This window comes from Lissotriton helveticus, chromosome 1_1 (genome assembly GCF_964261635.1).
Source record: "Lissotriton helveticus chromosome 1_1, aLisHel1.1, whole genome shotgun sequence".
Classification (NCBI taxonomy): Eukaryota; Metazoa; Chordata; class Amphibia; order Caudata; family Salamandridae; genus Lissotriton; species Lissotriton helveticus.
Genome location: NC_136057.1, coordinates 1,419,547,892 through 1,419,836,249, shown reverse-complemented (window position 1 = coordinate 1,419,836,249; position 288,358 = coordinate 1,419,547,892). Strand labels below are relative to the sequence as shown.

Here is a 288,358-nt window from a genome sequence, read left to right as displayed (position 1 = left end):
CCCTACATAATCAAATGTACACACTCTTTCCAAGGGGACACCATTAAGAGCAGGATGTGAGAGGGCCATCGGGCAGGGATTGAAGGCCATATGCAGGGGGGGGGTCAGGAAATTCAATTCTTCCATCCACACAGGCAATCTCTCTCCAAAATAATCTGACTGAAAAGTTTCAGTGTACTATCAATTAGGCTGATCGGCAGATAGTTGGTGGGAAGCGACCTTTAGCCCTTTTTGAAACTCACAATTATCTTGGTCCCCACCCAAGAAGTGGGAATGGGGCAACCGCTCAGTATATCATTAAAAAACAAAACAAAATAGGAGCACCAAATATCTTTATCTACCTTAGAAAAGGTTCTCCGGAACCTTGTCCAAACCTTGCGCTTTTCTAGGAGTAATCCAATCAATAGCCTTGCTGACTTCACTGGCAGAAATGGGCATGATCTCGCACACACCCTGGCTGGTTATACAAGCACCCACATACGTACCAACTCTACAGCCACTCACTTCAGCAATGAATGGCTCTGCTACCAAGCGTTTGGTGTGAACTATACCTACACTGCCTAGGTGAATATCATTTGCCCAGCTATCGATTCCTAAAGCCAATAATCCTGCTGTCCACACTCACCAACGTACACATCCACATCATGCATGTATAATTCAGAAAATTGGTCCACAGCTGGTGACAGCCTCCATGCCCCTATTGGTCAATTTGCGCCAGAAGGAGCAATGGTCTTTCCCCTTGACTGGTGATAACAGAGTCTCCCATTTAGCCAATTCTCAGTCTCTCTTGGCCCTTGATATCAATGCTTTGGATGTATGACATTACAACGCATGCTTTTACATCGCATGCCTTTACAACGCAAGTATTACGACACAGTCCATTACAACGCATAGTGCTTTGGGTTGCTGGATAGTGAATAGTTTAATTTACTATTCCAACTCCAGTCCCCGTGGACACTAGGGAAGGTTATTGGATAGTAAATTAAACTATTCCCTATCCTAGAGCGCCCCCCAAAGCAATGCGTTGTAATGGTTTGCGTTGTAATGGTTGCGTTGTAAAGGCTCTGCGCTGTAAAAGTTACGTTGTAAAGGTTGTTTACCCAATGCTTTATATAGGGACTGGGCTTCCTCAATTAAAAGCCTATTTCCACCATAAATTTCTTCAGTTAAGGCATGTCTTGCAGTTTCTCATGCTTTTGTATACCAGGATACCTCGTTTACCCTTTTTGGAAGAGACCTGCATTCGACTAAGAACAGTTTCTTAAGTGAAACTAACATTGAGTTATGAATATCAGTTAGACTCGCTAAGGAGGCAGAGTCACAGGGTGTCACCCCCAAAGTCTGCGCAACATCCAGCCCACAAGCGACCACCTAATAAATCTGCCACCGGATATCCGGAGAGTCAACCTCTGTGCTCCATGTTAGCCTTCTACAATTACTTGAGGGCATGAGCCTCCTATCAGAAGGTTTAGTATTAGGACTAAATTTAATATAACTCAGTGATTCCAGGGTAAGAGCCAAAGCAATGCGATCAGTATCCTGCCGAAGGCTCATCTCCATATCATGAAAGGCCATAATCTTCTAGCCAACAGGATGTAATCAATAAGGCTAGTGGGGCCCTGACGATTTAAAGTATGCCTCCCCTAGTTGTCAGATAACGCTCTCCCACTACCAGTTCGTAAGCCATTGCTCAATGAGAAAGCATATAACTGTGGGGCAATAGCTGACCACTTAATTATAGGTGGAAGGGAAAGTACAGGCACTGCCCAAACTCCGACTTCCTCACAATTTAGGGTGTTGGAATCAATACAGAGGGCCTCTAAATTCCAATTCAAATCGCCTGCCACAATTTTAAAATAACCTGGGGGGAGAAATAGCAGGTGGGCATTAATCGAATTAATGATACCTAAATAGACTTAATTACCCCCGGGCCTCCAATTAACATAACTTATGTTAGTTTCCCCAGAAGAGAACTGCAGATTAAGCCACACAGAATATCCGAGGAGACAACATTGATGATTTTGAGTGCACAGAACAACGTTTTTGTGATCCAAATTATAAGACCTCCTGAAGGCCTGCCTTTCCCTGATGATGAAGAAGGTCAGTCAGAACACGCAAAACCAGCCTGAAACTGGGAAGATCGAGCCCATGTCTCTTAAAACAGATAAATGTCATATCCTCTAACAAATTTACACCAATCAGGGCAAAAGAGATTATTCTTGATACCCTCAAGATTCCAAGAGGCATTCTTTGTATGAATAGAACCAATGGCCACAAGTACATCAGTGGGTGTTGGAATAAAGGAATGCTGAAGAACATCAACTACAGGAGGTAGTATGTTATGTTAAACATACTTCTAAAGCGCTCAAATACCCAGAGTTGTCTTGGGGCCTTCTCTGCAAGTGCAGATTAGGAGAAAGCTTAAAGGTTCCCAAATAATCATGTTTTTAATGCTTTCCTAAAGGATAGCAGGCTGGTCATGGAATTGACAAGCAAAGGTAAGGAGTTCCACACCTTAGCTGTGCAGATAAAAAAGTTCTTCCATCACACATGGAGAGTTTGAACTTGGGGATTATACCGCTTTTTGCCCCAGAAGAGTGCAGGGCACTGCTTGGACAGTACCACTTGAAGGTCTGTTTGAGATATTCCGGGCCCATGTCATGTAATGTTTTATAGGCAATACATAAGACCTCAAAACTGATCCTTTGCCTGACTGGTAGCCAATGTAATTTCCGAATGGCTTGAGAGATGGAGGGAAATTTGAGAATCCCTAGCAGTGGTCATGCTGACGTATTTTGTAATGTTTGAAATGTATTCAGTAGTTGCTGCTACATATTTAGCTAAAGGCCATCGCCATAACCTATTTTTGATAGTATTAGTGAGGTGACTACTGTATTCTGTGAATCAAGCGAAATATATGGGACATTTTTTTTTTATAGTCTTTAGTTTATAGAAGGATGCAGAGATGACAACATTGACTTGATCACTCCTGTAAGATTATTATCGACTATCACTCCATGATTCCTAGCTTTTCTCACTGGAATCAGAGAAGTTCCCAATTCCTGCAGCCCCCAAGACGAGGACCAGAAAGCGATCTGATTTCCAAACAGGATAACCTCCGTCTTCTCAGAATTTAATTCCATGCAGTTGTTATTCGTCCCATTGCTCACTGCACGCATGTAGTTATGAAATTTACACTGGGCTTAAAAAGCATCCTTATGACACCCCACACAATAGTAGAAAGGGTGCGGAGACAAAGTCCTCTGCAACAGATTGTTCTTGCCCAGACAGAAAGGATCTCAGGAGGGCAAGTGCAGCCCCTATGATCCTTATAGTGTGAAGACAGTCAATAAACCGTTCGTGATTGACCGCATCCAATGCTGCAGATAGGTTGAGCAAGACAAGGGCCGCTCTTCCTACCTGACACAGGGCAACCCTTATCTCTTCTGTTTCCACAATCAAGGTGCTGTACCCACTTCTAAATCCAAACTAGTATTAGATGCAAGCTTGAATTCATACCCTTAAATCCATTAAGGACTAGCAACCCACCCTCTCCCAGTGAAAGAAAGCTTCAATTGTTAATATCAAGAACCAGTCATGGGGAAGTATCTGTTTGCAGTGAAGACCTAAAAAAACAGGCTCATCCAATCATGCAGGCAAAGAGCCATTTACAGACCACTGCCTGGGAGGAGCAGGTTTGTAGAAAAAAACTTAGGGGAACAACTCTGACAGCTGCTTCCACCTTGCTGTTTCTGGATCCAGATTGGATTACTCGCTGGGCCCGGCCCAAGTGTCTACAGTTATACAGTTATGATAACACAGTCTTCTTCTATGTGCTGTGATGAGGAACCAATCCACTCAACTCTCCTCACTAGTAGAGTGTCATTGTATTCAGAAATGGAAAAATTAGAATGTTGAGACAACCAGTGGCCCACATTGTTTTTAAGCTGTAGAAACAACTCATCCCCAATTGGAGGAAGAGACGGGACTCCAATCATTACTGTAACATATGGACAACAATCAGAGGGCAAATCCAGGCATGGCTGAGTGCAGAGTGGGCATTTATATAAGGTTTTCGCTTGGGGAGCTGCTTGGTTGGGATAGTAATCCCTCCTTTCCCTGCTAACTATAACCATCTGATCCAGATCTCAAAGTTTTCATATTCTCTGCCCCCACTAACGGATGCAGTCTAGTTACCAATTGTGGAAAGTGGACCAGTGGATGACAGGGGCCATGGGTGATCAGTACATCTAGCGGCAACTGAAGCGACCCAGTTGATGCTGGTATGCTGGGCAGCGGGGAGCTGAACAGGGGGCTGGTTAGATAATGGATGAGGAAACAATACATTGAGTTTACTTGAAAGATTCAAAATAACTTCCTCTAGTGATCGTTTGGGGTGAATTTTACTCATACCTGTTTATTGCTGGCCATAGGATCTCTCTGGTGCCTTCGGTGTTTCCCTCCCGCCGCCGCAGAACTACAGGCTTGCGGCCGCCGTGGGGCGGGGAAACTACATCCCCCAGACTCCTTTGCTGATATTTCTGTGCCCGGAGGCGCTAGAAAAAGGAGGACAGCCCCGGTGGAGTGGGCGCTCCTGGAACACTCGTTTGGGGTGAATTTTACTCGTAACTGTTCATTGCTTGCCATAGGATCTCTCTGGTGCCTTCGGTGTTTCCCTCCCGCCGCCGTAGAACTACAGGCTTGCGGCCACCGTGGGGCGGGGAAACTACATCCCCCAGACTCCTTTGCTGATATTTCAGCACCCGGAGGCGCTAGAAAAAGGAGGACAGCCCCGGTGGAGTGGGCGCTCCTGGAACACTCGTTTGGGGTGAATTTTACTCATACCTGTTCATTGTTGGCCATAGGATCTCTCTGGTGCCTTCGGTGTTTCCCTCCCGTTGCCGCAGAACTACAGGCTTGCAGCCGCCGTAGGGCGGGGAAACTACGTACCCCAGACTCCTTTGCTGATATTTCCGCGCCCGGAGGCGCTAGAAAAAGATGGACAGCCCCGGTGGAGTCGGCGCTCCTGGAACACTCGTTTGGGGTGAATTTTACTCGTACCTGTTCATTGCTGGCCATAGGATCTCTCTGGTGCCTTCGGTGTTTCCCTCCCTCTGCCGCAGAACTACAGGCTTGCGGCCGCCGTGGGGTGGGAAAACTACATCCCCCAGACTCCTTTGCTGATATTTCCGCGCCCGGAGGCGCTAGAAAAAGGAGGACCGCCCGGTGGAGTGGGCGCTCCTGGAACACTCGTTTGGGATGAATTTTACTCGTACCTGTTCATTGCTAGCCATAGGATCTCTCTGGTGCCTTCGGTGTTTCCCTCCCGCCGCCGCAGAACTACAGGCTTTTTTTTTTTTTTTTTTGTTTTGTCCTCATTTGCCTGTACCTCTTGCCCGCAGACTCTATGGCCAACCACCTGTTCATGCGACTCAGAGTGAAACGCACTCACTATCGCCACATCTTTGGGGACCAACCTGGCGGGAGACCAAATCTGGGTTTACTGAGGATTTAGTGACGAGTGACGACCAGCCAAACCCGACACAGACTCCATCGAGGTAGGGACTACCGCGAAGTCCTTTTCTTATCTAACGGAACCGCCACAGTGGACTCTGAAGTTTTGGAGGCATAATCATAGGACCGGGGAAAACCCCCCCCAAAAAAAAAAAAAAAACCCCGGCACGCTAACACCAAGAAGATAGTAGATTCCAAAAAGAGAGGTTTTTACTGCTACAAGATCTAGCCAGATCTACCTTTGATGTTTCAATTAGAGATGATAGCCAGCTGGCATGTGTTGGCGCCTTGGAATCAACCCAAAGTTTACATATCTGACGCCTGGCGAGTAAAATTGCATAGAACAGTAGCGGCCTTGCTGTACCAGTCACATTATCAACCATACCAGAGATTATCAGTGTTAATGAACAGGTTAAAGGTACTTTAAGTATCGAGCCCAATGTATCCAGGACTTCCGCCCAGAAAATCTTGATTGGAGGGCAGTCCATAAACATATGAACGTCTGATGCGCCCGGAAGACTGCACTTATTACAACATTTACCAGCTTGGAACTTTGCCAGCCTTTGTGGTGACCAGTAGGCTCTGTGAAGTGTGAAAAGATGGCTTCGCCTCAACCATGCCGGTTTGACAGTTTTATATAAAAGAGTGAATGATCTTATCCACCAGTCTTCTCCTTGAGGGAGTGTATTCTCCGCCCATTTTTCATCAGGAAGGTCAAAGTCTCCGTCCACCTCTTCCGATATTGCCCAATACCAATGTGCCACTTCTTTGTTTCCCTGAGATTTCTCCACCAGCTGTTGTTCTAACATGCTACACCTCCCCACCATGGCATTCTTTTTAAGGAGCTCTCTAGACCAGCTTACTAGTTGTATATATTTGATTCTTGATAGCCCTGGGCCTACTTTTTCGAACAGATTGTCTCATGATATTAATGCCACACCAGCTAACAGATCTCCCCATCTCGTTATCCCCCCTTCTCTTAGTGGGATCGAAAGATTGTCACCCAGACACGGCGGGAGCCCCGGGGAATCCCCAATTGGGGCCAAATTTGAATAGTAGGCCAGCCTTGTTGACCTCTTGATCCTTATCCAGGCTCTGGCTAGCGACTGCAAGACCTTCAACCTCACCTTCTTGAAAAACTTCTGTTCTCCAAATTTAAATAAAAACCCGTCCATTTGCAGACCCGTTCCAGTTAACATGGCCTTGAGGCCATGGCCGCCGTGAGGCGGGGAAACTACATCCCCCAGACTCCTTTGCTGATATTTCCGTGCCCGGAGGCACTAGAAAAAGGAGGACAGCCCCAGTGGAGTGGGCGCTCCTGAAACACTCGTTTGTGGTGAATTTTACTCGTACCTGTTCATTGCTGGCCATAGGATCTCTCTGGTGCCTTCGGTCTTTCCCTCCCGCCGCCGCATAACTACAGGCTTGCGACCGCCGTGGGGCAGGGAAACTACATCCCTCAGACTCCTTTGCTGATATTTCCGATGCCGGAGGCGCTAGAAAAAGGAGGACAGCCCCGGTGGAGTGGGCGCTCCTGGTACACTCGTTTGGGGTGAATTTTACTCGTACCTGTTCATTGCTGGCCATAGGAATCTCTCTGGTGCCTTTGGTGTTTCCCTCCCGCCGCCGCAGAACTACAGGCTTACGGCCGCCGTGGGGCGGGGAAACTACATCCCCCAGACCCCTTTGCTGATATTTCCGCGCCTGGAGGCGCTAGAAACAGGAGGACAGCCCCGGTGGAATGGGGGCTCCTGCAACACTCGTTTGGGGTGAATTTTACTCGTACCTGTTCATTGCTGGCCATAGGATCTCTCTGGTGCCTTCGATGTTTCCCTCCCGCCGCCGCAGAACTACAGGCTTGCGGCCGCCGTGGGGTGGGTAAACTACATCCCTCAGACTCCTTTGCTGATATTTCCGAGCCCGGAGGCGCTAGAAAAAGGAGGACAGCCTTGGTGGAGTGGGCGCTCCTGGAACACTCGTTTGGGGGTGAATTTTACTCGTACCTGTTCATTGCTGGCCATAGGAATTTCTCTGCTGTCTATGGTGTTTCCCTCCCGCCGCCGCAGAACTACAGGCTTACGGCTGCCGTGGGGCGGGGAAACTACATCCCCCAGACTCCTTTGCTGATATTTCCGCGCCCGGAGGTGCTAGAAAAAGGAGGACAGCCCCGGTGGAGTGGGCGCTCCTGGAACACTCGTTTGGGGTAAATTTTACTCGTACCTGTTCATTGCTGGCCATAGGATCTCTCTGGTGCCTTTGGTGTTTCCCTCCCGCCGCCGCAGAACTACAGGATTGCGGCCGCCGTGCGGCGGGGAAACTTCATTCCCCAGACTCCTTTGCTGATATTTCCGCGCCCGGAGGCGCTAGAAAAGGGAGGACAGACCCGCGTCGCTGGCTCGCGCGCGGGCTAAGCCCGGGCACAGGGCGGGCCATCTACGGCCGTCCAGGGCAGGCCAAGACTGGGCTGGGCCACCACTCTAACATTTAAGACTTGTAAGCTATATTTCCATTTACCATGTACATTTGATCTTGAACTTTTTTAGTAAGCAAGTTGTTATCTGTTGTAGATTGTGAATACTGTTGGGCACGCAGTAGTTATGTTAAAGGGGAAGAAAACAGGGATGGGAGGATCAGTAAGTGGTACACTACATCAATTTATAACTCTGGCAGCTTCGGATCTCGAATATGAAATTGCAGTTACCGAACGTCGGCTCTCACAAGAACCAATGTACATCAGGCGTTCATTCCTTGGGCCTTCAATGCAGGTTAACTCTCCTAATATGCTAGATAGGCCACCCGCCCCGTTAATTAATGAGGAAGCGAGCCAATCAAGCCCCAATGAGAGAATCTTAGTGGAGCAGGCATCTCCAAATGACGCTCTCTGTAAAACAGTAAACTCGTATCCCCACACGCTAGCGAATATTGGCGGAATAATAAAAAGGAAAAGGACAGAAACTATACAAAAAGGGAGGAAGCCAAAAACACCTAAAATTGCCGATTCCACAAACTCGAGTTCAGGGCCATCTGTAGGCAGGACTTCTTTAAGGCCTGATGTTGATCTAGTGCGTGAAAGTCAAAGTACTGCAAATGACTGCGTGGGAACTATTTCTACCACCACCTCCGAGGAAGATGGAGGATCAATTGCCCATATAGAGCATGTTGTAAAATCATTGATTCTCCCCCTCCTCGAAAGGATAAAAGTGGTAAATGAAAAGCTTGAGAGATTCGAGCAGTCTACTTTAGATAATTTTACTTCTCTAAAGAACTTGATAAGGGAGAATGGAGAATACTATGGCCCCTCCCAGGGAACCTGTAACTGTGATAGGTTTTACAACTAGCGTAGCCACTCCACTAACAGTAAAGACAAAGACAAAGACTAGGTCCCAAAATGGCCTTAATAGTAATAGTAAAACACAGACTAAAACAGCTTCTGATAAAAGTGCACAAGGTAAAACTACTAGTGCAGACAATTGCGGGATGGAGAGAGGTATTGGCTCAGATGCTGTAGGTAAATCAAAAGACAGCCATGATAGCAATGAGAAAATTCCATTGGCCACTGTCGATTTACCACCAGAGTCATTGCCATATGTAATAGTGCTCACTGGTGTCCCTGAATTAAAAAATGATAATCCTGAATCCCACCAAGAACTAAAAAACAAAGTGGCATTCTGGCTGAACAGGAATAGGCCGATTTCTAGATATATGAATGGAGAAGTATTGTTCGTCAGAAGGGTCAATTGGGTAGGTAGAAGACCAAAAGACTTACAGGGGGATGCAATTATTGTAAATTTCAGGGATAGTAATGTAGTTAGTTTTATTTGTAAAGAAGAACATCACATGGGCAGGGGCCCAATCTGCGCACATGACCTTACTTACTTTTATAATTTGAAGGCTATGGAGATACCCAGGCATTATCATACTATGTCCCAAGAAGAGATGATGGGTGGTCTGAATAACAACTTCTCGCTAGCCACCAAAAACCGCTTCACTGGATTATATGGGTTAGAGGTGGTTGATTGTCTGGGAGGAAACCAAGGCAGGAAAACATTTGATACTAGGGCTTTTCTCACACAGGGGAGTGAGAATGAACATAATATAATAAGAGAAACCATAGAGGGCCCTAACCCAATTGAGCTGAAGCAGCTGGGAAATGGTAATCTCTTAACATTGATTACCCAAGGAGGGACAAATATGGAACATAAAATATTGGGTGGCAAGGTCCCCGCTGAGGTTAAAATAATTTCCTGGAACATCGCTGGAATGAGGAAAAATCTGAGTGACCCCGCCTGGCACGATTATATCAACAATGGGGATCTCATCCTGTTCCAAGAAACATGAGGAGTGGAAAAACATTTCAAAATAGGTTACAGGCCGTTCCACATACCAGCCACTAACCTAAATAAAGGAAGAACCTCTGGTGGCCTGATCATCTGGGCAAAGATTACATTGGGCATTTGTAAGAAATGGGGTTACCAAATCTCCAGGGGGGTAGCACGGAACTAAGCGGGCAGGCCAAACTTCGGAGGACATGTGAAGCACTCACGCAGTACCCACAGACGACACACCAGGCACACCACAAAAGAGGCACAACACCAGCTTGAGTTGGAAAATGAGTAAGTTCTCTATTGACTCCAACCTGCAAGGTAAAACATAACATAGGCCGCAATCACAACAAGGCGCTAGCGAGCGCCAGGGCAGTATTTGCCCGGGGGGTTATTTACAAGGGAATTGGGAACAAGGCTGAATCAGTAAATAAGTCCATATTGTCCAGCTGAAATATAAAAAGGTTAGCACTTGGCATGTAACGTCAGTGTCATCAATGTGAGGGAAGAAAACACTTGGCGTGGAAGCCCATTAAGCCTAAAAATCAAACATTAGGGGTAAGAACCCAAAACAGCTGGCATTGGCGTCTCCTGCCAAAAAGAATAGGAATCACCCAGCATCAACATCAAGCAGGAACACCTGTTATAGAAGGCACATCAAGGTTTACTCCCCCATCCACCTGTGGGTATAAAACACAAGGCAGAACTTGTAATGCCTAAACCTGTGGGTATCCAACTTTAGGCACTAACTCATTGAACACAGGGCCTCAACAGCATATTAGGAATCAACCGGTACTCGATAACTACTCGGCCCGGGACCTGCATGAAAGCATGAGGGCATCAACATTAGGCATCGGTCTCAATGCCGGGGCGGGACACCTGTAATAAAACATCAAGGCTTCCTCATTAGCATGGAGCCTAACAATGGGCCTGGAATAACACGTCAGGCAGGAACTCCTTTCACCTAAGCACCTTAGGAGAATCAACAACATATGGTGCATAACACGGGGCCCGGACTAGCTTAACATCAACCCTCTGGGGGAAAACATCCATATACCTTAGCATCTGCAACATTAGCCATCGGCAACCTCACCTTAGGCCGGGGAGATAACCATCTCATCAGGTAAGTAGGCACCTTGTATTCACTAAAACCTTAGGCATACACGCTAGGCATCAAAGGTACCATGGGGACCCCAGGCCAGACACCTTCCATCATGGGCAGGGATAATCAAACATTTCCTATAACCCGGTCACTGTGCACCCAGTTTTCAACTCAGTTGGGGACAAGCAGATCACTGATTCAGCAGGGGACTGTAGCAGTGGAACTCAGTTCTGGCCAACATCTAGCCTGGAAGCATTCGGCCTGACCTGTAGGCATATCCTGGTGCCATGTGTATCATTAGGCACCGCTGTCCCCGGTATGGGCACCCCTGTCCTTGGGGGTGAGTCCCCACAACAAAACACTGGCCCTGGGTGGGGGGAGGGCTCTGATCCTGTGCCCCGACTCCAGCCCCCCAACCAACGGACACTGGGACCCCACAGTCCCCACTCACCGACGGTTCCGAGGTCCTCCCCAGCCTCCTCAGTCTTCTCCAGGATTCCGAGGCGGAGGGGGCAGGCACCGGCAATTTGCCTCGAGGCCCCCTCCATGCTCTGGCAGCCAGCCGCGGGACCTGCCGCAACACTTGGGGCACTCCCTCGCCGGCGGAGGCAGGGTAGGCTCCCGCCCTCCGCTCTCTCCTCACTGCGGTGTCACCCGGGCCCCTCCTCTTCCTGAAGGGGACCCGGGGCTTCCTTCAGCCTTCCCGATCCAGGGGCTCCCCTCCGCTCACTGGGGGCCCTGCAGCACCTCCTTCGCCTTCACTCGGGCCCCTCTTCCTCACTGGGGCCCGGGACTCCTAAAGTGGCCTCCGGGAAGCCTCTCCCGGCTGCTGGGGCTGGTCTCAGACCGGGAGCCAATCAGGACGCGGCTCCCGGGGGCGCGGCAGCGCCAACCAATCGGTTCGCGGCGGGCTGGGGGCACGGTCAGGGACGTCACCGGCGCCCCAGCCACGTGATGCCAGCCTCTCCGGCTTCAGGCCTATCGCGGCCCTCTCCCCATTCCGGCGGGCCTCTCCTGGTGCCGGGGGCCGCCGCAACATTACCCCCAGCAACGGGGGGGGGTCCAGATGTCCTCAGGTGGCACGGGGCAGCGTCAGTACTCCGGGCCGGGCCGCGGCGGTGATTCCTCAGCGGCAATGACAGTAGCAATGAGGGGTAGGCTCCCTCCGATTTGGATGACGCAACGCGAGGTAGGCACTCGCTCCAATTTAAACGGACATACTGGTGCCAAAACACGGGGTAGGCACCCGCGGCGCTTGCAATAGACACAGTTCCCTCAGGCCACACAGCGCTCCAGCGCTTCCAGTCACAGCGCTTCCGGTGGCACTTAGCAAATTATGGCGCTCAGGGCTTCACAGCGCTTCGGGGCTCAGCAGTCCAGATGGGCAGACGGGTCTTCCAGGCACATCCCAGGCAGCCATTCTTCACCCTCCCGGGCAAACAGCACTCAGACCTCAGCTCCTCTTCTCTGGGGCTCCTTCCCTAGCCCTCTAAATACAGCGCACCTCACCTTCTTCCTGGTTCAGCACTTGCGTGGCTCATGGGCCCCAACAGCATCAGGGACCTAGGGGACAGAAGAGGGGGGGGTTTGAGGGGTGCAGGGCCCAGCTCACAGGCCCATGTGGTGGTAACACCTCGCAGCAGGTCCCCTCACGTTCCTGTCCCAGCCCTGTGTGTCTCTCTGGTGGCACATCCCCCTTACTTATACCCTCCTCCCAGGCAGTACCAGAACCTTCTAGAATGTTGGCAAAACTGGTCTAAACTGGCTCAAGGGGAGGGGTTAAGCACCCTGGGTGCCAGGCTTCCCTCCAAAAGCTAGGGGTGGCTGGGTAATAATATCTAGACCGCTGACCTACGGCAGTCAGGTGGCAAAACCCATGGCCATGGCATCCATTTTAAATACAGAAAATTTCAGTCAGGTGCATTTCTTAAATGGGAGAATATTTCCTGCACACCATTTCGTGACATTACATTTTAAAACAGGGCAACTCACACCTCTCATGGCCTATACAATAATCGGTACCATGGGGGAGACATCCTAGACAAGGGGGTCAAAAGCGAAAAATTTCGGGGGAAAGGCCAAGTCCAACAGCATTGATTTTAAGCAAATAGATTCCAATAGCCCTGATATCCTGGTCATAAAGTTCAAAGATGCAAAGGGAAGGGAGGTGTGTATTTTTAACATCTACAATAGACCCTTATCATCTAAAAAAGAGTCAGAGACCATTGCCCAGCTAGATAATATTATCTCTAGTATTGAACACAAAACCATGTTGATCATAGGAGGAGACTTCAATAGGAAGTTTGAACCAATTATGAATTTGAATTTGAATTTAAAAACATTTATACAGCGCTCGCATACCCAGCGGTTTCATGGCGCTAGTGGTGATCAGTGGACAGACAGCAGCTGAGAAGTTAGGTCAGATAAGCTAGTGTGAACAAAAAAGTTGTAAGTTCTTTTCGGAACAAAGGGTAGGAGGGTGAGGTGCGTAAAGTAACGGGGAGAGAATTCCAAAAGGTTGGAGCCAGGACAGCGAACCTCGCTCCGCCAGCCCTCTGCTTTTTAAAGCGGGGGATGGTAAGAAGGGCCAAGTGGGCTGAGCGAAGTTCTCTGCCTGGACAGTATGGCTTGATGAGGGAGCAAATAAACTCGGGGGCAGTGCCCGATCTGGCCTGGTACACAAGGCAGCCGAGTTTGAACAGGGCACGCTCTCTAACAGGAAGCCAGTGCAATGTTTTGAGTAGTGGAGTGGCCCGATGATATCTGGGGAGGCCGTGGATCAGGCGGGCCGCCTGATTCTGCACTAGTTGTAGCCGGTGAGTCAGATATGCAGGGGCTCCGTTATAGACTATGTTTCCATAGTCTATACGGGATAGTACCATGGCTAACATAATGATTTTAAGGGCTGAGGGGGTGAAAAAGCGAGAGACCTTCCTGATTACCCTAAGGGAGAAAAAACAGGAAGAAACCACCGAACTGACTTGTGGGTGAACAGTGAGTTGGGGGTTAAGAAAGATTCCCAGGGTTTTTACTTTGGCCACGGGGAGTGGGGGGGTTCCGAGGGAAAGGGGCCAAAAGGAGGGAGACCACGGACTGCAGCCACCTCCGGTCAAGACCAGTTCGGTCTTATCCGGATTAAGTTTGAGGTGGCTGCAGTTCATCCAATCTTGGATGAGGGTCATGATAGTTTGAACATTCAGAGCAGATGAAGGTGAGTGAGACAGATTGAAGATTAACTGGAGATCATCCGCGTAATTAAACACGGTGACCTCCAGTTGCTGCAACATAAAAATGAAGGGAGAAATATAAAGGTTGAACAAAAGAGGGGAAAGTGATGAACCCTGGGGGACCCCGCATTCTACTTTTGGAGAGGTCGCCTTAAAATCAGCCAACCGGACTGCCTGAGACCTCCCAGCAAGAAAAGACTCCAGCCAGGAGAAGGCCAGGCCTTCTATGCCCGCCGCCCTGACACGGTTAAGGAGGATGGTGTGGTCCACCGTGTCAAAGGCGGCGGATAGATCTAAAAGAATCAAGGCTTGCGGAAGGTTGATGTCGATACCTTCACGCAGCTTGTCCATGACTGAGATGACCACTTTTTCTGTAGAATGCAGGGGACGAAAACCAGCTTGACGGGGAGAGAGGCAGTGATTTGCCTCAATGTGAGTGCTTAATGTAGTGCTGATATGAGTTTCAAGCACTTTTGCAAGGTAGGGAAGGAGTGAGATGGGGCGATAGTTAGAGGGAAGGGAGGGATCGGCGTCCAATTTTTTTAGGATAGGGATGATGACCACCGATTTGTGTGGGCTGGGGACATGACCAAGGGTGAGTGAGGCATTAAGAAGGGTTAGAGGGGGGGTAGGGCAAGCCAGGTAAACTTCCTTAAGAATACTAGCAGGGGCAAAGTCCAGGGGAGAGCCTGATTTGACCCGGTGTAGCAGAGGGAGGAGAGTGTCAGTAGTTAGAAGAGGGATTTTGGTCAGCTTAGCGGTGGTGGTGGGGGGGGAAAGGTCAACAAAGGTGGAAGGGGGCGGGGGAGTGTTTTGTTTAATTTTAATAACTTTGTCTATAAAGAACTCGTTGAGCGAGTCACAGAGGGATTGGGACGGGGGGATAGTAGCCGTGGCTCTGGAAGATGAGGCAAGCTCATGAACGGTGGAGAAGATTTCCTTCGACTGTGACTCCGCGACCATTATCCTGTTTGTGTAATATTCAGTTTTTGCTTCCAGGATGCTTTTTTTATAAGTCTGCAAGATGGCCAAATAGATTGTTTTTTGGGCAGGGTCGTAGGTTCTTCTCCAGGTTCGTTCAGCCCTTCTTGCGGCTAGTTTTTTTTCTTTAAGATCAGTAGTGAACCAACGATTGGCTGCATGGGTCCGCTTAACTGAGAGCCGCCTGAGAGGGGTAAATTCATCGCCTGCCGTCGTGAGCCAGTTGTTAATGACGGCCAACTGCGGGACGACTGATAGGTCGGATAAATCAGGACAGGTCTTGGTCAGGGTAGAACAAAAGGAGGGCATGTCAATTTTCCCCCATTTCCGAACCCAGGTGTTTTTGGGTAGGGGAGGTTTAAGCAGGTAAGGGAAAGAGTGATAATAAAATGATCCGACCATGAGCAGGGGGATATGGTAGGAGGTGTGGATGGAATGTTCAGTGCCCAAATTTGATCGAGCGTGTGGCCATGTGAGTGGGTGGGACTATGGATGAGCGGGACAAAGTTAAAACTTTCCATAAGGCATGTAAATTCCTTAGATTGTGGGGTTTCGGCAGGGTCGTTAGGCCAGTAGTTGAGGTCCCCTAAAACTAATACAGAAGAATTATTAACTGCCAAGGTGGCCAAAAGGGTCTGAATATTAGGGAGAAAGGAAGGAGTGGGCTGGGGAGGGCGATAGATAAGAACAAAAGTAAGGGGAACTTGATGAGAGGTAGAGCGGGCTACAAGAAGGTCAACATCGGTGATAGAGGGAGAGGGGAGGGCTTGAAAGTTGAGATCAGCACGGGCTATTAAGGCCACTCCACCGCCCCGCTTGCCTTCAGAACGGTCTGCACGAATGGCGGAATAGTTAGATGGTAATGCGGCAAGTACGTTGGGCGTGGAGTCAGTCTTGAACCAGGTCTCGGTTAAAAAAAGGAGATCTGGTTCATAGGAATCGATATAATCGGCTATCTCGTATTGGTGACTTACTGCAGACCTCGTGTTAAGGAGGGCAGCCGAGGTAGTGGGCCGTTGAGCAGGGGAGGCAAGAGGTGGAGAATGAGCGGGGGGGGAGTGAAGGGGCCGGGGATGCTAGCGGAGGTGCTACCTCAAGGGGAGGTTTAGAAGGGAGACGATGGAGGCCAAGATGGTGTAGATAAGCTGTAGTGAAGAAGTTGATGCTACCGGGGACCCAATAAAGGCGCAGCTGAGACGATGAGTAGGAGATAAGACCTGCAGGATCTCCTGCCCCTAGCCCCGGCCGGCCGCGGACGGGCGCAGACGGGCAGGACTCTGGCACGACTCCGGCGCGCCTCCGGCGCGCCCGCTGCGCTGCCTCATGTTGTCCGTATAAATAGGGGCGGAGTGGCGGGGGAGTGGCAGGGCTATGATGTAAAGTGCTGCCCAAGGCAAAATGGCGCCCGTTACCGCTGGGAGCCCCCGAGAATGCGATCAGCCCCAGTCGGCAACTCACCCCTAGAAACAAAAAGAGGTCAGAACCTGCATAACTTTGAAATCAGTTAGTAACAGTGTTATTTAAAAGTCTAAAATCCAATATTCGCCAATAAATCGCCTCCGCTCGTGATCAGCGGGGCGGGATGTGTGGGAAGCAGGGAAACTCTCCAAAGTATGACCAACCAGCCCACTGCCACCGGGCCACTGGTCAAACACAGGAGGAAGAGGGAAACGCGCTCCTAAATAGGGGCGGAGCGGCGGGGGAGTGGCAGGGCTATGATGTAAAGTACTGCCCAAGCCAAAATGGCGCCCGTTACCGCTGGGAGCCCCCGAGAATGCGATCAGCCCCAGTCGGCAACTCACCCCTAGAAACAAAAAGAGGTCAGAACCTGCATAACTTTGAAATCAGTTAGTAACAGTGTTATTTAAAAGTCTAAAATCCAATATTCGCCAATAAATCGCCTCCGCTCGTGATCAGCGGGGCGGGATGTGTGGGAAGCAGGGAAACTCTCCAAAGTATGACCAACCAGCCCACTGCCACCGGGCCACTGGTCAAACACAGGAGGAAGAGGGAAACGCGCTCCTAAATAGGGGCGGAGCGGCGGGGGAGTGGCAGGGCTATGATGTAAAGTACTGCCCAAGCCAAAATGGCGCCCGTTACCGCTGGGATTCCCCGAGAATGCGATCAGCCCCAGTCGGCAACTCACCCGTAGAAGCAAAAAGAGGTCAGAACCTGCATAACTTTGAAATCAGTTAGTAACAGTGTTATTTAAAAGTCTAAAATCCAATATTCGCCAATAAATCGCCTCCGCTCGTGATCAGCGGGGCGGGATGGGCCTAGAAGATGTCTTTGAGCTGGAAGACAATGCCAATAACATCCAAGGCATTGAGGCCATCCCTCCAATAGCTTGCACAAAAGGGGCCCTGCAATTATTGAGAATGACAGTGGAACATAGCTCACGACCCTGTAATGGGCATTTACCATCAGACTGTCTGAGTAAACCTACTTTTAGACGGGGCTGTTGCGTTAGCCATTTAGACTATCTAATGGCTTCATTAAGCTTATGGCCAATGATTTTGGACCTGGCGGTGGATTATCGCATAGGAGGCGACCACTACCCTCTCTGCCTGACCATCTCCAGGTCACTATTTAAGCCTCCTATGGAGCCAGTACCCCCAAACTATGATTTGTCCCATGACCCCCTAGAGTCTAACAACAGTAGGTCCTTAAAATGGCCCGTTGTTATGGGAAACACAATTATGACAAAGAAGATCTACGAGCTCTATGTAAAGCTCATGGCACCGCTAGTTGATACTAACATTAAGAATACCTCCCTAACAGAAGTGCATGGGAAATTGATACCACAGCTTAGCGAGATACTTTCTAAAGTAACTAAACGGGCACAGTCTGGCCAAAGTACCCGTATGAAGGAAGATCTCTGGTATGACAAAGCTTGCTGTCAGGCCAAAGAAGAACTAATAAGAGCTGTACAAGGGAATCACATATCTACTGTTAGAGAAAAATGGAAGCATTACAAAAAAAACATTACACTAGCAAAAAAGGGCTGGGACGAAAAAGTCTGGTCTGATTTACTGCAAGCATGTAAATTAAAAGACCAGACCTCATTCTGGAATCTTATTGCTAGGGGCAAGAAAGAAGGGATACCATCCAGGGACAGGTTTCTGGAAGAAAAAATCTGGGTCAAACATTTCTCCGAGTTACACTCATGCGGTGGAAATGATGAGGAGTGCATAGAGGAAGACATAGGATCAAACCTATGCAAGACACCCTTAACATTTAGCCTGATTGATTCTATAACAGCTAATAATGCAATCAAACAGGGTAAAGCACCAGGTCCCGCTAAAATACCGGGAGATCTTTGGAAACATGAGAACCTGTTGTGGGCTCCGTGTATTAACCTACTCAGCAACGAGATTGCGAGAGGTGCCGCAATCCCGGAGACCTGGCGTGGTGCAGAAATTGTGACTATTTTTAAAAAGGGAGACAGGCTTAACCCAGCGCATCACAGACCTATCAGTTTGATAGACGTCCTTCAAAAGGTTTTTGCTCGCCAAGTACTAAGCAAGTTAAATTTGTGGATTGAGGAAAACTCTATTTTAACAAAAAACCAGGCCGGTTTAGAGCTAAAATTAGCACTGTAGATCAAGGTTTTACATTTTTTTGTTTGATATGGAAATATATTAATATAAGGAACTCTCATTTATATGTAGCTTTTGTGGACCTCAGAGCAGCCTTCGATTTGGTCCCCAGGGGAAAACTGTGGTCATCGTTAAGGGATCTGGGGGTCCTCTGGAAAATTCTTAAACAACTTATTAGGCTACATGAGGGAAATTACGCAAGAGTGAGGTGGGGATCCAATGGTGAACTAACAGAGAGAATAGATATAAAGAGAGGCGTCAGGCAAGGTTGTGTGCTGGCGCCGACCCTATTCTCTCTTTATGTTAATGACATTCCGGACACCCTCTTGGGCTGCGAGCATGACTCTACCAAGTTGTGTGGTCAAGCCGTTCCGGCTTTGTTATTTGCCGATGACACCATTTTAATCTCCCAGACCCCAAAAGGCTTAGAGATCCTGCTTAATAATTTCCGATCTTATTGTTTGGACAAAAACCTTGAAATTAACTCGTCCAAAACAAAGGTTATGATGATTAGCCCCCATAAGGGTTTTAATACAATTTTTACTATTAATAATGAAAAGATTGAACAGGTGCATCATTTTAAATACTTGGGTATTACACTAGATACAAAATGAATTGGAAGCCGCAAATTGAAAAGTCTAAATTAATTTTATCACAAAATCAGACCCCTATAAATAGAAGGCATAAGAACAGCTATACTAGAGCCGTATCCCCTGCAATTGAGCTTTTTAAGTATAAAGCTCAGTCGGCTACTTTATATGGGGCGGAATTGTGGGGTTATGCAGTTAGAAATGCCTTCTCAATACATGAAAACAGCTTTTTTAGACAACTATTAGCTGTTCCAGGCAGCACCCCATCAATACCTCTTTTCTGGGACCTCAATGTACGCCGTTCCGATGACCACGCCACCCTAAGTCCGCTATTATACTGGATTCGTCTGTGGTCTACGGACGAATTAGTGGACTATAGAGAAGCATTAAAGGAAGTAATGCAAATAAAGAATACGACTCGGCTGCCATGGTTAACTCATATTGAAAATTGTTTTTTAAAGCTGGGTCTATATTACTTTTGGACAGATCCTGACTCCCTAACCCAATCCTGTAAAACATTGTTAAAGACAAGGTACTGGGAATACGTTCATAACTCCTTGTTACAAAATTCCAAAGTTGGAACACTGACGCTCAAGTTTTTTGATGTAAAAGCTGAAAGTAAGTTTGAATGCTTTATGGATGAAATTTTGCCTACTATGGACAAATCACTGTATTTAAAGTACCGTTATGGCATTCTACAAATCAAATCTAACACCTCAAAATGGGCTTGTAATAAAGGCTCCTTGGGGAATGTTCTCCAAGAAACCTGCGAATTGTGTGATATGGGTGTTAGGGAGGATGAGGCCCACGTTTTATTTTTGTGTCCGGCATACCTTCAGACCAGGAAAGAGTGGATTAAACCCATCTGTCGCCTTTTAGGCCTTCGGCACATTAAGGAAGGGAAAAGAGTGTTTAAAGGTGACACGTCACAGACTATATTGTCTTTAGCTTAAGCCGCTTTTTCCTTGCTGTGGCGATGGTCCGAAAAAGACATGGCTTAAAAATGTAGCAGCTAATGATCGGATATGTAAGGATAAGACACTCTGGTCTTAAAAATTTCTATTGACTGAATGTAATCAAGCGAAGAGTGGTGGCTTCGTATTGAAGTTCTATTAATATACTTTAGTTTTAATATGTACCTGGTGTAACACCTTATAAACTGTTATAATTTTAAATATTGCACAGTTTTTACAATGTTTTTATTATTAAAAATTAGTTCCTGGTATTCCTTTTTAATAATATTTATTGTAATTATTCTAAACATTTTAACATTGTACTTCCTCTCCCATCGATGTTTGCTTGTGTACGTAAGTGTTGGACGGACTTAAATAGTATTGGCAAACTTTTAATGTTTGGTAAAATTGTGTGTCCCCTTAGAGATAACTTTGTATTGAGCCCATAGCCTATTTATGTATCAAACTTTTCATCTATGTATTGACATCCACTTGATTATGATGGAATTTGATTTTATTGTAACTGTATTTTATTATTTTATGGTTGTTCTAACCGAAATAAAGATTTGAATTGAATTTTATCCACCAGGGAAACAATTCAAGAAGTCGCAATAGATTTGACTTTCTCCATGGCGCTCACCCAAACAAAGTTTGACATTGCTCCGTTACCCCACCAGTGATTGGGGGTGTTGTCTCTGACTGTATTGATGTGGGCCCTGCCAGAGTGCAGAAATTGCCTGCCGAATGAGCAGCTGATCTATGTTTTGAAGCTGACAAAGATACGACCCCCTGTTTTTCTTTCCTCTTCTTCGTACCTCAGGGACGGCAAGGATTAGGGGCAGATTTACAAGCCCCTTGCCCCTCATTTACGCCACGGTTGCGTCAATTTTGTGACGCAGCAGGGGTGCAAACCCAGTGCCATGCTGCGGGGTATTTATAACGTGACGCATCTGGGAGATGCGGTACAAAAGGGGGTGGTGATGGACGGAGCATCTGAACCAATCAAAGACTCACACCCAGTCAAAAGATATGGGTTTAATCCATCACCGTTCCTTAGCCCACTCTGCCACCCCAATTCAAACATGGCTATATGCAAATCAGTCTGACCCTGTGCCTCATGGGAACAGTCCAGCCCGAACTGCCAAGCCATGCCTTCCCTGGACCGGAAACAAGCTTCCGAGGACCGGTTTCTGGCATTACAGCCTTCTTCAGCCCGGCTTGCTTGAATCCAGTGACAAAGTGAGCAAGGGACTCACGTCTGAGCAGACCCTGCCACACTTATGGCAGCCAAAGCGGTACAAAAGGGGGTGGTGATGGACGGAGCATCTGAACCAATCAAACACTCACACCCAGTCAAAAGATCTGGGTTTAATCCATCACCGTTCTTTAGTCCACTCTGCCACCCCAGTTCAGACATGGCTATAGGCAAATCAGTCTGACCCTGTGCCTCATGGGAACAGTCCAGCCCGAACTGCCAAGCCATGCCTTCCCTGGACCGGAAACAAGCTTCCGAGGACCGGTTTCTGGCATTGCAGAACTGGGGTGGCAGAGTGGGCTAAAGAACGGTGATGGATCAAACCCAGATCTTTTGACTGGGTGTGAGTGTTTGATTGGTTCAGATGCTCCGTCCATCACCACCCCCTTTTGCCCCGCTTTTGGCCGCCATAAGTGTGGCAGGGTATGCTCAGACTTGAGTCCCTTGCACACTTTGCCACTGGATTCAAGCAAGCCGGGCTGAAGTCGGCTGGAATGCCAGAAACCGGTCCTCGGAAGCTTGTTTCCGGTCCAGGGAAGGCATGGCTTGGCAGTTCAGGCTGGACTGTTCCCACGAGGCACAGGGTCAGACTGACTTGCATATAGCCATGTCTAAACTGGGGTGGCAGAGTGGGCTAAAGAACGGTGATGGGTCAAACCCAGATCTTTTGACTGGGTGTGAGTGTTTGATTGGTTCAGATGCTCCGTCCATCACCACCCCCTTTTGTACCGCTTTTGGCTGCCATAAGGGTGGCAGGGTATGCTCAGACGTGAGTCCCTTGCTCACTTTGCCACTGGATTCAAGCAAGCCGGGCTGAAAACGGCTTGAATGCCAGAAACCGGTCCTCGGAAGCTTGTTTCCGGTCCAGCGAAGGCATGGCTTGGCAGTTCGGGCTGGACTGTTCCCATGAGGCACAGGGTCAGACTGATTTGCATATAGCCATGTCTGAACTGGGGTGGCAGAGTGGGCTAATGAACGGTGATGGATCAAACCCAGATCTTTTGACTGGGTGTGAGTGTTTGATTGGTTCAGATGCTCCGTCCATCACCACCCCCTTTTGTACCGCTTTTGGCCGCCATCAGTGTGGCAGGGTATGCTCAGACGTGAGTCCCTTGCTCACTTTGCCACTGGATTCAAGCAAGCCGGGCTGAAGACGGCTGGAATGCCAGAAACCGGTCCTCGGAAGCTTGTTTCCGGTCCAGCGAAGGCATGGCTTGGCAGTTCGGGCTGGACTGCTCCCATGAGGCACAGAGTCAGACTGATTTGTATATAGCCATGTCTGAACTGGGGTGGCAGAGTGGGCTAAAGAACGTTGATGGATCAAACCCAGATCTTTTGACTGGGTGTGAGTGTTTGATTGGTTCAGATGCTCCGTCCATCACCACCCCCTTTTGTACCGCTTTTGGACGCCATAAGTGTGGCAGGGTATGCTCAGACGTGAGTCCCTTGCTCAATTTGCCACTGAATTCAAGCAAGCCGGGCTGAAGACGGCTGGAATGCCAGAAACCGGTCCTCGGAAGCTTGTTTCCGGTCCAGGGAAGGCATGGCTTGGCAGTTCGGGCTGGACTGTTCCCATGAGGCACAGGGTCAGACTGATTTGCATATAGCCATGTCTGAACTGGGGTGGCAGAGTGGGCTAAAGAACGGTGATGGATCAAACCCAGATCTTTTGACTGCGTGTGAGTGTTTGATTGGTTCAGATGCTCCGTCCATCACCACCCCCTTTTGTACCACTTTTGGCCGCCATCAGTGTGGCAGGGTATACTCAGACGTGAGTCCCTTGCTCACTTTGCCACTGGATTCAAGGAAGCCGGGTTGAAGATGGCTGGAATGCCAGAAACCGGTCCTCGGAAGCTTGTTTCCGGTCCAGGGAAGGCATGGCTTGGCAGTTCGGGCTGGACTGCTCCCATGAGGCACAGAGTCAGACTGATTTGTATATAGCCATGTCTGAACTGGGGTGGCAGAGTGGGCTAAAGAACGGTGATGGATCAAACACAGATCTTTTGACTGGGTGTGAGTGTTTGATTGGTTCAGATGCTCCGTCCATCACCACCCCCTTTTGTACCGCTTTTGGCCGCCATAAGTGTGGCAGGGTATGCTCAGACGTGAGTCCCTTGCTCAATTTGCCACTGAATTCAAGCAAGCCGGGCTGAAGACGGCTGGAATGCCAGAAACCGGTCCTCGGAAGCTTGTTTCCGGTCCAGGGAAGGCATGGATTGGCAGTTCGGGCTGGACTGTTCCCATGAGGCACAGGGTCAGACTGATTTGCATATAGCCATGTCTGAACTGGGGTGGCAGAGTGGGCTAAAGAACGGTGATGGATCAAACCAAGATCTTTTGACTGGGTGTGAGTATTTGATTGGTTCAGATGCTCCGTCCATCACCACCCCCTTTTGTACCGCTTTTGGCTGCCATAAGTGTGGCAGGGTATGCTCAGACGTGAGTCCCTTGCTCACTTTGCCACTGGATTCAAGCAAGCGGGGCTGAATATGGCTGGAATGCCAGAAACCGCTCCTCGGAAGCTTGTTTCCGGTCCAGGGAAGTCATGGCTTGGCAGTTCGGGCTGGATTGTTTCCATGAGGCACAGGGTCAGACTGATTTGCATATAGCCATGTCTGAACTGGGGTGGCAGAGTGGGCTAAAGAACGGTGATGAATCAAACCCAGATCTTTTGACTGGGTGTGAGTGTTTGATTGGTTCAGATGCTCCGTCCATCACCACCCCCTTTTGTACCGCTTTTGGCTGCCATAAGTGTGGCAGGGTATGCTCAGACGTGAGTCCCTTGCTCACTTTGCCACTGGAGTCAAGCAAGCCGGGCTGAAGACGGCTGGTATGCCAGAAACCGGTCCTCGGAAGCTTGTTTCCGGTCCAGGGAAGGCATGGCTTGGCAGTTCAGGCTGGACTGTTCCCATGAGGCACAGGGTCAGACTGATTTGCATATAGCCATGTCTGAACTGGGGTGGAAGAGTGGGCTAAAGAACGGTGATGGATCAAACCCAGATCTTTTGACTGGGTGAGAGTGTTTGATTGGTTCAGATGCTCCGTCCATCCCCACCCCCTTTTGTGCCGCTTTTGGCCGCCATAAGTGTGGCAGGGTATGCTCAGACATGAGTCCCTTGCTCACTTTGCCACTGGATTCAAGCAAGCCGGGCTGAAGACGGCTGGAATGCCCGAAACCGGTCCTCGGAAGCTTGTTTCCGGTCCAGGGTAGGCATGGCTTGGCAGTTCGGGCTGGACTGTTCCCATGAGGCACAGGGTCAGACTGATTTGCATATAGCCATGTCTGAACTGGGGTGGCAGAGTGGGCTAAAGAACGGTGATGGATCAAACCCAGATCTTTTGACTGGGTGTGAGTGTTTGATTGGTTCAGATGCTACGTCCATCACCACCCCCTTTTGTACCGCTTTTGGCCCCCAAAAGTGTGGCAGGGTATGCTCAGACGTGAGACCCTTGCTCACTTTGCCACTGGATTCAAGCAAGCCGGGCTGAAGACGGCTGGAATGCCAGAAACCGGTCCTCGGAAGCTTGTTTGCGGTCCAGGGAAGGCATGGCTTGGCAGTTCGGGCTTGACTGTTCCCATGAGGCACAGGGTCAGACTGATTTGCATATAGCCATGTCTGAACTGGGGTGGCAGAGTGGGCTAAAGAACGGTGATGGATCAAACCCAGATCTTTTGACTGGGTGTGAGTGTTTGATTGGTTCAGATGCTCCGTCCATCACCACCCCCTTTTGTACCGCTTTTAGCCGCCATAAGTGTGGCAGGGTATGCTCAGACGTGAGTCCCTTGCTCACTTTGCCACTGGATTCAAGCAAGCCGGGCTGATTACGGCTGGAATGCCAGAAACCGGTCCTCGGAAGCTTGTTTCCGGTCCAGGGAAGGCATGGCTTGGCAGTTCGGGCTGGACTGTTCCCATGAGGCACAGGGTCAGACTGATTTGCATATAGCCATGTCTGAACTGGGGTGGCAGAGTAGGCTAAAGAACGGTGATGGATCAAACCCAGATCTTTTGACTGGGTGTGAGTGTTTGATTGGTTCAGATGCTCCGTCCATCACCACCCTCTTTTGTACTGCATCTGGGAGATGCGTCATGTTGTAAAGCCCTGTGCCAGAAGTAGGCGTTCCTGCGCAGGGGGGGTGGGCATTCCTGCGCAGGAACTCCTCCTAATAGTGGCTGAGTGAAATCTACAAGATTTCACTCGGTCACTTTTGTGCCCATGCTGTGTCAAAACCCTGCGCAAGGATTGACGCAGTATTTGAAAGATAGGGCACCCTAGAGCCTTGCTGGAGCTGCGTCGCGCAACGCAACTCCAGCAATGCGCCGCCTTTACGGCACAAATGCATCACGCATGGTGCATCCATGGTGGCGGAGCCGTGACGCACAATAACTGGCGCATCCCTGGGGATGCGCCAGTTATTGTAAATCTGCCCCTTAGTATTTGTAGGAGCAGCATGGTTCAGAAGATTTTTTGATAGATTACCAGGGGAGAACTGAAGGGCTTGAGCTGTGGCAGCAGCAAGAGGTAAACTGTCAAAATGACTGGAACCAACATCAGAGACTTCGAGGAGATGAGGTACCAGACTCGATATTGGGTTGCTCAGCCCCACGTCCTGATTGAGGGACAACCGCCTCTTTGCCAAGTCAATTTCTTTAGCAATGACACTACAGCACATGCTGAAAATGGATCAAGCAAAGTACCCTAGTGACTCTTTGTAGTTCCACTGTCCTTATCCCTGATCTGTTTCCTTTTACCCATGATTTCTGATTAAGGTGCACAGGGAGAGCAGATCATCAAGCCAAGGCAGCGGAGCAAAGCAAACTTGACAGATAGAATCACCAGTACTAATTAACACCAGCCCCTGCCATGAGGGGGTGGCCCAGCCAGTCTCTGATGGTTGAAGACGGGCCCAGCATTGGACCAGACTTCACCCGGGCACACACTGGGGTGCGTCACGCACTGTTGGATCCTTATGACTCTTTTAAGCATGATCTATAGCCCTCTGGCTCTGCTTGCTGCAGGGGTGGCTGGGGGATGTAGTCATGGGAGAAAGCAAAGTTTGGCAATGGAGGCTGATGAAACCGCTGTTGTTGACACCCGGGCTGCGGGATCGTTATGGCACTTTCAAGCATAATGTGAAGCCATCTGGCACCATCTGCTGCAAGGAAGTCTGAGGGATGAAGTCCCATCCCTGTCACAGATGAGAGCAAAGTTTGCCAATGCCTGCTGGAGAACCGCCATTGTAAGATACTTAAGGGCTGGATGTATGAAGCATTTTTGCACTCGCAAACGGCCATTGAAATGTTTGTGAGTGCAAAAATGCTTTTTGTGATGTACAAAATCCAATTTGATTTTTGGTAACTTGCTACCAAATCACAATTTGGGTTTTAAGATTCGGTATTTGGAAGGGGTGTGCTGAGAGTGTCCCTTCCTAATACTGAATTGGAATGATATATACACATGAATTGCGACTGAAACTCGGTCGCTTAGCATTTGCAATTTACTTGTTGGAAAAATATTTTTTAAGAGCATGCAATGGTCCACTGCCTCACTTAAAAAATGAAACTTCAAAGTTTCTTATAAGAAAAACAGGCTGTGTTAAAAAAAAATAAGATTGGTTTATATAAAAGCAATCACAGCCATAGTGGTCTGCTGACCCCATCAGGCCACCATCCCTGTCATGACAGCGAATCCCATTGGGTAACAAATTGGTACCTACCTCATTAATATTTATGAGGTAGGTCATATTGCGATGGGTAATGATACTCAAAATCTTTTCATACAATAGGAATAGTGATTTCATAATTGCAATTTGCACAAAATTGCAATGAGGTAATCACTATTCCTACTTTTGGATCTCTAGCCCCATAAACCTTAACAATTTGCACTCTACATTAACTGTTTAAAATATGTAATGCTGCAATGTATGGGGCACCTTCAGAATTGCTTATTGGTTTTTCCTTATATTATTTAACAAAATTACCTTCAAAATGACCCTCCTTGCGAACCCCTATAACATCACTGGCATCACTCGCTTCCCTCACTAAGGGGCCTATTACGATCGCGGACGGACTTGCGTCCGTCCGCAAGCCCTGTGTAGGAGGGAAAGTCCGTATGTGCTGCGACGTTCCCTCATGTGCAATTAGGATGTGACCGCCACTCTGGCGGTCATATCCTCTTTTTTTAACATTGCGGCGGGAGCTGCTTGAAGCAGCACCCGCTGCAATATTAAAAATGAAAGCTGTGCATTTGCATGCCGCTCTGTGCATGCAAATGCAGGGGGGTACCATAGGTACCCCCAATGTGCACCCCCAACCCCCCCTTCACCCCTGGGGGCCCGCAACAGGCCCCCAAACAAAAATCCGTATGCCTTTGCACGGCAGAAATGCCGCCGTGTAAAGGCATAGAACTCCAGACATCCTAATATGGCTTGCGGTGTCTGGGAGACACCGCCACCATATTAGGCCTTTTCCGCCGCGGTTGTAAGCCAACCGCGGCGGAAAAGCAGCGGACTGAAACCAGGACCCACCAGCCATCCTAATGTGGCGGTGGGTCTTTGGTGGGTCCGCGGAGGATTTTCTGCATCCGCCGGGCCGGCGGTGGCTTCCGCCGGCCCGGAGGATGCGGAAAATCCTCCATCATAATGTGCCCCTAAGTCACACTCACCCACAAGTTTTATACCCCACAGCCTTGAAAAGTCACTAGCTGCTGCTACTCAAGCTGTACATCACCAGTGAGCCCAAATAAAACTGAATTATGCCAGGGATTGCTTGTGATCCCTTTTAGAGGGGAAGATGGGCTAGCAATTGAGTTGGGTAGTTCCCATAGGAAAGGGGCCAAGAACATTTTATATAGTTGGTCCCTATCTGTAATGTCACAGATGAACTTAGATTATGGAATGAATGTCCCTGAGTCATTACCAGCGATTTAGACAGGATCAAGCTTTTCAATTCATCACTTATGTGTGCTGTTTTAATGAGTGAACCTAAGTGACACATGTATGTCAACACATATCCCTCAAGCTCATGCCACATTTTGGTAAGGTGCGGAAATAGAATTGGCATATGTCTGGGTTTGCCTGCGATCCTGTTCAGTATGGCCCATATGGCCTATCAGTTCGTTCTTAACTTCCCCCTTTCAGGGTGGACCTAATTGATATGATTGGATCCTTTCTCCAACCATACAAATGAATAAAAATGATGGAATCAAATGAACCCTGAGTAATTAATTATCTGTGTTTAAAGTGAATTCAAGCATTTCCATCCATCACTTATGTACAGAGTCTTCCTTGATGCACTTCATTGATGAAGCCCAGAATGGCTGAAACACATCTTGGGGACCCGTGTACTCATTCAGCACGGATTGGCGATTCAGGCTGGATTGTCCCTATTAGTACGTGGCCAAGACTGCTGAAATTCATTCTGAGTAGATATCAATGTTCAGTTTGATTTGACGTTTTCCATCCAATATTGTTGTGTTGTCTAATCTCCCTGAAAGTGCATACATCATTAACCTATAAGTAATTCATTGAAAGTGCAATTTTTAATCTGACCAGCTGATGTCCAAATGTAGAGCCTACATGCAGATTCTTCTAACTCCTTTAGTTTGGCATGGCTTTCTGAGGTCTCATATTTGGCCAAAATAGTATCCTCCAGTTGGTTTTTGTTTGTGCAAAGCTCAGCAGCTCTTTAATGCATCCACAAAATCTGGCCAGAGATGTTCAATATCCTCCTTTGTGTAATGATGCAGTGTGATCAACTTGGTAAACTTGCACCGCTCATACCCTATTCGATTCATATTAAAGATAGAATTTGTGGAATTGGTGATCTGTATCTGCAGTTTCTCTAAGCACAATCCCATGAATACATCCTCCATGTTGATGGTTGTCACTTCAGGAGCAATGTGGTAAATCTTTGCAGCCAGGTCACCTGAAAGCACATACCCTGTTCCTGAGCAGTACGTGGGGTAAACATCTTTGGGGTAGATATCGCTTGACACAAACCATTTTGATTTTGGGTTACGGATAGGCTTGGCCTGCCTTATGACAGCGCCAGTGAAGTAGTTCTTCTTAGCAGGAAGGTTTGGCTGGAGAAGATGGTTCACCAGGAAAAATGGATTGAAGAACATGTCGGAGTCAATTTTCATGACATAGGTGGCATTGGGGCAATAGGTGGCCACCCACTCCATGCCCATCGTGGTCTTCAAGGTCAAGTTGTTGTATGTGTCCATGAAGTCCTGCTGTATGATATCCCCGAACGTAGCGCTCTCTTTCCTCAACAAGGCCTGCTTAGCTGCAAAGACGGCAGGTGGTTGAGGAGCACCAAGAAGAAACATCCTCATGATGTCAACGCCAGGCATCAATGTCTCGTTACCCCACGTCTTCCGAATTACATCCCGGGTGGCAGCTTCTTCTGAAATGGAGGGTATTAACAGCAATAGGAATGGTGTGCGGCCCATGCACTTGTGAGCCTCATCAAAAAGGAATGAAAACTTCTTCTGTGGCGGTTCCATCGGCACCTCGACGCTTGGTGTGACAAAAAGTGTACTTATCGATTTGGCTTTGTGTATACTGTAACTTTGCCAGCTAACCAAAAATGAGACGACCATAACCACTCTGATGTAGACCTTTTTGAAATTTCTTTGCATTTGTTACTGACACAGTCTCCTTTTTCTGTCAGAATGCTTCAGGTTGGTGGTGTATCTACAGTGCACAAAAATAAAAAAAAGTGTTACAAAGGAAGAACAAAGACAGGCATTCAGATATAATACAAGCAAGCAGCAGAGCACAATTTTCCAACAGGCACAGATGAGGCTTGCTGCTGCTGAGAAATAAAGGTTCTGGGAAATGAGGATTCTGCTACGGTTTGATGGACTAGGCAATCTGTCAAACTCTAACTCTAGGCGCTTTGTTTCAGAATGCCATGCACTGTATCACTGTGGATGTTTAATCAATAAATATGGAAACTTTTTCCCTAAAAAATTAGGGATGTGTAAAATTTGGCATAATCTACTTTTGCGTAATTATGTGAAATTATGGCAAAATTGCACAAAATAAAATTCTGTCATTTCGAGTCATCTATTAGTGTCAAATGCATCCTTGTGGCAAATTCTGGTTTGAAGATGCATTTAAAGAAGAGCACTGTGAACAAAAGCTGTTTTCCTGTGCATTTGCTGTAAATTTGCACTGCAAACTCCGCAAAATCATGTAATATGGCATAATATTGAGAATTTCATGAAACAAGAGTAATATAAAATTCCTGAAATTACTTGAATGACAGAAGCATAATTTAAATTTGGTTAAGACCAATTTACAACATATGGTTAATGCAATTGTGGTTCGGGGAGAGGTTGAGCATTTTTATTGTCATAGATGACTTACTATGTCTTTATAAAATGAAAAGCCTGCACTACATGTATAAAAACACTGTCCAGTAATTATAAAATAACACAACTGCTGTAGAAGAAAACAACATCTTCCTCCCTCAATACATTTCAGTAGTCCTCTGGTAACAGCGTGAAGTATTTTAATAAAAACTGCAATGGTCATTGGAGTTCATTCTGGTAAGAATCGCTGTAAGAGCTCTCTCTATTACTCAAGCATTAACATTTTTATACATTCTCAAATTCTCAAAAGAAAAAACATTAGTTTTCACAGCTGATAAACATCAAGTACATGTGGCACTAGTTCTGTTTCATTACTAAATACATGATGTGCATGTCCACATCATCCTTCAAATTGATTATTATTTGTTATTTATGAACAAGGAAATCTACATCAGTGTGGCAGTAAAATATGTTTTCAATTTTCTGGATATGAATAATTCATTGTTAACTAATCATTTCCTTGACCACGGTCCAATTCGATCTCACTGGCCTGAAATTCAAAAATGCATGTTGCTTTGCTGAAATGCAACCATATGACCTTATGCTCTAGGACATCAGTTGTTTTGCGGACCAGTCCCCTCTCCTTCCTATTTTCCCAGAATTGTTGTTCCATTGTCTCTCAGAATACCTGTACAGTGGTTATTTGTCACCAGTGTCAGCTGCCACTCTTCCTTGCGCAACTTGATTCCTATATCTCTGCAGGTTGCTGGCCAGTCTATTGTTCCAAACCACATCCTTCAATCCTGAATGTAGCACTAACATGTCTAACATTTTTCATATAGCAAAGTAACTCAGTAAATTATTAAAAGAGAGAATAAAAAAGCAATAGAGAATGCAGCGCTGTATTGTAATGTTTACTTCCATGATCCCCCATTTGATACATTAAAGATTACATAGATTGCAAAGATTACCATTATTTCATTCTTTTCTTCTATTTCCTGTTCTTTCTGTATTGCTAGCATTTGCTTGATCACGGTTTACTGTATTTCTTGCATATCTTTGCCAGCTTTCTTTATAAAGCATTTAATAATGGATAACATTAGCTTAAAGAGAATAAAAAGACTCGTCAATATTAGATCCGTTACTGGATCCTAAGAAGACTTTTCGTGCCCACCATATAGAAATTAAAAAACGGGATACAGCATAAACAAAATGGAGTTCAGTATTGTACTTTAGTAGCCGTGAATGCTTCTTTACATTGCTGTGTGCCTAAGTTCCTGCACAATTGGACCAGCCATCTATGTCTGATTTTGTAATATCCCGGACAAAAAAATAAATAAATGAAGTTCAGTCTCCTCTCACCTGCTGCATTTATCAATAAATCAATCAATCATGGTTTATATTGCCCAACTACTCATAATCGAGATTCTCAAGGCGCTGGGGGGGAGGGGGTGCTGCTGAACCGTTTTATGGATTAAGAAAGGCTAACCCCTGGTCTGTTGACTGTATACTCTTGTCTTATAAATGATCCAGATGTGTATGTCTCAAGCTTTTAACTTAATTTAAAATTTATGACAGACATTATATTTTGTATTATGCATCTCTTTTATGTTTTTTTTTCAACAAAAGAAAGAGTATTATGAGGATGAAACATACATGATGAATCAACTTATGTTTGGCTAATCCAGCAGTAGTACTGTTCTGTCTTTTATTTTTCTGTAATAATGACAGTACAGTATTAGGAACTTACTCTGGTAAGGGAACACCAAGAACAATATTTTCTGCCACTTGCACTAATTCAGCCACTGCAGCAACAGCTTTCAAGCATCATGGAAAAAAGACAGCTTAACGATCCATTATAGTGGAATAGTAAGCATTTGGGTGGTTCTAATCCCGATGTTTCTGTGTCAAGACTCCCATTGGAAAGGAATCTTTCTCATGACAATAGAGGGTAAACAGTTTAGTAGAGTCAATGAGACCTAATGTTGGTGCAGGGGCTAAAACTGGTGTTTCAATGCAATCAAAGATTTCTCTGCCTCTGCTGTCCAAGTGACCTGGTCAGAAATTGCCAGTTTGATAAGGCCATGCTGTGGTTTGGTAAACACAGCATAATATGGAACCCACTGACGACTTTAACCGGCCATTCCCAGGAAAGAATGAATGTGAGAGTGAGCCACTGGTCAAGGAACTACCATCAGTGCATTCACTCCATCAGCAGAAATATGCCTTGTCCTGTCAGAAATATCATGGTATAATCAATACTCTTTAACTGGCTGCATTGTAATTTATCCTTAGAAACTTCATGGCCATGATTAGCTAGGTGAGTCAGTAATGTAATGGTATCTTGCAGGCAGGGTTGATGAGAAAGAGATGCTAGTAACAAATCATCTACGTACTGAACAAGAGTAGAACCCCCTAGAAATACTAATTTGCATGCAGTAAGGTAACAATAACTCTCTCGCCCCACCTGTGCACAGTTTTATCATCAATAGTTTCATTGCAAATGTTGCAGTGATATAATCAATGATGTCATAAAAGATGTCATGAAAGTTGTCATATGTGGGGTAATTAGCAGGCCATGGCGAGGGTGCAGGTTTTAGTTACCTTGGGCATGAGTTATAGCTACTTGAGATTACTGTACCTATAGCTGGAGAATTGCTGTGTTTTTTAGAGTTTAGAACATTATGTTATTACTGAACATTACCCTCCATGACTTTTTATGGGCTTGTATATATGGGCCCCTTTCATGCATTACTCTGTGTGAAAGTGGCATTCCATGGGTGTTGCTGTGGGTGTTCCCATGCAACATCCATGGAACTTGACCATTCCCAAATATACAACATTTTGTAAAACTGAGAATGCATCAGAATTCTACGCCTCCCCACGCAGGGAGACTTTACATGGCTGTGTAATTATGGGCAGGTACACTTCACCACCGTTGTGTCCAAAAAAGTGACGCACCTGCAGCACAATGGGCTTGTAAATGAGGCACTGAATATATAATGTGTCATATTCCCTTTCTCAGGTTCAACAATTTCCTTTGACTTCTTACCATCCATTCTTACAGCACTCCACATGCTGCACATGCTATCACAAAACAGAAAAGGATACTCTTTGAACCTTTCCAAGGTTCTGAGACTTTTCTTTGTTCAGGGGCAGAAGGACTTCAACGCCCTTAATCACTTCAGCCAGCAACCTGCCAGGAGGTGGACGAGGTGTAGCAAAGCTGCTTTGCGCATCAAGTGCTTCTTAGCATCCCGCAGCATGACACACGTGGAGATGAGGCAGGGTAACCAACTGAGATGGAGGTAAATTCTGGACAGAAGTGTCAAAAATCAGGGCAAAGGGTCAAAATTCTGAACAAAAACTCAGGACAAAAGATCAATTTTATGGACACAACCAAGGAGAGGACTTACCCCACTACTTTGTCAGTGCATTTATTTACTAATTTCTACATAGCAATATTTATTCACTATGATCTTTATGAGAATTCCTCTAGGTATGGTACATTCAGATGGCAAAATATGTCCTTGTTTACTAGTAAATTCATGCCCTTAAGCACACTGTCAAAGGCATCAACCCTATCCAGATTTACCCAAACTTTCTCGGCGAGATAGCAACAGCAACATTTTGATTCTGTTTGTAAACATTTTAAAAAGGCTGACATACAGTGTGGGAAAGATTAAGGTAAGTGACTATCTGCTAGTTTAGAAAAGTTGAACAAAAACATCTAGCTCACCTCAACCTCCAGTCAACGTTAAACCAAAATTAAATTAATGGAGGAGGAGCTTGGCGGGCATCCGAGATGGCCGCGTGAGCACAGCGCTCCCCGGACCCCCGCCGCTCCCGGCATAATATCCTGCATAAATCCTGATTTTTCGCGAGGATTGGTATAGAGGACGTTGGGCTGATCTACCTGGACCTTTCAGAAATTTATTTTGACACCGGATGCCTGAGTTATGGTGAATTGAACTTTTGGGCTCCGCCCTTGAGGTGCGCCCGGGTCTGGGTGAGGTTCGGTGGCCGTCTTGGAGTTGAACAACAACGGCAGGGGGATTGGACTTGTGGGTCCCCTTCTTAAGTTTCGGTTTCGATTCTGCCTCTGACTGGGACATCGGCGAGAGGGTCGGGCCAGAGCTGGCTCCAGGGCACGAGTCGGCTGTCGGGCCTTTGGCTGGCCTATTCTCCTATTTGGCTGCTTCTATCCTAGTGATACTCTTGTTGCGGTCCTTTGGTCCCGAGGCCTCCATTCCTGGTGCCCGGTCCGTTGACCCGGGTGAATATCCTTGTCACGCATCTCCAAAATGGCGGGCAGAGGGGACCGGGAGACGCGGAAGACGAAGACACCTCTGCGCGGGGGTCCGGTCCAATCTAACGTCATGGACCGTTATACCCACTCTAAGGGGTCCCCCGGAGCTGCCCTGCCCGGTCCCAGTGCGTCTGACCACGTCGTGGATGCGTCGACGGAGCCTTCCTTGCAGGACATCATGGGCGCCATTTCTGGCATGAGGGAGTCAATAGGCCAACAGTATGAAACCTTGGCCCACAAAATTGACACCGTGGCTATCGATGTGAACCTAATTCGAGCCGATCTCTCCAAAACGAACTAAAAGGTGAAGTCGTTGGACATCAAGTCATCCAGCCTTACGGCGGACGTCTCTGAGATACAGACGGAGATTGGCAATCTCCGTAGGGTGAACGATTTCATGACCCGGCGCTTGGAAGATTTTGAAAACAGGGCACGTCGCTGTAATGTTCGCGTGGTTGGTGTGCCGGAGAACCCAGAACCCCACTCGGTTGATCTCCTGGTTGAAGACCTGATCCAAAACCACCTTTCTCCATCTGGCCTTAGTAAATTTTTCACAGTGGAGCGTGCACATCGTGTTCCGGGGGGCCAGGGTAAGCCGGGTGCCCCGCCGAGACCTATTGTTGCAAAGCTTTTCCACTATAGAGATCGGGACGCTATCCTGCAGGCGTCACGGGTGAAGGGCCCGGTGGCCTTTGAGAATGCCACGGTGAACTTTTATCCGGACTTTTCCCAACAGGTCCAGAAGCAGCGGATGGGATTTCGTGGTGCCAAGAAGCGTCTTAGGGACTTGGGGATGCGCTACGCTATGCTTTTTCCGACCAGGCTGCGGGTTGAGTATAATGACCGAACTTTCTTCTTTGATTGGCCGGATGCTGTGAATGACTGGCTGGACTCCTTGCCTAGCCGACCTCCTGAGACTGAGTCCGATGCCCACCCGGGTGGTGCTGAAGGTGGTGTAGAGAGCTGAACATTTCGTCTTTGCCTGGTGCCTTGTTTTGAATAACTTTTCCAGGAGTGTATGCCTCTGATCCTCTACTGCTTATTTGATTTGATGTATGTTCTTTTTCTCGTTATTGGCCTTGATTGGGGTGGCGGGTGGGACGGAGCCTTTCCTCCTCCGGGGTCTTTGTGTAGAATAGGGGTTCTTGGGCGACAGGCACACTGCAGGTTGGGGTGGCTTTTTAGCTTTATGCAGGGGTGCAGGGTGGGGGACGTTTTCTTGTTATTTGGAGGGTGGGTGGTTGGGAAGTTCGTTGTTTGTGTGTTCTGTTTTCAAGGCGACTTTATACTGTATTTGAAGATGTTTCTTGTGTCATGCTCATTGGTGGGGGGTTTTGGCTTTGCTGGGTGGGATGGGGGGTAGCGGGTTGAGATTTGTTTCGTGGAACGTTAACGGTCTGGGAGATCGTATCAAACGAAGTGTGGTGTTGAAATGTATACGACGTTTATCTCCTGATATTGTTTTCCTGCAGGAGACCCATTTGGTAGGCAATGTTTGTCATGCTATGAATAGGTGGGGCTATCGCCTCGTAGCACATTCGGGGTTTACCTCGGGTTCTAGGGGTGTGGGTATCCTTGTTCGGGCTTCCCTCCCCCTAGCTATTGATGATGTGATTCAGGATGATCGGGGGCGATATGCTGTCCTTGTGGGTCGCTATGAGGGTCGTGCCCTCTCCTTATTTACTGTTTACGTGCCCCCCGGCTTGCAGACTTCTACCTTTTCCGATTTGGGCCGTGTCTTGTTGGACCTCCCTGATAGTACTCTCTTTATGGCTGGTGATTTTAATTCGGTGTTCTCCGGTCTCCACGATCGCCACCCCCCTAGAGATACTCCTGCGGCCCAACAGTGGTTGGGTGGATTTTTGGATACCTTTGGCTTGGTGGATTGCTGGAGGCTCTTGCATCCTACTCAGCTTCAGTACACCTTTCATTCTGGGGCCCATGGGAGTCTGTCTAGGCTGGATTATTTCCTGATGCCTGCGGCTCAGTCACCAGCGGTGCGTGAGATTGTACACCTACCCAGGGGTATTTCTGACCACTCTCCGCTCTGGCTTCGTTTTGAGGTTGGAGTGGAGGCAGTGGGCCGGGTGGCTCCTATCAATCCGTGGTACCTTACCTCTCCCGAGACCCGCAGCCTTTTGCTTCGGTCTTTGGACGCGTATTTTCTGGATAACGAGGGATCGGTTTCCTCAGCTGTGTCCCTATGGGAGGCCTTTAAGACGGTGATTCGTGGACAGGCCCTCTCCCTTATTGCTGAAGCTAAGAGGGCGAGGAATAGGGAGGTGGTGGACCTTGAGGGAGAGATTTCTGCGTTGGAGGATGCTTTGGAATCTGGTGTCACGTCTGCGAAACTCCACGCCCTGGGTCTGAAACAATTTGCCTACAAATCTATGGTCACGGATGCTGCTAAAGTGATGTTTCGGGAGCAACAGGGTCGTTTGTATGATGTGGGTGACAAAGCGGGTAAATTGCTGGCATGGCTGGATAAGAAGGAGAGAGCTAATCGTGTGGTGCCCGTGATTCAGTCTTCGAGTGGTGAGAGTGTGACGGACCCGATTGGAATTGTTGACTGTTTTGCTGAGTACTTCCGTGTGGTGTATACCCCTGTGTCTGTGAGAGATGTGGCTGACTCTCGCCTTCTATTGCGTGATATAGCTCTGCCCAGTGTCTCCGATTTGGATCGTGTAGCGTTGGATTCCCCCTTTACTGTTGATGAGATAGCTACTGCCATCCGTTCACTCCGTTCGGGCAAAGCATTGGGCCCGAACGGGTTGCCGATTGAACTGTACAAGTTGCGTCCCGACAGAGTGGCGCCGTATCTTCGCGCCATGTTTCTGGAGTCCCGGGAACGGGGTATTCTCCCATATGATCAGCGATTGGCCACGATAGTTGTCATCCCCAAGGATGGTAAACCACGGGACCTTTGTTCATCCTATAGGCCCATATCCCTGCTGAATGTTGAACCCAAGGTATTGGCGAAACTCCTGGCGTCCCGCCTCCTGACGGTCATTAGTGGCTTGGTCCATCCGGATCAATCCGGATTTATCCCGCATCGCAACACGGCTCTTAACCTTCGTCGTCTCCACGGTGCGATTGCGAGGGCGGGGCTTCTGACGGAGCCGGCCATTTTGGCATCGCTGGATGCCTCAATGGCTTTTGACACTGTGGAGTGGCCTTATCTTTGGGCGGCTCTTGAGAAATTTGGTTTCGGGCCTGAGTTTATTGGTTGGATCAAGTTATTATATGCGGACCCTCTGGCACAAGTAGTGGTAAATGGTAGAGTTTCGGCCCCTTTCGCCCTTGGTAGGGGTACCCGTCAGGGCTGCCCCTTGTCTCCGTTGCTTTTTGCACTCGCCTTGGAACCATTGGCTGCTTGGCTTCGGTGGGAGCCTTCGCTCAAGGGGATTCGCTGGTCTCCGGACTTTGAGGACCGCGTTTCGCTTTACGCGGACGAAATTCTTTTATATCTCACCTCCCCGCGTAAATCTCTGACTGTCTTATTTGACGTTCTCACTTCCTTTGGTGCCAACTCAGGCCTCGTTATTAACTGGGCCAAGTCCTGCGTGTATGTTCTTTCGGGTGTTTTACCCCCATTGCCGAACAGACTTCCTATCCAGGTGGTCCAGTCTGGCTTCAAATATTTAGGGATTTTTATTACGTTGGACTCCTCGCTCCGATTTGAGCGTAATCTCCTCCCCCCGTTGCTTAGATTGCGACTGGACGTGGCCCGTTGGCGTAAGCTTCCTTTGTCTCCTTTGGGTAGGGCGGCTCTGTTTAAAATGATGTCCTTGCCGCGGTTCCTCTACGCGCTCCAGAACTCCTATGACGCTATCCCCAAGACCTATTTCCGAGAGATCGAGAGTCTTCAAAGGCAATTGATTTGGGACGGGCGTCCACGTATTGCCCTCGCGAAACTCACCATCCCTTGGTACGACGGGGGCATGGCGCTCCCCGATATCAAGCGATATTATTGGGCTTCTCAGTTGTCTGCTATTAATCACGTGATGTTTTCACCGGGTCGTATTCCTGCATTGGAGATGGATAGACTACAGCTGCCGGGTGGGGACTTTAATAGAGCGCTTTATTCTCGATCAGCCGGGCGCCATCTTGTGGGCCCGTCCAGGATTGCAGTAAATGTGTGGCGTGCCGCTAATGTGAGTTTGGGATGGGGGGATCGAATGACACTGGCGACGCCGCTTTATGCCTCAGAACGTTTGGGGTGTCTCTGGTCTACTAAGGGCTTCGACCGCTGGGATATGATTGGGATATGTAAGGTGGGTGATGTATGTTCGAAAGGCAGTGTGAAGTCATTCCAGGCCCTCCAGGCGGAATATGGTTTGAATGGTAGGGAATTTTTTCGTTATTTGCAGGTCCGACACGCCCTCGCCTCAGTCTTGACTCCTGATGAGGCCCTGCCCGAGTCTTCCCCCCTCGAGGATCGTGTCCTTGACGGGCACCTGCCTGATAGCACTATTTCCCTGATCTATAAGAAGCTGATCAATAATCGGGCGGACTTATTGGTCCGACTTCGGGAGGTTTGGGTCGGCGATGGGTTGGAACTGGACGACGAGGATTGGCAATCGGCGATCTCTTCTCCCAAAGAGGTAGCCATTCCTGCCCGTCTCCGTTTGGTTCAACTTAAAATCCTTCATCGAGTGTATGTCACTGGTCCGCGTCTGGTGACAATGGGCTTTTCCTTGGATGGGTTATGTAAGCGTGGTTGTGGGTCGAGTGCTACTTTTTTACACATTCTTTGGGAGTGCCCGGTTGTGGTGGCTTACTGGACTGCGGTACTTGATGTGATGACTGCTGTGACTGGTGTTGCCCTGCGGCCGGAGCCGCGACGATGTCTGTTGAATGTGTGGGAACCCACTGACTACTCTGTGGACCAGACCAGATGGGCTACCCTGGGTTACATGATTGCGAAACGGGATATTGCGCAACTCTGGGGCGCATCCAGGCCCCCTGAGGTCTCGAAATGGGAGGACAACATGGACTGGTCCATGTTTCGTGAGAAGACTGTATATGTGGCCAGGGGCAGACCCAGGGCGTGGACGAGGATTTGGGGCCAGTGGAATGAATACCGTGGGGATATCTGTACCCCTCCCCTTGTAGGCACTACTGATGTTGTCCTATCTCCCTAGGCGGGCGTTCCCGGAACCTTTTCATACTGTTTTGTGACTTTCCGATTCTCCCCGCTGCTCCCCCCCCCCCCGACCTTGTTAGAGCTTCAGGGCTCTTGGTATGTTCCCCTGATTGTAGACCATCCCCTCCGTTCTTTGAGCTGACCTTGATTACAGTGCATTCGCCTTTTTAGTGTTTGTTTTTCTTTTTGTATAAAATAAAAATTCAATATGCTCTGTGATATGTTGGGAGTAATGCTTGGTACTTGATTTGTGCCTGACCACGGGTGTATATTTCTAATTCATGCCTTGTGCCTTATTATTAGCGGCCAGCCCGTGAGGTTGTAGGCCCATTCTTGTATTTTTCTGTGCTTGCTCAAATAAAGGTTTTTGAACACAAAAAAAATAAAAAAAATAAAAATATTTAAATTAATGAGGCAGGGCAGATAGGGTGAGCAAAATTTTCACACCTAAAGTCAGGATGTGAGGTACCCACTTGTCTGCAGTCTTACAGCACTAGAGTGTGCTTCAGGACTCTACATTAAGTTCAGAACTGGGAGCTTAGAATACCAGACAAATAAATATAAAGAGCAGTATCAAATCGAGATCAAGTTGGAGATCCATAGCGACTGATTAAAAGGGTTGTTGCTAAGAACCGGGTAAATAAGTAAGTGGAAAACAAGGTGGGTAAATTCCTTAAATTAGACTAGGCGGGCCAGCCATGAGTATCGGAAAGTATTTTGTACCGGGGTATTTTTCTCAGCAGAGAGAAGAGAAACAAAAGAGGCACTGTCAAGTGGATGAACAAGCAGCACCCACCCAACCTGAGAGCTGTTACAATGGTCCGTTGGTTGTGCCTGTGAAGAGTGAGCATGGTCCAGACCCCTGGGAAGGTTGTGTTGGGCAATTGCCCACTCTGTCCATGTCTTAAAATGGTTCTGCAGTTGAGCCAAGGCTGAACCAGCGATCTGGCTCATCCTTAAGTGCCAAAGTACATGCAGAATCGTCAAACTATTTGGGATGTAAATTACACAAGCAAAATGTAAAAATGTAATAACAGTTTTATAATGTAAGAAGTGTTGCTTTAACTTATGGTAGTATTTTCCCCTTTATATACAGTTAAACCCCTGATTGACCTGGAAATCGGTTACCTTTCGAAACCTATGTATTAATATCTACTATTATCCCTCACTGACTTGCAGTATGAAAATCTGGGCAAGCGACACTGTTGTCCGATCCCAGTTAGCTTTTTGGTCTTCTCTTCCACTTTCAGTAATGGGACACGTTGCACTAGCGAATATGGTGGTGCTACCCCATTTATTGCATTATTTTGCAAATCTTCACCTGCTCATCCCTAGTTTCTTCTTCAGACCTTTTAACACATCCCACATCGGATTTGGAGGCTGGTGCACCACTGGGCTGCTCTTTTCACTCTAAAGATGCCCATGACTGCATGTGGATTAGCTTGTCAGACTTAGAATGCCATTATTTAGCTGCATTGCTCCAATAGGTGTTTTGCTGGCTCTCTGGTCACCCCCTGCATCAGACGGGGATTGCCCGTTAATACTTTAAGGAGGATTACTGCACTACTCATTGATTCTTAAGGACCATTCTATCCTACACCAACCAGGGTTATTCCACCCATCTTTCTCTTACCTTAGTAGAACCCGTGAACTCACTAACACGAAGAAACCCTACACTCCTGCAATACCTTTGTTGGGCCTCCACACTTGCACAAGATGGCTTCTCTCAAGGCAACTCCGTCAGGGGCATGCTGCAGGCGTCTCAAAATTGGGTCATTTGTTTGTTGACAGTGAGCTACTAGATTTTCAAACCCATATGTCAGTCTTCACCCGGGTCAATTCCTTTGTTACGAACACCTTAAACAATCATTAAATGTCCTATTTCACATCTGTCACCTAGCACCAACCCCACATGAGGTTTAACAAAAGCTTTACACCATAGAGACTGGCAACAAACTGATAAGAGGGGTGTACTGGAGCTTGCCTGTAACATGGGGACCACTACAGAGCTTCTCTCCGTACTAACTGGGAGACTGGCATGGCCAAACCTCTGCACGATATGGAATAGGCTGAAATATTGAAATATCCCCACATAGTATCCCAAGGGCCCCGTTTAAAGTAATATTCAATTCATATTCAATTTAATATTCTGAACTAAGCCTACCTAAAACCTGTCTGAATAAAAAAAAATATATCTGCGAACTGCAGCTGTATGTCCTCGCTGTATGCAATTAGGTGCTGATTTGCTTCATAAGCTTTGGTCTTGCCCCACATTCTTTTTATACTAGCAGAGAGTTCTCTAGGTGCTGTTGACCATGATGAACTGTGTACTAACACATTTCCCAAAAGTGGTCCTATTGGGCACATTCCCCTGACCTAAGTTCAAGAAACCTGCCACCAAGCTCCTCAACCTACCTCTTCCTCTATCAAAATGCAATATTACTCTTCTCTGGAAGGATTTAAGACCAGATGTATCAAAGGTGTTTACCCATTCTGTGCCTATGAGAAAATGTGTTCGTACATATGGCCCTTACTTCCTCCGGTTCTCATAAATTAGGCCATGGTCTCGCTCTCTTGTTTTCGATCTGAGGGCACTTTGTCACACAGGGAGAAATGAGCCGGTCTGATAAAATATTTTAGTGGCAAGGCATGAACTATTTTGCTGTAGGGCTTTAAAAACTGCCCCAAGGATGATACTCTCCCTCCATAAACCACCGGCATATGGATTCTCAGTTTGTATACAGTCGTTATTCTTGCCGCATCTAGGAAACTACTAAAGGCGTTATAGTAGTTTATTTCGATCAATAACATGATCATTCAAAATAAGAAAACATTTCATTATAGAGCATTCCAGTAGACATATACATTCATAAACACACAACACATTCAATTAAAATAAATACAAAAAACTACAGCTTTTCACTTTTATAAGTACAAAGTTCGGTCTGGATTACAACATTTAAAATTATGATTAGAAAGAGGTTATCGAGCGATACTCTGTAAAAATATAACAATAAAAAGTAAGATAGAAATGTATCAGCTCTTTAAAAGCTATAATATGGGTTTAATAACAGCCATAGGATTCATTTCAAATAACCAGTCAGAGGGGCCTAACTTCTTCCTTCCCGGTATAAATCCCTAATTAATAACCTGTGCTCTAACCGGATCAAGATCTTCTCCACCATGAATAAAGCAAGTATCTAGATAGTGTGAAAACAAGCCACCTAGTTGTGTCTGATGAAAAGACACGCAATGCTTCTTTAGGGCGTGAGAAGAATAACACACGACAAGCTGGAATAATCCAGGTTTCTCTCAATTTTGCATATGACGGGCAGAAAAATAAAAAGTAATCTACAGTTTCAGGGCTAACCTTACATAGGGGACAAAGTGAGTTTACAGAAGCATTATTCCAGGTGCTTCGCAACGCATTTAGTGGAAGAGCCCCAGTTCTATACTGTACATAAAGTGCATGTGCTTGAGGGGGTTCAATTTCATCCATATAAGATTCAAGCATAAACCAACTTTTAATATCAAGAAAACAGATTGTTAGAGAGCCGGTGGTCCTGGTTTCAATGTATGAGGAATCAATAAATACCCAAAATCTCTTTTTTAAATGAGACCCCATTTTTTTGTGTGGTTGATTTCGGATCTTCCCACATAAAACCCAGTCCCAAATTATAGAGTCAGATCTTTACTCTATGAAACCATATCAAGCGCCCAGTACGACTATGATAGGTTAGTAATTTCTCCGTAGCCTCCTTGAAAGGAATCTGTGTCTGGCTGGTTTAAAGTCTGATCCAGAACAAAAGCACCTTCGAGACAGCAGAATGGGTAATAGACTTCAAGCCACAGGGGTAATAATGGTGTATTCCTTGGAAAGTTTAAGGCTGCTCGTAGAAATTTGTTTTCTGATACTTCTAGTTGGTTCAATTGTTTCATCCCCCACAATTCTGCCCTGTATAAAGCTGCACCCTTCCCCTCTGACCAATGTATTTCTAAAACTGGAGAAATTGGAAGGAAAGGGGAGCTTTTGGCTTTCTTTATTATTGCAAAATCTACATGTTGCAGAGAGAGTGCACTCTTTGTATTTAGGGATTTTTTTTTTTCAAAACCACTTTATTCGATTATTAAAAGTCATAAAAGCATGCTATACAAAAAGTAAAAACAGTTGCTCAGATATATCATACAATCAATTTAAAAGACAACACAGTATACCATTAAGAATAAGTTAGTCATATACAATACACTTCTGTTATCAAAAAATCCCTCTCCTGTTGCACTGCTGGTCTTAACCTTCTACTGCGGGATGATGTGACCAGGAAACTTGCCACACCAAACATAATTACAGGCGATTCCATTAATTGCAAGTGCCATAGTGCAGGTTTCGCCTGAAGGAATGCTTTCTCTTTTACCAGTGGAAGAATAAACCTTTTTCATGATAAAAGGAACACAAAAACATAAAGTGCATAGTGTCTTGCAGCGAATAGTCATCACATTTACAAGGCGCACTGTCCTCAGGCTTGCTCCACCCTTATTTAGGGAATCCAAGACATGTTCTCACTTAGTCTAACCCCCAAGTAGTCAAAAACCTTGACCTGATCTAGTCTTTTGGAGCCTAACCTCAATTTATTCTTTGTAAACTTATACAGGTTAAATACCATAAACTTAGTCTTTGAGCAGTTTATTTCTAAACCTCTTTCTTTGCAGGCGGTTGCAAACTTTGTTAATACTTTCTGAATCCCCGCAGGAGATAAGCAGCATATCGTCTGCAAATAGAAGACAGAGGATTTGTTTACCCGCCAGTTTTGGGGGATCCCCTCCACAATCATGGAGATATTTAATGAGCCCATTCATATATAAAGTGAACAAGGTTGGCGCTAAGACACAACCTTGGCGTACCCCTTTTAATACTGGGATATTTTTTGTTAGTCTGCCATCTGTATTCCATTTGACATTTGCATAATTTCCAGTATGCAACCGAACCAAAAGTTGGAGCAACCACCCCCGGGAGACCAAGATCACTTAAGGCAGCACACAGCTTAGCACGCTCTATTGAGTTGAACGCTGTTTTTAAAGCTACAAATACGACGTACAGATGGCCCTTAAGAATAATTACCTCCTTCCACATTAACAGTAAAAACCAGAACACCTTATCTAGAGTACTCATAGAGGGTCTAAAACCAGCTTGCAGTTGAGAAAGTATACAAGAATCCTCCATCCAGCCTTGAAGATGCGTTAGAATCATTTTACTGAATTTTGTTTGCGATACATCTATAAGGCTGATGGACCTATAGTTTCCCGGGTCTCCTTTGTTGCCCTTTTTGAAAATGACAATAATTTTATCTCCTTTCCACGTGTCAGGGATATCCCCACCACGTGTCATGGCTGAATACACTGAATGGAGTAACGAGCCCCATACACTTGGTTCTGAGCGATATAAATCACCAGGTAACCTGTCTAATCCTAGGGCCTCTCCAGATTGTAGGGATGAGATCGGATTAATAGTCTCCTCTAGTGTAAAATCAACTTCTTCCATGCAGTGCACTATGAGGGGGCCTCTATTTAACATAGCTATATCCTCCTCCAAGAAGGGCGCTTTCCCTGAAAACTGGCTCTGAAAATGCTCTTCCCACACTTCTGGTTGTATTTAAAAATCTGTTTAGCTAACTGGCTCTTTATGGCCTTTAGATAGTAAGTGCCAAAATGCCCTTTTGGCCTTACCCTGTGTTCTCTTATAGGCTCTTCTTGAGACAATTATTTCACCCCTTATTCCATTCTTGACTGCCCTTGTTAATTCTAATTTTTTATGTTTGCAATCTTCATTATACCATGGAACAACTTTAGCAGTGGATGTTTTAGAGTTACACTGTTTACTTACAATAGACTTTATTTTAGAGGATAAATGTAAAAAGGTAGGCAGAGTAATGTCTTCACTTGTGTCCTGATTTCCCAGTATAACTATAGCCTCAGATACCTCTGTGTAAATTGACGATAAATCTGTCTCATCTGAAATTATCTGCGGCTTTTTTATTCTCCTTTTATTATTGGATGTAATGATAGGGGCAACTACTGGGTTTATTTGATATTGGGGAAGAATAATGCCTGATAAGTCCAAAAACAGTGCATTGTGATCACTGTTTTCTCTGTCCAGGACAGTTATATCATGAATATTGGACCATAGATCAAGGTCTACCAAGATAAAAACCAATTCTACCCCTTTTAAAAGTAGTTTTAGCCTATACATCTGAGGAAGTATGCCCGTTACAAGCAAGAACCCCATTTGTAAGAGTAAAAGACACTACTTGCTGACCAAGCTGTGATATTCTTTTCAGTGTGTAATGGTTCACCAGGCCCGTTCTGCAGGAGCATCAGGAATCCGTAGAAAAGTCCTCAACCTACCCCTACGGCCCTTTGCCTCTATCAGACACTAGAGCACAAAGGGCACGCAAGGGGAAAGAAGGGAAACAAAACAAAGAAAGAGGGGTAGAAATCTTGGCTATGGAACTTCTTCGTGGACAGGTAGCAATGTGGAGGGCTGTAGAGGGAAGGAAGGCGTTAATAACCTGAAATCACGCAGACATTACTATTCTAATAGTTCTAATGCTATGTGTATACCTTGCTTCCTTACAGGAATGTATCCCTTGTTGGATGAGGTGCAGAAACTTGAGTCAATTCTAAAAGCTGGGAAATAAATATTATCAGTAATACAACTTATCTGATCTCTAAATTGGAAACTTAAATATGAAATGTGCAACAATCTCACCCACCCTATGTCCTTGTGAATAATGGAGTAAAGGTAGTAATGCTCTTGTGAATATTGGTACAAAAAGGTAGCAATCCATACAGGAAGAATATCTGCCAGGAAAGAGGTAAATTTCTTATTGGTAAATTATCTCATGTAGAACAGCATTTTTTCTATACAAGTATATAAGCAGCGCTACGCGCTGTTGCCGGGATTCAGAAGAGATGTGCCAGAAACCACTCCAAAGGTCCTTCAGAAGAATCCTCGCAAGTTCCACAACCAGCCCACACATAAATAAATATACATTACAGAGCCCCGAAACGAAATGTCGGGCTGAGGAGAACTGTTTCCGGTCAGCCGACGGGAGACAACTCCGGCCGGAGGACGGAACACGGAGGAGGGAAGAACTACCAGCAAAGGGGGATGTGGCCGGCTGGACAGCGGGAGAAACTTCGGCTGTCGGGCGGATCACTGGGAGAATGGAAGGGGGCTCCGGAGGTCGCGTCTTGACTTCAGACGCGGGATAAATGATTGGGATCAAAACGAAGGAAAAAAGGCAGCAAGGAACTCAGCCAAACGCCGAGTAAACAGTAGAGTTCGGAGCGCGAGTCTAGCACAGACAACACGCAGGGGAAAACCGGAAGTCAGGCAACAGTGAAGACGGAATCAAGAAATATGAAGAATAGACAAACGCTAGAACGCAAAGCAACGTTCTGCGCCAGCCATGGGCTATATATAGGCCCGGGAAGAAGTGCGCTTGCGGACAGAACGGGGATGATGCCTACGAGGACAGCAAGCATGACAAAGTGCAGGTATTTGGAGCTTTTTGATACCTCTAGCTTGCTCTTCCTACTGTACCAGATCTTGGATGTACTCTATAGGTTCATGGGTCTTGTTAACATCTCCGGCTACAACAAGATAATAGCCGTTGCATGAACTATCAAGGAACTCAGTCAGGGTTAGTAAAGTGTCCGAATACTTAAGGGGACTACTGTACCGGTTATACAAATGTATTAGCCTCAAATGCATATTCCCTTTTACTGAGATAAAATCAAGGCCTAACATTTCCCGTGGCTCAATATTTAGCTGTTTTATAGTACTACTCAATGATAATTTTACCCAGATTAACAATCCACCTGCAGGTCTACCAAATCTCGAGTGTCGGGCTTCTATGCTATATGTAGTGTACCCCACCCTATAATACGACAAATATGGCTACTTTCTACAAAGCTACCCCATTCCGGATCATTTATTTTTGATGTTAACCCTGCGATATTCCATGAAATAATATTTAGATACTGATCATCAGAAGCTCTTAAATACGACTGTGGGCCTTCAGTAGATTTTCCTCCTATACATCCACCATGAGGTATATACTGACCCTTAAGTGTGGCTGGGTTCTCATTCACTCTAGTACTCAAGTTGCTTATATTTTCTTCACTTCTAGGGCTATCAACGACGACCACTTCATTATGAGGCAGCCGACTACTGCAGCGTACTTTAAGTCAATCTGGATTTTCCAGCCCAGACAAAGCCAGATATCTGTTCCTGGTTTCTATGGGAAAATGATCCCTAGATGTCTGCGGAAAGGGGAGTGCATTCATAATCATGCTTCTAGGATGACCTACGGGTTTAAGAAGCCTTTAAAAAACAACAGGGGCATAATGCTGAGCCTTTGGGTATGTTCACTCCCTGATTTTCTGTGCCAACCTCTAATCAGTTTCCCAGCAAGGGCTGGTGACCTACAGTTTATTACTACACAATCTCCGCAGATAGACTTACACAAAGGACCAATCCAACTCACTCTTCTCACAAACAAGATGTCACCATAGTTAGTATTTGTGTAGTCAAAGTTAACTAAAGGCAGTGAATTAAGGGTGCCTATCTTCGACACACTGTCAGGATGTCCCCTAGAGAACGATTTCTATTAAGCACCACAGGGTTTATTGCTCTGCTTTTCTACGTTTATAGTAAAAGCAACGGCACCTGGTCGGGGGGGTGGGTAGTGGGTAGGGACAGTTTTCCATTGGTCAGTTTGTAACACAGAAAAAAGTAAAAATTGTATGGTAACTCTTCAGAAATAGCCCAGGACTGTTCTTCTGTAATTGTATGATGGAATCTATTGCTATAGATTTGGTTACTATCAAGCTATGTAACATCTTGTTGGCATGCAACAATAAAATAGTTTTAAAAACATTTGGTAGTGTTTTAGTTAAGTGCATTAGATCACCACATTGCATTGACATTTATTTAAAGTGAATGTTTTAAACATGAACTTTAAAACATTCTCTAACCCTTCTCCTTGATAACACTAGGAGTAAACAAAGTGAACCAATTATCTAGTGTCCCTTACATATGGACAATATTATTGTCATGGATGGTGAAACATTCCACGCTAATAAAACATACATGTGATTTATTTGTACACAGTCCGTCTTAAACTGAATTACTTGAAGGTGCTCTTAAATGTCACTATCAAGTAAATTGATCTGACTAGGATCACACAATTTAGCCATGCAGGAAATCTGGGATTTGAACCCAGGCCTCCCGGTCACACATAGTGCACTGAAGCCACTGACTAGATTAATGTATTTTTCACAATCCCCGTTAAAACTGGAAGGCAGTGTTAATCTGACACAATATCTAAAACAAGAAAGATCCCTAATGAAGTTAAGGTAAGGCAAGACACCATATCCTGATATCTCTGACTTTGTAGACTTTATATAGCTAGTCTGGAATAGGGCAAGCCACTGAAAGCTTGGGCCAGTCTTGAGTCTGAAGCCTGGCACTGGCTCAGCTCCTACAGGAACCTCAAGCCCATAATGAGCTGAGCTTTCATGTGGCTTCTGCCAGCCTCCTTCCCTCTACCCAGGAAGTTGCCTTAGGGCCACGGCTGCTATCGTCTTTGAACATGGGGAACCAGGTTTGTGTCTCAGAATCGGCTCAACATCAGGTGATTCGGGGCAAACCACTTATTCTCCCATGCCTATAAACGATGAATGTGAACTCCTAATTCGTTTATTGGTGAGCATGCAGGTGGAATCAAAGATGTGGCTAAAAGAGCAAAATATTCTGTAACTATTTTGTTGATCTATCACCATCAGGTAACTACATATAAAAAAACTCACCTTAACTGATAAGTAGATAAACATTAAACTAATTAGTAGAAAATGCACTATTTTATGTTATGAAACATCTATTGGTTAATGCAGTCACAGTGAATGTATATGTGTGCAAACAGAGTACACAGACTTTAATCCTGTTTGGTGCAGCAGGGAAAAGGGACTTGCATATGTTTAGTGCTAGGAGGTCCCTGAAGCACTGCGCATGTTATTTTAAACATACATTTTACCCAGTATTACAGGCTGCCACTGAATGCACATATAAATTTAGAATAAAGATACAAATTCAAACATGTATCACTCTTCATTAAACCCAGAGCTCCCACAGCTCAGCTTGGAACACCCTTTCAGTAACCTCTCAAAATAAGATTTCTTTGTCATCAGGAACCTTCATTTGGCTTCATCAATAAATGCCTCTCAAGCAGCCTTAACATTTGCCAATTAACCAATTGCACACATTTGCATTTCTTTAAGAAAGCCAACACCCTGAAACAAATGCTCATTAATTTTTATTTTAGCTGTCTGCCCTTCCCACCGGAATGCAATAAGGGAGACTCCCTCACTTCCACTTCAGCTGGAGAATCTCAATAGTGGAAATTAACTTTTTTCCTTTAGCTAAAATACGGACAAATGCCATCCTTTAAGATATCAATCACGGACAATGGACGGTAGGGCAAATTTACAGACCGTCGGTGAAAATTACAGACAGTTGATCACACTAAGATGAGGCACGGGATAAGACAGGGCCCAGATCTGGCCTATTTGTGCCCATTAGTGCCTGACAGAGGCTGGGTCAGGCCACCCCTCTCTCACCCAGTCAATAACATGGGCAAACACAAAGCCTGGAGCCACTGTTTCACCGATTACTAGAGATAAAGCCATTGATCATTTTCTGCAGCGGGCTGTAGTGGGTCATCTCAAAAGAGACTTAACTGACTGAGAGGAGGTTGTCTTAGAAGGAGGTGTTCTTGTCCCTTCGACTACTCTCCTAGGGGAGGATTATTGTGTTTGTACCCAGACTGCTTGTACTGTGAGCAATGCAATTGTATCTCCTGGCTTGCCTTACATTTCAGGGTCTATCTCTTTGAGCTATCCTCGCTTATTGAATCCGTAGTACAACATTAAAAGAGGGGATTGTGAAGCACGGGTCATCTTGATGGAAAGTCAGGTAAAATCACAGAAACAATGGATTAATCAATTCTCCACTCATCTGACCTGTCAGATGTTATTGACAGATTTTCCCCAGGGTGCATGCTCTTATGGGGGGGCCTACTGCTTCCCATTCGTGATAGGCTGGATCTTCCAGAACTTAAACTGAGTCCATTACTGAACAAAAAAAGATGTGGCATCCTTGTTACCAGTCATCTCTGATGTATCTTCTGGATCATGATCCTGTTCCTTAGCCTTAACTTGTGCAGGGGTTAACACTTCCATAAATGCTGAATGTATGTAGGGCAAGTCTAGAGCTGGAGTTGAAACGATGACCATACCTGCCAGAAGCTTCACCATGTCCTCACGCAAATTACCTTAATCTATGGAGCAATTCTCAGATTGTAATGGCACCAAATCATCTCATATGCCCGGCTTTCTTCACCTGCCCCACTGCATGCCTGTATGTTGATATATTGACCAATATGCCATATTAAATGGTGGTCAAAGTAAGGACTACTACCAACTGCTTAATGAAGCCATTCACTGGTTGTCTGTACACAAGGTCCTTAGCAAAAGCAATCAAATAATTTTAGCTCCCTGAGTTGGTCTGTCAATAAAGTCCTGAGGTGGGGACAGTTTCGTAATAAATTTCAGAAATCTCATCTATGTCCAAAAAATGTTACTCTACAAAGCATGAACTGCTTCTAAACACAGTTGCATTTCTGCATTACTGCTCGTTTCTTTTATAGACCTCTGACCTAAGTGGTTCATTCAACCCAAAGGCCAACTTGGCTTAATATTAACTCTCTGTGTCAGTGCATAGAATTGATAGGGATTGAGAATGTGTACACAATTGGTAGTAAATAATAGTAGATTGGCACTCTAAGGTCTTGTCACATAAAGGTTAGGTTTGTAGCATGAAATCTGGTACGGTGCAGTAAGGTAGGGGAAAACCACCAGATCCTCAAATGTGTGGTCAAAAAATGGCCACTAGACAATAAATGCAAATCCTCTGCACATGTGTGATAATTACAAACATGAGTGATAGATTGATAAGTCACTGTTCGTTTTCTTGTGCTTTACCAAGGTAGTTTATTTGAGTTCTTCTGTAAGCGAAGTCTGCACTTCACTTATCCTGTTTCTTGGCCATCATGTGTTTCATCGCTGTTACATGGGATGACCCCGAAACTTCTTCAGGGCTATACGTTGTATCTCGAGGTGTCTTAATTTCGGTGATACTTCCAACCCGAAAAGGTTTCTGTTAGTAATTCTGTTTTTCAATACTGGCTAGAGTTGTCATCATTTAATGTGATAGTTCCTTCCTATTTCTTGCAAGTATGGTTGTTTTTTTTTTTGTTTTGTTTTCTTTTTTTTAAACATTTTAGATGGTGTTTATTGAATCAAAGCATTGAGTAATGAATCCACCCAACCATGAAACCCCTCCCTTTCTAGCCTCAGGCTAAATCTATACTAGTACCAAAGTACTCATTTGAGTTTCCCAGAATGACATCTAACACTGAAACTTCGGCTGGCTAACAGATTTTTTTTTATTTTTTTTATTAGAAACCTTTATTTGCAAGAAATAAAATACAGATATATGCCTACAACCCACTGGGCCGGCTAGTGCAGTATCGCAAAACAATGTAATGTTACACAGCTCATCAGCCGACAACCAGAGGTCCGGCAGCCATGATGCACGATATCGGTCAATTCCGTAACGACAGGATATAGAAAGGCTTCAATTTTAAACAACCAAACAAAGAAAAAACGAAGTAAAGAAAAACAAGGCCATGCCCTAATTATTATGTCTGTTTCATATGATGCGGGGCGAGACAGTCCAAAGACAATATGTAAAAACAGGAGAACCTTCAGGAGAATAAAAAAGGGGGGGGGAGGAGGGGGACCCAGAGCCAGTGAACTATCGATAACACAGTACAGGAAGGAGTCGAAACGTACAGTCAAGGGGAACAAGGAGTGTCAGGAGGATCAACGAAAGGGGGGTCGCATATATCCCCACGGAATGAGTTCCATTGGTCCCATACCCTACCCCATTTTTTGGGCCTGCCACGGGAAATATAAACAATCTTCTCCCTGAACATGCACCAGTCCATATTGTCTTCCCACCTGGAGATTGATGGAGCCCTCTGAGATCCCCACAATTGTGCAATGTCCCTCTTCGCAACCATGTTCCCCAGTGTCACCCATTGAGTCTGCGCAACATTACAATCATTCGGTTCCCATACATTCAAGAGACAGCGCCTGGCTTCAGGTAGCAGCTGAACATTCGTAACTTCACTCATCACCGCATGTATTCCATTCCAAAAGGACACAACCTCCGGACACTCCCACACTATGTGGAGGAAGGTAGCAAGCATACCACAGCCCCGCCGACACAGTCCATCCTCAGAGAAACCCATATGCATCAATCGGGGACCCGTGACATAGACCCGGTGCAGAATTTTCAGCTGAACGAGTCGCAAACGCGCCGGAATCGCAACCTCTTTAGGAGAGGATATCGCGGCCTGCCAATCCTCATCATCCAGCTCCAACCCATCGTTAGTCCAGGTACTACGTAGGTGAACAAGCAAGTCCGATCGAGTATTAATAAGCTTCTTATAAATAAGGGAGATAGTGCTGTCCGGAACATGACCGTCCAGCACCCTGTCTTCCAGGGGGGAGCTCTCCGGGATGCCAGAACCGGCCGGAAAAACCGACCCAATGGCATGACGAACCTGAAGGTATCGAAAAAATTCCGAATCATTCAATCCATATTCCTGCTGTAATTCAGCAAAGGTCTTAACTCTATCCTTAACCCAGAAGTCACCCAACTTACTGATCCCGATGAGGTCCCATCTATCAAACCCCTTTGAAGTCCATAGTTCACCCAGCCTCTCCGCGGCAAACAGAGGGGTCGCTCTGGTCAGTCTATCTGTCCATCCAGTAGCCGCGGTCGCGCTGCCCCACACCCGCACCGCCACTCCAGTGGGTCCCGTCAAATTCTTCCTAGCACCTCGAGAATAGAATGCCCTGTAGTAGTCCCCCCCGGGTAAGAGCAACCGGTCCATTTCGAAAGCAGGATTAGGAACTGGACCGTACATAGCATGGTTTACAGCACTCAATTGAGATGCCCAATAATATCGGCGTATATCAGGTAACGCAATGCCCCCATCGTACCAGGGCAACGTGAGCTTAGCCAATGCAATACGGGGTCGGCCAGCCCACACTAGCTTCCTCTGGAGGCACTCGATTTCGCGAAAGTAGCTAGCCGGCACCAGATCAAGAGTGTTTTGCACGGCATACAAGAACCGGGGAAGAGACATCATCTTAAACAAGGCCGCCCGTCCCAGGGGGGATAAGGGCAGATTACACCAAGCCGCGACGTCCGACCGAAGCCAGGCGAGCGGGGGCAACAAGTTCTGGTCATAGCGCAACACAGGGTCAAGTGAAACATAAATCCCCAAATACTTAAAACCTTCAGTACGAACCGGGATCGGGCATACTCGGGGCAAAGAAAGAGGGTCACCGGTGAGCTGGAAGATACAGGATTTGGACCAATTGATAACCAACCCGGAGTTACGTCCAAAGGAGCGCAGAACATCAAAGAGAACTCCCAGTGACTTACGGGGGGACGTCAAATACAACAAGATGTCATCGGCATATAACGATACACGGTCCTCGAAATCAGGGGACCACCGAATACCTTTTAGGGAGGGTTCCCATCGAAGCCAGGCGGCCAGCGGCTCGAGCGCAAGTGCGAACAACAGCGGCGACAAAGGACATCCCTGCCTCGTGCCTCGCCCAAGAGCGAAAGGCTCCGAAACTCTACCATTTACCACCACCTGCGCCAACGGCTGTTCATACAGGAGTTTAACCCATGCAATAAATTTTGGACCGAAGCCGAACTTGGCGAGAGTGGCCCACAAATATGGCCACTCGACCGTATCAAAGGCCATCGAAGCATCAAGAGAAACCAAGATGGCCGGTTCACGAAGAGATCCCGCCCTCGCGAGGACGCCATGCAGACGACGAAGATTGAGTGCGGTATTGCGCTGGGGGATAAAACCGGACTGATCAGGGTGAACCAGTCCGCTAATCACCGTGGCCAGTCGATTCGCCAGTATTTTCGCCAATATCTTGGGTTCAGCGTTTAAAAGGGAAATCGGGCGATACGATGAGCAGCGCTCGCGGGGCTTGCCGCCTTTATGAATGACTACAATAGAGGCCAGCCTCTGGTCCCTGGGGAGAAATCCAAGGTCTCGCGACGCCGCAAACATACGTAGCAGATACGGCGCCATTTTGTCTGGGCACAACTTGTACAGCTCAACCGGTATACCGTTAGGGCCCGAAGCCTTCCCTGAACGAAGAGAGCGAATAGCGAGCGCAACCTCATCGATGGAGAAATCAGCCTCCATCAACACCCCGTCCGATTCCGAGAGACTGGGCAACTCAAGATCACGAAGTAGCAAACGCAAGTCCTCCTCCGGCAAGCCCGAAACCGGCGTGTACACGACCCGAAAGTGCTGGGCAAATACCTCGACTATCCCAACCGGGTCCACGACTTGCGCTCCATCAACACTCTCAACCACAGGCACCACACGATTCAATCTATCTCGCCTATCCAGCCAAGCAAGCAACTTCCCCGCTTTATCACCCACATCATAGAGACGCCCCTGCTGCATACGATGCATTGCCTCAGCCGAGGCAGTCACCAAAGCTCTGTAATCGGACTGCTTGAGAGCCAAAACATGCAGCGTCTCAGGCCTAACCCCAGCCTCCAACCGTTCCTCCAACCCAGTAATCTCAGACTCCAAGCGTACCACCTCTTCTTGTTTACGCCGCTTCTCATCAGCAACCAGGGACAATGTCTGACCACGGATCACAGTTTTATAGGCCTCCCATAGGGAGACTGGGGAAGATACCGACCCTTCATTTTCGGCAAAATAAAAATTCATGCATTTAACCACCTCAGATCTGATTTTGGGATTCTGAAAGTGCCATGGGTTGATCGGGGCAATTCGGCCCCCAGTCCCCAAACAGATATCTAAGTGGAGTCAAATCGGGGAGTGGTCTGAGATCCCTCTAGCCAAGTGTTTAATTTCACGCACAGAGATCAACTGCACCATCGGCACGAGGATATAGTCAAGTCTCGAGAGACTTCCATGGGCTCCCGAGTGGAAAGTGTACTGAAGCCGGCCAGGGTGCAGTTGTCTCCAACAGTCGGCCAACCCAAAGGCATCCAAGAATTTCCCCAACCATAACTGCGATGTAGGGAGGAGCCTGGGGGGGCTACGATCACTCTCTCCATTCGCCACAGAGTTAAAGTCTCCACCCAACACCAGCAAGCCATCGGGTAAACCCAGAATGACCTCACCCAAGTCGGCGAATGTGGTAGATTGCAGCCCAGGCGGAACATAAATAGACAGTATGGAAATCAATTTCCCCTCCCATCTCCCTGTAATGCCGGCATAGCGGCCTCTGTCATCCAACACTGTACTATCCAATTCCAGGGGAAGGGAGTTCCTGACCAGGATACCAGCCCCTCTCGATCCCGAGGTAAAGCCGGAATGCGCCACCAAACGATAGCCTCTTCTGTTCAGTGCATGACATGTATTGCCCACCAAATGGGTCTCCTGGAGCAAGACCACATCCGGGGAACATCTCTTCAAGTATTGTAGCACAATCCCACGTTTTATTCTGTCCCCAAGACCGTTAACATTCCAGCTCAACACCCTAAGCCCCCCACCCCCCATCCCGGAAGGAGACTGACCGCCCTCCCCATCTCGAAACAGTCACATGAAAGCAAATGTAAAGCAAAGCACAGCCTCGGAACAAGCAAAAAGAAAAGAACCCCCCCACCACCCCCAGTGAACCCCTCAAATTCAAACCCCCCTCCCTGCACCCCTGCGGTAGACCTAAGAGCCACCCCAACTTGCAGTGTGCCTGTCGCCCCATTGAACTAACCTACAGAAAGAGAGAAAAGTCCCCAGAGGAGGAAGATCCCCTGAACCCCCCCCACCCCCGGGCATTCACACCATGCTTGAAACATAGTCTCTAAGCCACTGCAATGGATTCTGGCTCGCCGACATAGACTCACTGCTCCTGGCTCTCCACGCCTCCCTCAGCGCCTCTCGAGTCCTCTGGGCCCTCATGACGCGACGACAAAGTGTCCAACCAGTCACTAACCACCTCAGGGCGGTCAAAGAAGAACGCACGATCAGCATGCTCGATTCTCAGGCGGGCCGGAAAAAGCATAGCATATTTCAGTCCCAGGTCTCTGAGTCGCTTTTTCACACCCGTAAAGCCCATCCTTTGTTTCTGTACTGCCTGGGTGAAGTCCGGGTAAAAACTAATTGAAACGTTCTCAAATTTAGTGGGCCCATTGGTTCGCGAAGCTTGCAGGATAGCGTCTCTATCACGAAAATTGAAGAGTCTAGCAATTATGGGCCGCGGAGCGGCCCCCAACCTTGGCTTGAAGAGTCTAGCAATTATGGGACACGGTGGGCCCGTTCCACAGCAAAGAATTTACTTAGGCCTTTCGGTACCAGATGCTTCAGCGCGAGGTCCTCCACCAGGACATCAACAGGCAGGTCGGCAGAATTCTCTGGGACACCCACAATGCGGACGTTATTGCGTCTGGCCCGGCCCTCAAAATCTTCCAACCGATTGGCAAACAAGTCACAAGTAGACCGAAGATGGCGGACCGTGGTCTGGAGTTCCGAGACATCCGTGGTCAAACCAGCAGTCTTGAGGTCGAGAGATTTGACACGCTCGTTTGTTTTCCCAAGGTCCGCTCTGATGAGGGTGACATCAATCGCCACCGTATCTATCTTAGCCGCCAGAGTTTCATATTGCTGGCCCATGGCGGATTGGACACTCGCAATAGCGCCCATAACGTCTTTCAACGTTGGCTCCTCGTCATCAGGAGTACCGTCCCCAGCTTCCTCCAGGGCACCACTCGATCCGCCCAGGGAGCCCCTTGGTCGAGTAAATCGATCAATGGTCTGAGATTGGGCGACCCCCCCTCGGGACGAACCTCTAGTGCCGCGTCTCTCAACGACTGTTCTGCCCGTCATGACGTATAAGGAGCCCCAACGGGAATCGTAGAATCCAGTCAAAACGATCTTCTCGTGGCAGGCTCGGAATTGCGAGTGGATAGGGACACATCGCTAGCAACAAGCTGGCAGCGATAGCAGAATCGGAACTCCGATCTGGAACTGGGCGTTCACAACAGGGATCAGAAACGAAACCGAAAGTACACCAGGGGCAGAGGGCGTGGCTTATTGGCCGTTGTTGTTCGATTGCCACCTGGGTACCTCGGGGAGGCAAGCCCCCGGCTGGCATACGATGTAGGCCCCAAAGTCCAGGGTGCAGTAAGTCCAGCATCCGACGGCCAAATCGATTTTTGAAAGGAACGCTGGCATCAGCAGGGCATCGATAAAAAGTACCCGTCGTCATAATCAGGATCATTCACAGGATAGTCGCGGGAGGCGGAAGGGGTCTCGGGAGCCCTTAGCTCACGCGTCCATCTTGGAATCGCGCGAAGCTCCTCCCCAAGTATGGTTGTTAATATCCGAAACTGCTGCCAAATCCGGCAAACTAGTGACTCGTGTAGTCCTCACCGCTAAGTCTCTTATTGAGAAGGTGGTTGGAGCACATCGACTCGATCCTCCTCTGGTCCCAAGCTGTTCTGACTCAGATGTACCTCCCTGCCTAAATCTGATATAACAAGGGTGGTTTGTGGCGCAAAGATCCTCTCTAACTCATGTAATTTCATTAGTTGGACCTTAGCAGGATTACCCTCAAAGTTAAAATAATCAGCATGGCTTTCACTGATTACTAGTTTTGATATGATCCTGATTTAGGAGACGCGTGCACTAACCCTGTGTTTAATGATGGCTTTTTATGCTACTCTGACTCGGCTGTTTCTTCAGCCTCAGGGCCAGTAAAGAGAGAGCTCAAAACTTGGATCAAGTTTTTTCTGGACACGAAAATTGCTCCCATTGAGTTCAGCAGGAATGTATGTCAAATATTTTTAGTGAGGGGTATGTATGAAGTTCATTTCCATTTAATTCACTTCTATAAAAATATTTTTGAATACCAAAATAATTCAAACATTGTACTCTTGTGCCACATTGTGGACAAATTATTGTCCCATAAGAATGTTTCTAATATAATAATGTGTGGTAATTATAATGCTGAAATACGAATGAGAACATGTTTTTGTACATGTTTTCCAACCACAGTGACAATCCAGCACCTGGCATATGAACAGTTTGCCAAGGAGAATCATTCTGTCATTTTATACTGAGCCATGAGTTAGTCAATGCACAAGAAACAGCCCACTCCACAACTACCACTTTACCTGCCTATTTTGGGTGTGGTTGTGCTTCAACTATCGATTATATTTTTCTGTCACGTGGTCTTTTGAAATATATTGTAAGGAACAATATTCTACACATCAGCTAGATCCTCAGCATAACTGCCTGAGACTAGTGGCATCTTTCTAACTCTTCTTTGCTACTATTAGTCTTGATCAAGTTATGGAGCCATATACTGTTTCATTCTGCTGTTAAGAGCACAAGCCCCTTTGTCTGCAGTAGCCCTGGGTTGGTTTGGTGCTCAGTGCCATCTTAACGCATTGGCAAGCTCGGCAGTTACCCGGCGGGGGAGGGGGGGGCACCGAGCATAGGGGCTCCATGCAGACCAGAATTTAACACAAATTTTCTATTACACATTTTTATTCCTGTGAGTGGTTGTGTAGGCAGGGCCCAGTGCACTGCTTTGCCTGGGGGCCTTTAGTGCTGTTAAGACAGCCCTGTTGGCACATCCTGTTCCTCTGCTATTAGGCAACTGCGCAAGGCCTTGGCTAGAGAACTAGGAATTAGAGAACAGGCTCCAGCATGCCAGTCACTTTACAGATCTACTTTGAAAATTAGAAAGAGGGAACTCTAAGAATAGCATTGGGAGCAGCTGTGACAGCGGCTAAACCAACTCCAAACATTTTTGGCAGGTGATCTACTGTAATAAAAATATTGAAAATTCTCTTTGCATTCTAAGCACCCACATTAGATGCCCGTAGTCGTTATCACCTTATCAGATGATTCATAGTTTCAACTGAGACTCAATATGTTTCCCCCATTTTCTGTCATATTAATACAGTTGAAGTAGTTTCACTAGGTATACAGCAGAGTTCATTACACAAAGAACAAGGATCTTTTTTAATGCAACCATGGGGACCTCTCTTAACTAATATTCATTGTTGTACGTCCAAACTACCTAGATATTGGTCTATATCTATCATAGTCCCTATTTTAAAAAAAAGGAAATTGTTTGGAACCAAACCGATACAGGACAATATCTTTAATTGATTCCTCCGCTAAGATCTTGGTCAGGGTGGTATTTAACAGAATTTGGGAGTGGAAAAATACTGAGAACATTCTGAGAGAGCACCTAGGTGCTGGTGAACAACGCCTAAACCTTAATTAAATAATCAAATCCTTTGTTGGCAGGTACTGCTCTTTACAACTAGCATTCATGGACCTATCAAATGCTTTTGATCTGGTAAACCACCCACAGTTGTGGTGCTTTTTAATAGAGTTATGCCCGAATGCCACACTAGTCTCTTTCTTAGCTAACATTTTAACCTGATGGCTTGGTCAAGGTTTGGGCCAAATGGGAAACTGACAAAACCTTTAGGTTTGAAAGGGGGCGTTCGGCCATGATGTATTTTATCTCCACTTTTATTCATTTTTTACATTAACAATGTTTATTATCTTCTGAAATGTGTGCTGATGTCCCAAAGATTCAGGGGGTTGGCATTCCTGTGCTTTGATATGCAGGTGATGCAGTGCTACTGGCCTGCACTTCAGGGGCACTGAAGAAGTTAGTAATATCTTTCACTGATTTTATGTCAAGTTTGGATTTAAGTACCAACTTCTCTAAATCACAAATGATGTAGTGTGGCCGTGGTAGTTCCAATCTGTGTTATATTAAATCAGGTAATAACCCATTGGGGAAAGTCAGTAATTTTTCATATCTGGGACTTGTTTTGTTGCCTTCTCATCCTGGAAGTCTAATGTTTATTTGTAGAGCTAGAAATGTATTCAGTCAACAGACACATTATGAAAACTGTCCACCGAGTAGGGAGGAAAGCCCATTGTTGCTATGTAAAAATTTCATAATGCATGCAAAACCATAGTGCATTGGGCAGGTCTTCGGGCTATATTAATTCATTAATCCTATCATTTGTAGATAATTTTTAAATTTTGGAGTTTTTATATAGTGCAAACTCGACCCGAAGGTATCAGAGCGCTTTACATGAGCACCAGTTGCTAATTTTGTTAGACACGTGGAGATTAAGTGATTTGCCCAGAATCACAGGATGTTGAGTGTCCCTGCTGAGATTCGAACCTAGTTCACCTGCTTCGAGGTCAGCTGCTCTTTTTTGCATGCACCTTCTATCTGTACATCCTTGTGCTTTGCATTACCTCTGTCATGGGGAACTTTGCCTCAACTATCTCAAGAATTATAAAAAATTTGGACCTCAGATGTTATGGATTTCCATCTGGCTGACTCCTCATATGACCTTAAACCATTTAATTATAGAGCCCTGTTTAATTTTTTAATAAAGGATTCTCTATTCCCTGGTAGCCCTAGGTTAAACCAAACCTACTAAAGTTGGGTTGCGTGCTGCTCTTTGAGAACGGAACATCCATACTGAAGAAAGACAATGGGGCAGATTTATGTTAACTGGCGCATCCCCAGGGATGCGCCAGTTAATGTGCGCCACAGTGCGCCACAGCTCCGCCACCCATGGTGCGCCGCATTTACAATGCGGCGCACCATGGGGCAAAAACGGCACAGATGCGTGACGCATCTGTGCCGTAAAGGCGGCGCATTGCTGGAGTTGCGTCGCAAGCGCGACGCAGCTCCAGCAAGGCTCGGGGGTGCCCTATCTGACCAATGCTGCATTACGACCTACGCCTGCTTCAAGCAGGCGCAGGCTTTTGACGCAGCATTGGCCTGAAAGTGACTGAGTGAAATCTTATAGATTTCACTCAGCCACTTTTGCGAGGCGCACCTGCCCCGGAACGCCCACCCTGCGCCGGAACGCCCACAAGCGGCGCAGGGCTTTACAACGTGACGCATCTGCCTAGATGCGTCACGTTGTAAATCGTTCGTAGGGATGCGCCACGTTTACGCCACCTTGCGTGACGCAACAGCGACGTAAACGTGGCGCAAGGGCTTCATAAATCTGCCCCAAACTTTTTTAGAAAAGGATCCACCCCGCTGATCTGTGAATCTGGGGTAACCCGACTGGCACATGATTTTAGAACCTGGATGTCTCAGTGTGGGACGCAGGGAGGGCGTATAACGGCACTCAAAGGGATTACTCCTTTTACTCACCTGTCCAAGACCTACACATCCAACTAGACAAAATACTTTGTTCTAATCGACTCACAGGCAAGATCATGAAGGCAGAGCTTCTCTGCCGCACCTTATACACCCATAACCCACTGTTACCGACCATGCTTTACAATCAAAACTGGGAAGCAGAGTTTTTTTTTAGTGTTTCTGTCCTAATAGAGAAAACACTGAACTGCAAAAGACAGCTGTGATTTTACAGTCATGCACTGGTATTGAACCCAATCTCACATTGGTATCAGGACATTGGTAACGAAGGGCCCGATATATCAAGCCTTTATGCGTTTGTGGAAGAAAAAATTACTTTTCCGATGTAGCAAACCTAATTTTGCGATTCGGTAACCTGTTACTGAATCGCAAAATGGGTTTGCCATTCGGTATTAGGAAGGGGCGTGTTTAGGGCGTCCCTCCCAAATACTGAATCGCATCGGTATGTATGAATGTTTTGTGACTGCAATTGCGGTCGCAAAACATTCACATTTTACCACCTACTTCAAGTAGGTGGTAACCCATTCGCAAATGGGAAGGGGTCCCTAGGGACCCCATTCCATTTGCAGGCAGTGGTCCCAAGGACCACTGCCTGCTCTTAAAAAATGAAAAGAAAACGAAAGATTGCTTTAATTAAAAGCAATCACAGACATGGTGATCTTCTGATCTCAGCAGGTCACCATCCTCGTGATTTTTGAGATTCCTAGGGGGTCCAAAATTGCAACCTACCTCATTTTTATTCATGAGGAAGGTCATTTGCGACCCCCCCTAGGAATGCATTGCATTTTGCGATTCCCTAATTGCAAATCCTTGTGATTTCGCAATTAGGGAATCGCAAACTGGTCCAAATATATCTGGCCCAAACTCTATTGTTTAGATTTAGGTCCGTACGGAGTGTATTTTGCTTCCCCTTTGGTCAATTTTGTCTTGTTAATATATTTGCTCTTGTCCTTGTGATGGTGTTTCCAACCAATCTTTGTTGCACTTTACCTTCTTTTTCACATTTTATAAGCCTTTTTCAATGTGCCTTTAGTACCCTTATTGAGAAAGTACAATTATAAAAAATGTTGCGCTGTCTTGTAATGTTTGTTTCAGATGCTTGCTAATTAATTTATTTGCTCTGCAGTCCGGGCATTTTTAGAACCTGCAGTTCCATGTTGAAACTCTGTTATTTTAATAGATTTTGTATATTTGTGTTTTAAATCTGTTTGTCCTTTTTATGTGTCTCTATGACACCCGAAATACATTTTTGGATTTTGGATGATGAAGTCTCAGAGACATGGAGACCAGAAAACATTAGGCACATTAACGTGAAGGGAAAAGTAAAAGGAAATTGTGAAATCACACCAACACAGTTTCAGTGTGAGCACTTAGGGGTCCCTTACGATGTCGGGCGGATTGCTCACTGCACCGCCCGCCACAATGTTAAATTCAGGAATGCGCCCGCCACTGTGGCGGGCGCATCCTAATTCCAATGTCGGGACCCCCGCCCTTTAGGCGGGCGGTCCCGATAACCGATAGGGTGGCGGGCGGGCAAAGCCGGCCCGCCATCCTAATAACCCCCTTAGCGTCTAGTGTCTCATTGTGACACAGACACCCTGCATTATACATTGGGGTGGGGAAGCCACTGAGGTTATAAAATAAGTAGCAAATACAGTGTAAGAAAAGGATTAAGGGGTCTGATGTACAAAGCATTTCTGCAACAGTAAACCCGGGTGCGACCGCAAAAATGTACAAAAGGCAAAATGTAATTTGGTCAATTGTTACCAAATTACAATTTGCATTTGAGATTAGTTATTGGGAAGCAGCGTGCTAAGGGTGCCACTTCCAAATACCGAATTAGTATAGTGTGCATTACTGTATTGTGACCCGATTCATGGGGCAAAACAGTAATGCACACTATACTAATTCCGGTCGCAAAATTGTAATACCATATCACCAGGTTAAAAGTGGTGGTAACCCATGCGCAAATGGGAAGAGATCTCATTGGGACCACTTCTCCTTTGCAAATGTTATGAAAATAACCTGAAACGTTTCATTATCTTTTTATAAATAGATACCATTTTCCTTTAAGGGAAACGGGCTGCATTAAAAAAAAAAAAAGATTGCTTTATTTAAAAAGCAAAGCAATCACAGACATGGTGCTCTGCTGACCCCAAAAGTCCTCCATCCCTGTGATGGTGGCAATTCCTAATGAGTTGGAAATTGGGATCACTATTAAATATGAGATTGGTCGATTTCATAACTACTAAGAATCATTATTTGTGAATAAAAAAATGAATACATTAGGAATACCGATTTCTTATTGCAATTAGGAGAAACCTGAAATCAGGATAATAGTATTCTTGATGTTTGTACATCTGGCCCCAAATTCCTAATGAAACAGCGCATGGAAAAAACACAATGGGGCAGCTATCACTTAAGCAGCATAATTGTTTTGACGCAGCGGCGGGCACAATCAGTGCTCCACACTGCTCCATATTTACAAACTTATGCATTGAGCTCAATGCATCAGCTTGTAGAGGCCTGCGTCATATTATACTTGTGCCAGGTACAATGAATGTAGTGTGCACATCCCCAGGTTAAAAGCCACGTACAACTGATGCAGTGAAATTTACAACTTGTCACTGCGTCACTCTGTGACTTCACTACATCAAAATCCCTATGCCTTCTTAAACAAGGCTTAGGAATGACGCAGGGCTTTTAACATGGGACTCGGCTCTGTGTTCTGACGCATTGCTGGAGTTGTGTCAGTCTTACGACCAACTCCAACAATGAGTCACTTTAGCACCAAAAGATGCATCAGAATTTTCAATGCGTCCGTGAATCAGTGAGCCATGGAGCACTGTATTGTAAATTCAGCGCATCTTTGGTGCTGTTAGGGCATTTGTGGCAAGCGCCAGAAGTCTGACGCATCATTGCTGATGGGTCAGTTCTGAGGTTCTAAGATCGAATTACCTTCCAATCCAGGTACTGTGGTTTGAAGAGATAGTTTTTCCTCATACCAATTTTCCCATGTTTAAGCTTTACAACACACTACTGGGCCTGCACCACTTTTAGGATTTGAACGAAGACTCAGGCAAGGATCTTTGAGTATTTTATACAAGCTGTGAAGAAAGCTACCGGCAGAGCAAAGAGCACCGCTGCAACTGACTAGTCATTCATAAGTCAACATTCAAATAAACATTCTTAATATGTAACCCAAAAGTCAAAACCCCTGCTTCACCTTTTCACGTTGGTCCCACAGTCATAAACACCAAATTAGACAGGTGTCGACAAAACTGACCTGAGGAAAACAAACAACAATCTCCTTACAATGCAAGAGCCCATAGGAAATTCTCTCACCTTATTTGGTGTCCCTTAGGAGTCTTGTATGAAGAGCAGCTCACTCATTGGTTCCCCCTGAGCTCCTTCCTCCAGCTATCAGATCCAGGTGCTATCCCTGTACAGGCTTTCAAAATAATGCAGGAAAAGAATGTCTTCATTTCTCAACAAAGTTCAGGAGTCCTCTGGAATCAACACTAAATACTTAAATAATAACTGCTGTGCTCACTGGAGAGAAGAGCTATCTTGATTAATTACCCAAGCATTGACCCAAATTCTAAATGGAATACCTGTGATTTTACTCAGCCAATCACATTTGCGGGATATAAATAATACATACTTAACAAATCATTACCTTGATCGAGGTCCAATTTGACTGGGTGAGTCCATGATTCAGAAACTTAATTTGTTTTGCTGAACCTCCACCTATCAGACCGTCCTGTTTCCCAGACGTGATGTTCTAACCTCACAAAAGTCAACTCCCAATCTTCCTTGGGCAACTTGATTCCTATATGTATTAAGGCTGCTGTTCAATCTCTTTTTCAAACCACATTGTTAATCCTTGCATATAGCACTATGATGAAGGAGCGGCTCGTTCAGGTAGGAGCAGAGGGGCGGGATGGGGGTATTCGACAGATGACGCAGAGGGAAAATTAAATAAATAATTCATTTTCCCTACCCCACCCCGCCCCATCGCTCTTACCTGCATGGGCTGTGCCTGCTATGATGTCTAACATTTTTCGTATAGTAAAGTAAATCAATAATTTCTTAAAAGAGAGAATGCAAAGGCAGGGCAGATGTTCTTTAAACAAAGAAATGGAGAACTAGCTTCTCAGCTTCTCTGAACATGTTTCCCTGGCATTTCAGTAACTAGCAGACAGGTGACACTTTTTTACATGGACGAATACATTACTCGAAAGCAGGGTTCCTTGTGCATGTTACCACACATTACAAACTACAGTCCTTTCTGAAAGTGATTTATATTAAACTCCCGGAAATCTGTTTTGGTAACATGTTACTAGCGGCATATTGGTGTGTTTACTTTTGTACTGCAGATTTCACCTTTATTGTACCTTTGTGCAGTCATATTTTCTCTTTCATGGGAAGGACTACGAGATCACGGTTGGAAGATTAGTTTTGAGACACGGTAATGGTGTTGCTATGAATTATAATGAAAAAATACCCTCTACTATATTTTAAAAAGATATTTCAAGTCACTAAAAAGTACAATGACTTTATATTACATGTGAGCCTGCCATCTCCGTATAAAAAGGCGGTCTATAATTTCCTTATTACAGTTCACTTGTGAGGTCTCTAGTTGCCTGTAATAAAGAAATGACATAGCATAGCTGCTCCAATTTAATATTTTATGACAGTTTAATTCTGATGTCTCAATTTCTGCTACCAAAGTCAGCCACTAAGAGTAAAGACAGGAGATGGAGCAAAATTCAAGCTGCAGATTAAATAACGAAATCGCGGTTTGACTTGTATTTATTCTAATCTGTTTTTGTACATATACAGTGATCAGCAGGAGGTGTTTATGGTGCTATGTTTAGGTACGCTTTAGGGTACTGTCAGAAGAAGAGAATCTAAATGCATATTTCTTCACATTCTAAGCTACAACTTTTTCAAAATTCTCACTTACATTAAACTGGTTCTAATATCTTTTTGCACCAACTAGCTAACTGCTTTTGGTGTGCGTAATTTTACACTACTCTGGGCATACCCTAAGTCACTTAGGGAGCAAATAGCAACATCACAAAATAAAATGATGGACAGAGTGTTGAAACCTTTTAAACACTCACCCCCAGTCACAGATCTGGGTTTAATCCATTGTTATTTTGCTCAAATGTCACCCCAGTTTGGACCCAGCCATATGCAAATCAATATTGGCCCTGCTCCTCATGGGAACAGTCCAGCCCGAACTGCCAAGGCAGGTCTTCCCTGACCAAAAACAAGCATCCTTGGACCGGTTTCAGGGCATCACCCATCATCTCTCAGGCTAGCTTGAATCCAGATTACTTTTTACCCCCAGAAGTGGAAGCTCAGCAATTTAAATTATTTCACTCAAGTGGGTTTATCACTGTAGCTCAACAATATTGCGTAGGAAATTGTGTCATGATTTTCATGATTTAGTAGATCTCAATTTAAAATTACCTTCATATATTTGTGTAAATATTCACCTAGTGTGGTAAACTAGGGTAAATAACAATAGCTTCCCCTTCATCAGGGAAGGTGTCACCTGCAAACAGCCTTGACCTCACTCAGCAGGTGACCGGCAGTACGTATTCTGGGGGCCATTTGCTTTGCAATGTCTTCCATCACTGCCGCTGGTCTGGTCCGACCATAAAGCGGTTATGTTGTCGCTCACCTTACAAAATCTTCATACAGAGAAACTGATAAACAGGCAATCGAAAAAGGTCCGGCCATGGAACAAGATGACAATAGACACTTTTGAACACTCATTAGCCCAAAATCCACCACATTGTTTAGAGGATCCAAATGCAGCAGTTGCTGCCTTTGAGGAATGGCTTAGAAAGTCAATGGACCAGGTGCTACCAGCCAAATGCATTACCAGCCGTAGGTTAAGACCCACGGAACCTCGGTATTCCGAACAGCTTAGGCTACAAAAAACTAAAATTTCGCCATTTGGAAAGGAAGCGGAGATCTTCCCACGAGTTGGAAGACAGAGCCTTGCTCGAGTACAAAAAAATGGTTTATATGGAGAAAACCTGCTACTTCACAACTGCCATATTAACCACAGAAAACACCTCAAAGGAACTTTTCTCTACGGTCAAAAAGTTAGCTAAATGCTCTGAAGTGTTAGGTTCACCTAAAAAACAGGCATTCTGTATTACAGTGGCTACTTTTTCCCAAGAGAAAGTTAAGGCGGTGCATAATGGCTTCTCCAGGTCCATGGATCAAGAAACAGTATCCCCATCAGAGGCTTTAGGCGCTTCTGGGGTTGCTAATATCGTCCCTAGAACTCTAGTTGAAGCCAGTGACCTTCCTGAATTATCCGTTTTTCCGTCATTAACTATGGAAGAGACAATCAATCTTCTGCGGTCTACGAAATCAAGCTCCCCAAGGGACCCATGCCCCCCCAAAAATTTCCATCTCTTACCAGAGCTTTTCGCCCTTCATCTGACTCCTATCTTTAATCAGATGTTCTCCTCTGGTATATTCCCCGTAGCTGGAAGTTGACATCTGTTCTCCCTCTTTTGAAGAAGTCAAACTTATATGGGGCGGATCCTAACAGCTACCGCTCGAGCTCTAGACTTCTGCTGCCGGCAAAGATAGTGGAGAAAGCCATGAATAGGATTGTATCAGATTATATCGAGAGGCATGGTTTTCTGGATGACACTCAATTTGGTTTTCAAAAACATCATAGCACCAAACTGGCTCTGATCACATCATCTGAACTGATTAGGCAGACAGTTGACGCAGGAGTCAATGCAGCCCTTGGGCTGCTTGACCTCTCCACCACATTTGATACGGTGAACCACCAGAAACTGTTGGGGGTCCTGAGAGGGATCAGTATCACAGGGAGAGCTTTCACCTTGCTTGAATCATGCTTGTCCGACAGGGAGCAATTTGTGGCACTAGACAAGTTTAAGTCACCTAACTTTACATTACGATGTGGAGTGCCTCAGGGTTCATGTTTGAGCCCAACCCTTTTTAATATCTACGTTGCAGCGCTGGCAAGGTTGATCAGGTCCCTGGGCTTCTCAGCTATTTCCTTCACCCACTGACACTATGGCTAAAGAACGGTGATGGATTAAACCCAGATCAGTTGACTGGGGGTGAGTGCTTGTATTGTCAACGCTCCGTCCATCATTTCCTTTGGTTTTTCTTTGTTCGCCCTAAGTTGGCAGGGTATGCTCAGACGTGAGTCCCTTGCTCACTTTGCCACTGGATTCAAGCAAACCGGGCTGAAGAAGGCTGAAATGCCAGAAGCCGGTCCTCTGTAGCTTGTTTCCGGTCCAGGGAAGGCATGGCTTGGCAGTTCGGGCTGAACTGTTCCCATGAGGCACAGGGTCAGACTGATTTGCATATGGCCATGTCTGAACTGGGGCGGCAGAGTGGTCTAAAGAACGGTGATGGATTAAACCCAGATCAGTTGACTGGGGGTGAGTGCTTGTATTGTCAACGCTCCGTCCATCATTTCCTCCGGTTTTTCTTTGTTCGCCCTAAGTTGACAGGGTATGCTCAGACGTGAGTCCCTTGCTCACTTTGCCACTGGATTCAAGCAAACCGGGCTGAAGAAGGCTGAAATGCCAGAAACCGGTCCTCGGTAGCTTGTTTCCGGTCCAGGGAAGGCATTGCTTGGCAGTTCGGGCTGGACTGTTCCCATGAGGGACAGGGTCAGACTGATTTGCATATGGCCATGTCTGAACTGGGGTGGCAGAGTGGGCTAAAGAACGGTGATGGATTAAACCCAGATCAGTTGACTGGGGGTGAGTGCTTGTATTGTCAACGCTCCGTCCATCATTTCCTTTGGTTTTTCTTTGTTCGCCCTAAGTTGGCAGGGTATGCTCAGACGTGAGTCCCTTGCTCACTTTGCCACTGGATTCAAGCAAACCGGGCTGAAGAAGGCTGAAATGCCAGAAACCGGTCCTCGGTAGCTTGTTTCCGGTCCAAGGAAGGCATGGCTTGGCAGTTCGGGCTGGACTGTTCCCATGAGGCACAGATTCAGACTGATTTGCATATGGCCATGTCTGAACTGGGGTGGCAGAGTGGGCTAAAGAACGGTGATGGATTAAACCCAGATCAGTTGACTGGGGGTGAGTGCTTGTATTGTCAACGTTCCGTCCATCATTTCCTCTGGTTTTTCTTTGTTCGCCCTAAGTTGGCAGGGTATGCTCAGACGTGAGTCCCTTGCTCACTTTGCCACTGGATTCAAGCAAACCGGGCTGAAGAAGGCTGAAATGCCAGAAAGCGGTCCTCGGTAGCTTGTTTCCGGTCGAGGGAAGCCATGGCTTGGCAGTTCAGGCTGGACTGTTCCCATGAGGCACAGGGTCAGACTGATTTGCATATGGCCATGTCTGAACTGGGGTGGCAGAGTGGGCTAAAGAACGGTGATGGATTAAACCCAGATCAGTTGACTGGGGGTGAGTGCTTGTATTGTCAACGCTCCGTCCATCATTTCCTTTGGTTTTTCTTTGTTCGCCCTAAGTTGGCAGGGTATGCTCAGACGTGAGTCCCTTGCTCACTTTGCCACTGGATTCAAGCAAACCGGGCTGAAGAAAGCTGAAATGCCAGAAACCGGTCCTCTGTAGCTTGTTTCCGGTCCAGGGAAGGCATGGCTTGGCAGTTCGGGCTGGACTGTTCCCATGAGGCACAGGGTCAGACTGATTTGCATATGGTCATGTCTGAACTGGGGTGGCAGAGTGGGCTAAAGAACGGTGATGGATTAAACCCAGATTAGTTGACTGGGGGTGAGTGCTTGTATTGTCAACGCTCCGTCCATCATTTCCTTTGGTTTTTCTTTGTTCGCCCTAAGTTGGCAGGGTATGCTCAGACGTGAGTCCCTTGCTCACTTTGCAACTGGATTCAAGCAAACCGGGCTGAAGAAGTCTGAAATGCCAGAAACCGGTCCTCGGTAGCTTGTTTCCGGTCCAGGGAAGGCATGGCTTGGCAGTTCGGGCTGGACTGTTCCCATGAGGCACAGGGTCAGACTGATTTGCATATGGCCATGTCTGAACTGGGGTGGCAGAGTGGGCTAAAGAACGGTGATGGATTAAACCCAGATCAGTTGACTAGGGGTGCGTGCTTGTATTGTCAAAGCTCCGTCCATCATTTCCTTTGGTTTTTCTTTTTTCACAGTTTCATACCTGTCTTCGTCAGATCGGTGACTGACTGGGTGGCCACCAATTGTTTAAAATTTAATTCCAGTAAGACAGAGGTCTTACTTTTTGGTGCCCATACTAATTTCTGGTCCCTTAAATTATGGCCTTTGGAGCTGGGTCCGCTATCAACGCCAGTAACTAAGATGAAGAATTTGGGAGTCACATTTGACTCTAAGCTCTCGTTTGAAAGTCATGTTAATCAGGTCACTTCTCTTTCTTTCTACATGTTAAAGCTTTTGAGGAAAATTCTCCCATACATTCCAGCTGAGCTACGTAGACTAGTGGTTTCAGCATTTGTTCTGTCTAGAGCCGGTTACTGTAATGGGCTCTTTATCAATCTTCGAAAAAAGTGCTTGTCCAAACTACAGGTTGTGCGGCACGACTCCTGCTGAATATACCAAAACACAAATCTGTTTCATGGGCGCTCAAAGATCTACATTGGCTGCCTATAAAGAGACAAATTGAGCTCAAGGCTCTTTGCATTGCTTTTAAAGCCACACATGACATAGGGTCTGGTTTCCTAAAACAGAATCTACAGCCGTATATCCCAGTTCATCATCTTCGTTCATCTCTTGCCCATAACCTGGATTTAAGTCGTAGTGGTAGGGTGGAAAATAGTGGTCAACATGTTTCAGCCTAAAAATGCCCTTGAATCGGGCGAGGCTTTCTTCTGGACATATACGAATGCTGCTACTACAGTGCTCAAGTGAATAAACAAATAAGGATACAGGAACCAGATATGTTCATGGTACGACTGCTTCGGAAGGTGAATTTACCTATTGGAGACAAAATCATTCATTCAAATCTGTGCCACCTGTACTGAGGTGGTATAACTGTTGGCTTCAGTCTACTATAAGTAAAAAAAGGGGAGAACTCTTACCCGCTATTGGTTCCTGTATCCTTTTTTGTTTATTCACTTGAGCACGGTTGTAGCAGCATCCGTATAGGTCCTGAAGAAAGCCTTGCCCGACTCAGGGGCATTTTTAGGCTGAAACATGTTGAGGAAGATATTTGACAACTCATACTGTTGCCTGATTTTGTCTTAGACAGCACTAACCATAATTTCTATCCCCAAAAAATCCCCCTCATTTTGTTAATTTATAAAGGACTTTTTTCTGTTTTACAACTTTGATTTAATTAGGGTGGCTTCAGGTGTGCCACACTTTTGTCATAAATAAGAACAGATAAGAATGTTAGTGCTGCCACTGCCTCTCCCAACAGCCCTGCATAGTTAGCTCACTGCCCCTGCCCCACTCCTCCTGCCCTCCATTTCCTGTGTGCATGCCCCTCCCCTACCTCTGTCCCTCCATGTTGTGCTGTGCTGCCACTGCCCTCCTGCTTGCCCTGTTTGGTCTATTGTTATGCCACTCCCCGTCTTGCCTACCCTGCCTCCTGCCCTTCATTGTCTGACTCGTGCCCTTACCCCATCCATCAGGACCTCTACAATCTTTTGTTTTGCCACTTTCCTCGCACCTGCCCTGCAAGGTCTGTTTTGCTGGCACTGCCCCTCCCGCCTGCCCGGCATGGTCAGTTTGCTTCCTCTGCTCCTTCCCTCCTGCCCTCTGTTGTCTGAGTCCATGCCACTGTTACCTCCCTTCCCACAATGTTCTAAGGAACAACTAGAGTGCTAACATATCTCCTCCTCTTGAAAAACTCATTCTCATTTAGCTTTCTCTCTCATCACTTCAGATTTGTCTGTCACTCTGCTCCTCTCCTTTCTTAGTTTCTCTTCCTCTCTTCTAGCTCATTTTGTCTCGTTTTTCTCTCACATCCCTCCCGTTTATCTGCTCTTTCATTGCTCTCACACCTCCATTTATCTCTCTCTATTTCCCTAATATTTCGTCAACCTCCTTCTGTCTCTTTCACCCGCCTTCATTTATCTCGCTTTATTCTCACATTCTCCCTCAGTTGCTGCTTTAAGGTTGGTGGTATCCAGAGAGACAATGTTTGTTGGTCCCCCACTATCTTCCTTCTTCATGGATTCCATCACAACCACCTTTCTATGGTACCCCTATTCTATTTTTACCCCTCCCACAATTATTTATTCCATTTAGTGCTACTCATTCGCATCACAAACATATTATGCATAGACAATGAGTCATACAATTGTGTAAATAATGTTTAGGAAATGTTACTGAAGATAATGAGGACTACAAGGTGTAGGAGTCAAATGCCATCCGTGGTGGTAGGAATTATATCTTAAGAAGAGTGCTTCATCTGGAGAAAAGAAGGGCCGGAATAACTAAGAGGCATATTAACAAGGCGGCGATAAATACATTATCGCCGCTTTAGCATCCATTTTCGAACACTGAGCGATGATAATTCTATCACCGTATCAACAAGGCCACTTAGCATTGGTTTTCAACGCTTAGCAACCGGATTTTCAATCGCCTAGCCTCGCATCGCTAATGAGATGCAAGCTAGGCGTGTGGTAGGCGTGTCTGGGAATACTTCAGGGAAATCTATTACTAACGGGGCTTCGCAATATTAACAACGAGGCCCCGTCAGCGTTAGCCTTGCGATTAATATCGCTAACAGGGGCTTAACTCAGGAATTTAACGCCTGCTAAATTCCTGATTTAGGCATACCTGTAATGGGGGGTGGATTATGTGGCTAAAACCACAGGCCCTATCAACAAGGTTATCACCATTTTCAATGGAATATCGCTGGAAAACCACATTGAAAACGGCGAAAATCCCCGCTATCGCTGGGATTTTTATCTCCATGGCGTTAAGCATTTTTAATACAATGCTAACATGGAGACTATCGCCAGCGATAGATTTCCTCACGCTAACAGCGATCAGCGATAATTACCGCTGCCGCTTGTTAATATGCCCCCAAGTTCCTATTATTCACAGTAACTAAAGTTGCTGTGCTGTTCTGTGTGGCGTGAACATGAGAATGCACAACAGCACTGTATCTATTAAGATATGGTTCTTTTGCTCTGGCGCCAAGTGATGTGGTACCTTAGACTGCCTGGTGGGCCACAGTACATGGTGCAGCACACATGCAACGTTGGAAAGGTCTGTAAAAAATTAAATCTTTTCTCCAACTTTACATCTGCTTTGAGAAGGCATAATTTATTTTTCAATCCCTTTCTACACAAATTAGCAGACAGGGGTAATCCTCAAAATCCATGGGTAAATGCATGGGAACGTCCATGAACCACCTGTGATATACCTCCATGAGGTAAAGTAGCTCATAGTGCTACGTTGTGCTACTTTAGGGCTACTAGCCAATGCAATTCAGGATTTATGCTGGAAAGTAAGCCCCAAAACATCATGTTGCACTAGGTTTGCATCACTTTTGTGATGCAAACCTGGTGCAAATTGTTAGTAAATTTGCCTATAAATGTAATACAATGACTGGGGTGTCAAACTGATAAAATTGTATTGCTACCCAAAGGAACCCTTTTTCAGCAACCTTAGAATGATGAAAGATCGACAGAAAAACAATAAGGTTATAAACCTATGTTAGCTTAGTGTACTGCATTGGAAGGGTTGTTATTTATGAACACCAAGTAACAAAAGGATCTCTTTGACAATATCAATAACCCGCTATGCTCTTAGATTAAATTGTAATCTGGGATCTGCATGTCACAGGTTGGGCTTTGCAGCAGGAACATTAGCCCTATATGTTACTATATTGTGAGTCAAAACCCTCAAGTGCATTAACCACCAGAGCTATCATACCATTTTAATTATCCCCTTGGAAAGTGCAGCACACACGCGTACTTGACCTTGGCGACCGCTGCAACGGCACCGGTTGCACCGCCCTAAAGCTGTCACTGTAAATTAGTGCCCTCTCTGCTGCATTGCGAAACATATACATCATGTACCATGCAATAATATTGTAAATACAAAACAACTAACAATAAAAGTAACAACAGGGAAAAAACAATGATCAAACTGAACAAAGGTATAAGTGGAAAGTGATAACAGACACTATCAAATAAAACATCTCTGGGCGCCTGCAATCCCCAACTCAAGCTCTAAAAGCAGGCCCCACTGGCTATAGTGGAAGGTAAAATGCAGAAGGTCAGGAATTTAGCCCTTAGTTGCAAAAAATTTAAGAATTAGAGCATTACATGGGATCCTTAAAGAGTAATTTAACATGGGCCCCTGGAAACAGGACAGCGTGCTGAGATACAGTCAAGCAATAAAATATAGTCATGAGTAAGCCATAATCCTTACATGCTGTCTTTACATTACACTTCCTTCAAGAATGGGTATTTTTGTGGATTCTGTTAATCATGGAATGGATCCATCTCTCTTAAAGAGTTCATGTACATACTCACAATGTGCTACAAACAATGGCACATTGTAAATATGCCTTAGAAAATGGATCACTGACAGAATATTGACAGTCAAAATATCGAGAGGATAAAATATCGAGGTAAAAATATCGACTGCCAAAATATCGACTTCCTAGTACAAACATATCGAGTGTAAAAAATATAGACTGGCAAAATATCAAATTTTTTAAATGTCTTGAATGTAATTTAAAAGTAATATAATAATAAATAAAATAAATTTTAACTTATTTAAAATACTTAAATAAACGTAACATTACAAAATAATTAATGTAACTTTAAAAAAATTAATTTATTTTTAATACATAAATATATATATTAACATATTATTAACAAAACATATACAATATTTTTACCGTAGGATAGCAAGAGGTTTAAATTTACTGTAACGACTCCAGTGAGTGCAACAGTAGGGAAAGCGTTGGATAGCGTAGGGGTAAAAATTACTATTCCCACTCCAGAGAGTGCAACAGTAGGGAAAGAGTTGGATAGCGTAGGGGTAAAAATTACTATTACCACTCCAGCTAGTGCAACAGTAGGTAAAGCGTTGCATAGCGTAGGGGTAAAAATTACTATTCCCACTCCAAAGAGTGCAGCAGTATGGAAAGCGTTGGATAGCGTAGGGGTAAAAATTACTATTCCCACTCCAGAGAGTGCAACAGTAGGGAAAGCGTTGGATAGCGTAGGGGTAAAAATTACTATTCACACTCCAGAGAGTGCAATAGTAGGGAAAGAGTTGGATAGCGTAGGGGTTAAAATTACTATTCCAACTCCAGAGAAAGAGTTGGATAGCGTAGGGATAAAAATTACTATTCCCACTCCAGAGAGTGCAACAGTAGGGAAAGCGTTGGATAGCGTAGGGGTTAAAGTCACTATTTCCACTCCACAAAGTGCAACAGTAAGAAAAGAGTTGGATAGCGTAGGGGTAAAAATTACTATTCCCACTCCAGCGAGTGCAACAGTAGGGAAAGCGTTGGATAGCGTAGGGGTAAAAATTACTATTCCCACTCCAGAGAGTGCAACAGTAGGGAAAGCATTGGATAGCGTAGGGGTAAAAATTACTATTCCCACTCCAGAGAGTGCAACAGTAGGGAAAGCATTGGATAGCGTAGGGGTAAAAATTACTATTCCCAATCCAGAGAGTGCAACAGTAGGGAAAGCGTTGGATAGCGTAGGGGTTAAAATTACTATTCCCACTCCAGAGAGTGCAACAGTAGGGAAAGAGTTGGATAGCGTAGAGGTTAAAATTACTATTCCCACTCCAGGGAGTGCAACAGTAGGGAAAGCGTTGGATAGCGTAGGGGTAAAAATTACTATTCCCACTCCAGAGAGTGCAACAGTAGGGAAAGCGTTGGATAGCGTAGGGGTTAAAATTATTATTCCAACTCCAGAGAGTGCAACAGTAGGGAAAGAGTTGGATAGCGTAGTGGTTAAAATTACTATTCCCACTCCAGAGAGTGCAACAGTACGGAAAGTGTTGGATAGCATAGGGGTTAAAATTACTATTTCCACTCCAGAGAGTGCAACAGTAGGGAAAGCGTTGGATAGCGTAGGGGTAAAAAATACTATTCCCACTCTAGGGAGTGCAACAGTAGGGAAAGCGTTGGATAGCGTAGGGGTTACAGTTACTATTCCAACTCCAGAGAGTGCATCAGTAGGGAAAGAGTTGGATAGCGTAGGGGTTACAATTACTATTCCCACTCCAGAGAGTGCAACAGTAGGGAAAGAGTTGGATAGCATAGGGGTTAAAATTACTATTCCCACTCCAGAGAGTGCAACAGTAGGGAAAGCGTTTGGATAACGTAGGGGTAAAAATTACTATTCCGACTCCAGAGAGTGCAACAGTAGGGAAAGTGTTGGATAGCGTAGGGGTTAAAATTACTATTCCAACTCCAGAGAGTGCAACAGTAGGGAAAGAGTTGGATAGCGTAGTGGTTAAAATTACTATTCCCACTCCAGAGAGTGCAACAGTACAGAAAGTGTTGGATAGCATAGGGGTTAAAATTACTATTTCCACTCCAGAGAGTGCAACAGTAGGGAAAGCGTTGGATAGCGTAGGGGTAAAAAATACTATTCCCGCTCCAGAGAGTGCAATAGTAGGGAAAGCGTTGGATAGCGTAGGGGTTACAATTACTATTCCAACTCCAGAGAGTGCATCAGTAGGGAAAGAGTTGGATAGCGTAGGGGTTACAATTACTATTCCCACTCCAGAGAGTGCAACAGTAGGGAAAGAGTTGGATAGCATAGGGGTTAAAATTACTATTCCCACTCCAGAGAGTGCAACAGTAGGGAAAGCGTTTGGATAGCGTAGGGGTAAAAATTACTATTCCCACTCCAGAGAGTGCAACAGTAGGGAAAGTGTTGGATAGCGTAGGGGTTAAAATTACTATTCCAACTCCAGAGAGTGCAACAGTAGGGAAAGAGTTGGATAGCGTAGGGGTTAAAATTACTATTCCCACTCCAGAGAGTGCAAGAGTATGGAAAGTGTTGGATATCATAGGGGTTAAAATTACTATTTCCACTCCAGAGAGTGCAACAGTAGGGAAAGCGTTGGATAGCGTAGGGGTAAAAAATACTATTCCCACTCTAGAGAGTGCAACAGTAGGGAAAGCGTTGGATAGCGTAGGGGTTAAAATTACTATTCCAACTCCAGAGAGTGCATCAGTAGGGAAAGAGTTGGATAGCGTAGGGGTTAAAATTACTATGCCCACTCCAGAGAGTGCAACAGTAGGGAAAGAGTTGGATAGCATAGGGGTTAAAATTACTATTCGCACTCCAGAGAGTGCAACAGTAGGGAAAGGGTTGGATAGCGTAGGGGTAAAAAATACTATTCCCACTCCAGAGAGTGCAACAGTAGGGAAAGCGTTGGATAGCGTAGGGGTTAAAATTACTATTCCAACTCCAGAGAGTGCATCAGTAGGGAAAGAGTTGGATAGCGTAGGGGTTAAAATTACTATTCCCACTCCAGAGAGTGCAACAGTAGGGAAAGAGTTGGATAGCATAGGGGTTAAAATTACTATTCCCACTCCAGAGAGTGCAACAGTAGGGAAAGTGTTGGATAGTGTAGGGGTAAAAATTACTATTCCAACTCCAGTGAGTGCAATAGTAGGGGAAGTAAATACTTCATATATAAATATAAATAACATAAATAGTAATACCAATTACAAATTAATTAAAATAATTTACAATTTTATAAAATATATTAAATAATTAGTAGAATCTTTGAGTGAGTTTAAAATTGACAAGTCTGTACTTACTATTTAAAGAAATAAGTCCACTGATCATCAATGATTGAATGGTCTAGGTGTGCGTCCCATTGTAGTCAAGCTCCATGCAGCCCTGGTTTGCTTATAAAATGTACCTCTTTGCAGATGCAAGGCATAATGTGTGGGCAGCTCATTTCTATCAGCAGGTTACGTGATTTGAGACTCTCTAGTTCCTGTCAGGTAGTATGGGAGAGGAGTTCAAAGCACACTTTAAGCATATAATAAAGAAATGTGTTTCTTGTGAGGTCGAGGTGATGACATCCTCCTTGAAGGACTCAAGTGGCATAAAAATATTATCTTAGTTCATCCATGAGTTATAACTTTTGGCAGCGGCTGACCAACTCAACATTTCAAGGCCAATGGCAAACATGCACACTATTGCAAGGACATCATAGGCAAGGAGAGCATACCTACCCACATTCTTTCCAGGCAAATCTGGTGCACCTTACTGAGCTCTGGTCCACCCGTGGAGTCCACTTGAAAGAAAAAGCATTGCTGCAAGTGACAGTGGGAAGATCGCATCGCACTTAGACGCAAGGTGAAGCAGGTTTGGTGGTCTTTAGATTTCCAAAATATCCATCTGCACAGCAAGTGGCATCACTGGAGTTCCTATAATTCATTTGCACAGGAAGTGACATCACTTTTGTTATCAGGATCTACTTAATGGCTGCCATAGCGGGATGTGCAGTGGGTGCACTGCTGACGTACCAAAGCCAAGCCCTTCTGTGTCCATCCATGCCTGGACCACACCCAGTGCCAGGAACTCTGGTCCTCCCCTCTCCCGCCGCTACCACTCTGCTGCCCTCCACACCCTTAACCTCCACTGCCCCTCTACATGCTGCTGCCTCACCTCACCACACAACACTGAGGGAGCATTCTTCTGCACTTCCTGCAAGTTTTCAAGCACTTACCCACACCCAGCACTCACCTCACCAACAGCACAAAACACCCCTCTCTCTTACACTCACACAGGCCTGCAACCATCAATATAACACTCCATACTCGCATGCATGCTCCTTAACACCTGTTCACTCAACAAACACACCACTGACATCTGGGACCAGCTCTTCCTCAGAGAAACCTCGCTGAACCCTGCATCAGAACCTGAGCGCGCCACAGCCATCCCCCCACATATACAAGTTTGAAAGGCAAAGTAGACTTTACAAGCCCAGAGGTGGGATTGCCATCATCCACAAGAACACAATCAGCTCTATCACATCCACGGACACGTCATCCTCCAACATGGAACACCTGTCATTCAAGCTCCACGTCACAGCCAACTTCGCCCTAAGCGGTACTTTCAGCTATAGACCACGGGGACCACACACCAACTTCACCAGCACAACATGGAGTTCATTGCACTACTCACCCTCAATGTTAACAATTACATCCTATTCCAAGACATAAACTTCCACACGCAAGACAACCCCGACCCCAACTCAAGAGCACTCAATGAGGACCTTGGAAGCCTGGGCGTCACCCAAAAAGAAAAGGGACCTACCACTTTGCTAGACCCCTCCTGGATCCTGTTTACATCAACTTCAACAACATCCGAGATTATGAACCCACACCAGTCCCCTGGACAGGCCACACCCATGTCATGATTCTCATCTTTGTCCTGTTCCAATGCACATGTACCACCACTAGACCAGCCCAATAAAACTGGAACAGCATCATTGACAAGGACTAGAAAACCACTCTCAACACTCACTGAACCAAAAACAGCAACAGCCTTCCCAAACCCATCAAGAATTTCAACACTTGAATCACCTCCTGCACCAAGTCCTTGGCACCCCTCAAACACAGCAATGCCGCAAGATCGAGTTGGTACACAGAGGATCTCAAACTGATGAAACACCACTGCAAACAACTGGAGTGCAATTGGACAATGAGCCAGGACAATGCAGACAGGAACAATTTCAAATCTGCCCTAAGACTCTACCACCAAACGTTCTGGGCCACCAAATACGCAGCGCTGATGGAATTTATAGATGCCAGCACCAACAGAAGTGAAGAAATATTTACCATTATGGGAGATTTCACCTCATCACCAGCCATCTTCAGCTCAATCACCCCCTCATAGGACCTCTGCAGCAATCACTCTCAATTCTTCAGCAACAAAATCACTGCCATTTACAGCCACTTCAGCCCGCAGTCAGACCGAATGACCTCACTAAACATCTCATGGAATGTATGACGTTACAACGCATACATTTACAATGCATGCCTTGACAACGCAGTTTGTACATCGCAACATCCTTTACAACGCATTCTTTTACATTGCATGCCATTACATCACATTTTCAGAAACTACCTTTACAACACATTCCATTACATTGCGTTATACCTTTACAACACATACCATTACAATGCATACCATTACATCGCATTACGATTGGATAGTATAGGGATAATAATTACTTTTCTAACTCCAGTGAGTGCAACAGTAGGGTAAGTGTTGGATAGTGTAGGGGTGCAAATTACTATTCTAACTCCAGTGAGTGCAACAGTAGGGTAAGTGTTGGCTAATGTAAGGGTACTATGCATTGTAATGGTATGCATTGTAATGACTTGCGATGTAATGCCTGCATTGTAGTGACATGCATTCTAATGACATGCATTGTAGTGACATGCAATGTAATGGCTGCATTGTAATGACATGCTATGTAAAGGATGCTGAGATGTAATGACTGCTATGTAAAGGTAGTGTGATGTAATGACTGTGTTGTAAAGGTTGTTTCCCATCTCATGATGTTATCCAAAGAACCAATGGTAACCACATGGCCCATCATCACCCCAGAAGAAACCACGCCACCATGAAGTCCGCCCACTCTGGGGCCCCATCAGACCCCTGCCCAACCACTCTACTCCAGAGGACTGAAGACTATCACACCAACTTAATGCCTGCATGATATTGGAATCCAAGGACATGCACTTTATTGGATTTGCTCCTTCCTGACCAGAAAGACACAGTCAGTCAACTTTGCACTGTACACGTCGGAGGCCCGTGACCTCATCTGCGGAGTTGCGCAAGGATCTTTCCCGAGCCAACCCTCTTCAACGTATGCATGATCCATTTAGCCAGCATCATCCACCCACACAGACATCATATGCAGAAAAGACACAAATTGTCGCATTTCTTGGCCCAGAAGCTTCATGTTGTGATTGTAGATTCAATTACTGTATGCAGGCCGTCAGTTTGTGGAAAGTCAGACATGTTTTAAACTTAACTCAGCTAAAACAGAGGTCCTGATCTTTGGGGCCAAACCATCTTTCTGGTCTCCATCCTGGTGGCCATCTGAGCTTGGCTCTTCTCCTTTCCTGTTAGAACAGCAAAAAATCTTGGAGTGATCTTTAACGATACACTGATTTTTTCTGATCAAGCTAATGCAGTCACATCAGTGGCATTTTATATGTTCAGGCTTCTGAAAAAGATTCTACCCTTTATTCTTGCCCAATTTTAAAAACTAGCTGTCACTGCTTTATTGATGGCAAAGATCGACTATTGCAATGGGTTATTTCTTAACACCCATCAATATGTTATAAATAAGCTGCTGGTGCTATAAAATGCAGCAGCCCGTATTCTGTTTAAAATTCCCATATACCAGTCAATTTCTAGATTTTTGAGAGAACTGCCCTGGCTTCCGGTCAGACAGAGTATTATTTTTAAAGCACTCTGCATCATGTTCAAAGCATTGCATGACCAAGCACCAGATTTTCTAAGGAAAAGTGTTAATTGGTACAGGCTGGGAAGATCCCTGTGCTCAGACTCTACCAATATGGTGACATTGTCCAGATTTCATTGCATTGTCTCGGGAGGGAAAGGTTTTGTGCTGGGAACTACCAAGGCCTGGAATGCGCTTCCACTATACATTAAAATCATACCCAATGTTTTAGCTTTCAGGAAGGCCTTAAAATGTGGCTTTTCTCTACACACAATAACCATTACAGTGTGGGGTATCTTTTGATTGGTTCTTGCATAGCGCCAAGACGCCCTATGGGTAATCGAGTGCTCTATAAAAATAATAACATAACATGTGGCTTCAGTCGGTTTTAATTTAAATCCCCATTTTGTTTGATGTTCAGCTAAGTCAATTTTGTTTGAGAGGAAGGAAGTAGAAGTATTTTTTTCTGAGAGTTGGACTTAAGCTTCAGTTATTCTGCCAGAATCGCATTTTATACGTGAAGCAGTTGGTGTCAGAAGGTTGATTGAGCAGTCCATTTTGGGTATGCTTTAGAGTTATGTGTGTATTAGTGAACAGAGATTCTGTGCTTCTGCCGGATTTCTGAAGCCCTCACATATGACAACCAATGCTTCCTACATAGGTTACACTATTAACATACATTTCACCAGCAGCAGTGTCCAAGCTTTGCAGCTAGGTTATCAATAAATATGATCTATCAAACTCACACTATTTTGCATCACTGACATGCCAGCCCCACAGCATATTAGGTGCCTTTGGCCCTCATATATGGCACGCACATCTGCAGCAGATTGATGGGAGCACTCTTCTGGTCCTCATGCATGACACCCAAAGTTTTGCACAGTATTTCCCACTTTAACACATACTAACACATATGGCTAATGAACATGACACTTCTCTGTGACACAGACAAGCCTAAGTGTAGCTCCAGTAGAGGTGGGTATCTGGGCTAAGTGGCAGGATGGGGGAGAGGAAAACTGGTCATGGGCAACAAAATAAAAAATAAAAATTAAAATAACTTGCCTGCATCGACGCTCTGATCTGGCTCCGATGCTCTGATCTGGCTCCGTGCAGGGCATGTACAGCCTCCCAGAATCCCAGAATCCCCTGGGGCCAATCCTGACACTGCATGAATGCAGCATCAGGACTGGCCTGAGCACCACTGATGTGAGCTCCTAGGTCGACTAGGAGCCTGTGCCTGCTCTCTCCAACCCAGCAATGCAGCTGGGGTTGGAGAGAGCTTCCGTGCGTTTGACAGTTTGGCCGTCCTGAGACAACCGGCCAAACCGTCATGCGCACTGATTACAGTGCAAAACACTCCTCCACAAGCCAGTCATCTCTGGCCCCACCCTCGAGCCTCAGCTCTGACAGCCAAAATAAAAAGACAATAAACAAGCATTTATTATCGTTTTATTTTTCATTTTTTGACTGCCTGCAGGGGGTAATGCTCCTCCGCCATAGCCGAGTCGCTGCTGTGGGCTCCAAGACCACAGAAAGATGATTGAGAACTCCTTTAGTCCTCACAGGCTACACCCTACTCTTCCTACTAAAGTCACACCATAAACATCCAGTTTCCCAACAATGTCTGATGGATAGGGTTGCCACAAAACCAGCAAGTACCCAATACCACTTCAGGGCCACAAATATACTCTGTAAGTGATACAATGATCTATAAGAGGCAATCCTATATACAAAGGCTCAGCGATCATATGCTACGTATAACCTATGTGCGTCTCTGCTTTCAAATTCCTAAGTATGTCCACATATCCCTGTTTCCTGGGGCGGGGGGCATTGGATATGGTGAGCTTTAGTGTTTGGGTGAAGTAAGAAGCTGTGTGATCAGTGTCAGACACATTTTCTAACTGGTAAACGTCTTGATCTGGCATTTCTGCTGTTAGTGATGTTGCCTAGATTTAGCCTTTGCTATGAAATACAGTCTACTCAGCCAACTACCTTTGTGTTGTAAAAATAGCCCCAAAATGTATATGAGTTAAACAAAGAGCATTTACTCAAATTCAAGTTTCACTTTGCTGTCTCCTCAATGCATTTAATTCCGCTGACAATGAGCAACACAACTCTGAGTAACTATTTAAATAAGCTAAACGCATGTTTGGATTGTAATTAGTGAACACTTAACATGTTTTATGAGAATCCCACTCCTAATATTTCTGCCCCTATTTTCTATTCAGGAAAAACTGGCCTGAGCAATTATCACTTAAGACCCGCAATGACCTGGGGAGGGTAGGCAGCATTAACATACATAAGTTTTACTTCTCCCCTGATATGGAGGAGGGGAAAGGTGGGTGCAGCAGAAACTTCGTGCATGAACATTATTAGGAAAGTTCCCTTGTTCGCAAAGCCGCACATAGCACACTTTCTGGCAGATGCATCAACGAAAATACCTCCCGGTAAAACACCGAATCGGTAAAACAGGCCGATACCGAACGCAAAACCAGAAAATGCTATGCATCAAACAATAAATCGGAAAAAAATAAAGAATCGCTAAAATCCCCCGCGGTAAATTACCGAATCACTAAACAGACAATCGGAATTACCGAACCCCAAAACTGACTTCGGAAATAACGATTCGCTATTAACGAACCGCAATGGTATGCATGAAAAGTCGCTAATACCGAAAATCCCTAAAATCGCTATTTAGCATGAGCAAACTAAGGGGAATCACAATCAGGAGGTAAAGTTAACTGAAGGACAGAAAAAAAAATCTAACCCCATCAGCAGGTGCTGACAATCAGTAACCCTTCATAAATGCCCTGGGAAACCCCACATGTCAACAAAAATGGCTGCCCTCTACGTGCTTGCTAGGAGGAGGAGGATCAACGCCCAGGCCCAGCGCAGGAGGATGATACAGGACAGGATCTTCAGGGTGCACATCACTTTGCTGGGGCAGACAGAGGAACAGGTGTACGACAAGTATAGACTCAACCGTGCCATGATAATGCGCCTAATAGCAGACCTGGAACCATTACTGCAGCACGAGACCCGTAGGACCAACGCCATACCAGCCCATGTGCAGGTCCTATGCTGCCTGCACCTGCTTGCGTCTGGAAGCTTCCAGGGGGTAATAGCTGAGACTGGAGGCGTGTCGCAAAGTGCTTTATCACGATTCTTCCACCGGTTCCTAGAGGCCATGATGACATTAATTAATCGCCACATCACCTTCCCCACAACCCCCCAGCAGCTGACCCGCACCAAACGGGAATTCTACCAGGTGGCACAATTCCCCCATGTCATCGGGTGTGTTGACTGCACGCATGTCCCCATCTGTCCTCCATCAGCCACCGAATACATATTCCGCAACCGGAAGTCATATCATTCTATCAATGTGCAGGTGGTGTGCAATGCCAAGTACATAATAACGGACCTTGTAGCCCAATTCCCCGGGAGCACACACGACGCCTACATATTCCGTCACTGTGGCCTCCACAGGCGCCTGATCAACGGTGAATTCGGAGAGGGACACCTACTAGGTACATATAGATGCATCATCGTACTCTACAACCACTCCATCCCCACATGTATATTTTCATTCATGCTGATTACCATTCTCTCCCCATCCTGCAGGTGACAGCGCATACGCATTGCGTGAATATCTCCTCACTCCCTATCTCAACCCAGCTACACCGCAAGAGCAGCGCTACAACAGAGCACACATCAGCACCAGGAATGTGGTTGAGCGGACATTTGGCATCCTCAAGAGCCGCTTTCGAATACTGCACAAGACTGGAGGTGCCTTGCAGTACGACCCAGTGACCTGCTGCCAGATCATTGCTGTGTGTGCCATCCTGCACAACATCGCCACACGCAGGGGGACACCCATAGAGGTGGACGGAGAGGATGAACTACGTGCACAGCAACCCCCCCCCCCCAACACCGACAGGCGCATGTGCCCAACACAGCTGAAGGGCAAAGGAGGCGGACATACATCACACGGAATCATTTCTGAGACAGGTAAGAGAGTGACTTGACAACAGGATCAGTTTTGCAAGGGTTTAATGGGCATGGACACCTGACTGGTGCAGAAATACGTAACACAAACATGCTGCTGCTGCAGTTAAAGTCAAACTAAAATTGTCCCTTCTCAGAACGGGTGATGCGTGCGGCACCTTAGTCTGGCCATGGTTACGTCACCAAGGACAGTGTGACTTTGCCACAAGTTCACTTCCGTTTGCCGCGTACCCCCAGTCTCTTGTCCTGTGACTCCTCGGCTTCTGCACAATGGGAGTCAGTGGCAGTTGCATTGCGGCCACTGCGCCTCCTCCCGCTGGACTACGACAGGGAGACGCTGCTGACACTGGAGGCTGCCTCACTCCCCTCTTCCGCTCCCAGACTGCTGACACTGGCTGACCCAGGCTGCAGTTGCTCCACTGCAGTGGTCACCCTCTCAAGGGCCTTTGCCACATCCCCACAATAATGACCTAGGTCCACTTGCAGGGACACGGACCTGCGGGACAGCACAGCCGTGCTGTTGCACAGCTTATTAATGGCCTTGTTAGTTGTATTCACTGCCAGCATGATCTGCCTGTGACGCCGGCGCTCACTCTGTTGGCCTGCGACCACGGCACGTGTCAGTTCTTGCAGGCAAAGCTTGATTTCATTGTTGCCGGCAGCTACGGCAGTGGTGTGCTCACGCACAGCGTCAGTCATGTTGCCTAGTTTGTTGCAAAGTTTGGTCATGGAGAGTTTCATGGCACCCATGTGTCTCCCCTGCAGGCGCTGGACACGCAGCATCCCGGTCTCCACAACTCCGTACCCTTCGGACAGATCGACTGGTCTTGCAGCAGCCCGACCCGGGGGCACAACCCTCTGCCTGTGGCGCTGTTGTGCTGCAGTTTGGCTGGTTGGAGTGACGACAGCCTGGCGTGGAACATTTGGGTGTGCTGAACTGTGATCCGACTCCATCACGGGCAGGGAGGGAACATCTGCTCTGCGGCTCTGCGGAGTGGCCCGCACTGGTGGTGGTGGTGTCTTGGACCGCGAGGATGGTGGTGGTGGTGGTGGTGTCTTGGACCTTGAGGATGGTGGTGGTGGTGGTAGTGTCTTGGACCGCGAGGATGGTGGTGGTGGTGGTGTCTTGGACCGCAGGGATGGTGGAGGTGTTGTCCGCCGTGGTGGTGAAGGGGAGGACATGGCTTCAGCTCCCTGTGAGCACTCCGCATCTGACAACACTGGCGTCTCTGAGATGACGAGGAGGGCACTGTCGTCAGAATCGATGGGGGATGCATCTGTGTGTGAAACAGTGCATAGTTATTATCATGCTATAGTATGTGACAATAGCTGTGGCATCTCACAATAAATAACTTTTTCTGACTGACATTGGCCCTTTGCTGCTGTATTCATCTCTGGGCTCTGGCATGCACCCATTCATGTATTGACTACAACTCCCATGGTGCAACACAGTAGTGAGGGTATGTGTTTAGGGCAACGCTACATGTGCACTGGGTATGGCATGGGGGATTGGGCAGGGACTTAGTACACGCTGCATTGTTACGCTGCCATGCTTCTTACCTTGTCCTCCTTCCGCAGCACCAGAGGTGTCCAGACGTAAACTTGTAAACTTGGGGATTTGTAGAGCGCAGTTGATGCCGGAGGGCGTCCAAGCGCTAGGGAATCGTGAACCTACAGGGCACAGGGAGGGGAGAAGGAGATAGCGGATTAGCAGGCAGATGTGAAGAGATGGGTCTTCAGTTGTTTTCGGAACATAGTAAGGCTCTGGGTGGCTCTAAGATGGAGAGGTAGAGCATTCCAGGCCTTAGCTGCGTTGTACGAAAACGTCCTTCCGCCAGTTCTAGATCTCTTTATTCTTGGAACTACTGCCAAGAGGGTCTGGCTAGAACGGAGATTCCGATTTGGGGTGTAATGAGTGATCAAGTTACGGGTGATGATAGGACCCTTGTCCCAGAAGGCTTGATGGGCTATACACAGTGCCTTGAACAGAACCCTTTGCCGGACCGGTAACCAATGAAGGCTTATTAACCCGGTCCTAACTGAGTGTCTGTGTGGGATGTTAAGTAGAAGGCGAGCTGCGCTGTTTTGAGCAGTTTGCAGCCTTCGAAGGGTATATTCAGGTGCACCCAGGTAAAGTGCGTTATTAAAATCGAGCCGGGAGTGGATGAGTCCCTGAATGGCCGCCTGTTTGGCTTCCAGGGGGAGGGTAGGGAAGATTTTGTTTAGCACTCTTAGAATGGAAAAACATGTAGCTGAGAGTTTGATGGCTTGGGTGTTGAAGGAAAGTGAGCTATCCATCCAAACCCCAAGGCTTTTGATGGAATTTTTTGGGGTTGGCGGCGGTCCTAGGCTTGGGGGCCACAGGGAAGGGGACAGTGCCGGTTCTGAGGGTCCTAGGAGCATTAGCTCAGTTTTTCCTCCGTTCAATTTCAGGGATGATGACGTCATCCAGCTCCTCACTTCCTCCAGGCATTTTCTGAGCCCGCCTGGTGCAGTACAAGATGGCTCCTGCGCCAGTGAGAGCACCAGCTGTGTGTCGTCCGCATATGAGATGATTTTAACTCCAAAAGGGCGGACGACATTGGCCAATGGCCTCATGTATAGGTTGAACAAAGCAGGGCTCAGAGACGAGCCCTGAGGAACTCCACAATTTAGCGGTCTACTGGAGGAGACTGAGTCGCCGTCAAAAACCCTGAAAGACCTGTTCCTCAGAAAGGACTCAAACCATGCCCAGGCTCCGTCCTTAATCCCCACACTAGACAGGCGGCTTAGTAAGGTGTCATGACACACTGTGTCGAAGGCCGCGCTTAGATCAAGGAGGATCACTGCCACTGATCCTCCCTGATCCAAGATTTTTCTCGCTTCCTCTACGACCATGAGGAGGGCGGTCTCTGTCCCGTGCTGTGGTCTGAAACCCGTCTGAGTGGGATCAAGTATTTGGTAGTCCTCTAAATAGGATACCAGCTGTTGGTTCACATGTTTCTCCAGAACCTTGCTCAGCCAAGGGAGCAGAGAAATGGGGCGATAGTTCGCCAGATCAGACGGGTCCAGATTGGGTTTCTTGATCAGAGACCTGACCATGGCCTGCTTCCATGCCGATGGAACAGTGCCCGAGGAGATGGAAGAGTTTAATACCTCTCTGATGACGGGCAGGATAATGTGAGATGCTGCCATTAGGATGTTAGGAGGGGCAGGATCAGATGGGGAGCCTGATTTAATACTGGGGGCCAGTAATTCAGAAGTGGAGAGGTCTAGTGGGGGGAAGTAAGTTAAACTATAGGGGGGAGGGGGATGCGGCAGACTGGAGGGGTTATTAGGTTGAGTAGACAGGTCGATGTTTGAAGGGGAAAAGGCTGAATAGATTTTGTTTATTTTCTGGTGGAAGAATTCGGCGATGTCATCACACTGAGAGACAGATTTCTCGACATGCACCGCTGGGGAGGGATTAGTTAGTTTTTTAATAATCTGAAAGATCTCTTTAGGTTTGGATCTAGCATTCAGGATCTTTTCGGCAAAGTAAGTCGACTGGGCTGCTTTTATTTGGGATTTATACTCGTTGATAGTTTCCCGATACCGGGTTTTGTTATCCGCTGATTTCTCTAAGCGCCAGCGTCTTTCGGCCCTTCTACAGAGACGCTTTTTTTCTCTGAGGGACTGGGTGTACCATGGGGCGGTTTTTTGAGGCCGCTTCAGTACAGTCTTGCTCATTGGGAGAAGAGAGTCAAGATTTTGCTCCTTGTGAATGATAGCAAGGCCACCTCCTCTCCTTTTTGGCCGGTCTTGCCGTTTTATTTGATAGCCGGTGGGGAGGGACTCGACTATCGCTGGGTTGGACTCATTAGTAAGCCAAGTTTCCGTGAGGAACATTAGGTCTGGAGTGTGCTCTTCTATCAATATGGCCATTTCTGTACTGTGCTTGGGCAACGAGCGGCAATTTAGCAGGAGCATTTTAAATTCCTGTGCGGATGTAAAGTTTAAGTTTAAGTTTAAGTTTAAAATTATTTATAGAGCGCACGTCTACCAACGGTTTCTTGGCGCTAATGCTAACATGGTCCAGGGCTAGAAAGCAAGGGGGGGTGATGGCGTGTTACTCAAGGAACTTCTTGAACAAGAAGGTCTTGAGATGTTTTCGAAATTGGGGGTACAGAGTGATGGAGCGGAGTTCGAGGGGAAGGGAATTCCAGAGGATCGGGGCAAGAGTGGCAAATTTTGAGCCTCCCCACTTCTTTCTCCGGTAGCGTGGGACAGTGAGGAGGGACTGGGAGGACGAGCGGAGTTCCCTGGTGGGAACGTAGGGAGTGATCTCAGAAGAGATAAATGCAGGTGCCACGTCCTGGCGTGCCAAAAAGGTGATAGAGGCGAGCTTAAATTGGACCCTGGCCAGCACAGGGAGCCAATGTAGCGTTTTTAGAAGAGGGGTAGAGTGGTGAAATTTTGGAAGTTTGAAGGCCAGGCGGGCCGCCTGGTTCTGTATCAGTTGTAGGCGGCGCAAGCTATATGCGGGGATGCCAGCATATAGGGCGTTGCCGTAGTCCAGGCGGGATACTACCATGGCCAAAATAATAAGTTTGAGAGCGGAAAAAGTAAAGAAACGGGACACCCTGCGTATAGTGCGCAGTGCAAGAAAAGAAGAAGACACCACAGAGCTAACCTGGGAGTGAAGGGTGAGTTGAGAGTTGAGTTTTATGCCCAGGGTTTTAACAGAGGAAGAGGGTACAGGAGAAGGGCCAAGGGAGGGGGGCCAGAAGAGGGGAGACCAGGGGCTGGATGAACCACCCGTCAACACCAGTTCGGTCTTGTCGGGGTTGAGTTTGAGGTGATTGTGGTTCATCCAGTCCCTGATGTGGAGCATAACAGATTGAAAGTTTAAGATAGAGGAGGGAGAAGAGGATAGATTGAAAACCAGCTGGAGGTCGTCCGCGTAATTAAAAACGGCGACCTCCATCTGTTGAAGAGAAAAGATAAGCGGGGCAACGTACAGATTGAATAAGAGGGGGGAAAGGGAAGAACCTTGGGGGACCCCGCATTGAACTTTCCGGACGTCCGCTGTAAAGTCGCCCAGGCGGACGGCCTGGGTGCGGTCCCTCAGGAAGGAGGAAAGCCAGACCAGAGCGGTACCCCCGATCCCCGCCGCCTTGATACGGGACAGCAGAATGGTATGATCCACAGTATCAAATGCGGCAGAGAGGTCGAGGAGCACTAGGGCCTGGCGCTGGTTGGTATCCATACCCTCCCTGAGGTTGTCCAGGACCGAGATGACAACGGACTCCATAGAGTGTGCGGGGCGGAAGCTGGCCTGGCGGGGGGCAAGAGCCCCATGCCTCTCCACGAAGGAGCTCAGGGCGCCGGTGACGTGGCGCTCGAGGACCTTAGCCAAAAATGGCAAGAGGGAGATGGGGCGGAAGTTGGCGGGGACGGTGGGGTCTGCCCCGGGTTTTTTTAGGATAGGCACGATAACCGCAGACTTCAGGGGGTTTGGAACTATGCCTTGGGCAAGGGAACTATTAAGGAGGTGAAGGGGGGGGTCAGGGCAAGTGGAAAATATATGCGGGTTAGGGTTAGGTTTGAGAGGCGCGGAGCAGATAGGACAAATTAAAGGAAGGTCCATGACTTGGATGGAGTGTCTAGGGCATGAGTTAACCGGAGGCCTAAGTTTATATAGGCAGGCTGGCGAGTAACGTATATAAGCTGGCGACTGTGGGGTAAGGAGAGTGGCCGGAGGCCTGGCCCGGCCGAGGTACTGGTGTTCATGCACACTGGGGGGCACGTGTTGTGCCCTCCTATGTACATCTACATGGCACAGAGGCACAAGGGGGCCCTGGAGGGCCCCTTTTGTTATCTCACCACACACTTTTCATGGCAGTCGCATCGCCATGAAAAGTGTGGCAGCGAGGAACCTTGTTATATGCTTGGCAGGGTCTGAGCGGCCCCAACAAACATGTTGCAGCCGCAATACCACTGCACCACCAGGCAGGAATTTCTGATCCCTGCCGGCTGTGGTGGTCTCAGGGCAGCCCTTTCGCCCTGGACGTAATGGGGGTGTGGAAGACCACCACCACTTGGCCCTGTGAGTCTGGCGGTCTATGGACTGCCAGACTCATAAAAAAGCCCTTAGAATTCGTGCTTATTTTTAACTCTTCTAAATTGTAATAGTCTAATGAGGGATGTAGTCTCTAACCACTAGATCGACTGGAGACGCTGGAGCTGAAATACTAGGTAAATGTTGGGTTTGAGATGATTATTGGGGTTTGACTCCCACGCTACTGGCCAAAGAGCATTTCTCTAAATACCTTTCCGCGCATTTACTCAGGGCCAGAAGTATCAAAGGGTTTTGCTCATTCTGTGTCTATGGGAAAATGTGTTCATACATATGGCCCTTAGTTATTACACTACATTAGCCACATACTATGCATATACTGTAATATAATTTTATCAGCACAGCGCTCTGACCACTAAAATGACACCTGACATGGCTGGGTTTATTACAAGCTGAAAAACCTGTGTATTTTGGTGTAAGCCTGCACTGTCTTTGCCAAGTAAACTAGAGTGAAAATCAATGAAGGCAGTGGTATATGCAGGACTGTACATCTTTGACCCTGAATGTAGAGAATCACACGGGATCTAAACAGAAACTGAAAACGGACATCTAGGGGCCATATTAAATGGAATGCCAAAGAGGCAGAGCAGGTGTTGGTGTCTTCCTTACGTGTGCCTTGGACAATTTGGTACTACAGATGGGGCTGCAGATGCTTGCATGACCCATTCTGTAATATAGACCTCACCAGCGCAAAACATACACTGTCACAATCCTGAGGCATGCCCCAAGCCAGTGGCGTAGGTAGACTTTTTGCCGCCCCTGACGGTCCCAGCCTTTTTCTGCCCGCACAGGCCGTAAGAAGGTTGGTGGGTGCTGGCAAACGGATCCTGCGTTGGCCGCCCCTGTGGCTGCATGTAAGGGAGGAGAGGAATCCCCCTCTTGCTAGGCCACTGTCCCAAGCGAATGAGAGTGCTCACTTGCCTTTGTACCCACACCATATTACAGAAGCGGGCGCAGCAGCCAATTGAAATCTGCTGAACGGCTAAGCATGGGTCAACAAACAGGAGCTTCCAACATCACCGCTACTGTATTACGTCTTTTTACATCCTTCTTAACAAAATATTTATAATAAGCATTGATAAAAAATTACATTCACACATGCCTGGAGACCTTGCCATGGGTTTTCTTTGAAAGAAAACCTATTCCAAAAATGCCACAAAGGCGCATGCTTGGTGACGCATGACGGCCATTTTCCTATTCATAATTAGTCATTCGAATATGGCAGATAGCAATATCAGGAAAGTAAATTCTAATAAAAAAAGTGAAGAATAAAGTGTGCGCAAGCTCAGAAAATGGACCCGAGCATCTGGGTAGCACTTTCAAGCTGCCAGGACCTTGTAACATGAGGAAATAAATATTCCTTGGTGGCAAAAATACAAGAATAAGGCAAACAAATATTGAATCTGCAGCAGGTACCTGAGGTAAATTACAAAGCTATGTAATCATGTTCAGGGGGAGGCCCCACATCATTAGAGAACATTTTTAAAAATGTTTCATGTAGGATTGGTTCACCCTTCTGAACACGATCAGTGTCGGTGCGTGATTCCATCTCCTAAAACATTGGTGGAAATATGCCAAAACATAGGAGGACATGCTGATGGGCAAATGCACCTACTGTTTAGCCACCTAATATGTTACTGTTCAAAAAATAGTATGGATTGATGTACGCATGCAGATAGTTCTGTGCATCAAGCAATTGCTATTCGCATACGTGTGTGCCCTAGAGGTCCCAAGTTTGGATCCCTGCATGGCAACTCTGCCTTTTGCCCTTAAATCGAGTACAATTAAATTGGGTATTAGAAAAACCTTTATTTAGGTTAGAAATGAGAACATTGTGTACTTAAGGAACCGATTACAATCTCGGTCGGAAAGCTTCTGACCATAGGTCGGAGGCTTTCTGACCGAGACCGTTGGTTTCACTTCTGACCATCCAATTACAATTTTGGTGGTCGGAAGTGAAGCCAGCCAGTCATTTCGGCTGGCTTCTTATGGGCTTAAGGAGCCAGACCAGCCCATAATCCATATGGATGGCGTTTTAAGCTGTCCGGATTACGATACTCAGTTTCCAGCAGAATTTCAAGCCAGACTTTCTGACATGAAAAGCCTATTGGAAAGCGAGTTTAAGGGCCCCTAGCAGGGCCCTCTTCTGTTTGCGGCCTCTGGTTGGGGGCCGAGGGGGCTTAAGTGCACCCTTGATGATCCCTGCACTGTGTGGCAGGCTGATTCTGGAAGCTACCTCAGATAAATCAAAACACAATTTATTCCTGAAGGAACAGAGGTGGATATACCGATTGGCCACTGACAGCCACAGGCTTAACGGGGAGATCCCATGGAGTTAACTGTAAACACACTACATTGACTTTAACTTCCATACTGCTAGCCACTCGTGACTGCTATCATAGCACCAGGGGGATTTTGCATTCTATTATGACCTGTGATAGTGATTTGCCTTTTCCCTTATTATGCAACTTTTGCAATCATAAATGTGGGACACCGTCATGTATTAACACCTATGTATAGCATTTAACATGGATTATTACTCCACTGTGTCATGGCCGCCCCAGTAGCATAGACAGTCACAGGACCTGTCAACATCACGTGTTTCCGGGCCTTGAACCGAGCTACGCCCATCTCCTCAAACGCTGAGCCGGTTCTTTTCTATCCGGGCCCGGAAGCGATGGGTAGGCTGAAACGGCGTTGACACAGGCAGTATGAAGTAATTGTCGACAATGGGTAAACTGTTGTAAAAGCTGACTCCTCCATTGACGAGTTTAACGGGGGTTCTACCGGACCCTCATGTGTAGTAAAGTGCGGCCTCCAGATCGGTGTTTACCGACTCTTTACAGTCCATCTCTGGGTATAGACAGACCTTCTACCTCACTGCGGGTTGCTCCTTTGGCCAGAGAGACCTTCTGTTTTCTGTTTTGTGTTACCTAACATCAAACGCATAGAGCTATGGGCATAATGTGTCCTGTTTGGGTTGACTGGATTTACCCTGACTCAGGCAACATGAAGCAAGGGGCAATGACGGGGATATCGACTTAAAGGCTGGCTCCTCCTTTTACGGTGTTGACGGGGGAATTTACCCGAGCCTCATACATAGTGAAGTGCGGCTCTTAAACCGGTTTTCACCAACTGATATAGTCCCCTTCACGTTATAGGTAAACCCTTTGCCCTCATTTGTGTTGCTCCTTTTACCAGAGAGACCTACTGTTTTGTGTTATATTCACCGTATAATAAATACGTAGTAATGGGCACAATCTTTACCTTTTCTTCCAGTTCAATATAGCTGGTTTAGCCAGCAGACAATTGTTCTATGCTGGTTTCACCAAGTAGCGTTTGGGACAATGACGACTCCTATCCAGTGTAATACATACTCTGGATATCTTTACTAATTCATACTTCCCACTGTTACATAACATATAGGGCAACTTAGTTTAGTTGAGCCATTTAGAACACATATGATGATGTATAACTTTATTGATCCCCGCAGACTGGGGCTAAATACAAGGCATTCCCGAAGACCATATACACCTTTTCCATGACTGGCAGCCCTGCTTTCTATTCACGATGAATGTTATAACTGTCCACGCTTTTGGCGCACCACTAGAGGTTCTCTAACACCATTATACCTCTCCCCAGCCTTATTTACTATGGCTTCTCCCCTGATGTCAGACCTGCTGGGCACTGTTGACACCTATTAATTCTAACTATTAGGTGAGTACAATTATCCTGTCCTTTAGATACCCTGTTAGGTATGAATGCTGCTGCAATCTATTGTTTTACTGGTTTTAAGACATCCAATTCTGGATTCACCACACTGGTTTTTAGCCACATACTAGCTGCACCTTCACTAGTATGTCACAATGTCACTTTGTGCTCACATTCACTACAGGGAATGCATTTTGTCACCTACCTGTGGTAACGGTCTCATTTGTCTCCCAATTTAGGCAAGAGCAGGTGTTAAACAGGTAGTACAATTTGTGTGCTTTTTGTAAACTGACACTTTTGTAGGTCATGTTTTTGTAGATAGTACTTTTGATATGTACGAGGTCCTGAAGAATCGCATGTCAGTGTACTTTAAGCGAGAAACATGTTGACCACACCTTTCACTTCTTAGTACTGTCTCGTATTTGGAAACTTTAGTTCCAGCAAAAACAGACTAATCTTTATTTTAATTGCGGCAGAGGACCACCAGAATAAAATTGTTTTCCGGTACCTTGTGCCTCATTTTATCCTCAGCCACACCATCTACTCTATCCTGGCCCCTTACCCACACTTCACCCATAGGCAGTTGGATAAAAGATCTCCGATAAAGAGCCCCTCTTTGAGGTGTGCCCGTTGGGTTTTGCACCGCCTACCCAACGAGGAGCATTGCCTATGATGAAGCATGACACTCGGAAGGGTGTGTGAGGCCAATATATCCAACACAATGGATACCCAGGGTTAGCTCTCCACTGAGTACTGCCCTTTACACCTAGTGACCTTCTTCTCCTTCCTTTAGGAACAGCCCAGTCTCCTTTTTGTTGTCCGTAATTCCCAGGGCTACGACTGTGGTTAGACCTTCCACTCACCCTCCAGAGTGGTAATCACAGCCCTATTGGATCACAATTGATCCTTCTCTCCCCTCCTTTTGTTATACCTTGACGGGCCTGCCACGCAGTGCAAGGATGAATACAACCTTCAATTTCCCTATGGGAGCTTGTGCCACGGCCGGTTTATAGCCGTAGCACATGCTCCCATAGGGAAATGTGAGTATGCGACCGCACTATGGGGACTATTACGATTGCGGATTTCCCGCATCCACCGGGCCGGCGGAAGCCACCGCCGGCCCGGAGGATGCGGGAAATCCGCCGGGGAGCCTTGAAAGACCCACCGCCATATTAGGATGGCTGGTGGGTCTTACTATCTGTCCGCCGCTTTTCCGCTGCGGGCGGATTCCGCCCGCGGCGGAAAAGCATTAACATGGCTGGAGGTGTCTATCAGACACCGCCAGCCATATTAGGATGTCTGCGGAAAGATGCCTTTACACGGCGGCATTTCCGCCGTGTAAAGGCATATGGATTTCTGTTTGGGGGCCCGTTGCGGGCCCCCAGGGGTGAAAGGGGTGTGGGGGGTGCACATGGGGGGTACCTATGGTACCCCCCTGCATTTCCCTGCACAAAGCGGCAGGCACCGCGAGGTGCCTGCCGCTTTGTGCATGCAAATGCACAACTTACTTTTTTATCATTGCGGCGGGTGCTGCTTCAAGCAGCACCCGCCGCAATGATAAAAATACAGGATGTGACCGCCAGGGTGGCGGTCACATCCTAATTTGCACGGAGGGCTTCAAGCAGCACCCGCCGCAATGATAAAAATACAGGATGTGACCGCCAGGGTGGCGGTCACATCCTACTTTGCACGGAGGGACCGCCGCTGCCCCTGCGGACGGTCCCTTCTTCTCTATGGTGGCGGACGGACTCAGGTCCGTCCGCCATCATAATCGGCCCCTATGTGCGGTTGCATTGTAATTTGGCAGTCGGGACTGCCAACCGGAGTTTGGTCGGTCCAGTTTTTACATCAGTGTCGACATCGTAATAAGCCCCTAAATGCTTTATTCAAAGTTATCTTCATCATCAATAATAATAATAAGAAGAAATTCAGTTAAACAGCTACATGTTCTCTCAATTTCAATATTGAATCAAAGGGAAGATAAGTGTATTTTTTGGCACCATATAAACATTTTTACAAACACATTATCCTAAACTGTGAACAAAAATACTGAAGTTTTCTGGATAACCTGATAAATTTTTGGAACTTGTGTGCTCCTTCTATTCCATGACACTAGATGGGAAGACATTTAGCAGCTTAAAATAATTTACACCTAGTTGCATTAAATGAAGTGCTTAATATTGTCAGGTGTATTGCTGCTTCTGGCGTCAGACTTCTCTGATTCAAGAAATAAAATATTTGCTAACAAAATACTAAAGAAAGAGTTCAATTACCTGTGCCATTTAACACGCCACTCTCCACAAGCCCTCCACCATAGATTGATTAATAATAATAATAAATATGTCAACAAGATCCATATGAAGCATAAGAAGCAATTTGGAGTGAGGTGCTTTTGTTCTGCCTCTTTGCTGCTCTTCTTCACTGGCATGTGAAAGGGCAGCAGTTGAGTTAACCTGCCTATGACCATCTTACATTCTTCATTGTTGATGGAGATATTGGCAATGCAGATGTCATGTCAAACACAGTAAGAAGGGGCTTTGTATGCTGTAAACTCATGAGAAGCCCCACATGAATGTGTTTTAGACTGTGAACTCTGTGGCAAATACAATAGGGTTTCACATTGTAAACTCCCTGGCAAATGCAGTGGGGGGGGGTACATTTTGAATTCCAAAGTCTGCACCATAGTAGAGACTTTACATTGTTTTACGCAGAGATCATTGTACCCAGATCATTTGTTCAAGAAGATCTGAGGGTGTGTGATTTTCATTATGTACATTTTTAATTGTATATTTAGTATTACGTTATGTGTAAATTAAAGCAACCTTTCTCTTTAAAAGTAAAGTATTGGCAAACCATTGATCTATAAAGTGTGATTGTGAGTTTTGCAGAGTAATGCTATGTTATGTAGATTTGTACAGAGCAATATCATATGATTCTGAGTTTCTAGCCCACGCCATCTTCCGAAGCAAGCTGCAGACTTCTCTGCCTTGATACTCTGAGGCTTAAGAGTTGAAAGGCAAGTACTTCTTGGTCAGTTTAGGTCCAATCATAAGATGACCCCAAGACCACCAGAGGTAATAGACTCCAATTATAACAATTGGAGCAAAGTAAACCCAGGTTGCCCTGAAACCTCACAGGAGCAGTTCTGAAATGTTTACATGAAGTACAATGAAGGTGCATTGTTATTGCTTAAAACGAACAAGCCATGCCCCTGTCTACTACAACAGTGCCCCTACTGCAACAATTCAAGCTCCAATAGGTGTAGTGTTGGTTGATAATGAAAAAAATAGAAATAGCACAGCATGCTGTTTGTGCCAGAAGCAGCAGGTATATGCCACACAATGTGCTGTGGAGTTGCTATTCATGAGTGTACCTCATACAAATGTAGTGACAGGGAGGCGACACACAGAGTGGACTGGTGGGTGGTAACTCTTGCAAAAATCAAACAAATGGACAAGATGTATGGTGCGCTCTATGATTTCCTCCAGTGGTGACTGCTTCATGCATTATTTTAACCATTGCAAGACTACTTAGCTACTCCATCCCAGTGAGTGACGACAGCAGGGACTCTGCCGTGCTCTGTTATTATTTAGTGCTCTTCTGTGTGCCAAGAAAAGTGTGCCCTCTGGCACATGTGCAGTGCAGTGATCCTGCCTGGTGGACACCCAGCTGCTCCTACCTGGCACACTTGTGCACCTATGCCCTAAATGCAAAAGGCAATTTGCTGCATAAGTGCACTATGTGTGCATGAACACAGGTGTGCTAGAGTGGCTTTGCTGCTGCTAACCTGGGTCAAGCATTAGCCAAGGAGGGCAGCTGTCAGGAACTGCTGCAGAGCTATTTATGTTAAGCCAGAGACTGAACCAGAGGGTAAGTATCACAAGCAGTAAAGGATCAGGGCAGGGCACTGTGGCTGTTCACTGGTGCAACTGTTGCTTGCTAACACAAGTAAACACACTTAGATGTATACATGAAGTGGGGACCTGTGATCCATGTGTGGGGTAGGTGGATGGAGCCAATCTGCCAGTGGGAACTGGGCAAGAGTTCCTAAAAGTAAATGAATTGACTGCCTGGATCATCAATGCCCCTCAATCATTAAAGCTCATATGCAGAGGGAAAGGTCTCCATGTAAAGTGAAATGTAGCTCGTGCATTGTTAATTGAGCACACAGCATTTTTTCAGTCCTGGCCTCAGTCAAACGTGTGAAAGTGTTAAAGCCTTTATGGTGAAAAAGCAAAACACCCTAAATACTGTGAGCACTCTCACACTCATCACAGACCAGCTGCACCACACTACAAGCAGCACTTGCACTCCCCTCACAAAGTACCAGTCATACTCTATCATAAAAATTCTTACACCCCTCATGTACTAGCAGTCTCTCACTATCGACAGCACTCATACATCCATTAAAGTAGAAGCCACTTAGTACCAGAATTATTCTCGTCCACCCCCCTGAGACTAAGAGTGACGCAATACTGACAACACCTGTACCAATTACAAACGTAGTCTGATGCTAGTGTTACACTCACAGCCCTTCCATACTGGCAGTCTCATACTACTGAAAAGATTCTCACACCCCTCACAAACCAATAGTCACACACTACTAACAGCACCCCTTACCTCTAAAAAATGAGCTTCATAAAGAAAGAAAAAAGGGTATGTCCAAACTGCTAGGCCAATAATCTGGGGCAATAGTATATAACAAACAACAATGGTTTACTGTTGATTAATTTACAAAATAGCAATCTGACGACTTAGTGGATGCACCTGCTACCCACAGGATAAATATCAATCAAAAGTGTCATGAGATAAAAAATGACTTACATGGGTCGAGACTCCTGTTGAGCAGGATCAGAGACACTGGGATCCAGTGTAAGAAGGCTGATCAATCAGGACGGATGCAGAAATAAATTAACACAGTAAATTAGGGAAGAGGCCAAAGTTATCTGTTAGAATGGAGCGTGAAGGTAGGACCAGATATAGGCATTCCTCAGATTTTTCACCATTAATTACTTTGCACCTGTTTGACGAATCTCCACAAAATGTTGCACACCTATTCTTCCTTCTATATTGGTGAATGGTGCAAAACGACTAAACAAATTTATATGAAATTTGGCAGGATTAAACATTATTACACACTTTCAAGCTATATCTGTTTTATTACCACACTCCAATCCACTGCATGCCACTGCACTATATGCCACTCCACTTCACGTCACTATACCCTACAGTATTACATTCTATGCTACTGCACTCTACATCACTCCACTATACACCACTCCATTCTACGCCAATCCACTGTCTTCTACTCCACTCTACAGCACTCCTCTCTGCACCACTCCACTCTACCCTATTAACTCTAAGCCACTTCATTTTATGATTTTATACTCTGATGCACTGTACACCCTTCCATTCTATGCTACTCCACTCTTCTATTTCACGGTATGCCACCCCACTGCACATTACTAAACTCTTTGCTATTTCATTCTATGCCACTAAACAGTATGGCACTTCAGTGTACACCATTACACTGTTTGCTATTGCTATGTGTGTCCACTAAACTGCATGCCACTACACTGTTCGCCACTGCACTATATGCCAATCCACTCTACAACAATCCACTGTTCTATATTACATTTTAAATCACTCCATTCTACAGCACTACATTCTATACCACTGTACTCTATGCCAATCCACTCTACTGTACTACACTCTATACTATTCCACTGTACGGCACTTGACTCTACACCACTCTACCCTATGTTCTACCCTATGCTGCTATGCTGTTCTACTATATGCCATTCTACTCTACACTGCACTGTACCCCAGTAACACTCAGTGTTGTTTCCAGTCTACTGCACTCCACTGAACGCTTCTCCACTGTATGACACTACACTACACTCTTCGGTATACCACTGTACGCCACTTCACTCTACAGTACCCCACTCTATGGTATTCCACTCTACAACAGGCCACTCCAGCCTACTTTGTTCCACCGTATGCCACTGCACTGAACCTCCTCCACTTTATGCCACTCTACTCTACTTCATGGGTCGCCACTCCACTCTACGCTATTACACTCTATCACTCTCCAATCTACCCCACTCCAGATTATGCTATTCTATTGTGTGCCACTCCAGTATATGCTACTCCACTCTACGCTATTCAAAAGTATATCACTACACCGTATTTCACTCCAATAAACAGCAGTCCACTCTAGAACACTCCAGTATATGCCACTCCACTCTATGCTACTCCACTCTATGACACTGTACTCTACGCTATTCCACTGCAAGCTACTCCACTCTAAGACACTCCACTGTATGCCACCACACTGTGCACAGCTGCACTGTACGCCTATCCACTCTACACTATTCCACTGTATGCAACTCCACCAGTGGCGTAGCAAGGGAGTGGTGATACACCTCAGGTGGCATAAGTTTTGGGGCGGCTGCGTCCCCCCCGCTCTTACATGTGTTTGGCGCAGGGTGGCAAATGCAGGAATCGCCTGCGAACCCCCATACCCCCGCACTTCAATGCAACCACAGTGGGCGGCAAAGGCAGGGACCGCCACAGGCTGCAAAGTGTCTAGCTACTCCACTGTACAACACTCCACTCAATGCCACGCCACTCTATGCCACTCCGAGCCATGCCACTGCATTCTACGATATTCCCCTCTACGCTACTCTACATTATTCCACTTTGCGCAACTCCACTCTCACAATTACACTCAATGCTATTCCACTCTACACCACTCCACTATACGCTATTCTGCTCTACACCACTACACTCTACAATACTGCACTGTGCGACACTCCACATACGCTAGTCCACTTTACGTCCCTTCCCTCCCTGCTATTCTACTGTATGCTACTACACTGTACCTCACTCCACACGCCTCTCTAATTTACACCACTGCACTCTATGCTACTCCACTGTATGTTACTACAGTCTACCACACTATAATCTACACCACTACACTCTACGCTATTTCATTCTACACTACTCTGCTATTCACTACTCCCCTGTACAAAACTTCACTCTTCACTACTCCACTGAACACCACTCCATTGCACGCTATTCCACTGTACACTACTCCACTGTACAATATTCCACTCTACTCTACTTCACTGCACTGTACTTCGTTGTATTCCAATATACTCTTCCAAAGTACACTTTGCGACAGTAAACTCTACGATTTAAAAAATATATATATATATTTTCAAAACAACATTGAAATTCAATGAAAAAAACCAAAGTTTAGACCCTTATTATAGTTAGAATAGCTTTATTTATTCTTTCTATGCAAACCAAACTTAAAATACACAAACAGTACGAATTCTTTAGATATAGTTATACCTTAACTTTGTAATTTACGTTTTACCTTTAAATTACTATAATTGTATTCATTCTTTAGCTACAAACAACATTTAAAGTACAGAAAATGTTCAAACTCTAACATCATACTCCTACCTTTAATTGATAATTTAAGCAAATCCTTCAAATTATTAAAACTCATTCACCTCCATAAACAGCGTATTCAACTTGTTAGCCACGCTACATTAACTATAACTCTCCACTCTACCGTGTTCTCACAAAAGATTTAATTTGTGACGTCATAACTGTTCTTGTAAATACTATTATTTTAAATGATACAAATGAGATAATTCAAAACAGTATAAGCAGTGCATGGAGAAGGTGTGAGGGTGCTACTGCGCCTCCCAGTTGAAAGCCATAAATAAATGGGGATTTGACCCCAGAGATCACCCGGTTACAAGATGAGAACGATTCTGATGGGGGTAGCACATGCACATTTGATTTGACCAAGACTGCACTGGATGCCTGGTATAAGGACACAAGGTATGTGGGATGGCATCAAAAGTGCTCTCTGGCCATCACTCTTTTGTAGGGCATCAGACTGAAGTAAATGAGACCATTGATGGGATATATAATGGGGGACATGATTGACACATCCTCATTGGGAGATCTAGATGTAAGAGTCATTTGGAGAACTGCAGGGAGAGTATGAGTTAGACCCCTTACAGGAGTTCTTCTACCTCCAAACATAGCACACCCTTGAGGGGGAAGCAATAGAGTGGGCAACCCTAGAAGATAGCAGTCCCATTGAAAATTTAATTTTGACCAAAGAAATGACTAAGAAGGCAGTCTCCTGCATATATCGCAGCATCACCGATAGACCGGACAATCTTGTGTACCTTAGGGACAGTTGGCAATCGTACCTAGGCCATGTGGATGATGTAGATGGGGCAAATGCACTAATGTACACATATAAAGTAATGATTAAAACAAGCTTAAAGTTTATATACTTGAAGATACTACACCGAGTGTACTATAATCAAAGTAGGTTATTCAAGATGGGGAAGACACCTTCCCCTAACTGCCTGAGATGCAACGCAGTAGAATGTTCGTTCTTTCACACACTTTGGGAGTGCCCTCTCAAAGGGAAGTCCTGGCAGGACGTGGTCGAGGAGCTCTTGATAATTTTGAGGGTGTCAGTTCCAGCTTCCCCACAGTTCATTATTCTGGGGATACTGGGGTGCGTGGACCTGCCTAGGAAGCAGCTTCTTTTTTGCATGTTGGGGTTCATTCTAGCCAAGAGAGGCACAGCAAAACATTGGGAGTACCCACAAAACCACCTGGATAATGGGCAGGATCAATTGTATGGAGGTGGAAATGGTGGTGTATGAGGCCAAGGGATGCCTTGGAGAAATTGATAAAGTATGGGGTGGCTGGAGATCCTACTATGGACTTGACTGGGAGGGAGAGTACCCCAGGGTCTCCTCGGTCGGGACAGACCCTCAAATTGATGGCTCGGAACATGGAAACGGGGACTCAGTGGCCATCCCCACTTGCAGGGAGTGCGCCATCTGCCCCAGCTAAATTTGGAACACTCTCGGGCAACCTATGTGACTTGTTCGAATACCGTGACCCAAAGGGGGAGTTGTATTTGTATCTTGGAGTATAGGTGTACAATTGATGATGGACCCTTGTGTATTCTCAAGCAGTAAAAGCAACAAACACAATTTAAAAAAAATGATTTGAGTCAGGATAGGCTAAACTGAGCTTAGAGGATAAAGGGATTGATGAAAAAATCAAAATAATGGTGGCTAGCCTCCAGGTACCCTTATGGGTTAAATTTAACACAAATCACTTCCTACTATATTGTCAGCTTCTTATGGGGGAAAGAAGAAAAATTGTCACTATTTTTAAGATTAGGGATGCTGTTCTGACTTGAGGCATTGCACATTTTATTTTCGATTGAATCATCAGAAATCACGATTGCACTTGTACTTTTTATTAAGATTGCTCAAAAAAAGATTCTTTTGATGAAATTGACTTAACGTAAAGTGTGAGATTATATAATTATTTTGGAAATACATGCTATATTGATAGCAAATTTTGCTTATGAACTTTAAGTCTTCTTTGTATTATACTGTGTTAAGATATAGCTTGAAATAGCCCTTGAAATGTAAATCTTACATTGATTTTATCTTACAAGCAGTATATCTATGATAATGATGTGTTCATCCTTGTGCAGGAACGTGATTTGACGCTCCCATTATGGTGCCTTTCTAAGGCTCAGATATGAACCTTTGAAAGGCACAGCAGTGGGACCACCAAAGCAACCCACGCCAGACCAGGAGAAAACTCCTAATCTGGCGGTCAAGTTTGGCGGTGTTGGATTTGGGAGCTGGTGTGGCGGCCCGCTCTCACACTGCCAAACTCGTAATCAGGCCCTAAATATGCAGTTGAGGACTGTTTTTCTAAGGGGCCTGAAATCAAAGGTCACCCAACAAGTTTGATGAAGTCAGAACTTCTGAACCAGGGAAGTCTTTGTTGCTACTATCTTTTCTTAACTTTTAGGGTAGGCAAAGGGTTCTGAAATTTTGAAACGTTTACAGATGTCCACTCCCTTTGAAGAGTTTGGGCTGTAAGGGAGTAAACCGTCATGACCTTGGGGCAAGAAAGGGTGAAGATCCACTGTAGGGACATACACTCACTTCTCCTAAGTTACTGGAACTAATGGTGACTTGACTTGGACAATTGGAATACACCTGGAATCTGCGCATGTCACAAAGATTTTCAGTTCACACAGTCTGCAGGGATTGGACAGGAGCCGACCATTCAGAAGGAATATTCTGTAATCTGTATGTGAAAAGGATCTTGCCTGCCCACAGAATCAAGCCCTGATTTTCAAAAAAACTTCAGGCCAGCCCACCTCCTGTTTAATCTTTAGGAATGAAAAACCTGATGGAAGAATTCTTCCAGTGGAAGAGATCAGTAACCAGTGCGAACTAGGCGATACTGGTTGTTGTGCAGATTTTTTGCTGAACTTGGAAATGAGTGGCAAAGCCAACTTCCACTCACTGTGAGCTGGTACTCTGAAGGGAAACACCTGGGTGGGTGACATGGGTGAGTCAGTGTCAAGAACTGAATTTATTATTCCTGGAATATACTAGGTTCAGCAGAAAAGGACAACCTGTAACCAGGTGAAACAGAAATAACAGCCAACCCAGCCAACCTGAATGCGCTATTTCAAAATAAAGCCCATTTTTTTACACCCGTTGTGGCTGGTTCATGTAATAGGAGTGGCGTGGGGCAAGGGAAGTCGACAAATGACAGAATTGGGAATATAAAATAAAAAATTAATAACATTACTTACCTTGCGCTCGCCGGTTCGCAGACTCAGCAATGCAGCAAGCGCAAGGTTAGTGGTTTTAGTTATTTTTGTATTTAATTTTCACTATTCGGTCACCTGTTGGCACCCCCCACCCTGTCCAACTGCTCACTGCTCTTACCTGAACTGCCACGCCTGCTGAGAAGAAAATGGACATGAGACACAATGGACATCTAGAACAGACCTCGACAGGCACAAATCCAGTATCATGTATTTGATTTTTACTCTTAATCATCCCCTGATCATGTGTTATTCATTGAAACTTTCAAATGGTTTGTCACTGATTTGGTAATATTCAAAAGAAAGGGGTGTAAGTGGGAGTTTGGAATCTGGTAAAGATATGGGCACAGATGGAAGACGATCACACTTCTACAATTTTCTCAGTGACCCAGGGAGGTGATTTTAAATGCAAACTCAGCAAAAGTGTGTGAAGGTGAGTTGTGGTTAACAAAGTTAAGCAGCAACAATGGTTACTGAGGAGAAACCTTTATGTGAGAAAGACACTGTTATGAGCGATTGATAATTCTGGGTTGGAAGTGTAGTGTAAGAAAAGGTGAAATTGTGGAGCGAGGGTCAACTTGTAGTTTCTATAGTTTGTTCACAGTTTACAGGCAAGAAATTCATCAGCTGCACAACACATATATCTCCATCAACAACCAGTTCGTCACGGGGTAATGAATAAGAGAAATACCATGTGATGCTGTGGAATGTCAACTAGGTGAATAATAAAATCAATAGAGGGGCAGTTATGTCATATGTTAGGTGACATGCACCTGCCTTATTGTTTTAACAAGAAACTCTACTGTTAGGCATGAATTGCACATGTTGTGCCATACATGGTTACAACAGGGTGTACCACTCGGCCTTCACCGGGGGATCCATGGGGGTTGTAAATTGAATTTGTAATTCAAAATAAAGTCAATAATGCTATAGCATGTTTATTTTGTTTGCTATTTTAAATAAATATATTACATTCATTTCCATTAATATTTAACAAATACATTTTTTTAAATTGAATGAACGTTGTACAATTTCCCTGTAACTTACCATAAAGAGATTGGGGCCCAAATTGCGGAGAGCTCCGCCAACGTGTGAATAGTTACAAACAGTAGCTTTACACTCATAAATTAGGCTATGTCCTCTGAATTTAGCATTTGGAGACATATAAGTCTACACTTTTGTAACAAATTTACACTCATAAATGGTGAACAGTCATAGTAGCAAATTTACTATGAGGTGTTAGAGTACATTTACATGTGCAAATTACCTTGTGGAGAGGCTCTAAATGTGTATGTGAAATGAGTTGCAGGACAATCATGGTAGGATGAGAGCCAGTCCTTGACTGTGCACTAGGATGAGATGCACAGCTGGCCTTAGACACTATTAAGGTCCGGCATTCACACTAACATGGAGGAGGTTGTCAAGGTATGTCTGAACATGTTAACTCTTATCTTTTCCACATAGAGAAAGAGCTTATTCGATATTACGAACGTCTGAACTGAGAAGAAGTTTTCCCTGTACGCGACATTTAGAATCTAGGGAAGGGCATTTGAACCCAATACTTCTGGGGATCTTTTGTTATGGAGTGATCTTCTCTTCTTGGAACAACAGATCATGGTGCTGTATTGCGTGGACCATACAGAGGGTCTTAAAGATAAACCTCTGACAGATTGGGCGCTGATGAAGGGATAAAATTACTGCAGAAATATAGTCATGTTTTTTAATTACTGTCAAGCCAGGCTGCTACATTTTTTAGGTCTTACAAACAGACAGCTTCTAGTGGTCTGTTGTCGAAGACCTATTGTGTACGATACTAATACTAAGAGTGGGCTTTGGGTGAGCTCATTGCTTGTCATTTGGTGGCTTTCTTGTCAATCTTATTTACCTGCTTCTTATTAGATGGCTTTCCTTCCTAGTCTTGACCCTTCCCCAAAACCCTGCCTGCCCCCACAGCACAGTTTCTTAACCATCCTTTTGTTTGTATGGCTTGTATTTTTTCACGGCTTGCATAAGTGAATTCCTTTTTGTTTCTTTGAGTATTCCATAGATATGCATGTGTTTGCTTTCTGTCTTCCCCAGATGCTGCTTCCTCCTCACCTCCCTGGACCAGCACTCTGCCAGCTTGTCTGTAAAAACACATTGGTTATATTTTTAACTGACTTTGACAAAAAGCCATTTTATTGGGTTAGTTTTGTTTAATATACTGTGTTCATCATTTTGCAAAGCAACAATCTTTGGCACACAAAAATAGCATTTATGGTGTTGAGGGAGGAACAGGCTGCCGCAATAAGTGTGCTTAGTGTGACTGTTAAGAAGAAGTCTCTTCTCCACAGGACCATAATTCTGCCTCAGGGCTGCTGCAGAGCACTAAATGGTAGGAATATTTGTTCCAAATCGAATCATAAATTAGACCGTGGCAAGCCTTTTTTCCATAACTTCTGAAACCTCCATATTAACAACCTCACACATTTGTGATATTAATTTAAGTACTTGTAACTATACCTCTGTATTATTTTTTACACAATTGTTTATTGTTATGATTTCATATTTTTTGCATAATATTTGCAAAGTAAACTTTGGCACCACATTTCTGCTTTCCGTTCTTACCCCGTAAGATATAAAGTCATATACACATTGTCAACCTTAAAGCAAATTAAGTAATGTAGTAGATCAGGCAGTTCAGTTGTCAACATTTCCAGAAGTCCAAGGACCCCATACCCTTCGATGTTTCCGAGTGTGTCCTCTCCATTTGTAGATTTGCTCCAGTGGTTCATACCTACGATCCATACTGTCAGGGAGGGTGGCTCGGTTGAACTCTAGTATCAAGCAATGTGTTGTTTGGTCACAAGAAATCCAATGCTCACCAGTCTTCTCTGACTTTGAGAATCATCCCAGACTTCCATAACCCCCAGAAGTGCAACCTTGGTCGTGAAGAAACAACCTTTACCACGCAGTCATTACATCGCACTAATCATTACATCGCAACATCCTCTACCTCGCATGTCATTAAAACGCAGCCATTACATTGCATGTCACTACAACGCATTTCATTACAATGCATGTCACTACAACGCAGGCATTACATTGCAAGTCATTACAACGCATACCATTAAAACGCATAGTACCCTTACACTATTCGAAGCTTTCCCTACAGTTGCACTCACTGGAGTTAGAATAGTAATTTTTACCCTACACTATCCAACACTTACCCTACTGTTGCACTCAGTGGAGTTAGAATATCAATTTTTACACCTACACTATCCAACACTTACCCTACTGTTGCACTCACTGGAGTTAGAATAGTAATTATTACCCCTATACTAGCCAACACTTACCTTAAATGCAATGTAATGGTATGCATTGTAATGGTATGCGTTGTAAAAGTATAGTGTGATGTAATGGAATGTGTTGTAAGGGTAGTTTCTGAAAATACGATGTAATGGCATGCTACGTAAAATAATGCATTGTAAAGGATGTTAAGATGTAAAAACTGCGTTGTAAATGCATGCATTGTAAATGTAGGCATTGTAAGGTCATACATTCTTCGTCTTGGGGAGTTGCTGTACTCTGTATAAGGTATCATGTATTCTCTTCAAATAATTGGAAATGACGGGCATGTCTTGCCCATATGGTAGAATGTCCCTTTAGAATCACAACAACATGTACATATCATGTTGGGAGATCTCCCCATTCTCCACACTTGTCAGGGCTGTAATATACTCAATGTCTTCCTCTGAGGCTGTCAATGCTCCCTTAAAAGCATCTGGGCTATTAAGCATAAGGGTACGTGGTGAGCTGGTGATTTACCATTACAGCCAAATAGACCGAGCGGGTTGTAGTCTGGAAACTCTTCTAAATCTCCCTTATATGTATGTAACGCATGACTGAGCTGCAGCTATTTTAATTTTAAGAATTGTGATTTGTGCAAATGAAAATCCTCTGATAGGAGTTCAAAGAGCAGGATGTGATTGTGGTCCCATATATCTCCCAATCTGGAGATCCCAATCAAGTCTCACACATAAAAGCACTCCAGTGACACCACTTGTTTCAGCCTGGAGGCAGCCCATAGGGGAGTCTGTGTGATGAGTTTATTAAGTCACTTGATGTGGGACATTGCCGATCACCTGCACAAAGGTGCGGGAATATCTCCATATAGTTTTTCAACGGACGCCAACTCTAGCTTCCAGGAGGAGTTGTTCCAGTCATCAAAAAGCCAGCATCCAGTTGGTATTATCTGTGCTGCCCAATAGTATAGCCTGAGGAATGAGGGAGCTGAGTCTCCCCTTATACATTGGACGAGTGCATTTAGTGTAAGATATCCTTGGGATTTTGCCAGTCCAAAGGAATTTGAAGACCAATGACTGGATATTTTGGTAGAAAGTGGTTGGTAAGACATACAGGTAAATTTGTTACACGGAAAAAACAGAGTAGAACTATAATTCTATAAAGTGCTGCCTCTCCCATTAAGTTAAGAGCCGAAATGGCCCAAGATTCAAAGTTGGCGTGGATGTGTTTACAATTGGAGCAATATTAATATTGCAGGCTGTTTGTTGATCCAAAATGATATGTATAGCCAGGTGAATAAAAGGGACTGTTTACTGTCTGGAACATGGGTTTTAAATTGAATGGAGATGGCAAACCTGTTCAGTTCTACATATTTATTTTTTCAAAGCAATACCAAAGGGGGGTGATGGACGGAGCGTTTGAGCAAATCAAACATTCACCCCCAGTCAACTGATCTGGGTTTAATCCATCATCATTCTTTAGCTCACTCCACCACCCCAGTTCAGACATGGCCATATGCAAATCAGTCTGACCCTGTGTCTCATGGGAACAGTCCAGCCCGAACTGCCAAGGCATGTCTTCCCTGGACTGGAAGCAAGCATAGCCACAAATGCTGCATCTTTCAGGCCAGTACTGATCCTGAAAAGTAATTTTAACCGTACTCACCAGTAACTTGAATTTCCTTCCATAGGATAGCATTGCCTACTATATAAAATATATATAAATTAAAAAAATATATAAAATAAAATAAAACAAATATTACAATTTTAATATTTTTAAAAAATTGTTTTTCAATTTATATTAAAAATATGTAATGTGATTTAAAAATAAAATATCAAAAAATAAATACTTTAAAACAATGTAGTAAATCAGTATAAAAAAATATAACAATTAATACATTTAAAAATTATCTTTACAAAACCTTTGAAATTCACTGAAAAAACCATAGGTTTCAGCCACGTTATAGTTTGGAATTAGCATTTGAAAAACCTTAGAAATTCACTGAAAAAACCATTGGTTTCAGCCACGTTATAGTTAGGAACTAGCATTTGAAAAACCTTAGAAATTCACTGAAAAAACCATTGGTTTCAGCCACCTTATCGTTAGGAGTTAGCATTTAAAAAACCTTAGAAATTCACTGAAAAAAACACAGGTTTCACACATGTTATAGTTAGCTGGACAGTTCACTCATACAAAACCATTGAAATTCTCCTGTTATAGTTAGTTCAGCTAACTATAACTCGAGCGCCCGCAATGCACTGCTGATGACGTCACATATTACATCACTCATGACATGGTCAGTGACATCACTCATGACATCACTGATTGTTGGCGTTATTTTACTGCGTGGAGTGCATTCGTACTTTGTACAAGGTCGCAGTAGGACAAACCGGGCAACCTCTGACCTGGAGTTGCACCTCCGCATGGCGTGTCCTGGCTTCTTCTTCAGAGGAGGAACGCACCCAATGACAAGCCAGACTCTTCTGTATTTTAAAAGCGTCCTTTATTCAGTAGGTCAGTATTCCTGAATTCTCATTGAAAACGCCCGTCGCGTTTCGAAGCTAACATGCTTCTTGTTCACGGGCTGGTATGCAAATGAGGCAGTGAAATTTTATTCCTGATATTTTTGTACTTAATATTAAAAGTATAGGGACACAATGTTTGTGTCAAACAATATTGTTTACCTAGATATTGTGTCAGTGATCCTAAAACCTCCATTGCTTTGTTGTTTCCAACACACTGTATTATTTTTAACCATGTGTAAAAGATTGTTGGCAGAGCATGATGGGGGATTCATTTTATGAATAAGTGAATATTACCTAAAACATCATGTTTATACATGCAATCATGGGCTTTGCCATATGGCTGACTTTTCATATTTAGGAGAGCAGGCAGTGTTTGTTCAGTGTGTCCACTGCGATCAATGACAGGCTGTGAAGTATGCGAACTCCAGAAAATATTTATGAAAAGTAATCTGTCTTTTCCCAACTTTTATGGCCTTCCAATGTGCAGAGATTTGTCTTAGGTTTCTCAAAGTTTGAGGAAAGTAGTTGACACTGGAAGCACCGAATGCTTTACAACAAATATGCCTACTGAAAACTGCAGACCCACACTTGCTTTTCAACAACTTTTTTACCTCTTCTCGGTTTCGCTGCTGTCTGTAGACAAAAGTCTACACTCGCATATTTATTAGATCTTGCTTAGACACCGTGCGTACTGTCTATTCTAGACCTTTTGTTTTGTAACAGTTGGCTTAGAGGGTGCCCATTTCTTAGCATTGTTTGGCTTCATTGTCACTCTCAATTGTTTGCTTCCTATTGGTCTGGTGCTCTAAGCTTCCTTCCTCTTCATGTGTTTGTCCCTCTCCTGGAGCATGGTCGCATTACCTATGTTCTTCCACTGCTCACTTTTTTGTGTTTAAGCACTCTACCAGAGTGTGTCTTTTTTAGCTGGATCCCTTGTGTACTTCTCCCTCCTCCGTATTTCTCTCACCCTTCTTGGTCTGTGTTGGTTGCCTCCACCCGTCATCCCTCCCTCTCTTGCCTGTGTTGCTTGCCCCCACCCACCCTCACTTCATCCCTTGCATGTGTTGCCTGCCTCCATTGCACTTGTTGCTTGTTCCTAAATCTATCCACTTCCATCTTTGTAGCTGCTGCTTGCCCCCACTCACCCTCTGTGTCACCCTCCCTCTTGCAGGCAATAAAAAACCAATCTGACATGGTCAGCACTGGCTGCGTCCTTGCACTTTTGGTTAAGCCACGCTGTACATCAGCCTCACTGTTCTACAAAATGACGAAACATTGATAAAGCCAATAGCTCCCATCTTGTAAGTGAGATCTATTGGCTTTGCCAATGCTTGTTCTTTGTGAATCTGTAAAGTCATTCAATGCCTTGTCAGGGATAGTAAACACTAAATATATCAGATTGCAATAAAATGCAATGTAAATTGCCAAATTGGGCAACACACTTCAGGTAGTCTCTTCAAATTTCAAAAAAGTGTATTCTTTTTTTAACATGCTGAAGCGTTTCACTTTAGTAGATTATATCACTTCATTGATTGGCTTTTGTTAAAAGCTTACTAGAAACATGCAAGTCTTCCCCCTTACAACAATGGAATTTGTGAACTAAGAGGCATGTCAGTTGTCATGTGCACCCAATATGGGGCCCAGATTCTTATACAGAGAGCATTATTAAATCAAATTCAAGAGGTTTCTGTACAGCACATATCTTAAAGTTTATTATTTGTGGATCAACTCTGCTGTATTGTTTTTGTACAGAACAACAAAATGGAGACAACCCACTACCGCAATAGATCATGAGCAGTCTCTTCCTGCAAAGGATTGACAGCGCCATTTCATGCTTTTCCAAAACAAGAAGGAAACAAAACCAGGTGAACACCCCCAAAGGTCCCACTCATGCATTTAGTCTTTAGCCATCCACCAACCCCTACCACTCCGTATACCATGGAAGGACTAGTCCCTAGTGGGATATCCTCCTTGCGACAACTCTAGTACCTGGATCAATTCTAATATGTATGGATTCCCCTCTGTGGGTGTCAAATGGAGCACCTTGAGGTATTTGGGACAGGTCAGTTCATTGAACTCAGAGGAAAGCAATGCATGGGATTCAAAGCTCTGGGTAGGATTCCTGATTCTGTGATGGAGAGGGTTAGTTTCTCCATTCTTAGTTTTTGCCAAGTCTTGTGGACCCATGCAGTGTGTTTGGGGTCCTGGCCTCTTCCACAAAGGGAAACAATAGTTTGACCTGCAGCTCCCAGTGCTGGGCAATTTGGCAGCCCCCTGAGATTTTAATGGATATATGAAGGGATTGGGCAGTGGAAGCAGGATATATGCAGGAAATCGAGGGAGCTGTGTTCCCATGTGTGTATCGTTGCCATCAAGGGCCCTTTCCCAATAGTGATCTAATTGTGGGTGGGTCCATAATAAGTGGGGCAGCAGCATGCCTGTAGACAACATAGCATACTATGGGCGGGGCACCTTTCATAGTCGGGCTGGGGTGAGATACCAGTGTATCACTATCTTGGTAGCAGTTTCTATGGTGGCCTCATGATGTGCAGTGTGTTGCACGCAGTAGTACACATCCTCCTGTTCCTTCTGTAAAGGGGTTCCCTATTTCCACCTCTCTCCGCAGCTGTCCAGGGCTTTTCTCTTTTGGGAGGAGGGTTCTGTTATAATGTGGTTATCCCTGTTTTTCAGAAAGATCCATTCCTCGAAGAGTTGCTCTGTCTGTCAAGCCAGACTGATGGAGGGGGGTGCATAAATCAGTGTCAGATCCGTATGTACTACAGGCATTCCATTTCAGTGAGTTCACAGTCAGCCTTCAGTTTGTTAAAACTGATAATCCTGTTTTCATCAAAGGGTTGCCCTCTTTGTTTACAACCACCTGTTGCCATAGGGAAAGATCGGTTGTGTGAGGTCCCGGGTGAATTCGGGGTTTCCCAAGATTGACGTCATCAGGATGGGGAAGGCCGTCAGGTCCTGATTCAATGTCACCTTATCCCCTCACCGCCAGTGTGACTTCGTGTGGTGGGAGAAAAGTAGAGGCCACGGGGCTTATTTACAATCCCCTTGCGTCATCCGTACGTCACTTTTGCCATGTTAAAAATTACGTAAAAGTGGCGCAAGAGACTTGTAAATAAGCACCCATGTGTCCTGTGATTTCATGGAAGCCAGGGGACTGTCCATACTTGCACGGTCCCATTCCGTCATTTAGGGGAGTAATACTGTGCAAGGTTGAACACTCCTAGGCTACCCTCGGACATCAGCCTATATATCAGGGTGTGGTGTATACGTCGTCGCTTACCTCCCCTGACAAATTAATTACGTTCCATTTGAAGCATTTTCAGAGTATCAGTGCGGGGGAGGGGGAGGATGGGGGTTCTTGCTAGTGGGAGGGCCTGAAAATAGGAACAACGCCCTAGGAGGATAGGTTTTTTCAAGGCTGCTATTCGACCGAGCCATGAAAATTTATAATGTATCCACTGGGTAAGAACAGTTTTTACCTAACAAAGTAGGAGGCAGTAAATGGTCATCACAGTTAAGTATGGGTGTAAAATTTGTTCCCCTCGCGGAATTTGCGTATTTTCTGCAATTTCGTGTTTCTGCAAATCTCGCGAAATTGCGGAAAAATCCACGAACTCGCGGGCGGAACAAATTTTACAAAACTGAGCCCTTACAGGGTTACAGCAGGTGCAAAAGTTCAAGCTAATTTCTTTGTAACCATTTGGTTACAAAGAAATTAACTTCAACTTGCGCACCTGCTGTAACCCTGTAGTGCTTCCTGAGGGGCCCTCCAGAGTTCGTTGACTACTTGCAACTATTCTCTGACCCTGCTCTGACCCTCAAAGCAGGGTCAGAGAATAGTTACAAGTATGGCACAATGCTCCTGTCACAAAAATTAAACTGCAACAGGAAGCATTTACAGATAAGGAAGCAGGTGCCAGACTTGAAGCTCAAATTCAGTGACACATTACCCCAGCCCCACATTAATTCACCCGAGGGTGGCAGTGGTAAAACAGAGGGTGGCAGTGAGGAACCAGAGGGTGGCAGTGATGAACCAGAGGGTGACAGTGATGAACCAGAGGGTGGCAGGGGTGAACCAGAGGGTGGCAGTGGTGAACCAGAGGGTGGCAGTGGTGAACCACAGGGTGGCAGTGATGAACCAGAGGGTGGCAGGGGTGAACCAGAGGGTGGCAGTGGTGAACCAGAGGGTGGCAGTGGGTGACAGTGGTGAACCAGAGGGTGGCAGTGTTGAACCAGAGGGTGGCAGTGATGAACCAGAGGGTGGCAGGGGTGAACCAGAGGGTGTCAGTGGTGAACCAGAGGGTGGCAGGGCTAAACCAGAGGGTGGCAGTGATGAACCAGAGGGTGGCAGTGATGAACCAGAGGGTGGCAGGGGTGAACCAGAGGGTGGCAGGGGTGAACCAGAGGGTGGCAGTGTTGAACCAGAGGGTGGCAGTGCTGAGCCAGAGGGTGGCAGTGATGAACCAGAGGGTGGCAGTGGTGAACCAGAGGGTGGCAGGGTTGAACCAGACGGTGACAGTGGTGAACCAGAGGGTGGAAGTGGGTGACAGTGGTGAACCAGAGGGTGACAGTGGTGAACCAGAGGGTAACACTGGTGAACCAGAGGGTGGCAGTGATGAACCAGAGGGTGGCAGGGGTGAACCAGAGGGTGGCAGTGGTGAACCAGAGGGTGGCAGTAATGAACCAGAGGGTGCTAGTAATGAACCAGAGGGTGGCAGGGGTGAACAAGTGGATGGCAGTGGTGAACCAGAGGGTGGCAGTGATGTACCAGAGGGTGGCAGTGGTGAACCAGAGGGTGGCAGTGGTAAACCAGAGGGTGATAGTGGTGAACCAGAGGGTTACAGTGGTGAACCAGAGGGTGCTATGATGAACCAGAGGGTGACAGGGGTGAACCAGAGGATGACAGTGGTGAACCAGAGGGTGGCAGTGGGTGACAGTGGTAAACCAGAGGGTGACAGTGGTGAACCAGAGGGTGACAGTGGTGAACCAGAGGGTGCTGTGATGAACCAGAGGGTGACAGGGGTGAACCAGAGTTTGACAGTGGTGAACCAGAGGGTGACAGTGGTGAACCAGAGGGTGCTGTGATGAACCAGAGGGAGACATGGGTGAACCAGAGGGTGGCAGTGGTGAACCAGAGGGTGACAGTGGTGAACCAGAGGGTGGCAGTGATGAACCAGAGGGTGGCAGGGGTGAACCAGAGGGTGGCAGGAGTGAACCAGAGGGTGGCAGTGCTGAACCAGAGGGTGGCAGTGATGAACCAGAGGGTGGCAGGGGTGAACCAGAGGGTGGCAGTGGTGAACCAGAGGGTGGCAGTGGGTGACAGTGGTGAACCAGAGGGTGGCAGTGGTGAACCAGAGGGTGGCAGTGCTGAACCTAAGGGTGGCAGTGATGAACCAGAGGGTGGCAGGGGTGAACCAGAGGGTGGCAGTGGTGAACCAGAGGGTGGCAGCGCTGAACCAGAGGTGTGCAGTGATGAACCAGAGAGTGGCAGTTATGAACCAGAGGGTGACAGTGATGAACCAGAGGGTGGCAGTGGTGAAGCAGTGGTGAACCAGAGAGTGTTGTGATGAACCAGAGGGTGGCAGTGATGAACCAGAGGGTGACAGTGGTGAAGCAGTGGTGAACCAGAGGGTGCTGTGAACCATCCCCATGTAGCTCCTGTGACCAGGAGGCTGCTTTCTCCTCATCTGCTGCTCTGCTCGGTCTCTGACCCTTTATAAACAAGATGCATGTGAACTCGCTTAAAAGCCCCTCCCGTTTGGCCCGTCCACCGCACACTAGCGGTATGAAACGTCTTCCCACCCGTCCCCACTATAATGGCCAGCTCACTCAAGGGACCTCGGCGCCTTTTGGTGTTCTGGCAAAGTTACAGGCACACGTGGTCACATATTTGTGCAATTTGGCACAAAAATCCGCGAGTTTGCGAGGAAATTCGCGAACTCGCAATTTTTTTTTGCCATTTCGCACGAATTCGCGGAACGCGAATTTGCAAATTTCGCCCACCCTTAATCACAGTATCGCTAGAGAAGGGGGCAATCTGTACCTGTAGATAGGGTATATATAATGGAGGTAGCCCAGGTTTGTGAGTATTGGGCTGTGAATTATGTTTGATGGGGAGGAGTAACGGTAAGGTTGAAACCCTCGGATTTCTGTATATTAAAGCCCAATGCTTACCCAAAGCGCTGAGTTTGTATGAGAGAGCGGGCTAAGATAGTAGGGGATGAAAATAACATAAAGGGAGAGAGAGAGTATTCGTGTGGATTCGTTCTCCCTAACTTGATATAAATAAACAAAAACAAATCCACCAGTGGGTAAAGAGTAAACCCTACAGTGGTGGGGAGCACGTAGTGTTTTTAAAATACCCCTCACACACCAAAAGGATCCTTGGTGTCATGCTTCATCATTGGGGTCTTCGCACCCCTCTACGGGATGCGGTGTGCTACTACCTACGACTACGTGGGAGCACTTATTTCAATGACTATGCGTGGTGCGTGTTATATGTAAATGTGAGTGAGTGGTGGGGTTTTAAAGTGAGTGATCAATTAAAAAGTACCTGGCTCGTTTGGTGAACTCCCCCAAAAATTTAATGGGCCCCCGGGCTGATACTGTTAAATAGGTGAGTTTAGAGGTGTTTATATAACGCAATGTACATCACCTCTTGTGTGCGTCAACATGTTTCGGAGTGGAACTCCTTCTTCAGGATGGGGTGCACAAATACCCACCTTACTCACGTTTCTCTATTCAAAATCCGTAGTATTTTACAGAAAAGTGAAATGTAATGCAGGCTAGAATGTACCTACAGCAAAAGTATCGAAGGTTTCTGCAGCTAGCAAAACCTAAGGAAGGAAGGGGGGGGCAATGATATTGCATTCCGTTCCTTGTGTCATTCATGGTTCAGTGACCTGAGAAAAAATATATATAGTGTGGGCTACAATCAGTAGACAAATGCTGTTATTCTACTTGTAATGGTGCACCCTGTAATAAAAAGAACGAGGACAAGACATACACACATCAAACATAAAACACATGCTCTATTTCTTAGTACTTCTGTGACTTAATGTTGTGAGGAGGATAATCAGAGTTGTTTAAATGCATACTTGTTTCCTCAATCTTTTGAACCTCATGAGCCTTCTAACGTTGGGAACTCTCGTGCCAATCTGCTACCTGTAAGTAATACACAGTATCAGGGTTTTATTTACTTACAGAGTTAAGGTTGACCTTCTGCTTGTTTGATAGCTGAATACTCACGATTCCTAGGAGAGGATTTCTCCTTCCTGCCCCATATGCGGCTCTGCTGTGAATGCAGGTTTGCATTAGGAGGAGCGCTATTTATAACCGGTTTCGTGGTCAATTAGGCTTCAATTAGGAATCAATGACCCTATGGACCGGATGGCGTTCCTTGCCCATGTTTGGGTGTACCGGAGCTTGTGATGGTGCTAGTTGGCATCCGTCAGGTGGGGTGAGGCGCGATGCTACTGCGCATGCGTCCTCACTGTACACTGAGTCCTACACGCGCATGCGCGGCCGCGAGATACAGGAGTCTCGCCTTAGGCGCATGCACATATGAAAAGCTGCCGAGTGCGTCTCTTGCACTCTTGACCAGCCTTAATTATTGTATTCGGAACTTTTATAGTTTGAAGCAATATATTCAGAATGAGTTTATAATACAAAAGTCCAAAATAAATATACGCTCAAGACCTTGGTACTGTTTACTGTTACGTATGCTGTATGCAGGTATAGGGAAAGTGACAGAGGGAAATGCGATAAACATAAGGAGAAAGGTTTGCTCCTTCTCAAACGATACCTACATGGGCACGGGTATCGAACCCTTGAGGGGTTGTATTATATTCATTTACATTGCTTGACTAGTACTTATGCCCTGGACACTTGGGGCTCAACATTCATGTTGTGCATGGGTTGTGGATGTTAATCCTGCTCAGAGTGTTGAGTATAAGAGGGGCTGGATGTGTGTAGCGGGAAGGTAAAGTGCGTGTCAATCATGTCTCTGTTAGTTCAATTGCCCCCATGGTATATCATCATTGAGGCCGGTGATGTGGGTTCCTAGGCGGAACACCCATTGTTGCTCCTTTTGAAACAGACCGGTATCTGACTGTAGCTGTTCTATCACAGTCCAATTGAGGTCATTTACACAGTGTTGTGCGTCCAAGAAATGAGTAGCCATCTTTGTGGTGCTTTTCTTGCACCTCATATTACTCTTGTGCTCACTCATTCGTATTCTGACTGCTCTTGGCGTCATCCCGACATATTCGAGGCAGCAGGGACAGGTGATCATGTAGACCACGTTTTTGCTGTTACAGTTAGTCAGTTTCCTTTGGCCCCGAATCGTCCCGTTCCTGAATGTTAGCTGTTTGCTTTTTTTAGTGAGGTGACAGCTACTGCAATTCCCACAGGGAAAATGCCCTTGTATGCCATGTAGTGACGGTGTGAACTGTTGATTGTTTTTTGGACGGTTATGGACTAGAATATCCTTCAAGTTTTTCCCCCGCCTATGTGCAAACTGAGGTTTCTCAAAATTTAGTTCTCCACATGTTAGTATTCGCCAGTGTTTATTGATGATCTTTGAGGCCTCGTTCGAGTGTGTACTGTGTGTGGTTACACAGATTGGTCTCTTCTGGTCTGCATTTGTTTGGACCTTATCCTCCAGAAGAGCCTCCCTATTGTTGTTTCTAGCTCATTTCATTGCCAAATTGTTTATCCGGTCTGGGTATTGTCTCTGTTGTAATTTGGTTTTTAGGTCCATTGCCTGTGCCTTGTACTTGTCCACATCAGTGCAATTTCTCCGTAGGCACAGGAATTGGCCATACGAAAGATTCTCCCTGAGGTGCCGGGGGTGGAAGCTGTCAAATCTTAAAAGACAGTTCCTGGCGGTGGGCTTAAAGTGAGTAGTAGTTCTTAATGTTCCTCCCTCTGGATAGATATTTAGGTCTAGAAACACCAAGGATTCATTCGAGACAGAGCGCGTGAATTTCAAGTAGGTGTTCTGGGTATTCAGCCATGCCATGACATTTGTCACTGATTGTAGGTCTCCTTGCCAGATGACAAAAAGGTCATCTATGTACCTTTTCCAGATGAGAATGTTATTTCTGAAAGGATTGTCTGCATTGAGGATTTTGTTGGTTTCCAGGTGATGGACATACAAACCTGCTAAGCTTGGAGCAAATGTGCTGCCCATGCTGGTCCCATGGCTTTGGAGATAGATGGTTGTGATATACTCGAAGAAGTTTTTAGTGAGTGCTGTTGAGATGCATTCTAACACCACATTTCTGGGTGTCTGATATTCCCATGGAGTGGTGAACAGTACTTCCTCGATCATGGAGAGCGGCTCATCGTGGGGCAGGCTCGTGTACAGACTCTCCACATCGACGCTCAACAGTAATTGTGATCCTGGGTCAAAAGGTAGATCTTTCAGCAATTGGAGGACTGCCTTGGTATCTTTGAGATATGTGTCTGTAGCCAGTACATGTGGACGGAGGAAGGCATCTGCAAACCTAGACAAAGGTTCCAATTGGACTGTGATAGAACAGCTACAGTCAGATACCGGTCTGTTTCAAAAGGAGCAACGATGGGTGTTCCGCCTCGGAACCCACATCACCGGCCTCAATGATGATATACCATGGGGGCAATTAAACTAACAGAGACATGATTGACACGCACTTTACCTTCCCTCTACACACATACTGCCCCTATTATACTCAACCCTCTGAGCAGGATTAACATCCACAACCCATGCACAGCATGAATGTTGAGCCCCAAGTGTCCAGGGCATAGGTACTAGTCAACCAATGTAAATGAATATAATACAACCCCTCAAGGGTTCGATACCCGTGCCCATGTAGGTATCGTTTGAGAAGGAGCAAACCTTTCTCCTTATGTTCATCGCATTTCCCTCAGTCACTTTCCCTATACCTGCATACAGCATACGTAACAGTGAACAGCACCAAGGTCTTGAGCATATATTTATTTTGGACTTTTGGATTATAAACTCATTCTGAATATATTGCTTCAAACTATAAAAGTTCAGAATTCAATAATTCAGGCTGGTCAAGAGTGCAAGAGATGCACTTGGCAGCTTTTCATATGCGCATGCGCCTAAGGCGAGACTCCTGTATCTCGCGGCCGTGCATGCACGTGTAGGACTCAGCGTACAGTGAGGATGCATGCGCTGTAGCATCACGCCTCACCCCACCTGATGGACGCCAACTAACACCATCACAAGCGCCGGAACACCCAAACATGGGCAAGGAACGCCATCCGGTCCATAGGGTCATTGATTCCTAATTGACGCCTAATTGATCACGAAACCGGTTATAAACAGCGCTCCTCCTAAAGCAATCCTGCATTCACAGCGGAGCCGCGTATGGGGCAAGAAGGAGAAATCCTCTCCTAGGAATCGTGAGTATTTAGCTATCAAACAAGCGGAAGGTCAACCTTAACTCTGTAAGTAAACAAAACCCTGATACTGTGTATTACTTACAGGTAGCAGATTGGCACAAGATTCCCCAACGTTAGGAGGCTCATGAGGTTCAAAGGATTGAGGAAACAAGTATGCATTTAAACAACTCTGATTATCCTCCTCACAATATCAAGTCCCAGAGTCACAGAAGAACTAAGAAATGGAGTGTGTGTTTTATGTTTGATGTGTTTATGTCTTGTCCTCGTTCTTTTTATTACAGGGTGCACCATCACAAGTAGAATGACAGCATTTGTCTAGTGATTGTAGCCCACACTATATACATTTTTTCTCAGGTCACTGAACTATGAATGACACAAGGAGCGGAATGCAAATCATTGTTTTCCCCCCCTTCCTTCCTTTCTTAGGTTTTTTAGCTGCAGAAACCTTCGATACTTTTGCTGGAGGTACATTCTAGCCTGCATTACATTTCACTTTTCTGTAAAATACAACAGATTTTGAATAGAGAAATGTGAGTAAGGTGGGGATTTGTGCACCCCATCCTGGAAACATGTTGACGCACATAAGAGGTGATGTATATTGCATTACATAAACACCTCTAAACTCACCTTTTTAACAGTATCAGCCTGGGGGCCCATTACAATTTTTTTTAGTTCACCCCACGAGCCAGGTACTTTTTAATGTATCACTCACTTTAAAACCCCACCACTCACTCACATTTACATACAACCCTCACACGCACCACGCATAGTCATTGAAATTAGTGCTCCCACGTAGTCGTAGGCAGTAGCACGCCACATCCCGTAGAGGGGTGCGAAGACCCCAATGATGAAGCATGACACCAAGGGTCCTTTTGGTGTGTGAGGGGTATTTTAAAAACACTACGTGCTCCTCACCACTGTAGGGAACACTCTTTAACCACTGGTGTATTCTTTTTTGTTTATTTATAAGATAGTAGGGGGTCAACCAGAGCTACTATCATCCGCATATGGGCTAAAAGTCAGGTGTCCCCACCGAAGCAGATCCACTGATCAGCTGCTCATTCCTGGCTCCCTGTCCCACAGGCTCCATATAGAGCGCAAATAACAGTGGGGATAGCACACATTACTGTTGACTTCTCTTGTGTATGTTCAAGGGATTCAATGTAACATCGTTCACTCATGCTGCGGCTCTGGGGGACCTGTAAATGCTTTGCATCCATCAGCAGAACCTGTCCTCAAAGCCAAAATGTCTTATAGTCGTGATGAGGTAGGGCCAGTGAACCCTATCTAACATCTTTCTGAAGTTGATAGCCAGGAGCAATGTTTTGCGCCTATATTGCTAAGTCTTGTCTACAATATATGTAGTATCCTTTTAGTTTGGTCAAGGTCTACCAGAACAGGGATTCATTCGAGCTGCCAGAATGCTGGCAAAGAGTTCAGAATCCGCGTTTATCAATTAAATAGGTCTTTAGAAGCTATACTGATGCTTATCGTTCCCTGATTTAGGTGTGACTGTTATGGAGGCTTCCAGCATGGATCGTAGGAGGGTCCCCGTGTCTGCGAAGGAGTTAAAGAGCCTAGTGAGAATAGGGGCTAGGGTGTGTTAAAAGGTCTTAGAAAAAGGTAGAACAGGTGGGAAAAGCCATTAGGACCAGGGGATTTAAGGGTTTGAGGCATACTATAGATGAGTTACTCAGTCCAAATGGGTTTGTCAAGATTCTGAGCCTGCTATGGGGGGAGTTCAATCACCTGGACACCCTGCAAGTATGTAAATATATTGTTGTCCTGCAGGCCTAGGATGGTGTAAAGGGCTTTATGAATGTCTTCAAAGACTGCTGCCATTCAGTCCTCTCCAGTGACCTCAGTTCCATCAAGAGAGAGAAGAGCATTTGCTCTGTCAGTATTTCTTTTGGCACTCAGCCTGTGGGCTAAAAATCTACCATGTTTATTGCCCCCTGTGTAAAATGTATGGATGTACGTTGTTACAACGCATGCTTTTTACCACGCATGCTGTAACAACGCAAGTTTTAAAACGCATTCCATTACAACGCATTACACTGGGGGGTGCTGGATAGTGAATAGTTGAATTTACTATTCCAACACCAGTCCCCGTGGACACTAGGGAAGGTGTTGGATAGTAAATTACAACTATTCCCTATCCTAGAGCGCCCCCCCAGTGTAATGCGTTGTAATGGTTTTTGTTTTAAAGTCTGCGTTGTAATAGCACTGCGTGCTAAAAGTTGCGTTATAAAGGTTGTTCCCCAAAATGTATACATGTGCGCAACTTAAATTACTTGACTTAGGGCAGAATATGCAATGATTGACTTAATCATTGCATTTTCTGCCCTAAGTCAAGTGATTTAAGTTGTGCATGTGCTGCATCTAACTTGTCCCAGATCCTCGATGCCCTAGTCTGTTTACATATAGCTTTGAGTTACTTCACCTGCCCTTCTAGCTCTAACCTTTTTTCTTTTCACGGTTTTTAGGAATCAGTTCCCCTCTGACTACCGTTTTCAGTGTTTCCCATATTGTAGCTATCAAGACCTCCTCTGTGTTATTACTCATGTAATTAATGATAGTGTCTGTGATCGCCTTGACATTTTCCAGCTGGTGGAGCACGCCATCACGCAGCCTCCATGGAAGTATAATTTGTTGGGCTGTCTCCACCCTTAGGGAAAGGAGAAGCAGGGCATGATGGGACAAAGACATAGGCTTAGTGGAGACTCATGGGCCAAGGTCCTAAGGGCCGATGTACTCAGGAAATAGTCGATACGCACATATGTTTTATGGGCTGTAGAGTTGTTTGTGTGTCCCTTGTGTCGGGGTGTGTATGTTTTGACAGATCTTTGTACTCCCCCTTCCTGTAACCATACCAGTCCCCATGATGAAATTGTCCCAATATGTCCAAAGTGCTGTCCAATCTATTGAGGCCATCATTTAGCATTACACTTTGGTCTCCCTCTATAAGAACTGCTAGGTATGGTGACCCAAGAGTCTCCAGGACTGATCATTCCAAGAACTATTCATGGTTCTCATTCGGTGCATAAATATTTGCAATAGTGAGTGGATGTCGCTCGATCTGGATGCGGTAGATCAGGGACCTTCTTTTTATCTCAGCTACGTTTCCCTTTACCACCCCTCGGAAGCTCCCTGAGAAAAGAATAGCCACCCCTCCTTTTTCCCCTAGCTAGACGAAAAGTATGGCTCTGGATAGTGCTGACATTTCAGTCTGTGCCAATCTGGGGCAACGAGGTGCGTCTCCTGGAGGAAGCGAATGTCGCCTCCTTTCTGTTCTAAGTAGGATAATACCGCTGCCCTCATAATCATAACAGGATTGTTAAGGCCTCTTACGTTGAGGCTGATTATTTTAACATTAATGGTATCTATGTGGGGACATCAGTGGATGCCAAGGAGGCCCAACCGATGGAGGCAAGTTTGGTATTACTGGATAATGTGTACAGGCAGACATTCAGGGGAGAAGACCTGGGCAAGGTCGCAAGGGTTTGGGGAACATCTAGTTCCAGCGGTGTGAGTACTTTCATTATGACAACACCAAGGACATGGACAAGAAAAGAGTTAAGGAGATCTGTCACTGTAGGAATCTGTATAATAAATCCAAAAGGCAATTCCTAGACCGAGGGTAGGCAAAGAGTCATTGTTCAACGGTCAAGAGAACCCCAACTCATGCCCCCTATGCTTGTGGAATAGGGCTGCAAGCTGCGGATGTTGCCTGCTGAATACAATACAAATGCATGTCTTAGCATCAGTCTGAATTATGGTGGCCAGTCTCCATGGTGAGTCTGTGTAGGATCTCCTGCCATTCCTCAGCGATGGTTTCCTGATTAGAAAGTAGGACATTAGATCTTGTGACCTCCTGCCACTGGAGCAGACTTCCCTCGCTGCCTTGCAGGATTTTTTAGGTGATTCTCAAGAGGTGCTCTCTGCCACATCGAGGAGCTGGCGAGCTTTTGCCAAGTTTTGCCAAGTTTTTGATTTGTTGAGGCTTGCCCTCCCAGCAGAAGATGATGAGGTCCCAGCTATAAGTTATGCCTTTGTTTGTGAGGTGCTCCCTAATAGGCTTAAGCTCTATGTTCTTCTGTAAGGTCAGCATGGAAAGCCCTAGTAGAGTGTGAGTTTATGACCTTGGAACAGTAGAGGTTGAGTATCTCGAGCCCGCTGGTTTATAGTCTCTTTGATTTGGGTATCGTGAACTCATGCAGAGATGTCAAGTGCTCGCCTGTTGTTCATACCTGAGTGGCCCACCCTATGAACTCGGTTCCATTGAATATTGTCCTTCATGTCAGGGCCAGGAGGAAGAGGGCCTGCATGTAGCACACCCTGTCCGATCCCCCCCATGGCAGGAGGCATGCCAAGTATCCGGTGCTCTCCGGTAGGCCGATGAACCGGCGAGCTTCTGCCCATTTTTTGATTTGGTGCAACTTGCCTTCCCAGCAGAAGATGATGCAAGGGTAGCCCGAGCTATAAGTTATATCTTTGTTTGTGAGATTCTCCTTAATAGGTTTAAGCACCCTGCGCCGCTGTAAGGTCAGCATGGAAAGGTCCGGGTAGCGTGTGAGTTGAAAGATTTGGAATAGGAGAGGTTGAGCAGATTGAGCCCTCTGTAGTAGAGTCTCTTTCATTTGGAATTCATGGACACACAGAAGGATGCCCAGCCAGCATCTGTTGTTCACACCCCAATTTGTTGCCTCCCGAGCACACCCTATTAATTCAGTTCAATTGAACTGTGTCCTTCATAGCGGGAGCCAGGATTTGGTGGAAGAGTGCCTTGCCGTAGCTCGCTATGTCCCTTTCTCCCATAGTGGGAGATACCCTAAGTATGCAAATGTTGATCCTGTTGGAGTGATTTTCTTGGTCTTCGGCGTGGGCTGGTAGGGCAGCCTACAGTTCTTGGAGGCATAAGACTTCTTGCTGCAGCTGTTCCACTCCTTTACCTCTCATGGTTTTCATTGTCCTTAAGCGTGGAAACTCTATCGCCAACCACCTCTAGATCTAGATGAACTCTCACAGATCTAGTAGGAGCTTGTGTTTCATTTTTTTGAGTTCTTCACGGATGAAATCAAAATGAGCCTCCATGAAGGCCCTGGAGAGGGATGCAGTGTCGTCTCCCCTGTCCTTCACAGAGTGGCACCCTGAGGTATACTGTCCTTCCTTACGGTTGCTATTGGTCGTGCATGTGAGCATATCCCTTAAGTTGTGGTCTTTTTTGTAACCCTGGGCGTAGTGGGCGTGGTGGGGCTTCGCGAAGCTACGTGAAGTTGATGAAGCAAAGCTTCGCATATTTTGCGGCTTGCCGAAGTCAAGAACCTCGTTTATGTGTAACAAAGTAATAAGTGTAAGTCTTACTAACGTTTATATTTAGTTTAAATAAAGATTAAGACGCTTGCCTATATGTTTTACTAAAATAATTTACTCGAGTCACTTAAAATGGCCGCCGCTTGTATTTTAGTTACTGCGCATGCGTCAGCCACACTCACGTGTCCTGACGCGTCTGCAGAAGTGGAGGGAAATTTATGCGCATGCGTAATTCATAGCTGTGCCCATCATGTGGTACTGCTCGTGCCACTGCTCTTGTGTCTGTATCAATGTAGCTAACATTTAGAATGCATAAGTATATTTCTTGATGATGAGTTAAAAGTACAAACCCTGTGATGTATTTTCATAATGACATTATTATGTATTAATTTGTTTTCGCTTACTTTTCATGTACCGCGGGGAATGGGGGTCTGTCTGTACTGAGAGCCATCTTGGAGGTCCCTTCTGCGCAGATGCGACTTTTCCGGGGACCTGACAACCTTGGCTGATGGAACTTAGCCAGCTGGCAGTAGTGGGCAAGATGCTCCTGAGAACTGACCTGCAAGCTCGGCTGAACGGAGTCACATGACCCTGCTATGCTACATTGTTAAATTGTCATTGTGTTTCTGCACAGTTTCTCATGAGAACCCCAATCTCTCTAGGCGGTACCCAAGTATGCTAATATAGGCTCACATTAGCGTGTTCTGATTGGTGGGTTACCCAAATCCTACCTTAGGACCAATCGAAATTGAGGGATTCTGACACTTTGCAACATTGGGGGGTGGTACACTGTCCCCAAACTGTATATCTACCCTGGGTTCACCTAGGGAACCGTCCGACTTGTCTGGTTTAGCTGACCTGTCACTGACCCATCGTACTCAATAGGTGACTGAAGATACAGAGCGCTGCGGAGCACTCTGTCCGAATTTGACCATAGACTAAGGTTCTACTGATAAACAAAACAAGAGTATTCCAAGGAAGGATTGGAGACCATCAATATGGAGCAAGAAACGACTTCACTTAAGGCGTTTTATGTTGAAAGAAAGCCCTCACTCACCACCTAGTGATGACATGCTTCATCATCGGGCCCCACAGAGGGAATCTAGCATCCCCTCTGTGTGCTGCGACGCCAGAACTACTGCGGAGCGGGTAGTGGGTAAGGACAGTGATGTGCAAAGAATATTAAGTGAGTGATGTGAGGTTTAAAATCAGTCTGTAGTGTATCACAACAATTTTATTAGGATCACTAAGGACTTTATCAATAAAATGATGTGTCGGAAATGCGTCCACAATTATTCAAGTGGTAGTTTCCTTAAGTCAGTCGACATGTTTCAGCCACGAAACGGTGTGAATTTACCTGGCATTCTTCAGGACTTGGTGTGAATAAACCCTGGCGGCATGGACTCGCTAAGGTCCACCCTAACCTAGGGACGTGAAAGTGAAAAATAAATAGTGAAAAAAGTGCAAAAAATTAGAAAGAAAAACTGTCTTTCTAATAACTCCTGGTTTAGGAGGCTTCCGATTTTAGGGTTTTCTGCACCTATTAGGGAAAGAAAGGACAGAGACAAACATAAAAACAAAACATACAATCAGTTGTCTTATTGGTTGCCTATTTACAGTCCAAGGTGCTCCAGTTGGTGGTATCAGAGACAACATGTGGTCGAATAACAGTATAGTTAACACCACCTTGGTCCCCAAAGTATAGAAAATTATGGGTAGTTGGTGCGTAGTGCTATACGTGCTATGTACAACGCGTGATATTTACAAGGGTTGTGGGTTAAAAACGCTATCAACCTAAAATTGGGCGCGATCAAAATCGTGCCGGAAGGTTAAAATCAGGGTAATTTCTCACTTTGATAGTGTGATAGATGCACACCATGGGTCACAGGAGGGGGGTGGAGGCGTAATCGGCACACCCTGCGGTCATCAGAAATAAACCAAGAAAATAAGGTAAGGCAGATGCAACACTCAGATCGGTACTTAGCTTAGTAGGAGGTAGAAGGTTTTGTGGCTCGTCTGTACTCACGCCCTCAACGCTCGGCACCCTCAGTATACCTAAGACGACCCTCAGCTGGACCCCGAAGATGTCTGCTCGAGGTAGCGAGGACGCTTTAGTAAACACTGCGTTTCACCGCTTCCTGGTGGGCGCGGTCAGCCTGCGTGAGAGCGTGTACAGCGGGCCAATCAACGTGCTGCAGGCGCCGGGAGTAACCAGCCAATGGTTACTGAGGCGTCGTTGTTAGTGGCAACCGATGCTATGCGCCTACACGAATCACTGTTGATCGGTTCCGCTATTGTTAAGTACACGGCAATGGTATTATTTGGAAGAATGCAACGTCGCGGTATCAGTCGTTAGAACATACGGGACACTAGCGTTGGAATTGAATGGGTTCAGTTTTCTTTAGAAAAAACGAATGAACGAATGCGGGTGCATTTTCCGGTTGGATGGGTATTGCTTGATTGCGTGAGGCTAATGTCACAGGTACAGGTAGCTTCAGGATCAGTTAAGTATAGAATTCAGCTAACTAAGTACCCGGCAGAGGTGATTTAGAGAGAATGCACCGTTGTGGTATCAATTACAGAGCACACGGGACATTGACAGGGTGACTGGGTTTTGTTTCCTTGAAAAACACAAGAGATTGCGAGGGCACAATACTATGAGATGAGCATCATGTCACAGGTACAGAGAACCTAAGGATCAGTTCAGGACAGAATTCCAAGGGATGTCATCGTTCATCCCCTGGAGGTGGGTCCCAAGTCTATAGACCCACCTTTGCTCTTTTTCAAACAGACGGCGATTAATGTTGGTACCAGTACCAATATGTTCTATTATCGTCCACTTCAGATCGTTGGTGGTGTGGTTACATTCCAGATAATGTCTGCTCATTTTGGTGGTGGATTTTTTGCATCTAATGTTAGAGCGATGCTCGCAAATTCTCTGTTTCACTTTCCTCCCAGTCATACCCACGTAACGCAAGTTACAAGGACAGGTGACGAGATAGACCACATTCTCAGTGTTGCAGTTTGTGTGAGCTCGTTGGGTCCAGGTTTTGCCTGGTTCCAATTCCAAGGTTTTAGTATGTGTGGTCAGATGGCAAACGCTACAATTGGAGCAAGGATAATGGCCCACCACTTGGGGGAGACCCCAGGCATCAGTTATTGACCTTGGTGTGTCAGTGATCGTTAGTAAAGGTCTAGTGTGGACCAGAGCGTCCTTGACGCTTCTACCTTTCTTGAAGGAAAACAATGGTTTTTCCCAGGTTTTTTTGGTACTCGTTAGGATTCGCCAGTTCCTATTGATGGATTTTTACATTAGGTTGGATAAGGTGCTGTACGTTGTTACACATGTCAGGGGGATGTCTTTATCTCCAGGTGTCTTATCCTCCAAGAGTGCCTCCCTTGGCTGATTGCGAGCTCTCTTGTAGCCTTTGTTGAGGATTGTTGTTGGGTATCCTCTGGCCTTCAATTTGGTTGAGAGTTCGGTGGATTGTTCCTTAAAGTCATGTAGCTCGGAACAATTACGTCTTAGACGTAGGAATTGCCCGTAAGGTAGGTTTTCTTTTAGCGGGCGTGGGTGAAAACTGGTGTATTCCAAGAGGTTATTTTTTGCAGTCGGTTTATGGTAGGTTTTGGTTTTCAGTTTGGTTCCTGCGACCTGAATGGTGACATCCAGGAATGTTGCCTCTGTCTTGCTGATTGTATGAGTAAATCTCAAATTGGGGTCAAGGTTATTGATCCAGAGTAGGAAGGCCTGGAGGTTTTCTTCGTCGCCTGTCCATAGAATCAAGACATCGTCGATGTAGCGACGCCATGTTTGTATTGACTCGGAGAAAGGGCTAGTCGGGGTTAGGATGTATTTGGCCTCAAAGTCTGCCACATAAAGTCCTGCCACGCTCGGGGCAAAGGTACTACCCATCGACGTTCCGGTGCATTGAAGGTACATATTCCCTTGATATGAGAAGAAATTTTCTTTGAGTGCCAGAGTCGCACACTGTAGAATGAAATTTTTCGAGGCTCGGTGGGTCCAGTTTGTAGAGTCTAGAGCTGCTCCCAGGACCTTGATTGTGTCGTCCTGGGGAATACTGGTGTACAGGCTCTCGATGTCGAGTGTTACCAGGGTAACAGTATTCTCGATAAAGCTTAGACTCTCGAGTAGTTGGAGGAGACTCTTGGTGTCTTTGAGATAGGTCGGTGTGCTCTGTACCAACGGTTTAAGATAGAAATCGCAAAAGCGAGACAGTGGTTCGAGTAAGGAGCCAATTCCGGAGACGATTGGGCGTCCGGGCGGTGGCATTCGATTTTTATGAGTTTTAGGGAGGGTATAGAAATAAGGGACAGTGCTCTCAGTGATATTGAGGAAGTCTGCCTCATTCTTTGAGATGAGTCCATCATCCTCCGCTTCCCTTACTAGTGTTGTTATCCGTGACCTTAGATCTCCGCTGGGATCGGCCAGCAAGGGTTTGTAGTTTTTCCGGTCGTTGAGCAATAGTTTACAGGCCTTGTCATAGTCCGTGGTATTCTGTATGACTAGACCTCCGCCTTTATCTGCCGGTTTTATGGTGATACTACGGTCATCTTTCAAGGCTTGCAGTGCGTGGTATTCAATCTAGTCATACAGAATACCACGGACTATGACAAGGCCTGTAAACTATTGCTCAACGACCGGAAAAACTACAAACCCTTGCTGGCCGATCCCAGCGGAGATCTAAGGTCACGGATAACAACACTAGTAAGGGAAGCGGAGGATGATGGACTCATCTCAAAGAATGAGGCAGACTTCCTCAATATCACTGAGAGCACTGTCCCTTATTTCTATACCCTCCCTAAAACTCATAAAAATCGAATGCCACCGCCCGGACGCCCAATCGTCTCCGGAATTGGCTCCTTACTCGAACCACTGTCTCGCTTTTGCGATTTCTATCTTAAACCGTTGGTACAGAGCACACCGACCTATCTCAAAGACACCAAGAGTCTCCTCCAACTACTCGAGAGTCTAAGCTTTATCGAGAATACTGTTACCCTGGTAACACTCGACATCGAGAGCCTGTACACCAGTATTCCCCAGGACGACACAATCAAGGTCCTGGGAGCAGCTCTAGACTCTACAAACTGGACCCACCGAGCCTCGAAAAATTTCATTCTACAGTGTGCGACTCTGGCACTCAAAGAAAATTTCTTCTCATATCAAGGGAATATGTACCTTCAATGCACCGGAACGTCGATGGGTAGTACCTTTGCCCCGAGCGTGGCAGGACTTTATGTGGCAGACTTTGAGGCCAAATACATCCTAACCCCGACTAGCCCTTTCTCCGAGTCAATACAAACATGGCGTCGCTACATCGACGATGTCTTGATTCTATGGACAGGCGACGAAGAAAACCTCCAGGCCTTCCTACTCTGGATCAATAACCTTGACCCCAATTTGAGATTTACTCATACAATCAGCAAGACAGAGGCAACATTCCTGGATGTCACCATTCAGGTCGCAGGAACCAAACTGAAAACCAAAACCTACCATAAACCGACTGCAAAAAATAACCTCTTGGAATACACCAGTTTTCACCCACGCCCGCTAAAAGAAAACCTACCTTACGGGCAATTCCTACGTCTAAGACGTAATTGTTCCGAGCTACATGACTTTAAGGAACAATCCACCGAACTCTCAACCAAATTGAAGGCCAGAGGATACCCAACAACAATCCTCAACAAAGGCTACAAGAGAGCTCGCAATCAGCCAAGGGAGGCACTCTTGGAGGATAAGACACCTGGAGATAAAGACATCCCCCTGACATGTGTAACAACGTACAGCACCTTATCCAACCTCATGAAAAAATCCATCAATAGGAACTGGCGAATCCTAACGAGTACCAAAAAAACCTGGGAAAAACCATTGTTTTCCTTCAAGAAAGGTAGAAGCGTCAAGGACGCTCTGGTCCACACTAGACCTTTACTAACGATCACTGACACACCAAGGTCAATAACTGATGCCTGGGGTCTCCCCCAAGTGGTGGGCCATTATCCTTGCTCCAATTGTAGCGTTTGCCATCTGACCACACATACTAAAACCTTGGAATTGGAACCAGGCAAAACCTGGACCCAACGAGCTCACACAAACTGCAACACTGAGAATGTGGTCTATCTCGTCACCTGTCCTTGTAACTTGCGTTACGTGGGTATGACTGGGAGGAAAGTGAAACAGAGAATTTGCGAGCATCGCTCTAACATTAGATGCAAAAAATCCACCACCAAAATGAGCAGACATTATCTGGAATGTAACCACACCACCAACGATCTGAAGTGGACGATAATAGAACATATTGGTACTGGTACCAACATTAATCGCCGTCTGTTTGAAAAAGAGCAAAGGTGGGTCTATAGACTTGGGACCCACCTCCAGGGGATGAACGATGACATCCCTTGGAATTCTGTCCTGAACTGATCCTTAGGTTCTCTGTACCTGTGACATGATGCTCATCTCATAGTATTGTGCCCTCGCAATCTCTTGTGTTTTTCAAGGAAACAAAACCCAGTCACCCTGTCAATGTCCCGTGTGCTCTGTAATTGATACCACAACGGTGCATTCTCTCTAAATCACCTCTGCCGGGTACTTAGTTAGCTGAATTCTATACTTAACTGATCCTGAAGCTACCTGTACCTGTGACATTAGCCTCACGCAATCAAGCAATACCCATCCAACCGGAAAATGCACCCGCATTCGTTCATTCGTTTTTTCTAAAGAAAACTGAACCCATTCAATTCCAACGCTAGTGTCCCGTATGTTCTAACGACTGATACCGCGACGTTGCATTCTTCCAAATAATACCATTGCCGTGTACTTAACAATAGCGGAACCGATCAACAGTGATTCGTGTAGGCGCATAGCATCGGTTGCCACTAACAACGACGCCTCAGTAACCATTGGCTGGTTACTCCCGGCGCCTGCAGCACGTTGATTGGCCCGCTGTACACGCTCTCACGCAGGCTGACCGCGCCCACCAGGAAGCGGTGAAACGCAGTGTTTACTAAAGCGTCCTCGCTACCTCGAGCAGACATCTTCGGGGTCCAGCTGAGGGTCGTCTTAGGTATACTGAGGGTGCCGAGCGTTGAGGGCGTGAGTACAGACGAGCCACAAAACCTTCTACCTCCTACTAAGCTAAGTACCGATCTGAGTGTTGCATCTGCCTTACCTTATTTTCTTGGTTTATTTCTGATGACCGCAGGGTGTGCCGATTACGCCTCCACCCCCCTCCTGTGACCCATGGTGTGCATCTATCACACTATCAAAGTGAGAAATTACCCTGATTTTAACCTTCCGGCACGATTTTGATCGCGCCCAATTTTAGGTTGATAGCGTTTTTAACCCACAACCCTTGTAAATATCACGCGTTGTACATAGCACGTATAGCACTACGCACCAACTACCCATAATTTTCTATACTTTGGGGACCAAGGTGGTGTTAACTATACTGTTATTCGACCACATGTTGTCTCTGATACCACCAACTGGAGCACCTTGGACTGTAAATAGGCAACCAATAAGACAACTGATTGTATGTTTTGTTTTTATGTTTGTCTCTGTCCTTTCTTTCCCTAATAGGTGCAGAAAACCCTAAAATCGGAAGCCTCCTAAACCAGGAGTTATTAGAAAGACAGTTTTTCTTTCTAATTTTTTGCACTTTTTTCACTATTTATTTTTCACTTTCACGTCCCTAGGTTAGGGTGGACCTTAGCGAGTCCATGCCGCCAGGGTTTATTCACACCAAGTCCTGAAGAATGCCAGGTAAATTCACACCGTTTCGTGGCTGAAACATGTCGACTGACTTAAGGAAACTACCACTTGAATAATTGTGGACGCATTTCCGACACATCATTTTATTGATAAAGTCCTTAGTGATCCTAATAAAATTGTTGTGATACACTACAGACTGATTTTAAACCTCACATCACTCACTTAATATTCTTTGCACATCACTGTCCTTACCCACTACCCGCTCCGCAGTAGTTCTGGCGTCGCAGCACACAGAGGGGATGCTAGATTCCCTCTGTGGGGCCCGATGATGAAGCATGTCATCACTAGGTGGTGAGTGAGGGCTTTCTTTCAACATAAAACGCCTTAAGTGAAGTCGTTTCTTGCTCCATATTGATGGTCTCCAATCCTTCCTTGGAATACTCTTGTTTTGTTTATGAGATTAACACTGGGGTGCGAGAGTATCCCACTACCCTATCTCTCTTTTTGTTGCAATATAAGGTTCTACTGAACCTTAAAGTGCTGGCGAAGCACTTTGCTGGGAGTTCGCTGACCCAATCGGGGTCTTGATCGATAACTGCAGAGCGGGTGGAGCGCAGGCGTTGCTTCCGAACTGTGGGTTCCGGTCCTGTCCTGAGCGGTCCCGTCCTGAGGGTTTGCTGTCCTATCCTGAGGACCTGTCCTGATTCCTAATCCGAGGGTATCCTGTCCTATCCGGGGTGTCCATTCTGCACCTGCTGTCCTTTGAGGGGTATCCTTCCTTGAGGGTTTCCTGTCCTTAACTGACCCGTGGCCAGGGTTTGGTTTCCACACCTTTCTAGGTAAATATTGCTCTGAACCTCTTAAATCTTGCACCTTCTGAATTTCTAACTTTTGCTTCAATAAAGTTTACCTTGGCATATGTTAATTTTCCATGTCTTTCCGCAACTATTGAAAGTCATTTGCATTTTTCCATAAGTTTGTTCCTATGTCTTCTCACTTGTTAGAAATTATATTTTGCATTGCAGTTTGTCATTTCCTGATATGGTCTAGAACTTCATTGCCTAGACTGTTTAAAGGCCCCTTTACCTTAAGCGAAGCGTGTTACTCTTTATAGGCCCTCCTATAGTTACCCATGCATAAACTGTCCATGCTTAAATATTCCTGAGATTATATAGTATTTTTCCATTTGCATTCCCTATTACATTCCATATTACATTTGAATGATTACCTTGACTTTATTTCTTTATAGCTATATAATTTACGTTATCTTGGTAATTGATTGTCTTATTGTAATGTACTTACTGAATGAAGAAAACGAACTTTAGATAAACATTTTAAAACTTCCAGTTGTCCGTGGTCATTTGAACAGTATTTTGAATGTTATTGGTTGGGTTTGTATTTTGCTGCCTTTCCTTTTACAGCTAGCTCCCTGATTCATTGTGGTCATTAAGTACCCGCATCGGTGGATGGTAAGTCGGGTGCATGAGAAATAATAGTAGGGAACTCACACACAAATTGGTAGAGCTCGTGAAGTCACCTGATCGATGTATATGGTGATTTGAAGGTATATGGGCCCTGAAGCCGGAAACGGCGAAAACTATTGGTCGGGTGGCCTCGCGCGCTCTATCAGTTTTACTGGTAGCCAGAGGATGGTTAGGGACTAGTTGAGAGTAAGGCAGGGATTAGTTGGACTAGTTGAGTCGGAAGCTGCTAGTATATTGATGCTGCTAGAAGAGCGGCTGTTCTAAGAGACCTGATCATTCTCTTGTGAATACGCTGTTTTGGAATTCATGAATTGCTGTATTGTTATTATTCTTGTTCTTATATTGTTATATGTATTAATCCATGCATTTGTCAACCGTTTAGTTTCTTGTTGTCCGAACTCCCCGGGGAATTGAAAGGGCAAGTGGTGAATAGAATCCATTGTCCTGAGGTCACAGGCTCGAGGAAAGTTAGGTGCAGGTTTAGATAACCGGGAAGCACTAACTAGGGTTTTTCTGAATACATGTGTGAATAAATGACAGTAACGGGGTTCATTGGCAAAATTCCCATAGTGGCGTAACCTAGTAAGGGTCACATCGGAAGAGTAGCAGGTTCCTCGGAGCTAGCGTGAAAGCAGAGGGGTCCGCTGGGAAACCTTAAACTCGGAATATATCCCGGAAAGAAGTGGATGAGTTTAGGGGAATAACAGGTTCACCGATGCTAGAGTGAAGGGTAGGCGGAAGAGATCTACCCGCAGCGAGTGAAAAGTAAATGGAAGTAGTTTACTTGCAGTAAAATAATTCTTTCTCTGTCTAGGCACTTGAGCACTGTGGCGAATGTGTATTTGTTGTAAAATAACCAAGCACTGAGCACTTTAAAAGAAAGAAAGTTTCCGTTACCTTGTGAAGGGAGGGAAGTCAGTCGCGAAGCACCTCTGACGTCACTCTGTGCCGCGCTGGGATTGGTAGAAGCAGCGGGCGGGTAGCGGAGCTGAGATTGTAAAGGAGGGGTGAGCGCCAGAGCGTGGGAACTGTCTCACGAAGGGGCCGCGCACCCATTGGCGGAGATTATTCAGAGTCGCGCACCCATTGGTCGCACGGATTTCTGAAGCGCGTTTTGATTGGAGGTAGTTTGTAAACAAAGTTTAGCGTAGAAGTCGTATGTGGCACTCGCAGACTACAGGAACTCGACCTGATCCAAGGCACCTAGGGTTTGAAAGGGATCAGTGGAAGACTAATAGATACGATATTATGTACGGAACCAAGAGAAAAATGTCCCTTGTAAGTAAGGTGAAAAATTATTTTAAAACGGACAAACCGATTAAATCTAGAGAAGGTGTTCTTGTCCCACCACCCAATACTCCTGCCTCATTCATGATGTTTGACCGAGGGTACAATACCTGTGTGTGGTTGGAGAATTGGGTGAAGTACACAAAAGATGACGGAGTATTGGCATTTCCGTTAGATGGGACTTTCAATGGTAGGATCCTATTTAATTTAAGGACTCGGATGAATGAACTGCATCCCAGACCGAGACTAACGCAGTACGAGGCATTAGAGGAATGGGAGATTGAGGCTTTTGAAAGAGAAAGACCCCGAATGGACAAGGGTTTGACCAAGTGGTACCCCAGGCTGAAACAGGAGTCCAGGGATAAAAGGATGAAACAGTGGAGGCAGAGCATGATTGTTGAGGGTCTGTTTCCCATGATGCCGGCATGTCATAACCCTGCAGCGGGTGAGAAAAGTACCGAAAAGTGTAAGCATTGGGGGGCCCCTGGGGAGTCAGATGATGAATTGATAGATGACATCTGTACCAGAAGTCCGCCACCTTATTACGAGGGAACCCGATCTTCCAGTGCAGGAGATGCTCCCCGACGCCACTTCCTCAAGGAAGAAGACAGATCCCTAGGACTGGGAGGGGGTGGTCAAGTATTGCCCTATTTTGAGAAACCCGAACCGGCGGAAACAAGGGATATATATCCCAAAGTGCCCGCAAGCCAGGAAGAAAAATATTCACGTACGAAAGTTTTCTTTCCCAGACCCTTGTATGAAAACGAAGAGAAACCATCGAATTCAGGACTGCCTTTTGTTCAACCTCCATATGAGGAAGAGCGCAGGTCCTTTAACACCGGAACATTGTTCCCAAAACCAAATTATGGTGGGGGACCAAGTGAAACGCATCCTACTGCCCCGAGTTTTACTCCTCCATTGACCCCACAGATATTACATGACACGACTTTAAGAAGGATACTAGTGGAAAAGGAGCAAGAGGCCCTAGCTAGACAAAGGACAGAAATAATTCAGAAAATCTCCCAGTTAAATACCAGTCCTGAGGCATTGACTATTCCAGTAACTATTGGACCAGTGGTCCCGTTATACGGAAATGGTCAGGGAAATCCGATTACTCCAGTTATGACCCCAGTCATGGCACCCCCGAGACAGGAACCGATAATCATAGATGATCAGTCCAGTGAGTGCGAGTCTGAAGTTGCGTTCTTGGACTTGCCAAACAAACCGACCGGAAAGGGAATGCAGCAGAGGCATAACCCTTTTAATGCGAAAGAAATTAAATTAGAGTCAGCAACAGGCACTAGGAATGTCTCTCTGGTAACTCCGGATGAAATTGAGAGTTGGAGTCGTGAATTAGAGAAACAGACTCCGCAAACGAAACCTTTAGACCTCTACAAGTTGAGGGTAGAAATAGAAGAATTAATGGCAGGAAATGTGGGGTTGGATCGATTGAATACCTACTCTGAAGAAGAATTGTCGTTTATATGTAAAAGCTTTACAAGGAACACCAGAGTGCTCCACGAAAAACTGACCGAAACCGCAGCTAGTATGGGGGTAGATATCTCGAAATCCAAGCCCTTACAGAAACCGTACCGAGCAGACTTCTCAGACAAAGATATAGAGCACCTGAATGTGGCGGGAAAAAAGTTGCAGATTAAAGAATTATTGGGGGTACTGCAGAAATGGGGAGATGTGGAAAGATGGAGAAGCAGGTGGGCGAAAAAGAGGGAAGAGACTCGCTCCCGACAAGTGACTCCTGAATTTGCTTTAAGGGAGGTAGAGAAACCTGAGCAGTTATGCCCCATGCGCGAAGTACCTGGAGGGAAATATGTGCATGTCCCCTGGTCTAGACAGGATATTGTGTCGTTTACGAACGATTTTCCAAAATTACGAGAGAAACCAGTAGACTGGTACAGGCAGGTGGAAAGGTTCGTGAAGGTACAGAAATGTCTGTGGAAAGACCTGGATGGGTTTTTCGACATTGTGGTTCCGGTAGATTTATGGACCCAGTGTAAAATAGCCATAGACTGGCCTACTGAAGAGTACCCAAGAAATAAGGAAACAGGGGAGCCATCAAAGGATGTCATGCGAAAATATGAGCAGGTAATTCAGCATTTGAAAGAAAAGGTGCCCGCAAAAGAAACTGATTGGACAAAAATAGATAGAACAACACAGGAAAGGGACGAGACAGTGCACTCCTTCTATGAGAGGTTATTGCAGGTATTTAAAACATACAGTGGTATTGATAACATCGATTTGAAGGACATGACGCACTTTATTTACAGGTTTGTAAATGGTTTAAGACCTGAAATTTGTCAGTGGATAAAAGATAATAAAATCTGTTGGCATACAAAGAAAATGGATGAGGTCCTACGGTACGCTAAGTACTGCGAGGACGAGATGGCAGAAAAGAAAAAGGCCCTTAAGGAAAAAGTGATGTGGGCTCAAGTAAAGCTCGCAGAACAGCAGGAAAAACAATTGAGTAACATGGTTAAAAATGCTGAGAACAAAAGTCCTGGGGGAGGGGGTGGAGGAAAGCCCCGGCCCAAATTTAGCAGGGAAGAGGCTATGAAGAAATTTCCCTGCCATCAGTGCGGCGAAATTGGACACTGGCGAAACGAGTGTCCCCAATTGACCGATGATAATGCAAAAACACCTGATTTAACTCCACAGACGCAGAAAGAAAGACCAAGAAAGACTCAACCCCAGGTAAAAACAGTTCAGGTGCCTCGAGCACCCAAGCAGGTATACAGGGGAAAACAGGGAGAGGGTGAGGAGATAGAAGTTTGGGAAAGCGGTGAGAACAGAAATACAGCAACTTCGCAGTATCTGCTAAATGATACCTTCCTTTGTAATGATCAGTACTGACGGGGCCTGAGAGGGGAGGACGAGGAGTGCGTACTTGGCGCTTCCTTGCCGGTAGACCAGTCTGGACCATACATTGAAGGAAAGGTTGACGGAAATGATGTCACCTTTCTGTTGGACACTGGCGCTACCCGTTCTACTGTAAGAACAGTGGACGTTCCAAACCTACCCCTCTCGGAGAAAATATCCAAGTAGTGGGTGTATCTAATCAATTGATAAGTACTCCTGTTACCGAACCAATGGAGATTTCAATTGGAAATTTTAAACAAATGCATAGGTTTGTCGTCTGTGACACCAGTCCAGTGAATCTACTGGGTCGTGATTTGCTGTGCAAAATGAACTGTACCATCTTTTGCACACCAAAAGGTGTTGAAATACAGACCCCGGATGAAGATGGCATTTATAAACTATTGTTACTTAGACCTGACTCAGAAATTAAAAGATTGACCCTGCAGGATTTGCCCCAAGAACTCCAGGAAGCGGTAAAGCCAGAGGTGTGGGATTTCACTGGAAAAGATGTGGGATTAATGAAAGATGTGGACCCCATACAGATAGCCATCAAGGACAATGCAGTATATCCTAACACTAAGCCCTACCGAATGAATGCTGAAGTGAAAGCCGGTGTCACTCTGGAAATACAAAAATTATTAGAAGGAAACATCATACAGGAAGTGATGAGCAGCCCATGCAACTCACCGATTATGGGCATCAAGAAGCCTAGTGGCAAGTATAGGGTAGTGCAAGACCTAAGAAAGGTAAACAAAATTGTAGTTCCTTGCTGCCCTATTGTCCCGAACCCAGCAGTGATATTGTACCAGATTCCTTGGGATGCTGAGTGGTTCACTGTGATTGATTTGTGTCATGCATTCTTTTCGATACCCCTGCACCCCGACAGCAAATTTCTTTTCTCGTTTGCCTTCGAAGGTCACGTGTATTGCTGGAACCGGGTCCCTCAGGGGTATACAGAGAGCCCTTCTATCTTTAATCAGATCTTGAAAAAATGTCTAGAGACTTTGATCTTACCTGGGAACTCTGTCTTAGTGCAGTACATAGACGACCTTCTACTGGCGTCTAAAAGTCATAGGGATTGTGTAGTTGACACCATTGCCCTCCTAAATCATCTGTGTGAGAAAGGGCATAAAGTGGCCCCTGACAAACTACAGTTCTGTGCAAAATCAGTGAAATATCTAGGACACCAGATAGAAAAGGGTGTCAGAAAAGTCACATCAGAAAGAGTGAGAATAATTCAAAAGATGCAGTTGCCCCGTACTCAAAAAGACGTCAGAATGTTCCTGGGTGTACTAGGATACTGCAGGCAGTGGATTCTGGGATTTGCGGTCTTAGCCAGGCCTTTGATAAAAATGACCACGAGAGGAATGCCAGACATTGTAGAATGGGACGATGAAAGCCTAATGGCTTTCACAAGACTGAAAAACTGTCTGTGTACAGCCCCTGCGCTGGGAATGCCAGATTATTCCAAAGAGTTTGCCCTATTCTGTGACACTCGCGATAATTGCGCATTGTCAGTCCTGACTCAAGAACATGGCACGACCAGAAGGCCTGTGGCCTATTTCTCTGCCACCTTGGACCCAGTAGCTGCTGGGTTACCAGGCTGTCTGAAAGCAGTAGCTGCTACCTGTGCAAGTTTGGAACAGAGTGAGTCCATAGTCATGGGACATCCTGTGACTGTGTATGTTTCACATGGAGTGGTAATTCTATTGACCAGAACTAAAACGCAGTATCTCACCCCTAGTCGGCTGACTAAATACGAGAGGATTCTTGTGGGTGCAGCAAATGTAAGCATTGTTAGGTGTGGTATTCTGAACCCTGCCACTTTACTCCCCGACCCCCTGGAAATGGAAGGTGGGGATGATGATGAACATGATTGCATTGATCTGACAGAGTTCAGCACCAAACCACGTCCAGACATAAAAGAAACGCCATTGCCTGAGCATGATAAAGAGCTGTTTGTAGATGGTTCCTGTCTAAGACATGAACTAGGAGGCCTGAGTGCTGCTTATGCAGTAGTCTCTTTAACAAAAATTGAAGAAGCAGGTTACCTATATAACATCAAGTCTGCACAAGTAGCCGAATTGATTGCTATGATAAAAGCTTGCAAAATTGGGAAGAACCTACGCATAACAGTGTATACTGACAGTCAGTACTGTTATGGAGTTGTGCATGACTTTGGCCAATTGTGGCTACAGAGGGAATTCCTGACTTCCTCAGGTACTCCCATTCGGAATGCAAAAGTTGTTCATGACCTTTTAGAGGCCATCCAGTTACCCAAGGAACTGGCAGTGGTAAAATGCGGTGCTCATAAGAAGAGCATGGACAAAGTATCACTGGGAAACGATTATGCTGATCGAGTGGCCCAATGGTGCGCCAGAGATCACTATATCGTTAATCCTAAACGAGGGGGAATCGGAGCCAGCTGCCAACTTCAAGTGTTTGAGGAAGTGCCTACTTGGGATGAAGTGAGAGAGTGGCAGGAGTCGGCTCCTTGGCAAGAAAGAGAGAAATGGAAGGAGGATGGGTGTAGACCGAGACGTGTGGATGGTGTAATTTTGGGCCCAACTGGTATGCCGGTGTTACCCCGACATTTGCTTGGCACAATGGCAAGATTAATACACGAAGGATCACACATTGGTAGGGATGCCATGATTCTGGTATTTCAACAGACTTGGTACAGTAAGAAGTTCAGGAAAGTAGCAGAGTCCCTCTGCCAGAGGTGCCTGTCATGTCAACAGATGAACCCAGGCAAAAGGACAATGGTTGAACTGAGCAAAATTGGGAGATCCGGGGGTCCCTTTGTAAAGATACAGATTGATTTCATCACCATGCCCCGTTGTGAAGGGAAACGATATGTCCTTGTCATTGTTTGCGTATTTTCAAAATGGGTAGAAGCTTACCCTACTCCCCAAAGTGACGCACTGACCGTAGCGAAGTGTTTACTAAAAGAACTGATACCTAGATTCGGGGTGCCATTCATTATTGAATCAGATAAGGGTGGACATTTTCAGAATGAAATACTGGCTGAACTCTGTAAGGCCTTTGGAATAAGGCAGAAACTTCACTGTGCATATCATCCAGAGGCTTCTGGAATAGTGGAACAAGTAAATGGAACTATCAAAAACAGACTAGCAAAGCTGACTGATGCAACTGGCATGACCTGGGTGAAGGCCCTGCCCCTGGTCCTGATGGGACTGAGAAGTGTTCCTGACCGCAAGACAGGCCTAAGTCCCCATGAAATCATTATGGGAAGAGTGATGAGACAAGCATGGGTGCCAGGAAGCAAACTGTTGAGTATTACTGATGATTTGGTGCTTGAATACTGCAGAAGATTGGGTGACCAAGTGCGTTCTATCTTTCGCCAGATTGGAGACGACGGCATCCTCAATCCAACGACTCCTCTCCACAGCTTGGTTCCAGGAGACTGGGTAAAAATAAAGAAGCACACTCGATCAAGCTGTCTGGCACCAAGGTGGGGAAAGAAACGCCAAGTAATCCTGGTAACAACCACTGCAGTGAAGGTCGCAGGTATTCCCCAGTGGATCCACGCTGGCCACACCCAGAAGGTATTACCAGACAAAGAATTTGAAGAAGAAGGGCATCCAGCAGAGGACTCTGCAGGAGCCAGACCAGAAGCAGCTGACAACGAGCAGCCCAGCACCAGTCAGGCTGCAGGAACAGCAGACGTTGGCCCAGGAGTAGTTGACTACGAACTGCCAAGAATCCAGCCTGCTGAAGAGGTCCAGGAAGCTGAGCCAGGAGTAGCTGATGACGAGCTGCCAAGCATATGGCCAGAAGAATGGATACCGATGATTGATCTGACCGAAGATCCCATCAGAACAAGAGAGCGACTTTGTGAAGGTAGAGAGTGGACTAGTCAGGAAAAGCAAGGCACAGGCGAAGAACCTCAGCCGCTTGAGATTCACATCAAAACTGAGGAAGGAGAAGGTCAGACAGGGACAGAACAGGTGTTCGATACACCACCGCTAACACCTGATGTGGATAAGGGACAGCTTAGAAATAGAGTGATAGTTCGAGCAGAAGAAAATCAAGAGATCGAAGTGCTTGAACAGGATCAGATAGGGTTAGAAGAACGGGTTCAGGAAACAGAAACAGAAACAGAAACAGAGACAATCGAAAGCCAAAAACAAAATATTCCTGAACAAGGCCAGATTAGTAACCAGGCAGAAGAATTTGATGCTAGCCCTGGAACTAGCCAGATAGGGGAAGAAGAAGAAGAAAGTGAAGCAGAATTGCCACAAGCGAAAGAGACCAAGAGGATAAGAGAAGAAGGTGAAGTTCAAGTACCCACTAAGAGACTAAAGAAAAGAAACAACCTTGAGCCTAGGTTCGTAAAAAGATTAAGGCTAAGGATAAAGACAGTGGAAGAAAAACGTGCAGAAGCAAGGAGAAGTGCACGGATAGCAGAGCAAGAAGAAAACTCTTCCAAAAGAAGGAGTGAACGAATAAAAAGACAAAACAAAAAGTACAAGTCTCCTGAATGGACACTCGTTTTGGAAGAACTTGAAGATCTTGATATAACTGACGTAAGCGACGGAGAGCCCGTCCCTGAGTACTCTGCTGAAGAAGAAGACGAACCACCGTGAATTTGCACAAAGTAAGCTAGCTGTGTAAAGACACAAAGAGGGGTGGAAAAAAACTTCTTCTGAGCCGAAATGTCTGATTCAACTGTGAATGGTAGACCTAGTTGCAGTCGTTGCAAGACGTGCTGCAAGGTGTGTATATGTAGTATAGTAGTACTGATAGTAATCTGGATAGGACTAACAATCTTTATACCCTTCACTGTAAGTAAAGATACTAACATTGTCCCTACTGAAATTGTAAATACTGACAGTGAGGAGTTGACAACACAGAGTGTAGCAAGACATGAGAGAGCACTGAGACAAACAAAACGAGACTTAGAGGCATCAGATGAGGGAGGACTACATTATCATGGAATTAAGAACAGGACACACTTAAATGTTTTTGCAAACTTGTTAATACACTATGTAGAGACTATGGAAATTGAAGATTGCTATGTCTGCATGAAGCTACCTACCTCTGTGGCTGAAGGCGTGACATACCATCACTTGCCATTGACATATGGAATCTCCTGTAGCATTTTAGCTAGTTTATTTTACAAAAGAGGACCGTTACAGTACTATTACTCTAATAATGACGTAATATTTTCTGAACTTCCTATACGTGGGAACTTGAATCCTGTACATACAAAAAGTGACACCATAAGATATATGGGAGACTACTTTCTGACTATAGGTAACATTGACATAGCTGATGCACACAGAGATAACTTGACTTGTTCTTTGCGTGAACAGGAAAAGATGTTCCTGAACATGGCAGAGAAAAGAAGAATTAAAATACAAAAGAAGGCTAATGACGAAAGTCAGAAAAAGCCAAAGTGGGCAGAGAACATGGAAGGCACCTCAAATGGTGGGGCGGGACCTGCTCTGTTGCTGGATTTTGAAAAGAAAGGCAAGCTATGTCTTCACCGCGAGAAGACTAGCTATTATAATAATGTTTTCATTGGTTCCAGTGAATGCGAACATAATTACAAGGTAATTGGAGGTTGGGGTTTCAAAAATGGGTCAGAGCCTGTGTTTCCTGGAATTTATTATATTTGTGGGGACAAGGCTTATTTCAAATTGCCGGATCACTGGTATGGAAGCTGCTATTTTGGCATTGTCTTCCCGAAAATATACCATGTGAATGGAAAAGCTGGAAGCAATGAAGATACTAATGGCTTAGTGCGTAGTAAAAGAGAAAGTATAGGTGAAATTATGGGTAGTATTTTCAGTGCACTGATACCTGGAGTGGGAGTGGTTCTGAACACTCACAGAATTTGCAAATTGTCTACTATAGTGGATGTGCTGTCTACTGAAACAGCTCATGGATTTCTGCTGGTCAATACCGAAATGGTTGCGATCAGATCAATGGTTTTGCAGAATCGACATGCTCTTGACACCTTATTAGCGAAAGAGGGCGGAGTCTGCCGGATGTTGAAGGCGCAACATTGTTGCACTTATATTCCGGATAAAAGTGTACAGATCAAAAGATATGTGAAAAACATTACTAATTTGACAAAGGAACTCAAACCACTCGAGGTTGATAGTGCCTGGAAGAGACTGGTAGATGGTCTCTCAAATGTAGGTCATTGGCTTGCTAGCGTAGGTAAAAGCTTATTGTTCAAGATACTGATGCCAATTGGTATTATAGGTCTTATCATATTTCTCATTTTTATCTGTTGTAAATGCCGCAAGCGCACCAAGAAGCACGAGGTAAATGCAAGAGGGTTGAAACGGAGTGTGGATGAGATTGAATTGGAGGAAGTGAATGATCAGATATACAAAAAGGTGAAGACTTCTCACCCTACTAGAACTGAGAGAGAAAAGTTAGAATGATTGCTGGAAGAGATAGAGCTATATAAAGTGTGAAAGAAAGTTGGCATCTGGTTCCATTTTTGTGATGATAGTAAATATCATCAAAGAGGGGATTGATGAAGCAAAGCTTCGCATATTTTGCGGCTTGCCGAAGTCAAGAACCTCGTTTATGTGTAACAAAGTAATAAGTGTAAGTCTTACTAACGTTTATATTTAGTTTAAATAAAGATTAAGACGCTTGCCTATATGTTTTACTAAAATAATTTACTCGAGTCACTTAAAATGGCCGCCGCTTGTATTTTAGTTACTGCGCATGCGTCAGCCACACTCACGTGTCCTGACGCGTCTGCAGAAGTGGAGGGAAATTTATGCGCATGCGTAATTCATAGCTGTGCCCATCATGTGGTACTGCTCGTGCCACTGCTCTTTTGTCTGTATCAATGTAGCTAACATTTAGAATGCATAAGTATATTTCTTGATGATGAGTTAAAAGTACAAACCCTGTGATGTATTTTCATAATGACATTATTATGTATTAATTTGTTTTCGCTTACTTTTCATGTACCGCGGGGAATGGGGGTCTGTCTGTACTGAGAGCCATCTTGGAGATCCCTTCTGCGCAGATGCGACTTTTCCGGGGACCTGACAACCTTGGCTGATGGAACTTAGCCAGCTGGCAGTAGTGGGCAAGATGCTCCTGAGAACTGACCTGCAAGCTCGGCTGAACGGAGTCACATGACCCTGCTATGCTACATTGTTAAATTGTCATTGTGTTTCTGCACAGTTTCTCATGAGAACCCCAATCTCTCTAGGCGGTACCCAAGTATGCTAATATAGGCTCACATTAGCGTGTTCTGATTGGTGTGTTACCCAAATCCTACCTTAGGACCAATCGAAATTGAGGGATTCTGACACTTTGCAACATTGGGGGGTGGTACACTGTCCCCAAACTGTATATCTACCCTGGGTTCACCTAGGGAACCGTCCGACTTGTCTGGTTTAGCTGACCTGTCACTGACCCATCGTACTCAATAGGTGACTGAAGATACAGAGCGCTGCGGAGCACTCTGTCCGAATTTGACCATAGACTAAGGTTCTACTGAACCTTAAAGTGCTGGCGAAGCACTTTGCTGGGAGTTCGCTGACCCAATCGGGGTCTTGATCGATAACTGCAGAGCGGGTGGAGCGCAGGCGTTGCTTCCGAACTGTGGGTTCCGGTCCTGTCCTGAGCGGTCCCGTCCTGAGGGTTTGCTGTCCTATCCTGAGGACCTGTCCTGATTCCTAATCCGAGGGTATCCTGTCCTATCCGGGGTGTCCATTCTGCACCTGCTGTCCTTTGAGGGGTATCCTTCCTTGAGGGTTTCCTGTCCTTAACTGACCCGTGGCCAGGGTTTGGTTTCCACACCTTTCTAGGTAAATATTGCTCTGAACCTCTTAAATCTTGCACCTTCTGAATTTCTAACTTTTGCTTCAATAAAGTTTACCTTGGCATATGTTAATTTTCCATGTCTTTCCGCAACTATTGAAAGTCATTTGCATTTTTTCATAAGTTTGTTCCTATGTCTTCTCACTTGTTAGAAATTATATTTTGCATTGCAGTTTGTCATTTCCTGATATGGTCTAGAACTTCATTGCCTAGACTGTTTCAAGGCCCCTTTACCTTAAGCGAAGCGTGTTACTCTTTATAGGCCCTCCTATAGTTACCCATGCATAAACTGTCCATGCTTAAATATTCCTGAGATTATATAGTATTTTTCCATTTGCATTCCCTATTACATTCCATATTACATTTGAATGATTACCTTGACTTTATTTCTTTATAGCTATATAATTTACGTTATCTTGGTAATTGATTGTCTTATTGTAATGTACTTACTGAATGAAGAAAACGAACTTTAGATAAACATTTTAAAACTTCCAGTTGTCCGTGGTCATTTGAACAGTATTTTGAATGTTATTGGTTGGGTTTGTATTTTGCTGCCTTTCCTTTTACAGCTAGCTCCCTGATTCATTGTGGTCATTAAGTACCCGCATCGGTGGATGGTAAGTCGGGTGCATGAGAAATAATAGTAGGGAACTCACACACAAATTGGTAGAGCTCGTGAAGTCACCTGATCGATGTATATGGTGATTTGAAGGTATATGGGCCCTGAAGCCGGAAACGGCGAAAACTATTGGTCGGGTGGCCTCGCGCGCTCTATCAAAGTGGGCAAAAAACTACGCCCACCCACGCACTTCACGTAGCCCTGCTATGCGCCACCCGCCTCCCTCCCTCCCGCCCTCCCTAAATGCTTAAATGATATTATAAAAGAATTATAAAACCACTTACCTTGTCCGCCGCGTCCCCGGGGCTCCCTCTCGTCATCGCGCCGCCGGCGCGCGCGTCTTGGATACTAATGCGCATGCACGGGCGGCTGCGCATGCGCATTAGTATCTAAGACGGCGGCGCCGGCGGCGCGATGATGAGAGGGAGCCCCGGGGACGCGGCGGACAAGGTAAGTGGTTTTATAATTCTTTTATAATATCATTTAAGCATTTAGGGAGGGCGGGAGGGAGGCGGGTGGCGGGCAACTTCGCTATGCCCACGAAGTGGGCGTAGTGTTGCCTGCTTCGCCTACTTTGCAAAGGGCGAAGTAGGCAACACTACGCTCACTTCGTGGGCGTAGCGAAGTTGCCCGCCCAGGGTTACTTTTTTGCCTTTAGACATTGCCATGCTTGGAGCACTGGGCTATTGAAACAATAGTAAACTGTGTCTTCATTGTTGGGACTAAGGGGCCAGGGGTCGGGAGTTGTAAAGAGATGTTGCTTTGTTTCATAACCATCATAGCTGTGTTAAGCGCATCCTTGGCAGTATGACTCTGGCTCCCAGTCTACACATACACCGTGGTGCCCTAATATGTGGCCCGCTCTATGAAGTAGGAACAGGCTCTGTATGTCTGTATCCCAGATAAAGGATGGGTGGGCTTTCTCTTGCCACTTTATGTGTGCTCCTTCTGTGTCTGGGCACTACATTCTGTTGTGTGCATCGATTGCCTTGCATGTCTTGACTCTGTGTAGGCAGTTGTCTGCTGTCTCTGTTAGCTGGTAGGATGTCTCGAGTGCAGTGGTCAGCGGTGCTGGCAGCACATGCCTCTGATTTCTGGTCAGAGGCAGCCTGACCCCCTGCGTGTTCCGTCTACACTCAAGGAAGGCACCCTGCCTCGCTGGACCGAGCAGGCTGCCTGGTGGCTGATCCTCAGAGCCTAAGGGGACCACTAAAGGAACTGCCCTCATTCGCACGCACAGGCCTACCGCTCTGTTACTCTCCTCGTGGCTACCATGGTCGGGTGAGGCCACGCTTATCTCAACAGGCATCTACGCAGGCCCTACAGGCCCTGAGGATGAGTCCTGCAGTGCAGGGGGCCTTCACAACTCAGTTAGAGCATTTCTGTCCACCGTGCTCCTTGCCATTATGGTGTTATTTTCGGCCGGAGGGTGGTTGGGCAGAAGAGGCATCTTAGGCGATCACCATCTTGGTCACACCCCAAATCATGTATTTGAAGGTGCTCTCCTGTGATAACAAAGTAAAAGAATGCTCAGTAAACAAAAAAGATTTGCCTAAGATCACACTAAATTGGACAAGCATGGAAGCAGAGTTTACCCCGCGTTTCCTGGTTTCACTTTGTGCAATCCAGCCACTAGATGGGCATCTCCTTTTCCTATTTTGGATCAAAGTACCTTTTAATTCTTGGCACAAGAGTATAAAGTATGGGTGTCAAACTGAAATCACATACAGCTTATTCTCATTTTGGAGTAAATGAGTAAGAAGTAGAAATCTGGCTCAAGCCCACATCTATCTTATAATTCTATGAAATGTAGTGTTTTTCATTCTACTTTAATATTCAACACTCCGTTAGGCAGGGCACCAGGCATGCGTTTGGAGTTTCCTCCTATTTTTTGGTATAGGTCTAGATTTGAGGTGATATGACAGTGTACTTGCTACAGAAAATATATTAGTTGCAGGTACTATTTCTTTGTAGACATTTTACCAATAAAACTGAGGATCGAATTATGACAGTCATCCAGATAAAGTGCAGAGACAGCCATGTGTGTAGGTAAGATAATTCATCATCATCATCATAAGTCTTTATTCAGCAAAATTGCAATAAAAGCATATAGTAAAAAAATATAAAGAAAATATCAATACACTAAACCCCCATTATGATCAACTGGTTTGAATTAATTAAAATACATAAAATTCATTCAATGTCAAAATATAAATAGATATAAATAGTTACATTCATAGTCGTAAAAGAATGAACAATGAAAATCAGTTAAAATACATATAAAAAGCAATTCTTAGAACGACATTCTTCAAGAGGCTCACTTCTTTTGTCTAGTTCTCCACATATTTAACAGAAAATGGGAAACAGCGAGTACAACCAGCCCACAGGCATTTATTCTCAAAATCCTGATTGCAGATCTGATACCTCTGATCCCCAGGTTACGACAAAGCAGCAAAATCAACTTCTTCCTATATTCATGATAACCTGGAGAAAAAGAGCAATATAGTCGATTTATTCTGTGACCAAAGCGTAGAAAGGACATGACACATCTAGATCAACAGAGACGTGCTGCCATTTTGCAGTTACTGAAAGAATTGAAACAGGGCCAGATGTGGAACACAAACTGGCCCTGGCAATTCAGTCGGACTGGCCTTGTGTGTGGGGGAGGGGTGGAAGGACACTGCACTGCTTTTGTTACAGGGGGCCGGCCCCTGGTAACAAAAGCGGCCCACCATGGGTCCAAAATGGCCCCCACCCTGGCAGCCCACCGAGAAAACGCCCGGTGCCTGCTACGGCCAGTCCGGCACTGATCGTAAAACACCCAAACCAAAATTTCATATAAAGTGCTTTGCGGAGAGGGGGCTCAATCTCATCCCAATAAACATAAAAGGAGTAACCATCTTTAAACTCAAGAAAAGCAGTAGTGTGAGAACCCAACCTCCCATTCCTTTGGAGAACAGTATCTAGAAAGCTCCGATGTAATCCCTTAAGGGTCGACTTCGAGATCTTGAGTGCGATTTCATGGCTGGTCCACAGAGCCTCACATCCCAGCTTTAGGCAACTTTTTATAGACTTCAACCAAGGGATCCTAGCAGCCTCAGGTAGCTTCAAAACCTCCACCAGCCCCAAACAATATGACAACAGATTTGCAGATGCCAGACCGTACACCAATGCAACAGTGGACAAAGACCCACTTTATTGGTAAGTGAGATATGGAAGAGGTCTAACCATAGGGGAGAGACATGTGTGCTGACGGGGGAATTAGTAAGGTGACCTAGGAACCTGTTCTTGACTAGCTCCATATCATTAACGCTCACGTGGCCCCAAAGCTCCCCACCATACAATGATGCTCCAAGGGCTTGCAGATTGTAAAGCTGGAGTGCTGGGGAAACAGGGTGAAATGTAGAGGTTTGTAAAGCCTTAAAAATACCCCGTAGGTATTCTTCCAACGTAAGCCTGCACTTCAGAATATGTGGGAAATTGGGATCCAATCAAATTGCTGCCTAAGGGTGACCCCTACATAATCAAATGTACACACTCTTTCCAAGGTGACACCATTAAGAGCAGGATGTGAGCGGGCCATCGGGCAGAGATTGAAGGCCATATACAGGGGGGACAGGAAATTCAATTCTTCCATCCACACAGGCAATCTCTCTCCAAAATAATCTGACTGAAAAGTTTCAGTGTACTATCAGTTAGGCTGATCGGCAGATAGTTGGTGGAAAGCGACCTTTAGCTCTTTTTGAAAATCACATTTATCTTGGTCCCCACCCAAGAAGTGGGAATGGGGCAACCTCCCAGTACAGCATTAAAAAACAGAACGAAATAGAAGCACCAAATATCTTTATCTACCTTAAAAAAGGTAAACCTTGCGCTTTACTAGGAGTAATCCAATCAATAGCCATGCTGACTTCACTGGCAGAAATGGGCATGATCTCGCACACACCCTGGCTGGTGTACAAGCGCCCACATACGCACCAACTCTACAGCCACTCACTTCAGCAATGAATGGATCTGCTACCAAGCGTTTGGTGTGAACTATACCTACACTGCCTAGGTGAATATCATTTGCCCAGCTATCCATTCCTAAAGCCAATAACCCTGCTGGTCCACACTCTCCAAGGTACACATCCACATCATGCATGTATAATTCATAAAATTGGTCCACAGCTCGTGACAGCCTCCATGCCCCTATTGGTCAATTTGCGCCAGAAGGAGCAATGGTCTTTCCCCTTGACTGGTGATAACAGAGTCTCCCATTTAGCCAATTCTCAGTCTCTCTTGGCCCTTGATATCAATGCTTTATATAGGGACTGGGCTTCCTCAATTAAAAGCCTATTTCCACCATCAACTTCTTCAGTTAAGGTATGTCTTGCAGTTTTTCATGCTTTCGTATACCAGGATACCTCGTTTACCCTTTTTGGAAGAGACCTGCATTTGACTAAGAACAGTTTCTTAAGTGAACCTAACATTGAGTTATGAATATCAGTTTGGCTCGCTAAGGAGGCAGAGTCCCAGGGTGTCACCGCCAAAGTCTGCACAACATCCAGCCTACAAGCGACCACCTAATAAATCTGCCTCCGGATATCCGGAGAGTCAACCTCTGTGCTCCATGTTAGCCATCTACAATTACTTGAGGGCATGAGCCTCCTATCAGAAGGTTTAATATTAAGACTAGATTTAATATAACCCAGTGATTCCAGAGTAAGAGCCAAAGCAATGCGATCAATATCCTGCCGAAGGATCATTTCCATATCATGAAAGGCCATAATCTAATAGCCAACAGGATATAATCAATAAGGCTAGTGGGGCCCTGACGATTTAAAGTATGCCTCCCCTAGTTGTCGGATAACGCTCTCCCACTACCAGTTCGTAAGCCATTGCTCAATGAGAAAGCATATAACTGTGGGGCAATAGCTGACCACTTAATAATAGGTGGACGGGAAAGTACAGGCACTGCCGAAACTCCGACTTCCTCACAGTTTAGGGTGTTGGAATCAATACAGAGGGGCTCAAAATTTCAATTCAAATCGCCTGCCACAATTTTAAAATAACCTGGGGGGAGAGATAGCAGGTGGGCATTAATCGAATTAATGATACCTAAATAGACATAACTACGCCCGGGCCTCCAATTAACATAAATTATGTTAGTTTCCCCAGAAGAGAACTGCAGATTAAGCCACACAGAACATCCGAGGAGCCGACATTGATGACTTTGAGTGCACAGCGTTTTTGTGATCTAAATTATAAGCCCTCCTGAAGGCCTGCCTTTCCCTGATGATGAAGAAGGTCAGTCAGAACACGCAAAACCAGCCTGAAACTGGGAGGATCAAGCCCATGTCTCTTGAAACAGATAAATGTCATATCCTCTAACAAATTTACACCAATCAGGGCAGGAGTGATTATTCTTATTCTTGACACCCTCAAGATTCCAAGAGGCATTCTTTGTATGAATAGAACCAATGGCCACAAGTACATCAGTGGGTGTTGGAATAAAGGAATGCTGAAGACCATCAACTACAGGAGGTAGTATGTTATGTCAAACATACTTCTAAAGCGCTCAACAACCCAGAGTTGTCTTGGGGCCTTCTCTGCAGGTGCAGATTAGGAGAAAGCTTAAAGGTTCCAAAATAAACATGTTTTTAATGCTTTCCTGAAGGATAGCAGGCTAGTCATGGAATTGACAAGCAAAGGTAAGGAGTTCGACACCTTAACTGTGCAAATAAAAAAAGTTCTTCCATCACACATGGAGAGTTTTAACTTGGGGATTATACCGCTTTTTGCCCCAGAAGAGTGCAGGGTACTGCTTGGACAGTACCACTAGAAAGTCTGTTTGAGATATTCCGGGCCCATGTCATGTAATGTTTTATAGGCAATGCATAAGACCTCAAAACTGATCCTGTGCCTGACTGGTAGCCAATGTAATTTCCGAATGGCTTGAGAGACGGAGTGAAATTTGGGAATTTCTAGCAGTGGTCATGCTGACGTATTTTGAAATGTTTGAAATTTATTCAGTAGTTGCTGCTACATATTTAGCTAAAGGCCATCGCCATAACCTATTTTTGATAGTATTAGTGAGGTGACTACTGTTTTCTGTGAATCAAGCAAAATATATGGGAGGATTTTTTTTTTTATATAGTCCTTAGTTTATAGAAGGATGGAGAGATGACAACATTGACTTGATCACTCCGGTAAGATTATTATCTACTATCACTCCGTGATTCCTAGCTTTTCTCACTGGAATCAGAGGAGTTCCCAATTCCTGCAGCCCCCAAGATGAGGACCAGAAAGCGACCTGATTTCCAAACAGGATAACCTCCGTCTTCTCAGAATTTAATTCCATGCAGTTGTTATTTGTCCCATTGCTCACTGCACGCATGTAGTTATGTAATTTACACTGGGTTTAACAAGCATCCTTGTGACACCCCACACAATAGTAGAAAGAGTGCGGAGACAAAGTCTTCCGCAACAGATTGTTCTAGGCCAGACAGAAAGGATATCAGGAGGGCAAGTGCAGCCCCTGTGATCCTCATAGTGTGAAGACAGCAGTTCGTGATTGACCACATCCAATGCTGTAGATAGGTTGAGCAAGACAAGGGCTGTTCTTCCTACCTGACACAGGGCAGCCCTTATCTCTTCTGTTTCCACAATCAAGGTGCTGTACCCACTTCTAAATTCGAACTAGTATAAGATGCAAGCTTGAATTCATACCCTTAAATCCATTAAGGACTAGCAACCCACCCTTTCCCAGTGAAAGAAAGCTTCAATTGTTAATATCAAGAACCAGTTATGGGGAAGTATCTGTTTGCAGTGGAGACCTAAACAAACCAGGCTCATCCAATCATGCAGGCAAAGAGCCATTTACAGACCACTGCCTGGGAGGAGCAGGTTTGTAGAAAAAACTTAGGGGAACAACACTGACAGCTGCTTCCAGCTTGCCCGGCCCAACTGTCTACGGTTATACAGCTATGATAACACAGTCTCCTCCTATGTGCTTTGATGAGGAACCAATCCGCTCAACTCTCCTCACTAGTAGAGTGTCATTGTACTCAGAAATGGAAAAATTAGAATGTTGAGACAACCAGTGGCCCACTTTGTTTTTAAGCTGTAGAAACGACTCATCGCCAATTGGAGGAAGAGACGGGACTCCAATCATTACTGTAACATATGGACAACAATCAGAGGGCAAATCCAGGCATGGCTGAGTGCGGAGTGGGCATTTATATAAGGTTTTTGCTTGGGGCGCTGCTTGGTTGGCGTTTAGTAATCCCTCCTTTCTCTGCTAACTATAACCATCTGATCCAGATCTCAAAGTTTTCATATTTTCTGCCCCCACTAACGGATGCAGCCTAGTTACCAATTGTGGAAAGTGGACTAGTGGATGACAGGGGCCAAGGGTGAGCAGTACCTCTAGCGGCAACTGAAGCGACCCAGTTGATACTGGCATGCTGGGCAGCGGGGAGCGGAACAGGGGGCTGGTTAGATACTGGATGAGGAAACAATACATTGAGTTTACTTAAAAGATCCAAAATAACGTCCTCTAGTGATCGTATTTTATCCACCAGGGAAACAATTGAAGAAGTCGCAATAGATTGGACTTTCTCCATGGCGCTCACCCAATCAAAGTTTGACATTTCGCCGTTCCCCCACCAGTGATTGGGGGTGTTGTCTCTGACTGCAATGATGTGGGCCCTGCCAGAGTGCAGAAATGTTCTGCCGAATGAGCAGCTGATCTATGTTTTGAAGCTGACAAAGATACGACCCCCTATTTTGTTTTCCTCTTCTTCGTACCTCAGGGACGGCAAGGATTAGGGGCAGATTTACAAGCCCCTTGCACCTCATTTACACCACCGTTGCCATCACCATGCTGCGGGGTATTTACAACGTGACGCATCTGGGAGATGCATCATGTTGTAAAGCCCTGCGCCAGAAGTAGGCGTTCCTGCGCAGAAGGGGGGCGTTCCGTCACAGGAACGCCTCCTAAAAGTGGCTGAGTGAAATGTACAAGATTTCACTCAGTCACTTTTGAGCCCATGCTGCGTCAAAACCCTGCGCCTGCTTAAAGCAGGCGTAAGGATTGACGCAGCATTTGAAAGATAGGGCACACTAGAGCCTTGCTGGAGCTGCGCCGCGCAACGCAACTCCAGCAATGCGCCGCCTTTACGGCACAGATGCGTCACACATGGTGCATCCATGATGGCGGAGCCGTGAGGCACAATAACTGGCACATCCCTGGGGATTGGTGTCACTACAACGCATGCTTTTACCACGCATGCCTTTACAACGCGGTTTTTACCACGCAGTCCATTACAACGCATAATGCTTTTAGGCGCTGGATAGTGAATTATTTAATTTACTATTCCAACTCCAGTCCCCGTGGATAGCAGGGAAGGTGTTGGATAGTATATTAAATACATTCCCTATCCTAGAGCGCCCCCCAGCGCATTGCGTTGTAATGGTTTGCGTGGTAAAAGTTGCGATGTAATGGTAGTGCGTTGTAAAAAATTCGTTGTAACCGTGCTACACCCATCCCTGGGGATGTGCCAGTTATTGTAAATCTGCCCCTTAGTGTTTGTAGGAGCAGCACAGTTCACAAGATTTTTTGATAGATTACCAGGGGAGAACAGAAGGGCTTGAGCTGTGGCAGCAGCAAGAGGTAAACTGCCAAAATTACTGAAACCAACATCAGAGACTTCGAGGAGATGAGGTGCCAGACTCCATATTTGGTTGCTCAGCCCCACGCCCTGATTGAGGGACAACTGCCTCTTTGCCAAGTCAATTTCTTTAGTGATGACACCTACAGCATAGGCTAAAAATGGATCAAGCAAAGTGCCCGAGTGAGTTTTTGTAGATCCACTGTCCTTATCCCCGATCTGTTTCCTTTGACCCATGATTTCTGAGTAAGGTGCACTGGGAGCGCAGATCATCAAGCCAAGGCAGCGGAGCAAAGCAAACTTGACAGATAGAATCACCAGTACTAATTAATACCAGCCCCTGCCCTGAGGGGTGGCCCACCCAGTCTCTGACGGTTGAAGACCGGCCCAGCATTGGACCAGTCTTCCCCCGGGCACACACTGGGGTGCGTCCCGCGCTGTGGGATCCTTATGACTCTTTTAAGCATGATCTATAGCCCTCTGGCTCCGCTTGCTGCAGGGGTGGCTGGGGGATGTAGTCCCACCCCAGTCATGGGAGAAAGCAAAGTTTGGCAATGCAGGCTGAGGAAACCGCTGTTGTTGACCCCCGCTCTGCGGGGTCCTTATGACACTTTCAAGCATAATGTGTAGCCATCTGGCACCGCCTCCTGCAAGGAAGTCTGAGGGATGAAGTCCCATCCCTGTCACAGATGAGAGCAAAGTTTGGCAATGCCTGCTGGAGAACCGCCATTGTAAGATAATTAAGGGCTGGATGTAGGAATCATTTTTGCACTCGCAAACGGCCATTGAAATGTTTGTGAGTGCAAAAATGCTTTTTGTGATGTACAAAATCCAATTTGATTTTTGGTAACTTGCTACCAAATCACAATTTGGGTTTTACGATTCGGTATTTGGAAGGGGTGTGCTGAGAGTGTCCCTTCCTAATACTGAATTGGAATGGTATATACAAATGTTTTGCGACTGAAACTCGGTCGCTTAGCATTTGCAATTTAACGGTTGGAAAAATATTTTTTAAGAGCATGCAATGGTCCACTGCCTCACTTAAATAATTAAACTTCAAAGTTTCTTATAAGAAAAACAGGCTGTGTTAAATAAAATAAGATTGGTTTATATTAAAGCAATCAAAGCCATAGTGGTCTGCTGACCCCATCAGGCCACCATCCCTGTAATGACAGCGAATCCCATTGGGTCACAAATTGGTACCTACCTCATTCTTATTTATGAGGTAGGTCATTTTGCGATGGGTAATGAAACTCAAAAGATTTTCATACAATAGGAAAAGTGATTTCATAATTGTAATTTGCAAAAAATTGCAATTAGGTAATCACTATTCCTACTTTTGGATATCTAGCCCCATAAACCTTAACAATTTGCACTCTACGTTAACTGTTTAAAATATGTAATGCTGCAATGTATGGGGCACTCTCAGGTTTTAAAATATTTTAAGACTACACCTTCAGAATTGCTTATTGTTTTTTCCTTATATTATTTAACGAAATTAGCTTCAAAATGACCCTCCTCGCGAAGCCCTATCACATCAGTGGCATCACTCGCTTCCCTCACTAAGTCACACTCACCCACAAGTTTTATACCCCACAGCCTTGAAAAGTCACTAGCTGCTGCTGCTGCTGAAGCTGTACATCACCAGTGAGCCCAAATAAAACTGAATTATGCCAGGGATTGCTTGTGATCCCTTTTAGAGGGGAAGATGGGCTAGCAATTGAGGTGGGTGGTTCCCATAGGAAAGGGGCCAAGAACATTTGTATAGTTGGTCCCTATCTGTAATGTCACCGATGAACTTAGATTATGGAATGGAATGTCCCTGAGTCATTACCAGCGATTTAGACAGGATCAAGCATTTCAATTCATCACTTATGTGTGCTGTCTTAATGAGTAACCTAAGTGACACATGTATGTCAACACATATCTCTCAAGCTCATGCCACATTTCGGTAAGGTGCGGCAATAGAATTGACATATGTCTGGGTTTGCTTGCGATCCTGTTCAGTATGGCCTATATGGCCTATCAGTTCGTTCTTAACTTCCCCCTTTCAGGGAGGACCTAATTGATATGATTGGATCCTTTCTCCAACCATACAAATTAATAAAAATGATGGAATCAAATGAACCCTGAGTAATTAATTATCTGTGGTTAAAATAAATTCAAGCATTTCCATCCATCACTTATGTACAGAGTCTTCCTTGATGCACTTCATTGATGAAGCCCAGAACGGCTGAAACACATCTTGGGGGCCCGTGTACTCATTCAGCACGGCTTGGCGATTCAGGCTGGATTGTCCCTATTAGTGTGTGACCAAGACTGCTGAATTTCATTCTGAGTACATACCAATGTTCACTTTGATTTGACGATTTCCATCCAATATTGTTGTGTTGTACAATCTCCCTGAAAGTGCATACGTCATTAACCTATAAGTAATTCATTGGAAGTGCAATTTTTAATCTGACCAGCTGATATCCAAATGTAGAGCCAACGTGCAGATTCTTCTAACTCCTTTAGTTCGGCATGGCTTTTTGAGGTCTCATATTTGGCCAAAATAGTATCCTCCAGTTGGTTTTTGTTTGTGCAAAGCTCAGCAGCTCTTTAGTGCATCCACAAAATCTGGCCAGAGATGTTCAATATCCTCCTTTGTGTAATGATGCACTGTGATCAACTTGGTAAACTTGCACCGCTCATACCCTATTCGATTGATATTAAAGATAGAATTTGGGGAATTGGCGATTTGTATCTGCAGTTTCTCTAAGCACAATCCCATGAATACATCCTCCATGTTGATGGGTGTCACTTGAGGAGCAATATGGTAAATCTTTGCAGCCAGGTCACCTGAAAGCACATACCCTGTTCCTGAGCAGTATGTGGGGTAAACATCTTTGGGATAGACATCGCTTGACACAAACCATTTAGATTTTTGGTTACGAAAAGGCCTGGCCCACCTTATGACAGCGCCAGTGAAGTAGTTCTTCTTAGCAGGAAGGTTTGGCTGGAGAAGATGGTTCACCAGGAATAATGGATTGAAGAACATGTCGGAGTCAATTTTCATGACATAGGTGGCATTGGGGCAATAGGTGGCCACCCACTCCATGCCCATCGTGGTCTTCAAGGTCAAGTTGTTGTATGTGTCCATGAAGTCCTGCTGTATGATGTCCCCGAACGTAGCGCTCTCATTCCTCAACAAGGCCTGCTTAGCTGCAAAGACGGCAGGTGGTTGAGGAGCACCAAGAAGAAACATCCTCATGATGTCAACGCCAGGCATCAATGTCTCGTTACCCCACGTCTTCCGAATTACATCCCGGGTGGCAGCTTCTTCTGGTATGGAGGGTATTAACAGCAATAGGAATGGTGTGCGGCCCATGCACTTGTGGGCCTCATCAAAAAGGAATGAAAACTTCTTCTGTGGGGGTTCCATCGGCACCTCGACGGTTGGTGTGACAAAAAGTGTACTTATCGATTTGGCTTTGTGTATACTGTAACTTTGCCAGCTAACTAAAAATGAGACAACCATAACCACTCCGATGTAGACCTTTTTGGACATTTCTTGCATTTGTTACTGACACAGTCTCCTTTTTCCCTTTTCTGTCAGAATGCTTCAGGTTGGTGGTGTATCTACAGTGCACAAAAAGAAAAAAGTGTTACAAAGTAAGAACAAAGACAGGCATTCAGATATAATACAAGCAAGCAGTAGAGCACAATTTTCCAACAGGCACAGATGAGGCTTGCTGCTGCTGAGAAATATTGGTTCTGGGAAATGAGGGTATTTGCTACGGTTTGATGGACTAGGCAATCTGTCAAACTCTAACTCTAGGCGCTTTGTTTCAGAATGCCATGCACTGTATCACTGTGGATGTTTAATCAATAAATATGGAAACTCTTTCCTTAAAAAAATTAGGGATGTGTAAAATTTGGCATAATCTACTTTTGCGTAATTATGTGAAATTATGGCAAAATTGCACAAAATAAAATTCTGTAATTTCGAGTCATATATTAGTGCCAAATGCATCCTTGTGGCAAATTCTGGTGTGAAGATGCATTTAAAGAAGAGCACTGTGAACAAATGCTGTTGTTCCTGTCCATTTGCTGTAAATTTGTACTGTGAACATGTGGAAAAGTACATTTTGCCATGTTCTGTGTGCCTACGTGTTCCCCATCTTATGTTATGTGTGCATGATTAATATGCATATGTATTCCCTTATGATCGATTAAAGACGCAATTCTAGTTGTGTCCATCTCTAGTATGCCAGTTTCCAGTTCTCGTGAAAGCTACGAGTATTAGGCCTATGTAAAGTTACGTTGCCACGTTTCACAGTGTGCACGTTAATTCAGTAAAAGTCCCCGTTTCTAGGCCTCAAAAGGGCCCGGACACCAGATTCAGCTCCTGTCTCCTGAACCCTCGCTGAGGAGCGATACAGCCCCCACCTGTATCCCTGACCCTTCACTTACTTCCTGCCTCACAGTGCCCGGCTCGGCCTGGCTCTGCCTCTCAGTCTGCCAAGAGTATGTTATGATTCTAGTTATCAGTCCAGCTCTCCTTCTCTGCATTCCTAAACTACTGAATCGCATCAATAGTTTCCGTCATGGTCTAGCCTTTACGTCTCCTTGTAAGAGAAATACTGTATTAATGGTCATTTAATATTCCTCAACACGCACTACATGTAGAATAATGCATGCACCAGTCTTAGAGTCTGTTAGCCTTTACCCTGATAGCTTTTGGATTCTATCAACATGTTCTCTAAACATCAGATACTAGATAGTGTTTAGGTACATGTCGCTCTGACTCTCCAGACTATAGTCTCCCCTTCTAGCACAGAAGTCATAGCCCCCAGTTCCTCCTAGTAACACGTCATTGCCAGTTTGCGCGCACCACTAGGTTAGAGGTCCCGGCTCCTTAGGTATCCCCCTCCATGTTTCCGCCCCATTTATGACATATTCTGTTACGTTTACATCACATGTCTATGTATACGCCTCTTGTTACACCCACTTTATGCCTTATCTTTCGCGACTGCTACTAATTCCGCCCACTGCTACGCCTACTGTATGAACTCTAATGCAATTGTTTTAGTATATATATATGTTATGTACTGTTATTAAAGTTAGCGCGCTCATCCCAGATCCTGCCCCGGCAGCTGCCGGGCCCTGTCATCCTATTCCCGTGCAGGTTGTCCTGTTGCTGTCCTTTATGCTGTATTAAAACCTGCAAACTCAAGATACCTCGAATCCTGACTCTTATTTATTGAGCTATCTGTTAATTAATTATTCCGAAAAATAGATCAGGTATTTAATTATTTATTTACCACATAATGGTGCCCGAATAGGGACTTGCCCTTTCCCCACGCGCCGGAGAAGCCACGCAAGCCCCCTGATCCTCTGCAGTCGTGACGGAACCATCCTGCGCAGTGGCAGATATTTCTGCTTCAAGTATCCCTCAGGCCCACGGAGGAGACGGAGGTTGCGGTCCAGCATCCAGACGAGGCGGTGGAGGAACGCGGCGAGTCCCGACCAGAGCCCAAGCCGAGAGTCCAAGGTCCGAGGTATCCGGAGGCCCACCCGTAACTGAAGTCCGAAGTTCGTAGTCCGTCGTCGTAGCAGTCCAGTCCAGTCCGAGGCCTTCCGTTCTTGCTGCCCGGTGAGTACCGTTGCTGGGGTAGTATCTAGACAGGGTCAATTAATTTGTCTCTGGTCCGGGGGTTTGGGTACACAAATCCAACACGAAGTGTCCACCTAGGTGGATGCGGGTCCTGACGTGTCTCTTTATGAGACCGGTATGTTTCGTACTGTTTCAGCAGTGCATCTAGTAATTCTAGTAAGTTCTAGTCTCGAGAAATTCATGTGTTTCTGTTTTCAAGTATTCCAGGTAATGTTTCTGTCCGAACTGTTATTTTAAATGTCGTTTCAATGTGTTTTCAATGTCGTGGTATGAATGAGTTGTTTTCTCAAGTCATTATTGTGTTCATCGTGTATTGTATTGTGTCCAGATCCCAGTTTACGTCATGCCTCTGTTCTCCAAGTTACGTCAGTTAAGAACTAGAAAAGGTCTGCTCGAGGAAGCAGTTCCTGTCCCGCCTAGGGACAGTCCAGGTCATTTTATGTATCATAAGCATGGCATAAGTGCCATATTATATCTAGACTTATGGGTCGAGTACACCAAGGAATTAGAAGAGAAATATAGATGGCCTGTATCAGGCACATGGGATGCCGAGTGCATCATGCGAGTAGAAGAAGTATTATGGAAAAAGAAAGCCAGACAGTCACAGAAAGATGCCATCGAGTTATGGCGCAAAGAATCTCATAAAAGAACCAAAAAAGAAATCAGAAAGTCAGAATTAAGTAGAGAATCCTCAGAAAAAGCCCAAGAAAGGGAATTAATCGAAATAGGTGAACGAGTTAAAACCGAACAGTCAGACAGACAGAGGAATGCCCTTATTAAGGGTATGTACCCTCTTCTTGCCGAGGGCTTGCCAAAAGCAACCCCGGAGGCATCCAGTAATTTTCCACCACCCTTAGTTCCGACCAAGCTACGTCACAAACCGACCGCAGCCGATATTTTTCTCTCGTCCTATTTGGACGACACAGTCCCAGAATATGCAAATCCTGTTCCGCCAGCTCCTGTAAATAATGTAATTCCTGCTCCTCCAGTCACCGGGGCACCTGTTACAGCACCTGTTACGGTACCCCCGGTCCAGCCTACGTTACAAGTACCCGCTACATTGATCACTCTGCCAGCACGAAGAGTATCAGTCGTCGATTCCAGTCTAGGGGCCGCGGGGGGAGGTCCTCCTGGTACCCCGCCGCCACACAAACGTGTAGCGTTAGTCGAGTTACATGAACGTGCGTTACAGCGTACGCCCAAATATCAGTCCGTCGCAGAAATCAGGCAAGCTCTTACTGAATGCTGTTATGATCCAGTCCCAGGCGAGAATAATATGGTTATATATTCCTTGCGTGTAAGACGAGTGACCGAGTATTTGGACACCCTACCAAATATGAAAGAAGATCTAGACAGAATATATCGTTTCATTCGTACAGGAACAGACCCAGAAAGTATTGGCGAAGTCATGTCTCTAAGAAAAGCTGAGATTCAGTTCATGCTATTAAAATTTCTAATAAATTGTTTAATAAGGGAACAAGATTATCCGACTAAAGATCCGACCGAAATGAGAGTTCTGACAAAATGGAGTGATCATATAGCCGAGGGAAGACACAAGACACTCAGCAGTATAGAGAGTATGTACAAGAAAATTCGTAAGGAAATAATAAGGTTACACGAGAAACGCAAAACAGCACAAGTAAGGGAGAAAGAAGACGACTCTCCTACCGAAGAGGTAGACGACGAGAATCCTTCCAGAATAGCGTATGTAGGTAGAACTAGACTTTCCGACCGACATTCACGTCTAGACTACAAGAAAACCGTTCATCCTCCAGCACCAGAACAAGGTTCTCTAGAGCAAGTATTTCAAGCTACTGATCATATTCTGAGATCACGAATCGGTTATAGTGAACTTAGTACCATGCATGAACAAGAACTAGCCCGATCAGCAGTCCGATGGATTACTGATTCTACCACTTTTCCAGACGAAATAGTGGCACAAATGTTTCTGAAACTGCCCCCAGCCGAGCAGCGACTGGTGGGTATGTATATGATCCAGCACCTCATTACACTGTATGAGGGTCAGCATTCCGATCCAGGTCCGTTACATGATGTTCTGAACGAGTTACTTCAGTATAAATGGAAAGGTCTAGGTACCGATTTAATTAGTGTCATTCTAGAACAGCGCCACAAATATAGAACGTTTCTAAATCCGCATTTTGTTCACGTCTCACCTCCAGAAAGTAAACCGTTTTACATAGACAGACAGCATCCGTTACGAGAAGTACACCCAGTTAGGACACAGGGTGGTGAAATGCAACGAGTATTTGTTTACACCCCGATTGCGAAGATGGAACTCTTAGAGATGAAAAAGTTAATTCCCTGTCACGACAAAGATCCAGCAGGGTTCCACCGTGAATTAAAAGACATGCTCCGTATGGGAGAATACACGTATCCAGATATAATTAAAATGTTAAAAGTCCTGTTGCCTGCGGGCATATATGAAAAACTCAAAGAAAAAGAATGGGAGGTGGAAGAGAAAAAGATAGATTGGGCAGTTCTAGAAGCTGAAGAAAATACACGTGTACCAGGTACCGGTCTAGGAGATAAATGTAAAGAATTACCAGAATTATTGATACAAGTTTTGCCTAGGTTATTAGCCACAAAAAAGGAGGACTGGGATGCAATCTCAGCCTGTAAACAGAAACAAGACGAAGATACTAGTGATTTTTATTCTAGATTCGAGAAATGTTTTAGTATTAACAGTGGTTTGAAGACGAGTAGTGAGTCATACCCTCATCTTTTTGTTACTAAACTAGTCGAGAATTCAAGTCCACAAGTTAAAAATCGAGTTTTGAAAATCGAAAGTACCTGGCAAGCTAATACTCCGTCACAAATGCTTCAGATGCTCCAGTATCACCAGAATAGAATCAGAGAAGAGCAAGATCACGAAAGAAAACGTATGAAAGACACGAAAATGAAAGTATTAGTTGCACAAACTGTTCCTCAAGACAGTCAGAAGAGGGGTACGAATCAAGCCAGTCATCCTGCAGCTCCCGTTAAAGGGACATGCAATTATTGTAAACAGCCAGGTCATTTCATAAACGAGTGTGCAGTTCTGAAACACAACATAGCTACCGGTAAAACTAAAGAAAGACCACGTCCGCCTAGACAAGAACAGGTTTCACAGACTTCTCAGCCACAGAATGCACAACAGACAGTTCCAGCACCGCAGCCTATTGCTGCAACACAGCATGTTACACAGCAGATGTACCAGTATGCACAGTCCGAGTATCCAGAGTATCAGCCGTATTCATGAAACAGCCTAGAGAGGGAGGTAGGCTTGCCTCTCATCGAGATACCTGTAGATCAAGAGGGTCCTTATGTACATAGTCAAGTATTAGGGAAAGACAGAAAGTTTCTGATTGATACAGGGGCAAGTAGGACTACCATCAGTCATGACGAGGTTCCAGGGGCTCCGCTCTCAGGCTCTAGAAATGTTTCCCTTGGATTTTCAGGAAAGCCAATAGTTAATGAGATTTCCAAACCAGTTACTCTAGAAGTAGGTCCATTGTCCCGAACTACTGACCTGTTACTTACGAAATCATGTCCAGAAAATGTGTTAGGCATTAAGACACTGAAAGAATTAGGTGCAGTTATTTGCTGCTCCCCAGAAGGAATACGTTTGTTTTTACGTGACTTTAAGGGTCACTATGTATTACGTGATTTTGATCCAAGATTACTGAATGTTCCGCAGCATCTATGGGCACAAGGTCCAACTGATGTTGGTTTTATGCAAATCACACCCCATCGTGTGACTGTCAAACCAGGTGTAGTGTTACCACGAATCAGGCAGTACAGATTGCCACCCGAGGCTGTAGCAGCCTTATCCAAAATTATTGACGAGCTCATTGCTCAAGGAGTGGTTGTAGAAACTGACTCCAATGTATGTAATTCTCCTATTATTCCAGTCATGAAACGTACTGATCCAAATGCACCTCCAGTATATCGATTAGTGATTGACCTTCGAGAACTTAATAAATGTATCATTCCCCAGTACCCAGTTGTTCCAGATATTTCTTCCCTATTGACAGCCATTGATTCTGAAGCCACGTTTTTCACTGTCATAGACCTCAAGAACGCATTTTTCAGTGTCCCCATTCATCCAGACAGCCAGTTCCTTTTCGGATTCTGTTTAAATGGAAGGAGCTATAAATTCACACGAGCTCCTCAAGGTTTCACAGAAAGTCCTAGTATTTACAGTCAAGCACTTAAGAGACAACTAGACAATATTCACATGCCAACTGACACTGCCCTGCTCCAGTATGTCGATGATCTACTGATCACAGCCCGTTCTGAACGTGACTGCGAGCATGCGTCACTTACAGTTCTGTATTTCCTAGCCGAGCAGGGGCACAAGGTGTCCCCTTCGAAGCTTCAATTCTGTGTCCAGCAAGTGATCTATTTAGGCCACTTACTGTCCAAGAGGGGTAGGCAGTTGACACCTGACCGTATCCAGTTAATAGCGAGTCTTCCACAGCCCAAGACCCGGAAAGAGGTACGAGCTTTTATCGGCCTCACTTCCTATTGCAGACAATGGATTCCTCAGTATGCATTCCTAGCCAAGCCACTGATACAGTTAACGACACAGGAGGCAGCCGTATCGACTGTCCTCCCTTGGACATCCGAACATACACTTGCTTTTAATGAATTAAAGAAAGCCTTATGCCAAGCTCCTGTTCTAGCAACACCGAACTACAGTAAGCCTTTTACACTTTTTGTCACAGAACGTGAAGGTACAGCATTATCTGTTCTCACACAAGATCAAGCAGGACAATACAAGCCCTGTGCTTATTTTTCGAGCACATTAGATCCAGTAGCCCAGGCTCTGCCTGCGTGCCTCAAGTCAGTTGCAGCCACAGCTCTAGCTATTAGACAAAGTGATTCCATAGTGTTAGGACACTCCCTGACAGTACAAGTTCCACACTCCGTGGAAGTTCTTTTAAACCGAACACAGACTCAGCACTTGACAATTGCACGTTTAACAGGTTATGAACTGACACTATTCCAGCCACACATAGAAATCAGACGCTGCAACGTTCTAAATCCCGCTACACTGTTACCGTCAGTTACTTCAAATCCTGCCACACATGACTGTGTGGAAGTCATTAACACTATGACTAAGCCAAGACAAGACCTGACAGATATTCCACTACCTGATCCCGACCTGACACTTTATGTGGATGGTTCATGTATGAGAACAAGTACAGGAGAACTAGTAGCCGCGTATGCAGTGACTACTGACACTGAAGTTATAGAGACACACCGTATTGACACTCTGTCCGCTCAAGCAGCAGAGCTAGTCGCTCTGACCCAAGCCTGCATACGTGCCAAGAACCTGAAAGTTAACATCTACACAGATTCACGTTATGCATTCGGAGTCGTACACGACTTTGGAGTGCTCTGGCAAGAAAGAGGTTTTATGACTTCTCATGGAACCAAGATTCAGCATGGTCTCCTCATTCAAGCTCTGTTAGATGCAATACATTTACCGACAGCTATCGCTATCATGAAGTGCAAAGCACATACAAAAGTTACTGACATCATTTCCCAAGGTAATGATCTAGCAGATCGAACAGCCAAGCTTACAGCTCAGACTCCAGACATTCCAGTTAACACGACACTGACACACACTCCAGATCTGACTACATGTATGACAGTTAAGGACCCCACTCAAGATGTCATAGATATCCAGTTACATGCTACTCCTGATGAAATCAAGAAATGGTCCGAACAAGGAGGGGTCCAGACAGATCAGGGATGGTTGACGAAGGGAAAAGCCACATGGTTTCTCCCCGACTCTATGGTTCAAGTCATTATTAATACCGCACATAGTCCTGCACATTTAGGAGAAAAAGCCATGTTAGACAGTATCCAGAACATTTGGTCCAACAAGCATTTACGAGCTGCAGCCAAGCAGAAAGTCCGTACCTGTATGATATGTTGCCAGTTCAATCCAGGTAAAAGTGTCCCGGTGGAACAAGGTGGATTCCAGCCCCCTGACCACCCTTTTGAGGTCCTCCAGATGGATTATATTCAGATGGAGCGATGTCGAGGTTTCAAGTATGTCCTTGTAGTTGTATGCGCTTTGTCCAGGTGGACAGAGGCATATCCAGTTCCAGATTACACAGCCGCGACCACTGCCAAGCAGCTGGTTCGTGAATTTTTCCCTCGTTATGGACTCCCTAGGGTCGTGTATTCAGACAACGGCCAGCCATTCTCATCTGAGTTAATGAAGCATGTGTCCCTTCTGTTAGGGTACCAGTGGAAGTTTCATTGTGTACGCCATCCAGAAGCAGCCGGTCTCGTAGAGAGACATAACCAGACTTTGAAAATCCGTATTGCCAAGATCTGTCAAGAAAAAGGTGTAGACTGGCTAGTAGCTCTGCCAGTCGCCCTATTCTATATGCGCATGGTCGCACATTCCAGATCAGGTCTGTCTCCTTATGAGGTCGTATTCGGCCGCCCCCCGAACATGTGGGGTACACCTAGACCCCGAAGTATTACAGATGTTTCCAGTAATATGCTGACAGATTACCTAGCTTCCTTGATGTCTGCCCTACACTCTTGTCGTTCACAGGTTGCCGCCGCATTTCCAGACAATACCGAGGTGAAACCGCATGAAATCGTTCCAGGAAGTCTAGTGCTTGTCCGAAATTTCGATCGTTCAAGTTCGCTGGAGCCTCGCTGGAAGGAGCCGAAGTTAGTCCTTCTGACCACCCGCACGGCCGTAAAGTTGGAAGGCCGCAAGGGCTGGGTGCACCTGTCTCACGTCAAGAAATTCCATGGATGTCGCATAAAAACATTGGACTGTTCCATTTTAAAGGACTGCCAGAATTCTAAAAAATGCCCTATTCTTAAGGACTGTCCCGCTACAAACTTTGATTCCAAGCCTCCCCTGTTAGAGGAAACTCCGCAGCAGGAGTATAAAAAGAAGCTCCGGTCTAGTAAAATAAGTCAGCCAGTTTAATTGTCTAAGTCCCCCTTGGGTGAAACGGTTAGACAGGTTTCTGACATGTATGAGATAGACCCCCATAGTGAGAGAGTTAGTCAAAACTCTATCAGATGTATCGTTATTCTATGTTTTCTTCTATTTTTGAGTTTGATGGTTACCTGCACAAGTTATGCATTGCATTTATGTTTTCCAATTTCTCATGTAAATAAGTTTTCTAATGCTACAGTAGAGCACACATTTAGTGATCTACCTCCTCACGAGCTATCCTATCGTCTTCCTATGAGAAATAACACGTTCATCAGAATGTTACACTATTCACACCAGACCAGCAATGCCACTAATTGTTGGGTGTGTGGTCGACTCCCCCCTTTCCAGACACCGAAGGGAGTTCTGCCACTCTTTCCTTATCCGTTTTCACATAATGGTTCGTGTGGAGCATGGTCCACGTTAACGTCATCCTCAACTGATATGTCCCTTTTGAATAGTACATGTTTTCCAGACAAGCAAGGTCTCACCCATAGAACAGGGTTAGATCTAGAAAATGAAGTTTATAATTTAGGTAATTATTCCTCGAATTTTATGGTCCTGAATGTTCAGTCTGATACTACTCCAGATTTACCTGCTATTTCAGTACTACCAGTCAAAGGCGAATTATGTGTCCGAAAGAATGGTTCCGCACATGTAGGACATAGTGATTGTACTACTATTGTCAAGTATAGTGACAGTGGGAAATCTATTTTCAAAGCCTCACGTCATTCTTATTTTGTTTGTGGTCAGACCGCATATGTTCGTCTGCCCCTCGATTGGGATGGAACCTGTTACATTGCCTTCCTACTGCCACCAGTTTTCCTAGCCCCATCCGATTATCATAGAAACACACATCTAGTACACATTAGACATAGAAGGGAGATCGAGTCCCCGATTGTCGATCAAACTGAAACTGCTCTAGAACAGTATACAGATTTCAATAAAGGTTTCTTCTTCTTTATAGGACCTATCCAGAATAGTAAGTTAATACGTAGATTAACCAGAACTCTTGAAGCAGTAGTGAATGAGACTACTTCTGCTCTAGGTAACTTAACCGAAGAGCAATCTGCTATGAGATTTGTCGTGCTCCAAAATCGTCTCGTTCTTGACGTCATACTGGCCGATAGAGGTGGAGCATGTAGAGTCATCGGATCTAGTTGCTGCATTTTCATTCCTAATAACGCGCCGTCTGTTTATTCAGCTATAACCAGACTTCATAAAATTGCCCATCAGTTACACCAGAATCCAGGCACCTGGACGTGGTCCGGTTGGCTCTGGAGTATTATATCTGCCTGGGGATGGAAAGTATTGTCATTCCTAGGTATTGCAGTAATGATAATATTCAGTTGCTGCCTCTGTATACAATGTGGCCCTGCGATTTGCGGCATTTGTGCTACCTCTTGTATTCCTAGTCCTAAGTCCCGTTCCAAGACAATTCGAGACGAGCAAATGATACTGTATGAAATGATAGATGGTATCATGAATATTGATGTTTCCTGATGGAAACGAAGTGACAAGGAGGGAATGTGGAAAAGTAAATTTTGCCATGTTCTGTGTCCCTACGTGTTCCCCATCTTATGTTATGTGTGCATGATTAATATGCATATGTATTCCCTTATGATCGATTAAAGACGCAATTCTAGTTGTGTCCATCTCTAGTATGCCAGTTTCCAGTTCTCGTGAAAGCTACGAGTATTAGGCCTATGTAAAGTTACGTTGCCACGTTTCACAGTGTGCACGTTAATTCAGTAAAAGTCCCCGTTTCTAGGCCTCAAAAGGGCCCGGACACCAGATTCAGCTCCTGTCTCCTGAACCCTCGCTGAGGAGCGATACAGCCCCCACCTGTATCCCTGACCCTTCACTTACTTCCTGCCTCACAGTGCCCGGCTCGGCCTGGCTCTGCCTCTCAGTCTGCCAAGAGTATGTTATGATTCTAGTTATCAGTCCAGCTCTCCTTCTCTGCATTCCTAAACTACTGAATCGCATCAATAGTTTCCGTCATGGTCTAGCCTTTACGTCTCCTTGTAAGAGAAATACTGTATTAATGGTCATTTAATATTCCTCAACACGCACTACATGTAGAATAATGCATGCACCAGTCTTAGAGTCTGTTAGCCTTTACCCTGATAGCTTTTGGATTCTATCAACATGTTCTCTAAACATCAGATACTAGATAGTGTTTAGGTACATGTCGCTCTGACTCTCCAGACTATAGTCTCCCCTTCTAGCACAGAAGTCATAGCCCCCAGTTCCTCCTAGTAACACGTCATTGCCAGTTTGCGCGCACCACTAGGTTAGAGGTCCCGGCTCCTTAGGTAGCCCCCTCCATGTTTCCGCCCCATTTATGACATATTCTGTTACGTTTACATCACATGTCTATGTATACGCCTCTTGTTACACCCACTTTATGCCTTATCTTTCGCGACTGCTACTAATTCCACCCACTGCTACGCCTACTGTATGAACTCTAATGCAATTGTTTTAGTATATATATATGTTATGTACTGTTATTAAAGTTAGCGCGCTCATCCCAGATCCTGCCCCGGCAGCTGCCGGGCCCTGTCATCCTATTCCCGTGCAGGTTGTCCTGTTGCTGTCCTTTATGCTGTATTAAAACCTGCAAACTCAAGATACCTCGAATCCTGACTCTTATTTATTGAGCTATCTGTTAATTAATTATTCCGAAAAATAGATCAGGTATTTAATTATTTATTTACCACAAACACCGCAAAATTATGCAATATGGCAAAATATTGAGAATTTCATGAAACAAGAGTAATACAAAATTCCTGAAAGTACTTGAATGACAGAAGCATAATTTAAATTTGGTTAAGACCAATTTACAACATATGGTTAATGCCATTGTGGTTCGGGGAGATGTTGAGCATTTTTATTGTCATAGATGACTTACTATGTCTTTAAAAAATAAAAAGCCTGCACTACATGTATGAAAACACTGTCTCTAATCTTCTTATTGCTACTTAGTTAAGACTTTGCTAGCCACCAGTAAATATAAAATAACACAACTGCTGTAGTAGAAGAAAACAACATCTTCCTCTCTCAATACATTTCAGGAGTCCTCTGGTAACAGCATGAAGTATTTTAATAAAAACTGCAGTGGTCATTGGAGTTCATTCTGGTAAGAATCACTCTAAGAGCTCTCTCAATTACTCAAGCATTAACATTTTTATACATTCTCAAATTCTCATTAGAAAAAACATGAGTTTTCACAGCTGACAAACATCAAGTACATGTGGCACTAGTTCTGTTTCATTACTAAATACATGATGTGCATGTCCACATCACCCTTCAAATTGTTTATTATTTGTTATTTAAGAACAAGGAAGTCTACATCAGTGTGGCAGTAAAATATGTTTTCCATTTTCTGGATATGAATAATTCATTGTTAACTAATCATTTCCTTCACCACAGTCCAACTCGATCTCACTTGCCTGAAATTCAAAAATGCATGTTGCTTTGCTGAAATGCAACCCATCTGACCTTATGCTCTAGGACAACAAAATAGAAGGGGGTTCCCAGTCGGGGTTTAAGATAGGGGCAGGTCAAAGGGGTAAAGCAGCACAAGTGAATCAAAGACAGAACCCTGCACATATTATATACTAAGGTCCTGCAAGAGGATCCTTGAGTTCAAAAGCCGGTGACGACAGGTAGTATTAGAGCCAAATACACATAGGAACTTTTTAGATTTCTTTATTTATCAGCCATTTAATCAAAAAACAATTTTCTTAAAGGATTTCAAAATTATTAGTTTAGATAGGAAAGACATTACATATATTAAAATATATACAATTTCAATTACAATCAGGGTCCCACACACACTGCACACATCAATGCCTATCAAGATGGACAATATTGCATTGACAAAAGCACAAGGCGGGGCAGAAGAAGAATGAAAAAGGTAATCTAAATCAGATGAAATTCTGCCACCAGCAGGGAATACGCCAACGCGCTTTTCGGTGTAAGGCCCAGGTCAGGCCGCACCTTTGTCAGGGCGAGGAGGTACCACGGAGTGGGGGACAAACAACTGAAAATACAGAAATATATACATATATAAAAAAACAGCAGCCATATACATAGTCTTTCATTTTACATACATTTACTTATATCTATAGTCAATATGTGTTGTGGCTCTAATTACTCAAGTCACTCTAACGGCATTTAATTGCATTATTCGTTAGGAGATTCATTAAGAACAAAGGCTCAAGGAACAGTGAAGCAAAAAGACCATACATTTCATGCATTGCAGTCTATGGCACATCAACCAATCATTCATCCATTCTTACCAGGTCCAAGGGTTTCATACAAGGAGTCCCCCGGGGGAGTCATTCAGATCTTAACAAAAAGAAAGAGAAACCCCCAGGCTCGGGGACTCCTTATCTTAGTACCGCCTCCCAAACTGGAGACGCATCTGTTCTACAGTCGGGCATGGTCAGTATTACTTAATCCCCACGAGATAGAAGACAGGGGAATCCAGATGCCACTCACCGAGGACACAAATTTGTGGTCACCACCGACCAGGGGACGGCAGGAGGGGCTTAAAAACTGACTCCTGATTCAGACTTCAATAAGGGGCCAATGGGGGAGAGATATTTTGGATGTATGAAAGTTTAGAGTGATTGTTGCCCGTTTTCCCTTGGTCTGGGAGTTTCCCCCGTTTGATCTTGGATATATTAGTGCCACTATTCACGCTCTCTATCTTCTCTAAATCCTTAACTATCCTAAGCCACTATGGAAAGTATTAAAATGTTTGGATTTTCAGATGAAGACTATGCCAAAATGATCGGCATTACAGCTAATGGAAATCCCCAATTTACCCTTTCCAAGGGTCTAGATGGGGAATGGACAAAACTATTAAACCTTAGGAAAAAATCTAAAACAACAGAACTTCATGCCCAATTTATGCTGGATTACCTTCGAGCAGGGACCATCCCCATCGGACTTAGGGTCCGCAACATACCGGGTCTCTTTGTTGAGATCAGACAGTTCCTGGAGCGCTGGGCGCTCATCTCTAACCGCTGCTCCAGGGACTGGATGATGCTCATCATAGAGACCGCCTGGGAGGTCATTGCTATCCTCAACAAAGAGATTCAAGAGTTGGAGGATAAATTGCAGGAAGGTAATGCTGTAGACCTTGGTAAGAAAAAGTTTGAAGAAATACATCTAGAGCTCGACTCCTTTACTGAATATCTCCTTAAGAGAAAAACAGAAAAATTCCGAAAAGACATCAGACTTTTCTCCCAGGAGTGAGCCTACCCCTACCTCTCCACTGGGTTTTATACAAATTCGGATGAGGCAAATCAACGCAATCAGGCCCCCAGATGGGGTAATAAGAGGCAAACCACCTTCTCCGATACCACCGACTCGGAGGGGGATGGCCGAGAAGAGTATGATCCTAGTTTTGACCAAGGAGACAACTCCAGTCATCCTAACAGATGTTGACCATTCGAGAGAAATACCCCTCAAAACTGTTTCTAGGGAACCACCGGGGCAACCCCCGCCCAAGAACGCGGACCCCTCTAGCGAGGAATTACCATCCGCGTCGAGGACAACCTCAGATGCATGTTGAAACCCGACACCATCAGTATTGGAGAACATAAAGGGTATACCAGTTTTTAACTTGTCTCATAAAGAGATGGACCCTAGCTCCTCCAATCTTTTAACTAGAGGTCTATCATTTATTCCATCTGCTAATTTTGACAAATTCGAATTCACCAAGGATCTACACCTGTTTTTCAGAACAATTCGGTACAAATGTTTTTCTCTGATCGTCCTTCCATCCTAGATCATGAGAATAGATCAGGATTAAGACCTCCCTCGTCATGTAATCCCTCTATAGAAATGGTGGGTCCGGAAGTGAATATTTTTGATGAAGTGGTAACCAGGAAGATTGATCAATTGATCAAATATGTCCCGGTACCCCCTTCCAAGATCAGAAGGAAAAGTCCTTAAAAATCTGAAGGAAGACAAAAGCCTCACGATCAAGCCCTGCGACAAAGGAGGAGGAATTGTTATCTTTAATACTTCCAACTACACGGATAAAATGATCATCTTACTTTCCTCCTCAGGTCATTACCAGAAAATCTTTCATTACCCTGAGAATGCCCTTAAACAACGCATTCTACCCCTTGTTGAAAGAGCTTGTGGAATGGGCCTCATTTGTGAACAGGAGGCTGAATTCCTAACCCCCAGTTTCACACGAATGCCTATAATTTATGGGGTTCCCAAAGCACGCAAAAACAGCATGTACCCCCCCTCTGAGGCCTATAGTCTCCACTATTGGGGCTGTAACCGAGCCCCTGTCTAAATATATAGACCGGTTTCCCAAACCACTGGTGAGTGTACTAGAATCCTATGTCAAGGATACTGGCCACTTTATCGGCAAAATCGAGGGTACCTCATATCTTGAAGACCGAGAATTACTAGTAACCTTGGATGTGGAATCCTTATATTCCAACATCCCCCAGAGTGGAGCATACAAAACCATAGAGAAAGTTCTGGCGTCCAAACCTGAAATCACCAATGCCGAATTTATTCTCCAATGCTTGGAGGTGGTCTTGTATGAAAACTATTTTGAATTTAATAACAACTTGTTCAAACAGACCCGAGGAGTCAGCATGGGGGCCAGCTGTGCCCCAAGTATTGCCTGCTTGTATGTGGATTAGTTCGAGAGAATTAACATCTATAACGTAATGGCCCCCTTCCATGAAAATGTCAAAATATGGTCACGTTTCATCGATGATATTTTCCTTATATGGAAGGGGAACCACGACTCGCTAAACGAGTTCGTTCTTTGGCTTAATGCAGCCGGTCCTAATCTCCTTTTTACCATCCATGTGAGTAATGTTAAAATCGAGTTCCTTGACATCTGGGTGGGACATCAGGACCAAAAATTGAAGGTATCTTTATAAACAAAACCCACAGCGAGGAATACGCTGCTGCAATACGGTAGTTTCCACCCACGATGTCAAAGGGACAGTATACCGTACAGTCAGTTTCTCCGGATTAGAAGAAATTGTATTGACATTGGATATTTTTTAACTCAATCGGACATCCTGAAAGAAAAACTCATACACCGAGGATACCCCCCCAAATTGATCAAGGACTCATTCAAACGAGCAAGATATTCGAACCGGGAGTGCATGTTCTAACAAAAAGAAAAAGAATCTTTAGACCAACTGGTATGCATTACCCGACACTCTAACCTTGATCATAAGGTGAGACAAATCATTAACTCCAGCCTGCGCATCCTTAATTTGGAGAGGGATAGACCCCCTTTAGGCAGGCCCATTTTTGCCTTCAAAAGAAACAAGAACTTAAAAAACCACCTTGTGAGAGGCAAGATGCAGGATCCTCCTACCAGCCAACAAACGGGCATCACTAATCTGAATCCCATCTTTGGAAACCACCGATGTGGTACCTGTAAGGCATGTCCCCATGCGATTGTTGGCGACACCGTTTCCACCACCTATCGCACCATCTCTGTGGCACGGAACAAAAGACTGACCAATTGTCACAGGGGCAACGTAATCTACGTGATATTATGCCCATGCAATTTACTTACGTAGGGGAAACAGGACGAGAATGCCGCCTGAGAGTTGGTGAGCATAAGTCCAACATCAGAAACAAGAAAGTCTTTGCCCCTATAGTGTCGCACTGGCTAGAGAATGAACACTCTGAAAAATAATTGAGGTGGTTCATTCTCGAAAAAATCCAGGCCAAACCAGGAGTGGACCCCACGACCCTTCGTAAAAAGAGAGAGGTCTTCTGGATTTTCTTTTTGAATTCAGTTAAACAAGGCCTGAATGAGGAGTGTCCTTGGCCTAATGCCATCCTGTAACCCCTGGGACTATTTTGCCATCCTTAATAAGCCAGCTTTGGACCATCCTAAAAGGACATGTGATACAGGTCTTCTCTGAGAAAGACCACCCTTTGAACTATGCTCCCTATATTGATGCACCTATGTATAATAGCATCTTTGACCTCATGACTTTCCTGTCTGAGGGACCAGGTTCCAGTAATCGGTCTCTGATACACGACTTCTGCCTTAGTGCCTTAGCAACTTAGACACTCCCTAACTGGTCAGTTGATCTGCAACCAAATGAGTAGCTTCCGTTATTCCTAATCACCCTCACGGTTTTAAACAGATCCGTAATTTTTCAGTTATCTATTACGGCCTATTGTGATCTAAACTAATACCATCCTAAGATGGCCGCCAGCTTAGAATTCCAGCCATCTCCGGGTGAAGTCCGTCTTCCATTTTCGATTCTGAGCCCTGGACGCTAATGGGCGTTCCTCACCACTCGGGGGTTTAAAAACAACGCGGGGAAAACGACCGCTCACCAGCGTGCTCGGATCGGGAGCTGTTTGAGCCTGCGACAGAACCTCTATCGACTACAGCATATTATGCTATTCTAGTAAGTGAATTTGTACCCTGTTGATAACGCTTAGCCCCTGTAAGTTCTCTGGCCCCCTTGGTTTTAAATCTGCGCTCGGAGCCTTAAACAAAAGACACCACGCTGCTAAAGTCCGTATTGTTTTGCCTTTAGATTACTTGATTGAGAACTGGAAAGGATCTCCATCACGCTAAGCTGGTCTAATCACCTCTGTATAATTCTTCTCGGATTTCCGCCGCTTTTAAGGTAGAGTGCACGCAATGTACATTTTTTCTGCTTAAACTCTGTGATTCCCATGTTCGGAATGTATGCTTCCCGACCGCCTTGACTCGTGACTAAGGAGTCCGACCTTTTGGATAACGCATCCGCTATTTGTGGCAGAAAAGCCCGTTTTCTTTGGCTTAACTTGAACTTGACACCCAGGGCAGAGATTCTTGTTCAGTTCTAGACGCCCGCTTTACTAGATTTAAGTATACAAATCTTGGGTCCCCTAGTCAGGGAATGAACCTTATTTTAAACATCAGCGATCCATGAAGTTGAGAACGCCATAACGATATGTAACTGTATACCTTTGTTCTATTCCTCCCAGGCTCGTTTTTATGGCTTAACTTCGTTGACCTTTGAAACGATCTGCAGGTGCCTCCTTATAAATTCAGAGGCCCACATAGACTTTGCCCCTCTTCCGGACTACTCACAGGTATTTAATGCCCTTAATGTGGTGGTATTCTCCCTATTGACTCGCCTTAGGAAGGAGTAAAAAAGTCTTATGGTTTTCCTTTCCCTGACCCCTCCTTTTTCTTATATATAGAGAATGTGAGCTGCCTCAAAGAAACTCTGAAAATCTGACCCCCATTGGCCCTCTTATTGAAGTCTGAATCGGGAGTCAGTTTTTAAGCCCCTCCTGCCGTCCCCTGATCGGTGGTGACCACAAGTTTGTGTCCTCGGTGAGTGGCATCTGGATTCTTCTGTCTTCTATCTCGTGGGGATTAAGTAATACTGACCATGCCCGACTGTAGAACAGATGCGTCTCCAGTTTGGGAGGCGGTAGTAAGATAAGGATTCCCCGAGCCTGGGGGTTTCTCTTTCTTTTTGTTAAGATCTGAATGACTTCCCCGGGGGACTCCTTGTATGAAACCCTTGGACCTGGTAAGAATGGATGAATGATTGATTGATGTGCCATAGACTGCAATGCATGAAATGTATGGTCTTTTTGGTTCCCTGTTCCTTGAGCCTTTGTTCTTAATGAATCTCCTAACGAATAATGCAATTAAATGCCGTTGGAGTGACTTGAGTGGTTCCATGATGAAATATCGATTACAAAAACACCGACCAACAAAAATATCGTCACAAAATCATCGTCTACAAAAATATCGTCACCATATACTTAAACAAGGATTTATACAAATATCGATAATTTTATATCGACTACATTAATTTCGTTTACAATTATATCGAGTACATAAATATCGACTACTACATTATCGACAACCCTTGAAATAACATTACCATCTACACTAATATCGATAACACAAATATCGAGTAACTTAGTACCTAATTAAATATACTAAAAATATCGCCTTCCTCTCTATAACCTTAAATAATTTACTTTTTTATTATTATTTAAATTATAAAAAAGCCTTTCAAACATATATCTATATACTATATATTTTAAATATTAATATATAATATTTAAATAAACATTAGTAATATAAACGTAACCAAAAATTATTATACACTTATTTTCAATTAGTTTTATTAAGATTTAACATAATTTAACATTTTCAACATTATTAACTATTATAATAATACGCATACAAAACATGTTCTAATATAAAGTAGAACAAAATAATTATTACTACAGGCTCATTACAAAATAACGGTTTTAAAATTCATACTAAGGTTCTCATCCAATGATTTTAAAATACATGTAATTGAACCAATCAAAAGGAACAATTACTTAACTCACTACTATAAAAACAATTACATACTTAACTAAAATTACCATTTTTGGCCCAAACTTGGAGAAAACGGTTACTTTGCTGAAGAGAAGAGAATACGCACCTACAACAACGACTACAACACAGTCTACTACAACTCAAGTAAGTGAACTCCCATTTTATGTAGCATAAAAACCTCACGAAAAGTAGCTAAACTCCCTGAACTAAACAAATGCTCTCTCTTTTTTGTAAAATATAACTAAAACATCCTATCAACAACAGCCACAATAAATTAATAAACGAAAATATGAACAGCCTTATCAACTTCTACTTAGAAAAATTTTAATTAACTAAGAATATAACAAACAGAAGTTCCAAATGACGTGATATGGTATGAGCTACAAATATATCCAATTATAATAAATAACTAATATTAACTTTTTTTTCCAGACTATACAAACTTCATCTACCAATCTACAACTACACAAACAACATCTTCTACTAAATTAAGTAAGTATACCCACTGTGTCTATTAATAATCAGAAAGTAGAAACAAACAAGTATCAAACTATATCATTAATTACTACTATTCTCTACCACAACTACAGGACATTAAACAGTGAAACTCTGAATATAAGAACAGAAAACATCTGATTAGCAGAAAAACAACATTGTAAGTACATTTTTAAATTTCTCATTTTAGCCTAGACATTTAAATAAATGTTTATCACTTTTACTAAATACACATATATATGTCTTCACAGATCTACCTTAGACATGGCAGAAGGAGCTACTTTTATAACTTCTCAAAAGGGGAAAATAATGCTCAGCTACATGGGTTATACCTACACCCAAGAAAGAGTCAAAGAGAATAAAACCCATTGGAAATGTAGTAAATATTATTCAACTGCATGCTATGGTAGAGCAACTACTGTTGATAACAATGTTGTAAATGTACGTGAGCATAACCACCCACCCAATGTAACAGAAGTCGAAGTAAGAGAAGCACTAGAGACATTGAGAGAAGCTAGTACAGGCTCCCAAGAAACAAGCACCACTATTTTGAAAAATGTTTTAAGCAAAGTCCAAGAACATGTAACAGGACAGTTACCTTCAATCCCCAACTTGAAAAGATTAATAGCTAAAACGAGCTTCTGATCCAACTCCACCAGCACCTGAAACTTTTCAAGAGATTAAAATATATCCAGAATATACTATCACCCACAATGAAGATAAATTCTTAATGTATGATAATCAAAGTCATGATAAAAGAATTTTACTTTTTTCAACAAATAGCAATTTGCAAAAACTAAAATCGTGTGAAACATGGATGATGGACGGAACTTTTAAAGTTTGTCCCAAACCTTTCTATCAACTTTACACCATCCACGGTGAATACCAGGAAACTAATATCCCTTTAATTTATACACTGCTGCCAAATAAAACAAATGCAACCTACGTAGAAATTTTAACAACTATCAAAGATTTTACTGATAATTACTATCCACAAAGAATCATAATAGACTTTGAAATAGCTATGATTCAAGCTATACTTAAAATATATCCACACACTTCAATACAAGGGTATTATTATCACTATAACCAAAGTATATGGAGACACTTACAAAAATCTACTTTAAGCATTGAATATTCTACAAACAGTAACTTTGCTTACCAGATTAAAAAGTTAATTGCATTGGCATATGTGCCAACAACAGAAGTCACTAATCATTACAATGTATTACTTGACAGCCCTTTCTACCGCAGTAATGAGAAAAAATTAACTCCCTTTTTAGACTATTTTGAAGACACCTGGGTGGGAAGATTACATCGTTCTGGTCACCGCAGACAACCTAAATTCCAAATTCCATGGTGGAATGTGTATGCTAGTACTATAGCACAGAAAGCCAAAACCAACAACGCGGTAGAAGGATGGCATAATGCCTTCCAAGCCACAATCGGAAGAACACAACCAACACGTCATAAACTAATCCAAAGCATCAAAAAAGAGCAAAGCTACCAAGAACTAAGAATCGAGCAATCTCTATCAAAAATCGGGCCAAAACTCAGTAAACAAACATTAAATATGTACGAATACCTACAACAAAAAAACAGAATGTACCCAAGTATCCAAGGTCTAGAATACTTAGACCTAATTGCAAAATCTATCCTTTAACAAAATACAAATAAGAACGCATCAAACAATAAATAAAACAAACCATTTTTTTTTAATTAGTTAAATTATGTCATGTAAAAATAAATGTAATTTATTATTACAAGACATAATGGAACTAGATACAAAAAAAATTATCTATTTTGCATAATCCACCCCAAAATAAAAAATAATAATAACTTATGGTTCTGCAGCTGTAGAATGTGTTGCAAGTAGATGGTTTCAACACGAATACAACCAAAAGCAATCCACATCGTAAAAGAAATCCCCACAAAATGCTAAAAATACAACTGTATAATAAGGGTCCAACGTAGCAATTCTCTGGATAACGGAACCATAAAAAACCCAAAAATAAATCACGAGAAAAAACGCTCCAAAATCCCGAAAAATAAAGAAATGTATTTAACATTTCCCTGTATGTAAAAAAAAAAAAGAGATGAAATCCATCTGGTCACCAAAACGAACACCTGTAAATAAAGTACAAACAAAACCCACCCGCAATAAATAGGAAACCCACAAAGCCTAAAAATAACATATAAAAGACAGTAAGATACATAAAGTAATACTTTAATACAATAGATTAACATGACATCCATATTAAATATCAATCAAAGTACGCTATCACTAACGTCCTTAAATAACACGTACTTTTCACATAAACAGTAAAATAAAACACATAGCAACACGTACACACTAAAACTAGCTCAATAATTTCTTAAATTGTACTTAAAAGTAATGAAAATTAAACTTACATTCACCAACACAAAGCAGCTCCCAACCGCGAGGTTCCGTTTTCTGAAATGACCCAAACAACGATGTAGATAGACTAAAAAGTGAAGTACACCAAACAAAATGGCAGCATAATAAAAACAAAAATAGGACTTAATCCCCATTATAATAAAGAAAAAATGTGTTATAAATTGCAAATTATTTTCCAGAAATTGTAATAATTTTCTAAATGTTTACAATAAACATATGAATAATGTTAAATATACAATAATTATTTTTTATATAATTATATATTAATAAAGTATTGTATATTAAAAATATGTTTATTATTGTAAAAAAAATGTTTTAATTATATAAAAATGTGAACTATTTTATGTATATACTTTTGAAGATGGCAATGATATGTAAATTAATTAACATATTCATTTTTAAATAAAAAAAATTAAATTTAATATGCTAATTAATATAATATTACAATGTATATGTTACAAATACTGCAATGTAAAATGTGAAGATATAAAAAAATATTGTGTAAAAAAAAGTTTAAATATTTCCATCCACAAAAGAAAGTAATAAAAAATGTTTTTTTCACAAGACTATATTACTATTGTACTTAATACATGTTTTAACTTGTGATTTAAATGTTAAAATGTTTAAAAAATATATATTTGTTTCTTTATAAAATTAATATTAAAAATATATATGTAATAATAATTACAAATATAAAGAATATGTTTTTTAGTTTTATATATATATATATATTTTTAAATTAACAATTTTTAATAATGTTACTCCAAATCCAACATAACTCATTGAAAATGTTGGACAGTAAACCATAATAATTTACTATTCTAACTCCAATCCAACAAAACTCAGGGAAAGTGCTGGACAGTAAACCATAATAATTTACTATTCTAACTCCAATCCAACAAAACTCAGGGAAAGTGCTGGACAGTGAACCATAATAATTTACTATTCTAACTCCAAATCTAACATAAGTCAGAGAAAGTGCTGGACAGTAAACCATAATAATTTACTATTCTAACTCCAAATCTAACATAACTCAGGGAAAATGCTGGACAGTAAACCATAATAATTTACTATTCTAACTCCAATCCAACAAAACTCAGGGAAAGTGCTGGACAGTAAACCATAATAATTTACTATTCTAACTCCAAATCCAACATAACTCATTGAAAATGTTGGACAGTAAACCATGATAATTTACTATTCTAACTCCAATCCAACAAAACTCAGGGAAAGTGCTGGACAGTAAACCATAATAATTTACTATTCTAACTCCAAATCTAACATAAGTCAGAGAAAGTGCTGGACAGTAAACCATAATAATTTACTATTCTAACTCCAAATCTAACATAACTCAGGGAAAGTGCTGGACAGTAAACCATAATAATTTACTATTCTAACTCCAATCCAACATAACTCAGGAAAAAGTGCTGGACAGTAAACCATAATAATTTACTATTCTAACTCCAATCCAACAAAACTCAGGGAAAGTGCTGGACAGTAAACCATAATAATTTACTATTCTAACTCCAAATCTAACATAACTTAGGGAAAGTGCTGGACAGTAAACCATAATAATTTACTATTCTAACTCCAATCCAACATAACTCAGGGAAAGTGCTGGACAGTAAACCATAATAATTTACTATTCTAACTCCAAATCTAACATAAGTCAGAGAAAGTGCTGGACAGTAAACCATAATAATTTACTATTCTAACTCCAAATCTAACATAACTCAGGGAAAGTGCTGGACAGTAAACCATAATAATTTACTATTCTAACTCCAATCCAACATAACTCAGGGAAAGTGCTGGACAGTAAACCATAATAATTTACTATTCTAACTCCAATCCAACATAACTCAGAGAAAGTGCTGGACAGTAAACCATAATAATTTACTATTCTAACTCCAATCCAACAAAACTCAGGGAAAGTGCTGGACAGTAAACCATAATAATGTACTATTCTAACTCCAAATCTAACATAACTTAGGGAAAGTGCTGGACAGTAAACCATAATAATTTACTATTCTAACTCCAATCCAACATAACTCAGGGAAAGTGCTGGACAGTAAACCATAATAATTTACTATTCTAACTCCAATCCAACATAACTCAGGGAAAGTGCTGGACAGTAAACCATAATAATTTACTATTCTAACTCCAAATCTAACATAACTTAGGAAAAGTGCTGGACAGTAAACCATAATAATTTACTATTCTAACTCCAATCCAACATAACTCAGGGAAAGTGCTGGACAGTAAACCATAATAATTTACTATTCTAACTCCAATCCAACAAAACTCAGGGAAGGTGCTGGACAGTAAACCATAATAATTTACTATTCTAACTCCAAATCTAACATAACTTAGGGAAAGTGCTGGACAGTAAACCATAATAATTTACTATTCTAACTCCAATCCAACATAACTCAGGGAAAGTGCTGGACAGTAAACCATAATAATTTACTATTCTAACTCCAATCCAACATAACTCAGGGAAAGTGCTGGACATTAAACCATAATAATTTACTATTCTAACTCCAAATCTGACATAACTTAGGGAAAGTGCTGGACAGTAAACCATAATAATTTACTATTCTTACTCCAATCCAACATAACTCAGGGAAAGTGCTAGACAGTAAACCATAATAATGTACTATTCTAACTCCAAATCTAACATAAGTCAGAGAAAGTGCTGGACAGTAAACCATAATAATTTACTATTCAAACTCCAAATCCAACATAACTCAGGGAAATTGTTGGATAGTAAACCATAACAATTTACTATTCTAACTCCAATCCAACATAAGTCAGGGAAAGTGCTGGACAGTAAACCATAATAATTTACTATTCTAACTCCAATCCAACATAACTCAGAGAAAGTGCTGGACAGTAAACCATAATAATTTACTATTCTAACTCCAAATCCAACATAACTCAGGGAAAGTGTTGGACAGTAAACCATAACAATTTACTATTCTAACTCCAATACAACATAAGTCAGGGAAAGTGCTGGACACTAAATCATAATAATTTTCTATTCTAACTCCAAATCCAACATAACTCAAGGAAAGTGCTGGACAGTAAACCATAACAATTTACTATTCTGTCTCCAATCCAACATAACTCAGGGAAAGTGCTGGACAGTAAACCAAACTAATTTACTATTCTAACTACAATCCTACATTACTCAAGGAAAGTACTGGACAGTAAAGCACAATAATTTATAAATCCTACTCACCCTTCACCCTATACAATCAACTAATAAGTACAGAATCATAATATTTTATTTGTAAATATTTTTTTTTAAATATTAAAAATTTGTTCTAGAATTTTTTAAATGTGTAAATTTTCTAAAATTATTTTTGGTCAAAATTTCGTTATTATGACAAGTGTGGCAGGGTATGCTTAGACGTGAGTCCCTTGCTCACTTTGCCACTGGATTCAAGCAAGCCGGGCTGAAGAAGGCTGCAATGCCAGAAACCGGTCCTCGGAAGCTTGTTTCCGGTCCAGGGAAGGCATGGCTTGGCAGTTCGGGCTGGACTGTTCCCATGAGGCACAGGGTCAGACTGATTTGCATATAGCCATGTCTGAACTGGGGTGGCAGAGTGGGCTAAAGAACGGTGATGGATTAAACCCAGATCTTTTGACTGGGTGTGAGTGTTTGATTGGTTCAGATGCTCCGTCCATCACCACCCTCTTTTGTACCGCTTTTGGCCGCCATAAGTGTGGCAGGGTATGCTCAGACGTGAGTCCCTTGCTCACTTTGCCACTGGATTCAAGCAAGCCGGGCTGAAAAAGGCTGCAATGCCAGAAACCGGTCCTCAGAAGCTTGTTTCCAGTCCAGGGAAGGCATGGCTTTGCAGTTCGGGCTGGACTGTTCCCATGAGGCACAGGGTCAGACTGATTTGCATATAGCCATGTCTGAACTGGGGTGGCAGAGTGGGCTAAAGAACGGTGATGGATTAAACCCAGATCTTTTGACTGGGAGTGAGTGTTTGATTGGTTCAGATGCTCCGTCCATCACCACCCTCTTTTGTACCGCTTTTGGCCGCCATAAGTGTGGCAGGGTATGCTCAGACATGAGTCCCTTGCTCACTTTGCCACTGGATTCAAGCAAGCCGGGCTGAAGAAGGCTGCAATGCCAGAAACCGGTCCTCTGGAGCTTGTTTCCGATCCAGGGAAGGCATGGCTTGGCAGTTCGGGCTGGACTGTTCCCATGAGGCACAGGGTCAGACTGATTTGCATATAGCCATGTCTGAACTGGGGTGGCAGAGTGGGCTAAAGAACGGTGATGGATTAAACCCAGATCTTTTGACTGGGTGTGAGTGTTTGATTGGTTCAGATGCTCCGTCCATCACCACCCTCACTTGTATACTCTAGGACATCAGTTGTTTTGCGGACCAGTCCCTCTCCTTCCTATTTTCCCAGAATTGTTGTTCCATTGTCTCTCAGAATACCTGTACAGTGGTTATTTGTCACCAGTGTCAGCTCCCACTCTTCCTTGCGCAACCTGATTCCTATATCTCTGCAGGTTGCTGTCCAGTCTATTGTTCCAAACCACACCCTTCATCCCTGAATGTAGCACTAACATGTCTAACATTTTTCATATAGCAAAGTAACTCAGTAATTTATTAAAAGAGAGAATAAAAAAGCAATAGAGAATGCAGCGCTGTATTGTAATGTTTACTTCCACGATCCCCCATTTGATACATTAAAAATTACATAGATTGCAAAGATTACCATTATTTCATTCTTTTCTTCTATTTCCTGTTCCTTCTGTATTGCGAGCATTTGCTTGATCACGGTTTACTGTATTTCTTGCATATCTTCACCAGCTTTCTTTATAAAGCATTTAATAATGGATAACATTAGCTTAAAGAGAATAAAAAGATCTGTCAATATTACATCCGTTACTGGATCCTGAGAAGACTTTTCGTGCCCACCATATAGAACTTAAAAAACGGGATACAGCATAAACAAAATGGAGTTCAATATTGTATTTTAGGAGCCTGAATGCTTCTTTACAGTGTTGTGTGCCTAAGTTCCTGCACAATTGGACCAGCCATCTATGTCTGATTTTGTAATATCCCGGACAAAAAAAAGAATAAATGAAGTTCAGTCTCCTCTCCCCTTCTGCGTTTATCAATAAATCAATCAATCATGGGTTATATTGCCCAACTACTCATAATTGAGATTCTCAAGGCGCTGGGGGGAGGGGAGGAGGGGGTGCTGCGGATCCATTTTAGGGGTTAATAAAGGCTAACCCCTGGTCTGTTGACTGTGTACTCTTGTCTTATAAATGATCCAGATGTGTATGTCTCAAGTTTTTAACCTAATTTTAAATTTATGACAGGCATTATATTTTGTATTTTGCATCTCTTTTATGGTTTTTTTCAACGAAATAAAGAGTATTATGAGGATGGAACATGCATGATGAATCAACTTATGTTTGGCTAGTCCAGCAGTAGTACTGTTCTGTGTTTTATTTTTCAGTAATAATGACACTACAGTATGAGGAACTTACTCTGGTATAAGGGAAAACCAAGAACAATATGTTCTGCCACTTGCAGTAATTCAGCCACTGAAGCAACAGCTTTCAAGCATCATGGAAAAACGACAGCTAAACGATCCATTATAGTGGAATACTAAGCATTTGGGTGGTTCTAATCCCCATGTTCCTGGGTCAAGACTCCCATTGGAAAGGAATCTTTCTCATGACAATAGAGAGTAAACAGGTTAATAGAGTTAATCAGAACTAATGTTGGTGCAGGGGCTAAAACTGGGGTTTCAATGCAGTAAAATATGTCTCTGCCTCTGCTGTCCAATTGACTGGGTCAGAAATGGCCAGTTTGAAAAGGCCCTGCTGTGGTTTGGCAAACGCAGCATAATATGGAACCCACTGACGACAGAAACCTGCCATTCCCAGGAAAGAATGAATGTGAGAGTGAGCCACTGGTCAAGGAACTGCCATCAGTGCATTCACTGTATCAGCAGAAATATGCCTTGCCCTGGGAGAAATATCATGATCTAAATAATACTCTTTCAATTGGCAGCAATGTAATTTATCCTTAGAAACGTCATGGCCATGATTAGCTAGGTGAGTCAGTAATGTAATGGTATTTTGCAGGCAGGGTTGATGAAAAAGAGATGCTAGTAACAAATCATCTACGTACTGACAAAGAGTAGAACCCCCTAGCAATACTAATTTGCATGCAGTAAGGTAACAATAACTCTCTCGTCCCACCCATGAACATTTTTTCAAACCACATTGTTAATCCTTGCATATAGCACTATGATGCAGGTGTGGCTCGTGCAGGTAGGAGCAGTGGGGCGGGATGGGGGGATCCAACAGATGACGCAGAGGGAAAATTATATAAATAATAATTTTTCCCTCGTTGTTGTCTGTCGAATACCCCGCCCCTACCCCGCCCCATCGCTCTTACCAGCATGGGCAGTGCCTGCTATGATGTCTAACATTTTTCGTATAGTAAAGTAGCTCAATCATTTCTTAAAAGAAAGAATGCAAAAACAGGACAGATGATCTTTAGACAAAGAAATGGAGAACTAGCTTCTCTGAACATGTTTCCCTGGCATGTCAGTAACTAGCAGAAAGGTGACACGTTTTTTTACATGGACGAATCCATTACTCAAAAGCAGGGTACCTTGTGCATGTTACCACACGTTACAAACTACAGTCCTTTCTTAAAGTGATTTATATTGTACTCAAGGAAATCTGTTTTGGTAACATGTTACTAGCGGCATATTGGTGTGTTTACTTTTGTACTGCAGATTTCACCTTTATTGTACCTTTGTGCAGTCATATTTTCTCTTTCATGGGAAGGGATACGAGATCACGGTTGGAAGATTTGTTTTGAGAAACGGTAATGGTGTTGCTATGAATTATAATGAAAAAATACCCTCTACTAGGTTTTAAAAAGACAAAAGAGAAGACTGGGAATCAGAGCATTTGGTCTCTGTCAGTATTTGGAAAAAGGTGCAAACAGCGGGCTGGAAGCAAAATTCCCTATACTTCCATTAATTTAGAAGCCGATTCAAAGGAACCTAGCATTCATCAACCTACAAACACATGATAGCCCGGCACACTTTAAGCACAATTTGTAGTAACTAAATTAATGGAAGTATAGGGAATTGTGCTTCCAGCCCGCTGTTTGCACCTTTTTCCAAATACTGACAGGGACTCTAAGACTAGTGCAGGCGAAGTATGCTCTGATTCCCAGTCTTCTCTTTTGTATTGTTGTGAGTTGCCGAGCACAGTCAACACCCTTAACAGTTAATATTAGTTTGTTAGATTGGTGGGACCCACACCATGAATTTCGAAGATAATAGGGAGGAATTGTTGGATGACCTTTTCAGTAAGAACGATGGCAGCAATGCACAGGCACCAATGCCAAAGGCAACAAAAAAAGATAGTCTCAAAGATAAATTTGTGAGATTGGAAAAACTAAAAAAACAAGAACTCACCAAATGGTGGGATGGCGCAACCCTAAAAAAATATTTGGAGAATAGACGCATCCCAAGAGGTCATCGTATCTTGATATTTCCCAATTTCGAGGACCTTGAACCAGAGTTACTAGGAGAGTGGGAAGATGGCTTATATGCCGCCTCCTACAAGATGATGGATATTCTAATTCGAAACTCTGAATCTAGAGTAAAGAAGATTAGAGAAGAAATTTTGATTCTTGAAAAAGAAATACTTGATATGAATTTACCAGATATCACACAAAAAAAATACGTGATTCTCAAGAAAGAGCTAGGTACATATCAACTATATCTAAAAGGCAAAAAACAACTGAAAATAGACAGGGACCAGAGAGATTATGAGCGTGGTCGTATCTTTACTTTTTCACGCAAATATGATGACATAATGACCAAAGGTACAGAAGCTTTACCCATAGCAAAAAAGGCTATTAGTATTTCGTCAAGTAGTACCTCAATCTCTTCGGTATCCTCTGTAGAAAGCAACCCAGGAGAAGGACCCAGCACAGTAAGCCCCAATTTAAATCAAGGGTCTGATTTTTTAAGGGAAGTTCAAAGGTACCGTCCGGGAAACAAGAGAAAAAATGTAGGAGAAGAACAAGACGGGGTGGCAAAAAACACCAGGTCCATAACCAAGGCCAAATTGGGAAACAAACAATAGAGAACATCTCTGAGATTGTGCACCACAATGTGGACAGCAATGTGGAAATTGCAGAGTTGAACACAGTAAATGTTGTTAACTTGTCATCAAAGGAGTTTGATAATGAACAACAAAAAATGTTGTGCAAAGGTTTAAATTACTGTTTAACTGAACGTCAATCCTTGGAAAATGTACATGTTGATCTTTTTCGTTTTGTACGAAAGTTAAAATTAAAACAATTTTTTGCTGAACATCCCAATGTCCGTCCTCCTAATGTCAATGTTCCATGTGTGTCTGAATTCAAAATATCTGAAATTGCAACCTCTCATGTTATTGCGACTCTAGAAGATGATAATACATGTGATTTATTTGAACATGCCAGAAATCTTGATATCATAGAAGACACCAGTATCAGTAGTGGGTCAAACAATTCCTCAAAATTTATGCCACCTGTTCCGGCTAAGTCAGCCATAGATAATTTCTCCATGACGGTGACACGGGAACTATATAAATTAGAGGATAAACATGATACTAACTCGAAATGTTTTCATCATCAAAATGTCACAAAGAAAGAAAGAGCCTTTCTTCAGTCTTTACGGGATGGCCCTGACCTTGTCATCCGTGAGGCTGACAAAGGCGGCAATATTGTGATTATGAATTTTACTGATTACACTGCTGAGATTGATAGGCAATTGAGAAATGAGCAGTGTTACATGAAGTTGCAATCTAATCCCACCAAGACCATTGAGAGGCACATTAATGGTAGACTCACAGAATGGCATGAATCCTGTCTTATATCAGATTCCGAGTATAAATATCTCCTAGCAGACAACTCTAGACATCCGTGTATATATCTACTGCCCAAAATTCATAAGGGGGGAGCATTTCCCCTGGGCCGACCAATAATATCAGGGAATGGTGACCCCACGGAACACCTGGCAGAATATGTCGATACCTTCCTACAACCGATTGTCTATAACCTTCCATCATACTTGAAAGATAGTAGAGACTTACTCTGTAAACTTGAGCATTTTATCTGGGAGGAAGACATATTCACGTTCGTCACGATGGAAGTTGAAAGTCTTTATACGTGCATTGGTTTGGAGGATGGACTTAGAGCACTAAAACATTTCCTATGTAAACGTAATGCATGTCATCTAGAACATACGCATATGTTACGGACCATGGTAGAGATAATACTGACACCGAATGCTTTCCTACATGGAGAGGACTGGTATGTGCAGAGACGGGGGACAGCGATGGGCTCCAAGTTTGCTCCATCCTACGCAAACCTTTTTATGGGAATTTATGAGGTGGAGCATGCTTGGGGCCCAGGAGCTAAAAATTGGATGGAGAGTATTTTGTTTTACACAAGATACATCGACGACATCTTTCTAATATGGTAGGGCAGCTTAGAAGAACTTAACGCATATTTCATCTTTTTAAATAACAATAGGAGGAATGTTACGCTAACAATTAACAGCTCCAAACAAGAAATCATGTTCTTAGACCTGAGACTATATGTCAAAAATCATAGAATTCAAAGTGACCTTTTTAAAAAACCCACTGCATGCAATAGTGTGCTGCATGCATCCAGTTGTCATCCTAAATCAACACTCACTGCAATACCATATGGCGAAATGATGAGAACACGCCGGAATTGTAGTGAGGAACAAAACTTTGAATCAAATATAAACAAACTCAGGAATGATTTCAAACATAGAGGATATGATGAAGGATGTCTGAATAAGGCAGAAAATAAGATCAGGAAATGTAAAAGAAAGGATACCCTAGTACAACACAGTAAGTAAACCACCAAAAATGAACTAGGTCAGTGTGCGTTCATCATGGAATATGGGATTTACAGTAATCACATTTATAATATCTTAAGAAAGAACTGGCACCTACTAAAATCCGAAACTCTGTCTTCTAATTTGGTATCCTCAAAACCTAGGGTGGTGTATCGAAAGGGATGCACTATAAAAAATCTACTGTGCCCGAGTCATGTAACTAGACCCAAGCCTAAATTGGTGACATGGTTTCCTGAAAAACCATGTGGTTTCTACACCTGTGGGACCTGTTCAGTTTGCCAATTTGGCCAAAATAAAAAGAACAATTTCAAGTATAATGGCCCGAAGGAATATCATATAAAAACATTCATCAACTGTAATACTACGTACACAGTATATGTTATCATCTGTGCTTGTAGTAAAATCTATGTTGGTAGCAGTACTAGATGCCTTAAAGTACGGATACAAGAACATCTGCGGAATATTAGACATGGTGATGTGTCAAACCCCATAGTACAACACATTTTAGATAGTCATCCTGAAAAACAGAACATCACCTTTCATGCGATCGAACAAGTGAAGGAGGGTGTGAGGGGTGGTGACAGGACGTTACATCTGAGGAAGACAGAATCGCTTTGGATTTGTAAACTCAGATGTGTGACCGCTGGCCTTAATATTAACAATGAGTTTAATCATTTTCTGTAATGGCTTGATACACTCGGTCTCCCTGTAAAGATAAACCATGATAGAGGGTGACCATGTGTTGCTCGCGGTAATAGTTTGTGGTGTGAAAAAATTATGAATTAAAACTGTTCCCCACTTACTGACATGAAAATTTGTCTTTATATATGATTAGTACCTCCCTCTTTTTGATCATTAGTGTGTATCTGTAAATATACCTATTGCAACAAGAACTGCCTAATATACCATCTCTAAAAACATCCTTAATTTGTTGAAACATACTACTTAGGTGCAAATGATTTCCAATGTCGATCAGAATATGTTTACGCTCTTTACAAATAGATCGAGTGGAATATGGGGTCTTTTTTCTACTTTTTCATTTGCATCATTTTAATTTAAGGGGGTTGAGACTGGATAAGCAAGTGATAGATCGAAGTTTATCTCAAAAACTGTTGTGGCTGGGACTAATGATTTGCATGTATTAGGATGGCGGAGTCTCAACAACAGACGGTCCGCTTAGAAATAAAATAAGGGGTTTGTTAGTATAATTTCGAAATTCAAATATTTAGTGCCTATGAACTTTATGTGAGGTACTATATTCGAGGCGTAGAATTAAATTCGATCAACGATATGAATGGGACCATACTCGTCATTTTTTGTGAAAAAATTCTCTGTCTGATTATCATATTCGTAATACTAATAAATTATTTAATTGAAGTCATAATTCTTCAATTATCGTTGGCTTTTAGAATAAAACACTGGAACAAGTGAAAAACCTGTATAAATAAACTTTTTGATGCTTTTTACGTCTCGTTACATATAGAATAGCCCCACTACAAGATGGCGCCCATCTTTTCCATTACAAGGCTTGTAAATGTCCAACATCTAAAAAAGCGCGCAAAAGTTGTCAATTTAAAAGCAATTTAATCGAGCTAATTATCAATTAGCACGAGTATTTAAAGAGTATTTCTCTAGCCACCTCACATGCACCTTGGCGACCATGTGAGGCGGACGTGATCGAGGACCTCTCCTGTGGGATTCGTACGACTATATCCGGGTGAGTTAATAGAAAAAATCCCCCCAGACACTCTTTACCAGTGCGCTGAAATCTTGTTCCTAGCTTTAAAAAATTAGCACTCCTGTTTATAAAAACCGATGTGTTGTAAACTTTCTCAATCTTACTACTCAGTCCATGGTAGTGCGCCTTTTGATATGCAACAAATCATTGTTTGGCCACATCTCTTTTCTATTTTTTTAACAAAATCTCGAATAAATCGGCTATGTTTTGTCGAACACGAAGTAAAAGATGTAATTGTGTCTAGATCTTTGAACACGTGTAGCCCTATTGTCATTTGACATATGTGTTCTTCACTTTCAGATATTTTAAAACTGTGGTGCAATTAATATGTGCACACTTCGCAAATATTTTACGTCATGTTTTTTACTATAAACTCCGTCCAAGCAACTGTGCTTATATAATTATAGGCATTCGAATTACTCATTTTGATAGACCAATAATTATTGGCCATGTAGATATATCAACTAAAAAATATATCTGAGGGTAAAAAATACAAAAATACTTGAATATCTATGGGACCTTTTTATTAGAGTTATTATGATAAATTATTGATAAAACTATTGATGACTGATATGGTCTTGTTTAATATTAGTAATATATATTCAATTTGATTTTATGTTTAGGACATCACCCGTAATTAAGTCTTGCCACCTGTGAAAAATTACCTTGAATATATGAGGAGGTGCATAAAACTAAGTTCTAAGTAAGTAAATCATAAATTACACGCATAGGTCAAAAAATCTCTAATAATGCCAGAGTTCAAAACTAATTGCTATTATATTTCCTTTAATTAATTTTACAGAATCACCAGTTGTAATATACGAAAGATTACTCAATTGAAGATTCACAATTATATTTATTTTCTCAAGGTATGTGTTTTACATGTTTGTGTTAATGGATTTTTTTAAATGTTACTATAGTTGTAGCTGTTCCTCCCTTTCCTTATTCTCTTTATGAATATGTTGTGCCAAGTATGGGTCCAAAGTTAATGAAATAACATACGACAATGAAATTGGACAAAAACTATCAAAAGTCTGTTCAATTAAGATAGGAATTTTTAGGTACTAATATGGACTAATTAGATAATACTGTTAAAGTCTATGTTTGTGTTTTTTTCACTCTTTGTAAAATTGTGATGTATATATTGTAAATAGATCTTTTTTATATGTACTTTTGTAGCCCTGAAGAAGTCCCTGGATGGGACGAAACGCGTTGGCGGTTTCAAAAGTGTTGCGTTCGAAAGTCTTTTAAAGATTGAAAAATAAAGAATTGATTGAAAACGAACATCGACTCGCCTATGGAACCAGACTCTTTTTGAACTGTGTGATTTACTACAAATTGTGCTTAAAGTGTGCCGGGCTATCATGTGTTTGTAGGTTTTAAAAAGATATTGCAAGTCACTAAAAAGTACAATGACCTTATATTACATGGGAGCCTGCCATCTCTGTATAAAAAGCCGGTCTATAATTTCCTTATTACAGTTCACTTGTGAGGTCTCTAGTCGCCTGTAATAAAGAAATGACATAGCATAGCTGCTCCAATTTAATAAGTTATGACAATTTAGTTCGGATGTCACAATTTCTGCTACCAAAGTCAGCCACTAAGAGTAAAGACAGGAGATGGAGCAAAATTCAAGCTGCAGTTTAAATACCGAAATCGCGGCTTGACATGTATTTATTCTAATCTGTTTTTGTACATATACAGTGATCAGCAGGAGGTGTTTATGGCACTATATTTAGGTACGCTTTAGGGTACTGTCGGAAGGAGATAATCTAAATGCATATTTCTTCACATTCTAAGCTTCAACTTTTTTTAAATTCTGACTTGCATTAAACTGGCTCTAATATCTTTTTGCAACAACTAGCTAACTGCTTTTGGTGTGCTTAATTTTACACTAATCTGTGCACACCCTAAGCCACTTAGGGAGCAAATAGCAAAATCACAAAATTAAATGATGGACGGAGTGTTGAAACCTTTTAAACACTCACCCCCATACACAGATCTGGGTTTAATCCATTGTTATTTTGCCCGCCATGTCACCCCAGTTTGGACCCAGCCAAATGCAAATCAATATTTACCCTGCTCCTTATGGGAACAGTCCAGCCTGAACTGCCAAGCCAGGTCGTCCCTGACCAAAAACAAACTTCCTTGGACCGGTTTCAGGGTATCACCCATCCTCTCTCAAGCTAGCTTGAATCCGGATTACTTTTTCACCCCAGAAGTGGAAGCTAAGCTATTTAAATCATTTCACTCAAGTGGGTTTCGCACTCTAGCTCAACAAGAAATTGTGTCATGATTTTCATGATTTAGTGTATCTCAATTTGAAATTACCATCATATATTTGTGCAAATATTCACCTTATTTTCAATTATTTAATATCATACAAACCTCTTGCTGTTCTATGATCACTCCATGTATCGTATAATCTATATTTGTACAGTTTACAATGTCAAATTCATTTATATTCTTTATTAAGCCACAGTAGGGTAAAAGATTCAAGATCAAGAACATGCTATGACTCTCCTTTTTTCAACTGGGCTGTTGTTCTATTGCCCCAACTGAACTGTGGCGGCTCCTCAGCTAAGGTGGAGGAGTGTTGACCCACAAGAAAAATAAAATGATAATAACACCTTATTATCATTTTATTTTTCACTCTTGTGGTGAGCTGTAAAAGTGTGGGTGGGGCTGTGCCGGCAGCAGAGCAGGGGCAGGAGTGGAGAGCACACTCTAAAGAGTGTATGACTGTTTGGCTGGCTATCTTGGGCCGGCTAAACAGTAATGCGCACTTTGCATGTTCCCCAGCAGGCTGCAATGCACAGCCTGGTGAGGAAGATGCATAGCCTCCCAGTCCCCGTCTGTATGCCGAACCACAGCGCTCAGACCAATCACAACGCTACATTGCAGCATTGTGAGTGGCTTAGGGGCGGGTACCTGGGTGCTTCCTGTTCCTGCGTGCGTCGTGGATGAAGAAGACGGAGGAGGGCCAGTCGTGGGAAGGTAAGAGGGTTTTTCTTTCTTTTTTATCCCATTCTTTTTTTTAGCACCCCCACTACTACTCCCCGGTAGCAGCCGCTACTGCCTGTAATATGATGTTGACTCTGTTTTTTTAACTTTCAGATGTTCAAAGATTTTTTTCATTAAGGGCCAAGGTGGTAGGTGCAGTTATGCTAAATAAATTCTGCTGGGAGTGCACTCTACTTTCTTTGCTACATGTAGAGAGAAATAATGTGATTTTTTCCAGTGTGCTCGCCACTGAGAGTGCTCTATATTCACTAAAAACAAGTGCTATAGTTAGGTGTTGAAATAGGTTAAAAACTAATCATTAAAAAAACAAAAAAGTCAGTAATAGTTCAGTGAGCTTACTATAACTTGTGCCTCAGTAATGCACAGGTTATTTATTTATTTATATATGGGTTTGTACCGCGCTAGAATCGACTCCCGGAGGAGTATCTCTGCGCCCAACGCAAGTGAGTATACCGGATGGAAGAGCTAGGAAATCAATGGAATTACAGAGCGTGGAACAGAAAGGTTTTTAACCGTTTCCTGAACATCAAATGGTCCATACATAGCCTAAGAGAATCAAGAAGTTTATTCCAGAGGGAAGGTCCAAGGTAGGATAGAGCTTTACCGCCCTGTCTTGCCTTTTTAACAATTGGGACTTGGAGCAGAGATTGATTGCTAGAGCGCAGGATGCGTGCTGGTTTATAAAGGATAAACTTCTTCGCTAAATATGAGGGAGCAAGGCCATGGATACCCTTATGGACTACACAGCAGGTCTTGAACTTAATACGCTGGCGAATCGGTAACCAGTGTAGCTTATCTAGCAGAGGGCGGGATGGAGATCTGGGTGGTGCATTCAGGACCAACCTTGCAGCAGTGTTTTGCACCACCTGAAGCCTACTCAGTGCACCATCGTTTGCTGATACCAGCAGCCCATTGCAGTAGTCCAAACGACTGAGCACCAAAGCCTGGACCAGCATATTCCTAGTCGTGTCTGTAAGTAGAGGGAACACTTTACGTAGAAGCCCAATTACGTGAAAGCAGGACCCAACTGTCTGATTTATGTGGTCTTTTAAAGATAGGTCACGGTCCAGCCGCACACCCAAGTTCTTTACCACCTGTTTAGGGCTAGGGACAGGACCTAACTCTGGGGGGCACCAGACTGGGTCCCACAGCATTGTGGCTTCCCCAAAGAGCATGACCTCCATTTTACCTACATTGTACTGTAGGAAATTCTGGGCCATCCACTGAGAGACCGCCTTCATGCCTTCTGAAAAGGTCTGTTGGACTATGGCGCTTGCTGACTTAAATGGGAAGAGGAGCTGAGTCTCATCAGCGTATGACACTGGGGTAAATCCATAAGATCTCATAATACTGGCCAGGGGTGCCAGATAGATGTTAAAAAGAGTAGGGCTTAAACAAGACCCCTGTGGCACCCCCTTTGTGAGTTCTGTGGAGGCAGATCGGAATGTGCCCATAGTGACACTCTGTGTGCGGCCAGTTAGGAAGCTCCTCAACCAGTGCAGTGCCGAACCCCCAAGCCCAACCTCTGTCAGCTGCCTGAGCAAGATGTCATGAGATATAGTATCGAACGCTGCCGATAAATCTAATAGCACCAGAATCACTGAATGCCCTTTGTCCTGTGACATTCGGATGTCATCTACCACTGAAAGGAGAGCTGATTCGGTGCTATGTTAATTTGCTCAGATACGGGAGGAGCGATATGGGCCTGAGGTTGGACATCTCTGTCCATGGGATAGAAGAGTTCTTCCGGATGGGTCTCACCATTGCCGTCTTCCACTCTTGTGGGACCCGGCCCTCGGACAAAAAAATGTTGAGAAGAGACTGGATCGTAGGACCGAGTGCCTTTCCAACCAATGCCAAGGTTCTAGCCGGGATAAGGTCTGATGGTGACCCACTCTTAATTTGGCCAATAAGGTCCTCTACCTCATCCAGGGAAGCAGGAGGGAAATTGGTGAAAATTATGGAATTAGCTACCCTACTTTCCTGAGATAGCACCAAGGGCTGACCCCCTGGAAAGGCTAGAGCCAGTGATTTTATCATAGATCCTGTCTATTTTATTGGAAAAATAAAGGGAGATATCATCGCACAGTTGTTGTGAAGATGAATCAGGGCTCTCACAGGCCAATACCTCCCGTATTACATCACTGAGGACATGTTAAATGATATCACTGATGACCTCTCAAATGACATTGATGACATCACTGAGGGCATCATTCAACCTACTGCAGTCCAATTTACCTCAAAACTATTCACAGAGAGGCCAATCCCTATAGACCCGAAGCCCCATTTGATGGCTAAGCTCCTACAATGCACAGGCTTCACTCTGTGAACTATTCTTTACGTTGATGTCAGTAGCTCCAGGCTACACACACACACACATACACATGCACAAACACACAAGCATGCGCACACACACACACATACCCACACACACACCACTATTTGGTGACAAAACCCCTACTACTCACAGCTACTCACAGCCTTCAACTTGTGCACAAAACTTGACAGATGGGCCACTCCGTCCAGACAACGGAGCTACATTAGATGGCCAAGTCGCTATGATGCACAGCCCTCACTGTCTGCATAAACCTTCACAGACAGTGCTCCCTCTTCACACAGCCAGTGCCATTAGGTGGCCAAGCCCATAGTACACACTCCTCTAACAGAAAGTCCACACTTTCCTAACACAAAAGCCTCTTTAGTAGGCATTGCAAAAATTACATCTATTAGGAGTACAGAAGGTATGGAAAATGTGCTGTAAATGAAGCTTACTAAATATATTTCAGTGTGTATAGAAACCTCTCACACTCATTAGATGATATCCTCATTGATGTCATCGGTGATGTCATCATTGATGTCATTTGAAATGTCATCAATGGTATCATCAATGATGTCACAGTATGCATGGTGGGGGCACAGGTTATAATTAGCTCGCTAAACTGGCTAATTTCAGTTGTTTTTTGTGGGGCTTTTAAGCGTTAGTTTGTAACTAATTTCAACATCTAACTATAAAGTTACTTTAACCTTTGTTTTTTCAGTGAATTTCTAGGGGTTTGTTAACATAAGTTAAACTCTTATTACCATACCCAGTGTACCCATTGTGTTTTCCAATGAATGTCTGGGTTTTTGAATGTTAGGGAAGACTATGTTACCATACTTGACTATAATGTCTATTTAACCTTTGTCTTCTGCCATTCACAGTAGGTTGTTACCACAGACTATCACAATGCTGATGGCTAATCCCCCAGCAACCTGACATTCGTGGTGGACTTGCTGCCCCAACCCTGCTCCCCTCCTGTTTGCCCATCATTCTCTAAGCTTGCTTCCCCTGCACAACTCCTACCTACCCCCGGTTCTCCTTGTGCTGCCACTAGCCCTGCCATCTGCCCCATCTCCTGCCCTCCATTGTCCGAGTCTGTGCCCTTACTCCATCATTCCTAACCTCTATGATGCGTAGTTTTGATTCATGCCTCCTGCCTGACCTGCATGGTCTGTTGTGATGCCACTCCGGCTCACCCACCCTGCATTTATTTATTTATTTATTTATTTTATTTAAAAGGTTTTATATAGCGCTACTGGACCCAAGAGTATCAGATCGTTTTATATAATAGGTAACCACATAAAGACAAAAATTACATTGTGCATTAGACTCACATAGGATAGGGCAATTCATATTAGTCAAGGGAAAGGAGGAGAGAGTGTAACTAAGAGATAAATAGGGAGACGCGGAAGGTTGAAAAATAGGAGAGAGATGGGGAGAAGGAGAGGGGGAGAAACAATAGGAAAAGGAATAATGAGGGGGCGGGTCGAGGAAAGTATCAAATAAGGACAGTGTCATTACAGCAACTTTAGCTACCCCAGTATTTGTTGAGAAGAAGCATCTTGAGTCTTTATTTGAAGAGAGGGTAGGAGGGGTTGCATCGAAGATCTTTGGGGAGAGAGTTCCAAATTGTAGGGGCATTACCGGAGAATGCAGGTGATTGGGTCTTCTTACATTTGAGTCTCGGGGGGATGAGGACAAGGACATTAGTGCTTCTCAAGGACCTTGAGCAACCAGCTTTTTGTAGTTTGTCAGAGAGGTAGGAGGGGGTGTTTTGGTGAAGGGGTTTGTGAGTGATACATGCCATCTTGAAGGTGGATCTACCTTCGATTGGGAGCCAATTGAGGTTTTTGAGGACAGGAGGGATGTGATCAAATCTCTTACAGTCAGAGATAAGCCTGGCAGCCAGGTTGAGAACAGATTTTATCGGGGCAAGGTGGATTTTAGGGGTGCCTACAAGGGTGGCATTGCCATAGTTAATTCTGGAGAGTATAAGAGATTGGACAACGATTTTGAAGTCATCAGCTGGAATGAAAGGTTTGATTTTTCTAAGGTGGAGAAGGCTGAAGAGAGCACCGTTAGCAGCATTTTTAATGCGGGGGATGAGAGTAAGATTTTGATCAATGCTGGTGCCCAGGGATTTGACAGAGTTAGAGGTGGAGAGGGAGAAATTGAGTGCTTTGATATTATTGACCCAGAGTTGTATAGGCAAAGCACTGTTTTTGGGAGTGAAAAGGATGATTTCAGTTTTTGGGGGATTCAGTTTGAGATGATTAAGATAGAACCAAGCTTGGACTTTGTTCAAGGTATCATTGAGGTGAAGGATGTCATGGTGGGATTTGATCTTGTAGTATAGTTGCGTGTCGTCCGCATAGAGGTGGTAACTGATATTGGCTTGTTTGAGTACGAGGGTGAGTGGTTCCATGAATAGATTGAATAAGGTTGGGGAAAGTATAGAACCTTGAGGGACGCCAAGTGAGACAGGTTGGGGTTTGGAGAGGCAGTGACTGACTTTAATTTGTTGGGATCTGTTTTGAAGATAAGAGGAGAAGCATTGGTGAACAGTGCCCTCCAACCCAAAGCGGTCTTTGAGAGTATTAAGAAAGGTGGGATGGTGGACAGTATCGAAGGCAGCAAAGAGGTCAAGGAGGATGAGGAGGGAGGATTCGCCTTTGTCAAAAGAGCGATGAATATCATCAGTAATACTGAGCATAGCAGATTCAGTGCTGCATCCTTTTCTAAAACCAGATTGGAAAACATCAAGGAGATTGAAGGAAAAGATATGGTTGTCTAATTGGGATAGGACACATTTTTCAAGGGCTTTAGAGAGGAAGGGAAGGTTAGCGATAGGGCGTAGATTGTTAAAGTCATTAGGGTCAGCGGTGGGGTTTTTAAGGATGGGGGAGATTTGACCTAGTTGAAGGGATGCGGAGACACAACCAGTGGCCAAGGAGGAATTGATGATAATGGTCCAAAAAGGGGCAATGATGTGTTTGAGTTCCTGAACCAACTGGACGGGAAGAGGATCTTTGGTGTGTGAGGATGGTTTGAGTTTAGAGATGATGTTGAGGACGGTAGATACAGAAACTGGAATGAATTCACTCCAGTAAGCATTGTTTTTAGCATGGGTGTTCTTAAGAATAGAGTCAGGGTGGGGTAGAGTAAGGAGGGGTAGAGAGGGGTCCTGACATGAAGGGGAAGAGGAAGAAGGTGCAGTAGGAATGTTAGGGAGGTGTTATTGGCTGAGGGGAGATTGGAATGGGAGAGGGGTGGAAGAGAAGGATAGTTCAATCAAGTTGACTTTATTCGAGAAGTAGCTAGCGATTTCTTCGCATCTTTCAATAGTGGCTAATATTTTAGGGGGACCAGCGGAGGTTTGTTTTTTAACAATGCTAAAGAGTTCTCTGGGACGGTTTCTAGGCTGGTCAAGTTGCGAACGGAGGAAGGAGGCTTTTTCATTGAAGATGTGCTTCTTATATTTGGCTCTGGCTTTTCTAAGGAATACCAGGTTAGCAGGGAATGGATGATTTCTCCAAGAATGTTCAGACTGCCTGAGGGCCCGTCTTTCATTATTAAGGTTGGAATTAAACCAGGATTTAGGAGGAATTGTTTTTTGTTGTTTAAGTTTGATTGGGGCAATTTGGTCAAGGGCTTGAAGGATAGAATTGTTGTAATGTTCAGTTAGATCATTGGTGGTGTGAGAGGGAGGGGGAGAAGTAAGTGGGCTTTGATTGAGGATTCCAAATCGCCAGGGGGGATAAGGTAAAGATTACGAGTATGTTTCATGGGTAAAGTGCCGATAGGGATGGGGCGAGTAACAGAGCAGTTCAAAGTGAAGAGGATAAGGTGATGATCAGACCAGTCTATAGGAAGGATCATTGAGAGAGAGGCCAGATCCTTACTAGTCATAATAGCGTCAAGGGTGGCGCCTTTGGAGTGAGTCGGGATTGGCAGAGTTGAGTCAGGTCAGTAATGTCCATGGTGTCTTTAAAAAGGATGACAGCAGGGTCATCAATTTTATTCCAGTGGATGTTATAGTCGCCAAGAAAGAGATTCTTGGAGTGAGTGAGCAAAGATTGAATGATAAGATCAGAAAGCTCCTTGGTAAAGGGGATAGAATTGCCGAGGGGGTGATAGATAGTATGTAAACGAATGGTGGGGGAGCCAGGAATAGTAAGATCAGAGCAAAGGTATTCAAAGGTGGAAGGGTCCTGAAGATGGATTAGCGTGAGATTAAGTTCATCTTTAAAGATTAGGGCGAGGCCACCACCTATTTGCTCAATTCTATCTTTCCTAATGATGGAATATCCAGGAGGAATGAGCAAGTTGAGGATAGGAGTGGAGTGGGGGTTGACCAGGTTTCGGTTAGGAATGCGATGTCGATGTTTTCATTGAGAATGGTTTCCGCAATATCTGTCGCATGGCAAGATGCGGATCGGCAATTAATCAGCATACAGTAGAGGGGTGAAGAATCAGGGTATTGGGTGGGGGACCAGGGAGGATAGATGTTAGTTGTTGAGGGGGTCTAGGGGATGTCGGGTAAAGGGGGAGTCTGCTTGTTCCCAAGAGAACTGGGATATTAGACTGCGGGTAAGGGGGACAAGGGGACGAAGAGGGCGGGGGAGAGACAGGGGAGTTCAGAGATAAATTATGCCCCAAGGATATTGGGCATGCAGCTTGTTGAGGAGTGGAGATAGTAGTTGCAGAGTAAGTGGGGGGGAATGGAAGGTTCAGCGGGTTTGGGTGGGAGCAAGAAGTTTGTAGGGAGGGATGGGCCAGGAGCTTGCTGCTCCTGTCTATTTCATCCTGCCCATTGATGTCTAGTTCCAGCCCCTAAACCTTCCCTTCTGCCCTCCATGATCCTTTGTGCATTTCTCCTCCCTCTTGCCCACCATGGCCATTAAGTTGACCCTGCCCATGCTGGGCTGCTCGCCATGGCCAGATTGCTGCCCCAGCCTCCTCTCCCCTCCTCCCTACCCTTCATTCTCTTTATGCTTGTCCCAGCCCTCCATTGTCCGTCATAGTACCCCGGCTGCCATTTTCTCTGTGGTCAACTTACTGTTCCTTCACTCCCCCTCCCTTCCCTCCATTGTCCAAGCCTGTGTTTTAGCCCCTCTATCCATTTTCCCTCCATGGTTAGCTTGCGGCTTGTACTCATCTCCTCCCTGCCTTCTGTTGTTTGATTCCATGCTCCTGCCCCCTCCCTCCTGACCTTCATTGTCTGAAGTTCTGCTAATGCCCTTCCCATGGTTAGTTTGGTGCCCCTGCCCTCCGTTGTCCAAGTCCATGCACCCTCACTACCTGGCCCGGAGTGCTGCCCATCCTGCCTGTCCTGTGGAGTTAACCTGCTGCTCCTGCCATGCTTTTTTTTGTTGAAACTTTGTTTATTGGCATTTTCAATGTTACATAACAAATAGCAAGTAACATGCACAGTGCTTCATCTAGTTTTACAGTGTACATCATATATACTTCTCCCAGCTTTCACTTACAGTAGTGGTATTAGTCCAAACCTGTTAACAACTTATTAGTTCTTAGAGCATTGCACTAACATATTCAGCAGTATATTGTCCGTTCAATATGCTATTCAGGCCAGTTATCCCAACATCTTGATCCCGATTCTTTACCCAAGGGACTTCTGTCAGTCTATGCTGAATGTCATTCTACACCACTCATTTATCATGTTCCCCCTCCTGTGCAGTTCGCTGTAGATAATCCTGTAAGGGTTCCCATATGTCTCTGGGTCTGAAACTGGGTGGGAGCAGCTCAGCATAAATACAGTTTTGTTCCTGACAATATGTCATGTCTTTATTCCACTCCTTGAATTTGGAGGCCCTCCCTGTACCCCATCTGCACACCACCCTACGTTTCGCCATAAGTAGCCCCAATGAAATCAATATTTTAGCCAGTGTCTCAATTTTCTTGAGTGTAGCCCAATAGTCCCATCAATGGAGTCAGATGTATATGTGTCTCTCACATGTCGCTTAAGGCCTTGCCCACCTCCTCCCAGTAGTTTGCTACAGCATCACAGGACCAGGCCAGATGCTTAACGTTTGCCCCCTCCCTCCCGCATCTATCACATTTGTCGCTGTCTTTTTATTTAAATCTGTACATACGCTCTGGGGTACAGTACATTCTATGCAGAAATTTAACATTTTAGTCCTCAGTCTGCTGCTCGCCATGATCTTTTCTGATTGCTGGCAGCAGTAGGAATAGCGCGTGGCTTTTTTTAACATCGTGTCTAAGTCTTATGTATAAGAACTGATCCATAGTGGTGGGAGTCTTCCCCGCCTGAAAAAAGCGTCTTCTTGCTTGAATGATCCATCTGCGTATAGTGTTCCCCACATACGTATTCCATATTTTAATTGCATTCATCTGTATATTCCCTCATGCGTGACTGCACGGGAATGCTGATGTGTTAGTGGGAGTAATGGGGAATATATCATGCGGTTTTTCAGCAATGGCTTTCCAGGCAAAAATAGTACATGCGACATTGGAGTATTTATCTTCCGCTTCCTAGCTGCTTGTTCTTAGGAACCCGGCTAGTGGAATGGGCGACATGTATCCCTGCTCGACTGCCAGGTGCATCATGAATGGTGGGCATTTAAACCAATATGTAGCGTAGTGGGCTTGCACACTTTGATAGTATAATTCAGGGTCAGATGCCTCAAATCCTCCCTGTGAAAAGGGCAATGTGAGCGTGCTCCATTTTATTCTAGGCTGCTTTCCCCCATGCCAGTCTTATTAATTGGCTATTTAGCCTTAGGAAGAAGGGACGCCCAGGCTGATATGGGATATTTATGAATAAGTACCGGAATGTAGGCAGAATTACCATCTTCATTACCACTATGCGTCCAGCCATTGATGGTGGCAATGCACCATCTCTGGACTCTACCATAATTGGCCATGAGCAGTTCTTCCTTGTCTCTTGTGATGTTGATGTCCAAGTATCTAAGTTCCGTGTCACACCATTTCAGTGGGTACGCCAATTGGCCTTTCAGGGTGCTTTGCATGAGAGGAAAAATCTGGGATCTACCCCAATTGATTGTTATCCCTGAATATGCCCTGAATTTGATGATTTTGCAGATAATGCCCTTAATGGCTGTTTCTGGGTCTCTTACATAGAGTGTTATGTCGTCCTCATACAGTGATACTAGTACCGGTCTTGTTGGGTAGTCCAGTGCATGCGTTTTGTGGTGTTGTCGGAGGGTGGCCGCTAAAGGTTCTATTGCTAGCGCAAATAGTTAAGGCGAGAGTGGGAAGCCCTGCCTTGTGCCTCTCGTTATTTAAAATGCTGCAGTATGGACCGCAGTTATCAGTAGCTTGGCCTTAGGTTTGTGATACCACAGCCTTATCCATTCCATATAGCCCGGTGGGAACCCATGTGTTTCAGCACTGACATCAAATAGTCCCATTCAAGGGAATCAAAAGGTTTTGTAGCGTCTCAAAAGACTGCCACTGCTTTGTCCTCCGGATCTATTTCTTGTATAATAGACAATAGTGTGCACAGGTTGTGTGATGTAGCTCTTCCTGGCACAAACCCTGCTTGGTGAGGGCATATTAGTTTTTCCATTAACAGGCTTAATCAGTTGGCCAGGACTTTAGCTGGTATCTTGGCATCGCAGTTGATATGTCAAAGGGGCCTATAAGAGTCTGCGCAGTAGAGTGCTTTACCTGGCTTCAGCAGTGAGACTATGGGGGCCTCTGCATCGATTGTGGCAATATCCCCCATTGTGCTGCCTCTTCGAACATTTGCTTTAGGAAGGGGGTCAATATGTCCTTATACGCCTGGTAAAACTCAGCCGGTAGGAAGTCAGGGCCAGAGGCTTTGCCATTGCCCATCTGCATTATGGCTACTCTGAGTTCCTCCACCTCTAGATCCGCTGCCAGAAACTCCCGGTGTGTCAGGCTACTTCTCTCCGCTCCAGGTATGAGCCTGTTTCTGATTGTTTAGACTTTCGCGAGGTATATAATGCAGAGTAATGTGCGCTAAATATATGTATGAATTCTTCTGTGTCTCTCTGTACTGCGCCGTTATCGTCTAGTACTTCTAGAATATAATTAGAATTTTTGGGAGGAAGCGTCAGTTCGGCAAGTGCCTTACCTGGCCGCTCCCCCTCCCCATACATTTTGGCCTTATAATATTTCCCACATAATAAGCATTCTTGCTCCACCATCTCCTGGTATTCAGTAAGTCTTTCCCTGATACTTCATAATAGAGAGTTTGTTTTGGATGCCTGTACCTGTTGTTCTAGATCTTTTAGTTTTCTTTCTAGTTGGGATAGTTTTTTCCTAATGTCTTTTAATATACCTCCTGCCTTCACCAAACATACGCCCCTCATAGTGACTTTTAATGCTTCCCAAAATGTGGCTAAGGAGGGAACTGAATCAATATAGTTCCTGATGAATTCTTCTATTTCCTGTCCCAACTCCATTTTAAAAGCGGGGTGAGCAGCGCATTTGTAGGCATACACCATGTGATGTGTAAGTTTCTATTTTCTGGCGGGAGTATGCACATTTACACAGGGGAATGGTCAGAATATGTTCTTGGTAAATGTTGGGTGTGCGTGATCCATAATGCAATCCCTTTGGAGACCACCCAATAGTCTAGCCTGGACCAATTGTTATGTACCGCTGAGTGGAAAGTACTCCCCGCTCTACCAGAGCACCGAAGCACCAAGCGGCAACTAATTGGTGCTCGGTAATAATTTGCTGCACCTGGCGTTGTGTCTTGGTATAATGTTGCGCTTGAGGGTGTGAGCGATATTGTGTGGGCCGTATTGTGAGATTAAAGTTCCCCCCATATTATATGTGTGGACCCCACATTCACAACCAGCCCCCAGAGTGTGGTGAAAAAACGTTTGTCATCTATGTTCAGACCGTAACAGTTAATTAATGTGATGGGTTGTGACGCTAGTCGTCCCCACGCTACACAGTAACTTCCTTGTGAGTCTCTTATTACTCCTTCTTCACCATATGGGGTGTATAGCCGTTCCTCTTGAATATGAAGAGTAAGACGAGAAGTATCTGTGTTAAGCCCACTTTGCTGCAAATATTGGAGCTGTTAACAGGGCAGTGTGTGTTTCTTGTAGCATTGCTATACTGAAATTATGTCTGTCCAGATATGCCAGTAAGTGTCGCCTCTTTTGAGGGTTTCCCTGGCCTCTGACGTTCCATGTCATTAACTCTATGCCAGCTGGTTGGTTGTCATTACTTGTGTTCTGTGTCACGGTGACGACCCATTTTGCTACTAGCTTAACATAGTGTGTGCTGGATTCAAAACCAGATTATTTGCACTGCACCTGTTACTTGTTCTGTAAAATCCTTTCCTCCACCCACAACGGCGTGCCCAACTTGCCATGCAATATACCCACCCACCCCGAGTAACTCCAAACATGCATGCACATTAACTGTTTTTAAACGTATCTTGCGTCTTTACAATTTCCATAGCCCTGTACTTTGTGCCCATTATATTCTCTTTCGAGAGGATTATATCTGACAATTGTCAAAAAACACAAGAGGGTCCCTGAATAAAAAATACTAGGAGGAGGAGGCAGGGAAGAACTATTATTAAAAAACAGCGAACCTCTCCTAGAAAGCAATATACATATGGGTATTAACTAACCCTGGGCGTAGTGTGCGTAGTGGGGCTACGCAAAGCTACGCAAAGTGGGCGAGAAATTACGCCCACCTGCGCACTTCGCGTAGCCCCACTACCCGCTGCATGCCCCCCTCCCCCTACATACCTAATTTTAGTAAATGGGCACATAAAAATAAATAAAAGGCACTTACTTTGTCCGCGGCGTCCCGGGGCTCTCTCTGCTCGTTCACGCCGCCGTCTTGATAACCAATGCACATGCGCGGGCGGACGCACATGCGCATTGATTAGCAGACGGCGGCGTAAACGAGCAGAGGGAGCCCCGGGATGCCGCGGACAAAGTAAGTGCCTTTTATTTATTTTTATGTGCCCATGTACTAAAATTAGGTATGTTCGGGAGGGCGGGAGGGAGGCGGGTGGCGGGCAACTTCGCTACGCCCAAGGAGTGGGCGTAGTGTTGCCTGTTTCGCCTACTTTGCAAAGGGCGAAGTAGGCAACACTACGCCCACTTCGTGGGCGTATCTAAGTCCCTCGGCCCAGGGTTAGTATTAACTCCAATTCTTTTCAAATATCAGCATTGTCCCACACAGAAAGGTTTATTTCAAAGCATATATCCATTTATTATTTTTTCATCTTCCATGGATCACAGATGCGATGGAATCATGAACATATATACAATCTATTTACATCACTATATATACATTACAGCCTTTCAACAACCTAAATACATTCAACATCCACACACACATCCACACTGTCATCAATAACACAAGACAATATTCCATAAACAAGGGGTACAATAAGCAAACAATATACAATCATATATATACAAAGAACGACCAAACAATAGAAGCGCCTGATATTTGAAAAGAATTGGAGTTAATACTCATATGTATATTGCTTTCTAGGAGAGGTTCTCTGTTTTTTGATAATTATATCTGACAATTGCCTCAATAGCCTCCTTTTGGACATGTATTTTTGATTTTTCAGGTAATGCATGACTAAACCATAGAACAGTAAACAGCCTAATAGTGTGATGAAGTACGGTAAATAGCAATGGCTTCCCCTTCTTCATGGAAGGTGTAGGGATCCCCTTTTGGGGCATTTCTACTGGGTGGGGTGAGGCTGAAACCTCCTACTCAGTTTGCACCTAGCAGGAGGATGCCAGGGCTGAATAGACTTGCACCTGGGGTCTTTTGATCCTATTTCTTATCTTTACTGTTTATTTAGTATGGGTTATCATCTATTGCTCATATCCCAAGTCAAAACAGAAAAGTCCAACCATATCTCTTTTTTGCTCCGTAACCTGAACAACCAGTTTGCGTGAGGTCACTTCGTTTTCAGTACCTATGTGGTCACCTCATCTTGATCAGTAGAGCGTCAGAAATTCTGATCCTTTCACATGTTATAATCCTCTTTGTGCTGAGTCGATGCTTCCCCGCTAGACGTCAGCGATTTGTCTGTGATCTTGGAGGGTCTCGGAAAGGATCTTATAAAGTCTGTTGTCTGCTGTGGTTTGGAGCAAAAGTGTTGTTTGCCTTGATAGGTGAGGCGTAGCCGAGCAGGGTAGAGTATTGCATAGTCCACTCCTGCCTGCTGTAATTTCTTTTTGATAGGTAGGAACTTTTTTCTGTCCTCCTGGACCGCCAGTGTGAAATCAGGATACAGCAATATGTCATGATTCTCGTACATTATTGTACGTGCCTCTCTGGCCTTCCACAGGGCTGTATCTTGATCTCTGTAGTTCAACAGCTTCGCTACTATGGGTCTCGGCAGGGCACCAGGGGGTGGTTTTGGCTAAAGTGTTCTGTGCACCCTTTTTACAATCAGCACGGGGAGAAATCTCTACCAAAGCAGGTGACGAGCATCTTTTCTACGTATTGCTCCATTCTCCCAGTGTTTGTAGTCTCAGGTATTCCAAGGATGCGTATATTATATTATATTATTATATCACCTGGATCTCGTTTCAAGGTCTTCGTTCTTTGCTGCAATCACCTTAAGCAATCTATCCATTCCCGTGATGTGGTCTTTGCGTTGGTTCTGTTCGTCTTCAAGTGTCGAGATTCTATTCTCTGTCTCGCCCAGCCTGCCATCCTATTTTCCGAGCTTTTGTGTTATGAAGTCCATTCTGGTGCACATTCTGTCCATCTTGGCCTCTATTGAGAAGAGGCTTCTTTTCATGGTTCCCAGCAGTGATTTCAGATGATCATCCACGGGTGTGTGGGCTGTGTCAGTTTGATTTCGTGCCTCGACAACTGTTTTCCGAGCAAGTCCTCGGGCGGTTTGCGAGCTTTGATTCGTACTTTGGTTTGTTTTCCCTCAGCTTCCCTCATTTTTAGGTCTCGCTGGCGTTGCAGCGCAAAACGCTGCCGCCAACGAGACTTATAGTCACCTTCCTCCCTGCCAAGCGAGTCAGAGCTGTGAACGAGCAGCTCCAAACCTGGGCACGAGCCGATTCAGGTCCGTGAATGCGCGGGAACGCCAACGTGCATGTTCACGGCGTCACGCGTCTCTTCCGAGGCGCGCTCCAGGCCGACTTGCGGTGTGCGTGCTCCAGCGTTTCTGTGGCCGGAGGTAGACGGCATGTGGTATGTGAGGGCCGGGGGGGATTTGTTTGCTTGTTTACCTTCCTTTCCCTTCCTATTTAACCAGAGGCATGGAAAGGATGTTGATGTTGGCAATGTTCTACAATTTTACCCAAATAGGTAAAAAGTTAGCAAAATGCGACATAAATCTGGCAAGGAAATAACCAGAGTGTCCATAACTTGATAGATATACTAGAAAAGTAAAGGCGTGTTGTCTCCAAGATATGTACGCAATCGTCGTTAAAGTTAGGTTTTCAGATGCTGGTTGATGCTTTATATAAGGCAATTCACTTGGGTATACTGACCCTCACTTTGATCCAGATATGTTGAAAAACATTTTAGTGTAGATCAATTAGTTAGCATTTTACGCCTTTCTCTCTTTCGTTGTCTGTGCTGTGGAATTGTCTTAAACGTTGGAATGCAGTTGATGTGATGTAAGAATCGGGATGTTTCTCACCATAGTAACTCCTATGTTCTCGGTCAGTCAGCTCCCTGCTTTGTAGACTTAATACATTTACCCCGCTCCCATGCTGACATAAGGTGAACGGTAACAGAGTAAATAGATGTAAGCAGATGTGATGACTCACTATAGTGCTTCCAGTTTATAAATGTAGCTGCTGATACGCCAGGGCGCATGCCCCCATTTTCCATACATGGAAATTTCCACACCTACTGACGAACGGATTGATTGACTGAAATAATAATACAGTGAGTAACGTTATGATTTCGACCCGTTCCGAGGTAAGAATCCCTTTCTCATTCATCCCTAGATATGGGACAGAGAAACTGAGCGTTTTAGATAAGAACAGACCACCACCCTTGTCAACTGCACAGTGAAGTGTCTCTTGTACATTACAAAAGTTGGCTTATACCGACTAGATCAGCTGGCGCGGACACTATAGAGTGTCGGGTGAGAGCTGACCTATCGAACACACAATGTGTTGTATTTATTTTGTCAGATTGGAAATCTGTGCAAATTTAGGGAGTTCTGGGCAGTAGAAGGAATGTATGAATTTTATTTGTGCATTGTTTTGATTTGTGGCTATTCATTTTCTTTTGCATTTGGTAGCCAGGTGGTATGGTCGAATTTATTGTAAACTCTGGTATACCTGTGTAACGTATGTGAATAAGATAGTCTTTCATGTTGTTAGTTATTCTCATTGATAGTCATGCAGGTTGTCATTCGTTTTTAAGTGTTACTCTATTTGGTCCATCTCCCTTTCAGTCATTGTGCAGACAAAACTATGTAGTAGAGAGGGAGGAAGTATCTGTGCCCTCTATTTGTAGAATTATTATCAATAATTTTTCATTTTTTTATATCTCAATGATATTGATCAGACGTTATTACACAAATTGCTGAACCGCCAGAGTAAGCACAGTCTGGTTAAAAAACAATACAGTGTTTCATGATAAACATATTACCAGTACCTGAGATCCCATTCAGTTATTTTCTATTGCTTAGCTCCACTCTCAAACCCTCCGATCTTTTAGTCCATCGAGCAGATATGAACCCTTATATGGTCAATTTAACCTAACTTTGTTCTAATTGCTATGGTTTCTTCTGCCCAAACCCAGGGCATACTCTATCATTCCAATTATATTTTTCCACCTCTATTATGAGACGTGTTGCTCTTACAGGGCAAAAGGAAAGTGAATCGGGCAGGTACAGTTAAGTCCTGTATATATGGCCTCCAGTCTGAAATATCTTCTGCTACTTTATTATCAGTCAATACTAATTTAAGACCAATTTCTTCCGTGGTTGCCCATTCCCTTTCATCCTTGACCCATCCTTCTGTAGTATTGAGTTCTGGGTTCACCCCGTGTATGGATAGCAGTTCTTCTTTTGGCAAACAAAGTGAACACTGCAGCTCTCTTGCGTATTTTAATCTTGGATCTAAAGGGACACATGCACAATAAGCATCTAAGTAATTTCAATCCGAAAGCCTTTGGCACTTTCGTAACTTTTCACCACCTTTACCTGAATACTTGAAAACTGGGGCACTACCCTGTCATAAGGAATCTTGCACAGTTAATGCAGCCGACGAGTGTTGTCTGGGTTGTAATTCAGTGCCAAGATGCTCCAAAGGGTGAGTATGTGCTTTACAAATACATATGTTGTGTTATTTATTATATTTCTGTGGCTTTCAGTCTGAATGTAGTTAGTTTATTCAGCAACAGCTTGACCCAAACCTATTTGAGTGTCATTCAGACTTAATTTTAGGAGCAACATGTTTAGGTGGTTGATGGGGAGGAGAAGACTTATACTGGGATGTTCTTCATAGATTTGTCAATGTAGAAGGTGGAAATTATCTATCAATCAATCAGTCAGGATTTATAGAGCGTGTCTGCATCACCTGTGAGGGTCTCGAGGCGCTGGGAGAACATGCTGCCGGAACATCCAGGTTTTGAGGTCCTTCCTAATTATACACCAGGATTTAATGAATTTTGATATCTTAGTATGGTTTTTAGGTCTCACCTAAGCAATCCCGTTAGGGATGCTGGCGAGATTATAGTAAGGCTTTCAAAAGTGTACCCAAACTGCGGATCGGGTACAGTGCATGTGAGAACAACCACGTGCATTGTAAACAGCTGCTATTTGCTACCAGACACTTCGTGCGCGCGTGCCGCGCTCCGCCTCTGCTGCCACTTCAGCTCACCAGGCTGCACACCCCTTCACCCCTCGCTCGCCAATGTCCCTCCCACCCTTTCTTTGATCTCCACCGTGAGTTTCACAGGCTCCTCTCCGCCCCCTTCCTTTAATGTCCCTCCCCAGCACAGAGCGTGCATCACTTGTTTACTCTCCCAATTTGTCTTACTGGCTTGCGTTCTTTCTCACTTTCGCTCTCTTCGTCCCTGCCTCCTATTTTTCCTCTTATCTTTCATCATCGTCGTTGTTTCCGCCTCCTTATCCCCCTTTCTCTTCTTGTTTTCTTTCTAGTTTCCAGCGTTTCCTTTCTGTGTCATTGTCATCTCTCTCCCTTCTCTGTCTCCTTTCTCTACCTCTTTCCTCTCGCCCCTTCATTTATTTCATCCTCCATATCTCTCTCCTCCTCCTTTTCCTCTGTTTTATTCATTCTCACTTATACAAACAGGCCTGCACAGAAGTCCTACTCTATTTTATTTTACACTTCTGTCGAGTATTAATTCAGTTCGCACAAATCCTTGCTTATAACGCCACAACAAGAAAAGGCTAACTTTGGGTCTGTTGCAGCTCAGGCCGTTTCATTCAGCATGGCCACGGGATGTCCAACCGAGTCAGTTTGCAGCAATAGTTTGTTTTTCTGATTTATTGTTGAGCACTAACCCCTTGCCCCCCCCCCCCTGCTGTGACAAATCCTGCAACTGAAGCCAGTTATTGCTGCTGGGCCAAAGTTGGTGTGCACCCGTGCTAATAAACACACAAGCCACCCGATATCCATCGCAGGAGTCAAGAAGTACGGCTCTGTGTGATTCACTACTTGACCTTAGCTCACTTCAGGTTCCCTGGTCATCGCATTCCCTGTCAGATTCTCCTTCTTTCCCTCCTGCTTACATTCTTCTGAATCTCACTCTCTCCCCACCCAGCACTCTTATCCTGCCTCACCTCTGTGTGTCTTGCTGCCTACCCTCAACTTCAATACTCTCCTGCCTCTGTGTTCTGCATCCCTCTCTTATTAACTTTTAATTTAATGTTTACTTCACGCACCCAAACACGTATGCTTTCACCCAGAGACTGCTGCAAGCTTCTAATTGTATTTGCAGTGTGTTGCGTTGTTTGTGTACTTTCCATCTGCGCTTCAATTCCCTCCTCTCCCCCAACACAGATCGTGTCACTCTGCTGGCTGCTCCACTCTCCCCGCCACCCCTGCCTCTCTATAATGCAGCAGGCTGAGAGGGAAGGCCATAAAGACAGATTTCTAAAATCTCTGCTGCTCGGAAAGTGCGTACCCCCTCACAAACTGACCATACACAGACCACTCACACACTCCCCCCTCACACACTCCCCCCTCACACACTCCCCCCTCAACCACTCCCCCCTCAACCACTCCCCCCTCAACCACTGCCCCCTCAACCACTGCCCCCTCAACCACTGACCCCTCACACACTGACCCCTCACACACTGACCCCTTACACATTGCTCACTCACACTACTTTAGGGCACACATACTGCACAATCACACACCTCACCCACTGCCCCCTCACACACTGCACCCTCATACGCCACCCCTTCAACACTGCCCCCTTACACATTGTCCCCTCAACACTGCCCCCTTACACATTGCCCCCTCACACATTGCTCACTCACACTACTTTACGGCACACACACTGCAGAATCACACCCGCACCCTCACACACCCCGCACCCTCACACACTCTCTTTACACTGCCCCCTCTCACACTGCCCCCTCTCACATTAGCCCCCACACACTGCCCCCTCCCACACAACCCCCCCAAATACACACACACACACACACACCCAACACACGCAACCACACACAACTCCACATACACACACAACTCCACATACACACACAACACCACACACACACAACACCACCACACACATAACCCCCACCACACACACAACCCCCACCACACACAACCACACACAACACCCCACACACAACTCAAAACACAAACACAACCCCACACACACAACCATACACAACCCCACACACACAACTAAACACACACACACCACACACACACCACACACACACACCACACACAGCACCACACACACACACACCCCACACAACCCACCACCCACACCCCACACACCCCACCACCCACACCCCACACACCCCACCACCCACACCCCACACATCCCACCCCCCACACACACATCCCACACACACAACCCCACGCACCCCACACACACAACCCCCCATACACACACAACCCCCCACACACAACCCACACCACACACAACCCCACACACAACCCCACACAAAACCCCACACACACAACACACACAGCCCCCCACACACACAACCCCACACACACCCCACACACACCCCCCACACACACCCCACACACACACCCCACACACACACCACACATACACACCCTCCCCCCACACACACACACGCACACACACCACACACAACAAAAAACACAACCCCACACACAAAACACCACACACAGAATTACACACACACACACAAACCACAACACTCCCCCACACACACACCCACACCCCCCCACACCCCCCACACACACACACCCACACACACCACACACAACAAAAAACACAACCCCACACACAAAACACCACACAACTCCACAGACAGAATTACACACACAACACAAACCACAACACTCAACCCCCCTACACATACACAACCCCCCACTAACACACACACAACACACCCACACACACAACACACCCACGCACACAAGCCCACATACAACCCCCCCACACACAACCCCCACACACACAACCCCCACACACAACCCCCCACACACACAACTGCACACACACAACCCACCACACACACAACTGCACACACACACACACACACACACACCACACACACAACCCCTAACACACACACACACAACACCACACACATTACATTACAAATTCTATAGGTGTCACATTTGCAAAAGTAATAACTTTTGACATTGTAAAGGACAAAGCTATTAATGTCAGTAATTTCTAAAACACATAAATAAAGATGTTGACATTTACCATACCAGTAGCTCAAACTTTCCAAATGCGAGACCTATTGCATTGCAAATGCTTGCTTTTATTGGCATGACTCTTCCAAGGCCTGAATTACAGCACACAGATTTATTTGTGAGTTTTCCCAGCTTGCGGAGGTGCCCTCGTGCTCTCGGGGGTAATGTATGTGTGTGTTACACTCTCCTCAGTGATGCTCGGCAGTCTTTATTTTGGAGCAACTGTGTTAGCTGTGCTCAGAGCTCTGTTCTGTGTTACTTTGCTCTCTTTGCAATATCATAGTGATTTGGGGTTCTTTTGCTCATGAAGTTTTTGTGGGCTATCTCGCTTGCTTCTGTGTGCCCTTAATGTATTCAGTAGCAGGTCCCACTTTGTGTCTGTGTTTGCGGGTCTTAGGGAGCCCAGTGTCAGCTAATACACCCTTCCTGCTTCTGCTTTCGCACAAGGTATTTACAAGGCCCTCACTGGTTCCTGCGATCATCTAAAAATGGCAGCTAAGTTAATTATCTCTCTGCTCCTCAGCAACGAGTGCGTGCTCTTTAATGTTCTCTGCTGCTTTCTCCTTACTTAGTGCCCAATGTTCTTTTTGCGCTGCGGGAGGCCTGCTTTGGGACTTAGACTCGACCGGTATTCGGTTGGGCTCTACGTGACTCTCCTAGCCTGATGGTGGTCTCCGCACGTTTATTTACGAGCCTCGTGGCCTTGCTTGCTAACACAGAGTGAATGCGGCTATGGATTTGCAGCCTTCAATTCTTTAATATGGTTGCCTACCTTGCTCTTTGTTTAGCTCACTCCGCCGCTGTCTCTTAATGTGCGGGTGCAGCCCCTTGCTGTCGTTGGTTGCCTTCTCGGCCTCACTGCGCTTTTGCCTCCAGCTGTCCACCAGGTCCAATCTGCCCGAGCATGTAGCTTTGGATTTCGTGTCTGCAGCGGTCTCCGGACCGGGCGGCTGCCTCCTTTTCCTTTGTTCCACCGTTATCTTTTACTCCGGACCTGCCCCCTAGTGCCCCTGCTCCTGCCATGTTTTTACCTTGCTTTCCCATGCCCCTTGTTGTCTGTGTTCATTTCTCTGCCCACCACTTCCTGCCCTCCATGGTCCATTAAGCTACCACTGCCCCTCCTGTTTGCCCTGCACTGTCTGTTGTACTGCCACTGCCCCTTCTTTGGCCTGAATGGTCAGCTTGCTGCTCATGTTCCTGTTTCCTCCTCCTGCTTTCCATCATCCAATCTACGTGTCTATCACCTCCTTTCTGTCCTCCATGATCCATTGTACTGCTATCGCTCCTCCTGCCTGACCTGCATGGTCTGCTGTGTTGCCCCTGCACTCCCCTGCCCAACCAGTGTGGTCAGTTTGCTGCCCCTGCCCCCTTCCCACTGTCCCTACTTTCTGCCCTCCATGGTCCTTTGTTCATGACCCTGTCCCATCCCTCTTACCCACCATGGTCCGCTGTGCTGCCGCTATCCATCCCTCATGCCACATGTGGCCCATTGTGCTGCCCTACCCACTTGGCTTAGGTGGTTAGCTTGCTCTCCCTGCCCCAGTGCCCCTTCTACCTTCCTGGTTATCCGAGTGCACGCCTCTATACACTCCCTCCTCTCCTCCATGGTGTTTTGTGCTTCCCCTGCCCCTTCCACCTGCCTTGCATTATCAGCTTGCTGCTCCTGCCCTTAAACCTCTGTCCTCCATTGTCCATGTGCGGGTCCGTGCACCTTCCCTGCCATGAGCTTTGTGCTGCCACTGCCTCTCTTTCCTGCCCAGAATGGTCAGCTTGCTGTCCTTGCCTTCTTCCTCCGTGCCCTCTGTCATCCATGTGCAAGGCCCTACCCCCCCTCTTGTCCTCCTTGGTCTGTTGTGGTGCCACTGCACCTTCCTTCCCCCCTCCATGGTCTGCTGCGCTGCCACCCCCCTTCCACTTGCCCTGAATGGGCCATTTTGCTTCCACTGCCCCTTGCACCTGCCCTGCATGGCCAAATTGTTTCCCAGCCACTACCCCTGTCCCTCTCTCTCCTGCCCTCCGTTGTTCGAGTCTATGCACGTCCACCTCCCTCCTGCCCTCAGTAGTCTGTTGGCATGCCCCTGCCCATCTTCCCCTTCATTATCTGTTGTGCTGCCGCTGCCCTCCCAGCTTGCCCTTCTTGGTCTGCTTGCTGCCCTTGACTCCCCCATGCCCTCCACTTTCATGTGTATGCCTCTGCCCCTCCCTCGTGCTCCATAATCCGTAGTTCTGCCACTGCCCTTCCCACCTACACTGTGTGGTTAGCTTGCTGCCCTTGCCCGCTCCCCCCTGCCCTCTGGTGTCCATGTGCACACCCCTGCCCTCTACCTCTTGCCCTCCATGGTTTGGTATGCTGCCACTGCCCCCCTCGTCTGCCCAGTGTAGTCTGTTGTGCTGCCACTACCCCTGCTGCCCACTGTGTGTGGTCAGCTTGCGGCCCCGTTCACCTACCTCCTACCCACAATTGTCCATTGTGGTGCCACTGCCCATCCCTCCTGCCACCGTGGTAAATTGTTTTGCAACTGCCCCTCAGACCCACCCTGTCTGGTCTGTTTTACTGGCACTGCTCCCCCTTCCCCATCCCCAGCGTGGTCAGCTTCTTCTGCCCTTACTCCTTCTTCCTACCCTGTGTTTTATGAGCCTGTGCCCGTGATGCCTACCTCCCCACAGTTCTCTAATGAACAGGGCTGACATTCTGTATTTATGCAAATGTGTGGCACAACTGAAGTCATCTTGAACGATAAAACCTAAAACATTTATTTTATAAATGATCAAAATAAGGTAGTTCTTTGCTCATAGAAATTAGGGTTAGTTCTTAGAAAGCTGAACTAGGACACATTTTCTGGGTGCTCAATTAATGACAAAGGGCTTTAAAAGAGTTGCTATTTTAAGTTTTTTTAATCCAGTTATTCACTTGATTATTTCTTGTATGAGTTACTTCTACTATTGAGCTAAATTTGGGCTACATTTGGGCTACATTTAGGTGATATTCATGCTATATTTGTGCTTTTTTTCTCAGGCGGCCACCATAGGAGACTTTTGTTCTCAAGCTTCTTCATTTCTTCATTTACTACAGTATCCTCTGTGGGAAATGCTTTCAGTTTTACAGCTTTTATTCCATGAAGATGGTGTTTGTTTAGGTGTGCCACAGATTTGTCATAAATACAGAATGTTAGCACTCTAGTTGCTCATTAAAACACTGTGGTAAAGCCGCAGTTGATCACCAAGAAGTTAACTGGTAGGCTGCCAATGGTGTTGAAAGTACATGTTTCAGTTTGTGTGTCACAATTTTCTTTTTACTGAAATGAGTGAGGGAGATATTTAAGAACTCATACTGTTGCCTAATTTTGTCTGAGACAGCACTAACCATAATTTCTATCTCAAAACAATTCCCCTCATTTTGTTAATTTCTAAAGGACTTTTTTCTGTTTTACAGCTTTGATTTAATCACGGTGGCTTCAGGTGTGCCACACTTTTGTCATAAATAAGAACAACTAAAAAATGTTAGTGGTGCCACTGCCTCTCCCAACAGCCCTGTGTAGTTAGCTCACTGCCCCATACCCACTCATCTTACCCTCCATTGCCTGTGTGCATGCCCCTACCCTACCGCTGTCCCTCGATGGTCTGCTGTGCTGCCACTGCCCTCCTGCCTGCCCTGTGTGGTCTATTGTGCTGCACTCCCCCTATTACCTACCCTGCCTCCTGCCCTTCATTGTCTGACTCGTGCCCCTGCCCCATCCCTCTTGACCTCTACCATCTGTTGTTTTGCCACTGTCAAGTCAAGTCAAGTCAAGTCAAATAACTTTATTCGGTTATTCGTGGTAACAACCATAAAAGCATATTTTTAGACATACATTAACACATACAATCAAAAAGATTTTAAAAGCAACATAGAACAAGAAAGTCACAAGCGGAATGTACTATAAAAATATAAAAAATTATTATTATCTAAAAATATATCTATCAGTAGCACTGTTACCCCTCCATGCTTTTCCTAAATTTAAGTGCTAGTTTTAACCTCTACCGCGCTACCGCGTTTTCCCGCTGTGCGCTGGAATTTGAAAAATGCGCGGTTTGTGACAAAGCCAGCTCGTCATCCGCGTAGCGCAGGTAACGCCCATGACGAGCTGGCTTTGTCATCAGCGCTGAAGGGGTTAAAAAGCTGCATACAAATAAAGTGCAATCACAATTTAACAGCTGAAGGTAATAAAGTGCGGGTCTGATTTGTGCAAAGTTCAATTTTTTGAGGCAAGGTTTTAAGTATAGCCTCCGTGGTACAGTGTAGTAGGGGCAGATAAAAAGAAAGTGTGCCTGGTCTTGCGGAGACTTTTCGTCGCAGCCGCAAGCCGGCAACACTTGACCACGGTGGGTCCCCTTAGGCACGGCCAATAATAGGTGAAATAAGTCCAGGCGAAACCTCGTCAGCAGGAAACGGTCGTAACCTGACATGGGCCATGACAGGTACGGTTCCATGAGCAAAGAGGTTTTTAGTAGCACATGTTTCCGTACACTTCCTTTCTTTAGTTCGCCATCCTCCCGGGCTAAATACCTGGATGTAATAAAGATCTTCTTCACATTAATAACATCCGATTTTGTAATGGATTCTGGGGTTGAAAAGAGTTCGGGGCGCCCTAGTTCAGTAAAACAGTTACTTAAGTACTTAATCCAGAGAACTTTAAGCCTATTTTCCCATGTTAATGCTTCCCTCAAGATTTGCTGGGTAAGGGGTAAATCACTGTTTAACCAGCAGTTTAGCCAGCAAAGTAAAGGGTTTACGGCTATCTTGTCACATAGGTAAGGCATACCCAACTCTTCATGTACAGAAAAGTTTGCTGTTCCCCTTGGAACCCTCAATACCTGTTTTAGAAAGTTGTTTTCCACTACCTCCAAGGCTCCCAATGAGGCATACCCCCATAACTCGCTACCATAGCATGCAGTGGCAACGCTCTTGGCCTGGTAAAGTTGGAGCAGTGCAGCCACTGGGCTATTGCCCATTTTTCTTGCAAAGTCAAGTATTGCTGCATTTGCCCGGGTTACCTCCCCCTTTTTCTTCTGTACCGCGGGTCCCCAGTTCAGTTGGTGATCGAACAGGACTCCGAGATAAGAAAATGTTTTTGTTACTGGGATTTTTTCCCCGTTAACATTGAGGTAGTTTGGCTTTTTATTACCTTGGCCTACCTTCATTACGTAGGATTTGGAGTTATTAATGCTCAGGTCTCGAGACTTCATAAAAGCAAGGAAGGAATTTAACAATGTTTGAAGACCAATTGCAGTCCTGGATAACAGGACTGCGTCATCCGCGTAAAGCAGAACCGGCAGATCTTTCCGTCCGACATAGGGGTAATCTGCTCCCGTGTTTAAAAGATGCTCTTCCAGGTCATTTATATATAAATTGAAGAGGAACGGGGCTAGAATGCACCCTTGCCGGACACCCCGATGCACTCCAAAGTCTCTCATTACTTTTAGATCTTGTGTGTACCGGACATTTGCTCTCGTGTCAGAATGCATATCTACTAGCAGGTTAATTAGGTTCTGCTCTACACCCATTTTGGCCATGGCGTCCCAGAGCCTACCGCGGTTTACACAGTCGAAAGCCGACGATAGGTCCATGAACGCCATGTGAATTGTACCTTGGCGGGCCATGGTGTATTTCCCTATGATCATATACAGGTTCAAACACTGGGTGACCGTAGAGTGACCGGGCCTGAAACCATATTGAATTGGGGATATTACTTTGTTTTCATCTGCCCATGCAACTAACCTGTTTAAGATTACTCCCCCCACTACTTTGACCACGGAGTTAATTAAAGATATTGGTCTGTAGCAGAGGGGGCTATTATGGTCTCCTTTCTTAAACACGGGTACGATGGTGGAGACCCCCCACGACTTTGGGCAGCCAGAAACCGCTGCTGCATTAAGTACAGCGGTTAGGACAGGCGCCCATAGCGATGTGCAAGATTTAAAAAGATCCAGAGGGAGGCCATCTGGTCCTGGGGCCTTGTTACTTGTTAACCCTTGGATTCCTTTTTCAACCTCATTAATTGAAAAGAGCAGAAAGTTCTCCTTAGGAGCGACAAAACTATATTCTGCTTGAGACTCATTACTTTTAAAAATCGAACTAAACTGGTTGACCCACTCCTCCTCTGGGATGTTTGTGCCAAGAACAGAATTACTTGGTTGGTCAAACAGGGGTTTATTTATAATTTCCCAAGGTTTTAGGATCTAAGAGGGTCTCCCAAACACTTGTCTTTACCTCTTTCTTTCGTATAGCAAGGGACTTGTTATACCTGGTGCGCATGGCCTTAATTAACCCTGGGCGTCCGAATCGGCTACGCCCACGGAGTAGGCGTAGTGTTGCCTCCTACGCATTTTGCGTAGACAGCGTAGCCGGCAACACTACGCCCACTCCGTGTGCGTAGCCGAGTCGGCCGCCACCCGCCTCCCTCCCGCCCTCCCCTACATACATTATTTAAGCAAAATACCCTTAATAAAACAAGTTTAAAGCACTTACCGTGTCCGGGGCTCGTCCGGGGCTCCCTCTTGGAATAGCGTCCCTTCATAGATACCAATGCGCATGCGCGGCCGCCCGCGCATGCGCATTGGTATCCATGGCGACGCGATTCCAAGAGGGAGCCCCGGACGTGCCCCGGACACGGTAAATGCTTTAAAATTGCTTTATTAAGGGTATTTTGCTTAAATAATGTATGTAGAGGAGAGCGGGAGGGAGGTGCGTAGTGGGGCTACGCGGAGTGCGGGAGTGGGCGTAGCTTCTCGCCCACTCCGCGTAGCTCCGTGGAGCCCCACTACGCCCACTACGCCCGCCCTTAGCCTTAATATGAACCGAGTCTCTGGGTTTTGTTTTCAGGGCCATCTTGAGGTCTCGGCTGGCCTTAGAGCAGGAGTTGTCAAACCATTTCGGGTTACTGCCGGCATTCCCTTTAACTGGCACCATTAACAGTGACCCTACTGTTAATACAACATCCTTAAATGCAGCCAAGATTTGTTGTGATGATGATACAAGTGACACACAGAGAGAAAGTTTGGAACTGCACAGGTTATTAATTGAGGTGTACAAGTTTTCACAGTTCACCATTGTCCATTTTAAGCAACGCTTTCCATTTATACACTTTAAAGTCCCACGAGCTTCACGTGGCTTACGCTGTTCAAAAATTCCCCCACCCAATTTGATGCAGATAGGGTTGTGGTCACTATGAATGTTCATTTGGATGGAGAAGTCTAAGACGAAATTGGCAAGATCAGTGGATAATAAGATGTGATCTATGTATGACCCATTTATGTGGCCTTTATACGTGGGGACGGGGTGAAGGGTTTGCTCCGCCACCACAGTCATGGCTGTAATTAAATTATTTTCGTTCATCAGGGTGTTTAGTTGTGTTCCACGCCAAGAATGATCAAAGTGAAAGCCTTTCAGGCTATTACATCCCAATTGTCCGATAACAGTCACTCCTGGGTTCCCACAAGGATGGGTATTGAAATCACCTGCGATCAGTATTTGGCGCGGCAGATTTCCCGCATTGTCTCTCAAGAAGTCACACAAGGGTAATAAGTTGCACTCTCCGTTCTGATTTACTGCGTTATAAAAGTTGATCAGAGTCAGGGTGTTTTTGCCCCTCTTTAGCTCTAGAACTTGGATATTTCTGTTGCCAGAATGACGCTTGACTGTTTGACAAGTGAGTGCCAAATTAACGTAGGTTGCCAGGCCCCCCTTTGCTCTTCCACTACTCGATGGTTCGGCTGGTGTGAAGAAACTTTGATGCTCCTCAATAAAAACATTTTTTTCTACCAGCCATGTTTCTTGGAGGCATATCACAGCGTGTTGCTTGACAAAAGACAACCAGGTGGGGTCACAAGCTTTATCAGCCAGCCCTGCAGTATTCCAAGAGACTAAGCTTGCACTACAGGGTGTTAATGAGCACAATATTTCGGTGTCTATGTCTATGTTTACCTTATCAGCTAGGTTAACGTAAGGTGGCTCTATACATATGACTACCTGCTCTTCCGTGATGTTATAAGTTTGATCTGTGTGAGTGGGAACAGGGCTATAGTCATTTAATAAGTCAGTGGTTGGGTTTAGCCGGACTAGTGATGGTACGACCTCTAATGGGGATCCCTTTTCTTGATCTATGAGGTTGTTTAGTTTAGGTTTTTCAACGGGAATGGATTCTTGCAACGCATTTGTGTTAACCTCGTTACCTAGGCCTATATCATGATGTATGTAGTCGGTGTAATCAGACAAAATTGATGTTACAGGTAGTCAATCAACCCCCTCCAGGCCTCCCTGTCCGTAAAGGGCATCAAACCTATCTGAAATAGGGACACTGTACTGGTTATTGAAATGAGTTGAGTAAGGATTCTCATATTGATATAAATGATGTGGGCCTTCCCGCCTCTCTGATTTCGTGGCAAAGGGATTTATAATTCTATAATCCCTGGGTATGGCCCGATTTGGATGCAATGAGTCATTTGGGGTATAATGCCCATAGTTCCCTGTAATGTCCCAGGTTGGATGTTCGTTAACATAAGCGTTAAACGTCCCCTGTTCCAGCGAGAAATGTTGATGCGTGTCATTTAGCCCCCGATCATTTGGAGGATAGAAATAGCTAAGACCTATAGTGCGAATCAGACTATTTGTGAGACCATCCCTCCGACTGCTGATGTAACTTGCCACACGGGTGTCTCTAAAACTTACGATAATACACTCACCCTCTGTGGACTTAAATCTGTGTCCCACCCAGTCTACCCTTCTGACATGGGATATATGGCCATTGAAGTGTGAGGGAATCGGTCTGTGGGTGGTTAGCCAGTGGCTCACTTTATTTTTTAATTCCCCGTACGTTTCCGTTTTCCCCTCACCAAGTTTCGGGATGCCTATCATTACTATGGTGTAGGGGTGAGATTCCGGGGGGAGATTGATATGGATGGGATTTTTAACTGTTATCCGGATTGTAAGTTTCTCAGAGCAGTCATTTTTGGCCCTATTTTGAGGTACTATGGGCTTTAAAGGCCCGGGCTGATCGTTATGTTCGTCGATACTAAAACCCTCTGCAGCCCATTCACTCTCGTCATTTTCGGCTGTAGGAGCCTCAGATGCCATATTCGGATTTGTACCCTCTGTCAGTGAGGCATTTTCAGGGACACTAAGGTTTTCATTTGGATCAATCTGGGCTACTACTGCGGAAGAGGGAGCCAAACTCTGATTAATATTGCTACTATGTGATGATTTCTTTACTTTTAGATTTTTGGTATTAAGCACCTTTGGTGTAGTTTTGGCCATTGTTGGATTGACCTTTGACAGTGGTGATCTTAGGGTTTTTAACATAGTTACGGACTTTTCGTTTTGTGACACCTCTAATTTCTCAATAGTTTCACCCAACTTTGTTATTCTTTCACGTATTGGAATCAGAAGGGACCTCATTAAACGTTCCAGTTGTGTTAGGAGTGTGTTTTCACTTAAGTGTATTGATTCAGTCTGGCTTGCCTGATCTACACTAACTTTCAAGTTTTCTACCTGTGTAACTTCTAGTTGTGAAGATGCCGCTGAGCTAGGTGTTGGTAATGCCAGGTGATTTGGAATTTTATTTATCAGTTTGGCCAATCTAAAATTGGACCAAACGTCCTTTACTGAGGACTTGTGTTTGCTGAGGGGCCGGTAAATTTTCCTGACTAATGAATTTGTTTTCTTTCCTTTCCCTCTTTTGGGCTTAATTATCGGACTGCCTTTGTCAGGGACAGGATCATTTATGGACGGTGTTCTCCCAGAGTATTCATCATCTACCCGTGGCGAAGCAGTAGGCGTAGCTGTAGGGGAAAAAGGGCCCAGGTTGTTCTGTGTACTACAAATCAGCAAAGGGCTACTTTCCCTGTTGTTACAATCTGATGGTATGTTTAAATCTGGTAGTGTATTTTCCCTGCCTTGGGTATTTGGCAACCCTGAGAAGGACTATATTGAAAGTGATTCCTGTGAGTTTATAGTGATATCAGAAGTGTTGATGGTAACAATATTATGTAATGACAAGTTTGGGAAACACAAATTTGGAGTTAAGGAAAGACGCCTCTCTGTATTTTGAATTGCATCCGCCACAATGCCTATCGTTTTCTGTAGCATTAAATCGATAGCAGTGAGGCTTGGGAGAGGTGTGGTGGGGACCACTTTATTCCTAGTGGAGGATCTTGTAGCGATGGGTGTCTTTTTAGCTTTCATCATGCTGTTATTGTAGGAGCTGATTTCCTTAAGCTATAAAGCCGTAACCACTACTTGGGATCAAAAAGTATATGATACAGTTCTAGTGTTATCCCACAGGGCTAAGACCACTAATATATATAACAGTCACCTTAGGCAGTGTTCCGCGTGGCTGGATGACAGAGGGGTGGCCCGTCCCGTCCTTCTCGGACCTGTGAGGGCCTTAGAGGGCCCGCCCTTTGCCCGGGCTTAGCCCCGGGCACTCCCGCGTGCTCCCGCGACACGGGGTGACGTCTTCTTTATGCGCCGCCTGGCGCGATGTTTCCTTGCGTCTCCCGCCGCTATGCAGGGCGGGAAACGTAGTCCGGGTCTCCCCTCCGCTCTGCGGCCGCTGGAGATATCGGTTGCGGCGGCGGGAGGGGGACAGAGGCAAGCACCAGGTTGCGAGTGGCGTGGCGTGGGCCAGGAAGAAGTGGCAGGCAGGTAAGGGCAATCCGTGTAGCAGCATTTAGCAGCGTCACCCGCTTCCTCCTGGGTGACGCCTTCTTTATGCGCCGCCTGGCGCGATGTTTCCTTGCGTCTCCCGCCGCTATGCAGGGCGGGAAACGTAGTCCGGGTCTCCCCTCCGCTCTGCGGCCGCTGTAGATATCGGATGCGGCGGCGGGAGGAGGACAGAGGCAAGCACCAGGTTGCAAGTGGCGTGGCGTGGGCCAGGAAGAAGTGGCAGGCAGGTAAGGGCAATCCGTGTAGCAGCGTTTGGCAGCGTCACTGTCTTCCCGCCTGCCCTGCAAGGTCTGTTTTGCTGGCACTGACCCTCCCGCCTGCCCGGCATGGTCATTTTACTTCCTCTATTCCTTCCCTCCTGCCCTCTGTTGTCTGAGTCCGTGCCCCTGTTACCTCCCTCCCCACAATGTTCTAAGGAGCAGCTAGGGTGCTAACATATCTCATCCCCTTGAAAAACTCATTCTAATTTTTCTTTTTCTCTCATCACTTCAGATTTGTCTGTATGTCTCCAATCTCATCTAATCGTGTTCTTCCCTGTGTCTGTCAGTCTGCTCCTCTCCCTTCCTAATTTCTCTTCCTCTCTTCTAGCTCATTTTGTCTCATTTTTCTCTCACATCCCTCCCGTTTATCTGCTCTTTCATTGCTCGCACACCTCTATTTATCTCTCTCTGCTTCCCTAATATTTCGTCCACCTCCTTCTGTCTCTTTTACTCTCCTTTATATTTGTCTCGCTTTATTCTCACATTCTCCCTCAGGTGCTGCTTTAAGGTTGGTGGTCTCCATAGAGACAATCTTTATTGGTCCCCCACAATATTCCTTCTTCATGGATTCCATCACAACCGCCTTTCTATGGTGCCCCTAATCTCTTTTTAGCCCATCTCCCACAATTATTTATTTTATTTAGTACTACTCATTCCATTGGAGATTGTCAGACCGCATTACATCACAAACATATTATGCACAGACAATGAGTCATACAAAGTAACTAAAGTTGCTGTGCTGAGCTATGTGGCGTGAAAATGAGAGAGCACAACAGCACTGTATCTACTAAGATATGGGTCTTTTGCTCTGGCGCCAAGTGGTGTGGTATCTTAGGCTGCCTGATGCCAATGCACATACCCTTGGACCACAGTACATGGTGGAGCACACATGCAAGGTTGGAAAGGTTTGTCAAAAATATACCTTTTCTCCAACTTTACATTTGCGTTGAGAAGGCATCATTTATTTTTCAAGCCCTTTCTACAAAAATTAGCAGATAGGGGTAATCCTCAAAATCCATGGGTATATGCATGGGAACGTCCATGTACCACCTGTGATATGCCTCCATGAGGTAAAGTAGCTCATAGTGCTACTTTGTGTTACTTGAGGGCTACTAGCCAATGCAATTCAGGATTTATGCTGGAAAGGAAGCCCCAAAACATCATGTTGCACTAGGTTTGCATCACGTTTGTGATGCAAACCTGGTGCAAATTGTTAGTAAATTTGCCTATAAATGTAATACAATGACTGGAGTGTCAAACTGATAAAATTGCATTGCTACCCAAAGGAACCCTTTTTCAGCAACCTTAGAATGATCAAAGATTGACGGAAAAACATTAGGTTATAAACCTATGTTAGCTTAGTGTACTGCATTGGAAGGGTTGTTATTTATGAACACCAAGTAACAATAGGATCTCTTTGACAACATCAATAACCCACTACGCTCTTGGGTTAACTTCTAATCTGGGATCTGCATGTCACAGGTTGGGCTTTGCAGCAGGAACATTAGCCCTATATGTTACTATATTGAGAGTCAAAACCCTCAAGTGCATTAACCACCTGAGCTATGGTACCATTTTAATTATCCCCTTGGAAAATGCAGCACACACAAATATCACTGCAAGTTGTTCTTATCTCAGTTCATCCTGTCATGAATACGGCGCCTACTTGACCTTGGCGACCGCTGCGACGACACCGGTTGCACCGCCCCAAAGCTGTCACTGCAAATTAGTGCCCTCTCTGCTGCATTTCGAAACGTATTCATCCTGTACCATGCATAATATTGTAAATACAAAACAACTAACAATAAAGTAACAACAGGGCAAAAACAATGATCAAGCTGAACAAAGGTAGAAGTGGAAAGTGATAACAGACACTATCAAATAAAACAGGGACAGTGCTGTCAAGATCTCTGGGCACCTGCAATCCCCAACTCAACCTCTAAAAGCAGGTCCCGCTGGCTATAGTGGAAGCTAAAATGCAAAAGGTCAGGAAAACGGCCATTAATTGCAAAAAAGTCAGAATTATAGCATTACCTGGGACCCTTAAAGAGTAATATTTTAACATGGGCCCCTGGAAACTGGACAGCGTGCTGAGATACAGTGAAGCAATAAAAGACAGTCATGAGTATGCCATCATCCTTACATGCTGTCTTTACTGTACACTTCCTTCAAGAAAGGGCATGTTTTGGATTCTGTTAATCATGGAATGGATGCATCTCTCTTTAAGAGATCATGTGCATACTCACAATGTGCTACAAACAATGGCACATTGTAAATATATCTTTGAAAACCTTTAAACAGTAGTCTGTGAATAAATTCTACCTGCCCATGAAAGGCTCTAACTATTCCATTCTTAGCTTTTATTATTTATTCATTTTCAAATACATTACACAGCAACACATCAGATAGCATAATACTCCTGACATTGCATATCATTGAACGTTATTATCACTACATCTAGAGACTTGCCAAACATTTATGCAAGTAAGTGTGTAGGTTAATTTACACAAATGTACAGCTCTTACATTCCATATCAAGTTAGTTCTTTATTTGTGCTTGGGAGGTTCTCTCAGTTCCTGCCCCATTACTAAGCCTGTGTCTGTGATATCAAATTGTGTCAGCGTGGACATCTATATCTCTAGGTCTTGACATAGGTAGCATGAGTGTGGTAATACATGTCTGAATCATTGTTGCAGTTTATTAAATATTGTATTCACTCATTCACCTTGGTACGTAGACCCCCTGCCCCAGCACATCCCTACTCTGCTTTGCTAAAAAAAAAAGTGTCAATGCTGTGTATCTCCCAAAAATATTTCCCTCAATAAGCCTGAATCTCAGGACAACACCAAGCGAGATTTATCAATTCTTAGACCCTATCATGACATCCGTCACATTTCAGATTTACAATATGTCTTTTGGAAATTACCATTTTGTGCATGGTGTACTCCCAGATGTTTGCCTTGTCTGTTTATGCTGGCTATAGAACTTTACACCTGCTAACCAATGGTAAAGTGCCTCATCTCACCCTTTCGGTATGATGAAATTAACATACCCCTAATAAGAATATTTAAGTTACCTCTAAGTCCCTAGTATATGGCACTGAGGCATACCCAGGGCAGTTAAATATCACAAGTGGACTATATCACCCTTTGTGCCTTCAACTACATTGGCAGTCTAAACATGATTGCAGGCCAACGATTTGCAGCCTGGCTGGGCAGGTTTAAACTGCAAATTCAATCAATCAAAATAACCTCTTTTGACAAGCTTAAACCCATTTAAAAAATATTTTTAGGTCACTCCTAACTCTAAGTAGGCCTTACTGTTCATAACACGGGGCATGGTATTTAAAAGTAGGACCTGTAAAGGTTTAATGTTAAATATGTCCCAGTGAAAAGGCCCAAAAGCTATTTTCACAGTAGCAGGTTGGCTGTTCCAAAGGAAAGCATTAGGATCCAACATCACTTTAATAATGATATCTCCATCTAGTTAAAACCTATAAAAATAATTATTGGACATTTGAAATATTTATTACACATCCACTTTACTGGTGGAGTTGGATTTGTAAGAAATATTTTGAAAAAGAACATTTTAGAAAGATACATTTGCCCTGTTTAAAGCCTCTGGAGGGTCCACTGATACCACGTCCAATGCCTATCTGACATTGTGGAGCCCTCTTTGGCTACAGTCTGATGCAGTGACCTGACTAGTATAGTAGAATCTTTGAGTGAGTTTAAAATTAACAAGTCTGTACTTACTATTTAAAGAAATAAGTCCACTGCTCATCAGTGAATTTGAATGGTCTAGGGTGCGTCCCATTGTAGTCAAGCTTCATGCAACCCTGGTTTGCTTATAAAATGTACCTCTTTGCAGATGCAAGGCATAATGTGTGGGCAGCTCATTTCTATCAGCAGGTTTCGTTATTTGAGACACTCTAGTTCCCTCAGGTAGTCTGGGAGAGGAGTCCCAAGCACACTTTAAGCATATAATAAAGAAATGTTTCTTGTGAGGTCGAGGTGATGACATCCTCCTTGAAGTGCTCAAGTGTCATAAACATATTATCTTGAAATAGTTCATCCATGAGTTATAACTTCTGTCAGCGGCTGACCAACTCAACATTTCAAGGCCAATGGCAAACATGCACACTATTGCATGGACATCATAGGCGAGGAGAGCATACATACCCACATTCTTTCCGGGCAAATCTGGTGCACCTTACTGAGCTCTTTTCCACCCATGGACTCCACTTGAAAGAAAAAGCATTGCTGCAAGTGACAGTGGCAAGATCGCATCGCACTGAGAGTCAAGGTGGAGAAGGTTTGGTGGTCTTTGGATTTCCAAAATATCCATTTGCACAGGAAGTGGCAACACTGGAGTTCCCATAATTCATTTGTGCAGGAAGTGACATCACTTCTCCTGTTATCAGGACCTACTTAATGGGTGCCATAAAGTGGATGTGCAGTGGGTGCGCTGCTGGCATGCCAAAGCCAAGCCCTTCTGTGCCCATCCATGCCTGGACCACACCCTTTGCCAGGAACTCTGGTCCTCCCCTCTCCTGCTGCTACCACTCTTCTATCCTCCACACCCTTAACCTCCACTGCCCCTCTACATGCTGCTGCCTCACCTCACCACACAACACTGAGGGAGCATTCGTCTGCACTTCCTGTAAGCTTTCAAACACTTACCCACACCCAGCACTCACCTCACCAACAGCATCAAACACCCTACTCTCTCACACTCACACAGTCCTGCAACCATCGACATAACACTCCATACTCGCATGCATGCTCCTCAACACCCGTTCACTCAACAAATACACCACTGACATCTGGGACCAGCTTTTCCTCACAGAAACCTGGCTGAACCCTGCTTCGGAACCTGACATCGCCACAACCATCCCCCACATATACAAGATTGAAAGGCAAAGTAGACTTCACAAGCCCAGAGGTGGGATTGCCATCATCCACAAGAACACATTCAGCTCCATCACATCCACGGACAGTCATCCTCCCAACATGGAACACCTGTTGTTCAAGCTCCACGTCCCAACCAACTTTACCCTAAGCAGTACTTTCAGCTACAGACCACCGGGACCACACACCAACTTCACCAGCACAACATGGAGTTCATCACACTATTCACCCTCGATGCTAGCAATAACACCCTACTCCAAGACCTAAACTTCCACCTGCAAGACAACCCCGACCCTAACTCAAGAGCACTCAGTGAGGACCTTGGAAGCCTGTGCCTCACCCAAAAATAAAAGGGACCTACCCATGTTGCCTGACCTGTCCTGGACCCTGTTTACATCAACTTCAACAACATTTGAGATGATGAACTCACACCAGTCCCCTGGACAGGCCACACCCATGTCAAGATCCGCATCTTTCTCCCATTCCAATGCACATGTACCACCACTAGACCAGCCCACCGAAACTGGAACAGCATCATTGACAAGGACTAGAACACCGCTCTCAACACTCACTGACCCAAAAACAGCAACAGCCTCCCCAAACCCATCAAGAATTTCAACACTTGGATCACCTCCTGCGCCAATTCCTTGGCACCCCTCAAACACAGCAATGCGGCAGATCCAGTTGGTACACAGAGGATCTTAAACTGGTGAAACACCACTGCAAACCACTGGAGTGCAATTGGACAATGAGCCAGGACAATACAGACAGGAACAATTTCAAATCTGCCCTTAGACGATACCACCAAATGATCTGGGCCACCAAATACGCAGCGCTGATGGAATTAAAAGATGCCAGCACCAACAGAAACAAAGAAATATTTACCATTATGGGAGATTTCACCTCATCATCAGGCACCTCCAGCTCAATCACCCCCTCAAAGGACCTCTGCAGCAATCACTCTCAATTCTTCAGCAACAAAATCACTGCCATTTACAGACACTTCAGCCCGCAGCCAGACCGACTGACCTCACCAAACATCTCATGGAATGTATGATGTTACAACACATACATTTACGATGCTTGCCTTTACAACGCAGTTTTTACATCGCAACATCCTTTACAACGCATTATTTTACATTGCATGCCATTACATCGCATTTTCAGAAACTACCTTTAGAACGCATTCCCAGACATCATATTATACCTTGACAACCCACGCCATTACAATGCATACCATTACATCGCATTTAAGGTATGTCTTTTGGATAGTATAGGGGTAATAATTACTATTCTAACTCCAGTGAGTGCAACAGTATGGTAAGTATTGGATAGTGTAGGGGTAACAAATACTATTCCAACTCCAGTGAGTGCAACAGTAGGGTAAGTGTTGGATAGTGTAGCGGTAAAAATTACTATTCTAACTCCAGTGAGTGCAACAGTATGGTAAGTGTTGGATAGTGTAAGGGTACTATGAATTGTAATGGTATGCATTGTAATGACTTGCGATGTAATGCCTGCGTTGTAGTGGCAGGCGTTGTAATGACATGCATTGTAGTGACATGCAATGTAATGCCTGCGTTGTAATAACATGCTATGTAAAGGATGTTGCGATGTAATGACTGCTGTGTAAAGGTAGGGCAATATAATGACTGCATTGTAAAGGTTGTTTCCCATCTCATGATCTTATCCAAAGAACCAATGGTAACCACATGGCCCATCATCATCCCCGAAGAAACCACACCACCATAAAGTCCGCCCTCTCCGGGGATCCATCAGACCCCTGCCTCACCACGCTACTCCAGAGGACTGAAAACTATCACACCAACTTCTTCTCATCTTATGCCTGCATGATATTGGAATCCAAGGACATGCACTTTGATGGATTTGCTCCTTCCTGACCAGAAAGACCCAGTCAGTCAACTTGGCAATGTACACGTCTGAGGCCCGTGACCTCATCTGCGGAGTTGCGCAAGGATCCTTCCCAAGCTGACCCTCTTCAACGTATGCATGATCCCTTTAGCCAGAATCACCACCCACACAACATCAATGCCCTCTCCTACGTCGATGACACGCAACTCATTTTCTCCCTCACGGACAAGATGCCCAATACCTGGATCAAGTTCAATGCCTGTATGACTGACATTGCTCACCGGATGAAGACCAACTGTCTATAGTTGAAAACTTACAAGACGAAAATCGTGTTCTTATGGAAGCACACATGACTGTGGGACCCCAGTTGATTGCCAACATAGCTTGGACCCAGACCCACCCCAAGAACCTTGTGATCATCAACAGCAAACTCAACATGACCACCCAAGTCAATGCTCCCACTGCCTCATTCTTCCATACTCTGAAGATGCTGAAAAATGGTTGCCAATCAGCACCTAGAAAACGGTCATGGACACTCTGATGACAAGCAAGCTGACTACGGGAACACCCTCTATGACGGGATCAACAAAAACCTCACCAGAAGGCTGCAGCCCATTCAGAACTTGTGGCCAGAATCACTCTCAACCTCCCATGCCACGCTCACAAAACACCACACCTGAAGGAGCTAGACTAGCTCCCCATTCACAAATTAACGTATTTCAAACTCCTCACCCAAACTACTACCCACACTTTCAAGGCTCTACATAACTCTGGCCCAGCAGGCCACAACACTCTTCTATGCTTTCACAAACCTTCCAGATACTTCTACTTGTTCTTCTCACTCCTATGTGCACATATCCCATGCATATAGAAAACCAGATCAGGTGGTTGAGCCTTCTCCTAAAGCATGTATCAACAGGTTGCTACGCATAGGAGCCTCCACCTCACTTGTTCAACTTCGTAAGAAGCTAAAGACCTGGCTTTTTGATTAGTCCCATTAGCTCTTAGGTGTGGCCAGATTCACACCTTCTCAGTATCAGGATAACCTCCCGGATGATAGTGAGCTCTACAAATCTGCGTAACATAACATAATACATATGAGAAATGGGGTTGTTGGTTGGGGGGTGAAACCCTACACAAGCAACTGTCCCAATCCTTTGCAGGGCAAACCATAAAAAGTAACTGAATTAACCTGGGCTTAATCCTGTGGTAGCTTGGCATAAAAGGAGTCAGGTTTAACTTAGAGGCAATGTGTAAAGTAGTTTAAGCGGCACACAAATGGAAATAAAGTGAAACCATACACAAGGAAAAATTCCACATCACTTTCTGAAAATGAAATAAAATTAATGATATTATTAGACACCAAAATGAGAAAAATCCAATCAGTATAACCTGAGATATGTAATTCAAACGTTTTAGGTAATAATTAGCACTTGTCAGCAGTTGTAAAGTACACAAAGTCCTAAAAGCCAACAAAATGGAAAGTACTAATCCCATAAAAAGTGGTGAGTGATCCAGGTACCGCCTGCCATATGTGTGCATTCTTGAACCCACAACACAGCGTCTTTGGATAAGGGCACTTGTTCTATATTAGAGTGCATATTGTAAACTATGAAGTAAGTGTGAATTCTGTGATATGCTGGTTTATGTGTCTCCATACGTATATCGGTTTTGAGTACATTACCTAATGTTTGGTGGTAGCTGATAACCTTCTAGGGGCTCCTGGAGACCTATCCAGCCGGTGTTAAGAATACAGTTAAAGTCTCTTCTTCATATCGCTGGCTTAGTTTCAAAGTCATTCTCTAACTGGTACAAATCAGTATAGAATTGTGGGCTGTCATGAATAAGACCATACATATTCATCAGTGTGACAAGCGCTCCCTCTATCTCTCCCAGAGCTATAATATATCTCTCATTAAGGTCAAATATAGTTTTAATTATTTGGATGATTAGGCTCTTCCAAGCCATATCAATACTCCTCTAGCTTGCCACCTTTAGGATGTGCATATGTATGTGCCACAGATCCTTGTCTCTGTTTTTATACTATGCGCTGTAAAATGAGCTTCCTGAAAGAAAGCAATTTCTGTGTTTTTTTAAATTATGCTGCAGCTTTTCTGGCCTTCCAATGTCATTCTAACTCTCTTATGTTCAAGGTGATAATATGCAGAATGGATCCGCCTACTTTAAACACTCATTGTGTTTCCTACCTGTAAATGTTGGCCTTCACTTGACAATGTTTCATGCGTTGTTGTTTTAGTCAGCCTCTAGTTCATAACTGTGCATAATTTCTTCTGAAAAATGTCATAACCCATTGCCCATCCCCACTCACAATGTGATTCCCCAACTGACATTGGTAGCAGCTACCCTCCTTCCAACACTATTGCATTCCCCCAACCCTATCATTGCATTGGTTTTTCAGGTCAAGCTCAGGGACTAGGCAAGCCGATCCCCATTACCACCTATTCACAGTGACGGACGTAATCTTGTGACTTACGGCAAGTTCCCAGCCCACATTGTTTTTCTGGTCAAATTTTGTAGTCAAACCATATTCCACATGCTCAAAACTATTTACCTTTCGTTTATTACATATTTCTAGTAGGTAGTTCGACTAATCGTGGAATGGCTGTATTGTGCTTTATAATTACTGACCAGTGAGAAGCGTATTTCACCTGTAAACATGCAGTTAAACTCACCTATTCCTCTATCCTCTTCTAGAGCAAACAATAAACAGTGAATGAGATCTATTCGCAATAATAGGTAATTAAGCTAAGGATACAATTAGTTACATTTCAATCATTATTATCCATATTGCCTGTCTGTCTCTCATCATCAATGACCTTCATTCTATTGCTGCTTTCTTTCATGTATATTAGGGCTTTATGTGCCAGTTGTGTATCTGTGTAGATTTGTGGTTTACCCCCAGGGCAAATCTGAGCAGAGCTGGAAAAGTCATACTGCACTTCATAGCTTTGAGCTTCATGTGAACCTTCTGCAAAGTTCAGAAACAAGGAAAGTGTGACTCCAGAGTATTGCAAGTAGCATTTTTCTCAGGCTATTCTGAGTGTAATATCTCTTTCGGTCAAAAGTGAAACTATTGTTGGCTTGTGTATTTGCTCGAGTATGAATGATGATGAGAAGCTATTTCTAGCAAATAATTCAGTCAACACTGTTTCAATAATGTTTTCATGTTATCAGTGTTTGTGGATTTCGGAAGGTCAACGATTCTTATTTATTTATTTATGTTTATGTTTTATAGACCGCGAACTTGACCCGTGAGGGTATCAGAGCGCTTTACACAGTATACAGTGGTGAACAAACAAAAGTTTAAAGTGCAGAGATGTACAAAATCAAAAAATCAAAAGGATGGCGAGGGGCCGGGGTGCTGAGAACATAGGGAAAAAGGGGATACAGGTGTATGGTTATTTCGTTTAGATCCGGCCTCGAGATCTTCAGCCTTTATGTGTATTGACTCCGTTGCTTTTCCATTTTTTGATACTTTTCATTATCTTTGATTTTAGAGATCCGACCTAATGCCTGTTCCAGTCTTGCAGCACGTTTATCGCGTCTTTGAGACATTTGATCTATTTGTAATGCAAGCATGTTGTATTGTGTTAAGTACTGTTGAGAGACTGCACCTTTTCATTTAGCAATATGGTTTTGACATAACTTTCTTTGACAAGTCAGTTTGTTGACTTACAGAATCTCCTTGAGGCAGGACTTTCTTTTATACACGTGTGGATTTCCTTGAGCCAAATAAGAGTTGGAGTTGTTTTTTATCTGTTTTGCTCATTTTTTGTTTTGTTTTTGCAATTGGGGCAGCAAGAGTTTGCAGTGGTGCATTTCATGCAATAATTATGCATCCATTACCCCTCTTCGTCTGTGATAGATCTAGCCAGTTGCGCCTTGATCTCTAACAGTGCTACCTGGTTTCTTACTGTGGTGTGTCAAATTTTAAATCTTGAGGGCAATTGAGCTCATATTTTAGTTACATTTAGATTTTATGTCATTTGGCAAGAACCTACATTAAATCTCATCATAGTGTCAGATCAGGTGCAGTGTGTTTCCAGTAGCTCACTTGATGGTCACATGGGCAAATGTACTGCATCCAAATTGAGGTTGATGCTTTGGATCTGCTGATACACGCCTCCTTCTTCCCTAGGACTTTGAGCTGCATCCATCACCATGCCACTCCATCTTAATTGTCACAGACAATGTTCATTGGGCAAATATTGGCCTTTGTGCATATTGAATGTAACAGAAGCAAAGTATTGCACATGCTTACCTGAGTACTATTGAGTTGGGTAACAATATCCATTTGTTATTTCAGTGTCACGGTGCCTCGTTGCTGCGGTGAACGTGCGCTTTACAAATACACCTTATGTTATGTTATGCTTTGGCTAGCAACTGTAGCCCCCTTCACCCCACCATCTGGATACCTTGTCATTGTCAACCCCCAATAACACTGCATGCTCCCAATTGTTCAGCAACCTTTTTTTAATACGGTTATGTTAGCGTCACATATACCTCATTAATAAGGATCAGGGAATGGAGTCTGACAGAGTGGTTCAATACTGCTTATGGCATTCCTGTGTCCACATCCGCTGTTGCTGTCATGCCATCCCAACTATTTGAACATGTTCATTTGAAGCTGTACATTACACAGTGCTTAATTTGAGCCGGTCATTTCCAGTGCTCAGCACTGGGTCTTTATTGTTAACACCAGGACTTAGGACACTCTGGATCACTGACAGAATATCAAAGGTCCAAAAATCGACTTACAAAAAAATCGGAGCAAGAATATCGATGTCAAGATTATCGATATTCTATCTACAACATGGTAAGTACAAAAATATTGAGAAAAAAATATTGATGTCACAAATATCGTTATTAAGAATATATATTTTTTTGTTAAAAAATATGTAGAATAAACTAAATATTACTTATAAATAAAATAAAGACAGTTAAAATATATTTTGGATGGGGGGCGTGGCCAAGATGGCAACCGTGGTGGACGTGGGTGTGTGAAGCTTCTGGCCCGGGCCCCCATTCGACCCTTCATTACCCCTTAATACCCCCACTACAAGAGCGATCCGTGCCCAGCACAGCAAGGGCACCCACTGCCCGCACTTCTGGCCAGCGAAAGTCCGCGGAACTGCCCTGCGCGGCGCCCCGTCCCCCGCAGTGCCGAGAAATGGCGGTTCGGACTCTGGCGTGATCTGCGCCTCCTGCTTGCTGCGGGAGCCCACCGGAGGGCGGCTGGGCCCCGAGGAGTCCACTGGGAGCAGCGGTCGAAGACCCGGTAGCCTGGTGAGCCAGAAGTGAGGTGGGCGGCCGTGGACAACCACCGCGCCCCACTGGACAACGCGAAACTCGAGCCCCCGGCTTTGAGGCCTGAAATGGGGCTCGGACGCGAGAGGCAGCCGAAACCCCCAGAAACACGTCGAGGGCAAGGTGTGGGCAGCAACTGGAACAGCATCCTGCGGAGCGCCACAGATCGGGGCTGCCAGCGCCCAGTGCGCCCAGAGAGTGTCGTTGAAGGCCCTGCAAGCCTGGTGAGTGCGCCCGGGGACGAGGCGGGAGGCCGCACCAGGCAGCGCAGCCTAGTCCCCTGACACGGGCACAAATATTGGGGACGCTGGGGGCGGCTCATACCCCTACCTGTACGAAAGCCTGCAGAGACTGAGACGGGCCCCAAAGACACGGCGCCACGCGCCTAGACTGCGCCTGCAGACCCACGCTTACACTGGGCCGTGGGCTCGGAGGCCTACCACGATGCACACGCCGGGAGCAGCATCATCGGCCGAAACGGCTCGAAGCGATATCGGGTGCACAGAGGGGAGAAGGAGCCACATCCAAACGCCTGGGGGCCTAGAGTCTGTAGCACCCTGCCGGCGCTGAGGGGGGGCTGGGTGAACAGAACCGAGACTCGGCCTGTGGGAGATGCCGGTGAACTTGGCGAGGGACGACTCGCTGTGGACCGCTTATAGTGCATACTTGAGGCGCCTGCCCTTCGGGGGCCCCGTGGCGTGGCAGCAAGCGGTGCACCCGCCCCCGGGTGGTGCTCTGCCTCGTGATCTGGCCGCGCAGGGGCCTGAAGAACACCCCCCCCCACTGGAACAGGCTCTCATCCATCCTCTGCGCCTCGGCAGCCCCACTGGAAACAGGAGCTGAACACATCATGGCAACAGGAGCACGGGGCAAAGGTCGCACCATCACGGACATGCTGGTGAAGGGTGCTCCTAAAGATGAGAAGAGCCCACCACCCCCGACCACAGCAAAGGACAGCCCAGGGCAGGAAGATGGCGGGCCCCCATCACCAAATCTTTTTTAGAGACCCTATTCAACTCCCTGAGGGACGACTTCCAAGCACTGAAGCAGGACATGGCTGGGGAGTACCGCGAACTGCATCGGGATGTGGATGGCTTAGGTGAACGCGTAGCAGTGGTGGAGGAGGCAGATCAGAACAGGAGCGAGGAGGTGGAGCAGTTACAACAGAAGGTTGTCCACCTGCGTGAACAACAAGTCGACCTCCAGGCGCGCGCGGAGGACCTCGAGAACCGCTCACGCAGAAACAACATACGGGTCAGAGGCGTCCCATCCAAAACAGAAGGGGGCAATGTAACTCAATTCCTGCAGGGACTGTTCCGGGAGGTCCTGGGGGAATCTGCGGAATTTGACATACGCATTGACAGGGCACACAGGGTAGGTCCGGCGCGCCGAGCCCCTGCCCCCCCACCAGATATCCTAGCTTTTTTGCCTGACTTTCCGTTGAAGGAGCGGATCCTGCAGGAGGCGCGCCGGAAGCAGCCCCTCCAATATCATGGCCACCTGATAGCGCTATATCAGGACCTCTCTGCCATCACTCTGCAGAATAGAAAGGCATTCCAAATAGCCACAACTTTCCTGCATGACAAAGGGGTTCCGTACTCCTGGGGTCACCCCTTCCGGCTCATTTTTAAATGGAACGGAGCCTTGCAGCAGCTCAGATCCTTGAGGGGCACATGTAAACTACTAGGTATTGAACTAGACGAGGATTCTGGAAAAGATGATGCATCACTACGGTCTTCGCAGAAGAAATCACCGAGATCCTCGGAGGATAGTTGGCATCGAGTGGGTAGCAGACGACCGCCCACAGCTTCTCTCAAGCCGGACCCGCAAACTATGGTGCAGGCACAAGCAGCAGCCATCCAGGAAGTGCACAAAAACACAGCAGCACTGGACTAGTGCAGCAATCATAGGGGAGTTCTTCGCACTTGGAATAAGCGGGTGGGGGGACGGGTGGGGGCCGAAGGGGTCGCCACTGCCACACACTCCTCCACATCACGACACCACAGGCCTGAACTGTGTACTGATAGGCCTGGGACTATGACACTTTTCTGGGAGTTGCTGGTTGGGGTTGGAGAGGGGGGATGGTGGGTTGAGGGGGCTGGAGTTCAGGGGGCATTTGGTGGCGGGGATGGAGGGGGTTTTCAGTTGGGGTTTGGTTGAGGGTAGGGGGTGGGTCAGGGGAGGGGACCAGTGTGCCGGGGGGATCAGGGTGCTGGAACGGTCGATACACACATGTGTGTCGCAAAGCAATGTCATCAACCTCACGTAGCGCCCTCTACCCCTTGACGCCGGGATGCCGGACTCTGCCTTGAAGGTATTGACCCTTAATGTGAAGCGTCTGAATAATCCCGTTAAGCGAAGGGCCGTGCTTTCCTATCTGGAATACTCGGGGGATGAGATTTGTTTACTCCAAGAAACCCATTTACTCGCGAAGGATTGGCACAGGATGCGATCCCGCGCTTTCCCCCAACAATTCTTCTCTTCTATGCCGGAGAAAAAAGCAGGAGTTGCTATTTTGGTGTCTAGGCGCTTCCAGGGACAGATCACAGATAAAGTGCGGGAGATTAAAGGCAGGCTCCTAGCATATAGCCTCCTGTTAGGCGACCAACAGCTGACAATAGGTTCCCTGTACACACCGAACACGGGCCAGGAGTCCTTTTTGAAAGGCACTATCTCGGAGGCGCATCGATCCCCAGACCCTCTCTTGCTTATAGGGGGGACCTCAACCTGGTGATGGACACTAATACGGACAGATCTGGGCACAGATACGGGGATACAGGCACCCTCTCCACAGCAGGCAAGACTTGGCTACACGACAGGGGGCTGGTGGACTTATGGAGGGCCAAGCACCCCGGGGCATCACAATACACATTCTACTCCCATGTACACCGCACTTATGCCAGGCTCGATCACTTTGTCGGATCCTCCGATTTGAATGCCAGAGTAGCCGACATATGCATTGTGCCAGCAGCTCTCTCAGACCATGATGCGGTCGAGCTCACACTTACGGTTCCCAAGATTAGGCATCCCCCCGGAAGGTGGAGACTACGTGAAACTCTCCTGCAACGCCCAGAGGTCACTCAGCAACTTCGCAAATGCATTACTGATTATCTGGCCATTAATGATACCCCCGAGATTTCAGTTTCAGCTCTCTGGGGAGCCCTAAAGTCGTTGGCCCATGGTGAACTCATTGCGATAGCAGCAGCGGAGGCTAGGGACCGTAAAGCGAAACGTGAGGACCTGGCTGCTCAGGTATCTGAACTCAAGAGGGTTCATAGTCGCACCGGAGCTCCAAGGGTTTGGAAGCAATTAAAGGCGGCCAGGGCCCAATTGACAGGACTGTACACAAACATGGCCGAGTTTGCGGCCCTGCGCCTCCGCCATACTTACTATGTGGGAGGGAACAAGACGGGTCGACTACTCGCTAGCGTGCTGAAAGAAAAAACCCAGCGTTCGAAGATTCAGGGTCCACGTGACGGGAATGGTGATGAAATCAGGGAGGAGGCACAGATTGCGGAGGCATTTCGAGACTTCAATGCCTCGTTATACCGAGCCGACACAGCTCTGGGTACAGACATTGATGCATATCTGGAGAATGCGGCGACCACGGCGCTCTCCCCGGCGAGTGCGGACGCCTTGGAGGCCCCCATCCGGCTAGATGAGGTGGTGACAGCCATATCCCGCCTCCGACCCCTCAAGTCCCTGGGCCCAGATGGTTATTGCGCCGGTTTTTATAAAGCCTTCAGCCTGCTACTAGCTCCAGTTCTTCCACGGTCCAGGCTCCATCCAACCGGATATGTTGGAGGCCGAGATTGTGGTGCTGCCTAAACTCGGCAAAGAAACTACACATTGCTCGCCGTTTTGCCCCATCTCCCTACTTAACTTAGGTCTGAAGCTCTTTACGGGCGTGTTAGCCGCACGCCTTGGGCCGTACTTACCTGGGATTATTGAGCCGGATCAGTCGGGCTTTGTCCCAAGCCGACAATGCTGCGATAACACCAAACTAATCCTCCACCTGGTGGACAAGGCCCATTTCCAACAGTCAAACTTGGCCCTGCTATCCATAGATGCGGAAAAAGCGTTTGACCGGGTCGACTGGAATTTCTTACAACGGTTCTTGGCTCACTTCAGGATAGGGAGTCGTTTTCAATCTTGGATCGCGAGCTGCTATCACCGCCCCCAAGCACGGGTTCGTTTAGGTGGCTTGCGCTCTAGCCCCTTAGAAATCCAGCATGGCACGAGGCAGGGGTGCCCCCTCTCGCCTCTTTTGTTTGCTCTATATGTGGAGCCGCTAGCGCAAAAGATCTGTGATAACCTGAATATCCATGGCATCACCTTTGGTGGTGAACCAAACACGATCGGCCTATACGCCGACGATATCATAGCTGCTCTTGATCGACCGGAGAGCTCAATTCCCGCATTCTTAGCGGAGGTGGAGTCCTTCGGTGCGGTGTCCGGCTTCCGGATGAATAGGGGGAAATCACTGATACTACCATTGGGCAGGAATACCCGTTCTCCTACAGGCACCCCAGAGTACGGAGGGGGCCTGCAGACAAAAACGCAGATTCCGTACCTGGGCATCACTCTTACCCCGTCCACAGAATCGACAGTCGCCCTCAACTACGCAAACCTTGCGTCCCAGATTCACGCAGATCTGACACGATGGTCCAAACACCCACTCTCCCTGTTAGGGCGAATCGCGGCGGTGAAGATGTTGGCCCTGCCCAAGATTTTATATATTTTTCAAACTATTCCAGTGATCCCTCCAGCTGGGGCCATCGCAAATCTACAGGCGGCCTTTCAACAGTTCATCTGGGGGGGGGAAGCGTCCGCGCGTACACAAACAATTGGCGTATCGGGGTATGGATGAGGGAGGTCTGGGGATCCCTAATCTCCAGCAATACTTTCAAGCAACACAGCTACGTTATTTAGTGGAGTGGTATAGACCAGAATCTGAAAAAAGATGGTTATTCCAAGACAGGGCGATGGCCCAGACATCCCTCTGGAAGATACCGTTTCTCCACCGGCACTACAGACCGCGATACCTCCAAAAGTTGCCTATCACCCACACCATCTTGCGAGTTTGGGACACGGTCGCATTTAAAAGAGGCCTTACAACTTTTCCCTTCCCGCTCACCCCTCTCCTGGACAACCCAGAGTTCCCGCCGGGCAATGATCCTCACACCTTTTCACTGTGGCGCGGAACTAGCTGCAGATCGACTGGTCATCTCTTTGACCCGCAGGGTTTTCTTCCCCTCTCAGAATTGTCCCAGGGATACAGTGTTGTCTCACCCCAACTTTTCCAATACTTTCAGCTTACACTGGCTCACACACCCCGATTATGCTCCACTAGTTGGCAGACGAATGACAGACTTTGAAAAGTGGCTAGTGACGAAAGAGTCGGATACAGGTCTCATCACGGAACTCTACAAGTTGCTCACGCCCCCACTTGAGACAGGTCATGCAGCGGGACAGAAACGCTGGGAGGCGGAGCTGGGGAGGACACTGTCAGGTCGGGAATGGCGCCTCATTTACTATAGGGCTACCCGCACGACACGCAAAACTGCAGGCAGGGAGGCGGCGGTGAAACTGGCCATTTATTGGCACCTTACCCCCGTTAGGCTCAACAGAGGGAATCCAACCCGTAGCGCACTTTGTTGGAGGGCTTGCGGGGAGCGGGGTACTATGACTCACCTACTTTGGGATTGCCTAGAAGTTAAGGATTACTGGAAAGCGGTGATAGACGACAGACAGCACATTTGACACTGAAATCCCGAGACTTCCAGCCTATACTCTCCTGGGCCTTCCAAATGTGCTCACCTTTCCCCTGAAATCCATACGAGGGCGCCCGATGGGGATTGCCATTCAAGCTGCATCTCAGCATATCCTGTCACTCTGGGGGACGACCCTAGACCTACTCACACGGGATGGCTGCACAAAATATGGTTTACACTGGGAATGGAAAGCATTCAGGCCACACTTACACAATCAGCGGCAACGTTCCACACACTCTGGCTACCACTAATATCCCTTCTCTCGGAAGAATTTAACGAAATCACGTGCCCTAGATACCTCCGCTTACTGCGCCTTACAGAGGCCCCAAATGACTCTCACCGACCTGATGGGGGAACAAGCTGAACGAGTTGTGGATAAATTGACGACTATTTCAAAGGTCCGGCACACTGGTTGGGGAGGGGAGAGGTTGGGGGGGGGTTGGTTCTGGTTCTTGGGGTTGTGTTTACTTACCAGGCTAAGCGAACACTGCTTGTGTCTCAATATTACAGTTTGGCCCATATCTCACGATTGTTGTTTGCTCTGTGGAGAAGACATGTTAGTCTGTCTCATACGCTACTTCTATATGGAGCCCTCATTTTGCAATGTAATGCCTGTGCTCTTTATTGAAACCAATAAAACAAATTTGAATTTAAAAAATGTTTTTGATGTTTAAAAATAATACGTAATATATATAATTTAATAAAACATTATACAAAAATATAAATACATATAATATATAATATATACTTACTTAATAATCAGTTTTAATAATTATTTTAATAACGTATAAATTATTAAAAAATACTATAAATTGCAAATACATCTATACACATAAAACAATAGCATGAATAAAAATTAAATAATTATGTATAACAAATTAAAAAAACAATTACTTTAATATTTTTTACATAAATTATATGCTACATTAACTAAAATACAACAAGAAATATTAAATAGCAGAGGGAATAAAGCTACTATTCCAACTCCCAAAAAAACAACATTAAGGAAAATGTTGGATAGTGTAGGGCCTAAAATTACTATTCCTACTCCAGCGAGTGCAACAGTAGGGAAAGTGTTGGATAGCGTAGGGGTATAAATTACTATTTCCACTCCAGAGAGTGCAACAGTAGGGGAAGCATTGGATAGTGTGGGGTAAAAATTACTATTCCCTCTCCAGAGAGTGCAACAGTAGGAGAAGTGTTGGATATCATTGGGGTAAAAATTAGTATTCCAACTCCAGTGAGTGCAACAGTAGGGAAAGCATTGGATAGGGTAGGGGTAACAATTACTATTCCAACTCCAGAGAGTGCAACAGTGGGGAAAGCGTTGGATAGCTTAGGGGTAAAAATTACTATTCCCACTCCAGAGAGTTGAACAGTAGGGAAACTGTTCGACAGCGTAGGGGTAAAAATGACTATTCCCACTCCAGAGAGTGCAACAGTAGGGAATGCATTGGATAGCGTAGGGGTAAAAATTACTATTCCAACTCCAGAGAGTGCAACAGTAGTCAAAGCATTGGATAGCTTAGGGGTAAAAATGACTATTCCAACTCCAGAGAGTGCAACAGTAGGGAAAGCGTTGGATAGCGGAAGGGTAAAAATTACTATTCCCACTCCAGTGAGTGCAACAGTAGGGAAAGTGTTGGACAGCTAGGGGTAAAAATTACTATTTCCACTCCAGTGAGCGAAACAGTAGGGAAAGTGTTGGATAGCATTGGGTTAAAAATAACTATTCCAACTCCAAAGAGTGCAACAGTAGGGAAAGTGTTGGATAGCGTAGAATTTAAAAATAACATACTTATAAATAAAATATATTTTTTTAATAATGAATGAATTAATTATTAAATTACTCTAAACTATTTACAAATACCAATAAATAATTATAAAAAATATAATTACCAATGAATAATTAATTAACAATAAAGTAATAGTAAATACCAATAAATACTAATGAATAAATATTAATTACCAATTAACACATATTGAACAATTACATGATTTTTTATACCAAAAATAATTATTATTAAACATCAATTACCAATTAATAATTACTTATGAATATATTAATCACATGTATCAATAAATAATATTTAATAATATTTAATTGCCAATTAATGATAAAACAACAGTAAATAAATGTTCATATCTAAAAAATGATATTTTAAAATAATTACCAATTAATAATTAATGTCAATAAATTAATTATCAATACCCAACAATAAGGGGTTGATTCCGATCCGTTAAAATCCCCTACAAATAGCTGTACGGAGCGTATTTCCAGTACAAATTGTACACCCTCAACGTCCCCGTACGTACGAGCAAGTATGAGCCAAACCCAAAGCACATCTCCGTACGAACCATACCAAACACCATACGACAAAAAAATACATACGATTCATATCTGGGTCACGCAGTACGTGCCGTCCGTCCATAAACAGGAAGCAGTTTCCTGCCCAGCAAGTACGATCCGTGTCGACGACACTCCGTACGACCCTATTGCTACGGGAGCTGAAAACATCCGTAAAAGCAGAGTCCGGCCCCAACCGCACCCCGGTACGCAACAGACACGCCATGAACCCCATCGGCCGTGTCATCCCAGTCCTGTACGCCTACAAACTGGTGCACAGAAACCGACGACGGCGCAGACGGTGAGTACAACGTACCGCAACAACGGAAGTGTACTTGTACGGTGCGTCAGACGCTCGTGTATATCATCATTGCAAAAGTGCTACGAACCGCACACATGCCATGAATGTTGGGGTACGGTGCGTCACACGCTCGCCTATATCACCATTGCAATAGTGCTACAAGCCGCACACACGCCATGAATGTTGGGGTACGGTGCGTCACACGCTCGCGTATATATCAACATTGCAATAGTGCTATGAGCCGCACAGACAGCATGAATATTGGGGTACGGTGCGTGACACGCTCGCATATATCACCATCGCAATAGTGTTACGAGCCGCACAGACAGCATGAATTTTGGGGTACAGTGCGTGACATCTGAGGGGTGGGTGTATATGACTCCCAGCAGTGCCCAGACATAAGAGGGGTGGGTGCAGAGGGCTCCCAGCAGTGACCAGACATAAGAGGGGTGGGTGCAGAGGACTCCCAGCAGTGCCCAGACATAAGAGGGGTGGGTGGATATGACTCCCAGCAGTGCCCATACATATGAGGGGTGGATGCAGAGGACTCCTAGCAGTGCCCAGACATAAGAAGGGTGGGTGGATATGACTCCCAGCAGTGCCCAGACATATGAGGGGTGGGTGCAGAGGACTCCCAGCAGTGCCCAGACATAAGAGGGGTGGGTGGATATGACTCCCAGCAGTCACCAACAGTATGAGGGTGGGTGGATATGACTCCCAGCAGTGCCCAGACATATGAGAGGTGGGTGCAGAGGACTCCCATTAGTGCCCAGACATAAGAGGGGTGGGTAGATATGACTCCCAGCAGTACCCAGACATAAGAGGGGTGGGTGGATATGACTCCCAGCAATGCCCAGACATATGAGGGGTGGGTGCACATGATTCCCAGAAGTGCTCAGGTATAGGGGGCATTATCATCATCATACCGCAACTAAATGGGGGTATGTTTACATCCCTAACCTGTGAGAGTCCTGATAGTGCCATAGCAACACATCACTTACAGCAGTGTCCCAATACACGGAGGATGGATTTCTGTCAGACACTGCGTGACACACCACATGTGGATGTGATGTCAGATCCCACATGCATACCCACCCATGGAGGTTGCAGGCAACCTACACACCCTGCCATCATGACACAATAGTGTATAGTAATGTAACAGCCCACCAAAAAAATAGAGCAAAAGGGAACACACACTGTCATGTACATCCCTGGCCTGACATGAATGTCCAGGTGGTGGTCAGACCACCAACATGTACTCTCTCATGGAAGGAATAGGGTTGAAACCCCTTAGATACAATGCACAAAATTGTGAGTCATGTGCACAAATACCCTGCATAACAAATCCAAACATATGGGTAAGGCTGTGATTATACATCTGCATAGTGGGAAAAAGGGTGCATGTGTCCATTAAGGCATTTCTACATACTAAAAACACAAGTACAGTAAGTAGCATGGATGGCACAGACTAATGAGCAGTACTCATCTGTGAGCAAGCATGGCCATTGCTGAAGGGAACTTTCAACAAAATAGGAAATATGCACACATGTCAGCACAACAATTGTGCAACTCTCTGTAGTGAAGATCTCATGTGTCACTGAGGAAGGGACACTCCTTGGGACAATGTCTTTAGGCAAACTGACCACACACAAACAAAGATTAATTGCTGCAACATCGTGATGGCACATAGACACCATGGTCCACCTCATTAACATCAGAAAATAGACATCTTTCACAATCCCAAAACATGACCATGACACCAACTCCTAGGCACACAGCACCTAAAGCAAGTGCCTGAAATGCAATAGTTTAGAATGAAAAATAAAATGCTTTATTGCGCTCCAAAGGAAAATTATTTTAAAAATGAGTCCCGGCTCAAACAAGGCCAGTGGCCAGTCCACATTAAAGTCTTGTTGGGGGATGTTGGGGAGGTTGTCAACCCCAAACTTGCCTGCACATGATGGAGCTAAAGGGTTGTTGACCCGTGGGGGGCATCATCTGGGTCAGGGCCCGGCACCGCAGGGACAGTAGAGGGAAGGGTAGGTGTTATGGGTGCAGGGGGGAGGAATCCTCCTCAGTGGCTTGTGCAGCGCCAAAGGTTGAAATAAATTTAGCACTGCACACTGCTGCCAGTTCAGCCAGACCACCACCTGCACCCGGGACACAATGGGTGTGGAGGTAGAGGGCTGTGAGTCTTGCTGACTTTGTCTGTGGCTGTGTGCCTGCCGTCTGACCCCAGTCCCTGTGGGTGTGCCTGCATCCCTCTGAGATTGCGTGCCAGGAGATCTGCGCTTACACTTCGGTGGTGGTGTGCTGGTTGTGTCCGTTGGTGTGCGTGATCTTGTGTGTCTGCATGTGCTCTGGACAGGTATGGGAGAGGGGGGTGTGGATGGGTCTGAAGTAGGGGGGGGACCGCTGCAGGAGGGCAACTGCTGCCGTCAGTGAGGAGTCCATGGATGATAGAGTCCGACGTTGATCAGACATCGTAGCTGACATGCCCTCCATGAATGACAACAACTGTGTCAGTATTATAGTGTGACCATGGAGGACAGTCAGCCTTGATGTCTGAACAACCTGATACTGCCGGAGTAGGTCCACCGACTTGGCACTGAGGGCAGCTGGGGAGACAGGGGCAGGGGCTGCGGTGCCAGGGACAAAGGAGACATGGGGGCAGCACGGACAGAAGGGACACTAGCAACTGGGAGGGTGGAGATGGGTCTGGAGGAGGCGGGGACGGACACAGTGATGCTCGAGGCTTGGACGGGCTGCCGGCATGGTACAAGCGTTTCTCTGGGGCGACCAATGTGTGCGGCTCAGAAGAGGAGGGGGAGGCAGGATGCGGGCGACCCAGCGAAGCGGCGCGGCTCAGGGGAGAGCGGCGCTGCTCGAGGCTTGGACGGGCTGCCGGCACGAGCTGCCGAGGGGAACGAGCGAGGCACACTTCAGCGAGGCCCCAGGGGCGAAGGGAGATCAGACAAGTCCCAGCAATTTGGCAGGGAAGGCACCATAGAGTCCACTGGTCCTGGGACTCTGGTCAGGGGGCAAGCTTAGTATCAAGCCCTTGGGATCACTTATAACAGAAGATCACTGTAACACAAAATAGGACATAAAGCACACAACCAGTACCCACTGGTAACTGGTAAGTCCCCCCTATGCAATCCTAACCACCCTAGGAACAGGTCACGCAGGGAACCAGGACCTTACTAGCACCACCTGCACTAGCAAGAACAACCACCTCAGTATCACAGTACAAGTAGGGGCATAGACCTGGGGACAAAACACATGATGCAGAACCTACATTCAGCGGTGTAAGGAACACATGACGCATCAACACACGTTCAGCGGTGTAAGGAACAGGGCACATAATGTATCAACAACACATTCAGAGGTGCAGAACACAGGGTGCGCAAAACATACTACACATTGTACATTTCCTAACACCCAAAAGCTATAGGACATAGATCATAACAGCATCTAAACCTTTAGCGTAGAACTCACAAAGTCCAGGTTGCGCCACTGCGCCAAGACCTAAACGTAGCAGCTGCCCACTACTTGCTGGGCAGCTGAGGGACAGAACAGGGGGCCTAAACGCTGCAGCTGGCACTAAGTGCTGCGCAGCTGGGGAAAGGCCAGGGATGAAGGAGTGCGCCTCACTCCTAAAGTCCAGAGTACATGTCCCTAGGAAGGAAAACCTAAACGGTGCAGCTGCCCACTAATTGCTGGGCAGCTGGAAACAGAACTGCGACAGGGGCCCTCACTGGCCCCTCAGGACAAGGACTGCGCCCAACTGAGCCCTCTGGCTCTACAAACAAATATGCCCCTGGTTGGAGCGACCCACTGCCATCTGGGGCCGCTCTACATATCATCACCACACTGCGCCCAACGTTGGAGCCCTTCACAGGCTGTACATCCATAATGTGTGTAGCACTCTGGCTCCTTGAAGAAATAAATGGCCCCATCGTTGGAGCCTCTCGGGGCTCGAGACACAACTGGGCACCCGGAGCTTCTGGGCTCTAGGACCAATGCCCCACTCGTTGGAGCGGCCCTCTGCCAACTGGGGCCGCTCAAAAAGGGGGGGGGGGAGGAAACTGCCCTCGTGAAGGTGGAGCCTCACTGGCTCCTACTGCGCCATGCCCCCGGAGCCCTCCGTGGGCGTGAGGACCACAATGCAGGGGCCGCCAGGGAGAACCAACGGAGACAACCCGCACTTACCGGCCAGGGGGGGGGCGGCGTCTCCTCTCCAGTGGCGTCTCCTCTGGGCGGCTCTCTCCCTTGGCGGCGGTAGCGCTTTGCGGGGCTCTCTCAGCACATGAGAGCCCCGCCTTCACAATGCGCCCGGCCCGCTACCTGTTTCCCCGGTCCCCCATCTCGGGACCGGGCCGTCAATGGCTCTCTCCATCGGTCGGGCGCCGGCCAATCCCTGCGCGGCGGCAGGCGGGACTTCCTTTCCAGACCGGAAGTCCCGCCCAGCGTCAGGCACTACGGTGCCTGACTTCCTTTTTACCCGCGGTTTGCGGCGGTGAATCTCGGGGCACAGAGAGGGGTAGGCACCCTCGAAATACAACGTGGATAGCGGGGTGAGCACCCGCGAGGCCCTGATAGCGGGGTGGCACCCGTGAATGAATGTAACGAAAATCGGGGCAAAAGTCAAAATAAAGCGCTCCGAGCGCTAAGGAACAACACAGCGCTTTCAAGCGCTATAAGGCAAATAAAGCGCTCGCCCAGCGCTAGGCACACAGAATAAAGCTCTCAGGCACCAGGGGTCAAAGGAGAGCGCTCCCAAGCGCTAGGAAGGAAAATATAGCGCTTCCAGCGCTATGAAGGCACAAAAAGCCACAAAGTCCTTCAGGAGGTGGTCATCAGAAGTCCAGGGGCTGGGCAGGGCTCAGGGAGGCAAGCCATCCCTGAGCCCAAGCAGCAGCACGCCCCTGGCAAGATTCAAGCAGCAAATAAGAACATTTTCATAGGGTCACAGCCCCTCTTTTATACACCTTTTCCCTTTGTCTTTAGGTGCAGGGTGGGGGCAGAACCAGTCGCAGCTGGTCTGGGAGTACTGTTGATGGCCCAACCACCCATTCTATTCACTGGCAGGGCTTGGGTCATCAGTCACACCACAGGGGGGCGGAGCCAGCATTGTGTGGGGAAAACCCAGCCCATCCAGGACACAGGTACACTCCTCCCACACATCACTCATGCTAATCTCCCACTCACCACCGGGGCAGACCCACACAGACTTCCTGGAGCCTGGCATCCCAGCCAGCTCCAGCCAATCACACGCCAGCACCCTCACAGCACACGTACAGCCATGTCTAGAAATGGCGCTTCCCTACTAGACACATACATGCTGCATACACCATCTCGCAGCATTCACTCCCCCGAGTTCACACATACCAAACTTGACCATGCACACCTCACGCACCAGGTACTACCAGGGACACAGACATTCCCCATGCATTCCTATGGGAGGGCAGGCCAATCTCACACACGCACTCAGGGAGAGCACGCACTTTACACTGCGCCACAGTGTCAAAGTGCGCAAAGACCAGAAATCACTATAATTTCAAGGCAAAAAGTTCAGGGGTGACCCTGCCAGAAGGCCCAAGTTCAACACAACCCCCTTCCAGCCAAAATGCAGGGTAGGCCAATCACCACTGTGATGGACTTCCCTGCTTGGGGCGATAGAACACGGACGCGGGCCCGCACTGCAGGGACACCCTCCGGTTCTACGCCACGTTGATCCATAAGCAAAGCACATACTTAAAAAAAAAACAGGCCCAACTAGGCTACCCCACTGGTACTCCTTAGTTGTCCACGGCTAGGACCAGGCCCTAGGCCACCCAGATACCACTGGTCCTTGCCAATCCAGAGTGGGGGGTAGTAACCCCTGGCCGACAATAGCCATTCTCCACTCCCTTTCTCAGTGTAGTTCCAAACTACCACTGATCCCTCAACCTAGGGTCCGCACCCTCAGGCTGACCAGAGGTCACGGGAAGGACTGCCCCACCCTACCTCTACTTCTGAAGCACCCTCCAGAACACAACTCTCCCACCAGTTTAGGACCTGACTTCCTCAGCAGCAGTGACCGCAGTCAGACCAGCACAAGAACGGTGTAGTAAGGCGTTGCACTTTGCGGGTTGCCAGATGCGGCGCAGGCGGCGGCTCGCGGACCGCGTCGAGACGGGGACGGCGAGCGGCATAGGCTGCGCGGCCGAAGGCAGACGCGGCTCAGTGCGGTGCCTACAGGACACCAGGCTGGTCGTGACAGAGTCACAGCTCCCTTAACTGGTTTACCACCTGGGATTCAAATTCACCGGATGCACAGGGGTCAGACTTCCTCTGACCCCCTTCCAGAGTTCTGCACCCTCCCACTGTAGAACAGGGTCCCTCCACTTAAGGTAGGCCCCACCTGTTCTCAGGGTAGTACCACAACACTCAGCCAAGAACCCTAAAGATCCCTGCTAGGCCTGTACCACCCCTTCTGGGAAACACAGGGTCTCTTCACTTAAGATGAGCCCCACCTGTGTTCACAGGGGTACCCCTAGAAGACAAACCGGCCAGGACACTGGCTACAGTCGCCCTGCCGTCCAGGACAGGCAACCACCTGAACCTGGCTCCCTAACCTAGGGACGCTACCCTTTGGTTAGATGCCTGGCGCACCAGGACTTCTACAAGTTGAAAACAAAAATCTAAGACTTTCTCTCCTCCTTCAGCAGCAAGGCAACCACTGCAGGTCAATACCCCATACAGCTTACCCGGTTCCTTCTCATCAGGCAGGAGTTCCCTCTTGTAACTTCAGGACACTACATACAGTTGTCCTTACGTCCAGATCCGGAAACACCGGCTACTGGCTCCCCAACCAAGGGACGTACCTCTTTGGTCAGATGCCTGGCGCACCAGGACTTCCTTGAGGGTGACACAACTAATGCGTCGTGTACAAGTCTGCCTGACACTCAGGACAGAAGTGGCATCACCATGGTCACTCCCTGGCGACACAACCCTTCTGGTTGGCCCCTGACCCACTGGTTCTTCCACTGGGGAACCTATCCCCCTCGCACCCCTCCATCTGGACTTCTGCACCCTCCCAACTGGAGCGGTACTGCCAGACACCAGAACTACTGGAACCCTGGTTACAGAGGTTCCACGTTCTCCAGACACTCTGGAAGATCCTCCTCAAATGACCTATTGGTACAGCCTAGGCCCCCGACCTGATGTTCCCTTCAGAAACACTCCAGGCCCTGACACTGGGTTTCGGGCACCTGGAGACATGCAGTCCCACCCACTCCTTCTCCTCTTGAGACAGGACGTGAGCCCCTACACCGAGACCTAGCTGGGCTACACTGAACCTCTTCCACCACGCTGGGCTGGAAGACACCTCAGACACTCCTTTTGGAATCACTCCATCCCCTATGCCTCTCTCCTCCCAGAACATTACCAACTCCAAAATTCTGTCTCTCAACAGACCACAGAAATCAAAAAGCAGGCTCCACTATCTGCAGACGTTCTTGGGAAAAGTTCAACACACAGGACTTAGGTATCTGAATAAAACAAGAGTACACAAGCATTCAGCAAGCTCCCCATCCAGAGAACTCACAAACATGTCCAGTGCCACACACCATTCATCCACACACACCCCTCCCCAGACTGGTAAGGCAGTTTCTACCACCCCTGACTTCTCAACCTGACCACACTTGACACAGGTACCATTACTCCAGGGCAGGGACGGGGGACACATGCACTGGACACACTTATGCTGCCACCACTGGATCCCACCCTTCTGGTGAATCCAGAAAACACACTGCACATAGGGGGATGATCTACCCTCCCGAGCTAGGGACACCTAACTCAAAGTGCACAAGAAACACATTTCCACAGAAATGACATTTTTAGCAAACTCCATACAATAATCCCCAAAATGTTTTTATCTAAAATGCAGAGTTTTGTGGTGCAGCCAGCTGCTACTAAGGTACAACGCAAACACAAATCCTTATCCCACCGCTTGCCGCCAATGTTGGAAATGGGATCCCCGGCTGGCCAGGGCTTTCGCCAAAGTCAGTCAGAGACCACCACACCCAAGTCAGGGCAAGGGAGTTACACGCCAAGATAACCCCTACTCAGCCTCTAGGTAACGTGGCGCGAGCAGCAAGGCTAAACTTGGAGGCGATGTAGGCTAAGTATTTGCGCACGCACCCCAGCAACAACAACCAAAGGCCCACCACAAAGGAAACTCCACACAAGGTTATATAAAAATAGCCTTTGTATTACACCAAAACACATTAGATAAAACACACACTTTACAATGTGCCAGAGGCACGGGCAGAATTTACAAGGGATTATTTACAAGACAGGGCCACCTGGACCACTGTCAGGAATCAGCACTTTTAGAAGTAACAATACAATACTTGTAGGCCTAGAACTTAGAACATAGCCTATCAGACAGTACCTTCCGTCCTGGTTGCACGGGATAATGCGAGTGACCTCCTTAGTAAGCTTGAGCGGGCGACCCAGCGAAGCGGCGCGGCTCAGGGGAGAGCGGCGCTGCTCGAGGCTTGGACGGGCTGCCGGCATGGTACAAGCGTTTCTCTGGGGCGACCAATGTGTGCGGCTCAGAAGAGGAGGGGGAGGCAGGATGCGGGCGACCCAGCGAAGCGGCGCGGCTCAGGGGAGAGCGGCGCTGCTCGAGGCTTGGACGGGCTGCCGGCACGAGCTGCCGAGGGGAACGAGCGAGGCACACTTCAGGGAGGCCCCAGGGGCCAAGGGAGATCAGACAAGTCCCAGCAATTTGGCAGGGAAGGCACCATAGAGTCCACTGGTCCTGGGACTCTGGTCAGGGGGCAAGCTTAGTATCAAGCCCTTGGGATCACTTATAACAGAAGATCACTGTAACACAAAATAGGACATAAAGCACACAACCAGTACCCACTGGTAACTGGTAAGTCCCCCCTACGCAATCCTAACCACCCTAGGAACAGGTCCCGCAGGGAACCAGGACCTTACTAGCACCACCTGCACTAGCAAGAACAACCACCTCAGTATCACAGTACAAGTAGGGGCATAGACCTGGGGACAAAACACATGATGCAGAACCTACATTCAGCGGTGTAAGGAACACATGACGCATCAACACACGTTCAGCGGTGTAAGGAACAGGGCACATAATGTATCAACAACACATTCAGAGGTGCAGAACACAGGGTGCGCAAAACATACTACACATTGTACATTTCCTAACACCCAAAAGCTATAGGACATAGATCATAACAGCATCTAAACCTTTAGCGTAGAACTCACAAAGTCCAGGTTGCGCCACTGCGCCAAGACCTAAACGTAGCAGCTGCCCACTACTTGCTGGGCAGCTGAGGGACAGAACAGGGGGCCTAAACGCTGCAGCTGGCACTAAGTGCTGCGCAGCTGGGGAAAGGCCAGGGATGAAGGAGTGCGCCTCACTCCTAAAGTCCAGAGTACATGTCCCTAGGAAGGCTAACCTAAACGGTGCAGCTGCCCACTAATTGCTGGGCAGCTGGAAACAGAACTGCGACAGGGGCCCTCACTGGCCCCTCAGGACAAGGACTGCGCCCAACTGAGCCCTCTGGCTCTACAAACAAATATGCCCCTGGTTGGAGCGACCCACTGCCATCTGGGGCCGCTCTACATATCATCACCACACTGCGCCCAACGTTGGAGCCCTTCACAGGCTGTACATCCATAATGTGTGTAGCACTCTGGCTCCTTGAAGAAATAAATGGCCCCATCGTTGGAGCCTCTCGGGGCTCGAGACACAACTGGGCACCCGGAGCTTCTGGGCTCTAGGACCAATGCCCCACTCGTTGGAGCGGCCCTCTGCCAACTGGGGCCGCTCAAAAAGGGGGGGGGAGGAAACTGCCCTCGTGAAGGTGGAGCCTCACTGGCTCCTACTGCGCCATGCCCCCGGAGCCCTCCGTGGGCGTGAGGACCACAATGCAGGGGCCGCCAGGGAGAACCAACGGAGACAACCCGCACTTACCGGCCAGGGGGGGGGCGGCGTCTCCTCTCCAGTGGCGTCTCCTCTGGGCGGCTCTCTCCCTTGGCGGCGGTAGCGCTTTGCGGGGCTCTCTCAGCACATGAGAGCCCCGCCTTCACAATGCGCCCGGCCCGCTACCTGTTTCCCCGGTCCCCCATCTCGGGACCGGGCCGTCAATGGCTCTCTCCATCGGTCGGGCGCCGGCCAATCCCTGCGCGGCGGCAGGCGGGACTTCCTTTCCAGACCGGAAGTCCCGCCCAGCGTCAGGCACTACGGTGCCTGACTTCCTTTTTACCCGCGGTTTGCGGCGGTGAATCTCGGGGCACAGAGAGGGGTAGGCACCCTCGAAATACAACGTGGATAGCGGGGTGAGCACCCGCGAGGCCCTGATAGCGGGGTGGCACCCGTGAATGAATGTAACGAAAATCGGGGCAAAAGTCAAAATAAAGCGCTCCGAGCGCTAAGGAACAACACAGCGCTTTCAAGCGCTATAAGGCAAATAAAGCGCTCGCCCAGCGCTAGGCACACAGAATAAAGCTCTCAGGCACCAGGGGTCAAAGGAGAGCGCTCCCAAGCGCTAGGAAGGAAAATATAGCGCTTCCAGCGCTATGAAGGCACAAAAAGCCACAAAGTCCTTCAGGAGGTGGTCATCAGAAGTCCAGGGGCTGGGCAGGGCTCAGGGAGGCAAGCCATCCCTGAGCCCAAGCAGCAGCACGCCCCTGGCAAGATTCAAGCAGCAAACAAGAACATTTTCATAGGGTCACAGCCCCTCTTTTATACACCTTTTCCCTTTGTCTTTAGGTGCAGGGTGGGGGCAGAACCAGTCGCAGCTGGTCTGGGAGTACTGTTGATGGCCCAACCACCCATTCTATTCACTGGCAGGGCTTGGGTCATCAGTCACACCACAGGGGGGCGGAGCCAGCATTGTGTGGGGAAAACCCAGCCCATCCAGGACACAGGTACACTCCTCCCACACATCACTCATGCTAATCTCCCACTCACCACCGGGGCAGACCCACACAGACTTCCTGGAGCCTGGCATCCCAGCCAGCTCCAGCCAATCACACGCCAGCACCCTCACAGCACACGTACAGCCATGTCTAGAAATGGCGCTTCCCTACTAGACACATACATGCTGCATACACCATCTCGCAGCATTCACTCCCCCGAGTTCACACATACCAAACTTGACCATGCACACCTCACGCACCAGGAACTACCAGGGACACAGACATTCCCCATGCATTCCTATGGGAGGGCAGGCCAATCTCACACACGCACTCAGGGAGAGCACGCACTTTACACTGCGCCACAGTGTCAAAGTGCGCAAAGACCAGAAATCACTATAATTTCAAGGCAAAAAGTTCAGGGGTGACCCTGCCAGAAGGCCCAAGTCCAACAGTAGGCAGTTGCCTGTCAGGAAGAAAAAGTAAAACAACATTACTACACCTGCTCCATGTCCCACAGACACACACTTGCACTACATTGATGATGTGAACAGGGCATAGGATGCTGACAGGACTTGCATCATTGTTCATGTGAATTAGGGCTGTGGGCAAACCCCAATACACTACGTGCCTTTGAAAGGCAACAGATGGCCTAAGGGGTGCAACACACTCACTGATCATGGCACACACTGTACAACACATGCAACTGCAGGATGTGGGACAGCACGTGACAAGCTGTCACATATCCTACTCCACTTAAGAACCCTCAGCAGACCACACATACACACCCTGGCACAGATCACTCGACTGTCAGTGACAACAGTGTATACAACCCTCACTTTGCACATGTGCCATTTGACAAAGAGGTGCCACAGGTGTCGTGCTAACTGTGCAAGTCAGGCACATAGCACTGCATACTTGTCACATCAGATGGCTACAGCTGCTGCATATGCCATGCAGCTGTGGTGCAAAACATCACATACACACTCGCCCAGGTGACAAGGAACATTCACACTCTTCAATGTCCATGAGGTTCAACACAGCATTTGTACAATATCACTACAGGTCCCAACAAGTCATAAACATCTGTGAGTACATTCAGCTGTCACTCCAAGGGGAACACTGTTACACCTCAGTAAATTAGGGAAATAAAACCAGCAAGGTGTGGCACAGCAGAATGTGTCATTGACTATGCATTGAATGTCACAGTTAGCATAATGCAAGTGAGGAGTGAACACACTTAAACTACATCATACTCTGCAAGGGAGACACCACAATGTACACAACCGGCACTCACTCCAAACCGCATGTCTGTCCCACCAATACACAATGCCTGTTGTGACACTCACACAACAGGTGCACAGTCAAAGCTAGTGCAGTCATCACTCACCTGCTCCCCTGGTCTCCCATACAGCGTGCTGTATTGTGGTAGGAGGGCATCCAGCAGGGCCTTGTTTTCCTCCTCAGTGAAGGCTGGTGCCCTCTCCATAGTATGCGACATAAAGGTCCAGGGAATGCAGAGACAGCAGCAGTGTGGTCCACTCCAATGTTGTGCAGGCAAGTTCTCTCTCACAGACACATGCAGCCTTAAATCTGTGCTACTGAGGGGCTTTCAGTTTCAGGAGTACAGTGTGATAGGCCAGATTACTTTGCATCCTACGTTTCATCCAATCCCTTTAAACATAAGGCCCTGACACACATTTGCATGGTTTAAAATGTGAGCTTCAGCTCCAAATACATATTGCAACATTGTATATTTTTGCCCAACTGACTTTTGCAGGATACCTGTAGCACACACTCAAATCTCAGTATCCATGACAACCAGGCTGCATTCAGGGCCTACTACCCGTCCCCTATGTGTCCCCTAAGTATTTTTTTAGATCAACACACGTCTACGGTACAATCAAGCTCGCGTATGGCACCATTTCAATTGTGAAATGAGGCGCACACACGCACGCAATGTCGGGGTACGGTGCGCTCACATATGGCACGATGACAATTGTGAAACGAGGTGCACACATGCACGTAATGTCGGGGTACGGTTTGCTCGCATATGGCACGATGATAATTGTGAAATGAGGCGTACAAACGCACGTAATGTCGGGGTACGGTTCGCTCGCATATGGCACAATGATAATTGTGAAACGAGGCGCACACACGCACGTAATGTCGGGGTACGGTTCGCTCGCGTATGGCACGATGATAATTGTGAAACGAGGCGCACACACGCACGTAATGGGGTACGGTTCGCTCGCGTATGGCACGTTGATAATTGTGAACAGAGGCGCACACACGCACGTAATGTCGGGGTGCAGTTTGCTTGCATATGCACGATGATAATTGTGAAACGAGGCGCACACACGCACGTAATGTCGGGGTACGGTAATGGCACGATGATAATTGTGAAACGAGGCGCACACACCCAAGTAATGTTGGGGTACGGTAATGGCACGATGATAATTGTGAAACGAGGCGCACACACGCACGTAATGTTGGGGTACAGTTCGCTCGCGTATGGCACGATGACAATTGTGAAACGAGGTGCACACATGCACGTAATGTCGGAGTATGGTTCGCTCGCGTATGGCACGATGACAATTGTGAAACGAGGTGCACACACACACGTAATGTCGGGGTACGGTGCGTTTCACACGCTGTAGTGAATGCAGGGGTACGGTCTGTTTTACACGGTGCGTTTCACACACTGTAGTGAATGCAGGGGTACTGTGCGTTTTACACAGTGTATTTCACACACTTTAGTGAATGCCGGGGTACGGTGCATTTTACACGGTACGTTTCACATGCTGTAGTGAAAGCAGGGGTACTGGTGCATTTTATACTGTGCGTTTCACACGCTGATGTCAAAGCAGGGGGACGGAACGTTGCACAGGCTCACGTATGGCACCATTACAATAGTGATAAGAGGCGCACACATGGCAGGGATGTAGAGGTACGGTTAAAACAAGGAGGTCTATCAACTTCTTGTCATTGCATACTTACATGAGCAGGCCCTAGGTGTGGCAGGCAGTGATATAGCAGAGGGCATCTGATCTTGTTGCACAATCGATGTGTGATGACCTGTTGACACATGTCATGTGTGATGGGGCACTATGTGGTCCACATCACCTTTACACTTGTCCCATATGTATCACTGGGATGGCACAGTCATCACTACGGGAACCTGTCTCATGATGCTAGGGACTGGGGCACTTTCTCACTTGACAATTTGACGCTCAGCATGACCCTATGTGACAATGTCATGTGTGTGTCATGTTAAAGATTGAGCTTGCTGTTTGTGTTCCGTAAACTGCATCTGCTGTTGGTGCATCTATAATGGGTCTGCGTTGTGATTGAAATGGTTTAACATGTATGCACACCTTGCCACATGTGCATTTCCACGTCTTTTGGGTCTTATGGCATCATACATCGTTTATCCCCAGGCATACATGTCTGCATCGTGACAATGGCTGTGGTGTTGCATTGTCACATGCACACCTTATTAGTAATTTTTCTAATATGTACAATAGATATACCATGTGACCTGGGTGTGTGCCTTGCAGTCAGCTGTCTGGGTGGGATGACAACCTTCTAATGTAGGTCTGGTGACGTGTGTCACTCCAGTGATATCTTGGTCTGCTCACTCAGACCAGTCCAGCAGCTCTTTTGTGTGCATGTAATGTTCATTTCACAAACGACAGGTGTATCTGGGTTTTCATTGCAGTGCCAGCAAGCTGGCATATGCGTCCTAGATGTATTGCACACGCCAGACCCCATAGTGACTTGATGTGTAGTAGCAGTGTTGCATGTGCTATGTACATTGGTATCGTTGTTGGCTGACAGTTGTTCTCCATTATTCCCAAATATGTCCTGCAGGGCACCGCCTCTACCAAGGCCTTTTCCAGACTTGGAGACCATGAGGGAACGTGATTGCATCGACATTACAGATTCACTCGAGAGTTGTGGATTCAGGACTTGACGGACAGGCTGGAACCACATCTCCAACCGCAACTCAGGTATCCAACTGAGCTGACACCAAAGCTAAAGGTGATGGCAGCCCTACATTTGTTTGCTACAGGTACGTTTCAATTTACTATAGCTGATGTGGGGGGTATGTCAAAAACCATGTTCAGCCGTGTCCCACGTGATGTTTTAGCTGCCATGTTGGAGCACATTGATGAATTCATCAAATTTCCAACTCCTGAAGAGTTGACAGATGTAAAGGGTGAATTCTATGGCCTGGGAGGGATGCCACATGTCATTGGGTCCATTGATGGAACACATGTGGCTTTGGTGCCGGCCTACCGCAACAGGAAACATTACACTCAATAAATGCCTTGGTGGTGTGTCTTGCTCACATGCTGATTTCCCATGTTTGTCCACGTTTTCCAGGATCATGCCATGATGCATTCATCATAAGGAGTAGCAGGGTACAACAGATGATGCTGCAGCTGCGCAACGATCGGGCATGTCGTGTTGGTGGGTAAACTCTGTTTGTCCTCTATGTCTCATTTTTTTTGTTCTGACGTCATCTCATTACACAATTATTTACATGATGTATATTTGTAGGAGACGCGGGATATCCCAACATGCCGTGGCTCATGACACCGCTCCGCAACCCAAGAACAGCTGCAGACCAGCGGTACAATAATCCACACGGGCAGACCAGGTGAGTGATTGAGCGGACGTTTGGACCGATTTCGATGCCTCGATAATCCCTCCCATACACCCCGGTCAAGGTGTGTAACATCTTCATCGTGTGCTGCATGCTGCACAACATGGCAGTTGAGAAGGCTGTGACACTCATCCTGGATCCTGAGGAGCTGGAACATCCACCCGTTGAGGAAGAAGGGCTTGGCTACGATGAAAGTGATGAGGAGGATGATATCCGGAGTCAGCTCATACGCAACTTCTTCTCTTAATGGTGAGTCACCGGGAGTTAGTGTGCAAGCTTGTGGCATAGAGTGGCATGTGTTGCATACTGTGTGTCCAGCTGACTGTATGGGAAGTCACTTTGATGTTTGTTGTGATGTGTCACACAAGTGATGATGTCATGCCACACACACATATGCGCAATGAGTGATCTTGGAATGTACATGTGTACTACATTGTGAATTATTTTTTACATGTCTGTAGGGAAATATTTTGAACGTGACCCCTTGTGTGCCTGTCATTCTCAGGTTGCTCTGCCTGTTGTCTATTCGTGTCATCTTAGTCCTCCTGCTATTGCTCATGATGATTCCAACATGTGCCGAATCAGCGTTCCATGCACGGACATGTGGAAATGTCAGTTCGGGTAAGAAATCCAAACAGGCTGTTCAGGGTTGGTATGGTTGGGGAATGTGTGGGAACTGTTTCTGTGCATGTTGTAGAACCATACATACATGTCTCATGACTATGGATCAAATTGCATGTTGCACCACTCCCATGACAGGACAGACACCCTTGTTGACAGTCATCTGGTGTGGAGTTTTGACTCTGGTGAATGCATCAATGTGTGTAAACCTTGACCCTGACAGATTGCGGATAACACCGGTTGACATTGTGTGGGACATCACAACCACAGGCTCTATGTGGAATTGCAGCCTCACTGTGTGCAGCAGGATGTGTCTGGCTCATTCCCTCAATCTTGTGGGCCAGTACAGTTTGATTTCCCAAAAAACATGTTGTGAAGGTGTGGGCCAGTGTATGTCCCACATGTTCTGACAACTGTCCTGTGAGTCTGTTCGTATGGATGCATTGCCCCTTGTGCCAGTATGTCATGTCACTGTCACGTCGCTACATCTGTTCCGGTGGAGAACACTGCTTTGCAACCCTTTTCTGTAAGTTGATGTTAACTTTCTATTCCCATGATGCCAGGAATGTTGCGCTGATGACATCCCAACGTTTTCCTGTGGCAAATGTAAACACTTCCGTGAAACTAGTCGGGTGACGTTAATCCCAGGATTCTCTTGTGCCGTGCTGCATATCCTGGTCACTTTAGGGGTGGTTTAGTGTCTTTGTTCCTCATTACTCTCTGTTGAGTTTGGTCCCACCTGCTTGTCATATTCGGCATTGTAAGGCACAGTTGGAAGAGCCAATGACTGGCTCTTGCTGGGCTTCCTTGTGTTTAGATAATTCTCTTCCTCGTTGGATGAGCTTATTACGGCTCTTGCGGGTGATGTGTAATTTACCTTCATGACCCTCACTGATTTCCAGGGCTAACTACGGATTGTTGGCTTTGTGTGAGTAGCACTGCTACACATTCAATTTACTGTAATTTGGAGCTTCCTTCATACACTGTGACTTAGTTGATGACCGCATGGATCTAATTGTATTGAAGCAGCCTGGTGAGCGTTACACCCCCTTCATTTAGGTGACAAACTCTGCTACCGTTTATGTGTCCGTGTTCATTCCTCAGTTCTAGTATCATTTCAAATTCTGTGATCCCAATTAGGATACAGTGGCTGTGTTAAAACTTCACAGGTGTAAATGTTACAGTATAGGTCATGAGGTATTTGGTGATTCAGTGACAAGAAGTGTTGAATTGTTATGCTTGTTTACCTTTGTTTCAGATCTCCCTCCCTGCTGTTCCCATCCTCTCCTTCCCTCGCCTGATCACCCTTTTGAGTCTGTCATTTATACTCAGACCAAGGAGCTATCTGAGATGGACCCCTTTCAGCATCGCACGACTCTGAGAATCAAAGGTACCAACAGTCCCTGGCAGTCGTGTGGAGATTGTTTCACCAGCATTACAGGTAACATCATTGCATGACTGTTATTTTCTTCAGAGCAATGCCACTGGCCATGTACATTGGCTAAAGCAGCATGGCCTCAAAACAAACTTGATCCATTTGTGTAGAAAATGTGTTCCCAACAGTACATTTTGCCTCATTACTGTCACCGCAGATCTCTTGCCAGTCTGCATGCGTCATCTATGGCATATTTTACAATGATTGTGCATATGTGGTTATGTGTACTGTGGCAATATGCATGCTGTTTGTAATGGCTAATGGTCCATAATGTGCATGATGTACATGGTTGTGTATGTATTTATTTAGCTTGATACCCACATCGGGCCGGCAACACCTGCTGATGCTGTGTGTCCTGTGCCCCGCTTGGCCTTTTTGTTCCTGATCCTGTGCTCGTCATATTTGGTGATTGTTCACCCATTTTCTTCCAGTGACCCATGAGTACCCAGACACTCCTTCCTTTCCATACACATGTAACATAGTGCCTTGAAAAAATCCTTGTCTTTGTGTGCTAGTTTTGCATGGTGCCTCACCCCTTCTGCCGTCATGTATTCACGCATTCCAGCTGCTGCCTCCCCAGCGACACTGCAACACCGAGTTCCCTGATTCTGCAACAAACACGCCTCCAAGATGCTCCTCCATCCATCCATTCTTAAGGCAGGCCGCAGCTTGTCAGTGCCACTGTTGCACCACCTCCATGCCAAAGGCAGGACCGTCGGCGCCTGCAACGTGCACAGTGCAAGACCCTCTGGCCATTCCATGACACAGGTGACACAACAGACTCATGCTCCTGCCACCCTCCACACAGTGAACACCAGACAATCATCCACCTGGTAACAGGCAACCCCTAAGCGCACCCATGACAGCTTTGCAGGCTGTGTGTGCAACTCATACTGCCATAGCACGTGCTGCCCCACACAACAGTGCATGTCCGTACAACCATGTCATGTGCCTCGTACTGCACATACGCTACTTACACCAGCACCCCATTGGACTCTGTTACCTAATCAACACAACAGCACCACACATCACCTTCATTACTGTGACCTGGTTGTACGTAACCTCAGCACACTGCCTCTACATTGCCATCACAGACGGATACTAGATCACCCGCAGGGACAACACCAACAATCCAGGAGTATGATTAGCAATACTTTATGAGGTACACCCTCAGAGTCACATACAACACCAAGGACACACTCAGCATTGTCAAACATCTGCACTTCAGGTTTCACACCAACACCCTGACCACCCTCAGTGTAACGATCATCTACATATCTCCAAGCCTACACACACAATTCTGCTAAGCCATCTCCAATTATGTTAATAGTCATTTATTGGGCGCCCTTTTAACCCAACGGGGTGTTCCAGCGCTGTCGTGCGACGAAAAGGAGGCAGCATACGGAGGAGCAAGTAATCAAGCAGGCAAAATTATCAGGTTTCAAGGGCTTGCCAAGACTCACATTCAGATCCAACATTGGGTGGTTCCTACCTGTTAGGTTTCACCTCCTGATCTTGGTTTATCAAACCAAGGACCAATGAGCAAGTGCTTGTCATTGGAACATAGAGATCGTGATTGACAATAGGGACAGAGGCTCCTCCTAAGGTAGACCGGCCCACGGCCTTGTCTTGCCCTGAAGGCGCGTGTCAGCGCATTGAAATCTATTTGTGTAGCCATGGTCAGCCAATGGACTAGTCGAAGAAACGGGGAGATATGTTGTCAAATTGAGACTCCACATTTCAGGCGGTCATCCGCATTTTTGAGCGTCTGCAGTATATGTAGCAAGCCTAATGTGAGACAAATGGATGGGCATTTTGCGTAGTCAAAATGGGAGGTAATCAGTGCGTGAACCACCGTTTTCTGGGGTACAGTGTGCAGATAGATAATAGATCTGTAGATGATTTAAATTTTGCTTAAACAAGCGGCACACGCCTCTTGTACCTGTGTGGGATGGGAAAGCTGATTGTCCCATCTGACTCGCAGATCCCTGACCAAGTCCTTGTGTGCCGGAGCAATGGCCAGTTACTAAGGCCACCAAAGATTGGAAGAGAGGGCAGAAGGTTGGTTTAAGAGTATAGGACCTAGGTGTTATCTGGATTAAATTTCAAGAAAATGTGGCCCATCCAGGCCGCACATGTGAGACAATTTTGGAGAGGGTCAAAATTTGCTGCTCAGACAGGATTTTAGGTGATTAGAAGCTGAAGATCATCAGCATATGATATTATTTTGACTTCAGACATGGCAATCGATTTAGCCAGCGGGGTTAAGTAAATATTAAAAATCAGCGGGCTCAGAGTAGAGCTCTGCGGCAGGCCCCACTACAGTGGTTTGACTGGGGAGAAGAATGGTTAGGTGCGGACCTGCTGTGTGCGGTCAGATAGTTGGGACAATATCCAGTTCAGCACTGAGGCCCCCACACCTATGGTCTTCATGCGGTTCTGAAGAATGGGATGGTCGACGGTGTCAAATGCTGTAGACATGTCTAACAGCACCAACGCCACCTTGGAACCTCCGTCGACCTCCCAGCGTATAGAGTCTGCCATTTCTATGAGGGCCGACTGCGTACTATAGCCGGGATGGAAGCTGGATTGCGAGTCGTGAAGGAGGCTATTATCTTCAACAAAGGGCATCAGTTGCTGCCAGGAAAATTTCACTGAAATCTTGGCCGGAACTGATAAATAAAGTTCGGTGTATGATTGGAAGGATATTCAGGATCTGCGTTGCCTTTACTTAAGAAGGGCAGGAGGAACGGGTGTCTCCACGCTTTCGGATTAGAGCCCAATCTGAGGTAAAGGTTCCAAATGGCGTTTAAATGTGACTGTCCACCTGAGATACCTACAATAGTCCCACTTTCAACTGCAGGATCACCTTCATACTCCTCAGCCACACTCAGTAGGCACTCCACAACCACAGCCCAAAAAATGAATATGGACGTCTCCCATCCAACACCCCATTGCCCGAAGTCCGTCCAGCTACCCTTGCTCTGGGCAACATTCATCACATCCACAGTACAACTGCAAGCGGGTGATAGTTTTCCCACATCAAAAACAGACCTGGTACTCCCTCCCTGACCACCTACACATTACCCATGACCTGTACACCTTCATGAGACTCTTCCGTAACTGTCTGTCAGAGCAGTATGGCAACCCCCCCTCCCCCCCCCCCAGCAGATAGTAACCATCATGGGTGAGCATTGCCCTCCATGTATGTAGTTGATGATACATTGTGACCTATGTGTGTCCTCAACCGGACTCAGATCCCAGTGTATGGATGGCTTGAGTTTGTTCCACACTCTGGCATACTTTGACATATCTCCACACGTATGTTGTTGACTCTGGGAAAAAGACTTTCACATCAATACGTATTGTGTTTGTTATATTTATTTATCCATCTTGTGAGTGAAATGTGAGTAGGTGGTAGGTGCTGTACAAAAATGCTGGGAATCCAAAGTTCACAGAGGGACGCCTTGCAGTTTGAGTCAACAGAGTCCAGACCACAGTGCTTGGCATCATTGGTCACACTGTGACCAGCAAGTCCATGTGGGAGAGTCAGACAGTCAATAAGGTGATGCTGTTGCACACAAAGGCAAGATGCCAGACCAGGTGACCTGGGAGATGTGCATGGCCCACTGCCTCTCAACGTGTTCTCTGTGGATGACCCGCCTTCCTTGGGGGACCCTCATATGCAGGCCTTCATGATGCCTGAGACGCTCTGTCGGATGATTCCACCTCCTCCTCCCTCCCTGTGCCTGTTGGCAGTCTTTGCCTCGATGTTTCTGGCCTGGTGACACAGGGAGGATGCTGCATGTTGTCAGCGATCCGACGGAGTGAATGGCTTATGTCCCTCTGCACTGCCAAGACCTCAGCCAGTCTTGCCTCCATCCGTCCTTGGAGTCGTCGTTGACTGGCGTGTTGCTCTACCTGCTGTTTTTTTAATTCGATGAGGGCCCCCATTCCCTGGCTGAACTCCCTGGTGTCCAGCCGGTATTCCTCCATGATGTTTCTCAGTTCAGATATACCGGGCCCTGCAGCTTGCTGGTCAGGTTCTCGCTTCCGCCTTGTGCTTCTCCCACCACCCCTGCCCACAGGAGCCTGGCCTGCTGTTGTGGGTACATCGGGTCAATGGGACCCCTGAGGGTTGACAGTGGCGGTGTTGTCTGCCACCTCCTGGGTGCCAGACGAACCTTGTCCCTCATTATCAGACTTGCTCAGTTGTGGATTGTGGGCAGGGCTCCGAGCTGTCTACTGGGATGTGGCAGGAATGGGTGTGGTGGTTGGCGCAGATGTCCCTGATCCGGCTGCTGCACTGGTTTGGGATCCAGAGGTGCCAGGTTGGTCGGGGTCATCCATGGAGTGGTGAGAGGCATCGCTGTTGGTGGGATCAGGGTCCTGTGGAGCCTGGGACTGTGATCCATCTCCCCCCTGGTTGGGGGTAGATTGCGCATGTTACCCTGTGGGTGTGAGAGACAGACGATGTTAATGCCATTTAATGCAACATCCAATTTTCATATGCATTGTCGTTATCACTGTTCCACCTGCTTTGGATTTTTCACAATCTTCACTTGTGGTGTCAGATTGATCTGTGCTCAGGAGTCATTGACATGTGAGGGTCTATTCACAATGACTGGCACAGCCAGGCATATTAGCAGGGATTTGCCAGTCATTGTGCACCACAGCTATGCCAGCATGGATGCAACACATTAACAGTGTAGATCACCATAATGTGAAAACAGAACAGCTGCGTCACGCATATGTGCCATGGAAGTGGCACATTGCTGGAGTTGTGTCGCTGGCGCAACGCAGATCCAGCAATGCTCTGTGTGGCCCTATCTGTACAATGCTGTGTCAATCCTTACGTCCGCTTCAGGCATGCACAGGGTTTTGAGGCAGCATGTGCATAAAAGTGACAGAGTGAAATGTTTAAGATTTCACTCAGCCACTTTTGGGAGGTGTTGCTGTGCCGTGATGGGCAGCCACCACCCACCACACCATGACCACACCACGACCAGTACACCTACTTCTGGCGCAGGGCTTTAGAATGTGGCACATCTCCCAGATGCATCACCTTGTCAATACCCAGCACCATGGCGCAAATTTTGTGTGTCCGCTGCGTCACAAAGGTGAAGCTACGGCGTCGTGATATAAGCGCAAGGGACTTGTGAATCAGCACCGTGCATTTTTTGCTTGAAGGCTTCATCAGATCTGTATTTGTTGTATTACATGAGGATTGTGACAGTGGGGCACTCCATTGCCTGTCCCAGGTGGCTATGTTTATGTAAGGGGTGTGTGTGACAGGCCGTGCTGGTAGTTTGAGTCTGATTTGCAACTGGGCGTACCTCGTGGTGTGGCTGTCCCCCCATGGAGCATGCTGCCATGAAAGTGGTTGTGACTTCCTGTGCAAGATATCTGACGTGTTGTCCTGGTGTTAGTGTTTGCACTGGTCACAGGAGGGCCTTGTGCTGCATACACCAGGGCCCAGTGTCAGCTATGTTGTCAGTACTTTCACACTCCCTGTACATTGAGCATGGTGCATGGGTGTGTACCTGGGCCATATGGGATGAGTGCAATTGGGCATGTGCGTACAGAGTATTGTTGATATGGGTGGCCAAATGTTTAGCTTCTTCACCATCCCCCTTGCACCCTCCTACCCTCCCCCTTGCACCCTTCTCCCCCTCTCCCTTGCAGCCTTCTGGTCCTCCCCCTTGCACCCACCCCCATACTGTTGGCCACTGCTAGGAGTCATATCCACCCACCTCCATTCTGTTGGGCAGTGCTGGGAGTCCTCTGCACCCACCACTCATATGTCTGGACAGTGCTGGGAGTCCTCTGCACCCACCCCCATTCTGTTGGGCAGTGCTGGGAGTCCTCTGCACCCACCACTCATATGTCTGGACACTGCTGGGAGTCCTCTGCACCCACCCCCATTCTGTTGGGCAGTGCTGGGAGTCCTCTGCATCCACCCTCATATGTCTGGACAATGCTGGGAGTCCCCCCATGTTACATGAGTTGTTTGTATACTCACCAGGCTACCCAACTCCTTCAATTCCATGTACTCCCACCGGTGGTAGTAGGGCCATGACCTTCTCCTCCCAGGGATGGTACTGTACTGGTCTGCGGGGACCAGTACTGTACCATCCCTGGGAGGAGGTACAGTACCAGTGTGGTGACTCTGGGCGTAGTCCTCATTCATCTTCCACTTCACCATCCTCCGCAGATCTTACCACCTGGCCTGGCAATCCCTCCTGGTGCGCCTGATGGGTGCAACAGCATTGACCCTATTGACGATCCTCTCCCACAGCCGTGTTTTGTCTGACCAATGCGCCAAACAGCTGTGGCTGAACTCTGATGACTTCATCTGCAAGGATCTCCAACTCCTAATTTGTGAACTTTGGATTCTTCTGTGCAGACATGTTGTGGGGTGAATGTGATTGGGGGTGCCGGTGTGTGATGAGGGGGGGGGGTGGTTCTGAATGTGAAGGGGGTCTGTGGGTCTGAATATGATGTGTGAAGGTGGATGTGTGCAGTTGTTGGTCAGTTGTCAGTCTCTGTAGGTAAATGGGTATGTTGCAGAGGATGCTGGTTTGTGTGTGTGAGCCCTTTTTATTGGTCCATTTGTGGGTGTGGCTTAGTTTGAATTTTTGGTGGGTTTGTTATAAGGAGTGGGTCTGAGTTGTGCCCTCTGTTTGCCAGTTTGGATCTGGCCAGGACATTGATTTGCAATGGTTTGTACACAGGAGACATGTTTTGTGGTGTTGTGAGACTCGTTTGCACCCTCCTTGTGCTGTTTTAGGGGTACGCATGCGCTTCATTGAGGGGGGGTTTGTTTCGTAATTTATTGTGTAGCTCTCTCATACGCGACGGTTTTACGGGGTACGCGTGCGCTTCGTTGAGGGGGGGTTCGTTTCGTACTTTATTGTGTAGCTCTCTCATACACGACGTTTTTACAGGGTATGCGTGTGCATCGCTGAGGGGGGTTCGTTTTGTAATTTATTGTGTAGCTCTCTCATACGCGACGTTTTTACAGGGTATGCGTGCGGTTCGTTGAGGGGGGGTTCATTTTGTATTTATTGTGTGGCTCGCTCATACGCGCTGTTTTCCGTACAAATCACAGTTGATACGCGACGATGTTTTCCCGTACGAATTGCTTTCTCGGTCCCCAGTCCGATCGTACTTGGCGGGTCGTACAGCATGTTTACAAATCGTACGATTCACTTCCCGAGTCCGTATCGTACGGATCTTCGCTTGTTTTTCATACGGTTCGAAAACATTCGGACGTGTTTTTGGAAAACGGATCGTACTACGCGATTCAGATGGGTTTGTACGATTCATACGGAACTGGCTACGAATACGAATCGTCGGACGGTTTTCTTTCCCGAAACGGAATCGAGCCCTAAATGTAATCATTACCTAATTAGATTTCAATTACTTCCAACACTATTCCCCTATAAACGCACAACACACTCCAAAAATAAAATAATACACTTGACATAATTATCAATTAATCAATTAATACAAATTAATTACCATCTAATAAAAATTAATTACCAATTATTAATTAATTAACAATAACATAATTATCAATACCAATTATTTAAAATAAAATATTACTTAATTACAATTAATTTACTTCCCACCCTATTCCCCTATAAACCCACAACCCGCTACAGAACTTAAACGCAAAAAATAAATACAATTAATTTATAATTCCTAAAAAAGAATAATTAATTTAGTATAATTAAATTACTTCCCACCCTATTCCCCTATAAACCCACAACCTGCTACGGTACTAAAAAACAAAAATAACTTAAAAAAACATTATTAATATGTAACAATTGTATACATATATTTTAAAACAAATAGAACACCTAAAAAGCACATATAACACTTACGCATTAAATACATATTAAAATACATTACAATAATATAAATATCGATATTAGTAACATCAATATATTTGATATCGATATTACTAACTTCGATATTACTTACATCGATATAAAAAAAATCGATATTACTTACCTTAGGGTCAATATTCTGTCCATCGATATTCTTAACATCGATATTATGTCCCTTCGATATTGTCACCTCGATATTAATGTAGGTCGAAATTTTATGTTCGATATTTTGACTGCTCACCGGACACTCTGCCACAGGGTGGTGCTGTGTGTCTAATTTATAGATGCACACAACAACTGTTGCTTATTATTTCAATATACAAAAAAATGCTTAATACCTGCCACCCAAGCCATTTTGATAGCTTCGAGGGCCTCGAATAGTCTGAATTGTCACACTTGTAGAAGTGTGAGGGTTAGTAGTTGTGTTGGTACTGTTATTGGCAGCACTGGCAGGGCAATGAGTGGTGCAAGCAGCACTGGCCTCCTGAGTAAGGCCCTGGCACTTATTAAATATTTTGTTAGCAAATTAAGCATTGACATTAAGTATTACCAGGGTCCCATTTCTCTATTCCGGCTACTATCTGTTGGTCTCCGGTAATCTAGTCCATTTGTTGACACTGCTCACATCACAGCTAGGCCATTTGTCTTAGGCACAGCGGGCAGTGGCATATTTGCCTCACTATAAAGTAGGGGCCAGTTTCCTTTACTGTTCTCTCCTCCGAACGGGTCCCTGCACCGCCATGCCCATCTCCGTTATTTTTCTCCTCTTGTAGTTGGCACCTCTGTAACTGCCTTAATGCGGCTCTACCCTTCCAGATGGGACACCAACAGGCAGATTTTCCAACATTGTGTGCTGTCTTTGCATCACAAAAGTGAGATAAACCAGCACACAATGTTTTTTTAAATTTACTTTCCAGTGCAAAACTTTTTTTGTGCTAGAAAGTACATTTAACGTGCATAAAAATAAAGCAAGGTATCAGGAAGCGATGCTTTGCATTATTTAGCATCAAGGTTCCCATGCAACTACCCATGCTTGTTAACGCGAAACCCTATCTACGAAAAATGTGAGACAGGGTTTTGTATAAAAAATTAACGCCATTTGAAAACAGGCATGAAAAGGAGAAATTATTTCATTCCTCCTTTCTTTTTCGACTTTGCATGTGCTGTACATACAAAGTAGGAAACATTTTAAAAGTTGTCTAGGCATTGTATTTTGTACTGGAAGGGAACCTTTCCAGGAAGAAAATCTGTGATAGACTCTCACAAACACCCTTGCACTATGGCGCAAAGGTGGGTGCGTGGCGCAAAGCAGCAACATTCTGTGCCTGCGCTAGGAAGAGGGGAGAAGAATCATATCTCTGTACATATAGTGCTGTCCTGCTTCCTCCCTGTCACACTACGCAGCGCAGTGCAGCATGCTTTCCTGCTGAGCTGGTTGGGTGACTCTAGTAAATATACCCCCAAGACTCTAACCATCACTATCTTGCAGCGCCATTCTATGCATCAGTTCAGTATAGTAGGCTGAAGTGATGCACTTAATTTAAAGAGCAGTCAGGGCAGGTGGTTCAATGGTTTTAGTTAGTAATCCATGTGGAGGGGAAGACAGAGAAAGATATTTTCTTTTTCTGGGACTGGATGGTACCCCAAAAAAATCATATTAGTCGGATGAAAGTTACTGCTGAATGAGCCCCACTATTCCATGTTTGGTGAGAGCAAAAATGGTTGAAAAGAACTTATGTATACCATTGCAAATCACAAGTGGAGGCAATGCCCCTGACCCCTTACTGTTGCAACTAGCAAACGATTGCAATTTTGTGACAAAGTGCAATTCACGTTTGCACACTGCAAATTGTGACTTTGCAATAGTAAATTCAATGGCACTGGCTTTGTGAATGCAACGTCTTGTGCATGCCCTAACCCTCTTAAGGATTGCTCTCAGTCATTTTGTGAAGCACTGGCAGATTCTTTTCACCTCAAAGTGGAGAATACTTTTAGCAATTTTAAGACTCTTACTGTGGCAACGATTCCAGACACGATTAACTCCAGTCAACTTTTTCAAATTTGAATATGAAAAAAAAAAATTGAAACTCCAGTCATCAAGTCACGCTCATGAAGCTTGATGCTTTTACTTCTCCTTCTAGGGAGGCAGTCATAACGCTGACCAAAATGTCGAAGTCGGGATCGCAGTGCGATCCTTGTCCACCCTGGGTGATTAGCCTAGCAGCAAAAACTATTGCAACCACTTTGACTGATAATGATAATGTCCAGCAGATGTGTGTCACAGGCATTTTTCCTACTTGCTTTGGAGAAAGCCTCGGTTCTACCTCTTATAAAAAAAAATATCTCAATCCCCAGGTTACGAGTAGCATTTATCCAATTTCTCGCCTCCACCTCCCAGCAAAACGTATTGAGAAAGTGATGAATATGCAATTAGTTGCACACATTCAGAAGAATATTTGTCTCGACACCACTCAATTTGGCTTCCGTGCTGAACACTGCACAGAAACAGCTTTTATCAAAGCCACCAAATAAATTCGCATTTCTTTGTATCAAGGAGGAAGAGTTGCCCTTGTCCTGCTTGATCTATCAGCAGCCTTTTATATGGTCAATCATGGGCTGCTGGATCGTTTGACCAGGATACCGGTATCAGGAGTAGCCTGGGGACTGTTGAGCTCCTTTCTCAGTAAGGGGGAACAAGTGGTTAACCTAGGTGATTTTACATCACCCGGTTGCTCTCTTTCTTGTGGAGTTCCCCAAGGATCATCCCTCAGTCCAACACTTTTTAATATATATGTCACCCCTCTGGCAGAGCTAATAAGATCTTTTGATTACTGCCTCACATCATATGCAGAAAATACACAAATCGTCGCATTTCTTGGCCCAGAGACTTCATGTTGTGATCGTAGATTCAATGACTGTATGTAGGCCGTCAGTTTGTGGATAGCCAGAAATGTTTTAAACTTAACTCTGCTAAAACAGAGGTCCTGATCTATGGGGCCAAGCCATATTTCTGGTCTCCATCCTGGTGGCCATCTGAGCTTGGCTCTTCTCCTTTCCTGTTAGGACAGCAAAAAATCTTGGAGTGATCTTTAATGATACACTTATATTTCTGATCAAGCTAATGCAGTCAGCGGCGTTTTATATGCTCAGGCTTCTGAAAAAGATTCTACCCTTTACTCTTGCCCAATTTTAAAAACTAGCTGTCACTGCTTTGCTGATGGAAAAGATCGACTATTGCAATGGATTATATCTTTACGCCCAATGTTACATGGAACTGAAAGTTCCTTCACGTTCCAACTGATTATAATCCGTAAACATTACTCCATGTTTGTGTGATTTCAACGTTTTATTTTCAACGTCCGAGTATTATGTATTCATCTGATATATTCTCAGCATTAAATTCATTTCTCAAACTTTAGGAAAAACCCAATGCATTTCGGGTCACAACAACAATGGACCCTTCATCAGGGGTCTGTAAGGAAAACATACAGGACCGGGTTAGTCACCTGAATTTCATATGATCTCATTTACATTGTAGCTGTTTACTTTCTAAGATAAACACATTTAATAAACCATAACTCAAATGTACATGACATCTATACCGCAAAAGAACACATGAAAACCACTCCCGACATGGCATGCTGAACGACATGATTTGATCATGATCTGGTGTAGCAAAACATAAACTCATATGGCAGCAATATTCGCAATATTCCATGAATTAGATACATTTACATGAGGACAGCATATCAAACTTGATGTATACATCCTTCAAAACGCATGCGTTACAAGCCAAAACTAAAGGCTAAAACCGAGTTATTTAACTTACTGCAAATTTGAAAACAGAGCATCTCCGTGAACGCTTCGGCGGCCATGATTGAAAGTAACGCTGACATTTCATTTGACCTATAGTTAGCTAAGACCTACACACGTGACATCGGTCACGTGATATGGGTATACCGGCTTCAGCGCGACGAAAATAACAGCGATGATTTGTATTGCGGTAACCACAACTAAATAAATGAAACAGCATCAATCATTTACAATATAAAATTTAGAAGCAAGAATGTCATGACAAGAGCCTGAATAAATGTGAAAAATAAAAAATAGAAACTGAAAAATAAATGATACATAATAATGCATGAGCCAAAAGTTTCATTTTGTGTATCTAGAAAAAACGATCATATGTCTTGTATGTAGTACTTTGTGAGGTTTACGGCACAGGAAACAACAGCAAATAGTCATCAACACTTTCAAGAATTTACAGGAAGGGTAAAGAAAAATCCTGCTACCAATGTCTAATCTGATAATATAGTTTTATAAGAAACAAGTATACTCAATCTTGTCGTTCATTCCATCAGGCTGGAGAGAATTTAGTTTTTTGATCCAAAAAAACTCTGTTTGTAATCTCTGTTTGGTAGGATCCATGTCTCCGCGCTGCTTAATCACCTCAAGAATCGTGCATCTCAATTGCGATATCTGGTGACGAGCCTCTATCCAGTGATTCGCCACTGTGGATTTAATGTTAGCAAGTCTTATGTTACTTTTGTGCTCTGTATTACGCACTTTTAGTTTCCGTTCCGTCTGGCCCACATATACTTTGCCACAAGGGCATTTGATGGCATATATAATGTTCTTTGTGATCATCGTTTGAGTACTAAGGTATACACAAAACCCACTGACCGCAATTCATGTTTATTGTTTCAGAGTTTCCACCCAGAGCCGCTCAAAAAACATCTTCCCACATCACAATTCACCAGATTGAAACGGATAACCACACATGAACGTGACCTGTTAACATCATTATAGTCACAGACTCAGAAATATCGGATGAGAGGTTATCCTGAAACCATCTTGAAGGAATCTCTAGAAAGAGTGAAAACCAAGTCAAGGGAGAAGCTACTTGAGTCTAACGTCACAAGCATCAAGAACAAAACTGTGTGTGTATTGAAATATTCTACGGAAGCCGCACGTATTAAACGGATTTTGAACCATCACTGGGCATTAATTTCAGGAGAACCAGATTTGAAAGAGCTATATAGTGACAGAATTACGTTCGCTTATCAAAGATCACGTAATCTCAAAGAAATCTTAAATTGCCCCAATAAAGAAAAAAGAACATATAGAGGAATGTCTAGATGTCAGAACTGCGTCCATTGCAGCAACATCATTGTAGGCAATCAGTTTACTCATCCCACGAAAGGGCATCACATTGAACTTCAACATTCAGCAACATGTGATACTAAGAACATTATATATGCCATCAAATGCCCTTGTGGCAAAGTATATGTGGGCCAGACGGAACGGAAACTAAAAGTGCGTATTACAGAGCACAAAAGTAACATAAGACTTGCTAACATTAAATCCACAGTGGCGAATCACTGGATAGAGGCTCGTCACCAGATATCGCAATTGAGATGCACGATTCTTGAGGTGATTAAGCAGCGCGGAGACATGGATACTACCAAACAGAGATTACAAACAGAGTTTTTTTGATCAAAAAACTAAATTCTCTCCAGCCTGATGGAATGAACGACAGGATTGAGTATACTTGTTTCTTATAAGACTATATTATCAGATTAGACATTGGTAGCAGGATTTTCCTTTACTCTTCCTGTAAATTCTTGAAAGTGCTGATGACTATTTGCTGTTATTTCCTGTGCCGTAAACCTCACAAAGTACTACATACAAGACATATGATTGTTTTTTCTAGATACACAAAATGAAACTTTTGGCTCATGCATTATTATGTATCATTTATTTTTCAGTTTCTATTTTTTATTTTTCACATTTATTCAGGCTCTCGTCATGACATTCTTGCTTCTAAATTTTATATTGTAAATGATTGATGCTGTTTCATTTATTTAGTTGTGGTTACCGCAATACACATCATCGCTGTTATTTTCGTCGCGCTGAAGCCGGTATACCCATATGACGTGACCGATGTCACGTGTGTAGGTCTTAGCTAACTATAGGTCAAATTAAATGTCAGCAATACTTTCAATCATGGCCGCCGAAGCGTTCACGGAGACGCTCTGTTTTCAAACTTGCAGTAAGTTAAATAACTCGGTTTTAGCCTTTAGTTTTGGCTTGTAACGCATGCGTTTTGAAGGATGTAAACATCATGTTTGATATGCTGTCCTCATGTAAATGTATCTAATTCATGGAATATTGCGAATATTGCTGCCATATGAGTTTATGTTTTGCTACACCAGATCATGATCAAATCATGTCGTTCAGCATGCCACATCGGGAGTGGTTTTCATGTGTTCTTTTGCGGTATAGATGTCATGTACATTTGAGTTATGGTTTATTAAATGTGTTTATCTTAGAAAGTAAACAGCTACAATGTAAATTAGATCATATGAAATTCAGGTGACTAACCCGGCCCTGTATGTTTTCCTTACAGACCCCTGACGAAGGGTCCATTGTTGTTGTGACCCAAAATGCATTGGGTTTTTCCTAAAGTTTGAGAAATGAAATTAATGCTGAGAATATATCAGATGAATACATAATACTCGGAAGTTGAAAATAAAACGTTGAAATCACACAAACATGGAGTAATGTTTACGGATTATAATCAGTTGAAACGTGAAGGAACTTTCAGTTCTATGTATCATTGAGCGCGAATCTTGTGAGGATCCACTTCTCACTCTAAACCATTGTTGTCTCAAGGCACGGATTGATGACGTGCGACGGATTCAGCGCCAACCTGAATGCTAGAAGAATTTTGAAATTATTTGCAGAATACTAAGAGTGCACAGGGGTAATACAGTTTGAATGGATTATATCTTAACACCCATCAATATGTTATAAATAAGTTGCTGGTGCTACAAAATGCAGCAGCCGGTCTTCTGTTTAAAATTCCCATATACCAGTCCATTTCTAGGTTTTTGAGAGAACTGCCCTGGCTTCCGGTCAGACAGAGAATTATTTTTAAAGCACTCTATCTCATTTTCAAAGCATTGCATGACCAAGGACCAGATTTTCTAAGGAAAAGTGTTTATTGGTACAGGCTGGGAAGATCTCTTTGCTCAGAATCTACCAAGATGGTGACATTGTCCAGATTTCATTGCATGTCCTCGGGTGGGAAAGACTTTGTGCTGGGAACTACCAAGACCTGGAATGTGCTTCCACTAGATATTAAAATCATGACCAATGTATTAGCTTTCAGGAAGGCCTTAAAATATGGCTTTTCTCTACACACAATAACCGTTACAGTGCGGGGTATCATTTGGTTGGTTCTTGGATCGTGCCAAGACATCCTATGGGTAATCGAGTGCTCTATAAAAATAATAACATACCATAACATGCGGCTTCAGTCGGTTTTATTTTAAATCCCCATTTTGTTTGATGTTCAGCCAAGTCAATTTTGTTTGAGAGGCAGAAAGTAGAAGTATGTTTTCTGAAAGTTGGACTTAAGCATCAGTTTTTGTGCCAGAATCGCATTTTAGATGTGAGGCAGTTGGTGTCAGAAGGTTCTTTGAGAAGTCCATTTTGGGTATGCTTTAGAGTTATGTGTGTATTAGTGAACAGAGATTCTGTGCTTCTGCCAGATTTCTGCAGCCCTCACAAATGACAACCTATGCTCCCTACATAGGTTACACTATTAACAAACATTTTACCAGCAGCAGTGTCCAGGCTTTGCAGCTAGGTTATCAATAAAAATGATCTATCAAACTCACACTATTTTGCATCACTGACATGCTAGCTCCACAGCATATTGGGTGCCTTTGGCCCTCACATATGACACGCAAGTCTGCAGCAGCTTGATGGGAGCACTCTTCTGGTCCTCATGCATGACACCCAAAGTTTTGCACAGTATGTCACACTTCAACACATACTAACACATATGGCTAATGAACATGACACTTCTCTGTGACAAAGACATGCCTAAGTGTAGCTCCAGTAGTGGTGGGTATCTGGGCTAAGTGGCGGGATGGGGGGAGAGGAAAACTGGTCCTGGACAACAAAATAACATAAAAAAAAATAACTTACCTGCGTCCACGCTCTCATATGTCTCTGGTGCTTTGATCTGGCTCCGTGCAAGGCAGGTACAGCTTCCCAGAATCCCCTTGGGCCAATCCTGACACTGCATGAATGCAGCGTCAGAATTGGCCTGAGCACCATGGATGTGAGCTCCTAGGTCCACTAGGAGCCTGTGCCTGCTCTCTCCAACCCATCAAGGCAGCTGGGGTTGGAGAGAGCTTCCATGCGCATGACGGTTTGGCCCTCCTGTGACAGCCAGCCAAACCATCATGCGCACTGATTACAGTGCAAAACACTCCTCCACAAGCCTGTCATCTCTGGCCCCACCCTCGAGCCTCGTCTCAGACAGCCAAAATAAAAAGACAATAAACAAAAATTTATTATCGTTTTATTTTTAATTTTTTGGCTGCCTGCAGGGGGGCAATGCTCTTCCGACATAGCCGAATCGCTGCTGTGGGCTCCAAGTCCACAGAAAGATGATTGAAGAACTCCTTTAGTCCTCACCGCTACACCCTACTCTTCCATCTTAAGTCACGCCATAAACATCCAGTTTCCCAACAATGTCTGGAGGATAGGGTTGCCACAAGCCCAGCAAGTACCTGATGCCACTTCAGGGCCACAGCAGTGGTACAAATGTTCGCTGTAAGTGATACAATGGTCTATAAGAGGCAATTCTATATACAAAGGCTCAGTGATCATAGGCTAGGTATAACCTATGTGCGTCTACTGCTTTCAAATTCCCATGTATGTCCACATATCCCTGTGTCCTGGGGTGGGGGGCATTGGATATGGTGGCCTCTAGTGTTTGGGTGGGGTCAGCAGCTGTATGATTAGTGTCAGACACATTTTCTAAATGGTACACCGCTTGGTCTGGGCATTTCTGCTGTTAGTGATGTGTCCTAGATTTAGCATTTGCTATGAAATACAGTCCACTTAGCCAACTACCCTTGTGTTATAAAAATAGCCCCAAATGTATATGAGTTGAACAAAGACCATTTACTCAAATTCAAGTTTGACTTTGCTGTCTCCTCAATGTATTTAATTCCGCTGACAATGAGCAACACAACTCTGAGTAACTATTTAAATAAGCTAAACGCCTGTTTGGATTGTAATTAGTGAATACTTAACCTGTTTTATGAGAATCCCATTCCTAATATTTCTGCCCCTGTTTCCTAATCAGGAAAAACTGGCCTGAGCAATTGTCACTTAAGACCCGCAATGACCTGGGAAGAATAGGCAGCATGAACATAAATAAGTTTTACTTCTCCCCTGATATGGAGGAGGGGAAAGCTGGATGCTGCAGAAACCTCATGCATGAACATTATTAGAACAGTTCCCTTGTTCGCAAAGCCGCACATAACACACTTAGATTTTTTCCACCAGAAATAAAGTTGTGATGGCTATGTGTTTATTTTTTATTAGACACGGGCATTCCTTAAAGTTGTACCTTTACAGAGGAACCGCTTCTCATTGAATTTGAAAAAAGTAATAATGACAAAGCAGTCCTTCTGTTAAAGTGTTTTTGAAAATATGCAAAATGTGCACATTTAGTGTGAAAAATATTTCTTATAATTAGTGATTTTAATGATGTACAGAGTAAACTAATGATGCACTTGAAACAAGTTACCCTAGCCATTCAGAAGAGTAGATAATGACATAATAGTTATGCCACATTGTAATTCAAGTCAACATTATTTTTAATATGGATGCAATTTCTGATGTTCTATTCTACTTCTTCCTGCTCATTCAACCTCCCAATCAGTTTCCTAGTGCACATCTCTCCCCTCACCTCTAGAGAGCATCAAGTGAATGACTTCAATATCATAGTGATATGCAACATTGTTGGAAAGGCTGTATTGTGATGAGATCTTCCATTGTATCCAAAGTATCATTTTCAAGGACTTCCTCTGGAGGTGTTAGTGTGGATGTGCACATTTTATGAGCCATTGCTAGATGGATGTTTCATTTTGTGTTGATCATCGCTGGAGAGCAGCTGCTGAGAGAGAAGATCCTTACCTTAAGAAATGGGTTAGTGTTCGTATGAGTGGAAGTAAGGCAATTCTTGTAGGGCTGGGCTCTGAATCTCCTTGGGCTGTCAACTTTCTGCCACCTCTGCCCTCCCCCATATAAGGAGGGCACCTCAACTCCCTCTGGGTCTACCTGATTCACCGCTTCTGCACCCCCCCACACAGACAGAAGTCCTGGACAGGATGAACATGTACTAATTCGCTGCTGCCACTATTGTTAGTTGCTGTTTTATTATTTGAGGTTTTTACTTGGTTACTGCATTAAAGGCTTTCCATTTACCTTTGACAACCAATTTACACACACCATTACAAATGCAACATATATGCTGTGACTGTGACACACATGGTTGGAAATTGCACCTGCTTTACCTGCTGTAATGGGACTTCGGCCTCAATTGGTGGACCACTGTTTTACATGTTCCATTTTTACTGTTGGCTGGACTTGATTGTATTGGTGTACCTTTTTGTGATGGAAACCTGTGCCTCATCCTGCTTCATGTGCAATCGATTCCTGGATAAAAAAACAAGAGAACAAAAAAAAGAAATGGGTTAGTGTTTAAGCTTTTAGAAATTAAGTGGTAGTTTCTGATTTACGAATGCAACCTTAACCATGATCATACTATGCTGAATTTGCAAAACTTGTTAATGGGAAGTATGATTTGTGTACCAAAACCTTTGGGCTTTAGCTGTTTAAGTATAGTCTTAGCTTCATCAGATCGTTCCTATTGGGGTGCTGCTGGATTTTTAAAGTTGTCCTTGGGACTGCTGTGCTGCTGAA

General features: G+C 45.2%; 2 protein-coding genes across 8 annotated transcripts; both read right to left on the bottom strand.

The window, feature by feature from the left end:
- Positions 1-28,761: 28,761 nt before the first annotated feature.
- On the bottom strand, positions 28,762-66,527 carry LOC144826634 (beta-1,3-galactosyltransferase 2-like). 7 transcript variants are annotated; one of them, XM_078685177.1, is made up of 4 exons: positions 66,093-66,286; positions 33,917-34,179; positions 31,836-31,967; positions 28,762-30,241 (listed from the first exon to the last, which is right to left on the bottom strand). In XM_078685177.1, the coding sequence occupies exon 4, from the start codon at positions 30,184-30,186 to the stop codon at positions 29,218-29,220; it is 969 nt and encodes a 322-aa protein (XP_078541303.1). In that variant the 5' UTR covers positions 30,187-30,241; positions 31,836-31,967; positions 33,917-34,179; positions 66,093-66,286; the 3' UTR covers positions 28,762-29,217. The 7 variants fall into 7 exon arrangements, with proteins under 7 accessions (XP_078541303.1, XP_078541329.1, XP_078541313.1 ...); XM_078685203.1 differs by having other exon boundaries at positions 31,836-31,934; XM_078685187.1 differs by having other exon boundaries at positions 31,836-31,934; positions 33,976-34,179.
- Positions 66,528-161,435: 94,908 nt separating this feature from the next.
- Positions 161,436-288,086, bottom strand: LOC144826614 (beta-1,3-galactosyltransferase 2-like). Its single transcript, XM_078685134.1, has 2 exons — positions 287,950-288,086; positions 161,436-163,324 (listed from the first exon to the last, which is right to left on the bottom strand). Exon 2 carries the CDS (start codon positions 163,260-163,262, stop codon positions 162,294-162,296), a length of 969 nt encoding a protein of 322 aa, XP_078541260.1. The 5' UTR covers positions 163,263-163,324; positions 287,950-288,086; the 3' UTR covers positions 161,436-162,293.
- Positions 288,087-288,358: the final 272 nt, after the last annotated feature.

Coding starts and splice junctions, on each gene's coding strand:
- LOC144826634 (XM_078685212.1), bottom strand. CDS start 30,186: ATGCAAAGAAATTTCAAAAAGGTCTACATCAGAGTGGTTATGGTCGTC.
- LOC144826614 (XM_078685134.1), bottom strand. CDS start 163,262: ATGCAAGAAATGTCCAAAAAGGTCTACATCGGAGTGGTTATGGTTGTC.